The 288,358-nt window shown below is 35.3% G+C and overlaps 3 protein-coding genes across 8 annotated transcripts; all 3 read right to left on the bottom strand.

Annotated features, from left to right (window-relative positions):
* Nucleotides 1-23,057: 23,057 nt before the first annotated feature.
* LOC129085073 (cytochrome c oxidase assembly protein COX18, mitochondrial) lies at nucleotides 23,058-34,595 on the bottom strand. Of its 2 annotated transcripts, none has more exons than XM_054591491.1 (6): nucleotides 34,110-34,595; nucleotides 32,850-32,950; nucleotides 29,776-29,939; nucleotides 28,957-29,081; nucleotides 26,979-27,086; nucleotides 23,058-24,319 (listed from the first exon to the last, which is right to left on the bottom strand). In XM_054591491.1, the coding sequence occupies exons 1-6, from the start codon at nucleotides 34,449-34,451 to the stop codon at nucleotides 24,146-24,148; spliced, it is 1,014 nt and encodes a 337-aa protein (XP_054447466.1). In that variant the 5' UTR covers nucleotides 34,452-34,595; the 3' UTR covers nucleotides 23,058-24,145. The 2 variants fall into 2 exon arrangements, with proteins under 2 accessions (XP_054447466.1, XP_054447474.1); XM_054591499.1 differs by having other exon boundaries at nucleotides 28,957-29,078; nucleotides 34,110-34,593.
* Nucleotides 34,596-39,897: 5,302 nt separating this feature from the next.
* ANKRD17 (ankyrin repeat domain 17) lies at nucleotides 39,898-189,353 on the bottom strand. 5 transcript variants are annotated; one of them, XM_054591510.1, is made up of 34 exons: nucleotides 188,755-189,353; nucleotides 126,947-127,100; nucleotides 121,226-121,382; nucleotides 117,592-117,739; nucleotides 117,198-117,345; nucleotides 115,823-116,056; nucleotides 112,984-113,078; nucleotides 110,923-111,160; nucleotides 109,102-109,293; nucleotides 108,622-108,731; nucleotides 106,623-106,710; nucleotides 105,359-105,486; nucleotides 104,971-105,114; nucleotides 104,464-104,566; nucleotides 102,261-103,013; nucleotides 97,876-98,021; nucleotides 90,165-90,276; nucleotides 89,879-90,024; nucleotides 85,586-85,728; nucleotides 84,816-85,029; nucleotides 84,083-84,258; nucleotides 82,877-83,039; nucleotides 78,725-78,820; nucleotides 77,100-77,216; nucleotides 65,753-65,924; nucleotides 64,209-64,659; nucleotides 63,564-63,719; nucleotides 61,625-61,774; nucleotides 58,767-60,403; nucleotides 53,283-53,480; nucleotides 43,404-43,652; nucleotides 42,713-42,891; nucleotides 42,194-42,358; nucleotides 39,898-41,308 (listed from the first exon to the last, which is right to left on the bottom strand). In XM_054591510.1, exons 1-34 carry the CDS (start codon nucleotides 189,199-189,201, stop codon nucleotides 41,249-41,251), a joined length of 7,869 nt encoding a protein of 2,622 aa, XP_054447485.1. In that variant the 5' UTR covers nucleotides 189,202-189,353; the 3' UTR covers nucleotides 39,898-41,248. The 5 variants fall into 5 exon arrangements, with proteins under 5 accessions (XP_054447485.1, XP_054447481.1, XP_054447488.1 ...); XM_054591506.1 differs by having other exon boundaries at nucleotides 97,876-98,024; XM_054591513.1 differs by lacking the exon at nucleotides 188,755-189,353 and adding an exon at nucleotides 160,349-160,918 and having other exon boundaries at nucleotides 97,876-98,024.
* Nucleotides 189,354-221,478: 32,125 nt separating this feature from the next.
* Nucleotides 221,479-221,944, bottom strand: LOC129083810 (60S ribosomal protein L23a-like). The gene has a single exon (XM_054589792.1). It carries the CDS (start codon nucleotides 221,935-221,937, stop codon nucleotides 221,479-221,481), a length of 459 nt encoding a protein of 152 aa, XP_054445767.1. The 5' UTR covers nucleotides 221,938-221,944.
* Between the last annotated feature and the right edge of the window lie 66,414 nt (nucleotides 221,945-288,358).

Raw genomic sequence — 288,358 nt, forward strand, 5'->3', positions numbered from 1 at the left:
TGGGCTCTCCAAGCAATTCAGGTCGTTGCCTTTGATCTTCAAAGCTCCAATATCATTTGGGTTCAGGTTTCCATAGAAACTGCCTTCATGCACCACCATGCCTGTGTTAGACGGCCAAAGAACAGCTGCCAGCAGGCCTTAGGTGTGAATACCATGCACTGGAAGCACCACATTTTCCATGGAGAAATTCTGTCTTTGGAATTCATCTTTTTAGTTGGTTTCACCAAATTCAGGAATATTGCCCTTCAGGCTACAGAATAAAGTCCAGATCACCTGATACCTATGGGAATATTTACTGGTAAATAAACAGCAAGTCAAACCATTATTAAGACATAATAACTATCTTCACTTAAATTCTGAAAATTCTTTGCTTTCTTTCTGAAGAAAGAAAATTGCTCCAAGCATGTCAATGTGTGTTGAAACTATAATTAAGTCCTCCCAATTCTCTGTGAAAAAAAATTCAAATCTGTCTAAATAATAGAGGTTCCTTTGCAAATGCAGGAGTTTTAGAATAATGGTAATGAGTTATTAAAAAAATAAAACTCTCAGAACTAGAACATTTATTTCTATAGCTCAAATTGGAACACAGAACTTCCCAACAAATGCACTGATTTATGAAGATCCCCAGGGAAGAATTAACCCCCTTCTACAACCTATGGAAGCAGAGTTTACAATGAAGTAGGAACAGCCTACCATCTTTAGGAAACAGATATTTTAGCATGACCAAACCTTGACTCAAATGTCACCCCCTCAGTGACCTCCTGTTTGTGCTCTAGATAAAGTAGTGCTGACCTCAAAGTTACTGTTGACTACTTCTTCATAGCAGAACTGACAGAAGGAAAAAAATAGCAAACTTGAAAATAGGTCAATTGAGATTATCCAGATCCGGAAACAAAAGCAAAAATGAATGAAAAAAATGTACAGAGCTTCAGGCACCAGTAGGAAACCATTAAGCTACCATATCAACGTACGCACAATCAGAGCCCCAGAGGGAAAGGCTAAAGGGAAAGGGGCAGAAAAAAATGTAAAGAAATAGTAGCCAAATATGTCTCAAATTTGATTTAAAAATTAATCTGATGGCTAATTAATATTGGAGTCAAGAATATTCAATGAGGAAAGAATAGCCCCGTCAATAAATGCTGCTGAGAAGACTGAGTAGCCACATGCAGAAAAATGAATTTAGACCCTTATCTTACACTGCTCACAAAAATTGAAATGTATTAAAGACATAAATGTAAGACCTGAATCTGTAAAACTCCTAAAATGAAAACAAAGGGAAAATTTTTTTTATATAGGTCTTGGCAACAATTTTTGGGAAATAATACCTAAAGTACATGCAACAAAGGCAAAAATAAACAAATGGGACTACATAAAACTAAAAAGCTTCTGTACATACAGCAGAAGAAACAATCAACAAAATGAAAATGAAAGCTAAGTAATGGGAGAAAATATTTGCAGTATCTGATATCCATATATCAATAAGGCATTAATATCCAAAATACATAAAGAACTCATACAAATCAAAAGTAATAAAACAATCTGATTTTTTAAATGGGCAGAGGAACTGAATAGACATTTTTCCAAAGAATATATACGGAGAGCAAATCAAAACCACAATGAGATATCACCTCACACCTGTTAGAATCGCTATCATCGAGAAGACCAAGAGGTAACAAGTATTGGCGAAAATGTGGAGAAAAGAGCACTCTTGTACACTTTTGGTAGAAATGTAACTTGGAACAGCCACTACGGAAAACAGTATGGAGGTTCCTCAAAAATTAAAACTACAGCTGCCGTATGATCCAGTGATCCCACTTCTGGGTATATATCCAAAGGAAATGAAAACAGACTCTCAAAGAGATATCTGCACTACCACATTCATTGCAGTATTATTCACAATAGTCAAGATAGGAAAACAACTTAAGTCTCCATCAATGGATGAATGGATAAAGAAGATAGAATATATATTAAACATATTTTTTAAAAAGTATAATGTGAAGAGCCCATGTAAAAAACATAACGTATTTTTTCGGATTTCCAGTCAAGATGGAGGCGTAGGTAAACACACTTCACCTCCTTGCACAACTACAGAAAAAAATTACAGCTCGACTGCAAAACAAGTATCACCCAGAACTGTCCCAAAATCAAGCTCTATGGAAGTCTGACAACCAAGGATTTAAAGAAGCCACATTCATCCAAACAGGTAGGAGGGGCAAAGACACGGAGAGAGGTGAAGAGGCGGGGAGAGGCATGGAGCCACAGAACGGTGTGGAGAGGCAGCAGAACAGCCAGTCCCACATTCACAGTTGGTAGATAAACAGTGAGAGGGATACCTCGGGAGTGAGAGATCCCAACCCCAAGACAGACCACCTAGCAGCCCAGGATTCCAGTTCCAGAAATATAAATCCCAATACCTTCTAGCTATAAAAACCAATAGGGGTTGCAGTGGCAGAAGAAACTGCCAGATTCTTCGGAGTCTCCTCTTAAAGGGCCTGCAGGGATTTAGTACTTACACAGATCCACCCCCTTCAAGATCCAGCACCAAGCCAGCAGCTGGAAGGGCACAAGTGGCATACAGGGAGAAAGTGAGATGACTGGAAACGGGGCGAGGGCTGGGAGACAGCTTCCTCCCAGGCAAACCTCCAGAAGCCAGGCAGCGACATTATCCCCCCGCTAAGTCCCCCCACACATAGAGCCACAGAGCAGTGAAACAGGTGCCCCACCCTGGCCATCACCTAAGGCTCCGCCCCATATAATTTACAGGTGTCTTTTCTACAACAGGCCATGCTGCTAAGACAGGGAGTCAAAGAAAATACACAGAAACAAACACAGCGAGGCTGTCAAATTAAGGAGACAAAGAAATATGGCCCAAATGAAAGAAGAAAACAAAATGTCAGGAGAAGAATTAAATGAAGCAGAGATAACCAACGTATCAGATGCAGAGTTCAAAACACTGGTCATCAGGATGCTCAAATAACTCACTGAGTACGGCAACCGCATAAAAAAGACCCAGGCAGAAATGAAGGTTACATTAAGTGAAATAAAGAAAAATCCACAGGGAACTAACAGTGGTGGGGATGAAGCCAAGAATCAAACCAACAGTTTGGAACATAAGGAATAAAAGAGCATTTAATCAGAACAGCAAGTAGAAAAAAGAATTCAAAAAAATGAGGATAGACTAAAAAGCCTCTGGGGCATCTCCAAAGGCATCAACATCCGAATCATACGGATGCCAGAAAGGGAAGAGGAAGAGCAAGAAATTGAAAACTTATTTGAAAAAATAATGAAAGAAAACTTTCCTAACTTGGTGAAGGAAATAGATATGCAAGTCTAGGAAATATGGAGTCCCAAACAAGATGGATGTAAAGGGGACCACACCAAGACACGTCATAATTAAAATGCCAAAGGTTAAAATTAAAGACCCTTAAAAGTAGCAAGAGAAAAGCAAAGAATTACCTAAAAAGGAGTTCCCATAAGACTATCAGCTGATTTCTCAAGAGAAACTTTGCAGGCAAGAAGGGGCTGGAAAGAAGTAGTCAAAGAGATGAAAAGCAAGGACCTACAACCTAAATTCCTCTGTCCAGCAAAGCTATCATTTAGAATGGCAGGGCAGATAAAGTGCTTCCCAGACAAGGTAAAGCTAAAGGAGTTCATCATCACCAAGTCATTATTATATAAAATGTTAAAGGGACTTATTTAAGAAAAAGATGAAGATCAGAATCATGAACATCAAAATGGCAACAAATTCACAACTATCAACAACTGAACCTAAAAAAACAAACTCAACCAACAACCAGAACAGGAACAGAATCAAAGAAATGGAGATCACTGGAAGGGCTATCAGCTGGGAGGGGGAAAGGGGAGAATGTAGGAAAAGGTGGTTGGATTAAAAAGCATAAATATGTAGGTACAAAATAGACAGGGGTATGGTAAGAACAGTATAGGAAATGGAGAAGCCAAAGAACTTACATGCATGAGCCATGGCCATGAACTAAGGACAGGATTGCAGGAGGGAATGTGGGTATTAGTGAGGGGGGCAAAGGGGGAAAATTTGGGATGACTGTAATAGCATAATCAATAAAATATATTTTTAAAAAGGAATTGGAAAAATAAAAAATAAAAAACAACATATTTTTACCATAAAATTTGAAGAAGGAAGAGGAGGGAGTAAAGAAAAACATGGTAAGAGACACATACTTTCTTTGATGGACTAATGGAATTCTGAAAATACATCAATTCTTTCCCAAACTAATTTACAAATTTTTTACAATCTTCATCAAAACATCTGGTTAAAATCCATCGTGTTCCCTAGGCCCTCCAGGGCTCCAGGGCCCTGACAGTATCTCTGGCCGCATTCACACTCCTTCCGACCACACAAACCTCCCACCTCTTCCCCCAGACCACCAGGCACCTGTATTCCCTCTGCCCATGGCTAATTCATTCTTTCCACTTGCTCTCTCACTTTATTGAAATGCCATCTTGTCATAAAAGCATTCTCAGAAGACATTATCTAATACCATGTCCATCATTCTCTGACTTTACCCTGCTTTTTTTCATATGTTTGTCATACCTATCGCCACCTTATGTTGGGTTGTATGGACATTCCCGTTTTCGTCTATTTTCTGTCTCCTCTAAGAGAATGTGAGGGCAGTGACTCTGTGTACGTGCATCCCATCCCCAAGCACCAAGAATAATGACTGCCTCACACAGTAAAGCACTCCATAAATATTTGCTGAATGAAATAATTTAAAAATCCCAACTGGATAAGATTACTCTAGGTTTAATCTGAAATTATAAATAGAAAAGATTATAAAAATAGTTTTTAATGCAGTAAAAAAGAAGTCTTGCTTTACCAAGTATTAACATTTATTTTAAAATCATAGTAATTAAGTCAATGTTGTATTGGGAAAGAGATGGGCAGATCGGTTAAACAAAAATGACAAACCCAAAATAACCACAGCTCATAAAATACTTCCTGTATCATAAAAGCAATATTATAAAACAATAGGGAAAAATAAATTATTCAACAAAAGAGGTAAGGTATACCAGATCAAACTTTCGGGGTGGAGGGGGAGAAGCTACTCTATAAAATCTAATAAACTTCATGTTTTAAAAATAGTTTTAAAATAAAGCAGTTAAATAGGAAAATATATGTGAATATTTAGCTGATATTTGAGTGTGAATGATACTTGCTAAGAAATCTCACACAAAAGAAGCTTCAAACACATAAAACTTTTAAGTTTATACACATCAAAAATGTGATAGCCAAAATGAAAAGACAACATAATGGAGAAAAATACCTCTTGGCACAAATATAACAAAGGGCCATTATGCTTACCTTATAAAGGAAGTTTATACATCAGTATGGAAAGCATTAAGACTAATAGAAATGGAAAGCCAAGAGCATATTAAAATGTACATTCTCAGTGGTAATCAAAAAGTATAAATTAAAACAATGCATCTAACCATGCATCTATCAAAATACCAAAATTACAAATGCTAAAGGTCATTGTTAACAAAGACACAGTGGGATAGCTTCTCATACAAAAAGAAAAATTGTAAGAAAAAAAACTATTAAATTTTTTCCATTTAGTAAGAACCAGTAATTCTACTTCTAAAAATCATTCCTAAAGAAATTAAGTGTGGACTGGTATTTATACCTGATGTTTTTCATCACATTTTATATAATAACAAAAGTTTACCCAAAAAAAACCCCACAAGCTGTCCAATATTATCGTGAAATCATTTATGGTACATTCACACAATGGATGATTATATAAGTATTAAACACATGTTGTCAAGGAATATTTGATGATATCTGCTAGCATTTATTATAAACTTAAATTAGAAGGTAGAGGAAGAGGAGAATGAGCAGAAGAAAAAGAGAATTCCAAATTATATACACAGTTATTACAGGATATTACAGCTGAACCAGAGCTTAGATCTTGTAGGTAAAAGAATTATGTTCCTTCTCAACACAGCAATTCAATTTAGAGCTCAGGTCTGTTTGGTGGGGTTGAGTAGAACCACCTGCTTTTATAATGTGTATGGAGTGCCTTCTGGTAAAAAACAAAATGAGTCCCAAAGCCATACCCCCGAGAATGGATATATCCAAACCAGAGCCAGATGTCAAGACAAGCTGTTGCCCACAAGGTAACCCATATAAGAAAGATTAGGCCACCGATTGCCAGAATTGAGACCTAGGGCCCAAGTCATGGAAGGGAAGTTGGGTTTCAGAGCCAACATGCACCTAATGCTGTTCCAACAGGTCTGGTGAGGACCCAAGAGAGGGAAGTGTCTATCCTGCTCCTAGCACTGTGCCTGACATGAAATCAGTTAGCACTCAATGAACCTCTTCCTTGAGTGAAAAAGAATGAGTGAGTTAATATATCAATACATGAATCAAAACTGGACACCTGGGACCAGGCTGTTTTCCTATGGGCACCTCAATGGAGCATGATGCTGAGAAGTATTTTTTCCAAATATCAAAGACCAAGAACAAGAGCAAGCCGCACACTGGTAAACCCATGACAGAGGCAACTCCACAGTGGGGAAAATCCTTGCGGCGATTCTCTTGGGGCTTAGAGGGTGCAGCCCACGCCCCTTGGGCACACTCAGTTGCCGGGGGGCAGCCCTAGGCAAGCAACTAGGGGGAGGAATTGAGGTAGGGGTGCAAGTCACCTTGGAGGGTTCTAGGAGAGTTGGGAAAAAGTACCCAGGAAAAGAGTAGACTTTCTGCTCCTCTTTGAGGTTGGAGCCCAAGCCATTGTTATTTGGATATTTCTTGGAGAGATGGGTGTATTTTGTAGACACAGAATTTTCAAAATAAATTATTAGAAGTACATAGTAATATGCCCTTTTTGTGAAAACAAAAGTTTTCCATAAACACATGCACATAAACACATGTACACGTACACTCACACCTCAACATAGACAAACACATGTCTGTACTTAAAATTTTTTGATTAAAAACATTGGGTTTATCTTGTGAATTGGGGGAAAAAATTAAAAGATGGCTTTTCATTAAAAAGGGGTAAATAAAGGGCACAAAACACTAAAACACCTATTTCTCTAAGATTTCTTGAAGGCGTTAGTTACATTTACAAGGTTGTACTGGGTAGAACAGTAAGGGCTGACGGTACCCTCCCTTCAGATCACCTGCGCAGCACAGAGCCCCGGACCGGGAGGCAGAAGGGGCCACACTGCAGAAGGCAGGGAGAGGAGGCCCGCTCCGGTGGGCGGCCCCGGAGGCGTGGGCAGCCTGGCGTGAGCCACCTGTACAGCAGGGCCTCCAAAGGCTTTTGGCAGCAGAGGCAGCAGCATCACTGCGGGAAGGAAGAGCGAGCGCTGGCGCCGCAGCCACAGTGGCTAGTGGACCAGCCGAGGGAAGAAAACCCAGACCGGCTCACAGAACTGGTTTGGAAGAGTCTGGGGGGGCTGGTGTTCTCACAAAATGGGTGAAGATGGACCCTGAAAATATGTTGGCTTTTTTTTTTCATTTTTCAATAGTTGTATCGTCACTGCCCTAACCCATGAAGAGAGTTTGTCTCAGATTATACGCTAGATGTTCCTATATACATATAGCAGGCCCTTCACATAGCAAACACATAGCATGTGTTTTTAAGCATAAAAACAAAACTGGCATTCACCAGAGTTCAGCACGAATAACAGAAACTGGAGGGAAGAGGCCACTGTGCTCTAAGTACCCTGGCATCCTTGCTTCCTTCCCAAATGCCAAGAACATTAAGCTTCTGGACTTTTCTAACTTGCTGTTCTGCCTGGACCATCCTTCTCTGGGATTCCTCCAAGGCTCGCTCCATTTTCGTTCAGCGCTCTGCTCAAACATCAACTCAAAGAGGTCTTTCCAGTCTATCCTGTCTAAAACAGCACACTGTTATCTCCTTCTCCTATTATTCATATACTTTCATATCATTTTAGTTTAACTTACGCCCCCATCTAGAATGTAAAGCTCATTTGAGCAGGGACTGGATCTCACTGCACCCCTAGCAAGAGGCACAGTAAGGGCCTCAGAAGACCTGCTTGACTACATGAATCGGGCCCGAACTTAGCTTGTCAATCGCAGCACTTGCTTTTTGGGCTGTGAGGTCACCTCACAAAGCACACCAACGGAGAAGGCAGCAAAGCCCAGGTGAGGCCCGCCCCGCCGGGTTTGAGCCCTTTAGTAGGGGCTTATGCAGAAATCCTTTGCAGCTCTAGCAGCCCCGAGCTGGGCCTTAAAATGCTATTTTGTTTCCTTGTCCCACTGAGAAGGGAAAAGGGTAAACATGAGGAAAATAAAGCATGGGGGGAGGGGGAGTTGCTTAAAAATGAATAATAATAAATAATAACTGGTGGGAAGATAAGCCACAAATCGTTAAGATGAATCCACTGAGAAAATAATAGTAATTTTTTTAAGAAGGAGATTTCTGTTACCTCATGACTATTCCATTCACATTAAAACACTCATAATTGAAGGTTTTGAGGTCTGTTTGTTTGTTTTTTAATTTTATGTACAAAGAGCTAGCATGTTTCTGCAGTAAAGCAGATGTCTTGAATGGTCCACTCAAGGAAGTTCACTTAGCCCAACTTAATGAAGCCTATACCCTCTGCACACTGACAAAAACCCTGGCGACACACATTGAGCCTGTATTTCCAGATCAGACCGCACGACTTTGAGCAGACCGGTAAGAGTGCGAACTCTGGCCGAATTTTCCCTCACGGCTCCAGCAGAGCTGCTGGTGACCGATTTTAATCTCCTGCAAGCAGCAAGGCAAAAGGCCGAAAATACTCTTAGCATTGTCACTCAGGCCTTCGTTTCACTCGTACACTGCTGTAGCCTGGGGGAAATGTTTCCATTGTTTTTCTTCCAGGAGTTGGTAAACCTTTGTGGAGGAAAGAAAGCAACACCTGAGAAGTTGATGGTGTTAGACAATGTAGGACTAAGTGGAGAACTAGGGACTGACGTCCAAATGCTATTCAGATTTTAGAAGGGGGTGGGGGATGGGTAGTGACGGGTCAAGAGGGCTAAATATATGGTTACAAAAGACGATTTGACTTTGAGTGGTGGGCACCCCATGCAATGTACAGATCATTGATCATAGAATTGTTCACTTGAAACCCATATGATTCTATTGACCAGTGTCACCCCAATAAACTTACTTTAATAAAAGAAAAGATTTTAGAAGAAAGTTCTCTGAAAACTAAGGGGCCAAAAATTTATTTCCCACGGAATCTCATGAAAGTTCTGGAATTCAAGACACATTCAAGAGCAAATTAGCTGCCTGGTGGATTCATTCTGAAGAAGAAAGATTGGACACAGAGAAAGACATAATGACAGAAAAAACTGTATTGTTACGATTTTACTGGAGAAGAAACCACTGAAATCTGGCAGTGTGGAACGCCCTCTGGTGGTCACATTTGTGAAGAGTGTTCGTTTCCTGGAAATTTTCACCCATTTTCCTACATGGTCAAGAATTCCAAACGGTGAAATGGCATTTGGTGACTTGACTGTCTTACTCTACCCCCCTTCATTAATCTACATCCAAATACAGCTCATCTTGATCTATTTCTCTCCACCAATCCTATTGCTTGGTGCTTCCAAAAAGCCTCTCTTTTGACCATAGCTTTAGTAAAATGAAAAACTAGGAAGACTTTATAGACATGTATTGGCAATTAACTTGATTAACTCCAGTTGACAATAAGATATTTTTCTATATTTCAAAAGAAGAGACCAAACATCATGAAAATCAAGGGTGTGGAAAACTAGGGCATTTAATGTTATACATACCAACCTCACACATTGCTGTGAGAGAGGCAAAGATTAAATAACTATGCAAAACACCTAGCAAAATGCCTGTCACACAGCAAGTACTCAGTAAACATTATTCCTTCCCATGTATAACTACAGATAAATTTCTAAATAGGCTCAGAAGCAAAATGGACCCCAAAAACAGGTATCTATCTCTGTGAGGTGATGCATATGTTAATTACCTTGATTACGATATTCATTTCACATTGTACATCTATATCAAATCATTGTGTTGTTCACCTTAAATGTGAGGGAGGACCCAAAAAAACCTGAATTTATTTATAAAAAACTTGTGTATTAATTCTTACATGGTTAAATTTCAGTCACCTATTGAGACATTTTTTCCATTGCTCAGAACAGTTTTTGAACTTGTCAATTTTGATGCCTTTTAGTGCTTCTACTGTTTTTTGTTTCACCTCTTCCACATCACCAAAACATTTCCCTTTAAGGACTTTTTCCATCAGGGGAAACAAAAAAATGTTTTGTTTTGTTTTTTATTTCAGACAGAGATCAAGTGAATAAGGAAGGTGGGGGACAGGGCTCATACTGTTTTTAGTCATAAACTGCTGAACACTCAGCGCGGTGGGAGCAGTTATGCTTGTAAATCGCCCATCATGAAATGGGCAAATGTGTTGACAGACTCTTCAGTAAAATTTCACTGAAGCCAAACACAGCCCCTCACAATAACGCCAGCTGGTACACTGACACAGATGTGTTCCTAGAAACTCGCCTGTATAGGGGGAAGTCTCTATTACAAGGGGTTGGCCCTTCAGAAGATAATTCCATTTTGGGGGGGCTCCCCCCTTGTACATACAATTCTATTTTTCAATTATACTTCTGTAAAGCTGGGGGAAAATTAAAATGAAAACAAAACAGAGAATAAAGGGAAAAAAGTAAACTTGATAGACAATCAAAATGCCATAATGATAATAGAATTTAAATCTTCATTATGGAACCTATTTTCTGCCTGCCGTAGATTACTCCCTCTTCTTAGCTTTTGGTTTATCCTTCACTCCACAACACCTAAAACATGCGGAGCCAACCATCCAAGTTCCTATCTATTGAATCTAGTAAGGAAAATGTAGTTTTCTGCTACTTTCTAGACATATGATCTTAAACAAATCACTTAATTTATTTGGGTTCCCATTTCTCCCTATGAAAAATGAAGAGATTGTCTTAGGTCAGTGGCTCTCTGGTACAGCTCAGAAACTTCAAACAAATGGTGTTCATTTGTCCCTGCTGATAGGAACAATGTGGAGTTCTACATACAGTTAAATTACCTACATACAGTCAAATTAAAAGACTGCCACCTATTCTGAGATTAAATCCTCTAACTCATACGCTGTTAAAGTATCCCTTCTTTTATGAAGCAGTGGTGACATGGTTTTAATGTCCTTACTAAGTAAAATATTACCAACCCTAAGCTGACTCCCAAATTTGGGGCCTATGAAATCAGTTTAATTCACCAAAAGTGTGGATATGGTAGAAAAAATAGTGAAATCTGGAGACAGTTAACCAGGCTCTGACAATTCAATCCCATCTGTGTTTATTACAGACTATAACCCCTGTGCTTTATCTAATTGTTCTAAACCTGAGATGTGACCGGATTCCACACTTGAAAGGTTTCTGATCATGAAAACCAAAGAGGTGAAAGCTCACTTCCTTGCTGATCTGTGAAGGTTCCACCGGGTCTGCTTTCTAGACTAGGACATGGACACTTGCCTTAGTCACACTGTAGCACTAATGGGACTTCCAATCACATATGATGCCAACCTGGAAAAAAAACAGTGGAGTGATCAAATTAACCATCAAAAGCTGAAAACCAGGGCAATTCTACACAGTCTAGGACTAAAATACAAAGGGAGAGAAAAAGACTAGCTATGCTTAAGTGTCACAGAGAAAAAGATACTAGAATTCTAACAGAATAGCTTCTGTATATGCGTATGACACGAATATACACACAAAAGAGTAATTTCATCACCCCTAAAAACATGAAATTATGTCACGAGCTTTAGAAATTTACAATTTCCTCCTTGGGTTTCATCCCCTTACTTACGCCAGCTTCATAATTTTCTTTAGGATGGAGGGAGAAAACAAAGGAAATTGGGAAATGAGAGCTGAATAATCACGCAGGGTCACTCCCTGGTCTTTAACCCTGCCTCCCCACAGGACTCAGGAGGTGGAGAACATGAGGGGGAAAGCCCGTTCTCCTCGATAGTCGTGTCCCCCTCTGTTTTGACAGACAAAGCTGCTGAATCCAAACACAGGTCACAGGCACCACCTAGAGGCATTAATCATAAGTCCGACTCCCACTTGAATCAACTCTGCAGTTCACAATCCAGTCCTCTCTCATCACAGACTTGAAAACCAAGTAAAGTGCTCCCATCTCAAAGCACGGTCAGCGAGAAAGGGGTGGAACCAGATGCAGACGAGATGTGCAAATACATACACCCTGCCCCGTCCTTGGACTTCTCTGTCTCACCATCTCATCCGCTAGCACCTTTGTGGTTTCACTTGCCGCCTATTCCACAAGAAAGATGCATGTCATAAAAGCCACGATTCTACCTTTGTGGAGTCAGAGGGTCATGAAATTGGAACCACAATAATTTCACATTTGCCTTAACTCAAGAACTGTTGCTGTTAGTCAGGGACAAGGAGCGCATTTCCAGAAAGTTTAGCCTTTGCCTGTGGGCTTTATCTCATCAACACTAAAAATATTTGGGTGCTGTTTGAAATTAGTAATCGGTACAGCTCATCTTTTTAACATTGACTGGGATAAACAAACGGGGTCCCCAAAATTCAAAGGCCTATTTATACCCAAGTTGTCACAAATCACCCAGGCACATTTAAGGGATAATTGAAAATAACGAAGAGCTATGAGTTTCCTGAGTAGGATAGAATCCCCAACTCAGGCCTATGTTTGACAAATACCTTGGATTTCCAGGATATCAGCAAACCAATTAGAAGGCAGCTCAGCTTGGCAGAAGTTATGCTGGTTAGGGACGCTGGAGTTCCAGGTTCTAGTCCCATCTTTATTACTCTCTAGCTGTGTCATCTAAGGCTATTCATTTAATGTCTTAAGTTTTCTGATCTATAAAATAAAGAAGTTGTTTATTATGAATTATAAAACTTTATAAGCATAAAATAATTTCATTATAATTTGAAAGTACTTGGTGTGATTAAGCATATACAAAACACCTGTCCTTTATTAGTACTAATACTTTGTTGCTCACACCACTAGTGGGCGACGTTGGGCTTTTTGCCTAAGATACAACCTGCAGGGTAGGCAATGCAATTTACTCTGGCACTAGAGAATAACCTCTGCAATATTTTTCTCATAATGGTCTGCAGCTCACCTACCCATTGCTGTAACCACTATCACGAGTTTGCTATAACATACATCCACCAAGAAGATCAATAAAAATTTAAAGAATAAAAAGTTTAACATTATTGTTTTCATTATAAATCATTAGACCCCGCTCTAAGTGATATCATTTTAGTTCAATCATTAATTAATCACTTCAATTATCGATTCAAATATCAATTCATTAAAACTATAATTGTTAAAAAAAAAAAGAATTAAGATCTTATTTAATAATCCAGAACAATTACATAGGTTCTTACTTTATCCAAATAGATGAGTTTCTGAAAAGATGTGTGTTAGAGCACTTTTTATGATGACAAAAGTCATCTGATTCACTAAAGAAATTTTTAACTTCAGAAAAATTACAGAAAAACTATAAAGGCCCCCCAAAACTTAACATTTGTAAAATATCATTGTTTTTATTTTATAGTTTATCCATTCAATATTTACTTTTAAATAATCTCCACAGATTTTGTTCTGTAATCTGCATTTACCTCATTAATTGTGCCATGAATATTTCCATGTCATTAATTATCTTTTCCATCATCCCTCTTAATGCCTGCCCACCATTACATTATTGGGATAAGAAAAAAATTGTCAGGTTTTGTGCTGAGGGTTTGTTAAACTTTAGCTCATTTACTCCTTGCTAGAACCTGGTGAGTTAGGCTATTTCAGTCCTCAGTTGACCGATGAGGACACTGAGGCTTAATGAGGTTAAATATCATGCCCGAGGGCTCACAAAACACAGTAACGAGTAATTGAACCCAAGTCTCTAACTTCAGCTAGATAATACTGAATCTTAAAATGAGGAAGACAGGGAAGGAGGCTGGTGGCTGGGGAGGAGTATTAACCAAATTCATGTGGGAATAGTGGGTACAGATTCATGAATCCAAGACATTGACTTTACGATTCTTTTACAGTAACTTAAATCAAAGCATCCACTATAGGTTGAATGCTTGTACATCACCCCCCAAAAGTCATATGTTAAAACCTCATCCCTGATATGATGTTATTTGGAGACGGAGCCCTTGGTAGGCGATTAGGTTATGAGCGTGGCACCCTCATGAATGGGGTTGGTGCCCTTTTAAGGAAGGGTCCAGACAGATCCCCAGTTGGGGGCGCATGAGCCAGAACCACACATTGACGCTTCTCTCCCTCTCTTCCTTCCTCCCTTCCCCTCTCTCTAAAAATAAATAAATAAAATCTTAAAAAGAAAAAAAGAAAGAAAGAAAGGGCCCAGAGAGTTCCCACCCACCTTCTGCCATGTGAGGACACAGAGAAATCAGGAGTTTTGAGCCCGGAAGCGAGCCCTCATCAGACACGGAATCTTCTGGAACCTCATTTGATCTTGGACTTCCCAGCCTCTAGAACTGTGAGGTATAAATTTCTGTTGTTTATAAGCCCCAATAGTCTGTTTTGAGAGGGAAAAAGTAAAATGCATAAACTATTCTTAGCTTTCAGGCTGTACAAAAAAGTGGTGAGCCAGACTTGGCTATGGGTCGTAACCTGAGGACCCCTGACTGAAACTACCCCATGCATATTATACTACCTGGCACAGGATGAAGTACAGTGAATCCTCATTATTTGTGGTAGTTTTGTTTTATAAAGCCACTGGAAACACTGAATTAATGACTGTTGAACATTGCTCCTAGCAGAAATATAATGTTAGATTTCTGCAAGCCTGTGTTCACAATTTGTCAATCAATCTAGACAAAACTTTGTCCTGTTGTGTGTTTCTGTTTAAAGACATTTTATGTAATATATAGAGTTGGTTCATTTACATTGAACTCATGGCCAATAGTACTCTAACTCATGCCTCACGAGGCATGTCTAACACATATTTCCTCTGTGAGGACATCATATCCTTCCTACACTCAGGGCTCATGGGCCATTTTAAACAGGGGAATCAACAAAAAGTATAAAAATGAGAAAAACGTGGTACTAAAGTAGACCACAAGAACACTTGTTTCCAGTATGAGAGCTGAAACAAACAGGCAGAGTGTCACCTTGGAAATGTGTGCATTTGGCAATTCATAGTGTTTGCTGTTCTGAGCCTGCCTGCGTGACGTCTATGAATAGCAGCAAAATCAACATAAGCATTTTACAAATAAGTTTTCCTGAGTAAGTGAATTCAAAATATGAATCTGAAAAATGAGGGTCGGCTGTATTTTAAAGGAAAATAACACATTATCACATAGACAGGTGAAAGTTAAAGATGAGGGAGAAGACACTTCATTTCAATATCTGTACTTGATTGTGAGTGTAATTTTAAATAGGAACCTCAGTTTTGATTTGGGCCCTAAAATAGAATATCTGTATTTGAAACTTCAAATAAGTATAATCTGAAGCTTCTATAAGAAAACTTAAAAGAGGGAGTTTCTTACTTGTAATAACACATGGGATGAATTTTAAGTAGCATGGAATCTGAAGCTTTAATGCTCTCAAAGATACAGAATTTATATTTTTAATACTCCTTATTCTGAGAAGCACCCATCATTCACAGAAGATCCAGGAAACCTCGGCTTATAATGAGAAGAAATTCCTCAAATTAATTGTACTAGTTGGAACATGCAGAAATGCAGCTGCAATGAAAAGAATATAGTTAGGTATGTTTTATATTCTATTTTTAAATTCCTCTGGAGAGCTACAATTTAGCCAGAAGACAAAAATCAATGCTAAATTAAATACAATGTTGCCTTCCCCAACTAAGGAAAAACAAATGGAATTGCTTTATTAGGGATACAAAGAGAGAGAAGCATGCCTATGAAATTTTCTCAAAATGGAAAAGACAGCAGTTGGGCACTTTTCCTAGAGGACTCTTTTTCATGAAATTTTTGGATCTCTGGAGTCTAGCAGAGACTTTCAAGGATAGAAATTTATTTTTTTGTTGCCTTAGGTAGAATAAGAACTCAATAGGAGTGCCTGCCTTCTTGGAGTATTTACTGTCTTCTTTCAGGTTTTTCCATTATTACTTTTCCTCCAAAACATCTAGAAGTCCTCATTTTCTAAAACAAACTCAGCAATACAGGACTGGGCCATCAAGAAGGCAGTGGGTGGTAGAACACAATGGAACAGGGTTCTCTCTGTCACCTGTTCCCTTGGGACAGTTGTGGCCATATCTCCCTCATGTTCAAGTTACAGCAAAGCAAAAAGTTACTCTTCTAAGAAGACGTAAGTAAGGCTTCAACATGAAAGTGCTTTCTTAGTATAGTGTATTTGATTCTTGACAATTTTGTTGCCATTCCTCAACTGGTAATTTTTAAAATTCTTTTCTTGTGGTATCAGCCAGGCCTTGGGATTCCTATGAATGGGACTCACCCAGAACCAAAGTGCTTTTATATGTAGTTCTTTTTTTTAAACTACATGTATTGGGATGACATTGGTTAATAAGATTCTGTAGGTGTTAAGTGTACCATCTCTATGGTACATGATCTGTATATGGCATTGTGTGCCCACCACCCCAAGTCAAATCTTTTTCCATCACAATGTATTTGCCCCCTTTACCCTTTACCACTCCCCTACCCCCTCTTCCCTCTGGTAACCACCGTACTGTGTTCTGTGTCTATGAATTTCAGTTTCATATCACACACATGAGTGAAATCATATGGTTTTTAGCTTTTTCTCACTGACTTATTTCACTTACCATAATATTCTCAAGGTCCATCCATGTGGTCACAAATGGCAATATTTCATCTTTTCTAATGGCTGAGTAGTATTCCACTATATTTATGTATGTTTTCTTTAACCGATCAGCCATGGAAGGACACTTTGGTTCCTTCTTAATTGAGATTGTGCAAGGTCTCAGGTGAAGCAGATATAAAGGCTATGCTTTCTGAATGTGGGGGTGGAGAATTGTGGGAAGAGACCAACTTTTTTATTGTGACCGATTTCTTTCTCAGGGGCAATCCCTAAATCCATCTTAAAAGAAAAATTTGAAAATGATGTGTAACTGATCTTTGGACAAGGTGGGGTTGGCGCATGGACCTCCCTCACAGCCAAACATCCAGGCACAGTATAAATTGGCCCTCCAATTCTGTGGATTCACAACCACAGATTCGCATCACCAGATTCCCAACCGCTGATGGAAAATAGTTTTCATCCTATTCTTGGTTGAATATGCAGATGAGAAACCCAGGGATACAAAAATCCCGCCATATATTTAGTGGAAGAAAAATCTGCTTATAAATTGACCAGCACAGTTCAAACCTGTTGTTTAAGGGTCAACGGTATCTTATAATATCTCCAACAAATATATTCAATATTTTCCTCGTGTTGGGATAAGCATCATAAAAAATTTGTTACAGCATTCATGGACAACTAAAACACCTCATAATTATAATTATATATTTTACCTGAAAATAAATGAGTACCAAAATAACCATGTAATATTAACAAGAGCAATACAATTAATCAATAAAGTTAAAATTTTCTTATAATTCCTTTTGCTTTTAGACTATGTTTGACTAATGATTTGCAGTCAAGTTCATTTGTGGAGTTACCCAATTACTCCCTCTCTGTGTCTATGAATAGTCCCTATCTGATGAAGCTTGATTTGGTTGTTTCAGTTTGCTTTGTTGGCATTGTAGCAGCTGATAATTGGAAACTTTAGAAGGTTGCAGCTTTTAGCTGCTAGTAGAAGGGTCTACTATACTTTGAGATGATGGAAAATACTCAAGCAGCTTTATCTCCAGAATGCTCCCCAACATCTTATTTCATTTGATCTACATACATTATCTAATGATTGAATGCATAATTATAAGTACAAGATTTATATGCATGCCCTCTAGCTCAATAATGTAATTCTTCATCTATTATTTAATTTCTAGTAACATTAAAACTAATGTACTTTCCATATAAGAGGAGGCACCCCCCCCCCCACCTCAAAATGGTATTACCTTCTGGAGGACAGGCCCCTTGTAGTACAGGCTTCCCCTGCTAGGTGAGTGTTCTAGGAACCCATCTGTGTCAGTGTACCAGCTGGCGCTGTTGTGAAGCTGTGTTGGGCTTCAGTAAATTTCTTTGAAGGCTCTTCCAAGTCTTTCCCATTTCATGATGGGTGATTTAGGAATGCACCTGTCCACACCAGGCTGAGTGTTGAGCAGTTTTTGACCAAAAATGGCATGAATGCACTGCTCGTTTCACCTGAGCTTGCCCCAAGCAACCTTTTTTGTTTGTTTCCCTGGATGAAAAAAGTCCTCAAAGACAAACGTTTTGTCTATGTTGGAAGAGGTGAAACAAAAAATGGCAGAAGCACTAAAAGGCATCAAAATCGATGAGTTCAAAAACTGTTTTGAACAGCAGAAAGAAATCTTGATAGGTGTATTGCATCAAAATAGAGAGTACTTTGAAGGTGACTGGTTTACACATGTAAGAATATACAATTTTTTAAATAAAGAAATTCCATTTTGGGGGGTAGGTCCCCCATTGTCTTCAGTAATTATTTTAAGATTTTATTTATTTTTAAAGAGAGGCGAAGTGAGGGAGAAAGAGAGGGAGAGAAACATCAATGTGCAAGAGAAACATCAATCCGGTTTCCCTTGTGTCCAATGGGGGACCTGGTCTGCAATCCAGGCACGTACCCTGACTAGAAATCCAACCAGACCTTTCAGTTCTCTGAAAAATGGATAGGCCAGCACTCAATCCACTGAGACATACCAGCCAGGTCTCAGTAATTATTTTCAAATTTGCTAAATGTTACCCTGATCTTTTAAGCCTTTAAAAATTACTTTGCTCTGCTCTGGCCAGTGTGGCTCAACTGATTGGAATGTTGTCTCATAAACTGAAAGACTGGGTTTGATCTCTGGTCAGGGCACATGCCTAGGTTGTGGGTTTGGTCCCTGGTTAGGGGCATGTGGGAGGCAACTGGCTGATGTTTCTCTCTCACTTTCATGTCTCTCTCCAGCTCTCTCTCCTTCCCTTCCCTCTCTCTAAAAAATCAAAAAGTATATCCTTGGGTGAGGATTTAAAAAATTACTTTGTTCCTTTTTCTAAGATGTGAAATAATAAATTTTGTAATATATTAAGTTCCCCATACCAACTTAACATTATATATTGTCATGCCAAGGTTTACAGGTCTAGAGGATTCTCTCAATTAATACTGGCTTGATCTCAGCCCGTTTTTCAATTTTTAACAGGCTTATCAAGGAGATATCTGGTACGTTCATGTTACACATGACTAGCAAACAATTACGTGTAAAGATTTATAGGTTTTGACTGAAATAGTCATAGATGCAAATACATATATGTATACATAAAGAGATGAATATATATAAATTTTTTAAAAAGATTTATTGTTTTTAGAGAGAAGGGGAGGGAGAAAGGAAGAGAACATCAAAGTGTTGTTGCTTCTTGTGCACCCCCACTGGAGGCCCAAAACCCAGGCATGTACCCTACCTAACTGGGAATCAAACCAGTGACCCTTTGGCGCAGGCTGGCACTCAATCCACTGTATCACACAAACCAGGACAAATATATGTAAATCCTTAATTCAATTGTTTAAACACAGTACAGAAGTCCAAAGTTTCAGAAACTTTTGGGCCAATTCATGTATGATTGTAATACTGCACAAATTCAAATATCCCAAGCCAAATAATAATTTCATAAAAATCTCTATTTAGACAGTTATTACAACTTTGAACTATACCCATAAGTTTCAAATAGAAAATTTTCTATACATTCAGATAATTTCCAGACTACATGTTCTGGTAGAATTGGCTCACAAAAGACACAAGTGTCTGTAATGATAGACCATTGTAACTGCAGTCTCATGTTTTATATTATATTTGTATATAGCTTTAAATATTTAGCTTTATTACAGAAATCTAATTCTTTCATGATTTGAGTGTCAGGCCTAGAATTTCAAATTTTGTAGTCTGTGATAACTCCACTTACCACCCTAGAGGAAAAGAAACCAATTTTGTTAACTTTTTCCTGGGGTCTTCATTCCTATTCCTTTTAGGGCTTAATCTGATATTGAAGCAATTTAAAAGGTGATTCTCTAAATTTAAAAAAAAGTGATTCCTGGGATATTCAGAGGAGGAAACTATGAAGATACAAGGTCTTCCCAGGAGATATCCAGCCATGTAATATGAAAAATAGAGACATTTGTTGAAGAGGATACAAGATACAATAAACATTGTACATAGGACAATGATGTCTCAGTCCCCTTCAAAGTAGGCGCCTTGGGAGCTCACACAGTTCTCCCAAGAGCCGTCAGCTGCCTTTCATATTTTACTGAATCTCATTGATGATCTGAATCTCTTCCCCTCCAAAGGTGATTTTAGTTTTGGGAAAAGCCAGAAGTCGCTGGGCACCAAATCTGGGCTGTAAGGGGGTTGAGTCACCTGGGTGATTTGATGTCCCCCCCCCAAAATTCTGTACGAGATGTGATGCGTGAGTGGGTGCAATGCTGTGATGAAGCTGCCAATCGCCAGCTGCCCAGAGCTGCGGTCTTCTGAATTATCCAAATAGTTTTCACAGAGGAATGTTCATGCTTAATGCAAGATTTGATATAGATTCGTTGCTCTACTCAGTCATTTTGCATGTGATAACCATGCAGTACACATGCCCACTCAATGGGTCTACAGACCCCACTGACGGGTGAAGTCATCACTGTTCCCACACGCACATTCCAGCCCACTCTCCTCAGCGGCCAGGTTTCACAGATGTCATACAAACCGTTGTGACATTAACAATGGCTGGATTCTTTCTGGACAGACCTGTATATGGGGTGATTTAAGTATAGGTAGAAAATAGAGAAGCTACTCAGCTTTGTTTGGGCATTACTCCCCCCCCCCCTTTTTTTCCATTTTTCCCCAGAAACTACAATTTCCTCAGTGTGGTCTAGGACTGGCTGAACCTCTTCTGAGACGTGAGGGTTGGCTCTTTAGCGCACGAGTGCTTTTAAAGATGCAGTACCTGGAAAGGCCTCCACCCAGGTTTGGTTTTCCCTTCAAGGCCCTTCATGTAGTTTTGCAACCTCTCTTGGGTTATCTGCAAGGGTGGCAATCAGGGATTTTTATTTTCTTTTGTAAAGCCCCATGTGCCCACCTATGACATTAGGCCAAGGTAGGACTGTTCATTTCCTCTCCCAATGGTTCCTGGAAGAGTAATTTTGGGTCATTCCAGGTAGACCAATTTCATCTTCTAACAGAATTCTGAGTTCAGGTGTCATAATGGTATAATATAAATTGATTCAGAAGTGAGTCTCCTTTCCTGACTCTTGGGCTGAGACACACCCATAAAAAACTGAACCCTGTCCAGAAATGGTGCAAATAGACCATGGCCACCACCTGAATTCGGAATTGTAGGGCCCAGGACTGAGCTCTGCCAGGAATCCCTCAGCAGAAGAGATAGGACTAGACAGGACGTTGTCAAGGGATCTTAACAGCATGTGTTCTCCGTGCCCATTTAGTATACAGTTGCCTGACCGCACGCTCTGGAAGCGCTCCATATCATAACAAACTGCTGGGGAAATAAGATCAAAGACCACAGATGTGGAATGGTATGAAATATGACTTGTTATTTACTATAAAATCTGCCTGGAGAAAGAAATGACAGGATTACTTACCAGCCTGGTCAGGTGACTGATTCAGCTCAATTCATAACTGGTTTTCTTTATACATGAGTGTATCTGCAGATCCCAGACACTCCCAACCCTATCAAATTATTTTGAGATTTGGAAGGGTCTTGTATTCCCAAATAAACTTACTGTATATATTTGAAAAGCAATTCAAAAAGTTTGAAAATGGAAGAGCAATAGGAAATTAGGTAAAATACCCATTTGAAAAAACATACAAATGTACAATTTGAAATCAAGGGGAACCACACACAGTAAACAAGGTAAAGTATGCACATGAAAGGAGATTCACCCATTTGAAAAGGGGGAGTCAAGCATTCCTTTTTTACTTTTAAGAAAATGATAAATATCTTTGGATAAAACAAAGTGAGTTGATTTCCCTCATCTCATCATGAGAAAAATATCTGAATGAGTAGACAGTGATGATGCACATACCAAGGGCCAATTTGTTGCAGAGACAGCCAAAATTTTTCTCAAATTTCCTCTTATTTTTGCTATAAAGGAGAACACACATTTCTGTTTCTGCTTCTTTGACTGTAAATGTTGCAGTTATTTGAGATGGTTATATTCTTTCAAGTCAGCACCAAGATTGAATTAATGGATTCTACACATGCATGGAATTAATGTTGCTCCTAAGTTCCCAGGAGCCTCTGGTCACATTCTCATCAACCATCAATACAATGTATCATTGACTCATTTATATTAAACTCACGGCCCACAGAACTCAGGACTGAAGTTTACCTAAGGCAGGTATTTTTTCCTTAAGAAACTTCACTAGAGAGCACTTCAGCATGACACTTGGAGGCCGCTTTAAATAGAGAAATATCTAACAAATAGCACAAAAATGAGAAAAAACAGCAGTTAATATACAACAAAAAGGACACATTTACAGTTTGAAGACTGAAATGTTAAGGCACAGCACTGCCTTGTTTGACTTCACTGGGAAAAAATGTGCCTCAGGTGACTCAAATGTTTTGCTACTCTGTGCATGTCCAAGATGACATCAAAAGTACTGAGTATTGATTGGGGTTTACAAATTTTAGCAGGTAGGCAAATTGGCAAATACAAAATCTGCCAAAGAGGACTGACTATATGTAAGTTCTAATTCTTTACTGGGAAGCATGGTATTCTCAATAGGAGAGTCATCAGCCAGGACTGGGAAGTCAGGGAAGGAGAAGCTAGTTTCAGCTGCTCTAAATTCTCAGTGAGTTACAGTAACAAGGCAATCAAAATGGCTAAGACATTATAGACATTACTCAAGAAACCACAAATTACCAATAATTTCACTTTAGTTTTTATTTTATTATAAAACATAAGATGGAATGATAGGGCATCTCAGAATCAGGTTCATACTCTAACACAGTGAAAATTTGTAATTTATAATCTTCTCAAATGCCTGTCCAATTTATTCCTAAAAATCTCAACCAGAATTAATTTTATCATCTTTCTGAATTAAACACATAAACTGGGTCCACCATTTATATTACCTGTCAATTTTTCCTATATTAAACATGTACCATAGTTTTAACCCATTAGAGTACTTAATCCTTCAAATAAACTAGTTTATAAAATCACCTCCATAATAGGTAGCCCCCTTCTGGTTTATCTTCCTTTGACTAAACAAACTTAATGTTTAGATTTGCCACTTTGGTCTCTGGCAGTACTTAGTTCCATATGTTGTATTCCAGACCTCTTGAGTAAGAGGAAAAGGAATGTACACTGTTGGTATTCCTTCAGAGCATGGTTGAGAGGCCATACCAACTACCCTATTAGGTGCTTTCTTGCATGCATGGACTACTCTACTACCATGTATCTCAAGTCTGTTTTTTTAAAAATCACACATTAACCCATTGTCAATGTATGTTCCATTAGAATGAAATCTCTTAACCAGGAGTTACCAGAGGTATTTCAGAGCAGTGGTCAATGACGGCCCCCCGATGTCAGTCTTAGGAGTTTTCTGAAGAAAAACATGGTTTTACCCGATCTTCAAAGATATCTTAATTGTTTACACCTCCAAAATTTTAAGAGTTACCCTCACTGGATTCTCTTGTTTTATAAAATCTTAATGTGTGGGACTGTTCAGTACAACTTGGTATCATTTAGTTATCTATTCCTGTTTTCCAAAGTTCTAGCCTCCTCTAGCAAATTGTTATTTCATAAACAGAGCCAGACACTTTTACATTCTTAGGATACAATTAAACATACTATCAATACATTTCTAGCATTTAAAAAATTTTAAGTATTGTCAAACATAACTGGATTATATTTTAACCCTAGTACTTCATGGAGTTCATGATTTTAAATAAAGGCAAATTAAGTCATATCTGAATAAGTCTTCTAAGTATATTAAAGTGGTAGTGACATTTGTAATTGTTTCAAGTTGCTGAAAAATATGTCATTTTCTTGAAATAAACTTGGCGTGAAAGGCAGCAAAAAGATCCTTATAAGGAGTGTCTGAGTCTCCCTTGGTCAAGGGTATTCGGCAAAGTTGGCGAAACCTAGGAGAACGCAGCAGCAAGTTCTGTGAAAGGCCCATGAAGCTGGAGCATAACCAGTAGAGAACAATTGACTATAAAAAAAACACAAAAAACCCGACATGAATGAAACATTCATTCCAAGGACACCAAGCTCCAGAGACAGGCAGGCAACGAAAAGTAAAGTATAATCTCTGTAAAGAGCACACTAGGAGTGAACAAGGCCTGCAGCCCCTATTAGGTGCCTGTCACGGATTCAATAGGTAAGAAAGAAGGATGAAAGAAAGACCGAAAAGTGAAAAGAAAGCAAAAGGAGAGGTATTCATGAAAGAAAATGGATGAAAGACAGTAGCTCCCAGAGGCCCAAGTCAGGTCTCACCTCCCTTCTTCGGCACTCACACATGCTTTTTCCCCACCGAGTGTCCTGACAAACTGCTATGTTGGAGGTAAGGTGCTGGGGGCGTGGTCATTTACGATGGCAACCTTAGCCTACCTCTTCCTCATTTTCCACCACAGGAGTCCTCTATCCACCAAATTTTTTCAGTTAACAATTGCTAAGTATATTCAGGAATACATTATCTTTGACTTTTTTTGAGATATACAGTCTCAGCATTATCTTCATTTTTCTGTTGTGCTACCACCCAGATTGATTTATGTAGGTCAGTGACTAAGTTCTGCAGCCTCTAATAACAAGCCCATCCATCCAAGTGTCCAAACTTCTGTTCGCATCAGAAGGTAATCAGACCCCCGGGGGCATGATTATGCGGTAGTTGAGCCCAGGTCCTGGAGTTTGCAATTCTATTTATTTGAGTATGTTATTTTCCTTCTGTTTCAGTTTTCTCATTTATAAAATGGGCACAGGACTGTATCTATCTTGGAAGGTTGTGGTGAAGAATAAATGAGATTAATTCACAGAGTGGTAAGCACAGTGTATGGCCCATATTAAGCACTTGCATTTGTTCGAAAAGCAAGTTTTTAGGAGCAGAAAAGAACGAATCATCAAAGGCAGATTAGCATTGTAGTTAAGAGCAAAAGCCAAGCTGTCTGGATGTGTGCTAAGACTCTGCCACTTACTACATGAGTGACCCTGGATGAGTTACTTAACCTCTCTGTGCTGAAGTTTCCTCATCACTAAAGTAGAGATTATAATAGTGCCTACTTCAGTGCATTGTTCGGAGGATTATATGAGCTAATATATATAAACTAATATAAACAGTGTCTGGCACAAAATCAATGTTGACTAAACATTAGCTACCATCCTCTGATTTATCCACTAAATAAAAAGTATCCGGAACTCAACTACATAGACTATAAGCTGTCTACTAAAAACCATTCTTCTTGCTTAGTAATGAAGCCCTAATTTTCATCTGGGCATACTGCCATTTCAAAAGAAAAGGACTTCCCAGCCTCTCTGACAATTAGGTGTGGCCACATAAGTAAGATGTAAGCCCAAGTGTTTGGTGTTGGGTGGGACATCTGGCAAAGCTCCTTACACGGGGCTGGCTGCACGAGCAGCAAGCCCCTTTTCACCATTCCTGCAAGGTGCTAAGTTCCAGCAGCCATCGTGACCATACTGTGGCTTTAAGAACGGAAATTACGGACTGTGGATGATGGAGCACTGAAGCAGCAGCAGGCTGGGTCTCTCGTGTCCTCCACGAGCTCTACACTACACTGCCTAACTGAACTTCTGTATTTAAGAGAATCAACTTCTGGGTATTGAAGACATTTTTTTAGATCTGTTACTCACTTCGAACCCAGTCTCTCACTGAAACTTCACTGCTCTTATTTTATTTGAGTTGGGGGTTTCCTCAGTTATAATTGGTATTATTTCTACCCAGAAATGTAGTAAATCTGTATTGTTTTATTTTTACAGGGTATTTTACAATACTATTATATAAAAAATACTATAATAGGCACTTGATGTTATTTCATTAATTCTCACAGACATTAGAATGTCATTTTAGAAATGTGGAAACTTACTTTACACAGGATTAATGACAATATTATATCCAAGGAATAGCTTTAAAAATAAATTTTTGATGCTGAAAATATACTGTTCCAGATTCATAAGACAAGTAATATGAAAAACTGGTAAAACCCTAATTATCAGCAACAAATGGATCCTATTTTATAGTACATGTATCATCAGTTGTGATCAAAGACAATTACACCTGACATAGCTTTTGCCATCTTAGCACTAAGTAGCTATAGAAAATAAGCAGAAGACTATACAAATACAAAGTAACTGAAGACATAACCATTTCTTTTTCTATTTCTATCAAAGTTTAATTACAAATAAATGGTGACCAGTGTACCTATTTCATAAAGAGTTGTCCGAGGTTAAATAACATTACCTGTGAACCCACATGTGCTTAGCACAAAGTTTTGCTTCTTTTTTAAGTACTAAATTCCTTGGCCCTGTCTATGTAGACAGAAAAAAATTCAATACAGCAACTAATCAGACTAAATACTATGTTCATGGAACCGTGCAAAGTATTTTGCAAGATTATAAAAAGAAAAAAAGAGTTTGATTTAGTAGCAGAGTTAAGACACATTCACATAAAGGGAAATCAACCAATCCCAAGATTTAAGTGCCACTTGGTAACAGAAACAGTAAATTAGTTATTACAGAAAAAATTCAGAAATCAGTAAGGGATTGAGTAGTCAGAGAAAGCACCACAGAAGAGGCAGAAACTCAGCCATTCAAACGTACAATCAGACAAGGTTAAGCAAGCAGTGCTGGTGCTTACTCACTGAAGGTACTGTCGCAGCAACTGGAATCATCAACACTGACACTGCTCGAACAAAGTACGTAGCATACATCTGGAAACGAGACATTCCAATCTTTTGTAGAGCAAAAATCTGAAGGGGTAGAATATGTGCACACACAATTATGATTAAAATGCATATTAAATTAAACAAGCTTTAAAACACAAACTGATTTTTGACTGGCCTCCACTTTTATATTAATAAAAGCAAAAAATAAAAAGATAAGACATAGATAAATTTATGTGGTTGATCATTTATCTTTTATAAAACGTAACAATTATGCAGAAGCTTTAAATGTAGCAATAAAGGAGATTCTAGTGCCTGGCATAAAGAAGGAACTTAGTATCTCAAAGGTTTGTGATGTGGCTACATGGAATAAGGGGAAGAACCAAGACTAGGAAAAGCAGTTATGACTTATGAAATTACTTATTTAAGAGGCAACACAGTGTAATGATTACGAGCACAGACTCTAGGGCCAATCTTCCTAGGCTCACATCGCAGCTCTGCATTTAGGGCTATGTGACTTTGCACAAGTTACTTAATCTCTTTGTGCCTCACTTTCTCCACCTTATAATGGGCGTTAACAACAGTACCTACATTACAGGATTAGTCTAAGAATTGAGTAAGTTCAATAATGTATACCCTAGCTGGTGTGGCTCAGAGGACTGCGTGCCAGCCTGCAAACCAAAGGGTTCCCGGTTCGATTCCCAGTGTAGGGAATATGCCTGGGTTGCAGGCCAGGTCCCCAGCAGGGGGCGCACGAAATGCAACCACACATTGATGTTTCTCTCCCTCTCCTCCTCTCTCTAAAAATAAATAAAAGGTGACATTTAAAAAAATAAAAATAAAAAGATAATGTAACCTGCTAAAATAGTGCCGGAAACACGGTGTATGTTAACTAAGAATAAGCTTTTATTAAACTTACGCATACTGGATTAGGAGATGGCATAAAGGAAAGACTAGAGGATTGACATGAATCCACGGTAACCTTGTGTTTATCACTGCCTTCTTTCTAACAAATATTCACTAAGTACCAACCCTATTCACAACACTCTGGCTAGGAGCTCATAGGGAAATACACTTAGACCGCAGACTTAGACTGGAGTCTTTCCTCAAGACACTTTTGACCAACACCTTATGGCATCATCTTCATTTTTGTCTAAAAAAATAAAGGGTGTATTAGATTTCTCAGAGACCACTGGACATAAGGTCTATGAGATCTCAACTGAGGCAAATCATTTCTAAGGTTTCTTCCAGTTCAAAGAATCTATGTTCTACTCAGAGTCTGAGAGCAGCTCTTCATGAAATTAAAGGCAGGCTTCCCATAAACTGTTTTAAGTAAAGCAGCACGGGGTAATGGTAAGACGTGGCTGAGAGGTCGTATTCAATATGGCCTTCACCACACTGTTGACTGTGTCTACGAGTCACGCACGCATGTTCTTTTGCTAATCCCTCCGGCCTCTTCCATCCAGTCTCCCTGCCCCACTCTCCGCTGTCAGTCTGTGCCATGTGTCCATGCCTTTGTTTCTATTTTGTTCATCAGTTTATTTTGTTCATTAGAGTCCACATATAAGAGTCTTTTCTGACTGGCTTATTTCCTTAGTATAATAATCTCCCAGTCCATCTACGCTATGGCAAAAGGTAGGATTTCCTTCTTTTTTATGGGGGTGTAGTATTCCACTATGTAAATGTACCAGTTTTTTTATTCACTCATCTACTAATGGACACCTGAATCATATAATTTTAAAGCTGAAAGAGACTTTGCAAGTGTTCTAATTCAGCTCTCTTATTTTAATGACAAGCATTCTCTCCCCCAGAGAGGTTAAGGAACAGGCCTCAGACAGTTTGTCAATGGCTGATCTGCAACCAGAAAGCATATTTAAACACATTTATATTTGATGTCAGAAAGGCAACAAAAGAAATCCTAATAAATGACAAACAAATCTTACTTAAAACCACTGACCTCTACTATTAATAAATTGATGATACCAACGGAGATAGGCAGAATCCAAGTAGAGTCCAGCGCAGTGAGGTCAGGAAACCACAGGACCCCACCAGTAGCTAACTGCTCCTGAACAGAAAAACCTGCTGAAAGTTTTATAAATAAAAGAATTTCTAAAAACAGCAGAAGGAAATATTTATTACATAGTAATATAATTCTAATAAGGTGTCCATCACACTCAAGACTTGCACTGGTTTTTTTTCAGGCTATTTGCATGCCATAACACAAATTAGTCCTTCCTATAGTGAGAAAGAGGCAAGCAGCTTTCTGTAAAAAAACAGATGTAGAGAACATAAAAATCTGTAGCAGTAATCTTTTCAGACTTAATTTTTAAATAATTACGTAGCCATAGGCTGCTTCTTTCCAGTCAATTCAGATTACTTTGTTAGAAATGCCTTTCAGTGAAAGTAAAAAAACAAATGCTTTAGTTTATATTGTTTCTTAACTAATGTTTACATTTATAACCGTGAAAGTTTTTCTATTCTCTTAAGTTTAGAAACAAAAACAATTCTTAGCTAGGAAATCAAACTATGAAATTGTAACACTAATTTTACTATGTCCTTCCTGAAGCAGTGTTATTGCTGTCCTTCCTAGATTTGTTTTCTCAACACAGCTAGTTTGATTACACTTAATATTTCAAATTCTATACTTACACTGTTTATAAGGAAAATGGTTAAAGTATTCTAAGTATGAAAAGTATGGGTTTTTTTTTTTTTTCTTACAAGTACAAAGACGATGTTAGAGAACTTATTTGGGGAAACGGACTTCCATGACAAGTACCTTCTGAATGTGTGGCTCCTGTGCTAAGATTCCGGAGAGCAACAGACATGAAGATCCACATTGGAATCTGAATCCAGACCAACACCGTGGCTTTGAAAGGGTGGCAGTTATCCCGAACGTACAGCTCTGAAACAAGCCTCCGCATATTCTTTAGATAGGTGAGCCTATTTTGAGGGAAGAGGGAACAAGGGAAAGGAGAAAATGTCATTTGACTGCTAACAGTGCTTCATAACCACAGCACAAACACTGCCAGGTTGTGGTTACTGGCTGACGGATTTATGTAGCATTTCTGTCATAAGCGCCATTAAAGGGCTGACTGAACAAAAGGTAAATAAAAACTTCTATTGAATATTCTCTAGCTACAAACATTACCTAACAATTCAATAAATGTAATGTTGTCAGGCTTTGTCCATGGTGATCTTTGGCCAATTCAGTTGTAACAAGGGACACTTCACAACTTGGTATTACTGCAATTTCTATCAAAAATACTAAAGGTGAAAGAACGTTTTACTCAAATCCCTCCACTCTAGCTAAGCCCAATTACTTGGTTCCTAAATATATCTTTTGTAACAATGTTGTTTTGTACTGTGTATGCTCTTAGCCTGCCAAAATGGTCTCCATTCTTTAAGTCTCTCTCATGAAGATTTTCTTTATTTGTTTCGCTGTTAACCATATTAGTTCATTCCTGTTCTTAAGTCCCACTTTATTGACTACAGCCTCCTTGAACGTCAAGTGTAGGATCTCACTCATCTCTAAAGCTCTTGCAGCATATTTTTATACAAAGGTAAGGCACTTAATAGGTTTGCTGAATTTAACTGAATTATAGTGTACTGAATTAAGACAGCACTCACCAACATTCCAGGCTCTTTGTAAGTTAGCCTCTGCCTACTTTTCCATCTTTATCTCCTGTTATTCCTCTATAGAGACATGTATTTTCTGGTGCCTGAATTACTTAGGTCATCCGACAAATCAAACTTCCACAACAGCATGCCTTTGCAAATTATCCTATCATCTGTGTGGACACCCACTATCTTGGTTATCCATCTGACAAATTCCCTTTCCCGTGTCAAGACTCGGTCCATTGAAAATGCAGGAAACCTTCGGATGCATCCTCCTAGAATGTGTCCACCCATCTGCATAAGGATGTGGCTGGACAATCATCCCGCCAGTGCTGCGTAAGTAGGGTGCCACAGGCTTATCTAGGCTGCAATTATAACCCACGTGAGCAGCTACAAATCTATTCTTTTGGCCTAGAGCTATAGTTGAGATTTCGCAGATCAGTAAAACTTCAGACCTACAAGTTTGCCAACTTTTTATTTAATCGAGTAAAAATATTAAGCTATTAAAACTTCTAAATGTCGGGTCTTTTTAACACGAAGAGAAGCAATTTCATATTGAAGATAGTTGGCAAACTTACACCTATATAGATAAAATAGATGGATAACCATATATGAGATCTGTCCAGAAGGTATCCAGCCATGTACTATGAAAAACAGACATTTATTGAAGAAGATACAAGATAAAAGAAACACTGTACACAGGACAATGATGCCTCAGTTCCCTTCAAAGAGGGCACCTTGGGACCTCACACAGCTCTCCCAATTGCCACCAGCTTCTCTGTCTTACTTTCCTGAATCTTATCAAAGTCTGAAATCTCTTCCCCTTTCAAAGGTGATTTCAGCTTTGGGAAAAGCCAGAAATCTCAGGGCACCAAATCTGGGCTGTACCAGGGTTGAGTCACCTGGGTGATACAATGTTTTGCTAAAAAACTCTGCAGGAGATGTGATGCATTAGTAGGTGTGTTGTCATGATAAAGTTGCCAATCACCAATTGCCCATAGCTGCAGCCTTCTTATTCATCCAAATAGTTTCCACAGAGGAATGTTCAAGCTTAAAATACAAAATTTGCTGCAGATTCATTGGTCTACTTGCTCAGTCCTTTTGAATACAACATTCACACAGTACACATGCTCACTCAATTGTTTCTTCTGCCCCCACTGACTAGTACAATGAAGCCATTATTGTTCATGCATGCGCATTCCAGTCCACTCTCCTTGTCTGCCAGGTTACATGGATGTTGCACAAACTGCTCTCATTATATTAACAATAGCTGGACTTTTTTCCAGACAGACCTTGTTTGTATGTGTGTGTATATTTTTTTTTCCTCATTGCTGTGAAATGGTGAACACTTTGTTACAGTCTAGTAGGGATCAGAATTTGGGAAGCAAATTAATAGCATAGGCTGACTGAAGCAGGGGGACTTAGAAGTTCCCAGTGAATGACTGCAGCACAGTTAAGCACCCTTAAGCAAGGTTTTTCTAAGAGACCAGGCAGATTAGTAACACGCAGGGTAAATACAGTGGATGAACAACACCCTGGATATCCAGTTGATCATGACATTCTATCATGACATTCACATTTTCTACTTCCCTATTCCTGTGGACTTTAGCCTACAGTATTTTTTCAAAAAGGTCATTTGTAAATAACCTGTGTTATTTGTTGACTAAAATCTCAACAGACTGGCATTGTATCTTCATCCTGTGAAGCCTTCCCTAACTTTCTATAATGACCCAACTCTTTGCACAAAACTTTTTATAGTACTTCATTCAGTCATCATTTGATTACAAGTCTTTTCAGTAGGCTAGGGACCCTTAAGAATAAGAAACTTAACCTTCTTTGTTTCTCCATTTCTTCACTTTCTGTCCAGTATATAAACTGTGATGTCAGCCCTGGCTGGGTAGCTAAGTTGATTACAGCACTGTCCCTACACGCCAAGGTTGCAGGCTCAGTCCCTGGTCAGGGCACGTACAAGAATCAACCAATGAGTGCATAAATATATGGAATAACAAATTGGTATTTCTCTCTCTCCCCTCCCTTCCTCTCTAAAATCAGTAAGTTTTAAAAACTAAAATAAAAATAATAAAACTATCATACCACATAAAATTATTAAAACATTAAAGAGTAAAAAGAACTACTTTGCTGGTAAAGCTACAGAATACCCAAACCTGTAATTATCATTACTTACACATTACATATATACATTTTCATGGTCTTATATGCATAGAATTAGCCTACCTGGCAACTCTTTTGGACCACCCCAGCTGATTTGCACGAATTGCAACTTCTTGGTTAAGATGCTTCGCTATGTTTTTTATTTCTGGCTGCAAATTTTCCACCTAGCTAAAAAAAATGTAGAATTTGTTATGAACACAAAGGACCTTTATTTATAACCACTTATAATTTTATTTTCTAGTCTCTCAATACATTTAAAAATGTGATTTACTAAGCAAGTCAAGAAATTTTAAGTCCAAGCATAAGAGGTTAATTTGTTTACAATATGCTCAGTTACAACCAAATTCAAATTCCACTTAGCTGTGTGATCTTGGACAAGTTACTTAACGTCTAAGATCCTGTTCCCTCATATATAAAACATATAATAGTACTCCTTCATAGAGTTACTGCAAGGATTAAATGAAAACTGCACCCTATTATTTTATGTTTCATCCCTGGATTTCCTAGTAAACTACATTGAAAAAATAAAATTTATTAATAAATCTTTAACATGTTGTTATAGCCACAGAGTCCCCCAAATTTTGCATTTATATCTGCCCTGTGTTAATTCTTTCTGTAAAGAAGCTCACTGCCTTAGTGATGCTGATGAATCCCTTTCCGTTTTGCTTCCAGGTTTTCTTCCCTAACGATAACAATCTTAAAATATAGAAGCCATTTTTTTTCTGAAGTCTCACCTTTGAATAATACTTTGAATAATTAACCCATATTATGTGTTTTGATCTTGTAACCATGTGAAGTAGGGCAGGAAGATATTGCTATCCTAATTCCACAGAAAAAATAACGAAGCACTGAAAGTCGAGTGGCTAAGACTAACCTAGACACAGGCTTGCAGGTGGAACGGCCTGAATAAGGAATCAAGTTTGCAAATCGCTAGCTTAACAGTTTTTTTCCTAAAAAGATCAGTTGGGATATTTAGGGACTAAAGATGCTGCTGACCTACAGGCTGTTCCAACCTCAAAAACGGTAATTTTATGTTTCACTATACAACATTTTCTGCCTATTCATTTCTCTCACTCTTTAACAAGCTTAGTAATCACTTATGCTTTGAGCACAAACCCAGTAGAGGAAACGAAATGACAGGTACTTGTGACTTAAAACATCTATTTCACACATCCAACGCTGGTTAACTTTCTTAGCAACGAAGTACGATCAATTACTTAATAAATAGTAAGCGCTCCGGAAGTACGGTAGGTATTTTAAGCTGACCACCTCTCGTGCAGGAGGTGGACGCACAGGGCCCACGCGCGGCTCGGTGCCCCTCACCTTGGCCAGGATGTAGTGCTGGTAGGCCGCTAGGGGCAGCGTGACGGCGCTGCGCAGGGCCACGGTGGTGAGGAGGACGGTGCTCCACCAAGGCAGGCTCGTGGCGCTGTGCACGTGGAGCAGCATCTCCTCCGCGCCCTGCACGGCCGCCGAAGTGGCCAGGGCTTCATACCAGCCGCCCGTGCCGCCCGTGCTAACTGCAGAGACTGAAGCCACCGCCCACACTGGCACAGCGGAACGCTTGGAAGCGCCAGTTGGGGCCAGCACAAACTGCGGGCCCTGCGCCCCGAGCTGCCGCACAGGCAGGGGCCGCAGCCACCTACCGCCAAGCCGGCACAGCATGTGCGCGCCAGGGCTGAGCCCGAGAAGCGGGCTCTAACTGCAAGTCTAGCTCCGTCGAAGCCGCCAGGCGCATGCGTCGGCGATCCCCGGGCGTGTAGTGGGCGCGGGGTCGCGCGCGGCCGCCCGCAGCCACTGCTGACCTTCCCAGTCAAGCCAGTGACGTTAGCGTCGCACTGGAGATGACGTAGAGTTAGGAAGTCCCGCCTTTCCCACGAGGCACTGGGCCGGCCTACTGCGCACAAACGAAACTTTCGCGCTGCTGGCGTGGCTCTCCTCGGAGCCGAACCGGGATTGCTGAGGCAGGGGCGGGGCCTGTTTCTTTGTAAAGGCAGTCTTCACCGTGTGCCTTTCCATTCCATTTTACTTAAACTAATTGTGTTCTTTGTAGTGGATTGTTTGGCGGGTGGTTTTCGTGACCATAGGACAGCCGTTATCTCTTTATGTGCACCCTGACTGCTTCCGCTGGAAATCGAGATTGTACTGCCAGAGTCAACATTCGGCTGAAATGCCCTTCGGACAGAGGCGTGTATTTTTGACCGACCTCGTTTTAGTCATTACCCTTTTATGCAGTAGGTAGGCACAGTGCAGTCGGTGGTATAAACATTTAACGGGCTCATCTGTTCCAGTTAGCAATTTCAGCCTCACCTGCAGTTTCCTACTTTTTATCCTTGTAGTTTTATACATAGCAAAACTCTTAAAGGTGAGGTACCGTTTCCTGAATTAAGGGGAATTATCACCGGCAGCACGGTGAACTCTTCGCTAGCGCTTGTATGTATCCGATATTAAGTTTTAGAGTCTGAACAGCAGCATTAGGTGTCTTCTGGTTAAAATGGATGATACATTAAGTCCACGTGGGCTAATTTTTAGTAGTATTGCTGGTAACAGTGAACTGTAATGACATGAAGTTTCCGCAGAAGGGTAGGTAACCCCTAGACTTAGAGGCCAAATTGTGTTTCGCGGAATAAAAATGTTGATTAAAACGAAGAAGCCTGAGACGAATGTTAGGGTAATGTCAAGTTGTTGCACTGGTACCAGATACTCTTCTGGATTCTGTAAGTCATCTTCGTAAAAATTGGTAAATTCATAAATGAATTTTTAAGTATGATTAAACACATCCCAGTATGTGCTATATATAAACTACTACCTAAAATTCTGTGGCACACCAAGAAATATGTATTTTTTGCTGACAACGTAGGTATAATTTTGATTCACTCCGGACATTTGTCATTTTTTGATAGTCCAGGGAAATAAAGTCAGTGCCCCCGACTAATCAGGTATTGCATGTTTTAAAAATTCTTGTGGCATATCAGTGCCTCTTGCAGCACACCAGTTGAAAATTGCTGCTTTAACTTAAAAAGAAGCAACCGGTTGCTATTGTTGATTAAAGTGGAAATATTATTTTTTGCGTTTTTTTTAAACAATTTTTTCCTTTAATTTTTTGCCGTTGTAAAAGTGGAAAGATTTTAAACGTAAATTCTTTGCCTACAGACGGTGGAAGCAGCGATATCGGCAGCATTCCTCCCCTCCCAGAGTTGTTGACACTGGGAGTTGGCCCTTACACAGTGGCACTTAAGCCTACGGACTCTGACCTGTTAATACCCAGGAGAAAGGGAACTGATTTTAAAATATCCTAAAACAAAAAAATCCTTATTTATGCATTCACTATTCATATAATCTAAATTAAGAGTTTTGGGGGGCTGGGGGCATGGGCACACCTGCAATAGTGTCAACAATAAAAATAAATTCAGGGTAATCAAAATCAATCAAGTTTTCAAGCTGTTGCTCAGATCCCTTAGACTTCTTACTGTGGAGCTGTATCAGACAGGGGTCAGGACTGGAACCTCTTCCAACAGTTTAGGTCCCTCTTTTCTGCTACTCATTGGGGTCACATATTCTCATTTGATTATTCCATTGTTTTGTTTGAATATTGTGATCTAAAAAAACTACAAATATTGAATTTTTACTTCATATATGTAATACATTTTTTAACTCGTAATAGGGATGCTATTTACTTCGTATAGAATGTTGGGGGGCAGGGAATGTCAGCAAGAAAGCCCAATACGAGAGTATTAGCGGTAATGTTTGTCTGTACTGGTCATCCAACAGTGTGACTCCTAGTCCTGTATCTTTTGAGTTGCAGAGTACAGTATAAAGTGACCATACAAATATTGAGCAAACCAAACAAAATCATATCAATCCTAACACTTTACAAATGAATTTGTGCAATATATTAAAACATTTTTAAGTTCAGATTTTTAAAACTTGCAGCTCTTTAAAAAGATTATATATTTAATTTTGTCTACAGCTTCTGAAAGTCTTATCCAACAGTGAAAAGAATGGAGCTCAAAATTTGAATATAGGCCATTATAAACTGTATGTATATGTTCAGTCATTTAAATTTCTCATTTCCCAAATATGCTTTCTGAAATGTTTGACATTTTAAAAAGATAAGCATTTTCACAAGAAAATGTTAAAGTTATCTCTGGAATCATATTTAGGTTTCTCTTTTTGCTTCTTTAAGGTGTTACTTTTGAAAACCAGTTACCTAGTGTAATTAGTTCACAAGGGGGGGACCCCAAAAAACCTTGAATTTATGTATAAAAAATTGTGTACTTATTCTTCCAGGTTTAAACTTCAGTCACCTTCAAAGTGCTCTACACTTGATGCAATGTACCTATCGAGATGTTTGTTCCAATCCTCAAAACAGTTTTGGAACTCATTGATTTTGATGACTTAGTGCTTTTGCTGTTGTTTTACCCCTTCTACATCAGCAAAACCTTTCCCTTTGAGGACTTTTATCTGGGGAAACAAAATCGTCACTTGGGGCGAGATACTATTCACTGTATGGTGAATAGGGAGGATGGGGCACCAGGGCCATGCCATTTCTGGTCAAAAACTGCTCAACACAGCGTGGTGTGGGCAGGTGTGCTCTTAAATCACCTGCATTGAGTCTTTAAAAAAAAAAAAAAAATTACACTGATACAAATGGGTTCCTGGAACACGCAGATAGTGGGGGAAGCCTGTAATACAAGGGGCCTACCCTCCAGCAGATAATTTTTCTTCCTTGGGCCCCTCCTTGTACTTTTCTCTTTATTGAAAAATATCCTTTGTATCAGCTTTCATATCATTGGTTCTTAAATACTGACGATGCAAAATTGACTTTTACCATATGAAAGTGTGATTCATTTAAAGGCAGTAGTATGAAACCTCTTACAATACATCTATTAGTCCTGTATTTCAGCTGTCACATTATGAAGGAATTCTTATTTATGTCAAAGTCACAGTGGCCCATTTCTCTCTATATTCACTTAGCCGCAAGTGATGGTATTTTTGCAATCAATCAAGGTATGTAACATTAAGTTATATTAAAGCACTATCAATGCAGTCATGTTAAATTCCAGTCACCTGGAATTAACCCTCTTTAATTCACAATACTAGCTCCTTGAATGTTGTGACTTGTTTAAGCAAACATTTATCAATGGGATGTGTATTTCCAGAGACTCCGGAGCATCCAGAATTTATGAAGTGTAAGTATACAAAACATTCCTATTAAAGAAAAATCTGGAATAGGTTCACTTATAATGAATGGAATACTATCTTATAGTGACTTAAAACAGTGAATTGGTTTTCCTTTGATATTTTAATCATTTCAAAATAATCTTGATTTTAATGGTATTTCTTTAAAAAATTAAAGCATTTAAAGTCTGGTATGCTTTCAATGTTCAGATCTGTAATGGCAGATCTGTAGGAATGTTTCTGAAATGTTTCTAAAAAACAAAAATCAAAAGAGTTTGAATAAATCAGAGGTTCTGAAGAGGTTTCTGTGATCTTGAGTTTCCCTGTTTCATTTAACGCTTGGTATTGTTTTGATATAGTAAATAATAATGTGCAAAATAATTTTTATGAAATGTGTATTTAGGTCATTTGGGTCAAAAGAAAGATGGAATAATATTTTCATAAAGAACAAGACAGAATCATTTAGTATACTGTCCCCAGACCTCCCTTTTTTCTGAGAAGATAAATGTCTTTTGCAATTTTCAATTACTAATAAAATGATTTAACTTTACAGTAATGAGAAACAGAAGGGGAAATAATCTTCCATAAAAATACCAAAACCAGTTTTTGTGGGAATGCTGATATGTTCAAATATGTTTGAAAGGCATGAAACAGGAACTCTGTTGGCAGAGGTAAACAAAATCACCTCTAAAATAAAATGGTTAGTATAAACAGATTATACAATAACTGGGATTTAACTTCTTGGAATTTAAAGTGTGAACTAACCTAAGTGTTACTACCAAAAATTAAGTCACCACTGAAAAGAGAGAACAAAAATACATTGGGGTCATCTGCAAGTACACATACCACATACTTTCAAAAAGGGGAAAAAAAGACCTGTATGGTCTCAATAAATGTTTTATTATTATTCAAATAAATATGCACTGCATTTCATCTAAAATATAAAAAATGTTTTTGAAAAATGTTCATAGTACAGACTTCAAAAAGCATGGCATTGTACTTAACAAGCCCGATCTCCAAAACTAAATATGGAGCATTCCAATCTATGTCCCCTTACCACAGTTTTAAAGTTAAGAAAATGTAGGGCTTTTTCTCTTTTTTTTTGGTAAGATACCCCATTTTAAGAAATTCAGTTTTGTGAATCACTACAACTCACATTCTGTAACAAATGTTGGGTGGTATCTGTTGTCTACGAAGATTATCCTAATTAGAAAATAACCCTAGTTAATACTCGAAAGAAATTAACCAAAAAATTATAGGATAGTGGCAAAAGTCATATATGAAACATTCTGTTCAATAGCCTTACACTCCTTCCTTAGAAAAGTGCTACAATTTTATTTCATAGCTTCATTTATATGTAGGGTCTCATTTAGCTTTTCCTTTAAATTTGGTTATAAATCTAGGACAGATGGACCCTGGCTAGGAAACTCAGTTAAAACATCATCCCGATATGCAAAGGTTGTGGGTTCAATCTACAGTCAGGGCACATAAAAACAATCAACCAATGAATGCATAAATAAGTGGTACAACAAATTGATGTTTCTCTTTCTCTCTCTAAAAAAAAATAAAAAATAAAAATAATATCATAGAAAAACAATTACATCTATTTTAAGACCACCTCCTACATTAAAAGATGTTTGTTTACAAATCTTAAGATATGTTTGAGAAATCTCCTTTTTACTCTTTATTCAGACTACCAGAGTTAAAAAAAATTCTTTTCACTTACTTGAAGGGCCAAGGAATCATATTAATACTGTCAGTACTGAGTGATTTATCTGAATTTTAGTTAATGTTTCACCACAGTGGAATTTCTTTAGTTAAAAAAAAAAAAGACAGATTGATACATACATTACTTCACTTTTATGATTACTTTTCTTTTACATTTCAACCATACAAATTTATTTTTCCATATGAGACAGGGTAGGACACATTCTTCTTGGGTATGTTACTGTTTATTGTTTCAAGTGAAGGGAATAGATAAATCCCACTGAATAGTTTAGTGTGGTCCTGTATCTTATATAAACAGGTTAAATGAAGACTTTATTTTGTAATCTGTGTATTCATATCTACCATAAATTGTCTTCATGACAAATGCAAAATTTCTTTTATTACTTGCCCCAGGTTAGCTGTTGATCCTTTTCACTGATAATACACAAGTGTAAAGAACAAGAAGCCTTTAAAATTGGGGGAAAAAATACTTTCCCCTAAATAACTGAAAACGAATTTTATGTTGACTCTTGATGACTAGGAAGCCAGTGTTAGGAATCAATATTATCCAATATAAAATAGTACACTGAATTGTTTAATAATAAACAATATATTAAGAGCTTGTATATGCTGACTGGGAACCAGTGGTGGCTTTTTAAATTCTCAGAAAGGCTAAACATTTCATGGTTAGAAGAAACCACAGGCGATGATGAAGGTGTTCCAGGTCTCTGTAGCAGCCATTACATTAAAAATGTTTACAAATTATTTCATGATCAGCAGGAGAATTTTACTGGTATTAGTGGTAAAGGTGAGGAAAAGAAAGAGTGAAGTGTATATTAGTTTTAAGCATGACAAGGTAATAAAAGGACAATAGAAAAGTAATAAATTTCTCTTCTATATGCACTTTGCTGCAAACAAATTCAAAAGAGAGCAAGGTGGGTATTTAAAAAGCCAGTATCAGGAAACATCCACTGATAATGCCCATTGGTTTACTTTATACTTAAATTACACAAGCAGAAAAGTTATGCTTATTAATAGTTTAATGTATGAAGGAAACATCCAGATTTCTGAATATGAAGGTACATATCTCACATTAATTTAAGTCTACATAAAGTAGAGCCTCTATACTGACATATTGAAATTTACTTTCTGCTTAGCCTTTTCTGTTATGTAAACAATTGTACATTTATTTGCCATTCTAAAACTTCAGGATCAAGTTTACATAATTTTGCTAAATTTCCGTGTTTGCTCAGAAGCAGTTTACAGTACTAATACCAACCAGCCAAAGAACAGCTTCAACAGAAAGTTATGTCCAAAGGGAAAGAGGAAGAGAAAAAAAGAAAAATGATAAGAAAAATGCTAACTAAGGTAAAACGGATGATGATGATGGGGAATGGGCAGTCACAAATGTTCACAGAAAATAGGTCAGTTAGTAAGTTCTTCTGCAAAAAGCCTACACACTTCAGTCAAGCACATCAGTAGAATGATTTGGGAGCATAATTTTTTGTTTTTTTCCGGCCACTTGTGATTTCCTCTGAATGAAAAGGAATCTGCAGGCTAACAGCTGATCCTCATCAGCCAAGCTGGTTCATATGCACACTGTTCATGTGAGGTGCCCAGGGTCCAGTCCACACCTAAGAATAAAGAACATACATTTTAGTAAATACATATTCAACACATACTTGATTAAAATAAAACTCTAGCTATGAACTAAAATACCTAAATCTCATTTAATGTGCAACATACTTGGAAACAAGAAAAGCAATGATAAATCACTTCTACCTTCTGTTTCCTTGCCTTTCCTCTTACTCCTCAAACAAGATCTATCATCATTTTTAAAAAACCATTATCTGAAAGAGTTATGACTGTGGAAGGAAAATGAGTCAAAAGATAATAAACACACACCAAAAAATGCTAATATATACATATATGTCTATGAATTTGCAGTTATAATTATACAGTTTTGACATTTATGATTCTTTCGATAACTAACCTCTAAATGGTCCTTTCTATAACACTAGTAAATTTTGATGTATAAAATTAAAACACTTTAGAACTTAAAAATTTTTACTTAGCATCTACTGCCCAATGAAATACAGGGTCCAGCACAAATAATGCCCCTTTTTTGTAACAAAATCTTTTACTACAAAATCGTAAGCATGTAATTAGGTAGCATAACAATATCACACTCAAGCACACCATATGACATTTTAGGTGAAGTGTTCAAATTAAAACTGTAAATTATTACACCCATATTATTACCCTACCAACCATATTCAAGCAGGCATTACACTTCTGCCGGAGCCTGCATATTATGCCTTTCATAATTTTAGCCCAAAACCACTACCTTTGGTACCATTTTCTACATCACTCTGCTATATTTCAGCTATATTAAATATCCCTCAATTTCCTCAACTGCCCATATTCACCATACTTTCACTACCACGATTTATCTGTATCCTATTTGTCTTGGCATGTCATAAACATTAAGTAAATGTTCACTGAATGATTAGTCTTACTGTTTGAGGGCCATTATTTTCTGTGGAGCTTGAAACCATCTTTATCAGGGAGTTCCAAGAGGGGTCTGCAGCATGAGGGCCATTAAATATGGGTCCTCCAGCTCCATCAGGAATAGGTGCTACTGGAGGAATCATTGCATTCCCATACACAGAAAAAGGCATACCCTTAAAATAGAAGAAAACAAATGTTCAAGTCACTGCTTTTCCCAATATATTCAATAGCCTTCAAACTGATATTTGAAACTTCACCTCATTTTGGAAGAGTGTAAGTTATCTAGGTAATCTAAAAATTACTTTCCATTATATGATTTCTTCTAGCATTAGATTATACATATACGTCTACTATATCTAAAATACATTGTCAAAAAAAATTCTCTAAACAACTGAGACGAAATTAGGATTTATAAATATTAACATTTTAGTCAGATTTTCATCTGTAATTGTAGGCCAAAGCCCCAGAGTCGTTTAATAGAAAAAACATTTGGAAATAATACAAATGTTTATTTAAATCACCATTACCCCAACTTTAGGAAAGTCCATGTATCCTGCAGGAACATGCTGATGGAATGTACCAGAAGGAGTAACAATTCCTGTACTTTCTCGCTCCATTGCTTGATGCTGTGAAAACACTCCTGGATCAGACATTGGCCTATGAATCATAGGATTTCCCATCCCAGGGTTACACCAGTCTACTTTGTCTGAGAGAAAAACAAAGAGGCAGAAAAAAAAATAATTGGTGATATTTAAAATCAGAAGACAGTAAAATAAAATATTTATAAGTATTTCTAATATTTTCCACATTAAATTGTGAATTCCTTCAGAATAATGACCTACTTTTATACATTTAATGCAGTACTTCCATGTTTGTAGGTAATGATATAATACCCTAACAAAATTACCTGAACACTGTATTACAAAAGAAAAAAGCTAAGATAAAGGCTACAGAGCCCTAAAGGAAATATTAACATCTCCTTAATATGAAATAAAGAAAATATGCTTACATTAGACTATTTTTAAAAATAGTCTAATGATAAATTCGATGGACGATCACATGGGAACAATAAATGTTCTGAACTCAAATAAAAGTGAGTAGTCAAAACAGATATGAATAGCGATCTTTTAAGAATGAATATGAATGTTAAATACTGCTTACAATATTTTAGTTAAGTGCATAACCTTAATTTCCTTTAAGCAGGATAGTGTATCATACCTTGATTGCCACCAATCCCCTCAAAGGACCAGATGCCACTATGCCCTACTGATGTGGACAAATTACTCCCAATAACAGATGGAGCTGAAGTTCCAGTTTGCCTGATACGTGCAGAACGTTCAGTCCCAATAGGGACTGGAACTTTTCTGTCCTGAGAGACGTTGCTGGGCTTTTCTGACCCTAAAGGTACTGATGATGGGGCAGGAGAAGGTGCACGAACTCCGGAGGATACTGACTGTGCAGGAGAATCTAGAGAAAATAGTATATACATGTCATCTATAGAGCATGTAATTTTATAAAACTAAATCTTAAATTCTAAAGATACCTTAAACATTCATTCTGAGGAAAAATAAAATATGAGAAAAATATTTAAATAATAAATTATGCATATTAACATTTGATTAAAATTCCATGACTTTGTAGTCATTTTTAATCTGGCTCAAAATTCTTCAATTTAGTTATTTGACAACTGAATGTGAAGATGTGAATGCTGCAACTACCATGTAATAAACCATTAAACAAATTAATATTTAAATAAATTAATCCTTGACACTAAGTAAAATATAACACCACAGAAATGAGAAGACAATAAATTAAAACAAACAAACAACCAAGCAGAGGTGGGGATAATCATGTCTATATCAGCAATTCCCAAACTGTATTCCTTGGAACACCTGTCCCTTGGCACATTATGATGAAAAAACAAAGGGATTCAGGTATCTGGTAAGTCTAAAAAAGCTTGCTGAAGAAAAAAAGTAACTTTCTTAAATCAGGATATCACAGAATCTTAATATGCTTATAAAATACCAACACATTATACTATACACCTGAAACCAATACAAAATAATATTGAATGTAAACTGTAATCTAAAAAACAAAATTAAAAAAAAAAACCCGAGAAGGTTATGCCTCATTACCCAATTTTCCTTTACTGTATTTTGCGGGGCGGGGGTGTGTGTGTCTGTATTATCCAAAGGATTCAGGTAATTAATAAATTTGCAAAAATCTAATGGATCCAAGATGGCAGAGGAGTAAGTGGAAGGTGCACAGACATCCTCCCAGGACCAAACTGGAATTATAACTAAATTATATAACCAACTGAAAGCGAGCTGGAAAGAAGCCATATAACCAAGGACAGACAGACGAAACAGCTTCACCACAATGTGACTGGTAGGGAGTGTGGAAGAGGCACGCAAAGGTTGGCTAGCAGGGCTCCCAGACAGCTGCTGAAGACCTGCAGGGATACTTCAGTGGCCAGGGGGTTTCCCCTGAGAAGTGTGGGTTCTACACCCCAAGCTGGGCTCCCTAGCCTACAGCAACAGAGCAGGGAAAGGAACTCAGATAAAATTCACAGCTGGGCTGGGAGCCCAGCAGTGAAAAGCAGCAGAGTTACTGTTAGCCAGGGAGAGATGGCAAGAAATGAAAAGAACCTCTTTAAAGAGCCGACACACAAAATGTCATCTGCAGCCACTAACCCTGGGCTCTGGCTGGGGGAGGGAACAAGAGACTAGAAATGCATGAGGAGAGACTGGGATTAGTGGCTCTGAGGAGAGAACTGAGGGAACAGCTGCCAGGATCCCTGTGCTGAGTCATTCCCGATATTGTAGAAGCCATCTTGCTCAGGCAGACCACTCCCCTCCAAGTGGCATTTAACTTAGGGGAAATAGTCCCACTCACAGGAATTACTCTGCCCCAGCCTGTAGAGCTTAAGCCCAGTTGCTGAGGAGTACAGCTGGAGGTTATCTCAGTAATTAAGTTCACCAAAAAGGTAGATCTCTGGGAGCTCTGAGATTTTAGTTGACCCTCCCCAGGGCCCAGTGCTGGTAAAAGCCAGACTTTGTTCATAGGTTGGTTCTTCCTGCACACACCCAGGCCCAGCAGTGGGAGCCACATTTGTGGATTGCATATAGACCCAAACAGGTTGCCCAGGGACAGTCACAAGCAGTATTTGACATAGGGCTGCACCAGTCTTTGCAGATCTACCTAATACCTAGAAACAAACACAAAGAGGCAGCCAAAAAGGAAAGACAAAAAAATAGGCCTCAAATAAAATAGCAGGAGAATCCTCCAGAAGAAGAACTAAAAGAAAGGGAGGCAAAAAATTTATCGAATATAGAGTGTAATGATAAGGATACCCAAAAGCACAAACAAAAACATAGAAAAAATTAAAGAAGGACCAGTCAGAAGTAAAGAATGCAATATCTGAAATAAATAATACACTGGAAGAAATATACAGAAGGTTAGATGAAGCAGAGGATAGAATCAGCGATTTGGAAGACAAGGTGGAAAAAAACTCTACATACACAGCAGCAGAAAGAAAAACAGTAACAAACATAATGAGGAGAGCTTAAGAAAACTTTGGGACAACATGAAGTATAATGGCATCTGCAGTATGGAAATTCCAGAAAGTGAGCAAGTAATCAAAAACCTATTTGAAGAAATAATGACTGAAAACTTTCCTAGTCTGATAAAAGAAAAAACACACAAGTCCAGGAAGCACAGAGAGTCCCAAACAAGATAGAACCAAAAAGGGCTACACCAAGACATACCATAATTAAAATGGCAAAGCTTGAAGACAAGAAGAAAATGTGAAAAGCTGCAAGAGAAAAGCAGGTAGTCACCTACAAGAGAGCTCCAATTAGACTGTCATCTGATTTCTCAAACAGAAACATCAAAAGGGATTGGCGTGAAATATTCAAAAACCTACAATCAAGGCCACTTTATCCAGCAAGACTATCATTTCAAATTAAAGGAGAAATAAAGAGCTTCCCTGACAAGAAAAAGCTAAAGGAGTTATTAATACCAAACCAGAACTACAACAAATGTTAAAGGGCTAAGACAAAGCAAAGAAGAGGAGGAGGAGAAGTAGGGGAGGTAGCAGAATACAAAATCAATACACAGAAGTCAGTTGCATTTTTATGTGTCAGTAATGAACTAATGGAAAGGGAAATTAAGAAAACAATCCCATTCACAATTGCTTCAAAAAAATAAAATACCTAGGAATAAATCTAACCAAGGATAGAAAAGACCTGTCCTCGGAAAATTATAAGACACTGAAGAAAGAATCTGAAGAAGATACCAATAAGTGGAAGCACATACATCTCCATGGATAGGAATAATTAGCATCATTAAAATGTCTTCCGTACTACTCAAAGCAATCTATAGACTCAACACGATTCCTGTTAAGATTCCAGTGACATATTTCATAGAACTAGAACAAATATTTCAAAAATTTATATGGAACCAAAACAGGCCTTGTGTTGCAACAGCGATCCTGAGAAAGAAGAACAAAGTTGGAGGAATAATGCTAATATCAAACTATACTATAAGGCCATAATAATCAAAACAGCATGGTACTGACATAAAAATAGACACATAGATCAATGAAACAAAATCAAGAGCCCAGAAATAAACCCATACATGATGGGCTAAGAATAGTTTATTCCATAAAGAGTGTTGGGAAAAATGTACAGACACATGCAGAAAAATGAAACTAGACCACACACAAGAATAAATTCAAAATGGATTAAAGACTTAAATATTAGTTCCTAAACCATAAAAATCCTAGAAAAAAACATAGGCAATAAAATCCTGGACATTTCTCACAGCAATATTTCATCTGACTTATCTCCTCAGGCAAGGGAAACAACAGAAAAAATAAAACAAATGAGATTACATCAAACTTACAAGTTTTTGTACAGCAGAGACCATCAACAAAATAAAAAAACCCACAGAATAGAAGAATATATTTGCCAATACATCTGATAGGGAATATGCAAAATTTATAAAGAACTCACAAAATTCAACACCAAAAAACAAACAGTCCAGTTAAAAAATGGGCAGAGGACCTGGATAGACACTTTCCGAGGAGGGCATATGGACGGCCAATAGACATATATATATAAACAGAAGCTCAATGTCACTAATCATCAGAGAAATGGAAATTAAAACAACAGTGAGAAATCACCTCACACTTGTCAGAAAGGCTATCATCAATAAATCAACAAAAAACAAGTCCTGGAAAGGATATGGAGAAAAAGAGAACCCTTTTACACCATTGTTGGGAATGCCAACTGGTACAACCACTGGGTAAAGCAGTACAGAAATACCTCAAAAAATTAAAACAGATCTGCCTTTTGACCTAGTGATCACACTTCTGGGACTATATCCAAAGGAACCCAAACACTAATTTGAAAGAACATAAGTACCCCTACATTCACTGCAGCATTATTTACAATTGCCAAGATACAGAAGCAGCCCAAGTGTCCAAGAGTAGATGAGTGGATAAAACAATTATGGGACTTTTTGCACATTGGAAGAAAATTTTACCCTTTTGTGACAGTATGGTTGGACCTGGAGAACATCACATCATGCCAAGGGAAGTAAGTCAGTCAGAGAGAGACAAATATCATATGATTTCACTTACATGTGAAATCTAATGACAACTGAACCAACAAGCAAAATAGACAGATTAGATGGCAGAATGACAGCTATTGGCAGGGGAAGGGGGAAGAGTCAGGAGGTTGCGGGACCGAGCAAAAAGGAGAAAGGACTCATGGACATGGACAGTAGTATGGTGATTGCAGGGGGAGGTGGGTATAAGGGGGTTAAATGGTAATGGAAAAAATACAATAAAAAATATCTATCTATCTGCATACATGCATGCATGCAGACATGAAAGCATTGTGTTTCTACTTCCCAAGGTACTTTTCTGAGAACTTGGAAGACAAAGAAAAATTTGGTAATATTATTAGCCTGCATATGTTTTTTTTAAAGATTTGTTATTCATATTTTAGAATCATATAGTATGGAAAGTACTGTGGAGATCAAATTCGTCTTACTAGCACTTGAAAAGGTCTTTTTTGGTTAAATTGATAGTACCTCCTATCATTGAGTTGTAGTGACTTAACTAAAAAGAATGTGAAAGTTCTTCATAAATTATAACATACAGATATTGGTATGATTGTGGGACAAAAGCATGAAATGTAATGGGTTTATTTTCTGTAAAAGTAAACCAAGAAAACTAATAACAAATTAAAAGTACACCTCCTGTGGTCATGGGTCCACTAGCATTATGTGACAGGATTTACTTTTAACTAATCATGAGTATTAGAAAATTCACCTTAAAATTATACTGGTAAAAGAGGGAATTCTAGGATTCTGGTGGTGGCAGCAGCACAGGTTTTGATTCTTCGCAAACCCTCCCCAAAAAAAAAAAAAAAAAGCCACTAAGTTGGCAAAGCTGAAAAACAACAACAACCCCCCGCCCCCCAACCAATGGCTAATATCTAAAAAAAACAGAGAAGGTATCCAAATTAATCCAAATATACAAGTGAGTGGGGACAAATCACCAACAGCTGTAAGGCTTATGTAGTGTCAGCATCTGTATAGAAGGAAGCAATTCTCTAGACCTAAGAACATGAGAATACAAGAACCACAAAACAGCCAAAAGTACTCACAGGAAAGCAGGGCAGGCCATTATGAGAACAGCATGTGAAACTGAGGGAGTTCTGCCTAAGGGCGAGTGACTGCAAGGGATTCTCAGTAAAGCCTGAAAAAGCTAATGCAGGATGAGCCCTATGAACTCTCAAAAGTACTTGCTAAATTCTTCTTCTAGGATAAAGTCCCATATTGATAAGAAAACATTTTGAAACAGATTCCAAACTGAGCAGGAAAGGGACAGCAGAATCAAAGAGAACATCTAGTCAAGAGTAGAATGGATATGGTATAGATAGGTGGGTAAGGACAACAAAGCCAACAGATTTAATAAAGTTTAAGGCCGTATTTTTGCACACTTACCTAAAAGAGGGAATCTGTCACCTTTAAGCTAGAAAACATATTCTGACCCACTTATCCCTTGTATAAGTTCAGGAAAACTCATTTCATTTAAAACTGCCAAAGAATTGCATCAAATTCCACGCAAAGTTATGTGAAATAAAAGAGATACGAATCCATAACATCTTGTAGACAATAAAAGCATGCTAGAAACAAAGTTATATCTTCATATTCCAAAGGCACATTAAAAAGAAACTAAAATCTAAGGACTTCTGCTCCTGATGGAGGTATAGGTAGACATGCCTTACCTCCTTGTACAACCATAAGAAAGGTAACAACTATCCTCAGAACACAAAGCATCCAAACTGCCAGAAGACTAAACTGTATGAAAGTCTGACAACCAAGGATTTAGAGAAGCCATATTCATCCAGATGAGTAGGAGGGCCAGAGACAGGGAGCCGGGGCATAGAGGACCTGGTGCAGCAGCAGCTGGTAGAATGGGTGGCCCCACATTTACGTGTGGTGGATAAAAATCAGGAAGGATACCTGGGAAGTAAACAATCCCAGCCCCAGGCCAGACCACAAACCCAGGGTTCCAGATTTGGGAAAATAAAGCTACATAACTTCACAACCAGTGAGGCTTGGGGCACTGGAAGAAACTGCCAGTCTCTCAGGAGGGTCTGTTTAAAGGGCCCACAAGGTCCTAGAACATATGCAAACATACCAACTCTAGGAACCAACACCTGAACAACAGCTAGGGGGGCACCAGTTGCATATGGGAAGGGGGTGAAGTGACTGGAAGCAAGGCAAGTGCCAAGCAAGCCTCCAGCTGCCAGGCAACAGCTTTGTCTCCACTTTGACCCTTCCCCCACATACAGAGCCACAATACGGTGAAGTGGGTTGCCTTGCCCTGGTGAATACCTAAGGCTCCATTCCATACAACTTAACAAGTGCACTAAGATGGAGTCAAAGCAGCTCTACCTAATACACAGAAACAACTACAAGGATGCTGCCAAATTGCTGAGATAAAGAAATATGGGCCAAATGAAAGAACAAAACCAAACCCCAGAAAAAGAGCTAAACAAAACAAAGACAGCTAACTTCCAGATGCAGAGTTTAACACACTGGTGATAAGGATGTTCAGAAGATTCACTGAGTACGGCAAAAGCATAAGGGAAGAAATGAAGGCTACACTAAGTGATATAAAGAGAAATCCACAAGGAACCAACAGTGAAGGTCAGGAAGCCAGTGTTCAAATCAACAATGTAGAATATAAAGAAGAAATAAACAGTCAACCAGAACAGAATTAAGAAACAAGATTTTAAAAAAATGAAGACAGAATAAGAAGGCTCTGGGACATCTCCAAAAGTGCCAACATCTGAACCATATGGGCACCATAAGGAGAAGAGGAAGAACAAGAAATTGAAAACTTATTTGAAAAAATTATGAAAGAAAACTTGCCTAATTTGGTGAAGAACATAGATATACAAGTCCAGGAAGCACGGTCTCAAACAAGTTGGACCCAAAGAGAAACATACCAAGACACATCCTAATTAAAATGCCAAAGGTTAAAGAGAGAATTTTAAAAAGCAGCAAGTGAAGAACAGAGAGATACCCACAAAGGAGTTCCCATAATACTATCAGCTGATTTCTCAAAAGAAACTTTGCATGCAAGAAGGGGCTGGAAAGAAGTATCAAAGAGATGGAAAGCAAGGATCTACAACCAAGGTTACTCTATCTAGTAGAGCTATCATTTAGAATTGAAGAGCAGGTAAAGTGCTTCCCAGACAAGGTAAAGCTGAAGGAGTTCATCATCACCAAACCTTTATTATATGAAATGTTAAAGGGACTTATGTAGGAAAAAGATGGTCAAAACTATAAACAGTAAAATGACAACAAACTCACAACTATCAACACTGAACCTAAAAAAATAAAAACAAACTAAGCAAACAACTAGAACAGGAACAGAATCATAGATATAGAAATCATCTGGAGGGTTATCAGCTGAGAGGTGGAAGGGAGAGAATGGGGTAAAAGGTACAAAGGGATTAAGAAGCATAATTGGTAGATACAAAATAGACAGGGGAATGTTAAGAATGGTATATGAAATGCAGAAGCCAAAGAACTTACATGCATGAGCCATGGACATGAACTAAGAGGGAGGAGGGGTTGCTTGAAGGAAGGAGGGTACCAGGTGGAGGGGGGAAAAGGAGGAAAAATTGGGACACCTGTAATAGCATAATCAATAAAATATACTTTAAAAAAAAGAAATTGTAATCTTAAACTCCAAAGTGAGCCATAAAAAAATAATATGAAAGAACAGTATAATTCAGAATTAGTAAAACTGGAAAAACATGCAAAATTTAGGAAAATATTAGAAATGAAAGAAACCCCCAAAAAGACTAAATTGAACTATAAGGAACAAAAGGATAAACAAAATCTTTTTAAATTGTTTTTTTAAACTATATATTAAAAGGGCACAATTACATACCTGTGAAAAATCAATCCAGAACAACTAAAACCAAGACAGACTGTATTTTGCTGTGCATAACTCGCTCCCATGTATAATGCGCACCCATGGTTTTTGTGCGCACTATACACAGGATTATTATACCCATTATTATACCCATGGTATGCAATCATTATGCCCATGTATAATGCACATCCTTACTTTTCCCTCTAAAATTTGGGCAAAAAGGTGCACATTATACACAGCAAAATACGGTAGTCAAAGGAAGTAGGCAGGAAGGCAGGCAGGAAGGATGGTCAGAAGGAGGGATGAATGAATCTTACCTTCCCCCAGGCCCATTCCTGGGAGCCTGCCCTAACCTCTGTATATGATCTAGTTTCTCTTTCCTTTCCTGTATCCTTCCAAAAACAAAAGCAAAAGCAAAATAACAGTAACCTTCCAACATTCTGTTTAAATGAACAGAATAACTAGATCACATCATCAATATACTTATTTATTCATTTTCTCAGTCCTACCATGCATCTCATATAGTGTCAGAATTGCTTATCCACAATATTATTAAACAAATGTTCTAGGTAGAATTGAAGATCTGTCTGAAGTTTACTTGTCTTTTCCCTGAAGGATACATTATTTTCTTCTTATCTTGGTACATTATTTTAACATTTCTTACATTATTTCTGGCATGTTTCTATCACAATCACTTTGAATTCTTTCTTAAACCATTTCTTCTCAAATAGGGACATCTGTGCAAGGATAATGAAATATTCTTTCTTTGTGACTGTCCTCATTATTTGACAACACACAAAAATACTATGTAGCATGTAAATTCACAACTTCATGTTTTAACTGACAATTTACTTTGATATGCGTCTCATAAATATGTATATATGTATGTATGTATTTTTTACTATTTTATTTGGTTAACCAGGTTGTATTAACTGGGTTCTAACACTCTTAGAAAGAAATTCAATTTAAAAAAATGTTTCTTATTACAATTTCATCAAGGAGAAAGCAATTTGATATTTTTATCCTCACACAAAAAAACTGAAACCGACAATCACAAAAACCCAATAACCTAACTACAGAAATCTCTTAATATGAGTCAAATTTCCTATCTATGGATGATCTTCCTTGGTTTGAAAATCTAATCACTGCTTCCAAAGTCTTACTACATTTAAAAATACACATCTGACAGTTGTGCTGTTAATGTAGTAAATGAGATTTAAAGGTGAACAAAAGCATGTGATATTTATACTTTTTAAGGTTAGAAATCTTTTTCTTTTGTAGCTGTATTCTCAATATGGAAAGTCAAGGTAAATCAATAGGCAGTCCAATATGGTTTTATTTTCCCCCCTCAACTAATGATCCCTCTTAGAAATAAACTTCAATAAAATTATCCTTGGTTTGATATAACTTATTAAGGTTGATTTCAGTAATTAAAAAACCTGGAAATTCTATTAAAATTCTCCCTAGTTTTCATAGATTGCCATGAATACAAATTACACTTTCATATGGTATTAAAATCATGGTAAGTTTTAAAAGTTAAAAATTCCAAACTTTGAAAAACTTAAATCCTTTTGTTTTTAAGGAAACATATGCAAAATCTTCTCATGAAATTACTGTATAACACTCACCATTTGATGCTGATGAACATGGGGTCAACAAACTAAGTGGGGAAAAGTGTTGTCTGTTAAAGTTAGCAGCTGTGGGTGCTCCTCCAAGGGGTGCCCCAGGTCCATACATTTGACCTCCTGAAAGGTTTGAGGCAAAGTTTCCCAAATGTGTAGAAGAAGGTGTTACAGAACCATATGGTGGGTCCATATTGACAATACCTATAATGTAGAAGATAATCATAATTTATAAGTTACCCCACCCCAAGAAAAACAATTAGAAAAAACTTAGAATTCCAAGAGGCCCCTAATATAGCCAAAAATATTTTAGATTAAAAGGAGCCTCCTTGCTTATTCTCTGGCCATTGACTCACCATTCCCCCTTTATTTTATAAACATAACTGTAAGAAATAATTATCACGGAAAATATAATTTTAGTATTTGATATTTTATTAATTATAAAATACATGTAGCTTTAATATCAACACTGGAATTTAACAGGTTTAATAGTCAAGAAGTTGCATAAAAATTTTCTTTAAAATGCTTAGAGGGGAGGAAGGATGAACAGGTAAAACAGACTTAATCCATAGACTATACACATCACCAAGAGTGAACCCAAATGTAAACTAAGGACTTTGACATGGATATGTTATTGTAGGTGCAATAAAAAAAGAACAATGTACCAGTCTGGTAGGGTATGTTGATGGGAGAGGCTATGCCTTAGTGAGGACAGGTGTATACAGGAAATCTCTGTACTTTTCTCTCAAATTTGCTGTGAACCTGTAAGTGCTATAAAAACTTAACAAAGTCTTAAAAAGAAAACTACAGGGGAAAAAGAAAAGGCTGTAACTATACTTCTCCAATAGAGGGATCTGATGATCATCACCTTAACTAAGTGGCCATACTTTCCAAATCCAACAGTGGCACAATCTGTCATTGTCTCCAGATGTAATGCAGTATGAGATTTAAAACACTAAGGCCCTGACCAATGTGGCTTAGTTGGTTGGACGTCCTCCTGCAAAGCAAAGGTCACTGGTTTTATTGAAGGTCAGGGCATGTGCCTAGATTGAGGACCAGGTCCCCAGTTGGGGCACTTATGAGAGGCAACTGATCCTTTTGCTCTCTCACATGCATGTTTCTCACCCTCTCTTCTCTTTTTCTTCCCCACTCTCTAAAAATAAATAAATAAAATATTTACAAAAATAACAAACCACCACCTATCTGATGTTCCTGCTAGAAATGTTTGACCTGAATGTAATCATGGATTAAAGAAACAGATGAATCTCAAATATGGGACAATTTTTAGGACAACTCAGCTCTTCAAAGGATTCAAAATGTCAAAAGAACAAAGGAGGGGTAGTAAGATGTTTTAGCCTTGGGAAGATTAAAGAGATATAACAGCCTAAAGCAATATGTGAATGTTGATTTGATCCTGGATTAAAAGGAAAGCGCGCGCACACACACACACACAATAAATTTGGGATGAAGTTACTACATATTGGCTGCCATTACTGAATTAATGTTAATTTTCTTGGGTGTAGTAATAATGGAGTAGCTGTAAAGGTAAACATGAAGCCTGTTTTGACTTCTATCCAGTGAACTGTCATATCTCATGGACCCTCCAGTTACAGTTCAATACTAATTTCGGCTCTCATCAACTGTAATCCCTCCCTAAATCTCACTTCCCATATAGAGCTTACTATCCCTTTCCACAAAATAATAATTTGTTTCCTTTTCCTCTAAATCTTAATTTGAGCCTTTCTTAACACATCACCAAGATTTTCACATTGTTTTGAAAGGTGAAGCATTATTATTAAAATCCAACTATTATAAAATGAAAATATAAAAGCACCACCATTGCATTATTATATGATCTTTTAAAATCAAATTATATGAGAGGGGATTCAAAAAAACTGGAATTCACTTATAAAAAGTTGTGTTTTTAAACTTCAGTCACCTTCAAAGTACTCTCTATCTAATGTAATACACCTATTGAGACATTTTTTCCACTGGTCAAAACAGTTTTTGAACTAATTGACTTTGATGTCTTTTAGTGCTTCTGCTGTTTTTTGTTTCACCTCTTCCACATCACCATTCCCTCTGAGGACTTTTTTCATCCAGGGAAACAAAAAAAGTGGCTCTGGGTCAGATAAGGTGAATAGGGAGGGTGGGGCAAGAGGGTCATGCCGTTTTTGGTCAAAAACTGCTGAACACTGAGCTCAGAGTGGGCAGGTGTGTTCATAAGTCACCCATCCTGAAACAGGTAAACATGTTGACAATGCCTTCAAAAAAATTCACTGAAGCCAAAGAGCCTCTTAAAACTATGCAGGCTGGTATGCTGATACAGATGGGTTCCTAGATCACTCACCTGGCGGAGGAATGCTGAACTACAAGGGGCCCGCCCTCCAGAAGGTAATTCTAGGGTTTTTTGGTCCCCCTTTCTAGAGAATACTGTTTTGGTTTTTAGAAGGTACACATAAATATTTAAATAAATCCCCTAGCAAAGAAATATCTACTGATGTAATTATATTATATTGGGTTGGCCAAAAAGTTCATTTGAGTTTTTCAATAAAATGGATCTAGTAGCAGTTAGTTATCTTTAACTTCATTTGAAACCATTTTGTTAGACTGTATTGTGACAGCTATCATATCAGCATGCATTAAAAAAACCCAGCTTAACACAACTGGTGAATTTTTTGGTAGCCATTTTAATATTGAAAATAAAAGAAAATAAGCCAACATTTTCAGCCTATTATGCTTTGTTATTTCAAGAAAGGTAAAACCACAACTGAAATGCAAACAAATATTTGTGCAGTGTATGGAGAAGGTGCTGTGACTGGTCAAACATGTCAAAAGTGGTTTGCGAAGTTTTGTGCTGGAGATTTCTTGCTGGACGATGCTCCACGGTCGGGTAAACCATTTAAGTTCATAGCGATGAAATGGAGACATCAATTGAGAACAATCAACGTTCTACCATGCAGAAGATAGCCAACATACTCAAGATATTCAAATCAATACAGTTTTGGTGAATATGAAGAATGTATCTTTTATTTTACAGAAAAAACTATATGGACTTTATGGCCAACCCAATAGTTACATGTTCCAGAAGTAGGTGAAAATAACGTTCAGTTCCTATTAAATTTAGAAATTTCTTGTTAACAGAATGTGGTATCTTCAACAACACAGATCAGGTTTGCATCTTTTCTGTAGAGGGCTAAATACTAAATATTTTTATCTATCATTAGAGCATGAAAGCAGCTGTAAGAGTATTAAGTGAATGGGTACGGCTGTGTTTCAACAAAACTTTATGAACACTAAAATTTCAACTTCCTCCTTTTGTGTCACTAATATTATTCTTTAAAAAAATTAAAAAATATATTTAAAAAAATCTTACACAATGTTATATCTCAGTTTTTAAAAATTACATATGTACAACAGGCAGCCGGTCATATTGGCCCATGGACCATAGGTTTGTCTATCGCTTGCATGGATTATCTTTAATTGCTTGAAATGTTCATATTATAACACATAGCTTAAATGCAACTTGGTATCCTGGATTAGACACTGCAACAGAAAAAGGATATTATTGGAAAAAAGAACTGATGGAATCTGAGTAAGGCTGGCAGTTTAGTTATATTCTACTAATATTAATTTCTTAGTTTTAATAAATGTACCATGGTTACATAAGAAGTTTACATTAGGGGAAGTTGTGGTAATTACAGGAAAACTCTTCTATAAATCTAAAATTATTTCAAAATAATAAAACAGTCACTTCAAATACACTCTATAGATATCAACACTAAGAGAACTTTCTATGATAATATATGTGTTCAATATCTGTACTCTCCAATATGGTAGCTACTAGAGATATGTGCTTATTTTGCACTTGAAATATGGCCAGCTTACATATAGTAAGGAAAACAGTATGGAGGATCCTCAAAAAATTGAAAACAGAATTACCATACAGATCCACCAATTCCATTTCTTGGAATATATTCACAGGAAACAAACAAACAAAAAAACTAATTCAAAAAGGTATCTGCACTCCCATGTTCATAGTAGCAGTATTTACAATAGCCAAGATATGGAAATAATCTAAGTGTCCATTTGGTAAATAAATGAATAAGGAGGCTGTGATCTATGTGGAGTAATAATATTACACACACACACACACACAAACACACACTCTCTTGTATATATACACACATATAAAAAAAAAATCCTGCCATTTTTGAAAACATGGGTTGACCTTGGGGGCACTATGCTAAGTGAAGTAAGTCAGAGAAAGACAAATACTGTGAATCTCACTTACATGTGGAATTTAAAAATAGACAAACTCTAGAAAAAAAGATTAAATTTTGGGGGGTGGGAGGAGGGGAAAGTGAAGGAAGGTGGTTAAAGATACAAACTTTCAGTACAGAATTAAGAAGTACTAGGGATGTAACATACAAAATGATGACTATAGTTAACATCGGTATATAATACCATATTTTGTTGTGTATAACGTGCTCCCATGTATAACACACACCCACATTTTCGGCCCAAACTTTCAGGAAAAAAATCTTTCATTTTAATTTTTTAATTCAATTTTTAATTGATTTATATTTAGAAACAAAACCCATTATGGTATTCCAGGGTATTATTTTGCATACGGATATCATTATTGCTCTCTAGAGTTACACTTCTAATGCCTAAGCATAAATAAAAGAATTAAAGACATTTACATAGATACAGAATTAGTACTACCCATGTATGATGCTCATCCTTATCTTTTCCTCAAAAATTTGGGCAAAAAAGTACATATTGTACATGGTAAAATGCAGTATATATGACAGTTGCTAATGAGTAAATTCTAAGAGTTTGCATCACAGGGAAAATAATTTGGTTTGGCTTTTTACTGTACCTATCTGAATGATGTATGCTAACTAAACTTAACTGCAGTAATCAATTCACAATATACATAAGTCAAACCATTATGCTGTATACCTTAAACTTATACAGTGACAAATGTCAGTTACACCTCAATGAAACAGAAAAAAATTAAAATAAAAAGAAATATTACCAGCTTGATTAAAATAAATCTTCAATTTTATATAACTTTAATTTAAATAGCACATGGTTAGTGGCTACCCTATTCAATTATGTATCTGTATATTTTTCTCATTATTTTAAAAACAATCAAATGAAACCAAATTGTAAAATTCTTTTGTTAATCATATTAGTATTTTATTTGAAATAAAGCCAATTTTTTGTGGAATTATCTTATTAAATTATAATATAGGAGACTTTGTTACTTTGAGAGAAAAATATACCTGATAAATTTATTTATAGGAAATTCAATATAAAATCCACTGTACTTCTGAAAAGATTAAAGCATTTGAGTTACACAAGTAGAGCAATATCTGTTCATCTGGCCCAGTTAGAGTAGAAGTATTAGAAAATGACTAGGAATTTCCCCATCACTTGTGTAAATGAGCAGCTGCAGAATATCAGAAGATATGAACTTACCTGAGGGACTTGGAGCGGGTCTCTGTAATGGTGGTCTAAAACCTGGAGCTTTGGAAGTATCAGACTGATGTAAAGGATCTGAATTTGGCAAATATGAAGATTTTCCTGATAGCATAGATTCTGGTGTTGACTGAGATGAAACAACAGATCCTCCCCAGAAGGCATGAGCAGAAGTAGGGCTGTTTTCAAACAATGTGCTAAAGGGCCCAAATGGTAAGGGCGCACTGAAATTGGGAGCAATAGGCTTATTTGCTGGATGTACTGAATTTTGACAAGCACTTTGTGTACTTAAGGTTGAAGGTAGCTGAACAGAAGAGGGAACACTGTGAGGTCTTTTAATGTGATTGACACTGAGGACTGCAACAGATGAATTTTGCACTGGAGCTGGATTCTTGTGAGGGGCAGTTGTGCCATGAGAGGGAGGTCTAATAGCAGGGGTTTCCATTTTAGGAGCAGGCTGGGGGCATCCCATTTGCGTCTGAGGCATAGGGTAAGTCACTGGGGCAGTAGAAGGCACTGCCGCTGGAGCAGAACTTGTTGTTGCTAAAGGAGGAACAGTCATTCTAACTTCTGGGGGAGGAACCTGAGACTGCTGAAGAGGAGGTCTTGGCTCCTGAGAAACAGATCCTGGAGGTTGTTGCTGAGCAGAATGAACTGATGAACCCCCAGAAGAACTGCTGCTGTTTGAAGGTCTACTATTTGCTGTTTCTACTACTGGTGGACTACCTGCTTCCTGTTCAGAGGAAGATGCCCCTTTATTTGGAGACACTGTTCCACAATCCAAAGGGCTGTTTCTAGAAACCCCTCCTGGCTGGGCTGGTGGTGATGGGGAAGATGGGGATGATACTGGGTAGTGTTCTTTGGCAGTAGGCATAGGGTATGTGGCATTTGTGGGTGCAGTGCTGTTGTTGCTTGCTGTGGTTGTGACTGTTGTGGTGGTGGCATTGGATGTCTTCACAACCGTGACAAAAAGCTGCCTCCTGACGGAAGGTGAACTTGGACTGCCATTTGTAGATGTACCAGGCACCGTTGAAGCTGACGAACTGGTTGTTGTTGTTGGACTTGAAGTTAAAGAACCTGCTGAATTCACCTGAGAACCACTGCTATTCTGATTGCTATGGCGAGGCACCATGTGAGGCTTAGGCGAGTTAGTAGCTCTGGCAGGGCTCAAAGGCCTGACAGGAAAAGGACCCCAAGTAGATTGAGCTGGTGGAAAAGTACCTCCGAAGTGGGTCATGGGCAACCTTGGTGGACGGATCTGCTGGAAAGTCTGAGCAGCAAGCAAAGCATGTGCAAACTGTGGAGGAGGATATGCTAATGGAAGAGAAACTGGAAAACCAGGCCTCACATTATTCACTGGGTTCTTAATGGTTTTGTGAGTAGATGCAGAAGAAATTGCAGGCACAGTGAGTGCTGTGGCAGTTTGAGATGTTGATGACAGAGCTACAGTCGTCATTTTAATTCCCATTAAGGAACTGTTAGCAGCAGTGGTGGTAGGTGCTGATGACCCTATTTTGGAATTTGCTGAGGAGCTTTTCAAACGATTCTTTGGAATAAGTTCATCAATTTCTTTGTCTGGATCCTTGATCAGGGCATTGATCAACTGAGTTGCTTGTCTTGTTGATTCAGTGCCACCCCTGTAAGTTGACCAAAAAAAAAAAAAATTAGGTCTATTTTTTAATATGTAAAGCCTAAATTCATTTGCATGTATGCATATACATACGTACAGGGAACAATAACCAAAGTTAAGCAGCAATTTTCTGACTATGCTTGAGGTGTTCTGCAAACAAAGCCATACGCTGTCCTGACATGCCACTATATTTTTTCCAAAGGAATAGTAAATGATTTATTTTCCAGAAATTCATGTTACTTTTGTTTCCTTAGACTTAGAAATAATTTTCCTACTGTAAAATCATTACAGTTGGAAAAACCACTGCACTAAAAGCAATACACATAAACAAGGGAAAAAAATGCAACTAAGAAAACAGTAGTTTATTTTAAATCCTGGTACCCACGATGACCCCATCTATAATACATTTATTAAGAATGATATTATAATTCTTCTGAAATGATGCCTCAGAATGAGGAATCCTGATAATGCCAATAACCATAAGGTCAAACCAAAGTGTCGGATCTTCAGGAAAATATTTTGGTTGCAAGTAAAGCCTTATGGAAACCCTAAAGGAAAAATTACTTATAAAAGGTATCTGCTTCCCTCTGCTCTAGATAAGGCAAGCTGACTACCCACCTAACCCAGGAAATGGAAAAACAAGATAGGAATGAAGGATAAGTACAAAATGCAGTCTCCATCCTTTTGAGGTAAGCTATGTAGTTATTAGCTCTTCTGTTACTGAAAAGGGGCACCTGTCTCTCACAACCAAACTTTTAATTTCTTAAAATATCATATTTATTTTAAGGATATTCAGGTACCGCATATTCAATTCAAGACAAATATCCACTTCAGGTTTAAATCTATTCCTGAGTTCATATTCCAAGGACACAATCTCAGAATAACAAAGCTCAAATGCTAATTTAAAAGAAAGATGGAAATCTGCTTAAAATGTATTAGAGGCACATTCCTCCTTAAAGAGTCTATGTCATATGAATAGTTTATGTAAGGAAAAGATAATCTAAACCTTTGCTTCACATACAAAAAAACTCCTTTAAAGCCCTTTAAAATACTTCACAAGAGCATATAAATCAGAGAAAAAATTGTAAACATTATATTCTCTAATTCCCATTTTAAAAAAGCATGCTAATTAAACACAAAGCTCCACTGAAAACTCAAAAGCTTGCATTTTATTAAGCTATTGTGCAATAAAACACAAAGGAAGAAAATGTAAGAGACAAAGTTTTGCCTTATAGTTATTATCCGGTCTCCTGTCTTGTCTTTCTGCTTATCGATATCTATGTGTGCACCCGTGAACTCCCGAATAGCATTAATATTACATCCTCCTCTTCCAATCACTCTGGATATCACAGTTGATGGAACAGATACTTTCTTTGACCTGTTGAAAACATAAAATAGAAGATCATTAGTCTCAGTGGTTGTGATTAAAATAAAAGAGTATTACTAAAATATGTTTCTGGAAATACAGAATAAATTACTGTTGAATAAATATCTTCTATCTAGTCTCACTCTAGGTGATAAAAGGCAACTAGGTATGACAGGAGAAAGGAAGAGAGGAGAGGAGAGGAGGGGGACAGGAAGGGGAGAAGTAGGGAGAGAGAAAGCTTTACCATAGCCTCATATCTCATTTACCAAAGATTGTTTGCTTTTTTTGACTTTCGTTCTTCATAAATATTTGTAAAGTACATTACCATGTAGACATGCACTGTGCTAATGCAAACAGAATAGCAAATGAGAGAGAGATGGGTTCCTGCCACATGCATATTGACTGTGTAGACACCAAGTTAGAAAACTGTAATAGCTTTAATAGGATATACTACACACACAGTGGTGGGGCATCTAATCCAGCCCAAGGAGTCAATAATGGCTTCTTTTGAGCACATTTGGGTGATTAGTACCTTCTTTTTATTCGTAGTATATAACTGAAAGGATGATATTAAAAATTTATTGCTTCCCTGCATTCTTCCAGAGACATGAGAATTATCCAGATATGGAAAGTCACTAAAAGAATGTTCAGTAGTGTGAGAAAAAAGAAAAGCCCACTGGAATTTCAAAAAAGCAAAACGTATCTAACATTTGCAAAATTACATTACAATTTTAAACATTCAGATTCAAATTTTAGCAAATAGAAGCAAATTTTTGACAAGTCTAAATTAAGGAATACTTCTAAAATACAGTATAACTCTCAATAAAGAGAATGAGCCAATTATGCTTTAATGAACAAGTAAATTATTTAGAATTATTAAATATTAAATTAAAATGTTTTATTTTTAAAAGGTAAGGTATGATCCCTGCCCTTTATCATACATAATTAAATTACCTGACAATTCCTTCTTCTCTGAAGGAAATATTGAATCTGTGATTATTATTTTCAAATTAGTTAGAAATATCTTTGTATATCACAATATAAAATGAATGTAAAAAAACTGAATTACCTTTCTTTTGCATAGAGTATTCTGATATTGTGACTTCAATTAGTTCAATAGTGTATGTGAATAAGTTAGTGTGTATGTGTGAGACAAAGACAGAGATAAAGACAGCTTTTATTTAAAGTAATTAAAAGTTTAGTTTTTTTAGGGAATTTCTGGAGAGTCCTTTAAAATAGGTTATCAAAGACTTATAATGGATCACATCCTTTCTGGGTTTATAGTGTCTTACTACCTTTTACTTTCAAGAACACTGTCTTACTTTTTGACATATATTAGTTAAAAAATCCCAAGCAAAATATAATACTGTTTTATTCCTTTAATCCTTGAAATAAAGGTATCCTATAACTTAAGTACCAGAATAGTTTAAAACCAATATTTATTCATCTTTCAAAGAGTAACAAGCATGTAGCAGATATTACAAAGGCTCTGAGATTACACATTTTGAACACAACACTATCATCATAAAGAATTTAAATCAGTTCTCTACCAAAACCTTTTCTTACATAAAATGTCATCATTTTATGTAAAACTCCCAATTTTAGAATTGTTAACATACATTTTTATTTTTCCATCTAAAATATGATGTATGCTGTCTCTGTTAGCCAGATTCAGCCTTGGGCCACCAGTCTGCAACCTTTGGAATACTTGGAGGAATTTCACTGTAAGGTAATAAACCATACTTCACTGTGAAATAGAGCACATAAAAAGAATGAGAAAAACAATCAAGTAAACAATTACCTTCTTACAACTTCTTTCCATCCTTCTTCCCTCTTTTGTCCACGCTTAGGACTTGCTACTGTTAACTTCCCATTTGGAGAGGAAAGGGGAGATGGACCCGATTTTGTGCAAGTGGATAGAGAATTACTGGTCACTTCATTGACAGTCTCTGACAATCTTTAACAGGGGGAGGAGAAGTACATTAAATATAGAACAAATGTAGAATTTTAATTGATAAAGGCAATCAATTAGATTATTTTATTCTTTTTTATTTTTAGAATATGGTGAGTAAATGAAGAACTTATTTTTCACTTTTTAATACTCATCATAATATGAAAAGCCAGTATTTAAAAAGACAGTATCTAGAGGTCAAATTCAGCAAAGCCGAAATCACAATAATGATCCCTGAGAAACCACAACAATACTTTTCATGAGCTAAGTTTAACAACCAAAATGAATAAATTACATAGTGAAAGTAATTTGATCTCTCATTAATACAAAATCTAAACAGTAGATTAGTCTATAAATTAAATGAATTGTGCCTTATTTAGCACAAAGGCAAATCTTTGTTCTACCATTCTTTATTTGATTGCTGTATCAAAATATTCATCAACAAAGCACTTCATGATGATACTATAAACAGTACAAATAAAAACTGGAACTAACTTTATTGAAGCCTTGCCAGAAACAGATTTTCTCTCCTCCTTTGGAAATGTAACCAGAACTGATGGCTGTTTCTTGTTGGTCACAGTGGTAGTGACCACAGCAGGTGAATGATTGTCACTTTTTCGGCTGCTGTTGCTGTTACTACTTTCGTCACTGCAGCTGGAAATCCTCATGTTATCACTGTCCCCACTCTCGCTGGTACTGCTGCTTTTTGACTCTCCTCCGTTCACCTTCTCTGGCTGACTGTATGAAATTGGTAGTGGATCATCAAATATAATTTGAACGTTTTCTGGAGTAATTTTATTTTTCCTGTTTTTCCTCTTTGAACTGGTTGTAGTTATGGTATTATTTCTTTTACCATGGGAACCTGCCAAAGTTGTCCAGGTTGCAGATATACCTATGGTAGTAGTGGTTGTGGCACTTGGAGGCTCTGTCAGGACTTCAGGCTCATCTGTAAAAGTAGTAATAATGAATTAGCAAATTCTAAGAATTCTTAGAATATATTTAAGCACTTCAAGAAAGATAAAATCAGGAGTTACTTTGCTTCTATTGGACATAAAGTCACCAGTCATTTCAGCATTCATTAGTAATGAGATGGATATGACTGATTTATTCTCTGCCCCTATATCCTAAACAATGCATAATAGGCAGTTGTAAGGAATTATTTTGGAAACAGTCCTGGAAATATGAATATGTACTCTATATTATATATTTTATATCATTATATTCCTTAGGTGTAATAATGTTACTGTGGTTATGTACAATAATGTTGTTTTTCTAGAAATACATACTCAAGTATCTAGGGGTGATTTCGCATGATGCGTACAGCTTACATGTAAACTGTTCAAAAAAAGAAGAGAGGAAAGAAGATAAACAAAACAAATGTGCCAAAACGTTATCAGAATCGGGGTGATATTCAGGTGTTCATCATACTAATCTTAAACATTTCTTTAGTTCAAACTTTTTCAAAATAAAAGGCTGAATGAAGGAGAAATTAACAAAGACACTCACACACCCACCGCATACATATATGGTGCTTTAGTAGCAATGGTTCCTGCTCACAATATCCTCATCTCAATAATCTTTTAGTTAGAACCTAGTTAAAAATAATTCCCTTATTTGAGAAAAATCTGAATATGGTCTAGATTGTATTATCAAATTATAATTAAATATTTTAGGTATTGCAATTAGCTAAGCAAATGTCCGATGTTGGAACTTTACAGGTGCAACATCAGAATATCTGCAATTTACATTCAGGTGGCCTACAAAAAAATCTGTATACATATTTAGAGAAAAAGAAGTAAATACGGTAAAATGTTTATTTTTAAAATCTAGGTAAAATGTATCATTCTTTTAATTTGTCGGTAAGTTTGAAATTCTTCATAATAAAAAGCTAGGGAAAAGTCTATAAATGAAAATAGCATATAAATACTTTAAGGGCTTAATAATGTAGAAATCTATTTTTACCTAAGTTACTGATATTTTAAAAGTATAATTTTCAATAGATTATATGAAACAAATTAGATGGTTTTTAAAGAAAATACCTTCAACTTTATGCTTTTCTTTTTCTTGAGCAGCTTGGAGTTCAAAGTTCTCTTTATTTTTGGCTTCAATTTCTTCTAGTTTTCTTCTTTGTTCTTCCTTTTTCTTTCTTCTCTTCTCCTTTCTCTTTTCTCTTTTGGCAGCCAAAGCCAGCCTCCGGCTTTCTTCTCTTAACTGTCAAAGGATCAATAAAAGAAAATGGTAACACTGGAATTTATTGTGGAAAAATGTTGCCACATAATGTCATTTTATCATATGGAAACTGGGATACCATAAAATTAAAGGCATATAGCTCAATTCATTGTTTGATCGAGGTCATATTCAAATCACTAGAAAGAGAAAACAACATTTTTAAAGGATCAAGATCACATGATTAAAAATTGATTTTTAAAAAATGGTGAATGACAGAGATACGTAGCTTTATAATCACTAAAGAAATTTAAATTAAAATAACAAGGTACAATGTTTCATTCATTAATTTAGCAAAAATTAAAAAGATATCACATGTCTGCATAAGTTTTAGAAAATAAGTTGTTTCTTATACTGCTATGGGTATAAATATTTATATTTCAGGAAAGGTAATTTGAAAGCCTCCTATGAAAATTACAAACTGCTTATCCTAAGAATTTATTCTTTATAAAATGAGTATCTATCTCTTGTGAGAATATACAGGTTCAATAATTTCCAGTATAAAATTAATTATAATGCCAATAAACAGAAAAAAAGGTAAATCAAATGACGGGGAAAAATTAACAATATACATTCACAGACTATTAGGCAGCCATGAAAGTATTCTAAATATATACTTGAGAAAATGCTCACAATTTACATTTGGTAGGAGAAACAAAAAGCACATTGCAAACCAGTTCTCCCATTTATAGGGGAAGGCCACCCTTATATGAATCTATTCATAGTAACACACAAAAAAGACTAAGGATACAAATGAAAGGCTTACAAGTGACTATCTCTAGAGTGGAAACTGGAGAAGGGTAGCTGAAAGATGGTGACTTTCAATTTTACTTCATATAACTGTACATTGTTTCTATTTGCCAAAATGAGTATATATTACTTTCATAGTAAAAGAATTAAAAAGTTTAAAAATCTAGTAATATCTCTTAATAAACTATTTTAACTATTAAATTTTCTTCTTTGGTTCATAAAGTGGGAAAAATCTTCAAACTATTTTGTTTGCATGTCCCTTTACAGATGCTTTCAAACTATGTACTCCCTACACATAATCTGGTGCTCTATATATTTTATATGTATTTTAAATATTCATAATGAATAAAAATATTCATTGTCAAAACAATGATACTCAGTTTATAGAAAATAGCACAATATCCTGACTAACGAAACCCGGATCTCAAAGACAAGCGGATAAACCAAAGTGACTTATTTTTGCCCTTACTGGTGTGGCTCAGTTGGTTGGGCTTCACTCCACAAAGCAAAAGGTCACAGATTCCATTCCTGGTCAGGGCACATGCCTAGGCTGTAGATTCAGTCCCAGGTAGGGGCACCTAGGAGAGGCAACTGACCAATGTTTCTCTCGCACATTGGTGATTCTCTCCTTCCCTTTCCTTTCCTTTCAAATAAAGTTTTTTAAAAAATTGACTTATTTTTCATTAGAAAATGTCTGACTTCATTTTTTTGAAGTCTTTTGCTTTTGCTAGATATACTTCTCCTGCCTTTTCAAATCATCCCTGTCAGGTACTTTAAAGATTTTCCCACTTTTAAAGTTTTTACACCCTGGGGTGATGCATCATTAGTTAAGGAAAGTCTGTAGAAAACTGACACTTTCTCAGGCAGATAAGACTTTAGGAAAGAATACAAATGGAAGTTCAAGTTCTAGAAATTGTCTTAATAGTACCCCCTAGAAATTTTTGCTCGTCCTCTAGAAGTACACACGCTCAGATCTGGAGATGAGGAGAAGAGCTTTTAATTTTTCAGAGGCATAGGGATAAAAATGGTAATTGTGTGGTGATCTTCACTCCCTAGTTCACTGCCAGGGAGGAGGAGTAATATATGATTGGTGAATTTAAAAGGAACTGAGCATGTTTACCTCAGCTCATTAAAGAGTCTTGCTTTAACAGGGCTACCTGCTGGTCCTCAGGAAAAGTGCTTCCTGAGCTCCGGTGAGGGAGGCTGTGGTTGTTCTGCCTTCCTCTGATTTTGATGGAATGAATAGGTGAGTGTTTAGGGGAAGGAGTAAAAGTGGGGGTGAAGGTGTGCCAGAAAAATATTTTCAAAGCAACTACGGCTATAAAGACTCCTAACTCAGAATTAGGAATAATAAAACATTTAAATCTATAGTATGTATGAATAGAAAAGCCTTGAGAAAGGTACAGGAAATAGCTTTTGGGAGATCAAAATAACAAGTGAAGTTCAGGACTTTTGACTCAGCCAGGATGGGGTTTTGATTTGGCTGGATTTTTAAAAGTCCAGGGGCAGGAGGTAACTGTGATTAGTATTAGAAGGGGAAGACTTTAAAAATATAGTTTAAATCAGAATGCAGGTTTCCATCTAAGTCCCTAAGGCCTAGATGTGGGTAGGAGTGTTGCACTAGGGTGCGTCTTTTGCGGGGATGTGCCTGTGCCTTAGGTATGCTACCTTCTCACTCAGGCTTTACAGAGTTCAGTGGAAGTTGGCCCTCTGGCAACAGGAAGAGTCTAGATACCAAACTTGAGAGTTTAGCCCTAAGGGCTAGGAGTTTTGTTTCTAAATTTTGAAGTTCTAAGGCTAGTACTTTGATAATATCATGAATCTTACTAACCCTTTAACTCACTAAAAAATAGGGTAAAAATTCAGAGGTTCTAGTGAAACTCTTTTTTGGGGAGAGAGATCTCAGTGATTGTAAAAGGACCTATAAGGAGCTCTCTAAAACTAAGAATTAGACAAGATAGTTACAGACTTAAGAGGCATTTACAGGTGGTAGCTCCATCTAATGAATTAAATGAGATTACCAAAAGGGAAAGCTATCAACTATACATCTGTATATTTATGTGTATACGAAGGAGGAGGAAAGGAAAAGTAAATGAGACTTTAGGGAGGCCTAACTTGGTGCATGAAGACAATGAGGAAAAAGTGGCTTCAGTAGGAAAAGAGTTTCATGAAGGAAGGAAAATCAATGTTGGTATCACAAAATTATCAGTAAGAACTGAAAAGAGGTTAACAGGATTTGGCAGTGAAGATGCCATTGGTTATCTTTGCCACAGTTCACTAGAATAGTGGAGGACCAGGCTTATGATCCTGGATTGAGGATTAAAAATATAAGAAGTAGAGTCAACAAGATTCTTCCCTTAAAATATTTGGAGAACTAAATAAAACACTAAATAAAAAAGTTTGAGGTAAAGTTTCATTGGGATAGTTACCTTGATTAAGTTGTAGGCAGAGGTTAGTAGTTAATGAAACAGACATCCAAGATAAAGGAGTATGGGGGAGATGGTAATAACTGGTACAAGATCCCAAAGAGAAAAGATGAAAATGTAATAACTAAACCATTAAGATTCAAATAAGTCTGGAGGTACAGAAAAAATAGGGTAAGAAATTCAAGGAAACAGAAGAAAAAATAAACAAATGGGACTACATCAAACTAAAAAGTTTTTGTACAGCAAAGGAGACCATCAACAAAACAAAAAGACAACCCACAGTATGGCGGGTATGGAAGAACATACTCACCAATACATCTGATAGGGGGGTTAATATCCAAAATTTATAAAAAGAACTTACAAAACTCAACACCAAAAACCCAAACAATCCAATTAAAAAATGGGCAAAGAACAAAAATGGACACTTCTCCAAAGAGGACATGCAGATGACCAATAAAATATGAAAAGATGCTCAATGTCGCTAATCATCAAAGAAATGGAAATTAAAATCACAATGAGGTATCACCTCACCTGTCAGGAAGGCCATCATCAATAAATCAACAAACAACAAGTGCTGGTGAGGATGTGGAGAAAGGGGGACCCTTTTGTGCCATTGGTAGGAATGCAGACTGGTGCAACCACTGTGGAAGGCAGTACACCTCAAAAAATTAAAAATCAATCTGCCTTTTGACCCAGGGACCACAATTCTGAAAATATATCTAAAGGAACCCAAAACACCAATGAACATAAGCATCCCTATGGTCACTGCAGCACTATTTACAATCGCCAAAATAGGGAAGCAGCCCAAGTGTCCTCCAATAGATGAATGGATAAAGCAACTATGGTACATTTACACAATGGAATACTACTCAGCCATAAAAAAGATAAATGTTACCCTTTGCAATAGTATGGATGGACCTGAAGAACATTATGCTAAGTGAAACAAGCCAGTCATAGGAAAAGAAGTACCATATGGTTCCACTCATATGTGGAATCTAATGAACAAACCGAACTCACACGCAGAATAGAGACAGACTCATAGATGGAGAGCAGGATGACATCTAAGGGCTGGGGAGATTAGGGGGTAGAGGGATTAAGGAAAAAGGAGCATGGACTCATGGACATGGACAACGGTGTGGTGATTGCTGAGGGGAGGAGGGTATAAAGGGACTAAATGATAATGGAAAAAACGCAATTAAAATTCAGTCTAAATCCTAATTTGACTTACTTGTGCCTCATTCCACTTATTTGGAAACTGGGAGTATGTGTGGGGGACGGTAGAGGCTTCGAAGAAGAGTTAAGTTGTAGAATAACCTCACTGTGGAAAAGGAAAGGGTACCAACCCAACTGGTGTTTTTTAACTGATGGTTCAGGAAAAAAGTACCATTTGATAGGTGAGATTTTTAAAATGAGAATTCAAGGATTTAGGAAGAGGTAATCCAGACTAAAGAGATACCATCTGCACAAATGTAGATCTATAAAAGTGGAAGAGATGTGTTGAGGAGTAGAAAATCATAATGAGTGATGAGCCGGGAAAATTAAGGTAGGAGGATCTGATTGTTTGGAATTTCCCATTAAAACAATGAAGAGACTGAAGGTTTCTGAAGAGGGAGTAAGGTATGTCCACTTGTGTATTAGAAAACAAAGGGAACTATAGAAGAGTTACACTGGAACAAAGAAATACTCAATTGAATGCAAAGGGGGACAGAGGCCAACACATTTATCCAAAAGAGACTGTTAAGAAGACTACTGCAATAGTGAGAAGAGATGACTCAAGAGGATGAAACGGAGGCTCATAGGCTGTCAAAGCTCAGTTAAAATGATGATGATGACACTGACATAGTTAATATGTAGGGGGTTTAATGTGTTAGGCACCGGATTAAGTTAATTTACAACACTAACTCATTTAATGGATGTAGGGAATGGGAAGCAAAATAAGTGAGAAGCTGAAAGCGACACCAAGATTTCATTTCTGAATAATGAGTATTGAAAGCAACAGAAAAGACATCAAAAAGTGAGGGCAGAATTAAACAAAAATTTATTGATTAACCTGTCATGTACTGAGCATGGTTCTAGTCTCTTAAAGCTTTTCAGTCAACTGGACAAAAATATTGCTGCCCTCACGAACTGAGGAAGCTAACATTTAGTTGGGAATTTGGGAGGCACAGAGATGATAATCTTAATAAACACATTACAGTTGTTCCTCAGAATTCATGAGGGATTGGTTCAAGGACCATTTCCCCTCCTTCACTGCAGATAACAAAATTTGAGGATACTTAAGACTCTTACATAAAATGGCTTCGTATTTGCATATAACCTACACACATCCTCCTGTACACTTTAAATCATCTCTAGGCCCTGGCTGGTGTGACTCAGTAGACTGAGCACCAGCCTGGGAATAAAAAGGTTGTCAGTTCGATTCACAGTCAGGACACATGTTTGGGTTGCTGGCCAGGTCCCCAGTTGGGTGCATGTGAGAGGGAACCAATCAATGTATCTCTCACACATATCAATGTGTCTCTCCTTCACTTTCTCCCTCCCTTCCCCTCTCTCTAAAAATAAATATGTAAAATTGTTAAATCATCTCTAGAAGACATAATACTTAATATACTGTAAATACTACATAAATAGTCGTTATATTGTAATTTTTAGGAAATGATGATAAGGAAAAAAGCCTGTACATGTCTGTTACAGATGCAACCATGGTAGGCTTAACTACAACTCCATGTGGGCAACAACATAATATTGGCCCTCCAACAAATATCTCTGATCCACAGCAGCTAAATTTGCATATTCAAAACCTGCCAACTGTATATAGTTTTTAAAGAGATGTTATGTACAATGTAAAGCAGCAATACTAGAGCAGGGGGAAGATAAGTGTATATATACAGATAAAGCGTTTTGATTTTAAACAGGGTGATTTGTGTAAACCTCATGAAAGTGAAGTTTTAAGCAAACATCTAAAAGGTATGAAGTATTTCAAGGAAAGAAAACAGCCAGTATATAGCTGCAAGTATTTCCAAGTAGGCCTGCAATGTCCAAGTAAACCAATGTAGCTCAGAATAGTAGAAAATGAGTGTAAAAGAATATCAGGCATCTTGTTTACCTGGCAGGGCGTTTTAAGGACTTTATATTTTTATTCCTAGGGTTTTGAGCAGAAGACTTTGATTTAAATAATGTAACAGGATCACTCTAAGTGCTAAACAGAATAAAGAGCAATAACGGAATTAGGGAGACCAGTTAAATAACTACTGAGGTAATACATGTAAGAGATAATATCAATAACTTCAACAAGGGTAAGAGGTGATAAAAGGTGATTACGATTCTAAATACAGTTCCAAGACAAAGGTAACAAGATTTTTGCAACACCTTAGAGAATAGAGAGGAACTAAGGTTGACTTCAAGGTTTTAGCCAGAGCAATTACAAGACAGAGTTGTGGGTCTGGGGTAAGTAAAGATCTGGAGTTCACAATGGGACACAAATATGAGATGTCTAGTTAGGTATCCAAATGGACATGTTGAGTAGCAAGTTTGATATATGAGACTGATATTTAGGGAAAATATCTGGGCTAATATAAATTTGGGATTAGCTGGTACATATTTAAAGCTAAGAAGCAGGATGAGACGAACAGTACATAAAGAATTAGATCATGTGATGAGAGCTAAGAGACTCGCTTAAGCCCCATAAGGGGTGACAAGGAGGAACTAGCAAGAGAGACACAGAAGAGGTAGGAGAAAAACTAAGAGAATGTAGTGTAATGAAGGCCATGTAAAGAGAGTATGTTAGGCATTATTAGGCTTAGCACAATAACGTAGATAACTTACCATTGGAGTTAGCTACATTAATGTCACTGGAGACCATAAAAGTATAGTTTTGGGGGAGAGTGGGAGTAAGAACCTGGCAGGAGTAGATTCAAGGAAAAAAAAAAACGAGTTAGGCAAAACAGACACGGGTATTGATGCAAAGGACAGTAAAGAATGGGTTTGTAGCTGAAAACTGGGGAGAATGGGGGTTGGAAGGACAAAGTGTTTTGTTTTGTTTTTAAATGGGAGATATAAGCTTCTATGATGATGAGAATAATCCAGGAGAGGGGGATAAAATATAGAAGAGAATTGTTACAACAGTGTTTTGAGTAAGGGAGACCAGATGGGATCTAGTTCACAAATGGAGGAACTGGTTACAAAAAGTTTATTTAGTAACTGGAAGAATGAATATGGGTACAGGGGTTGGCAGGTGGGTAGGTGGAGTGGGAAAAATCTTGGCAGTTTTCTGATGCCTCAGTTTTCTCACTGATGTAGAATGCTAGGGGAGCAACTGAGGGTGAAGGACACCAGAGGTGAAAGAATAAGTAATAAATGGTGGTGTAAATGGCTGGGAGAATGGATTAAACTAGGGAAATACGCAGTTCGTTGTCACACATTTAGAGTAAAATTAGTCATCAAGGTTGATTTTCTTCTAGACACATTTAGTTACTAGGGTACAGATGAAAATAAGGAGAAAGAAAAGAGTAAGGAACAGTGAAGGGTGGAAGGCTAAATAGATCCTATAATTTATTGGTAGCAGAGTGTTGCCAGGATTGTTGAAGGCAGAATTCTAAAAGGAGTAAAGCTGGAAAGATGAAAAGGTTAATCAGAGAATGAAATATATAAAATTGAGGTTGTGGTGATGGCAAAAATACCCCAACTGAAAATACCTATTTGAAACATTTACAGTGTTCCCTAAAAGGTTATGAACACTTACAAAGAAAAAGGTAGGAAGAGAAATAATAAGTAGTAAAGTGAAAGGGTGAAACAAATATCAAAAATGCAAACCAATAATATCTATTAAAGGTTCTAACCACCAAGAACATAAGCTCGTTTTTAATGCCCTAAGTTAAAAAGGAATTAACTGAAAATTCCGTGGTTTAACCAAACTGCTCCAGAGCAGAGCAGAACATCTACCACATAGTAAATGCTCAGTAAATATATGTTTACTGAATAATGATACGGGAATGAATCTGATAAATACATGGGGCATTATTCTCAGTAGCAGTTTTGGCAAACCTATTAACCAAAATTTTCAAATAAGCTAGTCAAAAAAACATTTTTTATACAAGCAATAAGTTATCCAGGTAGAATATCAATTTAGACCAGGCAAAACTAACTCCAGTGATGTTTCTAAAACAGAAATGGTGGAACCAGAATGTACAGTCTCTCAAAAGGCAAAAAAAATATTTTCCTAGATGTAAATCATAACTAAAAAGTAGTGAACTAAACCCTATCAGATCCCAATCTGGTAATTTTTCAAATAGAAATACTGAAATTACAGAATCTTCTCTGTAATTTAGAATTCAATCTATGTACCACCCCAATTCAAAACTGTTTATAAAGTATCAGTGCATGTGGAAGAATCAACTTAAGTCTAATTAATTTATAATTAAAAGTTATTTATCACCTTTGAGTTTTAATATTATGCAAAAAAAAAGTGTAATGACATTTGAAAGTTCCATTTGACTTGCTTTAAATATGAGGTTCTTGAAACCATGAATATCAAGGTAAGAAAAGTTGGCAAGAATTCAAGATATTGACAATCATATATTGCTGATGGTAGTAAGAAAATATTCTGAAAGTATCAGATTTAAAATATATTTGCCCAAGTGAAAAGACTTACCCTGTAAAAATAAAAGGATCAAAATATAAGAAAATATGTGTAAGGATGTTTACTGCAACATTATTTGTAGTGATGAAAACCTGGAAACAAACTTACTATGGAGTATATTCTGCAGTTATTTAAATCACTGTCAACTGACCATATCAATCAGTTACTGAGAGTGGGAAAAGCAAGTATTAAGAGTAATATGCTCGCATGATTCTGATTTTTAAAAGTACACCATCTCCATATATGTAAAGATTTAATTGTTCACCAAATATTTACTGACTACATACAACATGCCAGGTACCATTTTATAGTGCACACATTCCAGTGGTAGGCAGAGACAAACAAGATAACTAATACAGTATTTAGAATGTTAGGGAATAACATTCTAAGTAAGGGAAGAAAAACAGGAAGAGTGCATGTGGAAGGGAGAATGAAATATGGGGCATCTGCATGTGACTTCAAGACAGAATGCACAGCAAAAGCCCAGAAAGGATGGTCAGTATGGATGGAGCAAAGTGACCAAAAGAAAGGATTAAAAAATAAGATGAGAGAGGTGTAAGGAATAGTGTGGTGGACACATCATGTTGAGCCTTAAAAGGTATCATAGGTAATTGTAGAGGTGACAACTTTAGTTACCATACAAGGTTTATAACTTTAGTTAACTTACAATGATGATGTTTTTCTTTAGTTATCTTTGCATATTTCACAGTTTAAACTGAACATATTATTGTGATAAAAAGAAATCAACGAAGTTGATTGAGAACAGACTTCCTTAATGAAATATCACCTAAAAACTGCTTCCTGCTTTGTAATCCACAGGTGTGCAAAAAATTCTGTATATTTAATGTAATATATGAACATCAAAGATATGAGAAAATATTTTATTTAAAAATAGGTATCTGTGTTCAACAGAAAAACTTTCCTTATATTCATAAAAATGCAAAATAAACAATTCATCAAATAACTATTACTTAGAGATTCTAACATGTAAAAATAAGAGAGTAATTAAAAAACAGGATGTTATAATACTTTAGGAAGAAGGAACTAAGAGGTAGGTTAACTGCAACTAAGGCAAGGGAAGGTACCAGGAAATTTACAATTAAAAAAGAAGAAACTGATTCAAATCCTAGCCTAGGCAAGTTAGTCAACTTTTCCACCTGTGATATGCAGGTAATAATATTTTTACTGAAAAGACTAAAATAATATGTATTCTAGCATAAAAATTGACCGTATTATATTACCTGCTATTTATTAGGCATTAAGTAAATATCAGATGAAAACAAATGTGAAAATAGGTAAAGTAATAGTTATACTGTTTATAACAATAAGTATTCTCAATGTGCTCCTTGAAAAAAAAAATTCAACATGGCCAAAAATACTAACTTTTGCTTCATCAGAATCTACATCAGAAGTTTTTTAAAATGAAGAATCTCTAATATTAAATACATTTTCCAGAAAATCAGTGTATTTTCACATGTAAATTAGAATAAAATGTTTATGCAAGATGAAAACATGAAATACACAGCTTAACAAAGTCAACAAGTATAATGGTAATGGACCCGTCTCAAATACAAAGGGTTGTACAATAATTATCGTTATATTCTTATAAATTTAAATTGTGTACGTTAAATTTCATATCCTTTTAGCCTTTTTATACATGATAAAATACAGTAGAATATATATTCCATAATATTCAAGGCCAACCGATTCTTTTCCTGCATGATTATTATTTTTATCATTCACTTGAAGACATGGTTATTGATAGGAAGGGGAATAAAGAAGGAACTATGGGAATCCCCAAACTATATGTTGTTTGGTGTATTCTATTCCCCTTGGGAAAAGACGAAAATGATGCTGTAGTCTGCCTGAAAAAGAAAAGTACAAGAGAATTCATCCATTTAAAAAATGTGCTTATTAAACATTCTGCCAAGTGGTTGTATTTCACTAGTTGGGTATGCCTTAGTAGGGCATTTCATACTTCTAGTAAATCTGCTGGCAACAAATTACAAAGTCTAATATCAATGAAGTATAGATTTGGATGGGGATTAAGAGCTTATTAGTTGAGCTAAAACTAAAACCGAACACTAGAGGGTAGGTTTTCTAACTTCCAGATCAATGCAATTCCTATAATGAAATTTTGTTAATTTGATTACAAAGAAAATTCTTTTAATGATATTTAAATACTCATAATTATCTCTACTATTTGAGCCAAATTTGGAGAGAAATCCATGTACATAATTTAAAGCAAAAGCAACAACAAAATAAAACAAAAAAGAATAGATTACAAATGGGGAGAGAGCAAAAAGGAAAAAAGTATGTATTTCCAAATGTAAAGGTTATCATTACCTTTTCCAAGTCTAACTCCTCTAATAAAATGCTGGCATTTTTGTTTGCTTCAGCAGCCTGTCTATCTTTGGCTTGTACGATTGATTCCATACAAAGATGACACTTCTTCAGCATCTCCTAAAATAAAAAATTAAAATGTTTCCAACCTCAAAAAAATAATTCACGTATAGAGAGATTCCTGAAAACATGAAGATATTAATTAAGATACTTGAACAAATGAACATAAACTGTAAGATCAGAGGCAAGGCAAAAAAGGATGCAAATAAAAACACATTTTTAAAAATATACAAGCAAAAGAGCCTGTACTCTTCTTTAAAATAATATTCATTTGACTGGTAGTTTTGGAAACTAAAGTTATTTACTCCTATAATCTGAATATAAGAAATCATACAGCAAACAGAACTGTTAACAATTTATGTCAGCTGGTTAATGAGTTTAAGGGAAAAAAAATCAGTGTCAATTAAAAAAGGACTTAACAATTTTTAAAGTACTTAACTGACCAGAGCTGCTGTCATATATTTAAGCTTTGTGGGTACAACTTCATGTGCAAGAATCACTCATAAAAATGACACAGGTACTATATATTTTTGTCAGTGATTTCATTTTCAGAACACTATATTTGATAGGAAAGAGATATTTCCCTATTAGAATAAAAAGGCTTATTTTTAATCTTCTCCTCCCCTCCAAAAAACGTAGGGCTATCCAGGAATGTTAATTATTACACAGTAATCTAGGGGCAGGTAAGACAGTGAATTACTTATATTAAATAAAACCTATGGGGCTCTGGTCAGGTGGTTCAGTTGCAGCATCATCTCATACACCAAAAGGTTGCAGGTTCTACCTACAGGAGGCAACTGATCAATGTTTCTCTCTTATCTCTTTCTCTCCTCCACCCTCCTGCCCCTCCCTCCTTCCCTCCCAACCCCCATTCTCTCTATCTAAAATCAATAAACATATCCTAGAGTGAGTATTTAAAAAAACATAAAAACCCTATGGGGAAAAGCTGCTCACTATTATATACTAACTGCTGAGAAAATGTTAGACATTTTTATATTTGTTGAACTCTTTGGATTTTGGGGGCAAGTCTTATAAACTCAAAATCAAAATGCCACAAAGGGTAGAGCTCAATTAGATCTCTAATAGGAATATAATTTATCATCCCTACTTTTCTGTAAAAATCATAATCAGGTTATTCTTAAGCTGACAGTTACTCCAACTTTTATATTACATTGAAGGCATTAAAGTTTTCTTCCCACGATTAAATGTACTAAGTTCATTTTTGTTTAGGTATTAAAAATCAGTCTGGATAAACATATATAGATTATAGTACTAAAATGAATAAAATTACCTTAGGTTATTTAGTGTTTACATAAAATTACTTTAGTTCTATTTAAAAAGATAAAGTAAATCTATCACAGAGAATACTTACTGTTTCATTACATAAGTAAATAATCCTAAGATTCTCTTAAATAGCACACTTCATTCCCGAATACTAGATAAATGAAAATTGCTATATATCACACATTACTGCTCAAACTAAGATTTTTTTCCTGTGAGATACATGTATATAAAACCAAATGATATCCCTAGCTCATATAGTAGGGTGAATCTTATCAATTTATTACCTTATCAGTTATGGTTGCTATGTATCTCATGCACTCAGAATCTGATGGAAATTGATTGACTTCTTTGACCAAATAGCGCACCACCTTCACATGACCCTAAAAAACAGATATGTCAGATTTAAAACAGATTCTAACAGAATTCAGTAAATCTACAGTCTGACTTAACTACGATTCCTTTGGCATTAGTGCTAAGAAATAAAGACTTAATTGGGTATTTTTTGCACTGTAAATGAAAAAGAGGCTTTGGTTCTAGCAAATACATTATTCATTCTCATCCCACTCTCCAAAGAAATACAGAATATCCTGACTTAAAATCTAAATCACCCTGAATAAAACAAAACAAAACAAAAAAACAAACCCAAAATGAATATGAACAAATGGGGATATGTCTGAAAAAACCAAACCAAACCAAAAGTCATCTTCCCCTCTCCCCAGCTAATGCAGTAGAAATGAGACACCTGTTCAATTCTAAGCATTAAGAGTAGAAATAACAATTTTGTTATTTTGTTCAGATAAAACTGAATGCATAACTCTGTACTAGATAGTATGAAAGAAATAAAATACTTTCCTAAAACATGAACTATGATATTATTCACTGTAACACAGTTCACTATCTAAGTAAAGTTCAAAATCTTCAGTTTTTAAAAAGTTCAGCACTTAAAAGGCTTTCCACTTTCTTCAATCCACCCTACTGTTTTGTTATAACACCTATAAGTTAGCGAGCCAGTCTGGAAAACAGCTGTTTATATTTAGTGTATTTCCTCAATTGCATCTATTCCTTTTCATCTACCCCTTTTAAAACTAAACTTTATCTTTAAATAAACAAATGCGACTTCAACAAAATAAGAATTTTCTGCACAGCTAAAGAAAACATCAGCAAAATGAAAAGGAAACCAACTGTAGGGGAAAATATATTTGCCAATGATATCTTGGACAAGGGTTTGATCTCCAAAATATATAAAGAACTCACACGGCTACACTCCAGGAAGACACACAATCCAATTAAAAAATGGGCAACAGACCTGAACAGACACTTATCTAAGGAGGACATACACAGGGCCCACAGACATATGAAAGGAAGCTCAGCATCACTAACCATCAGTGATGCAAATTAAAACCACAATGAGATACCACTTCACATAGGTCAGAATGGCCAGCATAAACAAATCAACAAACGACAAGTGCTGGCGAGGTTGTGGAGAAAAGGGAACCCTAGTGCACTGTTGGTAGGAATGCAGGCTGGTGCAGCCACTGTGGAAAGCAGTGTGGAATTTCCTCAAAAAGCTGAAAATGGAACTGCCTTTTGACCGGGTAATTCCACTGCTGGAATTCCCTAAGAATCCTAAACCACCAATTCAAAGGAACCTATGCACCCCAATGTTCATAGCAGCACAATTTACAATAGCCAAGTGCTAGACGCAACCTAAGTGCCCATCAGTAAATGAATAGATCAAAAAACTACAGTATATTTACACAATGCAATACTATGCAGCAGAAAGAAGGAAAGAGCTACTACCCTTCGCGACAGCATCCATGGAACTGGAGAGCATTATGCTAAGTGAAATAAACCAGGGGGTAAAAGACAAATACCATATGATCGCACCTATAAGTGGAACCTAATCAACAGAAAAAACAAGCAAGAAAAATATAACCAGCAACATTTAAAGAAAAAACAAACTGACAGTAACAAGAGGAAAGGAGGTAAATGGGTAACGGGAAAAAAAGGGGAAGGGTCAAGTCAAGGAACATGTATTAAGGACCCATGGACAAAGCCAAAGTGGGGAAGGATTAGGGTGGGAGGTGGGGGTGGCTGGGGCAGGGAAAAGTGGTGGCAGGAAAATGCAGAAAAATGTATCTGAACAATTAAAAAAAATAGGAAAAAAAATAAAACTATATCTTTAATAGCTCACATGCCATTTGTATCTTTTTTTTGTATCTTGCCAACACTTCCTACAGTATTTATTTAGTTATACAGGACAACTCACAGTTACCTTAGTTTGTGTGTGGGCCTTGCCTCCCTAATTAAATCACACATAAAAAAAAATAGCTGCTGTACTCTGTATAATGTAATATCCCAATCATTACAGTTGTATATGGTAGGCATTAAAAAATAAGTAGAGTGAATACAAGTGACAAAGTCTATTTGGAAAGATAAGATATATACATGTTAGACATAGAATGGTATAAAGATATATATTTGTCAAGCTGAATGAAGAAGATAGTAACAAATGGTAAAATTTCAAGTTTTAAGGGATTAGCTATCTCAATGAGAGCTCAAATAAGATAGGAAGAGGTTTTGTTGAAGGGGCGATTTCAATTACATCCAGCCTTGGCTGGTGTGGCTCAGTGGATCGAACGCTGGCCTGCTAACTAAAATGTCACCAGTTCGATTCCTAGTCAGGGCACATGCCTGGATTGTGGGACAGGTCCCCGACTGGGGGCATGAGAGATGCAACCAACTGATGTTTTGCTTGTGCACATTGGTATTTCTCTCCCTCTCTTTCTCCCTTACTCCCCAGTCTCTAAAAATGAATAAATAAAAATCTTTTTTTTTAAAAATGAACTATATCCAAAAATGAGTAAATCTGGAAAAATTAAGAGGGATATGGGCATTCTTGAGATGAGAACAAAGATTATGTGAGACATAGGGACAGAGAAAACACCAAGCAAGAAGACTTTCCACATTAAGAACTCATTATGAGAGATTAGAGAGTTGTAGCCTTGAGTACAAACTAAAAGTGGATTTCAAAGTATTAGAGAGACTGAGAAGGCAGGAAAAGTTTCTTGAAGATGGCTACAAACACAGTGGAGTGGTTATAAAGATAAACTTGATAATGACATGTTAGCTTGCAAATAGCCAGTGACAAACAATACCGTATTTTGCCATATATAATGCACACTTTTTGGCCCAAATTTTGGAAGGAAAAATAAACATGCATGTATACATGGGTATAATGATTACATACCACAGACATAGTAATCCTGTTTACAATGCACACAAAAAAACATGAGTGCGCATTATACACAGCAAAATGTGATAAATTTGACTCCTGAGGAAAAAGGAAAAGTTAGTGGCTAGGTAGTGTGGAATACCCAGATAACAGTGAAATCAAAGAAAATAATAAGCAAAAAAGGAAGATGATTTCTTGCAATTCCTAAAAATTTTCAATACAACAAAATAATTTAGAATAGACAGTTAGTTTTACCTACATGTCTTAGAATGACAAGACTCACAATTACAATCCCTGAAACATTAATCTCATTTTCCCAGTAATAAACTGAAACTGCATTTAAGAGATTAACCAAATTATTAAATTACTTATACACAGCTCTATGGTATGCACTATTAAAAAAAAAAAAAGTTTCTCTTGCTTTCACAAGAAATTTATTTCTATTTCTGAATTAGTACACTTGATTTTCGGTAGTTTTAAATACTGGTGGCTGGTTTGTCATTTAATTCCTTTTTCCTTAATAATTAAAATCAATTATTAAAAAATCAATTTAGAATCAGAGACATGGAAATAAAGAACAAACTGACAGTGACCAAAAGCGGTGGGGGTGAGGTGGGTAACGGGGAAAGATGGGGATGGGTCAAGGATTATGTATGTAGAAAGGACCCATTGAAAAAGATAAGGGGGGGAGGGGATGGATGTGGGGGGGTACAACATGGGAGAGTAATGCGGGAAAAATGGGAACTGTAATTGAACAATAAAAAAATTTAAAATTTAAGATTTCATAGTAAAAAAATGAGAACATAGTGCAAATACTTTTGAGCATTAATAAAAACTGAAAACATAAATCAACAATTTAAGTTGAATTTTTTCTGTTGTGCTACTATGAGAAAACATTCATAAACAAGTAATTATTGAATAGTTACTCTTAGTTGGATTTACATTTTGTTAAAGATTAAAACTGTAACTAAAATCTAAAAATACTACTTAGAACAACTTTTTAAAAGTTTAGCTTTTATGTCCAATATGGGTTATATTAATAGCTTTTCTGAGATACCTGTACCTCCCCTTTCAATGTTGCCATCAGAGTGCTTTTGTCACTGCTGTTGAATCCTAAAATGAGAGGCCTTGGTGATCATTAAACTATGCACTTCCTAGCCTAACTGAAAAACATTATGTGAAGGAGAGAAAAGACTTGTACCTTTCTAAATGCTGCCATAAGAGGAGTTATCTTGCGGTTATCCGCTGCATCCACATCTGCACCTGCTTGCACCAGTAACTGAACCACATCGAGGTGTCCACCATTTGCTGCTAGCCACAACGGAGTGTTCCCCTTCTTGTTACGTACGTCAATGTGAGCTCCCCTAAATGAATGACACAGATACCACTGTTTAAAATAAAATGGAATGACTCAGCTAACAATAAAATTCAACCATTAACTTGTAAAAATATTCTGTAAAGATAAAAACTGTTTAATATTCAAGGACTAACATTTTTCTCTCAAAATAACATTACGAAGAATTTCCAGTTGTTGAATTAAAAGCCACTAAATTAAAAATTAACCATATAGCAATAACTGCTTTTTATTTTAAAAATAATGATGATATAATTCTGAATTTTAAATCCTGAGAAAATGTGAAACTCTATTTAGTGAAACATAAAAGTACATCCTGTTAATATCATAATATGTTAAATAAACAGTATCCTAGAGACACAAATAGTATCCTCTGAGACACCTGCATCTGTTTCAGATTATTTATATTCATGCAATTTTTTTTTTAGCTTCAGAATAACATGTAGGTCTAAAACTCAGTAAGCATCATAATAGATAGGACTCAGCGAGTAACAGTTGTTAGTGGCTACTACTACTAAATACTACTGCTTAGTACAAGCAAAGGTCTTCAGGAAATCCAATTAATTAAACAAGCAAATATCTTTGGAAAACTGGGCAGGCAACTCCTAAGTGACTGACAGCGGAAACTATCCTGGATCTTATCTGAGAACTCGTTATTTAAAGCCCAAGTTACTATAAAGAACAACAAAAAAAATCAACAGTGAAGACTTAGGACTATTGCCAGACTTTAAGGACTTTAAGTGGTACTCTTTGCAAGACTCAAACAGTGTGGGAGATGTGACTATGGATGACAATAGCTGGACGTTCAGACAGCTTATTATTTTCGAAGTCTATACACACGCGAGAAAGGAAGAAAAATATTTCTAGATTGCATTAAAATAAACAATGTAGCATAGCTCTCGGTGGGTGGAAGATAACAGAGGTAGGTTTAATAAAACATGTAGTTTGTAAAAGTAGTCATGTTTGATTTCTGAATAGTACAATTTGCCCAGAGACAACAGTAATGACTAGTTAATACTGTGGTGACATATGAAGGGTATGGTAACATCATACCTGCCAATGAGAAGCTCACAGAATTTATAATGCCCTTTATCTGCTGCTATGGTTAAAGCTGTATCTCTTGAGGAGGGCACTGGAGGGGCATTAACATCAGCACCTTTATCCAAAAGAACTCGGCCCACCTCTGCATATCCACCAGAGGCAGCTTCCATTAGTGGTGTGAGTCCCGTCTAAATTCAGTGAAAAATAATAAACAACACATAAAAAAAAGGAAAAGAGCTATAATGTTAAAGAACAACAATCTGGGGGAGCAATGTAGTATAGGTGTTACAAAGATTTGCAACTAAATTTCAACATTGACACTTGCTAGCCACTCTAGAGTTACAGTGTTATCTATTAAAAGAAGAAAATTCTACCTAATGTCAATTTGTTGTTAAAAAAAAACAAACCCCTGTAAGATGAAAACAGTTGGCACGTAACTGGTACTTAATGAAAGTTCCCTCTCTTCTCTTTCATACCACATATATTTTTCAGCTGATAATCCTAATGTCATTATTATTTACAAAATTTATTGTTAAGGTATTTTCAAGAGTTAATACTTGAAAGTCATACAGAGTGACTTCTGATTAAATATATATATATATATATATATATATATATATATATATGGTTTAATAAAGAGAAAAATGTTACTAGAAAATACTAAGACTATACTTAGCATATTGCTACTATACACCTTAATTATCAAACCAATAAATCCATGTACAAATCTCAAACTTTTTCTTACCTTAGCTCTGTGTTCCACATTTGCTTTTCTATCCAGCAGAAGACTAACTACTTCAGTTCTTCCTTGGAAGCAGGCTAAGGTAAGGGCAGTGTTCCGATTGGTTTCTATTTGAGCATTTATGTCAGAGCCCATGTCTAACAGGAGTTTAACTGCAGCTGTGTGACCGTTCATAGCTGCTAACATCAGAGGAGAAATGCCCAATTTGCTACCAGTTCTGGGGGTGGAGGTATGAGGAGAACAAAAGGGAAATATACATTTTAAATATCCCAGAAAAATTAGATGACATTATACAATTTGATTTCAGGATATATTTAAGATCATTTATTTTGCAGGATTATTTAAAATAATCATTTTTCTCAGCCCTAGTAAGTCTTTGAGATAATACGAAGACTCCATTAGGAATATTTTACCACCCAAAACTAGAATACTTTCTGTATCTCATTCAAAATAATGATTAGGACTGAAAAATGATTATTAAATTATTAGCCTAAGATTAAGATGGACATCCATTTTAAAGTACATACTTGCTTAATAAAAACTCCTAAGTAAGATGTGTTTACTTTTAGTACCATAAGAAATAGAGTAATTGGTAGTTTTTCAAGTTCTGTCACCACTTTTATATAAAATTAAACTTAAAAATCTCTAACAATTTGGGTTCTAAATTTGTAATGAAGGCATTTCCTAAATAGGACATTAAAAAGAAAATTATTCTACAAATATCATTTTGACATAACACTCTTAAGGGGCTTTTAAAAGAGAATAAAACTTGCCTAGAATTAATTTCGGCTCCTGCATTTAGTAATATTTTGATAATGTTCACATAGCCACCAGAAGCAGCCAGGCTTAGAGGTGTGTAATCAGAAACATTCCTGTGCTCTTTATTTGCCCCTCGAGCTAACAATAGCTCCACCACCTAGAGAGAAAAAAGGAAAATACATTTTCTTCTTATAGTGAGACAATTTGCAAGATACATATTTTTAATATCTCTTTTTGCTCTAGTCCATTGTACAATGAAAGAAGGGAAAGTCCTTCTTGCATCTTTTGCACAAACTCAGCCTCAGTTAACAGCAAGAAGCTGAACTGGCAGTGTGTTCATGAAAGATCTGGATTCCATGTGTTGCTTTACAATGCTGTTTTGGAAATAATATTTGTGTTATTTCACCACATGGTGGTAAAATAAAATGCAGTTTTTTCATTTGAACATTTAAGTTTTGTGAATGTCTTTAAAATGCTTTTTCTAAAAACGATTTTATTCATTTTTAGAGGGGAGAAGGGAAGGAGAAAGAGAAGGAGAGAAACATCAAATGTGTGGTTGCCTCTTTCATGCCCCCTACTCGAGACCCGGCCTGCAACCCAGGGATGTGCCCTAGACTGGAAACTGAACCAGTAACCCTTTGGTTCACAAGGAGGCACTCAATCTACCGAACCACACCACCCAAAGATAAATTACTTTTTTAAAAAAGCTTCATCCCTGATTGGTGTGGCTCAGTGGACTGGGTGTTGTCCTACAAACCAAAAGGTCATGGGTTTGATTCCCGGTCAGGGCACAAGGCTGGGTCGTGGGCCAGGTCTCTGGTTGTAACTGATGTTTCTCTCGCATATTGATATTTCTCTCCCTCTCTTTCTCTCTTCCTTCCCACCTCTCTAAAATAAAAAAAAATAAAATCTTTAAAAAAAAGAAAAATAAATATTTAAAAACTTGGAGTAAAGCTAACACTTATCTTTCCCCAACATTTCATTATGAAAATTTTCAAACATACAGAGAAGTTTAAAAATTTACATATACTGCCTAGATTCTATAATATTCTAGTTTTTCACATTTCTTCATCATTTTTCCCCATCATTTTTTGATGCATTTCTTCTCTAAGTAAATTGTAGATATCTACAATTTTCCTTAAATACAACAACATGTATATCATTAACTAGACTATTAAGTACTTGTTTTCAGGGTTTTGCTTTTTTTTTTTGAAATTTCAGCTAAGTTTTGTTAGGTGAAACAATAATTGCTCAAAACTTAAATGTACATTCACTGAATACTAAAACATTCATAAACCTAATGTAATTTAAATCCTTATTTACTCATGCCCCTTCCCAGTCAACTCCACCTAGATGTTCACATACATGAAATCAGTGTTTGATAGTCATTTCTGTGTACTGTGTAGCATTCTATTAAATGAATATGTGAGAGTTTATCTATTCTCTGATAAACAACTTCGCCATTTCTAGTTTTTGAATTTTGAATAAAGTTGCTATGAACATTCTTGTGGAAATAGATTTTTGTTGCTCCCAGGTTCCACCTAATAGAATTTCCCAGTGTATGTTTATTTATGCTCAACCTTCTTTCTAAAGTGATTGTACTACTTACAAGGCCCATCAACAGTGAGTGAATTCTGGTTGCTCTACATTCTTGGCAACATTTGGTACTATGAGTCTTTATAATTTTAGTCATTCTAATGAGTATGTGGTGGTATCTTAATTTGCATTCCTTGATAGCTAAAAATATTTAGCATTTAAGTACTTACTGACCATTCATAAATCTTTTGTCCATTATGTAATTTAATGCGCCAAACAACTCTGACAACACATCCTAGTATTTTCATCTTCCTTTTACAAATAAAGTACAAAGAAGTTAAGGATGGTTTAAGATCATTAACTTCTAACCTTGCTCTTACTATTAATAATACATCCTAAAATACCAACTGGGAAATAACAAATGTTAATAAACAGTGTTTGGGCTTACATACTTGTCTGAGTTAAGCAATGAGTAATTTAAGATGTGACTTTCTGTGGCTAATGTCACAAAACCACTTTGTCTTAGGTATAAAAATGAGACCAAAAATAATGGCATTAGGCCATTTTACTTTACAAGAGTCCCTCTTAAGCAATAAAGTAGAAAATCCTAATCATATTTCAATGGTTTTCTGAATTCTACTATGAGAAGATAGACTGATCTTAGTTATCTCTTAGAGGGAACTGCCTATTCCCCAAAAGTAATAATCAATATAAAAGAAATAAGTTTGTGACTTTATAGTAAAATGACTTCCTAATTACTTGAAAATACTAAACTGTTCCAATAACAACAAATCAAAGCAACACAGTGTTATAGACAAAGTTATTACTTTAAGAGACTTCTATAACTGCTATAACTTCATCTGTTACATTTTAATAAGAAGATAAAGATTATGGTACATTGTAGGCTTTATTATGTCTTTGAAAGGAAGGATATCAACTGATTTCTTTTTGATTCAACACTGAATAATTTGTTATTACATAAATAGGTGTTACTTCCAGCTACATAATAATTGATAATTTCAGTTAATTCAAAATTTTATTTTTATTACATTTCAAAACGGAAGTGTTTACATTTCTGACTGATACAAGCTTTTCCATTTACTGTTGTTACTTAATTGCAAAATTTTCTGCCATCATATTTCAAGAATGACAGAGATCTCTATTTTATTTTTGATGCAATAGAAATAATTTACCAAAAGAAGTAGCTTATTTTTTACTATCTTAATATTATTTGGTTAAAAATCCTTTTAACATATCTATCACCTCCAATTTGGAGCACAGAAAAAAAAAAGACACACATGTAATTCATGTTATCAACCAAAAGGAATAGCACAGTAGGTAGTGATACGTCCCCTGTTGTCTCTTGTGCAGAACATCTCTACTGGCAAGTGCGTCTGAATATCCACACATAGAAATATATACTCCAAATGTTAAAAAGCAAACATTACAAAAATACTCAAAGCAAAAATTGTATGAAAAAAATTATGCCTATTACTATGACTGGGTTCCAATTCTTCTTAATCTGTAAGATAAGGGATCACTAACCCCTATTTTCTACACATATACCATTTTATTGGATTTCCTATTCTTTTTGTGCAGGAATTATTCTGTCCATTAAATTTTTTTTCTTTACTATTTTATTAAAAAGACTAGAGGGTGTCACTGATTAGAGTTCAGTAGCAAAGGGATGGGGGAGGCTAATTTAAGATGCACAAATAGGGACCTAATAATTGTATCCCAGTTCACTGGTCAGAGTACAGTTAGATATATTTCAAGAGGAATACTGAGAGTATTTGAAATAGCCAGGTGAAGGGTTTGGAAAAGGCATTCTTAAGCTAACAAAAAAATAGGATATGTTTCACATAGAGAACAGGTGACTAGCAACTATAGACTCAACTATCTGAAAATACAACAAGATAGTATAAACCTCTTTCCATTGGTTCAAGAACAGAGGTAAAAATAGGGGGGAAACTCAGGGAAGACATACTTCAGGCTTGATAAATAGGAGAACTTTATAATAATTAGGATGGGGAGGGGATTTTAAGATGAGTAAGAAACTGACATGGATGATCTAAGGTGCTTCCAAAACCTAAGATTCAATAACTCCCTCATTAAGTCGATCTATAGAGACAGCTCAATTGACTAATTCAAAGCCTTAAATCCACATAGGATGAGATTTTAAAAATTAGTTTATCCAGCTGATTATTACAATGCCAGAAGAAGACACACAAGGTGGTGTAAAGTATTCTTTCTTGGGCCTCCACCTGATCACAGCAGTGTTCTACCTTCCTTACAACTAAAAGGTCCTATGATCTTATCTGAGAACCAGAGTTGAAAAAAAGTGGGGAATAATAAAAGACAAAAGTACTCAGACCAACTAAAAACTGAAAACATAGAGAGCAACAGTGACTAAGCTTAAGTACCCGTCATGCTAGGTGCTCTGGAATAGGAAAACATGAGTGAATATAGATAGATTCTGCTCATCAGGAGCTTACTGACTTGATTTGGAATGTCATAATCATTCTCTTAGGCTGAATGCAGCACATGCGGATTCCTAAGCAAGTATTACTTTTAGAAGAGCAGAATAATGTATGATTTTTCTGGTAGATAGCTTATGTTAACAGTGATACTTTTCCTTTTGCTAACAGATAATAGTTTCAGTTGCTGTGATAAATCTAAATGTCAAATGATAATTACCATAAATCATATAAGTTAAGGCATATATTTGCTAAACAGATGGAGGAAAAAAATTACACTGGAGAAAACGTTACCTCCTGTCTTCCCCCAGAACAAGCCAAAGATAGTGGTGTGTCCTTGGTTCTTTCTGACTGGGCTTCAATGTCTGCACCATTGTCCAGCAGTATTTCCACAACACCGACATGACCAGCTGTAGCAGCCAAGATAAGTGGAGTAAAACCTGAAAATAAAATAATGATCACCTCACTACACGCTAAGCAAAAGAACAATACTACTTTCCATTAATATATGGCTAGCAGTACTATTTCTTCACAGAACACAAATATTCTAGAAAAAAAGATTAACAAAAGTAGGCCATACCTTTCTTGTCTCGGTGCTCAATACTAGCTCCTCTCTCTAGCAATGTTTGTACCAGCTCCTCATGACCACCCGCACAGGCAAGTGTTAGCGCCGTGTCATGATTACTTTCAGTCTGTAAAAAAAAAATTAACTTTATGATAAGCGCATTATATAATTAAGAAATGTTAACACCAATTCTGTAATATGTACACACAAATAGATAGGTATCACTCTGCTGTAGCAAATATTTGGACAGTAAGTTGTTCTTTTCCATTAGTGATCAACTTTTGCTTTTCTAAGGGCTACAAATAATATTTGTTTATGGTGAATTCTTCAAGCAAACATGAAGAAAAGAAATATGATTTTCAACCATATGCTGTTTTCAACTACATGATTATAAATACTGTGGACTCACTTTCACTTCCAGCCATTAATGGCAGTTAGATGACAATAATGTCTGAGAGCAAAAAAGATTTACTCAATTTATTGCCTAGAGAGTTTCCAGGCTGCAGTGCAAGAAGAGGGTACCTGAACAGAGCCTGGCAGTCTCCCCAAGTTGAGAAGACGGAGTTTGGAAAGGTCAAGATGGCTAGAGTTCATGGAGCAGAGTACTGGAGAGTAAAGTGCTACAGAGTGGATACTCCAGAGATTTGCAGAGGGTTCCAGTCTTCAACTGAGTTTTGATCAGCACATATGCATGAGGCCAGGGAAAGACCACCACAAGGGATCAGGCTGAACAACACCCAGATCTGACACAGGGAGAGAAACAGTTTGGCTCCTACCAGCCAGAGCACAAAAACCTCAAAACACAAAGGATATTAAGTGAAATCCTTAGCTGCGAGGCCACATTAGCTGTTTTGGACCCAGTTAAAAAAAAAGGCTGAAAATCAAGTTTTGAATTGAAAAAAATGTTTCCAAGTAACTTAACTACATTTAAAAACAAACCCCCAAAATACTTAAAAGAAAGTACACACAAACACACACATATTAATACACAAAGTATTTGGAAAGACAAAGGATATTATATAACTGAGACAAGACACTGTTTATACACAATTTATTTCTGCCAATGCTAGATTCACCAGTGGTCATACTCGATCATAAAATGCCTATTTATTTAACTAACAAATTCCTCAACTCTGATTACTCTAACCTTGTAGTGTACAAAGATGGTAACTACTAGCAACATGTGGCTATTAGTACTGGAAATATGTGTAGTGTGACTGAGTAACTGAATTTTAAATTTTATTTAATATAAATTTTAAAACTGATACTTGATTTAGTTACTGGAAAGCTTTTTAATATGTCTGGAATAATATGAGTATATGAATTTAATTTTCCAACTTAATCAAATCTACTTAATGTACTTAATGAAACCTAAGTGCAAATCATGTGCTATTTCACACGATGTCCAAGTTGAGATAGTTTCTAAATAGGGTGAAAAAAAATCCCAATTTGCTGGGGACTGACTGACTTGATCATTTTAAGCTATAAGTGTAACATACACATCAAATTTTGAAGACTTTTAGTATGAAACAAAAATGTAAAATAACAGCAATTTTTATATTGATTACATATTTAAACAATAGTATTATGGATATATTAAGTTCAACAAAATATATTCTTATAATTCATTCTACTTATTTGTTTGCTTTTTAAATGTGGCTATTGAACATTTTAAATTACATATATGTCCTACATTATTTTTCTATTGCACAGCACTGTTCTAAGCCATCTTATCTTACTTTTACATATGCACCTCTATTATAGCACTTAAAACCAATCTTTCCTTGTTCTAATATTAGTTTTGTGGCTATAGTCCCTTAGAGGACTATAAATTCCTGAAAGCCAATAAACATTTCTCATTCATGTTTGCATTCTCCACCTATAATTGATGCTTTGTTAGAAAATAATAAATAATACTTAAGTTGATTAAAAGACAATAGGATCTCATTCAAAGACTATTACTAGTAAAACCAAAGGATTATATAGGATGGGGCAAAAGTAGGTTTACAGTTGTACGTGAAACACAGTTTATCCTTATATTATTATTTATTAATTACTGTATTATTTTCCTTATGAACTGTAAACCTACTTTTGCCCCACTGTGTATATATGAAATACACTATATTTATATATTTATTATATTTACATAGTAAATATAAAAAGGAAAGGTATATTTGCCCAGAAGGTCAACAGCTCTAAAAACCAAACTCCATTATTAAAAAAAAAAAAAGGAATAACAAGAGACAAAAGGCAAAACTGATAGTCAAGAAATAAGAAAAGCCTACTAGTGAGTGATGAAGAGGGAGACCGCAAAAGCTGCTCTGCAGAAGAGGCTGGCAGAGAGCAGAGCTACTGACTGCAGAGATCAGGGGTGGCCACAAGGGAGAGATGCACCAACTACAACAATGGAGAAGGACATGAATACTTAAATGAGTGACAGCTCTGATTGTGTTAGTACTTGATCTTCATTTCAAGGTTTATAAGGAAGAAATTATTATGTCTAATTTCAGAGAAAAGGAGACAAAGGCTCAGAGAAATAACTGCACGATGGTCACATAGTGTAATAACTCATTTGTACTGGATTAAAAAACCAGGAAGATTCTGGATAACAAAATCCTATTTTTCCATTACATCACAGAGCAGCCCTAAGGTACAGCTAACTAAGGTCAATGTAACATTAAGCCGATCTGTCTTATGTGCTCTCTCTGTTAGTGGATAGACAAACAGAAGAAGAGTCAACTTTATGAAGTTTATGAGGTTTCTAAAAATCTTCTAGGGGTTAAAAACCTAACTTAGGAGAGTGGTACCAATCTTAGAGAATAAAAGAACAAAATCTGAAAAAGATAAGTATGAACAATTTTAGCAGATCAGTAAAACACTGTTTTTAAGAATCACATTATAAAACATCATTTCAATTGACTTTTAGTAACACCTTCTATACCAAAGTACTTTGATTAAGTACTCTAGGGCTGACCCTGCTCGCTGTGCACTCACCGACTGCTTTACAGGACAGACTTAAGCTCAAACTATGAGAGAGATATTAACAATGTATTATGATCATTGAAGAAAACAGTATTTAAAACTGAGAAAGAAGGGCTGGTCAAATTCCTTGGGGAACTTAAGAGTGGATAACTTCATTGTATTTCTGTATTAAGGAGAAATTATAACAACTAACATTTTACGACCATCTTTCTAAAGAAAAGAATGAAAGAACTTTTGAAGTGAGGTTTCCACCTTCCCCACCCCAAACAGAGACCTACTCAATCTCAAAGTAATAAGAAATATTATCCTGATTTGCAATACATCAAGAAATAAATTAACTGAAGTAGAAGTCTGGGTTAAAATTAATAGTGACTTACAAGGTACAGGAAAAAGTAAGTATTTTAAACATGGTTAATCAAAGAAATAATGACACCCTCCACACCCCAAGCAGAGACCTGCCCAATCCCATAATGATAAGGAATATTATCCTGATCTACAGTACAACAAGACACAAATTAACTGAAGTAGAAGTTTGGGTTAAAATTAATAATGACTTACAAGGTACAGAAAAAAGTAGGTATTTTCACTATTGCCAATCAAAGAAATTTGATATCTATGTAGGTAATGACTTTCTGGAAGGCAGAGTGTCACTAAAGTTATGTTACATTATACAGGAAAACAAGCCACATTCTTTGTCACACATCTAAGAGACACTGGAAAAAGGGAAGGATGTCCAGAGCCTGGTTAAGAGCTCATGCAGGTTTATATTTGAAAGAAATATCCTGTTTAGCCCATGATGCCATAAAATATGCTATTCTGTACCATAACAGATATTATGATGATTCTGGCTTATAAAAATGATATAATTATATATAATGTAAAAATATTCTCTAAGTACCAAAATGACTACTCAAATATTGTTAAGAATGAGAAAACAAGAAGGAATCGTAAGACAGATGTAATATTAAATGAAAAGGCAACTTTTAATGATTTGGAATGCAGGTGAAAAACATTCCTGAATTGTCTATAAAAATGGAAATATATCTATCAATTATATCTAAAGGCTTTGAAAAGTATTAGAAGTTAAACGGCTAAGCATTTTTAGACCCCCATAAACTTCATAATCCCAAACATCCTCTAACCATGTCGGGGGGTGGGGAGGTATGTGAGATTAAAACTGATAGCACTTTAGGATATTTAATGAATACAAAAAATCAGTAAAATAGTAAATAACCTGGTAAGGGTACATATAAATAGAATACATGCATTTTTTAAAATGAAACACTTTAATGGCAACATATCACATATCACTGTTATCTCATTTTTCCTGTTCTGCTTAATTTCCCTCAATAAATCATTGTGACAAAACTGGTTTCTGTAGTATAAAGCCTATAGGAAAACAGAAAAATATCCAAATGATATTTATAATATTATAGGTGAAATATAATTTTACATACTTTTCATTTCAGCCTACATATATGAGCTAAAGGGAGAAGGAGAGCCGGAACACAAATTTTTCCAACCTATGAAGAGAATAACTGTTTTTTTCTCACGTTTATTGGCTATTAATCAAAAATTTCACACAATAAAATACAGAAAATATTTCATTAATTCAGTGGCATTCAACTCTAACCTCCAACCAGATTTATTATTTCATATAAAACCAAAGATCCTTAAAAATGTCTACATGATTCCTAACTTCCGTATCTAGAATATCCACTGTAAGTTTTGTTATATCATTCAAGTAAAATAAAAATAAAGATGAGAGCTATGCTTTCCAAAGTTATAGTAAAAGTCCCAAGTAATTCCTTCAAACTATAATTTATTAATGTTTCCTAAAATAAATTTTAATTAATATGGTATTAATCTTAAGTTTTTATAATATCCAGACCTGATTCAATAAAACCATTATATCAGGGGAGAAAAGCCTGTGGCATACACTTGCATACCAAAGGTGAATTCCAGCTATATAACGTGAGACTTGAGGAACCTTATCAAGAATAAAAACTCTTACGTAAAGCATTCTTTGATGTCCAGAAATTAAACAGGATTCCTACTAATCCTTGATAAAAATATTATTTCCTAAGCATAATAAAGTATGACCATTTTAAAAATCATTAGCATTTTAAAAAGGAAATATATACTGAGGCTTTAAAAAAATTAACATTTGTCTTTCCTTAAATTAAGATTTAATGTAAATATGTAGTATGGTCAAGGGTACATGCTGAAAAGATGGAAAGAGGAAGGACACATGATCTGTTACCACAAGGTGGTAGACTCATTTTCTATAACCTAATTTACCAGGTTAATATAATACAAATTCAAAATTGGCACCTAAAATGAAACTTGAAAAACAGGTATCATAGGCAAATAATTAAAAGCACAGATTCTAGAGCCTGAGTGCTGGCATTATTTGAAAGGTGGCTCTACCATAAGTTAGCTACTGGGCAAGGTAGTTAATATCTCCTACATCTCACTTTTCTTATATGTAAATGTGAATCATAACTATTTATTTCATGCGGTTGTTATAAAGTTTAAAGCAAAAAATTATAGTGTTAAAAATGTACATGTCAAGGCTTATTAAACAAACAAAGGATACAATTATTAGAGAATAATCTTTCAAAACAGAAAAAAATCTTAAAGTGTTAATTTTTTTTGTTATATCACTTCTCTGTTATGGCACAGTACTGTCAAACATAAACCGAAAAATCCATTAAGTAAAATTTCAAGGAACTTTTATTTTAGGGTCTAGAGAAAATGTTAGATGAATTAAGTACATAGAATATTTTTATCACTTAATGTACCTGCTTGGTATCATGAAAACTAATAAATTTTTAAAAAAGTAACATCAAAAATTAAAGAAAAAAATGGTGAAGAATTATTCCTGAATATTTACTTCATAATATGTTTCCAAAGAAGGAAATGTCTAACTAAGCTATTATGGTACACTCCATAAAAAGCAGTGTAACTCATGGTAGGTTTTAATCCAAATGAAAAACCTCAATATAGAGACCAGGTTAAAAAAGTAGATTTTTAAGGAGCCACTGTCAAATCTTTTTTACAAAAGCATGTCTACTACATTTAAAATGTAAGTTACATTTTTTAAATTAAAAAAGGCCTTTTAAAAATGCTTAGGTGTAATTTTTCAGAGATTAAGTGATGGTTGATTGAGTGGTGTAGCAGGTAAAATTTCACTGTTGTTACAATAATTTCAAACTTAATAAAATGATCATACATACAGGAACTTTTCCTGTGGCTGTTTCATTGGAACGCATTTTTAAAAAGAAATCCTTTTACATTTTAGTTTTTACATTTGCTTATGGATCAATTCTTGATCCCACTAAAACTAGTAAATATACCTCTGGTTAAAACAAAATAGCCTCAAGAGCAAAAAAGATTGGAAGAAAACAGTGCAAATTCAATACCAAGTTCAATCCAATTCTACAACACTATCAATATTAAAAGTAAGCCATTATAAGTTCATCAAATGAATGCCTCATATTTTTAAAGAAGGCTGTACAGTATGTTAATTAAGAAGGTTGACTTTGAAGTCAAATTAACCTAAATTTGACCCCCAGCCCCACAACTTCTTAGCTAAATGAAGTGATTTCAAGAAAAATGGACAATCTAATAGTCCAAGTTTTTTCATCAGGGAAATGACTATTTAAGATAGCTATCTCATATATGTAGTCTGAAGATTACAGAACGCCTTAAAAACAGTCCCTGACAATTTTAAGTTCTCAAAAAAAAAAAGTTAGCACATATAAACCAATAAATATTTTGGAAGCAAGAACAAACATAAAATTCCTTTTTCAAATATTACCAAGAAACGTTTTAATGACAGGCTATATTTTAACTAGGTTAAGAGTACATATTCTAAATGGTCCAACAACAACACCACCACACACACCCCGCCCTCTGAAATTCAAGTTTATAAAGAACTGATTATTTACAAAACTAAAAGTTTTATAATGCACAACCTCCCTACAGACACATACCCTGTCAAAATACAGAACTAAATAAACTGTAAATATTTATCAATCTTGAAGAAGGCCATATATCCCTTACCTCGTTCAACTGTCTTCTAAGTTAGATTACTTAGCTATCCTCTCCTCTCCAACCTCACTTTGCCATGACATTTCATGATAAACTATTTTTTTTAAAGAATGGTTGTGAGGTTCTTTTTTTTTTTTTTTTGCCTCTATCTATCTATACTACCATTTATCCCTCCATACGCTCTTCCACACTCCATCCACCCTCCTGGGAACTGTGTTGTTGTTTTTTTTTTTGGTTAGTCATTTATTTTTTACTTAACAATGTTTAACAGACAGAAACACAGACTTACTATATACGCCAGTCAGCAGAATCAGAATTTTCAAAGACAATATAAATGCAACTGAGTATATACTGAAACAATCTTTCATTTTACATGCAATCCACAATGAATTTTAAAACATATCTTTTATAATTAGAAGACAATATACACAAATCTTAAATAAGTTACTTCTTTGCATATCCTCTTCTGAAGTTTTTAAAAAAGATTATTTCATGACCTTAGAAACCAGACCATCACACAGTAATAATCGGTATTTGGTATTTTATTTTTAAAAATGTAGATTTTAATTTATTCATAATTGTGGCTCAGGTCTTTGCCCTGAGACAAAGCACTCTAAGATGATCTAAATCACTGATTAATGTTTTTAAAGATGATATGAAGTCCATCACTCCCGAATGTGAAGCTTACCTGTGCATCAATATCAATGGCAGGGTAGATAGGAAGCATGGCTGAAGGAGAGATGATGGGACTTGGAGTTGGAGTCTGAGGTTGGGAAATGGAAGCAGCAATACTGTGGGTGGGAGTGTTTGACATTGCAGATGCTCTTCCACTGACTGCTGTTAAACAAAATAACTGCACTTAATAAAGATGAAACATTGTTAGGTAACAGTAAGAAATAATTATTAGAAAATATTTTAAAACTTTTTAAAAAACAGAATGTCTACAGGTAGGCTGCCATAACACTAGTAACTCATTTTCCTAGTTATTTCTGACTTTAGATAATAGTCCAAAATTATAATGTATATTGAGAGTAACCTATTTCCTAACTAATAATTCATCTGAATAACAAATTCCCCACTTTTCGTGCATAATCACAAAATTTTAATTCAAAATAATCCTGAAAACGAAAGTATTTTTATAAATTAAAATTAGATATAAATGCAAATGGGTAAGTTGTCCATTATCTTCTTAATCAGAAAAGGAATAAAAGGTAAAACAGTCATGTTTAGAAGGAGCAAATGTGATTTCTACCTGGCAATTTTATACCTTATATCCTAAAAACTAGTATTAGTAACATCGCTGTTGAAGAGAACCTTGCTATCCAATCATTTAAAAACACCTCGTCTCCTACTATTTAACTGCAGACAGGGGGATAATTATATTCTGAATTGTAGTCCTCAGTATGACAGCATAGTCAAATATAAAATTTTGATCCTCACACAGAAATATAGTTTTTCACAAATAGAAGTATTCTGAGGGGGGTAAAATGCCCACCAATCAACCCAGCAATCACACTGACATATGAGGACAAAATTAAAATATGAGGACAGAAATAAATGTATGCATACAATCATTCTTCAAATACAGATTATTGTTAGTTCTTTTAAGTATAATTTACCATGATATTATTTTCACCAAAATATGCAAATTAAGAAGGGGCTAATTAGCTCAGTACTTGATATGGGAGAACTCCAAAGGTGGTGGCAGTTGAGGGTACTTTATTCCCTCATTGACTCATTTCTGGAGTTGGTATGTGAACACCAATCCTTTTCCCCCCATTAAACATGCTATAGCACTAATATCTGGGCATTAATCTTTGAATGGTCACCAGTAGTGTAGGTATATGTTACTAACGTAGTTATCAACTACATCAGACAGAAAACAATCATGATACACAACTGGATCTGAAACCAGGCAAAAGAGGTTATAGTCCTGCCAAGAACAAAACTAAAATTGACCTTGTTATAACAATTATAAACATGACTGTCAATTAAGAAATCTATTTTACAAAATCCTTAGTTCAGGCACAAACATACACTATACATTATAGCAACACACATTCTATAATTATACATTTTTTAAGTCCACTTAAAAGCCAAAGGAAGAACAAAGGAGGAAACAAAACAAAACAAAACAAAAAAACAAAACAAAACACAAAACACTGCTTGAAACCTTAGGAATCAGATCAACAGAAAAGGGATTATACTAATATATTAAATTGATCATCTAATAACCTTCATTATTATTACCCCATATTGATAGCTTGTATATTAACAAAAAATCAACAGAATTTAAATGCATATACTATATCTATACATTTCAAAAATATAAAATTTATGGCTCTTAGTATAGATTCCATATTCTCCTTTAACTGGATTGATTTTTCCAAATGAAAATGCTAAATACAAAAATTAGGTTAAACAAAATGACCACCAATCTGTCCAAAGAACTGACTTTTATTTCATGATACTAAACAGAAAAAATTAAGCTTTACTGTTAAAATGACTAAAATACAATTTACATTTCAACTGGAGTTCTTTTAAGGTTCTTTTAAAGAACATACTAAAATTAAGTTTCCTTATTTTTGGTCAAATTGGTCATTCTTATAACCTCATCTAAAAGGGGATAGGAAAATCAATTCCTTCATTCCCTTTCCTTATTTAGAATTAAATAACTGCCTGTCACTCATCCATTCTCTATAGTTAAAAGTAATAATTATAAATATGTAGGTATGTGAAGGAACTCTGGTACAGCTCTTTTCATGTGCGACTTTGTTTAGGGTTAGATTTCAAAAAGGGATAACCAGGTGCTCAGAAAAGTTTTAACATTAGGTAAGGAAAGAGGAAAATCTAACAGCACAGGAAAGGCAAGGTATTAAGACTGTTAACCAGAGAATGGCTTTTGCTTTAGCAAGTATGTAGAACAGGAAAGACAGATTTTGACCAGCCAAGTACTAAAGAAAGATACGGAATCTTGTAACAGCAGTCTAATAAATGGGAAATAAAGGATAAAAACCAGAATATTTTGCTGAAGGAGGGAAGGGTGACTGAGCCTAATGAGGATTTAAAATAGTAAAAAAGCCAAAGAAAGAAATGAAAATGGCCATTAGTCAACTGAAAGAACAAGTACGACCACAGAAGTTTAAAGAAAGGTTGCAGGAGTGAGTGCATGAGGATACATGCATGTGCACATGCATGATGACAGGGACGGGTTTCAGGTAGGTAGCTGGATTTTTATCCTGTTCTTCCTTCTGGCCATCTCTCCTATCCCTATGTAAGTGAGCATAATAAAGAGGTAAAGTATTTTCACAATATGACAAGTGTTTGTCATATTTCCTGAAAAGTTATATGCTTACATTTTGTTTTTATATGAAAACACTTGGAACACATACGTAGAATTTAAAGTTTTTGTTTGGTAAATGAATCAAAAGAAAAACTACTTTACAAACCTCTGATAATTCAGATCAGCAAAAACACTGTACAACTAGCTGACAAAATTATTGTTGATAACTGCCTAAGAACATTAGGTAAATTCTGATAGCACATCAAAAGAATATTAAATATTCATTGGTACGGAATGTCCATTCTTCATTTAATTGGATAAGTAACACTTAACTCTATATGTTTTTTGGTAGATCAAATGACATAGCAGATTAATGACCATGGAAGTAATGATCAAATTTGGAATTTTTGGCTATTGTGTTCCAACTTTCATAAGATATCTAATTCTTTTAAATTATATTCCTAATTATTATAACCAGCTAATGGTGATTAGTAGTATTCAAATCTATAGAACAACTTTATACTTGTCAATGAGAACCTTACTAATAATAGCATTTCCCCCCCAATGTGGTTATTGTACCCTGTAAGATTAGCAGAGGCTTTCATTTCATATATTACTGTTGAGGTGATATTAAAAGAGGACTAGGAAACTTTAGAGCAATTCCTAAATATGGAAAATCTGTCTCATTAGCTTCTCTCAGTTTCTGAGTGTTAGGCTAAATATGTCAACACTACACAATTTGTATTCTTTTAAAAGGTTAAAGTTAAAGTACAGATAACCTCATCATAATATGTACTAATACTAAACATAGTTTCAAAATTAGAACAATTCAATCATCTTTTAAAGTATAGACCAACGAGTAAAAATAGAGAGAACTATTTATTCCCTTTGTTTTTTTTCTTTCATTCTTCAAATTTTCTCTTTTTCCTTTACCTTTGATTAATGAAGAATATGATCCTTCTCAGTATAACATTCTTATGGCTTATAATCCTGAAAAATGTCATTGTACTACTTTGTTACAGAATTCATGGAAAAATAAGCACCAAAAGGCAAAACCATTAAAACAAACTTCTAAAATATTTCTTATAGCCAATGAAACTTATTAATGGAATAAAATTTCTCTAACTACACATTAAAAGAAATATTTATGATACTGTGAGAGGGGACCACACCTTCTCATAGTACAATTAGCATACTACACATTAACATTCACAGGGGATAAAATCACTGACATAGGGTATAATCAAACCCTATTTGATTTGGTACTTTATTACTCTTTTAAAGGTAAGTTGCTTTTTTTTTTTTTTTTTTAAATATCCATCAGGTTTGAAGTCTGATCCATTAGGATATTAAGTATTTCTGTTCACAAATAAAGCTTCCTGATGTCCTATTAAGTTTTGTACTCCAACTTCTATCAATTTCCCAGTTTATTGGTATGAATACAGAAGCAAAAATGACAAAATTCAATCTTAGTATTCTGAACTTAAAGAGCAAAAAATGAAAACAAAAACAAAAAAATCAAACATCAACCCCGCTACTGAAAAACCTAGATTCCCAGCCTAATCAGCTAAGCCAGAAAGTTTCAGTCACTTGTATTGAATGAGCTAATCTTTAATTTCACCTGTATCCATCTGAGAATTTCTGATTGAACTAATATTTCTAAAGATATACATGGGTCAAGAGTCCAAAAATAGTTCCCAAGTTGGGCAACGGCAAAAAATTCTGGCACACTCTTAACTCGCCTTAAGCAAATCATATTTTGATACCTGCTCACAACAATATAAACCCACCTGCCATGATGTCATCCAGCGTGTCATTGAGGGTCTGAGCAGGGCTGGCTACCATTAACCCTTGTTGTGTTTCTGTCAGAATTCCTTGCCCCAGCCCTGCCAACTGTGCTTGGCCCAGTACTGGCTGTCCAACTATCACTCCTTGCAGTTCTGTAAGATTTGCGATGGACCCAGGAGGCAAGGGACCTGCAGCCAGAGGCAAAGCTTGAGGCATGGCCAGAGGCTGGATTGGTGCAAAACCCATCTGAGCTGCAGTCTGCTGGGGTTCATCTTTAAGCAAAATGGGATCCACTTGCTGTAATCGTGCATAGTCTCCTTCGGAAAGCTGTTCTCCAACCCCAACAGGAGTTAGTAGTCCCAGATGTTGGCAAGATTGTTGCTGCTGCTGCTGAAGTTGAATTCTTTGAGCTTTAACTTCTAGATACTGCTTTTTCAGCTGTTGCTGAGTTTTCAGTTGTAACTCTCGTTCTACTTTCTGTAGTTCCTCCAAAATCTTTTGTTTCTTCTGGATTTGTTCCTCCCTTGTTTTGTTCAGCTCCTCGATCTTCTCCTTGGTAAGTTGATCAGCATGAGCCAGTTCCAAGGACTGCAGCTGTGCATTCTTTTCTATGGCTTCTTTTATCCTCTGTTCCAGTTCTGTTAACTTTCCCTGAGCCTCTTCTACAATGCTCTCTGGAGACTGATTGGTGATGTAACCCTGTACATCCTGGCTGTTTGCTGGCAAATGGCTGCTGGACTTTTGTTTAGAAGCAGCTGTGTGAAAAAGAAACCCCCTCAGAAGTGCACATGAATGGCATCCTCATTACAGAGTTACTGTTGGGAGGTTTAGTGCCAACAGTTATGCACCAAGTTATCATAGCCACAGAAGGTGAAAATGCACTGTTTTATGGAGTTAAAAACAAATTCACCCTCTTTATCATAAGTATAAAATGTATGTATATTATGTGCAATGAGTAATCTTTTGGAAATTAACTTCAGAATTTTTAAAATATCACATGGCTAAAATTAGACAATAGAGGGATGCAGGTTTGTGATATCTAAGAGGTGCAATTAAAGTAAAATCTAAGACTATGTGTAATCTGGTCATAATAATGTAAAATTTATCAAAAGTAAAAAATAATGCTGAATTATTAAGATGTAGGGAAAACTTAGACCTCTAAGTCAAGGTTTTTCCACATCTAGTAGCCTGTGCCTTTTTAAACACACACACAAACACACAAAGAGTACCCAAACCACTGATAAGTACCAGGAAATTAAAATTCAACTAGAATATGTCTTTGCTGGGGCCTACCATCTTCAAGACTGATAAAGCAAGACATAAATTCACATATTCACATAGCTACCTGGCCAGTAGAGAATTGGGATTCAGTTTCCCTGGAAGAAAAGATGTTGGACTACATCATCCACTGTATCTTCTGATAGCCAGATGAAAAAACAGATTTGGCTACAGGTACAGCAATCAGTTGTCTGAAGCTTTAAACTGAAAAAGGTGCCAAGGCTCTAGATTGGTAGTAGTGATTGGAAAGAGCTGGTGGTAATACTTAGTATTCTTGTTGGTAAAATAATAAAGGTAGAAAAACCAAAAAATTTAAACCACATTGGTTCTTCAGGTAAAACTTTTAAAAAAGAAAAACTGATTAAAACTGGTAGCTGTAATGCTTTGGGACATAACTTATGACCATGCACTGTGTAACATCCACAAGTCAAATATGGACCTCAGAATTCTAGAGAAACAAGCAAGCACATCTGAAGTAACTTTGAGTTATTGGTTGAGAAAAGGTATCCCAGATATAAAATATGTATTATACCAGTTACTCTAAAATAAATTTTAATTTTAATCTAACTTAATTGTATGCTTCATATCACTACAGAAAGTTAATTTACAAAAAGTGTTGCCCAACTATATCCAACCTAGCATTTTAACATGAATAGAAATGACTGGTTATTAGAAGAATTCATGGATAATCAGAATTGCATCTGAACTTCTCTTGCTGTAACTTCTAATTCTAGCAAAAATTAGTGCTGTTAACTATCTTCTCTCCCAATAACAGGCTTTTTTCATTGGTTAAAAAAATCTTTAATCATGCCAACTTAATAAAATTCAGTTTTTGTGGAAAAATGATTTTAAATGGCTAGGTTTTTGTAATCTTATCATTTTTACCTGGAGAACATGTTAGAAACAGTCTTTAGAAGTATAACTGACCTTTATTCCTGATGGGAAGAGTGGTGGCAACATTGGCAGGTGGTTTATCAGGCTCCTGAGGTGGGACAACCATGGGCAGTGCTTGAACTGGTACACGAGGAGCCTAAGACAAAGGAAAGGAATTATATTTCTGCTTTTTGTACACATTCCACTAAATAATATGCCTTTAAATGAAGAATAAATTATAAAAGACTTATTCAAAATATTAATATGGCATTACTCTCAGACGAAAGACATATTTACTTAAAATATGTTGGTACTCAATTATTTTCCATGACATTTTTTAAATGAACAGTGAATTCAAGTGGTTTATTCTGGCCATAAGAGAGCAAAGTCCTATCAATCTAGAATCTAAATATAGTATCAGATGTTCATTAAACACATCAAGTATGTCTACAAAAAGAACCACATATTACAACCAAAAAATGAACTAGTTTAAACTGAAACTCTGAGTAAAAGAGGAATAAAGAAACTATTAATATAAAATGCTCAAGTTTTCAATCTTACCCTATTTAAATCATGGGATGGAGGGGTTAACTGAGTGACATCTGGTGGTGGGGCTGAAAGCAAGTTATTAGGATAGTCCAAAAGATAGCAAACAACACTTGTATGGCCACCTTTTGCTGCTTCTATCAACATAGTCGAGCCATCCTAAAAGCGTGAATATGGAAAGAAAAAAAAATTTTAAGTAAGTTAACTTACAGAACCATTAAGGAAGATAAAGGCAACAAGCACAAACACATTAAAATCATAGGTTTAGTACAGAATGCTTTCCTCTAATAAAACAGAATGAATAAACTTAGAATACCATTCTAAATGGAACTTGTACATGATATTTTCTAATATTCAAGAAAAAAGAATCCGCAGTGCTACCTGAAACATTTGAGTTACATACTTTTAAACGATGAGTAGGATCTGCCCCATGAGCTAAAAGAAGTTCCACCACGGCCAGATGACCCCCTGCGCAAGCCAGGGACAGTACAGTATGGTCATTATTAGCTGTAGTTCTATTCACATTTGCTCCTAAAATAGACAAGGCACAGAAAATCATGTTATTACAGTGTAGTTTCTTAAATTACAGTAAATTTCAAAACCATAAAGAGATAGTATAATAAAGTCCCACATAGACATTACCCTGTTTCAAAGATTATAACCATGTGGCCAATTTTGTTTCACATATACCCACATCAGTTCTCTCCCATCTTGAATTATTCTAAAGCAAATCCTAGACAAACATGATATAATTTCACATATAAATATTTCAGTACATGCCAGTAAAAGATACAAGAACATATTACTAATGGAATCACTGCTTTTAAAAAGCAGGATATAAAATTTTATATATATTTTCAGTTATTCAGTAGAAAAGCGGTCTAAAAATGAAAATAAACACTGCTCCCCATGGGCTAATTACGTAGATAATGAACACGAGACACAAAGATAAGATCATCTTTTTTCATTGGGGTTATCTGAGAATGAAAACAGGTGTTTGTCTAGAATTTGGAGCCCTGTGCTAAACAATGTGGAAAATGAAAATAAAATAGCAATAATAAACTAGAATCTGATTCATTAAAATTAAAAAGAGAGGGTATGTTGACTGTAAATAATTACATTCTTCAAAACACTATGTTTAAGTAAAAACATACATCACAAGTAAGTGTTCAAATTGCCTAAAATAATTTAATCAGTAAGATATTTCTGATTTATTTTCTTTACCTATAAACAATTATACACTGTACATTTCTTCAGTATTTTTGGTAAGAAGGAAATAGCATAAGTTGCCTTTTTAATTGTATACATTCTTTCAATACAGTCTTTCTCTCTTACAAAGTTAAACAGGGGCATAAACATGGAAATCCAGGCTTCAAGATATATTACTACATGAATAGAAAACACATTAAGTTATCTAAACCCTCAAAGTTTTAAAAGAGAAATTTTTCTCTATAAAAGTGTTTCTTGACAAAGGTGTTTCTCAGCATGACAATTCTTCATAGTTTGGAACCGTCCTATGTATTGCAGGATGTTTATCAACTGTCTACTCACAAAATCTCAACATGTGATACTGAAAAAATGTCTTTCATCCCTCAATCTTTAAACATCTGAGAGCAAGGAAGAGATTAAAAAACATACACACAAAACGCTATTTTGTACAAACCTACCTTTACTAATTAAGAACTGTACAGTACAAACATGACCAGCTCTTGCGGCTTTCATTAAAGGAGTTCTTCCACCTTCAGATTCATGCTCCTGTTTAAAAAATACAGACTTAATTGATATTTAATTGTTAGTGAACAATTATTCTTTTTCATGAAAATCAAATGGAAAGCTATTGGAGTAATTTCTGAATTTAAATATATTAAATGTCATTCTTTGAAGGAAAATGAAGGAATACATTTTTCAATTTCATAAATCTAAATTTAGGAACATGTCCTATGGAAATAATTTAAGAACTGGAGTTATATTCATGTGATTGTGATGCTCGAATCTAAATCCATCTGGATAACTTTTTGCTCTCTCTACAAAAAGAACTGTGAAACCTGAACAGTGAACGGTGGCACTCTGGCATTGCCCTCTGTAAACAGTCTACTTTATTAGCATTAATCTCATCCGGTCCAAGTGATTTTCCTTCCTAAGTGTGTATCCTATCTATGAATTTCTTTAAGTACATCACTCCCTCTTTAGGACTTCCCATTATTTCTATTTTACCTTCTATAAAAACAAGGCTAGTGATAAATAATTCTAAAACCACTGATTATAAGATATTACTAGAGATTCCAAGATCTCAAAAGGATGGAGAACCTATTGCATTCCTGTGATTGCTGGATAACTGAGAACGCTACTGGAAGAATTTTCAGGTCTTGATATACGCAGGTTTGAGAAAAAATGCCTTTTATAAAGTATTATGTGTATATATACATATATACTTTTTTAACACTCACATCTGATGAACAACTTTTGATTTTTCTCTTAAGCTATACATTAGGTTATTCTAATTGCAATTAACTAAGCAATATTACATTGTTGCATGTCTAATAGCCACTGTGGTTAACACTGGATATATAGTTCCTAAACGGAAGAAACTCATATTCGAGTAATATATACACAACTAATTAGAAAATAATGTGTGATATAAGTGCTTCAAGTTATACCAACACATGCAGAGCTGAAAGAGAAAGAGACAACAATAATAATCTAATTCAACATTCTCCTTTCATAAATGAGAAAAAAGAAATTAAATTAAGCTTACCAAACTAGTTTATGGAGCATCTTGTTTCTACCTGTATATGAATTTACCATAAACAATAAACTTCTTTAGGAAAATACATGTATTTGTTAATCTCAGTCCCAAGAATATATGAGTGCTTAAGTTTTAACTAAAACCAAAACCACCTTTCCATGTCTTACTCCTACCCTCTCACAGGCTAAACTGAAGACTAGTCATGTTATTTTCCCCACACACTTTTGCTTTCTGCGTCCCTACCTCTCAGGCTATACCCATTCTATGCTCTTTCTTACAACTAGAATATATCTCTTTTGTCACAACATTGCCATGTGTTGTACCTTTGTAAATTTTACCCAGCCCAAAATTAAAATAATCTTAGATGACGTCTTCACCTCTTTTGACTTTGTTTACTCTCTGTGCTTTCCCTACGACATCTCTTTATAATCTTCCTTATAATGACCTCAGTATTTCATCCTTCTATTTAAAATTTATTTGAAAGAAAAGATTATTAAATACTCATATTTTAAACTTTTTATTTAATAATGCTCTGAACAGTGTAAGAACAATTTATTTTCCAAGTATAGTGAAATGTCTCTAAGTCACATTTGTCTTTTTACACCAAATCAGAAAAGCTTCTGAAAGTGGCTAACTACATGAGAGAAAATAATTTTGTATTAACAAATGTAACACAAAGTTTTCACTTTTTTTTTTTGGTGGGGAATGAAGGGTAGTAGATTCCTGCTAACAAGGAAAATACTAACGGACACCAAACAGTATAAAAGAGAAAAATGTGACTAAATGAGATAAATAACGGTAAAAAGGCCAACATAAAATTAAAAACAAAGAAATACCTTTTGTCTAAATTACCCATGTGATTTTAAATTAACTTCTTGTATTACTTTACATACTAGGATTTAAAAAATGACAAAGCTTACCAGATCTGCTCCTGCCTGAAGTAAGACATCTGCTACATCAGTATGACCATTTTCACAGGCATATGTTAGTGCTGTATCCCCTGTTGCTGTTGTTGCATGAACATTAGCTCCTATAATATTATTAAACAATACAGACTTAATAATCTTAAATCACAACTGATGACATAGAAATTTATTCTAGATAAGCCATATCTCCTCAAGTTAGACAAAATAGCCTTATCCATTTATACAAATAAAGAATATTGTCTGCATTTTTAAAAACAAAAAAATGAATTTAGAAATAGATCGCTACTTAAAATTTAAGCTGCTGATACTTCAAATAGCAATAAAGTAAATTATTTATACAGAACACACACAAATTTTATCCCATCACTATTTCACACATATTCAGTGTATTATAATATCAGAAAAAATTATTTGCATTACAACATTTTTACTTAAGTAAATCATGTAAAAACTCCCAAATGCAAAAATGCCTACCTGCTGCTAATAGGTATTTAACTAACTCCAAATGACCCTCTTGAGCAGCTTCCATTAAAGGGGTAGAACACCCTAGTTCTATATCTGCTCCTGCCTTAATTAGAAAGTCTGCCACTTCCAGAAAGCCTCCACAGCAAGCCAGAGTCAAGGCAGTTTCTTGCGTTTCTTCTGTTTGTGCATTGATATTTGCTCCTAAAATAATTATTTAAAGAAAGTCATTAACTTATTCCAGAGATAAGCAAACCATGATTGTCTCCTAATAAACCACACTTCAAAAATGAACCTTTACATTACTTTACTAAATAATAAAGTGGCTCTCCCCTCCTCTGAGAAGCAGTTAAAAATAAACTATCAAAATCTAGCCACTAGTCCGTATTTGATGTACACAGCTGAAGTAAGATTTATTCAGCCGGAAGTAACAAGTCAGGTGATAAAAGAGCTTAGAAAAATAAACTACATTTTCTCCTTATAAAGATGCAAAAAAAGATGTTGATGATGATAAGAGCTAATGTTTAATATGCTAATACTATTTACCAGGCACTATTCAAAGCATTTTAGCCCTGGGTAGTATGGCTCAATAGATTGAGTGCTGGCCTGTGAACCAAAAGGTCACTGGTTCAATTCCCAATCAGGGCACATGCCTGGGTTGTGAACAAGGTCCCCAGTTGGGGGCAAGAGGCAACCGATTGATGTTTCCCTTCCATGTTAATTTTCTCTCCCTTTCTCTCTTTCCCTTCCCCTCTAAAAATAAATAAATAAAATCCTTTCAAAAATAAATAAATAAATACATTTTGTGTGTTATTATTAGCTCCATTTTATACCTAGGGAAATTGAGATTAATTAACTCACCCAAGGTCACAACATTATCATCATCATTATTACCACCATCACCATAGCTAACACTTTATAAGTACTATATGACAGTGTTTTAAAAGCCTAAAAGCAATTTATATATTTCAATATTACCTCTCAATAAAAAGGTTTTATTAAAATGTGCCATTCCTCTTAAATTTGTCCAACAAAAACTTTACTACTAAAACAGATATAAAAATTAGACTACAAATATGGCTAGAGATGGGAGATTACTTCTAAACTTAAGGTATCTTAACACAGTAATGTACTCTTCTATTTTTTCCAAAAAAGAAGTCCATGTATACTGAGCTCTCACAAAGCTTCTTATATGCATATTCTCATGAAGTTAACCCTTAATGGCAAGGTTGCTCATACTGTGTTTCATGAAACACAAGATACATGAATAGTAATAGGTACTCTGCCCCAAGAGAAATTCTCTTATATTAACTTGAGAAGTGTTGAATCTCACATGTGCTCCTACATAACCTACAACTCTACCCTACCTCCAGTTCTGTTTTTAATCATGCAGCACATGATGGCTGTGAAAGCTCTATATTAAAGAAGTCTATTCGATTTTGTTTAGCACAGCATGGAAGCCAATGTTCAAAGCATTTATTTTATCATTAGGTTTTTGTGGGGCTTTTTGGGTTTTTTTGGTTTTGTTTTGGGTTTTTTTTGCTTCTTAAGTTTTGTTCATCAGATTCCACATACGAGTGAAGTCATATGATACTTGTCTTTTCTTATCCAGCTTTTTTATACACTCATCTACTGATGGGCACTTGGGCTGCTTCCAAATCTTGGATCTTGTAAATAACACTACTATGAACACAGGGGTGCATATATCATTAGTTTTTGTGACAATTCTCATTACAATCCTATTAGAAAGATGAAATACTGAATTTAATTTTATAAAATTACAACCTTCCATTTTACACATTTATGCTTTAGTGTCTTGATTGGAATGATTACCTTGACCTAGAAGTAATGCCACCATTTCTTCATGTCCTTCACGAGCTGCTTCCATCAATGGTGTATAACCTTCATCATTGACCTCTTCCAGGCTAGCTCCTCTTTCAATAAGTAAAGCCGCAAGTTCCACATGCCCACCACATGCAGCCAAAGTCAATGGTGACTCAAATGAATCAGCAGGCATGTTCACTTGGGCACCGCTGTCAAGAAGTAATCTAGCTACTTCAACATGGCCATCCTAATTACAATGCAATTAAAAAATTAAATCAGCACCATTAAAAAAAATGAAGATGTCTCAATTATTAAACAATGAAGCGTACTGATACCCATTCAAATAAAAATGAATAAATCTACACTTAATAGTTTAGTAAGAGAGTATTATTAAGACTTATCTGTATTTAGTACAAAGAAGGAAAGAGATTGAGGATATAAAATAAAACATGTAGAAAAATGATGCCTTCAATCAAGAAGTTTATTAGCCATCTTGGGGGAAAAAAAAATAAGTACATAAAATAAGAGACTAATATGAGATAACAACACCGCATCATCGACCCTGCATATTACCTTGAATGTTGAAAGGATACAGGATAGAAAGCAAAAGCTGGAGTTTTTTTTAGAAACCATAAGAATAAGCAAATTTTTGATTAGATAGAAATAGAAAAATTCATTACTTTTAGAAGAAGAATTGTGCACGATGTGTTAAAGAATGGGGGAACACAATATGCACATGGTACTTCTTTGTTGTTCAACATTCAAATACCAATGAAAATTAAGAAAAAGCAAACAAGAAATTCTCTCATTATCTTCTGCTACCACAGCTTTCCTAACTATATGCAACTCTAAGGCCCCCTTTTCCATTCCTTTTTCCTTCTATATATTACCTCACAGGCATTTCATTTTTTTTAACATGTTATGCCCATTTTTGCCTCTGTGTTTACCACACAATACCACTTTAATGTCTTATTACTAAGGTTACTTAGATGTTCCTCCAGCTCAGAATCTTCTCCCTCCATAGTTGACTCCTACAATTCCTGGCCTCTACTAATGACTTTCATCTACTTATAACACTACTTTCAGTGCATGCTGATTAGATGTACAGCACATTCCCTTTTAATTTGTTAATCTACTTATACGTTGTTATTCTAGTGAGGGTGGCAGATGTTTTAAGTTCCTTATCATGAAGATAATAGTGATGTGTTTCATACACATTATCTCATTGAATTTTTGTAACAACCACAGAGAAGGATATTATTCCTTATCTTAAAAAAATGGGGAACTCAAAACCTTTGAAGGAAGCTTATGTTTGCTTAAAAGAATTACTAACGCAAACGCTGGCATGACAAGTAAAAATAAAAGATAATTCAAGTATTAAATGGCTACCTAATATTTTTTAAATTAGTAATTAAAAATTAACATTCTTCTAATAACCATATTCTGAAGGGAAGTTAAGACAAGAAACTTCAAATTCATTTGGGGCCTTTACCTTTGGCATGTTTTATCATTAATCTATCCATAATGTTACCCTGATCCATTTTTGTACCACAAATCATAGATTAAGATACACAAGTTTAAGAGTACTGTTATTACCCATTCCCACATACAAACTCTAAAGCAGAGTTCTTACAAATGGGAATCCAGGGCTCAAAAAGACCAAAATAGAGAATTATATAACACAAATTATATTCTAATTTCAAATTTTTCATATACAAAATTATTTATTTGGCAAACATGTTATGCTAGTAATATGTGTACACTCTGTGTATTATAGTCTCCTCTGTAATATCCTTGACCAACCTGTTAAAAAGTCACTTTTCACGCCAGCTATGTAAAACCAGTATAGTTATGTGAGACTAAGAAAATGAAGGTAGCCTAAGGCCTCAGAAAGCACTTCTAATAGAAGTTAATGTTGTAGAACTGGCTCTAGAAACTACTGATAATTCAGGTACCTGAAGTTCTACTCTATAATAAATCTTTGATAAAGAGAATTTCTGAGCCCAAGGAAAAGGTAATCAATGTATACTATATAACATATATTATGTAAATATATTCCCCAAATCTTACCATGCAAGCCTCCATTAGGGCAGTGTGCATTTCATCTGTTTTATGCTCTTGATCTGCTCCTGCTTCCAAAAGAAATCGAACCATCTCTAGGTGTCCTAAACCGAAAGTGTATTAAGGTTACTTAAAAATATTATTCCAAAAAAAGTAAGACATAATATTTTTAAAAGTTTTATTTTAAGACAAAGTATAATATTAGGAAGTTTTATTTAAATTACAGCAATACATTTTTAAGCATAATACTAAGGTCAGCTACAGGCTAACCTCAACCGCTGAATACAACTCACGCAAGTGATCTCTGCTGTTCTACTTCTTACCCTAGAAAGTGTTTCTACTAGAATCCTTGCTGCGAGTGAGTAAAGATGCCATTAAAATCCAACACCCAGAATATCCCCTCTATAACCCTTTAAAAATATAAGATTTTATTTATTTTTAGAGAGAGGGGAAAGGAGGGAGAAAGAGTAAGAGAGAAACATCAATTGATTGTCTTGCAAACCCCCAACTGAGGACCTGGCCTGCAACCCAGGTATGTGTCCTGACCAGGAACTGAACCAGCGACCTTTTGGTACACATGCCAGTGCTCAAACCACTGAGTGGAATGAGGCCAAGGCCCCTCTACAACCTTTTAAGAGCCCAGGCATGCTATAGTTATTTTATTTATGGCATAGAATAAATTAGCTATTATGAACTTCTAGAAGCCTGTGATAATTATAATCATTGAAGTTATTTCTATGAGAAAATGTATTTTAAGTTTGAATAACTAAAACTTCTTAGGAACAACCCGCATCTAACTTGAAAACTGCATATATAAAAATATTCTTGAAACAACACCATTTAGTCTATATTTATCCATTTATTTAGATACAAACAACATATACATCTATCCACACACACAAATATACTTATATTTATGTAGTCTCAAATAAACCATATGCTTCAGTTCAGATAAAGGCACCTTATGAGTAGTTATAAAGACAAATTTTAAAAAGTACTTCAGATGTAATACAGTTAAAACTAACTTCGGTGAGTAAATGTAGCATCTGCCATATCTTGTTTTTGCCTCCACCTTCCAACCTCCCTTTCCTCTGTCATTCTCCCTTCCCAAAGATCCACATCAGTGTTTAATCTCAGCCTGAATTCTATCCCTTCCCCATGTCTTCCTTGTCAATCTATGGCCTAGGAGACCTCACCAGAAATAGCAGAAAGGGAGCAGGTCCTTGGATCCATGTAAGTACAAGAGATGTTCTCTACCAGCTCAGTTCTACATCCAGCTCCTAATTAAAGTCTGCAAGCCCCAACTTCTGATGCCCCTTTTGGAAAGCAGGGTGGGGCTACAAGCAAAGGAGAGAGGGAAGAGTAGCTATATGTAGCCCATTGCAACGCTTTTCTGGCTAGCTGGGACTCGGCTGTAAAACGCAGCTAGGTTCAAACAGTATTTGTGAAAAGGACAGACAGCCACCTAACCAGTATCCCCAAAGGAGGCTGCCCTAAGGCTTAACTCTTCTCCTCCCAGAAGATCAGCCTATGCCTAATTAACTAACAGAACTGGGGCACTACAGGACCTCAGCTGCGCTTCCTAATCACCCTGTATCTGACAATCTGTTAATGCCACATAATGAAAACACTGTAGAAGACCATATATTTACATTTTATTTAAATTTCAGTCATTTATGTATGTAAGCATTATTTTCACCATGTTTTTAAGGAATTATTCCAAAAGAAGTACTCACACAACCTTTGCCACTCTGAAATAGAATGAAACAAAACAGCACCACGGCCAGGACTACAGTTAAGACAACAAAGTCCTGGTTGCAATATTTAAGAAGTATTCACTTGTAAGGTTGGGTAAGTGAAGATTCAGCCACTGAGAATGAGTGTCTCACCTTGCAAGAGTATTTTCTTGATGCCTCCATGTCAAGAATTCACCTCTTATTTTATGACACAAGCATTGTATAGATGGAAATGATATTAAACATGAAAGTGAATGGCTATACAGACATAAAATTGCATGAAATTTTGCTTTTTAAAAGTGCCTTAGTTTATAGCTCTTTATCTGTCATAAAGGTGAAGTTTGAAAAATATCCAGCTCTGTGGATGTATTTTTAGAATGGAGAATCTAGAGCATTTGCTAGCTAAAGATCAACACATCTTTTCAGACAATTATCTTGCCTTCCCCAAAAAGAATTTTTTTGTGTGTGTTCTTATGAATATTTTCAGGTTGGTTTACATCACTTAAAATATCACGTCCCCTCTTTGCACAGGAATATATGGTCAGTCATTCTCAATTTCAACCAACTCCCACTTCTAACTTTACTAAATGTGTTGGTAATACTCTAAAATTGTTCTTTTGAATTCAAATTGCTTCCATGCCACTTTTCATTTTACTTCTCATCCCATCTGTTTTCTTCAATTTTTCTCTTCTTGGTATCATAAGAAATACATTAAGTACCTTCCTGTTAGCAGATCATTCTGGCTACTTTCATTATGTTTTCTTTGAAACTTATTGGCTGAACATTCCTGGATTCATTAGGATTCTTTTGTTAGAATCAGAAAAAATGTTCTAACATACAACACCATTTAAAAGTACGTATCAAAATTAAGCAACTTTCTGATATAGTAACTGGATCAACAGTTATTTTTCGTTGATCAAATTTTGAGTCTATATTTTAAAAGCTTACATATTAGACTTTTACTTTGAAAAACTTTAACACTTTTATTTATCAGTTAATTAGATTTTATATACTATTACTACATTTTAATTTTATTTTTTATTTTAATTAAAAAAATAAACTGCCATTTCAAATATTTAACACTTTGGTATAAAAAAAATTTTATACCGTACCTTTATAACAAGCTAAAGTAAGGGCGCTCTCCTTAAATTCATTGGAATGCGTGTTAATGCCAGCCCCATTTTCTAGCAGCAATCTGGCTACTTCCACGTGTCCAGCACTTCCAGCTTCCATAAGAGGAGTATGACCATTTTCATTATGGTCCTCAATACTAGCACCGGATTCCAAGAGCACCTTTACAACATCTACATAGCCTCCAGCACAAGCATATGTAAGTGCTGTATTGCCTATTTTAGTGAAGAAAAACAAAAACACATTAAAATAACAAAATAAAACAATCTAATTTAGCATTAAAAACAACTGAAATAAGAGACTATATAACCTTAGTACATTTAGATAATATACTTATATATAATTCCTTTCCTCATTGCATTTTATCTTACTGAAATCAACTCCCTGCTCTTTCCATTTAAAATCAGGGTCACAAAAGACACGTGGAAAATCATATACACTCACCATGACTGCAGAGTTATAAAACAATTGAGCAATTTTGAAACTAACTTTTCAGATGATAAATAGGTTATGGTCATTCTAACTTTAATCAGAGAAGTGTTTCACAATCTTTATTTTTTTGGATTGTAAATATTCATCATATATAGATATACCTCATACTGTTCTTTTTAATCATACATATTTATTTTCTCTACAACTTCAAACATCAGTTAACTAATCAAAGTTAAAATAATTTCAAAAATATTTCTTCCCCCAGGTTACGGGGGGGGGGAGGGGGAATCAACTTTCTGGGTAAAATAAGGGTTTTAAAAATTCCTTCAAACCAGAATCTGTAGACCTTAAAAAATATTTAATAATTTCGAAAATCCTACATGAAAAAAATGCATAAAATATATTCCCATATAATTTTAGAGTTCTTATACAAATCTATCTATGCCCAAATTTTAAAGAAAAAAATTAATTTAGACTAAAGTTATGTCCCTTGTGGGACACAATGTTTTCATATAATCTCTTTTTCTATAGGCCACAATTTAATAAAAGTAGGCAATGAAAGACCTGCCTTTTATTCCATATCCTACTTGTTCTCCATATCTTCTCTTCCCTTCTCCCTGAAAAATAGGAAACCAGGGTTTGTGAGCCATAGCTCACACCTCTCCATTTCCAAGAGAGTGGTCCTTCTAACTGGGCCAGTGTGTAATCTAAAAGAATCTTAAAAGGACAAGTAATTGCCCTCATACACAAAACAGGAGAAATTCCATCCAAAATATATTCTACATACTTTACACCCAATGTACAGATTTATGCAAACATGCAACACTTATAAGAGAATTGCAAAAGCATCACTAATGATCACTTTCATATGAAATAATTATTACCAAACTAATGTTTAACTAAAAAAAAAAAAATACACATAACCTGTTGAAGACTGTGCATTGACATCAGCTTTATGAGCTAGCAGCAACTTCACAATTTTGACATGTCCTCCATTAGCAGCAGCCATTAAAGGCGTAATGTCACCTTTGATTCCCCTATCTTCCACATTTGCATGCATTGCCAACAAAACCTTATGAAAAAAAATTTTTTTAAATATTAGAAAATGATAATTTCATTTAAAAATTTGAACATATGTTAACACCTATATAACCATACTATATATAGTAGAAGAGCCAATAAACACAAAATGTAACTAACAAAAACTATTGGCTGACATGAGCCTAATGGTTGCCATTATTATTTCCTTACTAAGCAAGGCAGATTAAAAGCAAAACAAACTTTGAAAACCCATGAGCTTTATTTTGGTAATACAAACCTGTGCAAGCTCATAGTATCCAGCAGAACAAGCTAAACAAAGGAGGCTCTCCCCTTCCTCAGTGTGTTCATTTACACTTCGCCCTTCAATAAGTAACTTTCGCACAGCATTTACATCTCCTTCTGAACAGGCTTCTGCCAAACTGCGGCTATCAGAGGAAGAATATTACAATATCAGACTATGAGATTATAAAACACTGTACAGTACAAGTACTGAAGAGTAGTTCTAAGCAAGAATAATCATTTTGATAGGATCCATAGCAAAAAGAAAACTGAAAATGACTCAGTTCATTGAGTTTTTTTAATCTACATATAGTCACTGAATTAAAATTTTCAACATTATAAAAGGTTTTCTGTTATGCAAAAATAAAGTCCAATTTACTAGAATTGTAAAGAAACCAAAATTTTAAAACGTGAAACTTTATAGAGTATCACATGAACAAAATAAGGTTATAATTACATTTCATTTTGTTCGGTTACTGGAAAATTTTTATAAAATTTAATTTAAAAGTATTTAATAAAATGAGTAAAACTTATACTAATTTATAAAGGCCTATCTGAGTTCTCCAACCAAGTAAAGAGAAATCAGGCAGGAAAAATGTGACCATGTAGTTTTGGCTAACATACGAATACCTGATAAAAAGATAATCTTTTTTTTGAAGTATTTACTTTTGTCATCATGTTTTGGGGGAGCTTGGAAAATATCTGGCAAGGCAAAGGTTGAATTCAAGCAAAATAAGAATGGAAAAAGTGGAGCAAAAGGAAACTAAACTGAGAGTAAAGTGTCTGCCCTATAAACCTCCCAAAACAATTCCAACAATGGACATTTCTGAAGATTCTCTCACTTCTGGATAAAATTCATTATAAAAAACACACTAAATGCAGGGCTATTAGTAAATATCCTCATTATTTCAAATAGTAACTCAATTCATATCTCATTCTCTTGAAACATGGCCCTTTCACTTCAGATACTAAAGGCATCATTGATAATACCTTTTCTATACCCTTACTATTACTAGATTCAGAACATTATCTTTAGCCCAGACTCTGGCCAAGTATCCTAAGCAGTCTGCCTGCTTTTACCCTTGATCTCCTTCAGGTTCTTTTCAATGAGGAAGCCAGAGAGATCTTGTTTAAAGGAAAGTAGATCATGTCACTCTTCTGTTCAGAAGAACCTCTAATCTCACTCACAATAGAGACCAAAATCCTTACAAGATCTGTGCAGGGGTAGCATCCTACACTCTTCCTTTTTACCTCTCTGGTTTCATCAGCTACTATTCTTACTCTTACTCTTTCTACTTTAGCCACCTGACTTTCCTGCTTTTTAAAAAAAAAATGCTAATTAAGCTCCAAGGCCAAAATATAGGTATTTGCTGTCTCTTACCAAGACAGTTCTTCTCCCAGACATAGCTCATCCCTTACCTGTTTCAGATCTTTGCTAAAAAGCCACCTTTTACGTGATGATTTCCCTGACCACCCTATTAAAAATGCAATGTGGCCTCCAATCCCAAACACTGTCCTAACACTTTCCCATTCAATTATCTCCTCCATAATTCTTACCATTTTGTGGTATACTACATATTTTATATCTACTTGTTAACTGTTCTGTCTCTTTACCCAAGTCAAAGTCTTGAACAGCAGTTAACAAGCTTATCTATTTTCCATTTTATAGGATTCTGACTGTTCCTAGACTGTGTTCTCTATCATCTTTAAGTAAGTTTAGAACAAGTCCTTCCCACAAGACATTTCTTGTATAAGAACATAGCTTTTTTCCTCTTTCAAGTGGTTTTTGATTCTCTCTCTCCACCCCCTACTCAGGCACACACTGTCCTCTACCTTACCATTTAGACTTTCATTCAATTTCCATATGTGTACACCAGCTTTAAAACAACCTTATAAAAACTATTCTAGCAACAGTTGAACTTAAGAACTCATAAGCAAAGGGTATGCTAAATTTGGCACATGATACTGCACAAAACTAATGTTAAAAACTGGCACATAGCACTCACTGCACTCTACTGTATTTCTCAAGCTTTGATGAATAAATACGGCTGTCACAAAAAGGTTCTACTGTTTTGCTGATAATTTCTAGTATTTTCAATATCAAAGAATCTATGATGTTTTTTCTATTCTATTTCCACTTTTAATTAGCTTTAATACACTCTTCAAGCAGCTTTTAATTTTCTTTGTTGCCACAATGAGCAGGCATCATATTAAAATATATCTGCAGATCAGTACTATTATAGGCCTGAAAAACTGAACTGTTAACTAAGGAATACAATCTGAGGTTACCTAAAGAAGAATCAACACATGAAAAGAATGAGAAAATAAATAAGAACACAAAAACCCACACAAATAACAAATAAAGATAATATACAGCCAAGAAAAACAGCAAATTCATACCCTTATTAATACTATATAACCACTCTTTCATGCTCTTTAAAGTAGTTGCATAAAAAATACTGTTATACAAAAAAACAATTCTTGCCCTGGCCAGTTGCTCAGTTCATTGGAATATCGTCCCCCTGCACTAAAAGGTTGAAGGTTCAATTCCTTGTCAGGGCACGTACCTAATTGCAGGTTCGATCCCTGACTGGGATGCATATGCGAGGCGCTGGATCAATGTTTGTTTCACATTGTTGTTTCTCTCTCACATCAATGTTTATCTTTCTCTCCCCTCTTCCTCCTTCCCTCTCTCTCTCTCTTTCTCTCTCTCTCTCTCTCTCTCTGTGTCTCTCTCCCCCCAACCCCTTCCTCTCTAAAATCTATGAACATATCCTTGAGTAAGAAATAAAAGAATACTCCCATTACTCAACTGTTTAAAGGCAACTGCTAATGTAAATAAAATAGCTTCTTTTTAAAGGAAAAAAGGAACTTCTGAGTGAAAAAATAAGATGTATTGATTATCTTCTAAGCATTTCTTTGGAGTTTCCATCCCTATTTTACTATAATATATACAGAATTGTTTTTACATGAGATAGTGATTTTTATTGCATACCATCATCAGAAAAACTTAAAAAGCTAAGTCATGAAATAGTGAGTAAGCACTCACTATATTACATAAAAGGAAGTATAACATATACAAAAGTAAATGCATGTACTACCATGTGCTTGAATGTAGCACTTACATTCAAGTAATGTGAACTAAATCTATGACATTTTTTGACTGATCATACAAGAAACAAATAAAAACCTTGCCCTTTAAAATGGTCAGATCTATGTATATGTACTGGAAAATGTCATGACTAATTAGAAAGCATTTACTTCTGTCACCAAAACATTAAAAGAAAACTAAACCTGTATCAGGAAAAGGTCTTTTATATCTGCTAAGAAATCATCTTTGCAGTCAGCCAGACACTGGTGTCCCAGCTCTGCCACTTGTTACCTTTTTAAAACTTGATTAAATTACTCACTTCTCTTTTGCTTTTCATGAGTAAAATGGGTATAAAAACAAAATCTATGCCTAAGGCTTTTTGTGAGTATAAACAAAAAGAAACAAAAAACAAACACACACATGCAAAGTGGCTAGCACTGTGCCAGGCACAAAATAAATGTTACTTTTTAATTATTTTTTTATTTTTTAAATTATTTTTAAGAAAATTTTCTTATATTGATCATAATGAAAATGTACTTACTTGTCCGACTGCCCTGCATTTGCTGTGCTTTCAGCTCTCATACGGGTAAGTGCAGCAGCAGCTTCATCCAACGCACAACTAACAGATGATGTCAATCTCCGAAGCACTTCAGGATCTGCAAAGGCTTTACCATCAGCCGTGGATAATTTGCCTATTCCTATATATTTTCACACAAAAATGAATGCACCCAAAAGAAGAAATAAAGTGAAACTGAAGTTATTTAACTCTACATATGTTATGAAATAACTTACAAATGGTACATTGTAAATATACATTACCTGTCCTGAATCTTTTGGGAGATTGATCTCCTCCAATTCTCTGATAATCTTATTCCTTCCAAGTGTTCTATAACCACTTGATCCTGTGACTCTCTGCTACCAGAAATGAGTCTCTGACTATACTGGGATAATTAGGAATCCTCACTCAGACTTTTGCCATAGGTTTCAAAGGAGAACCTATGTTCAAAGGTTGCTAAATTGCTAAGATGTGAGTCGTGAGCTATTTGGCAACTTTTAACACCGCAAATGAAAAAGATTAACCCAAAATATGTCAACACAGGAGAAAAGAATAGAAAAATAGAGGGGAGACAGAGTTCTAGTAAAAGCTATTTTTGACTCACTGGCACCAGTAGTGTCAGACACCAGCACCATCCCTACACTTTTGGTAAATGTCCACTTTTATTTAAGAATTTTACTTGGACTACAATCACTTGTGACCAAAAATGGCCTAATAAAACATTATAGGCTATATAAAAGATAATCTATGTTTGATACCTATTTATTTCAAGTTATGACTATGACTTACGCCCAAAATCTTAATGTACCATATTTTCAAAATTCAGAATAGGAAAATAAAATTTCAAAAGCAGAAATGGTTAGTAACCATCAGCATGGAACATAACTTATTTTCTTCCAAATTTCAGTATAAAGAAAGATTATCTCTAACCTTTAGTATTCTAACTTAGTAGTGTTTAATCCAGGTTGTCCATCAGGGAGTGGAGCTTTACAAAAATATAGATGCTGCACTCTCCTGTATCTAAAGATGTAACGCAGCAAGTAGGAAGTGAGGTCTAGGCATCTACATATTATAAAAGCTCTAAGAAGATTCTGATGCACAGCCAGGATTAAGAACCTTTGCTCCAACTTGAAGATAAATACTTAATGTTATGATGGATTATTACAGAACCCCCACTACTCAACATGTGCTCCATGGACTAGAAGCATTGTTACCACTCGGAAGCTTGTTAGAAATGCATAATCTCAGGCCTTAAGATTTACCAATCCAAAGTGTGCATTTTTAAAAAAGAACCCCAAGTGATATATATGCATATTCAAGTTTAAAAGAAAAAAAAAAGCTACCATAGGTTTTAAAACATTCTGTTTAACTAAGACATAGACAAAAAGACCACTCAACTGTAAATAATAAACATTTTGCGCAGGTTCCTCCTAACGGCAGAAAAGCTACAAGTTTTGTTTAAAGTTTGAAAAAGAAAAATATACACTGAATTTGCCCTTTTTTCTGAGAAATCTAAAATAGCAAATATTACATATATGGAACAAAGTATAAATCTGGCAAGAAGCCTTTATAGTTTTAGAAATAACATGTGTTCAGAGCAGTCAAATTTAGTATCTGCTACAATCAAGATGTGCAAAGGATAAAAGCACTTATGGTCCTTGAAGACCAATATGAACTATATAACTTGTGTCACTAACAGTAAAAGCCAACTGTACACTGAACCTGCTCTTGTAACATTTCTTCATTAAGATACCATGGCTAGTTAAGTATCCTAAGGCACTACTGAGTCCAAGGTCACAGATGCATTTTCATAGGAAAGAATTAGCTCCAATTGTTTTTAGCCAACTCAGATCAGCTATACAACAATTTCTCAGTGTTAGCAACAGAACTAGGCAAGAGGACACATCTGGATAGTATGTAGAAAGTTAACACAGCTTTTTAAAAAAAAAAACAAACAGAAAACAAAATATCTCATTAAATTTTTATGGACTTCTCATATTTTTATTAGTAAAGATAACTATTTTAGTAAGAATAACTGGGAAGAATAACTAACACATACATAGTAAACTCTCAAGTGAATCAACAGTAAATGCAACTTAATTTTTATCTACTGTGAATTATGGAAATCCTTTTTTAACTAGTCTTACTCAGCTATTAGATATTAATAAGTATATATCAAAAAACAGTACATACACGATGACCAGATTTTCCCAAATGCTGACTTTTAACTAACTCACCAAAAGAACCATATAACTTCAAAAAGAAAGTTCAAGATTACCTAGATTTCAGATTTTAAGATAATCTTAAAGTAATTTTTCCCCTTTTCCTCTTATAGTTCTCCTCTCAAAGGAGAACTAGAATCCAACAGGAACTCCATCTTTGACAAAAGTAAAAGACATTTGTAAAATCTAAGCTAATATTTATGAAGGCAAAGTAAATAAGAGACGTAACTGCTTTGCAGAACAAAATAAATGAAAACGTAGTTATCTAAGAGAAACAGGGTGATCATCCCAAAAGGACTCAGGAATTATAGGTACCAGATACAGGGGTGAGGCTTGGGTCAGCAAACAGAACCTGACCAAACACCTGTCAGAAGCAGTCAGACACTTAAGACTCCATCCCCAAACTGCACAGCCAGGCGATTATTCTCTAAAGAAAACAAACCAGAACAGAAGGGCCTTGGACTAAGAGACATCAGGTACAGAGGAGGAAGGGATGAGATACTGAATTGAAAATCAGTCACTTAAGTAAATGTGCATGATAAACAGCAAGATCTTCAGCCCCTTTCCCACTTTTCACTCACTAAATGCTGGCAGCCAGGTTTATAATACACTAGACAAAAACTGGTAGATGTGTTTCTCAAGAATCTGAACAGCCACAGAGAAAAGGCTTAAAGATACTGACATTTGGGAGTTCTCAAAGAGATGGAAAGGTCTCTGTCCAATCACTGTATACCAGGAATTCTAAAATATTGTCAAGATTACCCAGTTCCAGTGGACATACTCTACATAATCCTTGGGACTGTGAATTTGATAGATTTTATCACCATGATTAGGTTATGGTATATGGCAGAGAAGACCTGAAAATAGGGTGATTATCTGGATGGGCCTGACCTTATCACATGACCCATATAAAGATTTCTTTGGCTGATTGGAGAAAAGGCGCCACATGTTAAAGAATGTGGGCAAACACAAGGAGCTAAGAACAACTCTAGCTAACAGTCCATGACGAAGTTGGGACCTCAGGCCTACGACTCCAAGGAACTGAATTCTGCTACCAACAATAAACCTGGAAGTGGACTTTCTCCTACAGCCTACAGATGAGAACTTAACTCAGGTGACACCTTGATTTCAACCCATGAGACAGACCCTGAGCAACAGAATCAAGTTGCACTGTGTGCCCTGATGTCTGATCTACAGAAACCAAAAGACAGTAAATGCATATTGTGTCACACTGCTGTCTACTGTAAATTGTTATGCTGCAATAGAAAACTAGTTATATGACATGTGATATATAAATGTAATAAATACTATATGTATAGTAAAATCTACCAGCTGACAAAACATGAATGTACACCTTTGAATTTAGCTTTTTAATGGCACTGCTATTGACTACAAACAAAACCCAGAGTTTACCAGGCATATGAAATCTTAAATGTGAAAGACACAAAAATATTCAAAGTAAAATGAAAATATTAAAATGCCAAAAACGGTAATGCTTTGGAGAAGGAAGACCAAGGAAAAGTAGCAGAGATATGAGAATATCTCAAACAAGTGTGACATCAAACTTCTAAAATACAACACCGAAAATTAGGGAACAATAGAGCAGTAACTTCAAAAGTCTGAAAAAAATAGTGATTTTTAAATTAGCCTTCTATACCAGGTCAAACTATCAAGTATGAGAAGGGTATGAAAGACATTTTCAGACAGTCTCAAAAACTTTTTTCAAGATGCCTCAACTGTAATCAATCTTAACATCATAAAAAAAAGAAAACAACAAGAAGACCTTTCAAGAATACTGTAAAGAAGACAGAATGGAACTTTACCTCGAAAAGAAGCTCCTTTCAGCTGCAATCAACCTGGTTCTACCTCTTGGAGCCACAGAAAACAAACATCCCTCTTGTATTCAACCTGAGTCTTCTCATCTTCAGGAGAAAGATTCCCTGTTCTTCTTATAACACAATTTCAAATAATTTCAAAATCCCCTCACATAAACTTCTATAACAACATCAAATTTCTGGAAGGTGTTAAATTATATCTCTATTATTTTGTACAAATAGTTTTCTATACTAAAGGACAGGACCTTGCATGTGCCCCCACTATGTTTTTATCTGTATTTGATTAGGACCCCTTTAATACGCCATTCTAGAATTTTACCCAGGATAGAAATAAAACTTAAACATGAGTCCTTCAGATATTTAGATGCTATATTAAAAGATATTTACTGAAAAAATTACTAAAGAGTAGTTGGTCAGTTTTACACTATAATTAAGTAGCAGTTTACAAGCACTGCATGTACAATATATAGCATATCGAGGTGCTCAAACCATTAACAATTAAACAATTAATGCTCAAAGTATACTAATGTTTACGTTAGAAAAGTTAAGAAAACACAAGTTATTTAAATAATCAAGAGTTACTATTCTTTTATAGTTAAGGCGCTCTCTCTATATAGTGCTAAATCTTTGATTATGTTATATAATCTCTGATTTTGTTATGTAATTAAAACACTGTTCCTATAGGGACAATATAATGATGATACACTTTTCAAAAATATAATGATGATTCACTTTACAAGGTTTCAAGAGACACCCTATGACAAAAAAGTGGGGGAAATTATATATAGTTGACTCTTGTTATTCATGGTATTTATGTTCTGTAGAGTTGCTGGGAACACTGAACTAATGCATATTGAGCCACTGTTCCTATAGGAAAACAGGGGTAGGTTTCTTCAGGCCTCTGGTCACAACATTTGTATTAACCAATCAATATATGAGTTTGTTTTATGTGTTTTTGTTTAAAGATAACCTTTGCAATATATAGTTGATTCATTAACATTAAACACACAACTAATAGCACTATGTAACTCATGCCTGAGAGAAGCTCATCTAAAATGTATTTTTCTTAAGGCACATCACAGCCTTCTCACATTTAGAAACATTAGGTAGTATTTCAGCATTATACTTGGGGGCCATTTTAAACAGTACAATTACCAACAAAGGGCACAAAAGTTTTAAAATTGTGGCATGAAGTTGATCGTGCAAAGGATACTTGTTTACAGTATGAGAGCGGAAACAAGAAGGCAGAGCATAACCTTATTCCACTTCAGTGGGGAAAACGTGTGTAAGACGACTGAAATACTTCACCATTCTGTGCATTTCTATGAAAGACTGAGAAAGTGCTGCAAGTACTAATTTTGGGGTACAGATACATTTTATCAAGTAGGCAAATTCACAAATATGGAATTTGGGACTAATGAAAATTGGCTATATATAAGAAGTCACTCTTTATAAAAAGGTTGACAGCAACCTTCTATTTTACTCTAGTAATGAAAATATTCTTTAATGAAAAATAACACATTAACCTTTGTGAACAGTATTATACTAAATATCCAAGATCATACATTGGTAACAACAGGAATTTTTTAGATTTATTGTAACTTTAGATGATTAACTAGACTTATTACATGTGCAGTCTGCAGACTTACCTGCAGCTTCTAGTAAGGCTTCCAGTCTAGCTTGTGTTTCTGGATCTACTGTCCTGAGGTCTGCACCATCAGCAGTACCTGATAAGAGCAACTTGGAAGCTGTTTCCAGCATTGGATTTTCCAAGTCATCCTGATCCAAAATGAAAGACTCCACCTAGAAAACAAATACAAACAGAAAGGAAGGGAGGAATGAAAGGAGAAGGGGAAAGAAGGAAGAAATAAACAGGAGAGAAAAAATATTTTAAAATAAGTATAAATGATAATGCAATGCAGTCCTAAAGTCAATGGGATTATATAAACCCACTATTTAATTAAAGGAGAAAAATTACATGTGTAGAAGAATTTTAAAATGTATTATTCATATGCAGTTTCATTTTCTTACACAGTTTTAATTTGGTGGCATGAGGGTCAAGTAGGAGGAGGTTATAAGGTTATATAACAGACTGTGAGACCTTTGACTTTAGAGAACCTAAATCAGCTGTTCTTAGATGACTTGCTCTCAGGACCACTTTGATACATGTATAAAAGTACTGCGTCCCAAAAACATCACATAAAGGTTAAATTTTTTATTATTTACCATATTAGAAATTAAACTAAAATCTCAAGAAATCCACATTCATTAACATCACCACTGGTTTCATCAGAAAAGTTTTTAAGTTCTCGAAAGCTGTCAAGCCTAGGCAAATATATTTCCAAAATTTCAATTTGCTTAAAAGCTTAATTTTATCACTGGCAACAAAAAACTGTCAATCATTTTCCTTGACAGGTTCACTTCTATCATTGCTAAGAACTTTTGCCAAAAAACCAAGTCTGATCAGTATAATGTGTCTGTCAGTTATATTTTCAAGCAAAAATGCCATTTCATGAAAAAAAGGAGCTAATTAACCTGATACCTAAAACACCCACACATGCTCTTCCTACAAACACCATACTTTCGTATGCAGCGAAAGTGCTTTATGTGTAGTTCTCATTTTGTCATACACATTAATATTAAAAGGCCATGTAGTCAAAAGTGGAAATTGCATAAAATTAGTATTGACTTCTTCATTAAGATTATTCTTAAGGTGAAACTGGTTTTTTTTAAAAAAATTTGAGTATATGGCAGCGAAGAATACAATGATTTTAGTACAATTTAAAGAATTAGAAAATAGAAGACTCCTAAGATATAGGAAATAGTCTGTTTTGACATTGTTTATCATAGTGCTATTTGTAAACAGGAATCACTGTTATATTTAATTAACACATTCAATAATGAAGGAAATTGAACACATTCAATTTGGAGAAAATAATGTTTCCAAATTTCCTAAACTAATTCAGTTTAATGTAAGATAACACTGCAGATTTCTAATATTTCAAATACAAATAGACACAGAACAGTCTGAAAATAATGTGTAGTAAATATTTGAAAAACTTCAGTGTGTTAATTTTAACCAATCAAAAACAACTGTTAAGGTGGAAGTGGTTAAGAAGATGAGTTTGTAAAGAAAAAGAAAATTTACAGTGAAATTATCTGCTAAACAATATTATAATTTTTCAATCTAGTGGGAGAAAACAAAAGAAAGAAAATAAAGGAAATAAACATGGAAAATGAAAATAGGTAAACAGATGAAAACTTAAATAATATTTTAATTTTAGAAAACAGAAGAACTCAAAGAGTAATGCATGGTTAAGTGCCAAATTAAGAGAAAAGATAAGGGGTACTAAAGCTGTTCAAAGAAGGTACTGCACACAGAAAGTATATGAAAGGATTTTGATGGAAATAACTGATTTGTGTTAGAGAAGGGGAGAAGAAAGAATGTGTCACTGGTAGACAAGTATAAAATTTCTATATACTAGAACAGAGGGTTTACTGTAGGAAGTCAAAGTTAAAAGTAAGATCACAGAAGGTATTAAATTTTAATTGAAAGTGATTTTCAAACACAACGTTCCCTATACCAGGTTGTATCTTAACTAAGCTTGGTAAAAATTTACTAAGAAAAAATGCATGTCAATCTCTTCATGAGGGATACTTAACTACAGAAATGTTTTCTTATTAACTTAAAACTTTTCCACAAACTCTTATGTTGTTTTTCTAAGTCCATTATTCTTACTATGTGAAAAATATGGCAACTTAAAAAGCAGGAAACTCAAATAACTCTGAAATACTATATGTAGGTTTTTTAAGATATTAGGATAAAAAAAGAATAGGAATAAATATCTATTATAACATCCCTACTCTGAGTTTAGGATTAATGAAGAAAACTAATTTCAAGGATACTGTTTGGATCTGAATACCAAGTTACCAAAACTGCTTCGGCTCCTACCTACAACATCTAACCAAGTCTGTCAGCCATCTCTAGATTTCTATTCTACATAATTTTTTAACAAATGTATCACACATGACTTACTACATATATTTATTGCCTTTCTAACCTTCATGGAAACAGGAACTTCCATGGTTCACTGATACATATCCAGCAACTAGAACTATGCTCATCACATTCTCAGGGCCTAAATAATTCTAGAGTAATAAAAGGTGGTTGGGGAACCTTCCCTTTCAGGTTATTATAAAAGGCTATAGTGCATTTAGAAAAAGCAGAGTTAGCTACAAAATATAAATTTAAGGATATAATTATAAATATAGAAAATTGTACATTAGAAAGTAAAGCAAAGTGCTATCTTCATTGACTTGCTATTTACAGAAGATTGATTACACTAACCTCTATATTTTTGTGCATATTAAATCTTTTTGGTTTTGAAAGATTGAAGGTGGTATTTTACTACAGATTGCTCTTATTTAAAAAAAATTATTCTTTAACAGTAATACTATTTAGGTTACCAAAATAATTAAAATACTTCTTTTTACTTTCTTCCCAAAATAAACAATATAAATACTTGAAAAAAACAATGTCTAGATATGTTTATGCCATTAATGGTATGCTTCTATACTCAAAACACAAAGACACATGGAACTTTGGAAATGTATAGACATTCATCTAGACTAATACTAAATATAAGCATTACATTTCAAACTAACTCCTCTTCAAAAGAGATATTATCACTGCCATTACAGAAGACCAGTCCATTTTGTACTGTAATAAACCGGTATTCATTTCAAAGGATATAGATATAGTATATTCTGATTAACGAGACAGCATATATACAACCTTCATTCAATTTACTAAATATTCATTCACCACCAATTACATACTATGTGCAAAGTAATAAGGAGAATGTAAATGCAATAATTTTATCATAATCGATGCCTTCCAGAAACGTAAAATATAGAAAGGCTAGAAAGACAACACTATATGCAAACAGCTAATACATCAAACAAGATTTAGAAACTGTACTAAACAGATGAATAATAAAGTAATTACACAGAGGGAAAAAACAATTCTGAGTAAAAGAATGAAGCTTAAGGAAGATGAGGCCTTTCAATACTGTGCAGAGAAGCTCAGAATATATCTAGGAGGTTACTGAAGGAGTTAAGTATTGCATACTTGTTTTACTGACCTTCACTTAATTGCACTTTGCAAATACTGCATTATGCACAAATTAAATATTTGTGGCAACCCTGTGTCACGCAAGTCCATCAGTGCAACTTTTCCAACAGCATTTGATCACTCCACGTGTATCTATATTCAATGTTGGTAATTCTTGCAATATTTCAAACTTTTTATTATTATTTTATTTGATATGGCGATAAGGGATTAGTGATCTTTGATGTTACAATTATAATTGTTTTGGGGTGCCACAAACTATACCCATAACTAAGGGAGAAGTTTTTCAATAAATGGCATGTGTGTTGTAACTGCTCCACCAACCAACCATCCCCTCTCTTCCTCTCGTTGGGCATCCCTGTTCAATGAAAAATAACAACATTGAAACAAGGCCAATTACTAACTCTAGAATAGCCTCTAAGTGTTCAGCTAATAGAAAGAGTCCTACATCTTTCACTGTAAATCACAAGGTACAGATGATTAAGTTTAGTGAGGAAGACATGTCAAAAAGCCTAGAAAGGCTGAAAGCTAGGGCTCTTGAGCCAAACAGTTAGCGAAGTTGTGAATGCAAAGAACAAGTTCTTGAAGGAAATTACAAGTGCCACTGCAGGGAACATACAAATGATAAGAAAGTGAAACAGACTTATTGCTGACATGGAGAAAGTTACAGTGATCTAGACAGAAGATCAAACCAGCCATAACATTCCTTTAAGCCAAGCCTAATCCACAGCAAGCCCCTAACTCTCTTCAATTCTATGAAGGCCTAGAAAAGTGAGGAAGTTACAGAAGCAAAGTTTGAGGTTAGCACAGGATAGTTCATGAGGTTTAAGAAAAGAAGCTGTCTCCATAACAAAAAAAGTACAAGATGAATAGCAAGTGCTGATGTAGAAGCTGCAGTAAGTTAACCAAAAGATCTAATTAAGGTAATTAATGAAGTTTGCTCCTCTAAACAATTAATTTTCAATGTAGATAAAACAGCATTACACTGGAAGAAGGTGCCATCTAAAACTTTCATAGCTAGAAAGGAGAAGTCAATGCCTGGCTTCAAAGCTTCAAAGGACAGGCTGACTCCCTCGTTAGGAGGTTATGCAAGCTGGTAACTTTAAATTGACACCAATGCTCACCTCCTGTTCCCAAAATCCTAGAGTTCTTAACAATTATGCAAAATCTACCCTACCTGTGCTCTATCAAGGGAACAACAAAGTCTGGATAACAGCATATCTATTCACAGCAGGGTTTACTCAGTCTTTTAAGCTGATTGGTGGAGACCTACTGTTCAGGAAAAAAAGATTGAAGATATTATTGCTCACTGACAATGCACCTGGTCCAAGAGTTCTGACAGAGATGTACAATGAGATTGATATTGTTTTCGAGCCTGCTAACAAAACATCCAGTAGGAAGGCCATGAATCAAGAAGTAATTCTGATTTTCAAGTCTTATTATTTAAGAACATATGTTTTGTGAGGCTACTGGTACCATTGATAGTGATTCCTCTGATGATTCTGGAAAGGATTCACCATTCTAGATGACATTAATAACACTCTTGATTCATGGGAAAAGGTCAAAATAGTAACTTTAACAGGAATTTGGAAGAAATTGATTCCTACCCTCATGGATGACTTTGAAAGGTTCAAGACTTCAGGAAGGAAGTAACTGTAGATGTGATGGAACAGCAAGAAAACTAGAATTAGACATGAGACTTAAGATATGACTGAATTGTTGCAATCTCTGGATGAGCAAAGAAATTGGTTTCTTGAGATACAATCTACTGGTGAAGATGCTGTGAAGATTATTGAAATGACGAAAGGATTTAGAATATTTCATAAACTTTGTTTACAGAGGAGCAGTAGGGTTTGAGAGATATCAGATTCAATTTTGAAAGAAGTTCTACTGTGGGTAAAATATATCAAACAGCATCACATGCTACAGAGAAATCTTTTATATGAGGAAGAATCAATTGATGAGTCAAACTAAATTGCACATTTTAAGAAATTGCCACAACCACTCCAACCTTCAGCAACCACCATCCTGATAGGTCAGCAGCAAGACATTTCATCAGCTGAAAGATTATGACTCACTGATAGTTCAGATAATGATTAACGTGTTTTAGCAGTAAAGTATTTTTAAGCACTTTTTTAGACAAAATGCTATTAGACACTTAATAAACTGGTATAAATATAATTTTATATGCATTGGGAAACCAAAAAATTCACATAGCTATTGCAATATTCACTTTATTGTGGTGGCCTAGAACCAAACCTGCAATATCTCTGAGGAATGCTGTAGTTATAAAAATAGTAAGTGTTTGAGAAAGGTAACTAAAGACCTTGTGAAAGATGGTTCTGGATAGATGTGATGACAAAATAATCTATTAGGAACTTACTTTAATAATGTCAAATGACATATTATGCACGGTGGAAATGGGAAAAAGGGTCAGTCTCTGAGCATAAACATACGTTAGATAATGAGAACCTAGTAACTCCAGAATTTGGACTTCCTGACCTTTAACACTCCCCATCCTCCCACCCCACTCCTACCCACCTATTTATTACTGCTTCTGTTGTCCTAGAAACTGCCCTGTTTACGTACCATTGAATTTCAAGCTGGTAATAGGAATTTCAAGATGTTAATATGTGTTTCAAGAAAGGTTATCTAGGTCTTGACTATATTACAAATATTTTTAGACTAACAAGGAATCCCTACTCTTGGTACAGAAAAAAAAGATTATCTTCATTCCAATATCCACCATGCTTAAAATTTGAAGATTTTTTTAATCCAGTCAATGCAGAAAAATCTTAAAGATTTTTCATGATTTTTCCTTTGAATAAATGTTAGTGTTTTGATTTTTATAGCCAATTTTTTCCATTTCAATCACAGTGATTTTACAGACTTAGATCATACCTGGTATCATTTTACCCACAAAAAATAAAAGTTCATTAGAACCATCTGACTTAAGGTAAGGTCATCACCATGGACAAAATTACATAACTTGTGTCAACCCTCATTCAGTAATATTCAGATAACAGCCTACATAAACATTAATTCAAAGCAACAGTAGTTTTGAATCTTGGTATTAATTATGAAAATATCTGTTGCATATAAAATATATTAAAAAGCTGCATACAAGTAAGCAAATATTAAAAGTTGAGCAATTTAAATGGATTAATTTATTAACACTGATTGAATAAATTCTTAATAGTTAACATTATGTATCTCAAACAAGCCCAGAAAAATTGGATATTTGTTCTTCTTCATTCGTTGAATACCAACACAGGTTTATTATATGTAAAATAAAACATTCATAATTATAGTTGTATTAATTTATTCTCTTTTGCAGATGGTCATGGAACCCAATAAAAACATCTTTGGTCTGTTGTTAAACAGAGTAATTTCAGCTAAATTGTAGAATACTCCAATTCTTAATAAAGAGTAAATTACTCCAAAATTAATACTTCAACATATTTTTCCTATACAATTAAGATAAATTCTTTCCATAGTCACTGAACATTGGTCTATGTATACACTGAAATGAGATTAAATAAAAGCACGCTTAAACGCCGTGTTGTAAAAAATGTCAATTCTGAATTTAGACAATGTATGTATTCAACAACAAAAATTAATGCAAGAAAAGGGCATCCTTGGAATAAAAGACTAAACAAATAGGAAAAAAGCTAGTATAATACTGCCTATCTTCAACATCTCAGATAGTTGTTAATACCAAAAACAGTAACTTAAAGTTGGAAAATCAAAAGCATATTACAGCATTATAAACATATTACTAAAATGTCAGATTATTTAAAAAAATAGAAAAGCCAAGATTGAATGAAATAGTGCCAAAAACCTATTTTCAGAGAAAGGAGGCAACTAGTTAAAAATACTGTTTAATTCAACTCGATGCCTGCAGAAGAATCGGAATAAAACATATAGTTTTCAAACTGGAAATCAAACAAAATAAAGAAAGCTCCATAAATTCAGCTAAAGACAAGAGGTGAGAGTTGGAGGACAGTAAGAAAATACAACATGTTTGCCATAACCTTCAATAGTAGGAAAAAGACCAAAGGCCAAAAAACCAAGCTAATATAAAAGTGAGTGGGAAAATTTCTTATTTTAAAAAAATGACATGTAGTGTTTAAAAAAGAGAAAAAAACAGCTATATGCTATTTTAAAAGAAATATCTAAAATTTTTAGTCATAAAGATTGAAAATAGAGGCATGAAAAAGCAATTCCAGTAAAGGGTGCTATTATTAATATTGGTTTAAAAGAATTAAATGCAAAATCATTAAATAGTAAAAAGGATATTTTATAATGACAATACATATAAATCCACCAAAAGTATTTCATGCAATTGCCCAACTTTTATGCACCTAACAATGTAACATAGAAACGTATAAAGTAAAAATGCTAGAAATAGAAGCAACCAGAAAGTTCATACAACTTAGTGGGTAATTTACGCATACCTAGCTCGTAAAATGAGAGTAAATAGATTATGCAGTATATAGAGGGTTCAGAAATTCATCAATGAACTATCCTTTTATTTCATAGTGACACAGAACTTAGTATATTATGAATAGAGAATACAGTGTTTGAAAACAAAAACATGACTATCTCTTAAGTGAAGTCTCAGCAAATTAAAAAACAATAATAACAGGTTATATTCTTGGTCCATAAAGCTAAAAGAAACTAAAAATCAACAATAAAAAGATGATACTATACATGAAAACTTAAAAAGAAAAAAAGCCTACAAATTAACTTAAGAGTACAAGGGAAATAAAAATTTAAATTGTGAGCCTATCTCCTATGAGATTTGGCCATAGCTGTCCTTAAAGAAAAAAATTTGGGTCTTAAATGTATTCATTACAACACAACAAACATTTAAAATACACACAATAAAAGCCTTCAAAAATCAAAGTATGTGAATAAGTTATATACAAAAAATAGATATAAAGAAAATGATGAGACATAAATAATTAATAAAACCAAAAACTGTTTCTTGAGTAAGTATAGCAAGAAAGAGACAACCCTTTGGCAAATCTGATCATGGAAAATGAGAGAAAGAAAACTATTAAAATTTGAAAACTTAGCACGATAAATCAATAAATATGAAAGTCTAAACAAAATGGATGGTTTTCTAAGAAAAAGAATTATAAAAATTAACTAAGGAGATCATAGAAATATTAACAGAATATGTCCATAAAAGAAATATTTAGGGTGGTCATAGATCTACCCTTCAGAAGGAAAAGAGCATTTTGTTATTTACAAAGCCCAGAAAACAGATGACAAAATTCCCTAGCATGTAAGCATAAATAATCCTATTAGCAAACTTGAAAAGAGGTAGCAAAAAATAAAAATAAAAACTTACATAAAATATACCATTATAAAATTAAATTTGGCAGTTGTATAAAAGAATATCATTCAACATATAGAAGAAAGAAGAGGGAGGGAATATTCAATAATACAATTAATTGTACATACAGAAATAGTTATTTTCCCCTGCTGAAATGCTTTTCCTAAAGCTTTCTTTCTTCAGGTCTTGGTTTATATTTTACCTTCTCAGGCAATACTCTAAAAGGAGGTAGTCTCCTCATCTCTCTACCACATCACTCTCTTTGTTTCCTCCACAGTACTATGACAGCCTAAAATTATCTTGTTCTTGGGTACTTGTTTATTTTCTCTCTTCTCCACATAAAAAAAGAGAGGATCCATTCAGACTTCGAGCTCTCACCATTGCGTGGCTATGTTCTGGCACAATACAATATCCAAATAAATACTAGCTGAATACTAAAAGTGAAAACATCACAACCAATGTTAGGTAAATGTATTATGTAATTCCTTACATTAAATTATTAAAAGTGAAAAAGAATATGGATCATCTCAGTAAAAGCACACAATAAAACACAGTATTCATTATCATAAAACCACTTGTTAAGCCAAGAAGGAAACTTCTGTTCCCAATAATGTATTCTACAGAAATCTAAGGCATATATAAATGCAAAAATTTTCAAATCAGAAGCATTCCATTTAAGTCAGGAGAGGTGCCCAAATCAGAACTATACTGAACACGTGTGGAAATCTAACCAATGCACCACAACCAGGAAGAACACACACACACAAAAGCCCTGGAGAACTATAAATACTAAAAGACGGAAACAACAAAAATGCCATCATTTATAGAAAACAAACACCCTTCTAGACACTTTAAGAGAATTAATTGAAAACTAAGTAAATGGTAAGATCAACATACAAAAACCAACAGATTCCCTGTAGACTAGCAATTACCAATTGAAAAATAAAATGGAAAATGGAAAATGTAATTAACAATAACAACAAAAACTATAAAATAGGAATAAACCTAACAAGGAGAGTAAAACCTACATTAAAAAAATAAAAAAACTTTAAACTTTACTGAAGGACATAAAAGAACACCTGAAGAAATGGAGAGGCATACCATGTTCCTGGATGGGAAGATTCAATAGTGTAAAGATGTCAATTCTCCCCAAATTAATCTGTAAATTCAATGCACTTCCAATCAAAATCCCAAAGGGATTTTTAATGGAACTTGACATGTTGATTCTAAAGTTCATCTGGAAGAGAAAATACACAGAAATTGCCAAAAATTTTTTGAAAAAAACAGTTGGAGGGGTGCCCTACCAGATGTCAAATATAAAATGACAATAATAAAAACAATGAAGTATTAAATCTGGAATACATATATTTTGGACTTTCAAAATATGATAAAGGTCGTAATTCAAATTAATGGGGGAAAAAGACATTGTTTAGTAAATTATTTTGGGAGAATGATTATGAAACTGGAAAAAATTGAGAGGTCTCTACCACAGAATATATATTTTTTTAATTTCCAGATGAAATAAAATCTACTAGAAACAAATAAAACTAAAGAAGAAAAAAATATATGAGATTAAATTTTCTAAGATGGTTTGTCTGAAAGATACAAAACCTGGAAGCTAGGTAGGAAAAGAGTGATAGACTTTGACAGTATAAAAATGAAAAACCTAAAGATTCCATAAAGTAAGGTAATTGAGAGGTTAGAAAAAAATATTATAAAATATAAGTATTACAAACAGAACTATAAACAAATTCTAAAATTTCAGTAAGAAAATGACAAACCCTGCAATGGGCAAAATTAGCAGGCAATTTATATGAGAAATCTTCTTTGGGAATCAGGTGAATTAATACAAAATAAAATGAGGTACTGTTTTTCATCCATTAACAGATAATTTCTAATGTTTTAGAGGATAATTTGACAGAATCAAAAATTAACATTTAAAAAGGCAATTTTCCTTCTAGGAATTTAGTTTACAGAAACAAGTTGTACATACATGTAAGCAAAAAAAAAAAAAATGGACTAGGGTGTTAATGACAATATTATTACAGTAAAAAATTATAAATAATCCATGTGACCACCAACAGAATGATTAAATACTATGAAATAATAGCAATCTGAAGAATAAAGTAAGTAGAGCTACATATAAAGATCATACAACTAATGAATCTGCCCTGCTCATTCTGTCCCATCACTTTTCATCACTTTAGCCTTCATTATATACCTTTATGAAAGTTACTAATAGTGACATCTGCCCCCAATTTGCTTACTGGCTTTCTCTTACTTGAGTATGTTCATTCAGGAAAGGATCCTGTTTTGTTCCTTGCTGTACCCTTTGCATCTAGAATACAGTCCTAAATATATAATGAAAAGTTTATTCTTTTTAGATATAAGCATTGTGTTACATATTTCCCTCTAAGCACTGCTTTAGCTGTATATAACAAATTCTAATATATAACATTATATTCAAAATATTTCCTAATTTCCCATTTGGCTTCCCCTTTGACCCAAGCATTATTTATAATTTTTAAGATGTGTTGTATAATTCCCAAACATTTAAGAGATATTCTAGAGATTTTTAAAAATTTAGTTTAATTCCATGAAGATCAGAAATCATACAATTTTTAAAGCTAAGTCAGAATAATTTTGCAGTTCATAAAATTTTATAAAGTTAATGAAAATATAATTGACAAAAAAGCACACTGTACCAAAACCGAATGCTTAAAATGATTACAAGTAAATTTTATGTATTTTCAGCATAATAAAATACAAACAGGAAAAAATAATTTGTTGGTTTGTAGATTTTACTACTAAATAAGCATCAAATTTAAGGTTAAAAAAGTCAATTAAACAGAAAAATTGCTACTATCAATATTTCTTTTAAATTCACAAAGAGAAAAATACATGAATGCTCCATTCCAAGAGTTCTAAAATTTTAAAAGTAGAGAGAATCTTAAAGATTTCATCGTCAAAGCCTACCTACCATATTTTGCTGTGTATAATGCGCTCCTGTGTATAGCGTGCACCCACGTTTTTGGCCCAAACTTTCAGGGAAAATATCGTTCATATTAATTTTTTAATTCAATTACTTATATTTAGAAACAAAACCAATTATCATGTTCCAGGGTATTCTTTTGCAGACAGATATCATTATTGCTTTCTACAGTTACACTTTTAATGCATAAGCATAAAAGAATTAAAAATATTTATATAGATGTGGAATTAGCACTACCCATATATAACATGCAACCTTTTTTTCTCTCAAAAATTTGGGCAAAAAGTGTACATTATACACAGCAAAATACAATATTCTCCTGGATAGGGCTTTAAGATTTCTATCTTTTCCTAACTCTGAATTTTTACATTTTAATATTTAGCTTCTAGTACTATTACTATTAAATCTATATTCAGTTACATTCAAGGACTCTAAACACTTCTTTATTCAGTCTACTCTTGTCTTCTGGATTTCTTTCCTACCCAGTTCACAATTAAATGTGTCGCTCAAGTATATTCTAATCTGTCCCTTTTGAGCATTTCGTCTTGTCCAATCATTTAAATATTGATATGCCCCCTTCATTACAATTTGAGCCTTTTGTTTTGTTTGTTTAAATTATACTAACGTCACCTATAACGCCAAGTTTTAACTAAGGCCTATTTCACTGATAACTTGGAAGTATTTCTCTCTCCCAAACAAACTTCTCTGCTGAGTTGAAGTTCTGTATTAATGTAAACTGCTAGAGACCTCTTCCTGGATATGCTACAGATACCTCAATTAAACTGATATCTTTTAAGGTACTCTTTTACCCATCTCCCCACCTCCAGAAACAAAAACAAAAAACCTTCCTCCTGTATTTTTTCTAGAGGGAAGTACAGAGCCTTGCTTTTACTATCTTCATTTCTTTGGCTCCACTGATCAGAAACAATGCTATATATAGAAAAGTGTAACAGCAGGGGATAAAACCCTATCTTAATTATATATATAACCAAATTCTTAATCTAGCTCAAATAATAATTAGAAGTCAGATTTCTAAGTATTTCAATTCCCTTTAAAATGTTAACTGGACTTTCCTCCAGTTTTGTTCAAGACTATAAAATGGCTCCCATAATACCTACATCAATACCAAAGCCTTTACAATTTCCCAAGATATCAAGAATTATTATATTTTGGTTACTTATGTAACCCAAGCTCCAAGAATATGATAGATGCTTAGTAAAACAGTTGCTGAATAAATAATTTGCAATATTTGGGTGGGATCCAACAAAAAAAGAATATTCTTGGCATATCAAACAATGATGAGCACAAGTAACATTAGAACACTAGACACTTGCCCACTTAATTGATAAGTGTATAAGTACCATGTTTGATAAATTCAAACAAGTCATTGCTGCCTATTAAAATGCTTTTTTCTAACCATTATTCTTGCTTTATCTAACTCTAAAGGTAGTATCCTAAAGAAAGCTTCACTCATGCTTATTTTTGACTTTCTCTCAATTTCAAAATCCTAATGCTAGAGAAAATGGTAATCTTTTGTTAGCTGAGGCTTTAGAACATTTGTATTATCTATCAAGATGAAATTAGGAAAAAATAACTTAGTTTTAAAACTAATTGCATTTTAAATAGAAATTAGTCCTAAAATCTGAATTTGCATACAGATGCAGAGTATACAACCAAATGTGTAAAGCGATGCTTACCAGCCTCCTCCCCGCCCCCCCCCCCAAAAAAAAATGTTTCGAAGGAAAGGTAGTCAACTTTGTTGTTTGGGGAACACCCATCAGCCTAAAGCAATGCAAGTCTACGATATATGAGGTCTGTCCAGAAAAAGTCCAATAATTGTTAATATGATGAGAATGGTTTGTGTGACACTGATGTGCCTGGCAGCCAAGGGGAGGGGACTGGCATGCACATGCATGAACAATGACAACTTCACTGTACTAGTCTGTGGGAGTGGAATAGGCCATTGAGTAAATATGTGTACTGGGTGGCCGGCTCATTTGAAATGACTGAGGCAAGTAGAGCAATGGGATCTGCCTCAGATTCCGCGTTAAGCTTCAACATTTCTCCATGGGAACCATTCAGATGATTCAGAAGGCCTCAGCTGTGGGCACCTGGTGATTGGCAGCTTCATCACAACAACGCGCCACCTCCTAAATCATGTCTCCTGCAGAGCTTTTTTGTTGAAACATCAAATCACCCACGTGACTCAGCCCCTCTACAACCCAGATTTGGCTTGCTGCAACTTCTGGCTTTTCCCAAACTAAAATCACCTTTGAAAGGCAAGAGATTCAGGCCATCAGTGAGATTCAGGAAAATAGGACAGGCAGCTGATGGATGCTGGGAGAGCTGTGTGAGGTCCCAGAGTGCCTACTTTGAGGGGACTGAGGTGTCACTTGTCCTGTATACAACGTTTCTTTTCTCTTTCTTCTTCAATAAATGTTCCTATTTCTCATACTGCATGGCTGGATACTTTCTGAGCAGACCTTTGTAAGTCTATATAAAATTTACATGGCAATGATTTTAAGGCAAAGAAATGTAACGAGATTAAAAATTTATTCTTGGTCTTCAATTCTAAATGTTGTTATAATGATGGCTTCTAAAGATCGCTTTAAAAAACTACCCAGTAAATGATTTCATTGTGGAGATCAGAGTAGCTAGCTCTACGAAGAGAAAAAATGAAAACCCCAGGTTGTCTTAAAGTTGTAAGAGGTATTTGTGGTTTGAGATACAATCATTACACATAGCTGTGAAAATACTTTCTTTCACAGATCGTAAAGGGAAGATGTGTTCTGCAAAGCTGTGCTAATGACCAAAAACACTGATTTAGTGTTAAAGACATTAATGTCAAAGGTATATGTAAAGAAGAAGAATAAAATTATTTCATAAAATGTAAGAGTAGATAAGAATCAATATTTTTCAAAATTACTTTATCAATAAGTAGACATTTAAGTAGTTTCTGTATATCCTAAAGTTTATATCTAAGAAGCTATTATAGTAGATTCCTTGATCAGCACTGACCTCTACAACCATTATATAGGGTAGAAAAACATAAAGAGCTTTCCATTACTAAGCTTGTAGGTTAGCTTTTTTTGTTTTATTGTTTTATTTTGTTTTTGGCTTGGCCTCATAAAAGATTCTCAAAATTATTCAAATGGCCCCTGGAAATAATACTGTTCTTTGCTAGCTATCATTAAGTAACTCTCATTTTGAAATACTTTTACTAGACTTAAATGAAATTACAATCAAGAAAACACATGCCCACGAAAGAATATTCAAACTATAGGATTACTCATAACTTGCCCTGTCATGGTTTCCCCACAGTAATCACTGACTTTGTTGTCTTGCTGGCAGACAAGCAGCAGACATGTAGTCTGAATCACAGAATATTACCACAGAAGTCTTGTCTTCAGCCTAACAACAGGTCTATTTTGCAGCTGACTTAAGCAAATAAGAAACTAAAATATCTTAAAGACCTTCTGGGAATTAATCTGAGGAAACCCAAAACACAAACTTGAAAGAATGTACACATCCCTATGTTCATTGCAGCATTTTTTTTTTTTTTTTACAATAGCCAAGATTTGGAAGCAGATGATTAGATAAAAAGCTGTGGTATATTTACACAGTGGAACATGAAGAAGAAGAAAGAAGAAAGAAGAAGGAAGAAGGAAAGAAGAAGGGAGGGAGAGAAAAAAGGTGGGAGAAAAAAGAAAATCTTAGCCTTGCGACAGCATGGATGGACCTGGAGAGCATTATGCTAAGTGAAATAAGCCAGAGAAACAAGTACCATATGACTTCGCTCATATGTGGAATCTAATGAACTGAATGAAATAACAAAAAAATACAGAGACAGACTTATGATAGAGAGCAGGTTCACAGCTTTAGAGGGGGCGGGCAGAGCTGGAGAGACTGAGCAAAAAAAAAAAAAAACAAAAAACTCATGGACACAGACAACTGTGGTGACTGCAGGAGACATGGGTATTGAAGAGGGTATGGGGGGATAAAAGGTGATGGACAGAGACTTGACTTAGGGTGGTGAACATGCAACAGAGTATACAGACGATGTGTTGTAGAGTTGTGCATCTGAAACCTGTATAATTCTGTTAACAGTGTCACCCCAAAAAATTCAATGAAAAGATAAAAAGATTAAAAATGTATTATCTGCATTACTAAAAGAATCTTCATGGGCAATTCAATAGACATTGTTTAGCTAATTAATTTGGATGTGTATCTCAGGAATGAGATCAGTCACTCCTGGTTGGTAAGATCTATGTCTTTATTCATCTCTGATTCCACCACACTTCATACATAAAAGGTCATAATTGCTGGTTAAATTTAACATAAATAGCATATTGTACTTCCTGCATTTAATATTCACTTTTTTAGAAAGAGATCGATAAGTATTCTTTAACTCAAATGTTCTATTTGTCTAGTTATTTAGAACTCAGGATGTATTCTATGCCTCCTTTGAGTACCAACTCCTTACCAGTCACTCTAAACTGAGCAGCAGTTATGAAACCGTTGTTAGATCTTGTGGTGCTAATACAGCCCCATCTACAAGAATGGTTCTCATGGTAGAAGCTGAAAAAGCAGTTGCTATGCAAATACCACTCCCGTTCACCCAAAATCCATACTTTTGTAAAAGAAAACAACTTGAATGTTACTAACAGCCACATGATTCAACACTGATATTTCAAAAAGCAATTCCTTTGTATAAAGAGTCTAATATCAGAGAAATAAAAAGTTAAAATTTACATTAGTAATTACAGCTTCACCTCAAATCACAAAAGAGATTAAACCAAAATGCCTTTCATTGGACTTTTGGCCTCCCTCACACATTCCCCAACATCAAAGCCATCCTTTCCCCCCAAAATGATGCTCAAATCCTTTCTTCATGAATGACATAATAAACCAACGAGTCATGAACAAAACAAATTACAAATTTTAGGAATTGTGAAGGTTAAATGTCCTTGTTAAGGAAGGTGACCTAACACTAATAACATAAAAATAAAAGAATTTGAAGAGTTTAGTAATAAAAAACTCAAACTCCTACTCTCTGAGTGAAAATCCAAAACAAAGTGGCAATAGTGCACTATGAAAACTTCCCATTCTCTTCCCAATACATCTCATTCTAGTCATGAATCCAACTGCCTCAAATCATGCCGCAAAATGATGGTAACAGGACATCTTCCACAGCTATAGAAGTTCTATCCATGCTTTCTCTGGGCCCTATTTATAGGCTGCTAAAAAGGGGGGAGGAGGAGGAGTGAGTGAGTGAGTGAGTGAGTGTGTGTGTGTGTGTGTGTGTGTGTGGGCAGGAGAGGCAGGAGACAAGGAAAGTAAGAAAAAAAATAGAAATGAAAACCCAAGGACAGAGAGAAAGTCAGGCTGCCACGCACCTCCCAGAAAGAAGTCCCCTATTTAATTGAGGAAAACGTCTCAATTTCCAATTCATTATCTTATATAAAATACCCTCATTAATTATACCTATTCTAATCCCCTTGAAAACATTAACTGTAAAGGCATACCCCAGGAATTTACCATCACAGTTCCCTCTGCCTACATTTTTTCATCCCTCAGAGTGGTATTCTCTGACCCTATGAACAACAGCTTCTCGCCTCTGTCATGGTCTACTTCATCAACTTGGCTTTTATTTTTTAATAGTACTAATGACTGTATTAAATTGTATTTTTTTTCCCTAGATTAATTATATATTGTCAGTCTTTACAACTAAAAGCTCCATGAATGTAGGAACTTCATCAGCCTTTGCCAATGCTGTAGTCTAAGCCAAGAGCAGTGCAGGACAACTACAAGTCAGTCAATATTTTTGAATGTCTATATATAGAAATGTAATACACACACACGTGCGCGCGCACAATACGTTTAACCTTGACAAATCCTTAATTTGGAGACCCTAAAATACATCTCTATACCTCCCAGTCTTTTATCTCCTTACAAAGTTCCTGACAACAGAGTATATCTGTAAACTCTATCTTTTTCATCTAGCAGAGTAATATTACAATGAAAATTTTTATCAGTTTTGTACATATCCCTTTTACGAAGCCGGAAAAACATTAATCACCAAAAATGTTCTTGGTGGTTCTTGTTCTTGTTCTCAAAAATCGCTAACAGAGATTTACTTATTATTTTTAATCCATCATGAATTTCAGTATCCCAAAAAAAGAAACACAGAAGGGCTTTCTGTCTCTGCATTGATTATTAAATAAAATAGGTTTGGATTACAAATTGAAGACAGCAGAAACATTTTTGTCAAGATTATTTAAATACTGAAAAAATCCACCGTGGCAGACTTTTCCATGAATCTCTCCCTCTGAAATTTTTTTCTTTACTTCTCACCTGAGGACGTGCTTGTTGATTTTAGAGAGAGGGGAAGGCAGGGAGAGAGAGGGAAAGAAACATCAATGTGAGAGAAACATCAATCGGCTGCCTCTCTTAAGACCCAGCAAGAGACCAAACCCTGCAACCTAGGCATGTGCCTTGACCAGGAATCGAACCTGTGGCGTTTTGGTTCAGACAACACTCCAACCAGCTGAGTCACACAGGCCAGGACCTCACCTGAAATTTTTTACAAAGCACCAGCCAATTCAAAGGTCTGCTTTCATTCAGTTTTCAATAAAGTAACAACTTTATTCTCTTGGTGTTATAGTCTAAACGTTTGTGTCCTCCAAATTCACATTAAAATCCTAACCCCCCCCCCCAATGTGATGATATTAAGAAGTGGGTCCTTTGGGAAGTAATTAGAATTTTATGTCTTGAGGGCAGAATCCTCATGAATGGGATAAGTGTCCCTATAAAAATCATGAGAGAGCATGCTTCCTCTCTTTGCTCTCCACCACATGAGGATATAGCAAGAAGTTGGCAATGTGCAGCCTGGAAGCACATCCTTACCAAAACCCAACACCATGTTGGCACCCTAAGATCTCAGACTTCCAGCCTCCAGAACTGTAAGACATAAATTTCTGCTGTTTATATGCCACTCAGTCCAAGGGACTTTGGATAGCAGCCCAAATTGACTAAGACACTTGAAAAGTTATGGAACACCTGCTTTAAATTCTTTATCCATCTTAGAGCAGTGGCTCTAAACTTTATAGCTCTATACCGAAATTAAGAGAAAAAGTACTGATGTCTGGGTCATATTCTCAGATATCCCGATTTAATCATTCTGGGGTATGTCTTGGGCATAAGAATTTTTAAAAACTCCCTAGGTAATACTAATGCAAGACCAAGATTAAACCACTGTTACAAGATAAAAATTAATAGTTCTATCATGAAAGTACTTTATTATATAAAGATAAAAATAACCTCTTAATTAGAAGGCATTTAGTTATTTTAACTATTAGGTTTGTTTATATTCAGAAATAATCCAGTGTTTTGTAAGTCACGTAAAAGGCACCAGCAGAATTTTTCTCATGCTTTCTCTTAGTTATTAAACAAACATATCAGAATATCTATAATGTATTCAGCACTATGCTAGGCACTGGTGGACTGGATCCCTGTACTCTTGTATTCACCTCTACCTTTCAGGGGTTCCCACCTCAGCCACTATTATCACTGCTCTCTCCATCAGGGGTTGCACTGGATCAGAGTACAACTGCAATCACAAATATATATTTTGGAGGGACCACTGTTCAGTTTTAACTACAGGTTTCTTCGAAGTTAAGCTCTATTTTTACTCAAGGACTAATCATTGGACTTAGTCAAGCCTGAAAAATGAAATTCATTCTGTATGGAACAGATATCCCAGAATACAAGAAGTGTGACCTCACTAATTAATCATGTGCTTAATGGTGGGGGTGGGGAGTTCAGATTCTTATCATGTCATGAACTACAAAATAAAATAAATTCTAGCAAGAATGGATTAAAACATACTTATTAATACTATCTGATCTCCAGAGGGATTTTTCCAAGTATAAAATAAGAGAAAATAATCACAAAGAAAACAAAGACACTCTCATATAAAAGTTTTCTAAAATATACCCTTGACAAAAAAGGGCAAAGTCAGCAAAATTTTTAATCATACTTGACTAAGATTCACATCAATACATAGTCTCTCAAAAAAAAAAAATAAAGCCATACTTCCATTAGCAAAATGGCCAAAGGACATTTTAAAAACTTTTTGTCCAATAGAAAAGCTGAAAGTAACCCAGATATCCAACAACATACACAACTTATATTCTCAAGATAAAAATATTATGCAATTACAAGAAGAATTATTTTCAAAAAATAAATAATACAGGAAAATCTCAAAACATACATATATTAGAAATTAGAACATCAAATTCTCAAGCCTATTAAAAATATCTCAGACATAAGCATAAAGACTGGGATACAAATATTAAAATATTCATGTTTTTACTTTATGCCTCAAAATCTTTACAATAAATATGTACTCATGTAAGTAACAGAAAAAGTTTCAAATCAATATCCTTTGACCTGGAAAAATACTAGAATTACTTGGAAATCCAGAGGAAATCCAGAAAAATACTCAATGCAATATTATTTGTAACAGCAAAAGAAAAACTTAAAAATGACTATTTATTTAAATTAATACTTCCAACAAACATAAAATGATACAGAGACTATAAATACGTGAGGGAGAAATATTAAGATATATGACTTTTCATAAATATGGTTCCAATGTTAAAAATGTGTATATTATCTGTATTTGCACAAAGAATGGACTGAAAGAAAAATAGCAAAACACAGCATTGTTCATTTTAACTTTCTTTGAACCACTCTGTATTTTCCAAGTTTTCTTGACAGTATAGAATTAATGAAGCTTGCATCCCATCCTTACAGAGCTGGAAATAGAGTGACTGCCATTTGTAACAACCTAAAACAGTTTATTTTAAAATGCTTCAAAATTCATTCACTCTTCTAAACACAGATAGCTGAGAGAAATTTTTGAAAATTTTCACTCAGTATGTTTAGTCCTCCTTAAAATGTACTACAAAACTTAAGCATATTAGATGCTGCCATACAAACACAGTACACTATCAACAGTTAACACTAGCAGTCATCTGTGGCAGAAGCATTTGCAATGAAACTGTTTGACACTGTATCTGTTGCGTGTACATGATAGGAAATGACTTTTTAACTAAATAGATGAGAGCGAGAAAGAGGTGGCACTCTATTAGCCATGAAAAATATTTCACTGCAAATTTGCCACAACTTACCCAGTCTATTTTAATGTAATTATCTCCGCAATCTAGTAGTTTAAATACAGTGATTATAGGGTTTACAGTCACAATAAAGTAACTGGTACTTGGCTAGGTTTCCTGTCTTTTTTCAGACAATGAAAAACAGGCAAAAGAGTTTAATAATGTAACTCAAAAGAAACGAAGACATAACCCCACGACTTCCCTATCATCTTGCCATATCCAGCAGTGTTTGAGGAAAACACAGCAGAGAACTAAGGTCTTACTCAGTTCAGGAGATGAAAATCAGAAACTGAAGAAGCTGAGAAAGCTAAAACCTGTGGGGCAGAGAACAAGGGAGAAGAACTGGGAAAAGAACTACTAGGGAACTGTAAGCTAAACAACTATAGGTGTTCCTACAGGGTAGGCATGTATTGAGATCCAACCAGCCAGAGAAGAGGGATTAGAGTGAACACCTGGGGTATTTGATAGAGAATCGAGAAAGCTCACATACAAGAGTCGTGCTACCTAACTGTGCAATACAGGCTGCCAGAAAGATGCCACAGCAATGGTTTAAAAGAATGAAGCGGATTCACACTGCTAGCCATAAATAAACAAACAAACATAAAATCCAATATTCTTTTAAAAAAGACAACACTCAGATATTCAACAATGTAACATTACAATATCCACCATAAAAATTACCAGACTTGCAAAGCAAGAAAATGTCCCATAGAGATAAAACAGGTATATAGAAACAGATGCTGAAATGATGTGTGGAGTTAAAAGAGAAGAACTTACACCTCTTTTAAATATGCTCAAGGATTCAAAGAAAAATGTGAACATAATAAAGGCAGAAACAATATCTATAAAAATAAAGAATCAAATAGAATTTTCATTGTTGAAAAAATATAGTATTTCTTACCAAAAAATTCACTGGATGGCACTGAAAAAGACCAGTGACCCTGAGACAGAACACACAAATAATCCAAATTAAAGCACGAAGACAAGAGACTGAAAAGAATGTCCAGATGCAACATTACCTTTAGAAGAATATAACACAGTGTGTATGTAATTGGAATTCCAGGAAAAGAGAAAATGTAGGAAAAAATTTTGAATACCTAAAAATTATCGAAATTAGATAGAAAAATATAAACTCGCAAATCTAATGAGCTCAACTCAACAAATGTCAAGTAGAATCCCACAGAAAACTACACCAAGGCATATCACAATAAAACTACTGAAAAGCAGTAATAAAGAAAAGTATCTTTAAAACAGCCAGAGGAAAAAAATGACACTATGTACAAAGGAAGAAAAGGAAGAATGATTGCTGACTTCTCATCAGAAAGAATGTAAACCAGCAGACAAAAGCAAGACTTCTATAATGGTAGAAGAAAAAAAATCTTTCAACTAAGAATACTATATGCAGTGAAAATTTACTTCAAACCTATGGGGAAGTAGACATTTGCGAACAAAATCTGAAAAAAAAATTAAGGGAAATTATTGAAGTGGATGGAAGTTATACAAGAAAGTGAATTCTTGATGAACCTGAATTCACACAATGAATAATGACAAAAATAATATAAAATGGGTGTCCTCTTTCTTCTCATTTAAGAAAATATTTTTAATTAATAACAATCTATTCTACACATTTCCAATATACATATAAATAGAGTATATAACAATAATCCCACAAGAAACATAAGAGGAGAAATAAAAATACTGTTGTAAGGTTCCTAACATTATATGTGAATTGGAATGTTATTATGGGAAGGTAGCTGTAAGTTAAAACAAGTATACTGCAAATCCCAAAACCACCACCCAAAAAGTAAAGAGAGGTAATAGGGCAACAGAGGTAATAAAATGGGGTACTAAATATAATCAAATAAAAGGCACAAAGGGAAGAGAAGCAATAACAACTGGAACAGAAAACAATTAGCAAGATGGTAGACTCAAACATAAAATATTAATAATTACACTAATTTCAAATGGACTAATGATTCAAAGTCAGAGATTGACAGTACAGATAAAAAGGTAAGTTAACTGTATACTGTCTACAAAAAAACAAACCTTCAAATATGAAAACACTGGTAGAACTAAGTGAATTCAGCAAGCCTGTAGGACACATGGTCAATATACAAATACCAAATGCATTCCTATCCATAAGCTACACTGGAAAAATTAAAGGGATTATCATTTACAATAATTTAAAGAAACCCAAAACACTCAGGACATGAATGGTACCAAAATATGCCACTTTGGCATAAGGACTATTTTGACTGAAGGTAATCGAGAAAGAGCAGATGCAGAAGGAACTTTATGCCCCTCCCCCTTTCTGCCTAAAAGCAGAGCATGAATTTCCCTTTGTGAAGTGTTCCTTCCTGCTCTCCTGTATCAGGAAGAGAAAGATTCTTAATCACTGAAGATGACTCTTACTGGTGATGCTGCCTACTTAAGTCTGCCTAAGAAATGTTAGTAAATAACCTTCACCTAGCATCAGTTTTCCATATACTGTATTTACCTTCCTACAATTTACCACCTCTCAAAGACCTTATCCCCTTTTCTTTGGCCAGTCACTTCATAATTAATCATCCCTTGTTAAAACAGTATATGTAAGCTTCCAAGCCTAACTGCTTTCTTTGGGTTTTCCTCTATTTTCTGTGAGGTTAACTCATGCATGCATAATAAATCTTCTCTCCTATTACTCCTTCTTTTATAAGCTTAATTTACCAGCCCCAACCACTGAACCTAAATGGGTACAGGGAAAGTTTTTCCTTCCCTACAGTGGCAAATTTAACAAAGTATCAGCAAGACCTGAACAGTGAAAACTATCCAACAGAGCTGGGAGAAAATAAACAAAATGTAAATAAATGGCCATCATGGGGGCCAAGACTCTGCCTGCTAACAAAACAAACTTCTAAGTCTACTGAGCCACTAGTTTGTAAACTCTTCTCTGAATGTTATAAATTTTATCCTGGAACAAACCAGACCATCAGAAAGCTGAGTATTCAGACTATGTCATTTTTTTAACCTAAGTGCCTTCTACCAGTATATCCTTAACTTTATTCTGTAGAAAAAATATAAAGCTTGTTGGGTTTTTTTTTTTTTGAATGTTCAAGAAGTTATTTACTATAACAATGCAGTACCTCATCAAAGGGGCCCAAAGAGAAATTTTTTCTGAGACCTGAAATGCACAAAATATATCAATTCTTCAAATCATCTAACATGCCTGTGGAGCTTGTGGACAACACTAACTCCACAACTCATCAAGTTTCTAATTTGGCTCTGGACAGTAGTCAATTTGATCTAAGTTTAGCAGTTATATATTATATATGCATTTCTGTATATACCTTTACCTGATCTTTATTTACTGATATTGCCTTTTATATTTTAGAATATTTACTCTAATTTCTTTTGTGGGATGAAATATTTTTTCTATAAACACAAAAGGAATGTTTTTAAAGAGAGCCAATGTACTCATACTAAAGAATTCACTATTTAATTAAGGAAGTAATAAAGACCATAAAATTATTTTACTTTTTTAGATTTCATTTATTTATTTTCAGAGAGAGGGGAAGGGAGGGATAAAGAGAGGAAGAGAAACACTGATGTGCGAGAGAAACACTGACGTGCGAGAGAAACACTGACTGGTTGCCTCTCCTGCACACCCAACCAGGGTCCTGGCCTACAACCCAGGCATGTACTCTGACCAGGAATCGAATCGGCGAGCTTTCGGTTTGAGGGACAATGCCTGACACACTGAGCCATACCAGTCGGGGCAAGATCAAAAAATTATTTTAAATGTATGTAGTCTCACATTACTCTTCTAAAAGCAGAAAACAGTGGGAGATGATGAACACAAAAAGAAAAGTAGGGAGAGAAAACCCAAGTAAGGAGTAGGACTTTGAAGAAGTGAACAGCTGGTTAAGAGGGCAGCAAGTAGCTAATGTGAACAGTAACATTATTAGAATACAATGTTAAAGCAAATGATTCAGATTAAATATGGTAAATATAAAGTTGGGTAGGTAGAAGGAAGTCATAATGGGTTAGGTGCAAAAGTAAGCTAGGATTTGATTCTCAAATGTGAAATAACACTGTAAAACAGATTGTAAACCTTTTGAAATATATGGGAGGTAAAACATCATCTCAAACCTTTTTTGAAGCCACTAACTAAAGTGATCTAGTTACAGTTTTACATCTAGATGGAATCCTAGAGAAACTATATGGTAAAAGTTAAATTTAAAAATGAAGAAAAAATTTAAAAAATACTTATTTCAAATAACACACACAGATTGTGAGTCTTAAAACTCCACCCTACTGATTACCTGGGTGATTTCAATAACATGAATGACTTAGTCTTCATTCTATGTATAAACCTAACCAAAGCTAAGAGTGCAAAAGAATTTCCCAAGGGAAAAAGATAGGGAGGTGATTCCTTCACTACACACTACCTCGAATTAAAATGAAAGACAAGCATTTACTGTGTTTGAGACACAATGTTAAGTCACTGAAGACACCAGGAAGACTAAAACTATTCACAGAAAATCATACAATAATGCTAAAAGTTCAAGACAATGAAAGAGGAATCCCATTAAATAGTACCTAGAAAATCCTAAAAATCAATGTCAATATAATTCAGCATTCTCACTTACCTATCACTTTATAAAAGATACTCTTTATAATTCATAAAATATAAAATGATCCACTTGACAAGATTTATTAAATGACATATGTAAGGCTTAATGTTAATATTTTGGTTCTTTAAATGGATAGTTTCATAGACGAGAAACCTTGTTATTTACTGTTATCTCTATTTATTTCATGAAGAATACTATAAATAATACGAAAGAGAAACAAGAAAAATACTTTGATAAAATATTGTACAAATGTTACAAAATATTAAAAAGGAAAATTTTCCAATATGTATAAACACTTAAAACACTAGCACGTTTTTGGAAAATCTTAAATAGGATTGCCTTATGAAATATAAGAAGTTAGAAATTGTATTTCTCAAACTTGCTTACAACATTTCACACAAATATATGTCAGCCTTTGTTATGACAGGGCATAAATTACAAATGCAGAACATGTGACAAGCACTGGGGAAGGAGCAACTGGATAAATTCAAGGTTAGAACCAGCTAAGAATAAACTCCAGTCAGATGAATGAGAAGGTCAGCAAATGAGGTCTGTGTGAAAACAAGGAGTTGGGCTGATCACGTTTTCCAAACATCATGTACAGGATCAGAATCTGGGCAATCTATGGCAGGAAAAAGAAATCAAAATGAAGTTGGCAGCAGGTATGAAAAGTCAGAGAAAGAGGCTAAATAATAAAAGGTCAGAGACTAAAGAGCAGAGAACACCAACAAGCAATTTAACAACGGCTCAACAACTTTCGTCAACAGCTGCTTAGAACTTGGAATTGGGAAGAGTCAGCATTTGAGAAGAGGAAAGAGATGTGCAGATGTTACTGACATTTGTCTTTTCCTAGAAAACACATGATTTCAATGCCAATTTCTAATTGCGGCAAAAATATAGTCCAAATAAATATACATGTTTATATAAATATAAATACAAGAAGGTACAGATTCTAAATGATTCCATTTTGCTACCAAGCAAAGGAATCAGAAACCAACAGCTTAGTCTCTGGATAACCAAGATATACATTAACGAAATCCTATTTTTCATTTTCACAGACAATATAAAAGATAATTAGTCTCAGAGGGGAAAAAAAAAAACCTCTTGAGTGGATAAAAACTAGTGGTCACCTCCGATAAGATTTTGAAAAGAAGCAATATTCAAATTCCTACACAAACTTTTTCCCACTTCTTGAACCTGCTATAACTGTAGTTGAAGGATGGAGATCCAAAGGGATCTCCATGACTCAGAGGATCTACGACGTCAAAACATTTTTATAATCCTAATATGTTATTTGTCTGTTTCACTCTGTTGACATTTACACTGATGATACAAAAGTAATGATGGATAAAACTGCTGGCCCTTTAATACGAATCAAGGCCATGGCGCCAATCATATTCTTCTCTGCCATGCACTCACAATTAAAAGAAAAACTAAAGGGAGAAAAGGCTAGTTCCATTATGAAGCACTAAAAAACAAAAATTTTTAAATTTTTAAAGGTGAAAATGACTTTTTATTATTCTCTGTAGCAAAGTGAAAAAATGTCTACTGCATACCTAATTAAATAGTTGTCTCGACAAAAACACTTGTGTAAATGAGAGCTAAACCAGTAGCTTTTCTTCAGGGAATATCATTTTTACTTAAGACAGAGAATGGTTACTCAGACTCATGTGGCAGACATTTTCTTGAGAATAAGTGAAGTGAGCATGTCATTTCAAAGAAAACAACCCACTTTGCCATCAGTGACGAAAATCAAGCTTTAAAGCAAAAATTAAAAATTTGGCAAACATACCTGGCACTGTGAATGTGACATTTTCCCAGTTTTTCACTTTTCTAAAGAGATTAGTGGTGATATTAGCGAATGTGATTTTTAAAAAAATACTGTAGCAGTGTTGGGAAGTCAGTAAACCAGTATTTTCCTAACGACCAATGTATGATGTTAGAAAATTAAGCACGGGTAAAAGATCCATTCAAAATGTGCAATAAACCAATGGATTTTAACCTATCAAAGTTCAGAAAATTCACATAATTCAGATTCCACACTATACCCTCTAAGAAACTATCATTTGTGTAGTTTTAGAAGTGATATCAAAGAAGGATATCCAAATATCTAAAAGGGTTATTAAAATATTCTCCCCTTTTTATCCACATATAAGTGTGAGATTTTCTTCTTAGACTTCCTCCAATTTAATGTACTGCAACAGACGGAACATAAAAGCAGATGCGTGAGTCTAGTTCTCCTATTAAAACTACACTTCAGAAATATTTGAAAAAAATGTAAAACAATGCCACTCTTCTCATTGGAAAACAATTGTTTTTAATAAAAGTATGTTAACATGAAATGTTATTAAACCCATTATTTTTAAATATGTAAATGTTTTTAAATTTTAATTTTATCATATAATTATTAATATAACTCACAAAAACTCTTTTGTGTCCTCAATAATTTTTAACAGTATAAGGGTCCTGATATCAAAAAATTTGATAACTGCTATTCTAATCATCTATGAAGCTAAAATTTTCTTACTCTATCAAATGGGGGATAATACTTATAAGCATAAAATAGTATATAAGGGTTATCACTTAAAAATAGCTAACAGTTTAGTATTAATTATGTCCGTAAGTGCTGGGCTTAATGTTTATACGATTACTTAATTTTTCCTTACAAACATTATAGAAAATGGATATCTATGTCTTCACAGAGTCATTTAGAGAATTAAAAAACAATACTTGTGTAGCACCTGGCCCAGTCCTTCTATATAACTTGAATTTTTAATAAATATTAATTAATGTGCTTGTTATTGTACCATAAAACTATGTGAGAGCATCCTATGTACAACATATACCCAGCTAGTTTGAAAGGAGATTCCATATCCAAGACCAAGTTATTAATGGCCAATACTAATCTAACTACTTATTAAACCAAAGTTATCTTACAGACATTTAACATTTATAAATATATCCTGAAAGGGTCTTTGCAAACCTGGAAACTATATACTAAACCAACAGAGGTCAAGCAGGATTTCGATGCTCACCAACCTTGTAGTGATCAAGTCACTTCATAGTAGAGTAAGTTCTTTAGTCAAGTGTCAGAACAAAGGCCCCTAACAATTTAGAACCAGAAGAGTGCCAATATTGCTGCATGTATATGAATGATGTAGACCATTCCGAATTCATTCCCTACAGCATGCATTAACCACTGAACTAAAATGATTTAATGTGGGACTAATGACATTTGGACAACCTGGTCTTTACTCTCATATAACAGTAATAGACTAATTCACATATTTCTAATTATACTACCTTTTTGAAAGCTGTTTGGAGCCTTCATACTCCACTAAAATATCAGTCTTCTTTACAGAGATTAGTTATCATAAATGTATCTCTTCTACTATTCTCCCTGCATTCCCCTAAAGTTGGGGTGTGAAAGCAATGTTGCAACTTCTACATCCCATTCAAGGTAAACTCCACTTTCAAATAAGCATACATATTCATAATGCATAATATATCAGGAACACAAATATGTGTATGCAGAGTATATGTAAGCATATATGTGAGGGCATTGTATGTATGTATGTATATATACACACATACATAGAACATACTGCCTTAAATGTTAATAGAAAAATCTTTATGGACAAAAGGATAAAACTGGGACCCAAGAAACCTAAATAGCCCAACATCCATAATGATACATAACAATTACAAAAATAAGCATTAAAGACATAATGTAAAGGTGCTCAGATAAAGAAAAACACCTGTTTCTAAATTCAGAATGCTGAAAAATGTGTCTCAAACTCTTCAGATAAACAAATGAAGTAAAATATCAGTAGGCATCCTAAATTCAGGAATGTTTTATTATCAATGGTAGACATTTTATCTTATTACCTTTGTGAAGAAAAATTAGTTAGACTAATCTCATTGAATTTCAAGTGCCTAGCACACTGAATGTGCTCAGTAAGTACTGGAGAGAAATTGTAAGATTCAATCTACCCAACGTGTCTAATCTTCCAAAACCTTTTAATAAATTAAAAATATTACATATATCAATTCAAATAATTTACATGTTAGCTAAACTTTTCTGTCTCTCAATCAACATACATACTTATGTCCTAAGAAATGCTACAACTCTTCCTAGTGAAAAATGTCAGCATGATTATACTAAATATAGGACTTTAACTTTAGAAACATATGCATACCATATAAGCCAATATGTTTTATAGAAAAGATATATAGGAAGTACTTGTCAAAAGTCTACTTCATAGAGATTTTATATTACTAAAAGTAACTTTATATTATAACTAAAATAACAGCAAGCAGATTCCTGTTTGAATCAGAATGCACTGTTTACCATTAGCCAATAAAACTGACAAATCAAAACAAAATAACAACTTTCCCATAACTCTTTCAATCTAATTAAAAAAAAAAAAAAAAACACCAAAAGCCTCTGGTGTCCAGATAAATACAGAGAAAGGTATGATTTCGTAATAACCAAAAAGGGCTCAACCAAAACTTCAACCTGCTGTAATCTAAACAACATAAAAATTTGATTTTTTTTTTTTTTTTAGATTTGAGACTTTTAGGTATTACAACCTGTAAAATTAAGTACAGATGAAGTTAGAAACCCTGCCTTTAGCTGACAAAGGAACAAGACTGGGCATGAAAGTTATCACACTTAACGGTAAATATTTTTATTTTCATAAATATTGCTCCTATTTAAAACAAAAGTATAGCAAATGCTATACGCTGAACAAAGCATTCCGAACTGAAATAAGAAGTATTTGCGAAAATTTCTCATTTCTAAAACAATTCTTATAGAAAACTACTAAGACCAGTTCAATTATAAATAAAATTAGAAAAGGTTTCTAAAATGACCTCTCATATTACATGTATATTCTTACTACAAAAAAGAAAAAAACCTTCAGGTTTATATATACAGCATTTGGTCAAACTTGGAGTATATTTTTTAAAAAAAATTTGGAGGATTTTCTCTTCTGACCTTTCTCAGTACTAAGATCCATCATCACATATGACTTAAAGGAAAAGTATCAAAATTCTGAAATTATAATAATGTCTTAGCAATACAAGAAAACATATACAAACAGGCTCTCAGCCCTTTCCTATCATTTGTATTTGTCTACTTCCCTCAGTATTAGTGAAGGTGAACAAAAGGAACAGAACACTTTGACTACTTGCTTAGGAGGAGAAAATTACTGACTGGATTATCTGGATAATTTAAGTAAACAATTTTTCAATTTAATCTGTTACCCTGGTATAACTGAGAAGAAATGAAACAAGTTGAAATCAACATTTTCCAGTTTTATGAGTTTTAGAAACTTACAATATTTTACTTAAGATTTTAAAGATCATTTAAAAATTCTAGTTAAATAACAATTCTTAACTATATAATGGAACAACCACCACAGACCATAGCATTATATAAATTAATCTGCACAATATTTGCTGATGATTTGGATTTAAGAAGAGAGCCTTTTAAATGGACAACAGGGTGGGGACTGACTGTGAGAGGGGGAGTCTGAGAGGAAGGGATGATCAAGGGGGGAGAAAGTGGGACAAATGTAACAGAACAACAACAAAAAATGTATGATTCAAAGAACCCAATTACACTAGAAAACAGACAAAAACAGAAGGGGTCCAATGGTTAACGTAAATAAGCAGAAATCTACATAAAATTCCAGATGCTCAATAAAGTCACAAAAATGAATATTAAGGTAACAGGCTTAAAATAGCTCAGTATTAGGTACAATAATAAAATTGTCACTGTGGTATAAAGAAGTCACTGTGGTATTCATTATTCATTACTGGACATTTGTACAAGGGGTTAATCCTTTAAACAAATAAAAGTAAATTTCTGGAAAACTTGCTGTGTAATTGCATCTCTTCACTTGCAATGAGAAATTTTAGAAAATGGTACACTTAGCTTCAGAGAGTTAGCAGGTCAAATAATATTAAATAAAGAAAAAACTACTCGCTTACTATGGTTTAACGCAACAGGTATATAGGAACCAAATTAAGAGAGACTGAAAATTAGGACAAATAATTAAAATTACAGAGGTTATTTTAATAACTAGTAACAATGAACTACTTAGGTACAGTAAAATCTTAACACGATATTAAACAATTTTAGTGGGAATCACAGAAAGCTAATTTTTAAGACACTATTAGAAAAATCTATACTTAAGGCACAAAACTATGTTCGAGTAGGTTTTCCTAGAAAATAAGACTTTTAAAATCCATTATTTACTGAAAATTTAAATGGCAAACAAAAAAGTCAAATAGACCTACTGAAACCTATTTGGTACACTTCTTTAAATTCCATAACAAAAATTTTAAAAAGCAAATTATAATGAAGCACTGGAACCTTATAATTGAATTAGACTTGTTTAAACTCAACCATTAAAGTCATGTGACCATTTCTATTTATGTAAGTTCCTTGATGAAAGTGTGTATACCACTATTTCTAAGTAGATAATTCACCGTATCATTTCTAAGGAAACTCACTAATAGTATCCAAAAAAAAAAAAAAAAGAAAGGAAATAATGTAAATTAACAAGAGGATTCAACTCAGACAACAAGCTGTCAGGAGAGGAGGAAAGAGTATGTTGGCAGGTGTCTGAAAGAAGCTAGGTAGTACAATGGAATCAGTTTTCATCCTGCAGAACAACCATGAGACTTGCTGCAATGTCAGCTCCAAGCACACACTGAGGGACTCCAGAAAATACTCATTGATCATGCAGCACTTTATAATGCGCATAGGCTTTTTTCTCCTGCTAACCCCGCCTAGCTTCCTTTTGCAGCTTATTCTCTCAAACCCTCTCCCCCTAATCAAATCTCTTCCTAGAAATAAGGAAATATTTAATCAATTATCTTAACAGTCTGAGTATTAGGAATACCACTCACCATCATGAAACCTCTTTATCTGAATTAGCCAGTCTTACCTTAATGAGGGGGAAAAACCCTAAAGATAAGAAAATGAATTTTAAATATCTACACCTGTAAGTGCAAATGTTTGACAATATACAATATCCAAGGTAAAAACCAATTATAGTTTCACTTTGACATGTATTTCCTTGAACTGATTTATATACTCAAGTAGGTTCTTATAAAATTGATAGGGGGGAAAAAATCAAAATTTAAAATTCTCATGACTCAAAATGCACGTTTTTATTAGGAGCTCTGAAGCATTACTACCTTAAATTTTAGGATCGTTTAATTTTTATTTAGTAATTTATTTTATAATAATCAAAGTCACATGAAAAATCTAGAACCAGAATGTACCAGCTAAATTAAGCAATTAGACTGATATACATATGTCCTTAATTTTACTTCCAAAACTAAAATAACCAGTTGTTTTTAATAGTTAACTACAAGCAGAGGCTTAGATATGTAAATGAATTCTAAGACATATGATACTAAACCTACTCAAAGCTGCTTTTCAGACCCCACCTTCTAATGAGTTAATCTAAAGGTCACCACCAGCACAGGCTTTTTATTAAGTCCGAGGCCCATTCTTTTTAAAATTTATTATCAAACATGTACCTTACAATTTATAAAACATGAACTTTAAACAAAATAATTCTACACTTGTTTAGTAATCACATGAATCAGGCTGGCACATTCTCACACGGAATAAGGTCTGACCGTATCTTGCTTTTATGCTCTGCCTCTCTTTGCTCTCTCCTCTAATCTATTCATCTGTAAAATAATTCCGTCACATAAGGTTTCTTTGTTTAGATTTCAACTTTCATTTCATTTACAATTCTAGCCCTACCTCAAGAATGTCTTCTAGAACATATGCTTCCATTTCAGCCGCTGTCTCCACCATGTTTTATCAAACTGCCATGTTTCTTACTGCACTATGATTAGATCATTGCCAGCAGGAACACTCCTCTGTGTCAGCAAGGGAACAGGAAATGGAATGTTCTATTACATGCCTAAAGCAGCTTAGTTGCTCACTAGCCAGGCACCTACCAAAAGAGCAGGGGGTGACTCGCTCTGTATTTTTTAAAGATACAGAAGCTCTATTCCAAAGCAAACTTCTGTCAAGTAATTTCAACAGACAAAACAGATAAAGTCTCTTATTTTACCATTTCAAAATGTAAAATCCTAAAAATCTCAAAAAAGACACACACACACACACACATATATATTTAAAACTATTTAACACGCCTGGCTTCCTGGTTGAACAAAAGAGGCTGAAGTGGGTTACATAGCAATTTATCCTTCGTAAAGCCTTGCAGTGAGATTAATGGCTGTATTAAACATGCAAAGGGAACAAGGTAAAACCAAATTAGCAATTTGCTACATCAAACAAATACATTATATAACATACATATTACAGATGCTGACTTGAGGTGTCAAAAATAATTACCTTAATGCAGTTTTTTTTAAATGGTAACTGGTTTTCTATAAGCTAATCTGTTTGAAAATATCTAAGACAATGAGAGGAACATCCCACTGATTTACAGTTACTAAAGCAAGACATAATACAGTTATATTCATTTTCTAGAAATGCCTTTAATTTCACTTACTAACAAAAGAAATATCCCTCCTCTTATCATAAATATTACAAGAGATAAAAATATATCAGATAACTGAAATTCAGAAATATTGTATCTGGATCATTAAAAAGCAAGTAAGTGACAGAGCCAATTTATATTATATTCATTAGTGTAATTGCTCTTCAGTTTAGTAAAGTTACTTTGTCAAATTTCTTCCCTATGTACTCGGGAATAAGAAGAAAATCAGTGGGAAAGGAACAATGTTTTCTGTTCTGTGGCATTAATAAAACAACCCTGCACTTTTAAAAGTGCCACACAAACTCAATTTGAAGTGATCCTTTAATGTGCAGATTAACCAATCTAATTATAATTCTAAAGTAAAGAGCTCTTCCAGTCTAAAATTTCCTAACAAAAAAGAGAAGAATTAAAAAAAACAACAGGAAAATGGAGGAGGGAGTTACTGTTAACACATATGGCCCACTCTATGCTGAGAAAGTGGTATGAATGGGATTGCCAGTAAGTCTCTCCAAAGTACAAAGATTTTTGTAGTTCTCTTGGACCTCAGTTTATTAATCTGTAAAATGAGGTAACATTTATTCAACATGAAATATCTACTGTTTATCAGAAATTGTTCTAGGGATAGTCAACAGGACAGACAAAATTTCTTCTTACGGATTTATAAGAAGATCAAATGTGATGGTCTCTACTGCTCAGTTTCTGGTATTTAGGAGGTACCTGTACTGTCAGGCAGTATGTTTCTTTTTTCATAATTACATTACTTAATCCTCATAATAACACTAAACAATATTTTAAAAGAACAGTAACATTAATAATTACACTGTGCTCACTATATGCCATATGCCATTTTAAGTGTTTTGTATATATTAACTCACTTAATTCTCACAATAATCCTAAAAGAACAAAAGGTACTATTATTTCCATTCTACATGCGTGGAAACTCAGGCATAGAAAGCTTAAGCAACTTGTCGAACTTACTCCTAACTGAGCTAGGTTGAGGAGATAATATCTGAATGCAGGCAGTTGGTCCCAGAGTACATCCTCTGAGCTATCTACTATACACCCTCTGGGTGATATTATCCTTATTTTACAGACAAGGGGATCAAGCCTCAAATAGTACACAGTTATATATCAGACTTTGGACTCAAACAAAGAACAATCTGATAAAGGGCTGTGTGAAATTAACGGAAAACAAATGGTATTAAAAATGTTTTCCTTCACACTATATATTGGGTTGGCCAAAAAGTCCGTTACGTTTTTTCCGTAAAATAATAGATACATTTTTCATTTTCACCAATAACTTTGTTGATTTGCATACTTTGAGTATGTCGGCTATCTCCCACTATTGGCTTCTAGTGGGTAGAGGCCAGGAGTGCTGCTAAATATCTCGCAATGCATAAGTCAGCCCCCCCAGCAAAGAATTACTTGGCCAAAATGTCAATAGTACTAAGAAACTTCGCCAATCACTTCTGACACATTCAGTCAGCCACAGCACCTTCTCCATACACTGCACAGATCTCACAAATCTTTTTTGTTTCAGTTGCGTTTTTACCTTTCTTGAAATAATAAAGCATAATATGGCAAAAATGTTGCATATTTCTTTCCATCATCAAAATTAAAATGGCTGCACAAAAATTCACCAATTTTGATTTTTTTTAATGCTTGCTGATATGACACCTATCACAATACAATGTAACAAAATTGTTCTAAATAAAGTTCAAGACAACTGAGCACTACTAGAGCCACTGTACAGAAAAAACATAACTGACTTTTTTGGCCAACCTAATATGTGTGGTTCTGTCTGGCATTTGGAGAGTTCTCAAACAAAATAATTTCCATTGTTAAGATCTAGTTTAAAGAGAACTAGCAAATGGGCTTTTACTATTTCAGGACCTCAGGTTAATTTTTTTTATGCTTCAAATAAACTGCTTCATCCTTAGACTAAGAGAAGTCATAAATAAAGTTTCTTTCTCAAACCTTCCTCTAACATAAGCAAGCGAAGACAGGTTTGAGTTCAAAGACTTCTCATGTTGGAGTACTCATTTCCCATAAACCAAAAAGGCTTTCCAGCTTTACAGCACAAGAAATTTGGCCTCCTAAGGCTCAAGTCAATCAAACTAATCATTCTCTTCTTCCCTTCCTAGGGTGCTTCTCCTATGTTTTCTGATATTTACTGTTAAGCTTTATACCAATAAATATGTGATTATGGCTTTTCTACAGAATTATGGATGTTTATATACCATTTGTCTTCTCTTTCCCTTACAGAGCAGAAGTTTGACAAAAGTAGACAACACTTTGATAACTAACATATAGCCGGGGCCAGCAGTCTCTAGCATAGGACAGTAATTTAAGTATTGTTGACTAAATAATAAATGCATGAATAAAGGAATCATTTGATATCCAGTAACGCCTCCTAATTCTCATTAAATTATTCTGTCATCAGAATAACTTCTGATGAAAAAAACGTTTGTTCTATGACTACTACCTATAGGTCACAGTAAGAAATAGTAAATATAAACAAGAATATATATTTCAGAATCTCTGTAATTCTTTTCTATACAATAAATAATTTTATTTTCTGGTCCTTTTTGTTAATATGATGATCTACGTCACAGTGTAAGATACTCAGTCAAAAGGGTGTGAAAGGAAATTCATATGCATCTGCCTTAAGACCCTATATTTTAAAAGTGAGCCACCTTCCTTCCATTTCAATTTCACCTCGTAGGTAAAAAAACTTTTTCCATCTGCCTAAAATGGATTTCAATGTTACAAAATCTTTTATTTATGCCAATGGCAAAAGCATTAAAGTGTAAAGTGGTTAACATACTAACAGCTAAGCAAACTAAACCAATAAATAACTTAAATCATAAAAGAAAATACTAAAATGAGAAGATTCAAATGTCCAAAGTGAAGAGAAAAGCTTGCCATTAAAAGCAGCGGGCGGGGGGGAGAGGGAGGAGGTGATGACAGAGGAAGGCTCAATAAAAGAATCCTCTAAAATTTACAGCTTTATTTAGGACCTGCACAGGGTTTCTGAACAAGAAGTGTACTGACCAGCAAGCAATCATATATTGTAAGATTTAACATTTTGTTGATGTTTATTCCCCCAGATTAATCAAAAATCAAGGTAAAGGAGTTCTGTTCCCATCAAATATATTTTTATATATTTTTTTCAATTTAGGAAAGGGCAAGACTTTTCAAAATTCACATTTTCAAACAAAACAAGGACAAACAATTTGTGGTAGGACAAATGTAATGTAATGATTTCACCTACCTACATAAAAACAAAATCTGAACCCACTTCACCTCTCAAACAAAATGTATGAAATATAGTCATTACTTTACAATACCTATATTTTTTCTTTACTCTGCAAATCATATTTTAGCAGAAATATGAAACTCAACTGTAAAACAGCTTAGACTGAACATAAATGAGAGATAAGGCTATTAAAGAGTTAAACAGAATTTACACTAAAAGGCTTATAAAATCTGGTCAAATTTCTGAAGCCTATACATTTATCAAACACCATCCCCATGACTTTACCATTTATCTCTCCAGAATCAATCATGTCACATATGACTAAGTAGTTTTAAATACATGGCTAATGTGTCAGGGTAATATTCTTTTCATTACCTTCATAGTTTACTTTTTTGTTAACTATGGTTTTTATCTACAAAATAATACATACTCATGAAAAAATTATACAGGGAAAAGTAACCTCTCACAATTCCTAAAAGACAGTTAGTATATTCTTCCAGAATAACCTACATATATGAAGCATATCTTAGGGTAAGATTATTTTAATACAAATGGAAACATAGTATGCATACTTCTCTCCTTAATTTTTTCAGATGAGCACATGTAGATCTCTTTGATTTTGATAACTGCTTCAATTTTCACTGAAGAGTTGTTCTACAGTTTATTCAATCAGTTACCTACCAAATGGCACTTGCATTGTTTCTAACATTTCATAACGCTGCAATGAACAGGCCCAATGAAAGGGCACACATATTCTGCACATGCCTCGATATAACCATGTGTTAAATTTCTTAATGGATATAAGTATTTAAAACTTTGGTACCAAATTACCCTCTGAACAACTTGGATATATACTCTGACAGTGAAGACGACTACCTGCTTCCCTACAAATGAAATCCAGATCAGGAAACAGCATCAGTTTCAAAACCCGTATCTAGGGCTTATTTTTAGTTCCTCATCATTTCCGTTTTCCAAGAAATCACAAATGAAAGTTACACCTCCTCTCATCTAACTTTTGTCCCTTATCCCCCCAAAATCACATAAATTCATTCCCTGACAGGTTAAAAACTTCAATTATTTACCAAAAAAGAGAAAGAAGAAGCAAAAGCCACAGACTATGTATGTGTACATATGGAAGTGGAGAAGAGAGAAGAATGAGGAGTCAAATAATCTATCCTTTAAAAAAAGAAAATATATATCTCAATAAATAAATAAATATCTACTTCTGTTAAAATTCCACCTGGGTTTAATATTTTGGTTCTTTTTTAAGTTTAGGAGTAAATTTTAAAGTTTCTGCCAGAATGTAGTATTCTAAAGATGTAGAATTATTTGAATATATGCTCACTACAGTAAATAAAATACTGTATTGTTGGATATATTTATTTGTTTACCTTATTCATTTCATATTATTCATTTTTAAAGCATAAAATTCTGAAGTAATCCTTTCAAAATCAAATGTGTACTAAGAAGACAGGCCACACATAAGCAGTTTTTATTAATACAAAGATCCCTAAAATAGTTTCTATCTTAGTTTCTTGACATATATTCCAGTCTAATTTTGATTAATATTTAAAAATAAGAGCAATTAAAACTTCACCAGAGCCTTCAAAGTAAATGTTAACAGTTAGATACTGTTTTAGATATGTGTAAAAATAACTAGAAGACTTAGGTAACAAGGGATTAAGTAACCACATAAAATAGTAACTTCATAAATAAAATAATGTAAAAGCCATCCAGCAGTATATTCTAAATGTGAGGATGGATGTGAATTATTTTATAACTTATTTAATTGTTTAAATTTTCCTCAAGGTTAATACTATTATAAGTCCTAGTAAACTTATTTTTTTAAAGCTCATAATTACCAAATTTGATCAGTCACTTATGCAAATATTTACTAAGTGCTTACTAGGGTACATGCTTTACACTACATAATAGATAATAGAATGGCAAATAAATTAGTACATCTTGAAGAGTCTATAATTGAGACTCCTGAGTCTATAATATTGATCCTGTTTTTAGGCAAAGTTTACTATCAAAATCTTCAATAATTTTTCCTCTTCTGACTTACAGACCTTTTCATTTTCCTATAATCCGACTAATAAGTAAAACCCCAAACTCCACCTGAACAGTACAAAAATATTATAAACAAACCATTTCACCCAGATGTGTCCTGTGTACATAATGAAATACAAGCACAGTCTTGTCCAAATATTAGTAACATACTAAGCGAAGTGAAAAAACAAAGCAGCTTGTCCATCTTTTCACAACTCCAATAATAGTCGTGCCTGTTGGACACTTGTATTTGTTGTCTCTACCCATGAATTCATTCTTTTTCCAGTATTTCACAATAGGCTCTATGTATACAAATAGATAAAACATATTTATTGTTTTTAGATTACATTCAACCCCTCAAATCTGTCTGTATTGTACAACATCTCCAAATAAAAATAAAACAAGTATTTATAATAGAAATTACTTATTTCAATGTTTTTGATTTTGCTTTATATAGGCTCTATCTACTGATAGCATAGCATTCTCCATTTGCTCAGCAACACATTAACTGTCTTCTGCTCCAGAGCAAAAAGTATCTGCAGACAATAAAATACACCAACATAACCACAGCCTCCTCCGCTACCACATCCTCCACGCACACAGTAGTGGATGGTGAAGGGGCTGAGAATAAAACATACAAATTACAAGAAAAAACTTAAGTCCAAAGCCTATTTTTTAGAGTCACTAATTTCCACCACCCTTCTGAAGGACAACCGTCCTACCCTAGGGGACCAAAAAAGAAGTGCCAGGTAACTCACCCAAAATAGTATCAAAGGCATGGACAATAATCAGTGTAAAAACTACCAAAGTAACCTTGGAATCCAAGTGCTGTCACTGGCTTTCCTCTGGTTCCTTGATGTTCTGGGGTTGCTGGAAACAAGCTCCATCAGTCTGGTCTCTCAAAATGCCTGTGACCACTATGCATTTCTAGCCTATTTACAACAAATCTTGAATGGTTTCCCTGTAAGTAATTATTCCAAGTACCAAAAGACTCCTCTTTCAAACGTAATTGTATCACCTGAGAAATATGGTTAGACCAAAAATTACAAACGGGGGATCATTCCCTTTTCCACTAACCTAATCCTGACCAGATAGAGGATCTTTAGGGGCCTTCACATAAAGAGAATCTTAGAGCAGTTATGACATTCTCAGAGCATTACTGTGACATTCAAATATTCCCAAAGTAGATATATAAACAGGACTACCACGCAACGCTCATATATGAATATAATTTTTTCAGTCATTATAACTGTGAACTACCTCTTCAATTATCATGAGGATATCTCAAGATGCAGCTATGTTAGAAGCAATGTAATCATTAGTCTCAATCCCCTCCACCCCAAATTTCAGATATCCAATTTTATTATTAAATCTCCAACAAAAACGAACATAAAAACACCAAAGGCAGTATCTACTAACTTTGATGTTTTTAATATTTATCTTGTTAGGATATTTTATGAAATTAAATTGAACCCACATTCATATATTTCAACCTCTCACCAATCCTTATCAGAGTCAAGAATTTTCTAAGAAAGGTTATCAACTCCCATCCTTTTCAAACACATAAAGCTATGTCTCTCAATGAAGGCAGTTAATTTTGTTTAAAGGGTAGGCCACTGAATAGCTTACAAAATGTTTAAAAGCATAACTGAACCATCAAACATTTTATCCTTAGTAATTTGTTTTTGAATGCTTGAGGAAACCTTCTCCCTCTTATACAAATTCCACAATTTCCAGTAAAATGCTTAGTTTTTAAAGTATTTCTCATAATTAAATTATTTTAAAGGTGTACATTTGAATAACTTGATTTTTTTTTTTAGCACTCCAGCTGACTTAGAAAACTATATACAATTTAAGTAGAGTTATTATACTGTACTAGGTCATAAGGTCATTTCCAGTTTACTTTCAATACTAAAGGTGTATGATAAAAGATTTTATATTTAAAAAAATCAAATCTAAAAGACATACGATTAGAATTCTGGCTCCCAAAAGATCATGTTTCCAACACAACACTCCTAAAACTAAGCTTCCAAAAAACAATTTACCTATGTGGAGTATAAACAGGATGCCAATCTGCCTTTAAATTGAAGTGGCATCAAAATAAATTTCATTCAACAAATACCATATGGTTAGGGCCATAGTATCAGCTCCCTCTATAGAAGGTAAAAAAGATAATTTCTATGGGCATCTTCCTTCTTCCAGGTCTTCCAGAAGGCACACTCAGCCTCCAGCAACTGTGGCTCTTCTTGACCACATGACTTTCTCCTATTGGTAAGTCAGGCTTCTAATCCAGGTCTTCAATAAATCAAGAGAAAACGTCATCTTATTCAGAGGCACTGGCAGGAGGACTCAGAATTTTACCATATATCCACACTTTTAACAACAAACTCAAAAAAAAAAAAAGAATGAATCATGGAAAGGATTCAGGAATTGACACACAAAATCAAGAATATAAGCCAGGCAAGAAATAATTGTGCATCTTACATAAAAGTAGTCACACATGTATTCTATGCAACTTTCCAATTTCTGGAATTAATCTCTATGTGCCCTCATTTCTGTCTCAGATAGTTTCTAAAAACCATGTGGTCCTATATGTTATTTTATCAATAAAAGTATTAATTAGGAAGATGCAACATGTCTACAATCTTTGCAACATTATAAATATGATGCATGCAAACAGGATTTTTAAAAAAAATTCAAGGGCCACAAAAGCAGAAGAGTAATAAATCTTGTTATCCACCTGCATCCAAACGGCAATATATTATCACATTGTTAACAGCCTTCTAGTGTGGTTACCAGCTTAACTTTAATATCATTTTTTCTGTTTCTTGATTTACCAATTTTATATGCGATTAACTGTCCATTGAAGAAATGAGCATTGACCCGTACTTTGTTGCCCTCTATTTCCTAATTTTATAGGTTATACTATTTTTATATTATACATTCTACTTCATAATTATAATGCATCCTAAATTTTATATATTTGTTAGGTTGAGTCTAAAAACTAAATGAATATATAATGTGAACAGATAAATACTAATCATGGAAATGTAATTTTATGTCATTTAGACATTCCTGGTTGAAAGAGAATTGTCCACATATTTTACCCTGATAACACTATTAAATTTTCTCCTGGTTTTCTTCAGTTCTTTATGAAGGCCAAAGATTGCCACTGTAGCTACCAGTTTCCTCCCCTCCACACTGCCCTAATTACAATATCCTCTATCTCAAAGTTTTCACTGTTCTATAGTATCTCAAATATTTTCCTGTAAGGTACACAGTTTTGGCAAATGTAAAACATGTACTTGTCCTCATGTGATAGCATGGTTAATAGAGAAAATTAAGGCCCAAATCTATTCCCCTCAAATGATGAAGACACTGCACCACTGTCCTCAAGCATTCAGCAAGTCTGCTAAGAACTCAGTCATTTGATTTTCCATTTTTTTATTCTCTCTCTCTCAAGCAATAACTTGGGGTTACCTTCTTATCCTTAGAGTCCTGAAATTTTACCAGATGTGTCTAGATTCTAGGTGTAGATCTTTTTCCATTCATTCTGCTTGGTACTAGATAGGCTCTTTCAGTCTGAAATTCATTATCTTTCTTCAGCTCATGAACTTTTCTTCAATTGCTTCTTTCAGTGTTTTCTCCTTTCACTGTTCCTGTTGTCTGCTTAAAGAACTCATATTTACGCACATGAAAGCTTTGTGATGTATTTTCCATACTTAATTTTCTGCTTTTCCAGTTCTTTTTTCTTTTTGTTTCATACACAGAGTTCCTCCTCTTTAGTTCTAAATCAGCATCAATTCAGTCTTCATTCATGCTAAACTTTTATTTAGCCCATCCATTAAATGTCTTTGTAATTTTCAAAATCTTTTCTGGTTCTCTGCTCCCTTTTCAGTGAAAACTTTGATTAATCACTGCAACACATTCTTAAATCTTAAATGAAATACAATTATACTTTTTCTTTGAAGTTTTCTTCTGAGTTATATCTGAGGTTAGGGGTTTTATCATCTTAATCCTCTTCCATCGTGATTCTCCTCAATTGTATGACTGTCCCTATTTATACTGGCTAACAAATGATTACTTTAATGAGAGAGTATAGGAAGCCAATGTGACCTTTCTCTGAGGTTGTTCAGGTGTGTTTTCCCAACTGGCTTCTCCATTAAATGTGAAGTAGTACTAATCAAACAGATAGGGCACATGGATAAGCAGGCATCCCAGAAAGGTACCTGGACATGAAGTCAAGTTTGCTGGGTACTGCCAAAACTGTTTTATTTTCTGGAGTAGCGTGCCTTAGTGCCTCTGCTTCTCTCTCAGGTTCCAACATCTCAATAGCTGTTCTACTGAACTATTGATATATTTCGTTAAGAGATCAGTTTCCTAGACTTTAGGCCTGATGACAAGCACCACTGCCACCAGAGGTGTTTGGGCAGGAGAAAGGGCCAGGAAGAAGGCCCACCTAACATAGCACTTTGGAAAATAATTCTTTTAAAAATTCTTGATTATTACCCAGTTGCCCACTACTGTTGTTTGTATTGGTTGACTCCGGCCTTGGAGCCTTTTTGAGATTCCCCTAAGAAAACCTGAGCTTACCTCTGTTATCTTGGGTTCCAGTTTCCTCTGAGATTTTGCTGTCAATCGGATCTCGTGAACTTTCTATCTTCTCCAAAATTTCTGGTCCTCTGATGGTACCTGTAGTGGACTGTGAACTGTAATTTTACTGCTCAACATGCTTTTTTCCCCACCCCCTTTTTCTAGTAAAATAATCCCTATTGTCTATGGGAAAAATATTGCATTTGATTTGGGTAGAGGTGATTCTTTCCAACCACCACAGGGGTGGCCATATGGCCTGGGTCTGGCTAGAATATCCCATACCCCTCTCCTTTGGCAGCCATCTTTGCCTGGCTGAAAATAAAGTTAATAAAGAAGAAAAGAGAGACTAAAAACATTGACAGAAAAACAGTACTGATGGCATTATTCAAATCTAGATTCATCCATGCCTAAGGAGGATCTTGGGCCCTCCTTCCCCACACACATGCAAACACAAAGTTAGAGAGCTAATGAAGTCCTTTGCTCTTCTTTATAGTAGTCTGACTAATATAACATCTGTTCCTGCTTTTCAAAACCATAATTTAATTCAATCTTTAAACAATATCATCAGTGGGATGTTCAAAAGAAAGGAAGTTAAAGAAATCTGTTGCCTTGGCTGGGTAGCCGACTTGGTTATAGCATCATCCCTTACACATCAAGGTTGTGGGTTTGATCTTCTGTCAGGGCACATAAAAGAATCAACCAATAAATGTATAAATAAGTGGAACAATAAATTAACATTTCTTTCTCTCTCCCTCCTTCTCTCCCTTAAACCAATCAATAAAATTCTTTTAAAAATTGGCTCAATCTACCATATTTAAAACAAAAGTTAGAACAATAACTATAAAATAAGCCTCCAAAAATGAAATTAAAGCTTTATAGTTTGGTGTTAAAGATATAATGAATAAATACATGTAAACTTCATTAAGTACATCTTATCATTGCATAAAGCAGCCTTCATACCTTTAGGGGAAAAATATATATATAATCCAATTATATTATAATTATCTTACTTTTTTTCTGAGTCAAGATTCCAATTATTTCAAAAATAGCAAAGGAAAGAATGCTAGTGTAGTGATTTAAAATTTTCTAAATCTACTATAATATCAAAAAAACTGCCTGAATGGGTACATAGTAGCAATCCCTGGAAGAAAAATTCTGTAGCTTAGTGTGATTATTAGAGCACAGATAGGGAAAAGGTTTACTTTTTAATTTTGGAGGTAATAAAGAGCACAGAAGGTCACTGAACTCTTCAATGAACAGAAGGTAAAATCCAGTACTCTTTACCTAAGATTCATAATTCATGGTTCATAGACATATGCCTGAAGAACTCTATAACCCTCCTGAAACATTTGTAAAAACTATGTATATATTTAAGTATATTTTGGGAGAGAATAGGTCCACAATTTTCATAAGAATCTAACTAAAATCCATGACCTAAAAAAAGTAAAAACTGCTCCTGATTGCAAAATAACAATGACAACTTTATTAAAGAATTACATGGAATAATTAAATCCAGAAAAATAGATAAGTAATGAATACCTCCAACATTTAAAGCAGTAGTATACTAGAAATATAGATATCTCCATTCTTTAGAAAAACTGTCAGAAAAATATTATTAGCACCAACATGAAGAAAATGAGGTTAAATAGTAACTTTCCAAAGTCACCCATTATTAAAGCAGGATTCAAAAACAAGTTTCAAATTCTTTCAAATTCTTTCCCAAGTTGATTTCAAATTCTTTCCATGTAATCCTTTTTCCAGAAGAAATATTGATAAGGAAAGAAATACAAAGGCAATGGATTACTTCATAATGGAATGTAATTTTATGTCAGGCATAGAAATTGCCAAGCACTCACATGCTTGGGGTTTCATGACATTGGAATCTGACCCTTCTTCCTAATTGCTATTTAACATTTTCAGGGGAAATTTCTGCTTCTGATAGTGAGCTCAGGAGGACCTTTGTATTTGATTAAGATGATTGAATCTTATTAATGTTCAAGGCTGCCTAAACCAATGAAATGGGTGGTCTGGCAAGCAAAGCTGTCCTTTGGACTCCATGAAATACAAAATAAAGTTACTCATGCATATAAGACAACAAGCTGCAATACCAAGTTTTGTGTTTTATGTCTTGGCAGAGAAGACAAGGATCTGGTGAGAGGCTAAAATAGGTAAGACCTCCCACATACTAAGGTACATTCACAAATTAAAATATATTCCATTACTTGAATCTAGTCAAGAGAACTCTGGTACTAGAGTTTGGGTTGGAGCCAGAAAGCTGGGTTAAAGGGTAGAGAAGATTTTATACTGTGGTTACATGGCAGCAGAGAAAAGTAGAAAAGGCACAAGTGAAAGCAATATACAGAAAATTAGGGATGTTTTAAAGATTCTGAGATTTAGAAAACAACATGGTCAAATCTTTGCTTTACTTTGTCATTTTATCTAGAACCACAGAATCATCTGCTAAGTCTATAGCAGAGAAGTCACGGAAATATGATTTGCTTCCTAATTCCTGAAAAAGAGATAAGTAGAGTTTATCTTTTTTCCCATTAATCTTATCTGTCCCTCTTTATTAACAGTATGATAAAATCCTATAAATTTTTAAATTCTGAAGGAATTTATGAGCGTATTCTATTTAAATACTAAAGATTTAATCAATCCAGAATTTAATCCTAAAAGGCATCTATCCCATACAAATATCATTTGTGAAATCTTCATTACAGAATCCCACTCTCTATGCCAACATTGGTTCCACCTAAAATAAATGAACACAAATGCAAAACTACAGCTGAAGAAATTTATTGGCAATCTATAAAGCAATCCCTGGAATTCAATAAAAAATTCAAATTAAAAGGAATTAAGAAAAAAATCTACATTTTTCTAAATTACATTTTTATTGTATTTCAAAAAAATAGCCAAACATCTTACTTACTAGTCTGTAATCCAGTTTTCACAAAGCTCTCCATCATTCCTCATAGATCAGTTTTAACAGCTAATATTTAGCTAAAATTTTGGAGACCCTCGTAGTTTACAAATGTTTTCACGTACATTATCTCATCTGACCTTCCACCAAAAAAAGGTATTCTTATGTCCCTTTTATGTAAGGATCTGAGATTCAGCTTGCACATCATACTTACTTGACAGCATACATTAAGTAAAAGACGTACAGGGTTTAAACCTGCATTCTTCTCACTTCACACTTTGAGAACTTACTATAAAAGAGGTCATATACAAGATATGCACTTAGATTTGTTGTTCCAGAAAAGGAGAATAGTACACTATTCACTCACAGTCTATGAAATCTGTTTCAAGATCAATCACATGAATTTTTCCCAAAATGGATGGGATCAGGAAAACAAGATGCAACAGAATAGAGCAACATTAACAAGCTTCCCTCTGATAAAGTTATTTTGAGGGGAGGGGAGTTGTCTTATAATCTGGTGTTCTAATGAACTCTTAAAATGTTACAATACTACATGTTACAATACTACATGTAGTAACAGGACTATTACTACAATACTCCAGTGTAACGATCTAGAGGCAGGTCCTAAATGAGAGTAAGGTGTCATTCACAAAGATCTATAACGAGAACCTAGATACAAGATCAAATGAGCTAGTGAGCTCTGCCACTCACATAAAACATATTTCTTGAGCAATTACTAGGGAGGCCATAAAGAATAGAAAGGAAGCAGTGGATTACAGGAGTTAAGAAAGCAGACTTTGATGTGACACTGCCCATGTTTTATTTCATTTTTATCATTTCTGTGACCTTGAGCAAGTTATTCTTTGCCTTGATTTTTTAACTATAAAATGTGGATAATATTACCTACCTTAGAGCTGTCATAAAATTAAGTGAGATACTATATGTAAAGCAATTAGAACTTGCCTGGCATATAGTAAGCATTCATGAAAATATTAGTTATTAAAATATTAGTTATTGAGGTTATAATCACCCAATGTGCTAAGTGTTATGAACACCCCAGAGAATAAGTTACGTTTTACCTGGCTCTTTATGGACAAGTTAGCAGTCAAAAGAGAGTGACATCCAGAAAAAACAGATTATCAATAGGGCTTGAAAGCTGACATTAGACCTAGCACATCCTAAACCACAAAAAAAGTGTAATTTAAAAAAATATGGTATGGACACATATAAAATGGGAATTACAAAAACAGTCCCAGGCACCTCTTGTGTAGGACTTTCACCACTGGAATATATCTTACCAAGATATAGAAATGCATGCACAAAGATATGTGCCAGAAAGAGTCCACTGCGTTATTGTTTGTAATGGAAGAATACTGAGAACAACAAAAACACTGGCTACAAACACTGGATTGAAACGAGGGAAGTCACGATACATGACAAGGGAATACTCCACAGCCATTAATAAGATCAACTATACGTGTATTTATTTGTATGAGCAGGATCTATGATGAATTATTAATTTAAAAAGAAAACTTCAGAATATTTTTAACATAACCACATTTATATAAAACAAAATTTGTTTAGATAAATATACATGTGAATATGTTTTAAAAAACACACAACAAAGAGGGCCATGAAATTATACACACTGTAAATGTATACCTTAGGATAAAAACTAAGGGAGATTTTCAATTCTTATTGCTTTTCTTCCTCTACTGTTTAAATTTTTAGTTTACATTTACTACATGTTTAATAAAAACAGAAAAAACGCAATCTCCCTTTAGGATTCCTCTGACATAAAAATATTAAATAAGCAGAAAACACCAGTCATAGTTTAGTATCATTACCGCATCCTTTAGCATAGGTTTGATTTAAAAGATCTGTCACTGCTACAATAGAGTTAAAACTCATCTACCCCAGGTCTTACAGCAGCTCTCCTATTTTATTCAGGCACTTCCTCAATAGCAACTGTGTCAGTTTTAAATTATTCTTAGTTTATTTGAAATACATTTTAAAAACATGGGAACAAAACTAAAGAACACTGAATGATAACGCAAGAGAATGAAACACGTTCATAGAGTTCTTAGGTCCTACCCTAATAATACGGGTGTACAAAAATGTCCAAGTCCAAAGACCACCTACTTAAGATTAATCTTAAGGATATTATGCTATGTGAAATAGGCCAGTAACAAAAGGACAAATACTATATGGTAACACTTATATGAGGTATCTAAAGTAATCAAATTCATAGAAACTAAAAGTAGAATGATGGTTGCCAGGAGTCAGCGAAAGGGGGAGTTGTTTAATGGGTAGAAAGGTTCAGTTTTGCAAGAGAAAATGTTCTGGAGATGTTGCACAACAATGTGAATATACTGAAAACTACTGAACTGTACATTTAAATGTATAAAATAGTAATTTTTGTGTTGTTTACCACAATTATTTTTTAATTAAAAAAATAAAGAGGTAAACACCAAATTATATAAACCACTTAAAAATTACTAAACTATAAAGAGATCAGATAAAGCAGTCGATCAAATTCCTTTCCAACTTCTCAGTGGCAAATATGGTTAAAAATAGAACGTAAAATTTAAAAAAATAGGATGCATATAAATTGAATCTACAAAGCACAAATCTTTACAAGACTGATGTATGGAGGGAAATGATTTATGGTCTCTCCCAACAACTTTGAAAATCTAATATAAAATGGATAATATTCACAGAAAACATAAATTAAAACGTTAATAAAATCACATCCAACAGTATGTAAAAGGAACACTACATCATACTAAAATTAGGATTAGTATTAAGAAATTTATTATTGTAGTTCATTACATGAATAGACTGCAGAGGAGGGGGGAGAAATAATCATTTCAACAGATGCCAAAAATGCATTCGATAAAATTCAATATGTATTTCTAATAACATATAGTAAGCTAAGAGAGATACACTAAATTAGTACAGGATATTTACATTGTACTTAATAGTGACACAACATTACTCCCATTAAAACAAAAGAAAGAAAGAGAGCCTCTACTACCACTTCTATTCAGCATTTTGGGAGTGTTCAAAACTGATGCAATAGAAGAAAAACAAACAAGAGGTATAAATGTTGAAAAAGAACAGACAAAAGACAAAATCATTTATTGAAGTCAATACAACAGTTTAGTCAGAAAACACACAGAATAAACTCACTTAACAAAAGAATTTAGTTTAGTGGCTATGTACACAAGATCAATAGGTTCCTACAATCCAACACTATTTAGAAAGTGTAATAGAAGAAAAAAATAACATTCATAATAGCAATAAGAATTACAAAATAATCTAGAATAAACTCCACAAGAAATGTGCAAAACCTATAATCTCAATGGGTATACTTTACAGTGGTTTACAAAAGCCACTGTAAAAAAGGTAGGCATATCACATGACTACCAAATGTGTAGCTCTAGGAAGAGCAGTTAGAAAAACTCAGAATACTGGTATGTGTTGGCTGTTTAAAGAACAACCAGAAAGATCAACTTAACTAAAAATAAGGTGGTTTGCAAGTAGAGACAGACAGAAAAACAATGCCACTCAGTAGCAAACTTTAACCAATAGGAGTCCAGTAATTTGAGACCTCTCAGTTTGGGAAAGGCAGCTACTTTTCAGTATACAAGAAAGTAACTTTGTGACCTCCAGGATTCTCTGCCAGATAGTAACAAATATCATCAGTTTAATAGTGTTGCTTTCCCACCCTTGATGAAAACGTTTTTTAAATGTTACCTTGGTTAGGCTAAACTAAGAGGAAAGGAGAGCAGCAGCCATTTTGTAAATACCTTCTCTGTTATTCAAAAATTAATCTAGGTGCTGTTGAGGAAGGATTTTGCAGATGTATTTAAAAATCCCTAATCAGCTGACTTTAACCTAGGATGATCATCCTTAGTGAGCCTGACCTAGTCCAACTCTTTATTAAAGAGAATAGGTTTTTCTTGGCAAATGAGACTCCAAAGAGCAGCTGAGTCTACAACTTGCCTCCCCGGATCCTCCTTTTCTAACTCCCTATGAAGAACAGCATACTGTCCATTGGCTTCAGCCTGTCTGAGATCTTCCCTTCCTAACTTCCTGTTTTACAAATTCTGGACTTGCTTAGTCAACCCCTAGAATTGTATACACCAATTCCTTGTAATAAATCTCTTAGTACATACCTAACTTTCTATCATATTATAAATCTCCTGCTTATTCTGCTTCTTTCATTAAACCCTAACTAAAACATCATCCAAACCTATTATTTCAGATGCCCTCAAGATAGAGAGGTAGAACGTGCGCGCACACACACACGCACAGAGGTGATACAGAGACTAGGAAGAGAATGAGTAGATTTTCAAAAATTATGACATAAAAGAGATCTTGCTGTAGTTATTCTCACATGGTACCAACAATAGAAATCTATGAAGCATCTGAAAGAGTTTTACCACCAAACTACATTACAGGCCTATAAAAACCTATGATTGAACTTTAACCCTGTAGCTCCTAATCTATTAACAACTGGCCATGAGTTAGAGAAGTTGTACAGTTCTTAGGGATGTCATATTCTTAAATGCCTACTACTTCAGATGTTGCAAAGGAAGATAACAAACAAGGAAGAATTACCTAAGGACAAAGCCAAGGGCACACAAGTAGTTAAAAGGGCAATCGCCCCATAGAGCTAACTAAGAGTTTAATCAAGGAATCTATATAGTTGCCAGGGCTAAGTATTCTCCCGCCCAGAAGGATTTCATTATTAAAATGGACCAATGACTGTTGTCTACTTTCTTTTCTTCCCTTCTCCAAAAAAGCTTTTATTATCCTATTCCTATTCACCACTATATAGTGGGTTAGGCAAAAGAGAGACAGATACATTGCTTATTATTTTACAGACTACTGGCCCGAATTAGGAGGAAAAGTATTATGTAGATATTCCTCATTTTGAGCTATATGAGTAACTGGATAGGACTCTGAATTGATTCTCTTGACAGGGGAATAGGATTGTGTTGGAAGAGAAGACTGTACAAATGTTGGGTGGCCAGAGGGTCAGACTGGTACTCAAAAAGAAAGGTTTAAATTAGAGAATTACACTTTAGAGTCACTAGTAAATAGGTATATAAAGACACTAGACTAGATAAAATCACCTAAAAAGTGAGCCCAGATACAAGATGGAAGATGGCCCAGGACTCAGCAATGAGATACTAAATAATCAAAGAATGTACAGTAAGGGGAGGAGGAGGAAAAAAGAACAAAAAGCAACAAGTAATACAGAAACTGGAGAGGGTGGCATTATAAAAGCAAAGAGGGTAGCACTTTTTAAGAGGCAAGAATTGATCCACAAAGTCAAATGCTACATGAAAAGAATAAATAAGAAATGAACAAACAATTAAATTACTACATGCAAAAAGAAATCAGTGTATCTTTGCAAAATATTTCTAAAAGTATTTAAAAAATACTGAGTTGAGGGTCTCCAGAAGTCATCAAATAATTCATTCTACTATACAAAAATAAACATTTTTCTACACAGTGAATACCCTGTAAACACAGAATATATGTAACAACACTGAAGAATTAATACCCATAAATATAAGCACCAATAAATCGTTAACAAAACAACTCTAATAGATTAAAGGATAAAACAGTAAATTTTCAAAAGAAATCCAAATGAAAAATAAACAAGAAAATTTACTCAATATTAATAGTAATCAGAAAAATGAAAACAAAACACTTCATAAAATTTTTAAAAAGAAACAATTTTATAAAACTAAGAAAACTGACTATGTACAACAGCATTCTTACACACTGCTGATGGAAATAAAACTTGGGAGTGTTCATCAAATTTAACATGTGCATAACCTCCAGCCCAACAATTCCATTTCCAGGAATCCATCTCAAAGAAATATTTTTACCACTCAAAAATACTGTAAAAGAGTGTTCATTTCAAGACTGTATGTGCAATAGCATTATATTCAAAACGCCTAAATATCTACCAACATAAAAGAACAAGTAAATTATGCACATTCATACTATCTAACATTCATAATAAATGAGAACAATGAGGCAAATCCTAATGTACTCCCAGACACACACACACCCACCAAGAAAGAAAGCAGAACATTTGATATACACCAACCTGTTAGCAGCATTTTTCCTGACAAAGAGTGGGATAAAAACCTTTATGTATTAGAAGATTCTCTTTTTTAGAATTATGAATCCATTCATTAGTTTTTATAGTTAAATATATAATCGTTATCTGAAGACTCATCTCTTCAACTGATATATTTTAAGAATGCTCATCAATGAAACTTTTAGCAGACAAAATTTCTAGTGACAGTTCTGCTCGGTGTGATAATCTGATGAAACACACCGAGAAAAAAGAATGAATAGACAGTTTCAAATAATGATTAATTCTAGAGAGTAGGATTATTAGGTGATTTTTGTATGCCTCTTTAGATCTTTTTGATTTTCTTAAATTTCCATAAGTATGCATGTATATGTTTCTATGCATATATATGTTTAATCAATAATACTTTTTAAAAAATGCTTCATTTAAAATCAAATTTAAAAACTACCTAACATTGTACCCTACCACTGTCCTGTAACTCAATATCTCATATTTCACCACATATCTACCTGCAGCAATGACAAGTATACTAACATAGCTACCACCTCTTACTACAAAATATTCAGGATAAAAATTACAATGGATAATTCTTTGGTGTAATTTATTGTTAAGGACACTCTAGAATATATCACATACCAACCTCATCTTCCAAAAAAAAATACCAAATATGACTATTTCAAAAGACACTTAAAAGATACAACGTGTACCCTACTAATATTCAGAAACAAAACAATCCCTATAATGAGACCAATTCTAAATGCACACAGTTACACTGAAAACTAACCAACTCCCATGTAAAGGAATTACACAGGATTAAAATCATCTTCATAGTTTTAAATTATTATTATTTTATCTCAACAAGATTTAAATTTTATAAAGCTAGGAATACTGTCTCAGTTTCTTCAAATTCCCTCATAATCCTTGAGCAATTTTGCTGGGTCTCAATAATGCTTCTTAAATAAATTTAGTTAGAAAAATGTACTAATAGTGACACATTTTCTAAAAATCATAAAAAGACAGAATTCCATCACTATACTGTTTTTATGTAAATAAGTTTAAAAGTTTTACTAACTACATTATGTATAAAATCATTGAACTTAACACATACAGCTCTGATTTTAAATGTAGCAAACTGTTTCAAATTCACTGACAGGGAAATGACAGAGATTATTATATACTGAAAACAGCCACAGATAGGATATAATATTTATGTTTGTCAAGTAAACAAGTAAATCTTCTTATATTGCATCTCTCACAAGTTAAAGCTATAAAGTCAGAGGTTCTGCACCAGAACTATTCTGGCTATTAACTTGTAATAAGAGGGAAACAGAGGGTATAGAGGAGGAGAGATAATAATGGTGTCAAAGACTGAACTGGAAATAGACCTGATGTAACAAACAGGAAGACTTCTTGGTCTTCTCAGGTTTCAAATTTAGGGTGATAGGAAAGAGAAAAAGGAAAATAGAACTCCATGTTATTTATTTCAAATTCAAAACTGATAAAACCAATTTTTCCAAATATCTGAATATTTTTCCATCAAAGGTCATTTAATTAAAAGACAATCCATGAAGAAAAAGTCAGATCAAGAATTATTTTAGAATAGGGTTTTTAAATTATTATTTTTTTTACTTTTCTGTTTTTGGGGGGGTGGTTTGGTGAGGGGAAGGATTAAAAAAATAAAAAATTAAATAAGACCAAATTACAACGTAGGAAAGGGACATGTCCTGCTAGAGATGCATAGCTATAGACTAGTTTCATATATTTGTCATGTCTAGTCTGTATTTTCAAATAATTTCAAGAAATGGGAAATGAGGACTTCACTTATTTTCCAAACTGAAAGATCACCATTTAATACATTTTTTTCCTCCATGCTATGATTCAGTGTGAGTAGCTAGTTAATTTGAACATTCATTACCAGACACTAAGAATATTACCAGGCACTAAAAATATTAATTAAGTATAATCTGCAGTCCTCCTTGTTCATGGTTTCTATCCCTAACTCTCCAATAATTTTTAAACTACCTCTCTCTAGAACTTCCTTAGTTTTTGTGACCATCTTCATGGTACAGCAGGCAGAAATACACACACACACACACACACACACACACACCCCCGCCCCCCTATTTTGTATAGGTGTGTTACAGCATTATTTAAAAAGGATCATGATTTTGGTTATCTCCAATACCTTATTTAATCTTATTCATTAAAATGCTGAAATTTGTTTCAGACCATTTACCCAAAAAAGAACATTTTTTACCCATGACTCAAAAAACCTATTAAACATTTTCAACCTATTTCCAACAATCTTGTTGTTCATTCCCATCACCACAATTCTGTATGATCTATGTGCACCCCTTGGAGAGAAACTGCATCATATATCAAACTTGTTTTACAAAGAAACTAAGTAACATTGGCTCCAAAATGAATTTCTTAAGTGCTGTGATTTTTACATTTTTTTCCTACTTGAACCTCTTTTATCTCTAGTCTCATCCAAAAGCAAATTTAAAATGTCATTCTCTAACATGAGCTGTGTAGGATGACAGAAAGCAATCTCAGTTTTCCTTTCAATAATTAGGGCTATATTAATTTTAAGCCTCATAACATTCTTGGTGAAAATAAAATTCAATGAGCTGCTTTCAAAAATTAAAATCCCAAATTATAAATCATGATAAATAATAACAATACTGCTCCACAGTTCCACTTCCTCTCATGACTGGATAAGACAGTTTCTAAAGACCAAAAAAATGGTTAGCAAGTTAAGCACTGTAAGTCAGGAAGTGTAATTTGTTTCTGGATGGCATGTGGGTAAACATAATTCTACCAGATAGGAAAGGTTCCAGGGACTAGAAATGTATTCATATTTACCAATTACTTTCAATCCCTCAATGTACTTGCTTTTCCAGAAGGGGAAAGTTGAAAGTAGTCCGGTTTGGTATAGCTTACCCAGAATACTGGTGCCCCCTACTGGTCCTAACAAAACCTAAGTGGTATCAGCAGGCACTGCTTCATATACCATTATGAAGTAAAAATTCCTTTTCATATATGGTTAAGTATGGAAAAATTAAAAGGAAGTTCACTATACGCACATTCCCTAACCCAGTAAATTATGTTTATAAAAATGCAGAAAACTGTTATAATGCAAATACACTGTCTCAAGAAACTCTCCCCTGTCCGGCCACCGCCACCCCCCCGCCCCCCCCTGGAAATCAACTTCCTAGTTAACTGGATGCCAGTAGAAGCAGTAGTGAATAACCTAGTGCCTAGTGAATTTCTGGGAGTCCCACTGTGTTGCTTTGATGATTATTCAACAATGAAAATTTTTACAATACTCCAATTAGGTTGCTAAGGTTTAACAATGACTAGATTAAATTGAGTAGAGTCCAATTAAAACATCTGACAGAGAGGTCTACCAAAGATAGCTGCAACCAAGTTTTCAGATACCTTAAGACTTGAGGTTCCAAATATTTCCAGAACAAGTGGCTAAAGAAATAATATTTATAAACTACTTTTATTCCAAAAATCTGACATCATGAAAATCTAACAGAAGAAAGATGCTATGACTTAAAGAATACATACAGCACAGTGCAGTAAGAGATATAAAGATGTATAAGACAAGGTTTCTGTCTTCAGATCTAAAAGTCCATAGTAGGCTAGATGAAAACTGCTTCATCAATTAAAAGACAAAATATGAGAATGTAAGAGAAGCGGGAGTAAGTGTAGGGCTAGTCTACCAGAAAGAACAGCTAAATCTTGGGCCCTGCTACTTCACAACACAAATAAGCCTTCTTTGTTACCAGTTTCCCAATCACAAACTATCCACACAAATGCCTGCCTGCTTCCCCACTACCACTGCAGAGGGAAAGTTTCAAAATAATAAATGGTGGGAGGGAGGAGGCGGTCACAGACCTCTTTTGCACACATACTATGGAGGCAGGAAAGGAAGAAAAAAAATTATAAACACCTTCCACAAATTTTGTGTTTAATTTCACGTTATTCACAGCCTATTAAGACCCCAAGTAAACAACTCCTTTTTAAAAAGGAATTTTTTTTAGCTTAATAAAGGAAGACAACCTTAAAAGTTAAAATCTTGAGAGGCAGGGAGAAGCAACAGACTTCCTCTAGAGAAGGTAATTTTCACTACAAAGTTTCATTTTGTTAACAACTGTTAATTCCAGATTGTGGGGATATAGATATGTTTATTTGTACTTTTCTATATTTATTTATTTCAGTAAGTTTTTCAGAACAAGAAAAGTAAAGAAAAACTGGGGATAGTCAACCGGTCTTCAATGGTGGCCCTTCTGCCAAACAGTGTATTACCCTATACTATCAAAATGTATCTTATGTGAAATGCCAACATCAAAGATGTTACTTTACACTCAACATCATACAGCATAACAGAGCATGTGAACAGATACTTGAATGAGTGAATGAGTTTTGAATCAATCCAACACTGGTTAAGCCCCACTCTGCCACATACTAGCTATGTGATGCTAATGAAGTCACCTAAAACCCTTCTAAACTAGTATGTTTGCCTCTAAAATAAGTATCTTTCAACATCTGTATACTTCTGTAAATATTCAGGATATACATTTAACCGTTTAATCGCACTCTCATACCTCCCCAAATCTGTATTTCACCACTGTACATTTTAAAATCAATGTGTCTTACAGTTTTGCTCACTATTGCCTACCTAGTAGAGCAAAATGCATGGAATGTAATAGAAAGCTCCAAATATTTAATGAATAATGAAACGAATACAATGTCATCTATTTCATATAGGGTTATGGTGAAAATAAAATGAGAATACATGAAAACTATTAACTTATTTAAATCTCATAGCAATGCTATAAGGTAGGATCTATTATTATCACTATTTACATACAAGAAAACTGAGGTGGAGAGAGGTTAAGGAACTTGCCCAAGATAAAGGTGACAGATCAAGGATTCAAATATAAGCTCCAGGTCATGCTCTAAACCATTATATTAGACTTGACCCAGGACAGGCACTGAGTAATAGTTTTTTGGGTTTTTTTTTTAAAAGATATCTGTATCAAGGTGGCTTAAGGTACTTATCAGACATTCAATAATCAATGTCTATTAGTTTAAATGGCTTTCCCCCAAATACATATGGAGGATCACCATCACTGAGGAGTAATTAAGTAATTGAAAGATGTTGACATTCAAACTTCAACTATTCAGCAGCCCAGGATCCAAGAAAGAAGAAACACTGTTCCTTCTCTTGGTTTCCTAAATGAGTTCATGGAAAATGTTTTTTATCAAGTACTATGCAGAATAGGAGACAAGATAATTATGACACAACTATTGCTTCAAAGAACCTAATATCTAGTTTACAAATACTGCTTCATCAATTTAAGAGATAAAAATGGGAAACAAGTAAGCTTCTCTGGGCTATTTGGGATTCTACCATGACAACAGAACTTAGATGGCACTTTTCCATTAAAAAACAAAGGAAGAAACAGATTCTCCTAAATCTTTTCAACAATCTGTACTAATTTATTTACCGGCTTCCCTTGTCTAAAATTTCTTTACTAGGTTTGTCCCTTAAATTTAAAGCTTTGAATTACCTATAAAAATACATGGGATTCTAATCAACTTCTGCTACATTTACATTTTGTGCACACAAAAATGTTACTTTTGTATATAAGTCCTACTTTTAACAGCAAGTTTTTCCCGTTTGATTTCTGCTTTAGCAAAAATTGATGCAATTCAATTACATTTAAAAACACATTCAGTAGAATGCAATGTTATTTCTGAAATGAAGTATGAAGACTTGCAATTTCAACATGTTTTTCTTTGTAAATACTCGTTAGTAATTTAATTTAGTCCACTAATTTGAAATGAAGTGCATCACAGAATCCACTGAAAAGACAAGATAATTATACATTTTTCCATTTCTGATCAAAGGTTTTGTGTCAAATGATGGGAAAGCTCTTGGTATTGTATTTTTGTTCCTAGGTATATCCAAACTTACACAAATTATCTAAAACATGATTATTCTATTCTGAATTGCTGAACAGAAAATCCAATCTCAATAACCTTTTCTAACATTTAATAAGAATTAGACTCTTCGACATTCAAAAAGCTCCTACTTTAATTCCATCTCCTTTCTTTCCAACTTTTCCTCTTTCAGCAGATACAGTGAATATCCACCTAGCATTTCTTCATTGCAAATGTATATACTGTTGTTAAATTATCCTCCATCTTTTCAGGTTAAATATCCAAAAACCATAACCTTTTACATTCCTCTTTAACATTGTGATATTTAATGGAAGTATAATCTCAAGGATCATGTTATCCACATTTTCATTGTATAACCAGTAACATAATGAATTAGAAAAAATACTTAAATATAAGTTTTAGCTACATGATTTTCTAATACTAGGAATTTAAACTTCTGCTGACATGTCAATAAAATGGTAATTAAATGAAAAACATTGAAGAAGTGATCAATTTAGCTTATAATATACAGTGACCATGAGGTTTATTTATTTATTTATTTAGGTCAAGGATGGAAGCAGCTGTTGACATACTGTGCTCCTTTCTGTCTGCTCATCCCTCCTCATCTATGCACACAGATTTATTTTTAATGGCTGTACTTTCTTAAGTCTTATGATTCATTGTCAAAACAAATGACAAACCTACTGTTTACACCACTGTGCAAAAGAAAACATAAATTAAAAACAACAAAACCTATTTGATCAGAGTCAACATATACCATTCCTGCTTTTCAGGGAAAACCAATACAAAATTAACACACTTACAAACTTATTATTCTATATGATTTAAGAAATAACTGAAAGTTTTGCTTATCAGGCCAAAATCCAATGGACAGAACCTAGGTATGTAAAGTTTATAGCATAATATTCCAGTAAGTAATGCACTGAACTTGACATTGAGTTCTAAACCAGAGCCTGGTATTTTGTTGGAGAATTTAAAACCTTAATATTGGTATTTTGCCCATAGCTGCATGATTGTGTTACCATGCAATTTTTTGAAAGAGGTCAGGAAGGGAATACAAGGAAATAAACTGTCATTGAAAGTGTATTGGTCTGAACCATTAGAAAACTTTGATTTCTATTTTTGCTACTACCTACCATAAACAGTTCCCTCTAAGCCTTGTTTTCCTCATCTTTAAAACAAAAGGGTTGGACTAGATTTCTCTAAAATGTTTCTCACGTCTGTGAAGAACCCACGCAATTGAATAATTCTACCTGATGCAATGGAGTTTATTTTTTCTTCAATGTTCCAAGTGCAGCCTGAGCCTAACTTCTGAAACATCCAACTAGGTCAATACAAAATCTACCCATAGAATTCAATAAGTTAGTGCAATAGCAGGGAGTGTCCATCTTTTTGGTATACATACTTGAACTGTTACATTTCCACGTATATAACATCATACAGTCTGAGATCAAAGAGAATCGGGTGTTCTACTAACAGGCAAGTCTCAAACTCTTTAAAAGGTATTTCTCTATTTGAACAGAACCCAAGATCCAATAATGCAATTTTCAAAAACGAGCCTTGTGCCAAGTTAAGCTCTGTGTTTATGGAAGAGAATAAATGGCAAATGGTACTTCTAGAAAATTCTGTTGTTCTCTCATAACTAAATGTATAATTAGGCTTTAAAGCTGTTTTCCTTCAGCTGCCTTAAGTTACAACTTCTTTATCCACACCAAAATTGTTTAGCTTCCGTTTCAGAGAGGACAAGAGAGTTGGGAAAAAAAGCTAGTAACTAGTAAGGCCAACCCTTAGTTTGTTGTCAGCAAGGTATGTTTTACTAAGCTTTTGGGTTATATGGCCTTCTGTGAAGAACGAGGTCCTGCAACGCCGCCTGTCTGTGGACCCAGGAAAAATTATAAACAGTTATGAAACCAGATCACTAGGACAAACCAAGAGGCCTTCCCATTCCAACTCACCACAACCAGAGCTGGCTCCAAACAGACACGTTAGCTGCCCCATATCATCTGGAGAACAGAACCTAACAATTCTTCCTCACTAACGAAGCATTTGAAGATATGTAGAATGTACATGTAAGGATCAAATGTATTTCTCATCCACTGCATTTTATAGAAATGTATATGGATATAAGATTAGTTCACGCAAAACCCTTGAAAGATGGAGGAAGTGAAGGTTACTTCGGCAGCCACATTATGAAAAAAACCTGCAGCAGAACAGTATGGAAAAGTACAGCTTCTCACGTGTCTCTCACATATACACTTAGCGCTAAATCCATTACGACCTTATCTCCCCCAAAACTGCTCCTCGAACCTCACATTTGCCAGAAATTTACCAACTTGCAGTCATTTCCCAAGAGACTCGTCTACCCATCATTATCTTACCCCTGCCGCTTGGGTCCCGACCCCGCCCCAGAAATGAGACGACCCTACCGGCCCCAGGCCGATCCCACCTGGTGCTGCAAGGAGGGGATCTAACCAATTCCTGCCATCCCCGCGTACTGTACTGTTCACCAACTCTGTGGACTCTGTGGTCCTCCCACCCCCACGTGTCAGCTACCCTCCCCCACAGCCACACACCTCACGAATTAGGCCGGGTAAAGAAAGAGGGCAGTGGACGCCTGGCCGCTAAGATCAATCAGCCCACGGGAATCTGTCCCACCGCCGGTGCCCTCCCACCTTCAGCCCCTACCCTTTACAGTCCCTTCCACCCTCCTTCCTTTAAAGCAGGCCCTTGCCTCAGAAACCTCCTCTTCCTCGTCGTCGTCGTCCTCTTCTTCCTCGCTGTTGTTGCTGCTGGTGCCGCCGCCGCCTCCACCGCCGCCGCCTCCACCGCCGCCGCTGTTGTCGCTGTCGCTGCTGCTTTCGCTGCTGCTAGGGGGTCTGCAAGTCCGGTTTCGCTTGGCCTTGTGGTGCTGCTGCTGCTGCTGCTGCTGCTGCTGCTGCTGTGGCGGCGGCGGCGGCTTCTTCTTCAGGAGCAGATCGCAGACTCGCACCATCCCACGAGGAGACGAGGCCGAGCGAGCCCCGCTGCCGCCGCCAACGCCGCTGCCGACCTCCACCACCGCCGCCGCCGCGGGGGGGCCCGCCGCCGCCGCCGCCGCCGCCGCCGCCGCCGCCGGGGGGCTCCCTTCTCTCTCAGTCGCCGACGCCGCCGCCGCCACCGGAACCGTCGCCTTCTCCATCCCCAGGGAAAGAGGGAGGGCGCGGACGGGGGAGGGGCGTGGGGGGCTACCTCTACCGCGACTTCTGCCGCACCGGGGCCGACACAGCGCTCGGTGCCGCCTCCGCCGCCACCGTCTCGGTCACCTCTACAGCCGCCGCCGCCGCCGCTCCGCCAGCTCTCACCTCGTCTCGCGATACTAAGGGCGGGGAGCCTGGCGATGGGAGGGAGGAAGGGGGGAGCGTAAGGGAGCAAGGCGGGGGGGTGAGACGTACAGGAAGACCCGGGTGTCGGGAGGCTCAGTGGAGGGGAGACTACAAAGAAGCGAGGAAAGTGTGCCTAGCTCGACTTCAAATTGAGGGAACAGCGAGGACAGAGAAGGGCCGCGGTTACTGCCGTAGTGCCCGCAAGTGCCCCGATTTCTTTTCTTTCCTCGCTATTTCCTCCACTCACAACCCTTCAGCCGTCCCTTCTTCCTTCCCCGCTTTAGACTAGAACGCAGCCGCAGGCGGAAGTTCACGTGACGCCATCAGACGTCGCCTGAGAGGTGGCGCGCGAGTGGACGAAAGTGAGATTTCAAGGGCCAGTGCCCGGCTCTCGCGGGCGGGCAGTTCCTCGGTGCGTGGGACAGGCAGCAGAGGAGCGGCTCCGGGCCGGGTGGGAAGCCAGTGCGGAAGCCCGGGACCGCCGGGTCTGGGAGGTGGAACCTCATTTTGCGTTGGTGTACACGGTTTTTATTCTTGGCCTTCCTTTTGCTCTCTGCCAAATCGTGAGTTAGGGGTTTGGATCTTGAGAGATGGCCTAGTGTAAGGGAAAGAGCCTTCTTTGCCTAGTTTAAGTCTTTGGTCATAGACTTCCTGAACCTGAGTTTACGCTTCTGCAAATATGGAGTTCTGATCAGTACAACGGTAAAGCCCGAAGTGGAAAAGAAAACAGGATCTGTACCACACTTTGCAGACGATTCGCTGAAACACCCCGGTATAGTCCTCCCACCCCTCACCGACTCAGCTTTTATCTGTGAAATGTGCTTTATAAAGAACCAATCTTGTCTATGCACCTCTATGAAGGAACATTGTGATGGGGGTTTTGAGTTTATTATTGATGTCTAAGGAACCCCTGAGACTTTCGAAATAATAGCCTAGCTTATCAAGCTCAGGATTATTGCCTTCTGAACCAATTAAAGCAGAGTGGCATAAGGAAAATGAAACAAACGTCAAAAGCAGATGTACTGGCACAAGATAAAAAGTATGTCTCAGCTGACATAGTTGCCATGTTAAGACTGCTAAGTTTAGCCGCGTGTGCCTGAATTTTTTTTAGGAGTGTTTTCTTTTTTAGCATTGGCATGCCGAATGAAATGTGGGCAGTTGCCAGTACTCTACAGAATACTATAGCAGCATTGGCAATGACTGAATCAACCCATTCAAGCAAAAATTAATCATGTGCCTACTGTGCGCATAGTTTAGGAAATCAAAGTCTCTGCTTTAAGAGGCTTTACAATGCAATGTGTTATAGTAAATTTACACACAAAGTACTAATCATCTGCGTGTTCCTCTGCTACAGTAGCTGCTGAGTTCCTGTGCAGAACAGTAGGCTACATTGTATATTTTACCACTACAGATTTAAGTTCTATAACCTCAGCTGGATTTCTCCCTCCTATTTTGTATATCCTCCAGCACCGTTGTCTCCCTTCCCACCGGGACACTTTTTGCAGTCTTTAAATTCCAGCCACATTTCATTATATGACTTTACTTCATACTTTACAAGAAAATTAATGGTGTTAGGCACAAATTCCTTCAATTTTCCAAATGCTAGAAAATTAGATACTTCATTGTTTTTCTCCAGTGTCAGAGAATGCAACACTCCCCACTCTTAGAAAAAGATATAGTATTCATCTGTACCCTAGTTCCATTCCACTTTTCTCTTCCATTATCTTTTCTGTTTTTAATCTTCCACATTTCTGGTTACACTCTTATTTCCTTAACAGTCAAGCTTTAAATAGTATTCTATGTTCATTGCCTCTTTTTGTTATCTGAATTTTGTTCATTAACTCTCTGCAGTCTAAATTATGTACCTATTACACTATCAAAAATACTCTCTTTAAAGTAATCCCATTATTTAGAAGAAAATGAATTATTCCTTTTTTATATAGTAGTGAAATTATCTTGGTGGAACTAGGAGGATAGGGTCAAACCTATTAGAATGGAGTGACTAACTGTTATTTTTATCTAGTTTTTTTTGTTTTTTGTTGGGTTTTTTGTTTGTTTGTTTGTTTTTTTACAATATTGTGGCAGAGACTTGACCAGACATTTATGAGAATTATTTCTTCTTCCTGGTCATACAGCTAGGCTAAGTTTCCCAATTTCCTTTGCAGTTAGTTGTGACCAGGTGGTTGACTTTTAGTCAGTGAAATATGAATGAACATGCTCATTTCCAGGCTTGATGGGGTCCTCCCATTTTCCCTTCATCTTTCTCTATCAGCTTGAAGCTAGTGAGTATGATAACCCTGAAAACTATATAGTAGAGATTCCAAAGCTAGAAGGGAGAAGGAACATGAGTGGCTAAGTCACTACTTGGAAGATAGCGACCTCCAAATTAGAAAACACTTGTTTTTGGACTTCTTATAGGAGAGAAAATTTAGATTTGAGAATTTATATGTTACGGGAACTAGAATGACCATAACTGATCCAGAAATTGGTATCAGAAGTGGGGTACTGCTCAGACAATAACCTAAAATAATGTTGTATTGGCTTAGTAATGATACAGCAGATGCTGAAGAAACTCTTATCAGAGACTGGAAGGAGAGTCATGCTTTGTAGTGGCAAAGTAATTGGTAAAACTGTTATCTGCGATAATTGACAAGCATATCACCCATCTGTTGAGACTATAGTCCAGAGGAAAATAGTTCAAAAGAACAAAAGTAATAGTATATTTTGAATTTTACATTTTACTTCTAGAAAGATTTTACTAAAGACATAAGCTCTGGAAATACAGCAATTAAAGTGCATAGAGATATTTGAAAGGATGAGATGAGATTACTTTCTAGACCTTGAATAGTAAAAAAGAAAGAAAAAAACAAAAAGTCCTTGAGTACAGTTTCTTTAAGATTTAGTTTCTGAACAAAGATCAGATGAAGGCTTTGGCCTTCACATCCAAGACCATTTCCACTGCAATGACATTTTAGAGAAGCTGACATGGGAGCAAGGAAGTGAAGTAACTCAGGTTTGACAATTATGTAAGAAAAACCTTTGGGAGTAGTTACTGCAAACAAGTATATATAAGGCTCAGTTTTTGAAGGAATTTTATTAATCAAAGCATGAACCTGGTTCAAATATTGCTCAGGTGTTAAAACAGGCAATTGTTTAACCCCAAACTTGCATAAGAAGGAAATGAGGCATAAATGCTTTACAGCTCTCCAATACCTTCATAGGATGTTGCCATGGAGAACAATGGACAAAGGACATTTCAAAGGCTGGTATCAGGTCCATACAGAGACAGAGATCAGGGGAGTTCTTCTCAAAGACTAGATTGAGGTCTTATCAAAACTTCTTACACTCTTGAGGGAGATAGATAGATCACAAAATGCCTATGCATTCCTTATTGTTATGCATGGGTATTGCTTAGTGTCACATTTTTCTCTTTCTAAATGTGAACATATTATAGTTACCTGTCCCTCATCTTCCCTATGTATTGTTTTCCTGGGACAGGGTGATATGAGAGAGAATTTGTCTTTTTGGTTTATAGGTTGCATCTGGACCTAAAGAAAAAGACTACACAATTACCTAAAAATCTAGACTTTAAGCCAGACTTAGTGACTGGGTAAAATTTTAGGTTGTCTCCATTGAATTAGGATATATTTTATGTGTATGAAGAGAGGTGAAATAAATATTTAGTGATCATAATAGTGGACTCTTGAAGATACTAGATTCTTTTTCTGAACACGCAGATTACACTTCCCTGCCTCCCTTACAATTAGGCTAACTAGTTACATGTGTCAATTAGGTTCTAACGAACTAGGAATATGAGTAGAAATGGTGTGCTGCTCTTGCAGCTCTAGTCCATAAAAATATCACATGAAGTCCCCAAATATCTCCCCATTCCCTACCAACTTGAGGACAGATGAACACCTTTGTACTGGAGCTAACTATTGGAGATGAGGAAACCCAACGTGGAAGGACTCTGGTTTCCTGAATCATCACTTCGAGGATAGCTGCCTACCTATTAGGAACACTTGTGTTAGAGATCATATGCATTCTTTTATGTTTAGTCACTATGGTGAGAGTTTATTCTAATATAGACCTACCCTTCTTTCTGCAGGTGTAACCATCCATTACCTGGTCCTAAATCCCATACCACAGGGTGGTCCCATGAATCAGGCCAGCCAAAGTACCCTATTCCTCAATTATAATGACTGGTTCAGGAATGGGCAGGTTAATTAACGAAATGAAGCCAATCAGAGACAATCTCATCATTTGAGATAACACTGTTGAGAAAAAGTACCTCATTCTGGAATTAAGCAAAAACTTTAACTATGGCTTTGGCCAGCTTGCAGGAGGAACCTGTCGGGAAATGAAATCATTAGAGGAAAATGGAGGCAGAGTCAATGGTATTGTTGGAGAGGGAAAGAGCCCATAAATCGAGACACATTTCCTGGCTCTTCCCTCAGGGTTGAAACCCTAAGGAGTAATGGATAGGCACAGCCAGGAAGATGTTGAAAGTCAAAAACAGGGAGCTATGGCTTGTGCCCAGCATCCACCTGGGAATTTGCCTAATATAGGCAACTACAATCAATTAGAAATGGCAGCAAAATATGTTTAAGCAGAGGACCAGGCAGCATTGTTAACTACTCCTGCATCTTGACTACGGTGAACTGAAAAGGAAATAGAGAATTCCTAACAAGGGAATGTGAATTTGGTTCTCAGTAAGAGCCCAACTGCTTTCCAGGGGGTTGCTGCAGGATAGGGTGATGGAAACTCCTGGCAGAGGTTGTGGTATGAATCCGTGGGTTGGCTAGAGAGTCCTATTGAGAGGGCACTGACACTCAAGTTCTAGTTCAGGGTAGAAGGAAAAGAGTCCCCTTTGACTATAGATCACAAGTTGTGGCAACAATGGACCTTTCCACAACAAATTCAGATAGCATGTTGACCAGATGCCCCTTTTCCGATACCATTCTGGTAAAGAATTTATCTTTAGCAAGCACATAAAATGTTAGATGAAAAGACCCTAGTAATACCTTAAACTTCAAATTCCCTGAACTTGAATCCAAAATTGATGTGCAATTCAAAACAGACAAATTGGAAGAGAGTAAGAAAGCTCAAAATAGCAAGGTTTGGATTTTTACTCCTGACAAATCAATAAAATTGTACTAGTGTCAACAAAGGAGCCACCCTGCAATGTAGAACTGGTGCGTCTAGGGGGGATGCCCAGGAATAAGAATTGCTTAGTCTTGGTTAGGATTTTGGGAAAACTTACCATGTTGTAGCAAGCAAGCAGCCTGTTGAATTTTAGGTCTTAGAAAATGTCTATATTAAAATTGAAATTTTAGGGAATTTGGTAGAAAAATGTCAGGATTTTGGAGTGTGTCCATTAGTGAGATCCTATAGGAAAGGGATACACTTCAAGCTAGCTAATTAAATGCAAAAAGAATATTTCTGACACCCCCTTTCCACATGTACTCAGTAAGCCATGTCTAAGAATCAAATAAGCCTGCAGTTTGTAGGTTTGGGAAACCCATATTCCCTCTCCTGAGCTTAAGTTAATGCAAAGAAACAGGGCGTTGGAAACACAGTAGAAGATGTCTTTCGAACTCTGGAAAAGGAGCCTGATCCTGATCACCTCGTGCATCTCTTGCTGTATATATCCTGTCTGGCAAAATTTGTCAAATTAGTCCTATTGTGAGAAGCCATTCACTGAGATGGAATTTGGGGGCAAGGGAACAGAGATAAAATCTAGCTGTATTTCTCCTAAACTCATCCTTCAGCCTATAATTTTGGCTACAAAGGTTGAAATAGAAATACTTAGTTTAATTGGCTAGAATATTGACATTGCATTCCAACCTTGAAACCCACTGTGAGGGGATAGAAAGCATTGAAATACCATCTTTGTTTTTGGTTTCTAAACTATAGAGTTACTGAAGAGCAAAGTGGTCAGCAGGCAGCTAAGATTGCAAGGGAATTGTGTTGGCAGAAACACGAAGCCTTGCAAACAAAGGCCTGTGATTGCTTAATTCCAGTATCCTCTATGTGTGGGCAAGAGGTAAGGGAGTGCCTTCCAGAAAGCAAACTCAAGACCACTGTATTAACTAACCAAAGACTTCATCTAATAGGTAATTAGGGTGTTCTTATTCTTGTTAAGTATATGCCACTATTTAAAATTATGTTTATTATGCTCTACCATGAAGAGCTATGTCCAGACCTGACCAAAAGAAATGCACATCATCCAGAACTCTTGGTTTTCAAGCAAGTTGGAATAATTGGATGAGACTTGGACATGTCTACCACTGGGGAGAAGAGTTGTCTATGGGATAATTACATTGTCTTGAACTAGGGCATTTTTAAAATTATGTGTACTACATAAGCACAAATATAAATGCTGGATAGCAAAAGAGTGGAATGTAGTAGACAAGTTACTTTTTGTATGTCCATCCTGTCTGGAAATTCCTTTCCCCCTACCTAACTGATAAAACTGTCAATACGTGACTTTTTTTCCCTGCCATAAAGATAGGCATATGAGCCAAGCCATTCTTTCCAGAGTCATCTATGAAAATTTTCCTGAAGCTAGATCTGCTATTGACTATCTTTGACACTACATGCAGCAAGCCTTTCTTACCATATAGCAAGAACAGAATAAAGCAGGTGTGAGCAATACAGAGTAGAGACCAGATGATACCATTTGAAAGCCAGGATCGTAGATTCACCCGTTGTTCTTCATTAACTAATTGGCCACTGAATTCAGCCTTTTCTCCCACGCACCCCAGCCACCCTCATTGAAGCCATTTTAAGGTAGATTTTGTTAATTTGCAAATAAAATAGCCCTGATGAGTATTGTTTCCCTGAGTTGCAGAGTCCTATTTGAGAATCTTACAGAATGAGGATTGGGGTGGTAGTTACAGCTGCCCCACCAATACTACCATTCAGACATTCCTTAATTGCCTTCCCTACAGAAACTAACTTTATTAAGGAAGGCAGCGATTTGTGATTACTTCTTAACTGCCAAAATCATTAGCCTTTCAGCCCTTATTTTACCTAACTCCTGTGGAATTTGACAATTGTTGCAGTTTACAAGGAGATCCCAATAAACTACTTTCCCTCCTCTCACCTAGGTTCTGAACAATTTGGGAAACAAAGCAAAGGGTAGAAATGGGGGCTAACATATCACTTCATTACTAATAAAACTAAGTTGGTTGATGTTGCTCAGTGTGAAAATCAAATAGGCCTGCCAACTGATTCCCAGAAATAGGCAGGTTTATACCTCCAATTCCTAGCAACACTTGACAAGGACAGCATGGAGAACCAAATGAGAATTCAGTCTCTAGACAATCTTATTCTTGGAGACTGGAGGACAAAGCTAAATTAGATATTCTTCACAATTTCCTAATATAAGTTTCTCAATTTCTCCAAGTGAAGAGAAAGACCTTGAAATAGTTGAGGTCCTTTCATAGAAAGCAAACATCAGAAACAAGCAAGATGTTTTCTCTGTTGGCATCATGGACCAAATCCTACTTGAAACCTACCTTTAGTTTCTGGAATAAACTTCTAGTTGCTTTATCTCTCTAATCATTCCTACTTAGTTTTCTTTATAAGCTTTTTTATTCCTCTCTCTGGCTCTTAGCTATTAAGAGTTCTCCATGATGCAGGCCATTGCCCTGTTTCTGCTTTATATATTCTCCCTAAGGAATCTCATTCAGGGTCACAGTGTCAATTACCATGTTTAAGGGTAATGAATTTATGACCCATATATCCAAACCACATAGATCCAAGATTACCAATGGAGATATAATGTTTAAGCTAATGTTTTCCTAACCTTTATCTTCACCCTAAAAAAAAAATTCCAAGACTATCAAATCCCATTCTTTCTATGTCTTATGTTGCATTACTTTCTTTGTTCTCAAAGTCATTGCCTTAATTTGGCTTCTACCATCTTTGACCCATCTTTGCACAGTGGTAGTAATCTCTGCCTCTGATCTTACTCAAATCCATTTTGTTCCATATTGCTACATAACATCTCTACCTTGTAAAAACAGTGTATTTCTGACTGCAAAAACAATACCTATTCATTGTAAAACGTTAAGAAAATACTGGAAAATATTCAGAGGAATAAATAGTTACATTAGGTAGAGATAACCACTGATGACATTTTAAAACAGACATTTTCAGTGTTTTCTCTGTATTTTAAATAAAATGAGAATGCTGTTGCTGGTGCTTTTGAAAACGTTTTAAAAAAATATGTGAGCATATGTGAGCATATCCTCATGGCATTAAATGTCCTCTATAATATCATTTGTATTGGACATATAATGACTATGTCAACCTATTTAAGACAAGCGGTACAATCTGGCAGCCTATGGACATGGCTATATTTTATCATCATTTATCGTCAAAGTTGTTTGAATTTTGAATGCTTTTACATAAGATCAACTCTCTTCAATTGCCCATGGTTTCCACAATTCTACATATTCATACTTTCTTATGCCTAGTGTATTCCCTCATTTTTGTCACCTGTTTTTATTTTATTATTGTTGTTTTTGCATGGGTTTTTTTTTTTCTGTTTGTTTCTTTGTTTGCTTTTGTTTTGGGGGAGGGGAGTTACATTTGAGTTGAAAAGGGCCAAGTAAGAAAAGAGTTGAACAGAGGGCCAGGGGATGGCCATCTGACACAGATACTAGTTAACTACTGGCCGCTTTGGCAGAACACAGTTGATACAGGATTCATAATCAATTAAATATTGTTGAATAATAAATATACATTTTAATTTAATTTTGTTCAAAAACGTGTCTCATCTCTCACATTTCTCTTAGGTTAAAATTAAAATTAGCATTGCTTTCTGTTTGTACTCCCAGGTTGGACAGGAAGGGGAACAACTTTGAATAGAAAAACTTAGAGATTCCTGGATAGCAAGAGAAAGCATCTGAGATTTAAAGTACATCAGGGATAATCTACAACTAATCATGTACATTTGTTCTTGGTTATTAAACAAATAAGCTACCCACATTTAACTTTCATGTTCCACTTTATGACAATTTGACAAATTTTGTCCTTGTTTGTTTGGAAGATTTAAAGTAGTCATTGCATAGAACAATTCCTATATAGGGATTTGTGAGTTCCTAAACTTGTTACTTTTAAATTGAACATCACGAGAAACATTCTCTGAGTTCAGGTTCAGAACAAGCAAGTATATTAACTACTAACAGCAATATTAAAAGTTAGAGCAATTTCTGGCTTGTTTCTTTCTCAGGTCAAATTAAGTCCATTATAAAGTTGGGGAGTGGTCTGGTAATACCTGAAAGATTCCAGGCATTCCCAAGATCATCTTTTAGTCATTCATTTATTGATTATCCCACAAATATTTATTAAATATCTGCTATGTGATATATACTATTTAGGGCACTGGATATAACTCATACAAAATTACAAAATTTATTAATGAATTTTGTGCAAGAAATAGTATAATAGACTCTTCACATACAACAGATTTTCCTAGAACCTTAAATCCTCAAATATGCAAATATTTTATATAACCTAACCCAGGAAATAGAGTAAATTATAACTAATTTTTGATATTTTCATACATAATGAATTTTTTAAATGCACAGTTTCTTGTTGGCATGTAAAAACCTTAAAAGTTGCCACTCTAGCCTCACAGCAAAAAGCTGAACAAACTGAAAACACCTCTTCTTAGTTCTATCAAAGAAATGAGGTCACAGAACAAACCACTAGCCCAAAATTGGATACATGAGACAAAAGGACAGAAAATTGCAACATACTAGCAAAGAAACTCCATGCGAACCACCACTGTAGCAGGAACCTAAACTGCAATAAAAAATTGCTACAGGCTTATTATGGTGACTAAGTCTGAGAGGTAAAAACCCCAGGGAGGTCCAAAGGGGAGCTCCATGTTGCAGTGGGGTTTTTACCTTCAGGAGCCCAACAGGTCCTCTCAGTGAATATTGGAGGAAAATTGGTGTTCATATTTCTTGCAGAAGGATGGGGAAGTAACCATTTTGAAATATGCCAGAGCATTATGTTCTTGACAAGGCCTGCCCTGAAAAAAGACTATTTTACCAAAGCGTAACCTGCTGGGGTTTTATTGGAGTCTAACCTACCTGGGGGAAGGGAAATACCCAACTCTAGGTCCCTCTAGCCATCCTATCCCTCCTAAGGAAGCCTGGGGGCCAGACGCAAAGAGGCTAAGGCTTATTGAAATTCATTCTAGGACAGCAATTTTCAACCAGTGTGCCACAAGAATTTTTAAAACATGCGATACCTAACTATTTAGTCAGAAGCACTGAACTCTTTTCCCTTAGATTGTCAAATAGAAAAATAACAACAGCCAACACAACAATTCTTGTCAGGTGTGAATGCCTTGTCTTGAACCATAAATATATAGGTCATATAATACAACTGCATCTGATTTGCCACATGGCATAATAAGGATGCATCTAATTGGTTAATTCTTGGTACAAGAAATTCTTATATACAAATATAGGCACCTGATTTTTAAAAAATCTATAGATTCAATGCAATTCCTATCAAGATACCAATGGTGTATTTCACAGAATCAGAGCAACAACAACAACAAAAGAAGCTTTGAAGTAAAAAGGGTAGGTGGTTGTTGTTTATTATTATTTGTTTTGCAAATCAATAAAAATTATACCTATTTCTAGTCAGATCAGCAAAAAATGAATGTTTTGGTGTGCCACAGAATTTTAATAATTAGCTTATGTGTACCATAAGATTAAAAAAAAAAGGTTGAAAATCACTGGTCTAGGGGCAGAGGCTCACCAGAGACTGAGACCTGTATAGGACAACAGAAAATTTCCCCTCTCCCCACATCTTACCATTACATTACTAAAGACCTATTTACTACAGTTTCTTTTATCCAAAATCACACAAGGAATCACTATTTATGGCAGCCATAGCCTTACAAAATATACATTCTTAAATAATAAGACATGAAAGTCAGAATTACTCCTTGATTCATGGGCTGCAGAATGGATGTTGTTTTAGCAGGCATAAAAACAGAATCAATCTCGTTGTACATCTCCATCAGAGCTCTTGGGTGACCAGGTGCATTTTCAGTGAACAGTAATGTCTTGAAAGAAGTCTTTTTTTCTAAGCAGTAGCTCTCAACAGTGGGCTTAAAATGTTCAATAAACCATGTTGTAAACAGATGTCATTCAGGCTTTGTTTTCCATTGAAAGATCACAGGGAGAGTAGATTTCACATAATTCTTAAGGATCCTAGGATTTTGGATCAGTAATGAGCCTTGGTGTCAACTTAAAGCCAACAGATGCATTAGCACCTAAGGGAATCAGTCTGTCTTTTGAAACTTTGAAGCCAGGCATTGAATTCTTTCTAGCTATGAAAATCCTAGATGATATCTTCTTTCAATACATATAAGATTGTTGCATCTACATTCAGAATCTGTTATTTAGAGTAGCCACATTTATCAACTGTCTTTAGCTAGATCTTCTGAGTAGCTTGCGGCAACTTCTTCAGCAGCACTTGCTGTTCACCTTGTATTTTTGTGTTGTGGAGACAGCTTCTTTCCTTAAGCTTCATGAACCATCCTGTGCTAGCTTCAAACTTTTCTCCTGCTGCTCACTTACCTCTCTTGGCCTTCATAGAATTGAAGAGAGGTAGGGCCTTTTTCTGGATTAGGCTATGGCTTAAAGGGATGTTGTGGCTGGTTTGATCTATTTGAACTATTATAAATGTATCCATGTCAGCAATAACACTTTTTTGCTTCCTTATCTCTTATGTGTTCACTCCAGTGGCACTTAAAATTTCCTTCAAGAACTTTTCCTTTGCATTCACAACTCAACTAACTGGCTGGCACAAGAGCCCTAGATTTCAGCCTGTCTCAGCTTTTGACATGTCTTCCTCACTAAGCTTAATCATTTCTAGTTTGTGATTTACAGTGAGAGACGTGGAACTCTTCCTTTTAGTGAACATTTGGAGGCCTTTGTAGGGTTATTAATTGCCCCAGTTTCAATATTGTTGTGTTTCTGGGAATAGGGAGGCCCAATGAGAGGGAGACAGATGGGGTAACTGCTAATCAGTGGAGTGGTCAGAACACACACAACATCTATGAATTAAGTTCATCATCTTACATGGGTGCAGCTTATGGTGCCCCGTATTACAATTACAATAGTGATAAAGATCACTGATCACACATTATCATTACATATATAATAATAATGAAAAAGCTTGGGATATTGCAAATATTATAATATCACACAGAGAGATGATGGGAACAAATGGTGGGAAAATGGCACTGGTAGACTTGCATGATGCAGGGCTGCCACAAACCTTCAATTTGTAAAAAAAAAAAAAAAAATCAATATCTGTAAAGCACAATAAAATGAATTGCAATAAAATTAAGTATTCCTGTGTATGCTTGTGTATAAGTACCATGAATGACAACAATGATATAATGGATGGTAGGTAGCAAGGGATTAGAAATAGTTTGTCATAAGTTACACAATGGTATAAGTGTTATTTGAAAGTGGGCTTGGATTAGTTGTAAATGTATATTGCAAACCTTAAAAAAATACTAAAAATGTTTTTTAAGAAGTATAATTAATATGCTAATACAGGAGAGAAAATGGAATAAGATAAAATACTCAAATAACAACACAAAAGAAAGAAAAAGTATGGAAGTCAAAAGATAGGCACAAAGAACAAAGGCGACAAATAGAAAACATAACAAATATGTGAATATTAATTTACCTTTATCAAAAATCGCTTTAAATGTCAATGGTATATATATCTTAATTAAAACACATAGATTGTCAGGGTGAATCAAAGAAAGCATGCAGTGAAATAATAGAACAAGAATAAAGAAATAGACCAATGCAGTAGTATGTCCAGAATCAGAAACATATATACAAAGGAAAGAACCCCAAAAGACTGGAAATATCTTCTGAAGAGTGGGCCCCTTGTAGCGCAGGCTTCCCATGCTACATGAGTATTCTAAGAACCCATCTGTATCAGTGTGCTAGCTGGCGTTGTTGTAAGAGGCTGTGTTCATCTTTGGTGAACTTCCTTTGAGGTCTCTTTCAATGCATTTGCCCACTTCATGATGAGTGATTTATGAGTGCACCTGCCCACACCACGCCTAGTGTTCAGCAGTTTTCAACAAAAAAACAGCATGACCTCTGTGCCCCACCCTCCCTATTCACTTGATTTCACCCCTTGACCCAAGTTACTTTTTTTGTTTCCCCAGATGAAAAAAAGTTCTCAAAGGGGAACATTTTGCCTGTATGGAAGAGGTGAAACAAAAGATGGCAGAAGCACTAAAGTCATCATAATCAACAAGTTCAAAAACTGTTTTGAGCAGTGGAAAAAAGTCTCAGTAGTTTTATTACATCAAATGGAGAGTACTTTGAAAGTGACTGAAATTTAAACATGTAAGAATAAGTACACAATTTTTTGTAAATAAATTCTGGTTTTGGGGCCCCCCCCCTCATATACAGGAACTTGGTACATGACAGAGGGGATATTATAATTCAGAAGGGAAAATGGACTATTCAATAAATGATGAGACAATTGGACAAAATGAAATCAGTCCCCCACTTAATACCATACAAAAAACCTAATCTTAAAAGCAAAAGTTTTAATATTTAATATATATTTCAAATTTATATATATGATATATGTATATGGTTTATATATATGATATATATATATCAAAGGTGGTTAAGACTTCTCAAGCAAGATAATAAAAAGCATAATCCATGAGGAAAAATATGATAAATTTTACCAACCAAACAAGGAAACACTTCTTATGAGCAAAGATATCTACAATGGATCTAGTGAATTTGGTGGCTCACCATTAATTCAGGTGCATAATGAACACTTACTTAGTCAATGAGGACCCAGCTGTTAACAAAATAAAGCAAACTCCTACCCATATTTAATTTCTATTCCAGATGGAGAATAAAACATAAAAGAGAAATTCAAAAGAATAGAGAGAGAGAGCATGCTGAACGATGGGAGACTTGTATATACCACAAGATAGTTAGAAACTACCCTATAAAAATGACAGCTAAACAAAGAACTAATGGAGGAACAAGAGATGCATGCAAGTAGTTGGGGGACCAAGCATTACTTATAAGGGAATAGAGAGGCTTAAGCTCCTCCTAATGTGTCTTCCTGTACAGAAAACATTGGAAAAGTAAAAACTACTTTTCCCAGCATTCCTTGCAAATAGGAGTCCGTTTCTGATACAGGTTCTTCCAAACACATTCAAATCATGAACGTCTTGAAATCAGAACTGAGAAAAGTGGAGAGTAAGAGTGTAGGACATGCATTTTGCTGGTACAAATTTTGACAAAAACTTCTAAAACATAAACAAGATCTGGGAGGAAGTTTTCTGATTGTAAGCATGATCGTCCTTAAGAAAGAGAGCTACCCAGGGTTTGGGAGCCAGATGCTTCAGCTATGATTTAAACTTGGCAGGCACCTTTCTGATCTTCGCAGGAGTAGGTAGCTCCCCTCGTGGCCCTATTAGGAGTTGTGGGCTTTAAGTATTAATTCTGGAAGCTCATCTAAAATCAATTTCATCTGTCCACTAAAATAATTTTGTAAGTCACTTAATGCCCTGTAATATATCGCTTTCTGCTTCAATTACAGCATATTCTGCTGTCTTGAATGTAACTCTGACCAATATGGCAGTACCAAAAGTTGCTACAGAGAGCATCCTTTCGAGAATATGAGGACCTGTGATTGGTTATCTTACCTGGATGGGTTTTATGGAAGCAAAGATACCCTAGCATTAGCAGGTGGGAACCAGGAAATCTTTTACTTAAATAATCACTTTGTGATCGCCTAGAATGAAGTGTCTACTGAAGACAAGACTAGCAGCCATATGACTACAGTGAGAATGAGGAGTGCAAGTTTTGTGAAGTGGGCAGTCTGCTTTTAAGTGTACCAAGAAAAATTAAACAAAGGCGATGATAAACAGAGGATTTTAAATTCCAGGCCCAGGCAAGATTAGAGATTCAGGGAGCTTCTAAAATTGCCCTGTAAGAAACTCTTGTGCCCTGGCCAGGTGGTTCAGTTGGCTGAAGCATTATCTTGTACGCCATAAGGTTGTGGGGTCAGTCCCCTATCAGGGCACCATACCTAGGTTACGGGTTCCATCCCTGGTCAGGGCTGTAGGAGGGATGGGGGAGCAAACAATTGATGTTTCTCTCTCCTCCTTCCTCTCTCTCTAAAATCAATAAAAAACATCCTTGGGTGAGGATTTGAAGGATAAATAAATAAATAAGAAAAAAAAGAAAGAGAAACTCTTGTATCTTTAGGTCCAAAACAATCACACCTGAAAATAAAATGTAGAGTCTGGTCTTCCAAGTTGAATTAAAATGAAGGTTGAATTTACAGGATTTCTGGGGCTGATGTGTAAACAGGGACTTTAGGTATGGGATATGATGAGGCCCTGAGAAAAACTGGATGAATTCAGATACCTAAGTGGTCCACAAAACATCTGAAACCTTAATGTACTTTTCTTGCCAGCAGCCCCTCTTCTCCTTATGCTGAAATTGTCCTTTCCATACTTAAAACCCCTGCAGCAGCTTCACTTGGGGGAGCTACCTCATGTTATACCACAAACACTTCTTGTGTCTAGGCCAGACTTATAAGTAGAATCATAATCCATTAAGTAAAGTTCTATGCACAAATGTGTGGCAAGATTTTGCTAATTTATATACAGCTCCCCAAAACTGGAATATACATACAGATGAAGAAAAAAAGAACATGATGTTAGATAGAGTCAAATTTATTGATATATCATCCTCAATTCAATTAGTTATAATTATTTTGGAGTGGTGATAATCATTCACTGGTGGACAATGTTAAGTGGATTTAAGTAATCATGTTGACTGTGAATAAAGGGAATTTTATTTCTTCTTTTCCAGTTTGATGTCTTTTATTTCTTTTTCTTGCCTGATTTCACTGGCTAGAGTTATCAATACAGTGTTGATTAGAAGTGGTAAGATAGGCATCATTTCCTTGTTTTTGATTTTTGGAAGAAAACATAGCCTTTCACTATAAGTAAAACGTTAACAGTGGTTTTTTATAAATGCCATTTATCAGGTTGAGGACATTTCTTTCTCTTTCTAGTTTATGAGAGTTCTTACCAGGCATAAATTTTGTATTTCTCAAATTCCATTTCTGTATTGATTGAGATGATCATGTGGTTTTTCTTTCTTAATCTGTTATTACAATGAATTACATTGATTGATTTTTGACTATTAGACCTAGTTTCCATCCTTGGGATAAATCACACTTGGTCATGATTTATTATCCATTCTGTATATTACTGTATTTTGTTCAGAAGTTTTGCATGGCTCTGGCCAGGTAGCTCAGTTGGTTAGGATGTGTAAACCCCAATACACCAAGATTGTGGGTTTAGTCCCTGGTTAAGGCACACACGAGAAGCAGCCAATGAATGCATGGATGGATGGATGGAATAACAAAATTGAAGTTTCTCTCTCTCTCTCTCTCTCTCTCTCTCCATTTCTCCCTCTCTCCTTCATTCATTCAATCAGTCAGTCAATAAAAGATGCTTTGCATGTATATTCATAAGATATATTGGCCTCCAGTTTTCTTATAATGTCATTTTCTGGTTTTGATATCAGGTAATATGGTCTTCACAGAATGATTTGGAAAGCATTCCCTCTTCATCAATTTTCTGGAAGAGTTTGTGTAGAATTACTTCTTGTTTAAATGGTTGGTAGAATATGCCATTGAAGCTATATGGGCATAGTATTTTCTTTGTGGGAAAGTTTTTAACTAAAAATTCAATTTTTTTAATGACTATAAAGTTATTTAGGTTATGTTTTTTTTTTCCTTGAATGAACTTTAGCAATTTGTGTATGTTAAGGAATTTGTCCATTTTTTGTCCTTTTCCGACTCTGGTAATATTATGTGTTTTGAAATCTATTTTGTCTGATACACACACACACACACACACACATACAGCTTTATTTTGATTAGTATTAGTATGGGGCATTTTTTTCATCCTTTTACTTTTAACTTATATGTCCACAGAGTTGGGTCTTGCTTTTTACCCAATCATACAATCTCTGGTTTTTAAATAAGGGTTTAGATCACTTACATTTGATATGATTATTGACATGTTTGGGCTTAAGTATATTGTCTTGCTATTTGTTTTCTATTTGCCCTATCGGTTTTTTGTTCCCATTTCCTTGTTTTTCTACTTTCTTTTAAAGCAATTGTGCAATTTTATTCCATGTTATCTCCTTCGTTAGCTTCTTAGCTATAACTATTATTCACAATAAATCTACATAGAGTTTTAATTGTTGATTTAGAGTTTATATTATATATCTTTAACTTATTCTATCTGCAAGTATTATATTATTATATAATATATTACCTTTAATGTACAGTGTAAAAACCTTACAACAGTATAATTCTATTTTCCCTTCCTGCCATTTTAGTATTTTCCCTTACATTTTATTTCTACATATTTAACAAACTCCACAATGTGTTAGTAATTCTTGGTTCTTTAAGGAGTCAATTGACTTTTAAAGACATTTAAATAATGCCCTGGCTGGTGTGGCTTAGCTGATTGAAGTGTCATCTCCTAATTGAAGGGTTATTGGTTCTATGCCTTGTCAGGGTGCAGGCTTAGGGTTTGGGTTTGATCCTTGGTCCAGATGCGTGTGATACCTGGTTGGGGCACATACAGGAAGTAACCAATTAATGCTTCTCTTTTGCATCAATGTTCCTCTCTCTCTAAAAGCAGTAAAAAAAAAAAAGTCCTCAGGTGAGGATAAAGTAAATAAATAAAGACATTTAAATAATATGAAAAAGTCTTTTCTAGTTTATTGATATATGATTGACAACAAATTTATATAGTTAGGGTATACAATATGTTTTGATATACACCTGCATTGTAAGATGATTACGATAATGAAGCTAATTAACATATATATTACCTCACATAATAATATTTTTTTTTTGCATCATGAGAACACAAGTATGTTTTTCTTATAAAACTTGTCACTCTTCTCTTACTGTTTTTTTAAAATGAGATCCACAATTTTTAGTAAGGTCTTTAAAATCTGGCTGGTTCTAGCTCATTTTGTGCCTCCCTCCCCTTACTCTTTCTGTTTCAGCTTCCTTTCAGTAGCTCAAACTCACCAGACACTTCTAACTCCCCTCCCCCATGCTTTATTTCACACTTTGTGCACCCCCTGTCTATCTAGCTATCTCATGTCTATAATTCAGAGTTTGCCTCAGATGTTCTTTTTTCTCAGGGAAATTGTCCTTGGCCTACCTCATAAGTTATCTTTCTATGATTTTTTCCACAGGCTTAGAGATCAATATTAATATTAAGCAGATCCTTGGTAATACATCAAGTGATTAGGTTAAAGAGTTTCTGAGGGCCTTTACAATTATAAATTTTTATGATTTGACTTAGTGTATGTTCTTCTTTATTATTGATTTTGGGGGTAGGGAAAAAAGACAGGTGGAGAGAGAGAGAGAGTTTTGTTGTTCCACTTACTTATTCATTGATTCCTTCTTGTATGTACCCTGATTGGGGATCAAACCCACAACCTTGATGTATTGGGACAGTGCTGTAACCAACTGAGCTACCTGGCCAAAGTTGATAATGTGCATTTTTTGAAAATGAACACATAATTTTAAAAACTATTTTACTTATTAAGACTATAGCATTTTATTAATTATGATTGTAGAGTTGTTGAGTGGGATCTGGGAGCATTTAACCTAGTCTTAACATTGTCAAACCCATTGTATTTTACCAACAATTTGTCATTATTTGCAAATTTAACATATTGATTAGGTACTCAATATTATAAGCACCAGAGAAGTAATATAAAATCAATATTATTCCTCAAGAAAGTTAACATTTATTTAGTGAGATAAGGCCTACATAAAGGAAACAAAAGAAATTGGCCACCTATTTAAAAGCTAACTAGCCTTGTCCAGGTGGCTCAGTTAGTTGGAGCATTATCCTGTACACCACAAGGTTGTGGATTCAATCCCTGGGCAGGGCACATACCTAGGTGGTGAGTTCGGTCCCTGGTCATGGTGCATATGGGAAGCAACTGACCAATCTTCCCTCTCACATTGATATCTCTCTGCCTCTCTCAAGTCAATAAACATATCCTGGAGTGAGGATTTTTAAAAATATAAATAAAAATGAAAGATAACAACTAAATGTATATTAAGTTATATATTCTATAAGCCCTGACCTTGCTACCCTGCGAGTGGGAAGGTTGAAGACATGTTGAGAGAAATCAGCCCCTCAAGTTTAAGCTAGATAAGGGACTCCGGAGAAAAATCAGGTAGTTCAGTTTATTATCTGGGGTAGCTGGAAGCAAAAGGAGGAAAAAGATAAGTATAAAGCATTGACCAAGACAAAAAGCTGGAGAGCAGGTTGATAAAATTCAATCTGTTGTCAGAAGCAAGGAATGGACATTGGGTCAAAAGCCAGAAGACAAATCCGAGTCATGAGTTGTGCCAACACAAGAATACTGTGGAAGAGAGAAGCAAGGTGACAATGAGGCTACAGTACTTAGAACTCTAGATGTGAGAAGGGCTAGACTATGTGAAGCTCCCTGTGAGTTACCAGAGAGGCTTGACTATGGGTCACAGACTGAGTATGTGAGGGGCCTGAATTAAAGGAACTAATTATGGGGGCAATTTTCCCTCTAATCTTTACATAAACACCCAGGCTTCCCCTCTCAGGAAGGGCTTGCCCTGGAAAGTATCAGTTCTCTCTGGTCTGAAGTTCTATTCCATATATATGTGTTAGATCATTTAGAGCCATGGCCTCAGGCATTTGCCTCCTCCAATCTGTTTACTGTAATTATAGCGTACACGCCACCCTGGTTCCTGATCTGCACACATTCATTCCATAGTCCATCTGGCCTCTGATGGTGGCTCCATTCCCATTTTATAGTCCTGCTCCTGTCCTTTGAACTAGACCTGGTATTTGGTTTCCTCTTTCTGATTCTTGGCTTGTTCTCAAAAGAGTGTTCTAATGATCATTCTCATGTCAAACTACTTCATTTTCATGGTTTTGCATAAATTCAACCTCATTTCTGTAGGGACCAAAACCCCATTTCTGGTAATGGAACCCAGGCAAGACCACTGGACCTTATATGAAGGAATCACATCTGTGGTTATTTATATGTTTTTTCGTCTAAGTACTGTCTCCACCAGGGCTAGCTATAATAATGGCAAAGTCCAGATCATTTTCTATTGTGTATTTTGGCTCCTCTTCCCTGGCAGTTGGGGTAAGTGGCAAAGGTATTGATTTCAAAGTGGAGTTCTAGGGCCATGTGCACACGGATTAATAAAAATGAATTTAGGATGCAAGGATGGTAAACCTAGAAAGTCTGCACTTTATGTCAGGAACCTTGTTCTTGTATAGAAAGCTAGAAAGTAGTAATAGGGGAATGGTACATATCTATTATGAGAAGAGCCACAGAATCTGCCCCTGTATTTGTCTCCCTCAGTGTCCAAGACTGTCAACTTAAGCTTTCATTTATTTAAGAGATTCTTATTGAGCATTGATCATATGTGTATTAGGCACTGGGTACTTGGGGATACAATGGTGAGCAAAAACAGACATGGTCTCTGTTGTAACTGAGTGTACAAGCTAAGTGTGGAAAAGGCATTTTACATTAATCGAAAAATTATTTAATGAGAATAATTACTAAATATAACTATCACATATAACCAAATATAAATATAATAATAGAAGGGTAATTAAGGAAAAACTATAACTATGTTAAGTGCTATAATGAAGAAGAATATGGTACTATAAGAGAATATAATAGTGCTTTCCTGAGAAATTATGGTTGATTTGAGATCTTAAGGGAAAGTAAGAACTAACTAGGTAAAGGAGGGATGGACTATATTCATCCAAAGTCCCTGTGGTAAAAGGAATTAGGGTGGCTTCAAGTAGTTGAAAGAATGCTATTGTTGCCATTCTGTCAGAAAGCTATAAAAAGCCTATTGTCAAATGAGTCTAGGAGGCAAGTAAAGGCAATCATAGAGGGCTGTTGTTAGGATTTCTGTCTTTACCCAAAGAAAGATGGTGCCATTGAAATGTATTAAGTCAGATGATGCTATGACTTGTGTTTTGAAAAGATCGTCTTAGTTGTGTATGTGGAGGAGACAAAAAAAAAAATATATATATATAAGGAGACCAATCAGAAATGCTGACTTCGTATCTCTAGGCAAAATATAATGCTGACATAGACTACTGTGTTTGTGGTGGAGGTAGCTGGAAGTGGTTGGATTCAAAATATATTTTGAAATCAAAGCAAATAAAACTTGCTGGTGATTTGGAAATGAAGGACAATTTTTACTCCAATCTCCAACCACCCCCCCAACACTTCCTTGATCACTTTTGGATGGTCTCGTCTCCTAATTTACTAGAAAATAGAAGCTAAATAGAAAATAGAAAACTTTCTTATTTACCAGCTAAAAAACATGCACTAGAGAGGGGCTTAGGAGAAGCATCTTCAGGGGATAGCCAGATTTCAGTTAAAGCAATGGAATAAAGTGAGAGCTCAGAGAAGTTTCTGAGGCTATAGGGGAGTTTTCTGGATAAGTCCTGGCAGTTGTGTTGGGATCTTTACTAAAGTTTGGAAGTGAAGAAAAGGGTGGGGACAGATCTGAAGAAAGGAAATGGAAAACAATGTGGTGATGATGTTGAAGTAGAGAATGGGCGACAATACAATGTGCCATATAAGGGAAGCATGGGTGAAAGGCATGGTGAATTTCTTTGAAAGGGACAAATAATGGGAAGTAGCCAAAGGATTTGACCACGGTGGCCATAGACATAGAAATGGACAACCCACATGTTGGAAGATCTGGACAATGCTGGCTGTAGAAACTAAAACTCATATGCCCTGGGACATGGGTGATAGTGGAAACCACAAAAGCTTTGTATCAGGTGTCCATTACTCCTTTGGGTTGTTTTGGATTTCTTCCAGGAATAGACTTGTGGCAAAAGTGATGGTGATGTTGGGCATAAAGGAAAGCAGTGGGCATGACATCCATATTTGTTGATGAATATGTATATAAAAATTGTTATAGAGAAACTTCTCTGTTGTAAGGTGGGTGACCTAGTCATATTGTTTATTTGATATGTAGCCATGGAAGAACTTCATCTGTGGATATCGAATAGAAGTACTTGAGGGATATACTCTAGAAATACAAGACTAATTGCAATACATAGACTCATTCTGAATTTTCAGGTAGTTTATGGAGATAGAACACCTCTTGAATCAGCAAGGCAGCAGGTTCTGATATAGAATATTACCTAATGTAAAGAATACTTTGTGTCCCATCTTGGTGGAAGCACTAAGAATTATGCTAAATCTATATGAAAGAGAAGAGCTGTCATAACCCATGGTAAGAGTTTTTTAATGAGTTCTGAGGGATCAGAATATAATTTAACCCAGGATATCCTGAGCCTACTTTGATTCTAGATGCAAATCTTGTAAGCAATGGTATCTATCAGCAAGTTTTGACATAACAGGATTACTAGACATCCTTATGGGTTAGGGTCTAGAATGGCTCCCAGTATCCAGCCAGGTCAACATTTGCCTGGGCTTCTCTTTGATGAAGCAATGTACTTTAATTTTTTTTATTATTGATTAATTTTGAGAGAGAAAGAGAGAGAGAGAGACATCAATTTGTTGTTCCACTTATTTATTTATACATTCATTGGTTGGTTCTTGTATGTGCCCTGAGTGGGGATTGAACTTGCAAACTTGGCTTGGTGTATTGGGATGACACTCCACACTCTAACCAAGCTATCTAGCCAGGGTAGTGAAGCAACACCTTGATTCTTCAAGGGTGCTTGCAGTAATTCTGGAGCTCCCCCAGATGCTGCTTGGCCCAAGTGTCTGCCTTGTGTTGTCCCATAATGATGTCTTTTACTCCTATCTATGGTTGTAGGGCTATATCAGTTTTTGAGCAAAGACACTTGGACATAGATAGCCTTGTCTATCAACAAATTACTAGGGCCTTCTTGCCTTATATATACCTAGTATATATATGATATGGAGTTTGACTTCTCAGAAGAATACGATACACTGCACCTGATATATGTTTAGCTCTCCTGTCATTCATGCTGTTCCTTGTTAAGAACGTCAGGCCACGGCAAAGTTTTAAGGTCTCTCTAGTAAGTGGATTTAGGTTTTAAAGGCTATTTACAGTGACCGTGTCCAGTCTCAAATGCTGTGTAATTAATCATTGCCCTATATAGCTTTCTCCAGAAATACATGCAGGGGCAGAGTTCACCTCAGCTTGAGGTACCACTGTGGCACGCATTCCTCCATGGAGATGATGGAGGCTACTTTTTATGATGAGAGGAGGAAATGGATGACAGGGTATGATTAAGATTGAGTTGAAGAAGCTCTTTCACTTTTGAAAGGTAATTACCATTTGTAAACCACTGATATCTAGTTCCTCTAACTTGCTTTGCTGGCAAGGGTATCATTTAGAATTCTGTCAGGATGATAGAGCCACTGTAAAATTTATGAGAATAGGGACTTATAAAATGTGAAAGGAACAGTGGAAATGAAATTCTGAAAGAAGGGAGTCAGAGCCCCAGACAAATCATCGCCAGTCAGTACTTTAAAAATACCTGCTTAGCGGACAAGTCAAAGCTTGCACAGAAAAGCAAGCGGCCAACTACTTCAGGCTGCCAAAGTGCAACAGCAAAGGGGGACTTGTGGTGAGGTCTATGGAAATTGTTGCCTCTTGAAAGTTATTACTTCCAAAATTGTTGCCTTGGCGGGACCACAGTCAAGCACCTGGTGGAGGGCCCGGGATCCCTGTTGGCCAACAAGGCCAGCATCTGGGAAAATGAGCTGAATGCAGGGGAGAACAAGTGAGGACTTGCTAACATTCTCTGTGTGTTTCTCCCAGGTCTTACTTCAATGCCTTTCTGAGAGTAATGATTTCTGCTTCACTTTTGCCTTCCAGATTTCATGCAGTTCTTCTTTTGGTCAACTCTAACCTAATAACATAGAAGGAAGAGAATTTTGGGAGATGCAGTTTTTAGTATTAGCTAAATTATTGACACAATCCAGCACAGACAGTCAAATCCAAAGCTCTCAAAGATACATTTGTTGGAGTTTCCTCAGGGGTAAAGATGATATAGTGGTCCTAGGGCCACAAAAACCAGGAAACCATGTGAGGTTACATTTTTTATCATGTATAATCAAAAGACTACCTGAGTGTTCCAGTGGCTAAAGAGTGTCACCAAATACTTGAATTATTCCAAGTGTATCTAGAAGACCATTTTTCTGACAATGTACTATTTTTTTAAATTATATTTATTGGTTTTAGAGAGAGAGAGAGAGGTAAACATCAATTTGTTCTACTTAGTTACGCATTCATTTATTGATTCTTATATGTGCCCTGACTGGGGATCAAACTCACAACCTTGATATATCGGGATGATGCTCTAATCAATGCGTTACCCAGCCAGGGCCTGATAATATTCTCTTGAATAGAGATTAGATTTCATGCTCCCTCTGAGTTTCTTTTTTAAGGCCTTGGGGATAAGCAGTCTCATACCAGGACAGCTCTGCAGTTGCAACAGTTCCTGGCAGAATTGAGGTTTCTCATTCTTCTCTTAAAGGGTACCAGGGCCCCAGCAAAAAAAAAAAAAAAAAAATAACAAAGAGGGTTGAGAGATTGCCATAGATATTTCATCTATGTAATTTGAAAGGACACAGGAATCTTCAAAGAGTGGAGTACCTTCATTTCTCTTTTTTGAATTTGAGCCACAGATGCAAAATAGGTCATGTGTTCAACTGTTGATTAACAGTTAATATCTGCTTCCTTTTTCAGGAATACCATAATAGCCCCGACTCATGTAACTCAGTGGGTTGGGTGTCGTACTGCAAACCAAAAGGTTGCTGGTTTGATTCCCATTTAGGGCACGTGGCTGGGTTGAGGCCAGGTCCCCAGTTAGAAGCATGCAAGAGACAACTGATTAATGATTCTGTCTCACATTGATGTTTCTCTCCCTCTCTTTCTCCTTCCCTTCTCCTCTCTCTAAAATAAATAAATAAAATCTTTAAAAAAGAACACCATAATATACATATGTACATATATATCATAATATTATATCTTGAGGATATATACACACATACAGAATACACATGCATATATGTGTATATGTGTATATCCTCAAGAATGAGAGCATCGGGTACAAAGTTTATCCCATGACTTGTGGGAATGCTAGACTCTGGTGAAGTTTGGTGTCTAATTTACTCCAGGAATTCACAGCACTGTGTGTCTCCAGTTAGTTGATAATAGCCTTCAACAGCACATGCCTATTTAACATATATGCCTGGACATGTTCCCCCAATATGTTCTGGCTCAGTTTGGAGGTCAGTAAAACTCAGCTTCTTTTTCTTCTCTTCTACAGTCCTCTCTATTTGTCTACCTACAATAAAAATTCATCCTTCTGAGAAGAAGGTCACAGCTATTAGGGGATATGATTAGGTTGCTATGTATGAAGTTTGAGAAAAGATTTTGATCAGCTGCTCAGGTTTTTTGGATAAGCGGTCCCGTCTATCTTATCCCAGTATGTGAGATGCCAGCTGGATCCCCTTCAATGGAGGACTGAGGCCTTAGATGCTCAAGGAGATATCTACAGAGAAATTTCAGCACCTTCAGCAATTGCCTCAGTTATAGCATCACAGGAAGTCCTATCCCCAATAGCTAATGGGTGTGGAGAATAAAGGCTTTGCCATCTGAAGTCCATTCTAGCTCCAAAACTTTTCATGAGGTTATTTAAGGCTGTTGCTTAACTTCTCCTCCTCCCCACTCCTGTTTCTTTTCCCTCCCTTCCACAGATGTCATACCTATGGGTGCTCCTTTGTCTCATGAGTACTCCTCATACACCAAACTCAGTCTCAAAGTGTACTTTCTAGGAACACAACCTACAACACCTGCATGCCTTGTGAGTCTTTCTTGGAGCTGCGCTCAGAAAGACAGATGACTAATACTCTCCTCAACCATTCTCCCTTCAGATACTGACATTGTGATGAGGTTATAGACTAAAGGTGTATTGCCAGAATAAAAAAAATGCTATTGGAATTTAAAAGGAAGAAAGTAGTCAATGGGAATTTAAAAGGAAGAAAGTAGTCAAGCAGTAAAGAAAGCCTTTCTAATTACTATGGTATTTATTTATCTGGTCGTTGAAATATAGTAAAGCATGTAATGATTGTGGGGTATAAGAGATGATTCTATTCTCCCCTTTCTCCTGCAATCTATCCTCCACCCTGCAGCCCTTGATTTCCAAACCCAGTATTGTCAGATTGTCTTTTTTCTTAAAATCTCCAAATTGCTTCTCATTACTTTTGGGTAAAGCTGAAAGTCTCTTAACAGCAACTTTTGACCCGAATCCTGCGCTTCTTCTCCGGACTCATCCCTCATTCTTCAGCTCTACTGAATTTCACTCAGTTTCTCCAAAGTACTATGTTAACTCATTCCAGAGCCTTTTCACAAAGAGCCCTCCTTGCCTAGACCACTCCTTTTTTCCTGTCATCAAGCTGATTCCAACTTACGTTTCAGGATCCAGCTTCGATGTCACTTCCCTTGGGAAACTTTTCCTGACAATGCAGTTGCCTTGTTTGGCCTGGCCATAAAACCCTTCATTCCCCTGGAATGGCACTTACCCAATATTGTTTTAATTTTTTTTTTAAACACTGTATACTCCCTAGTAACAACTAACATTTGTTGAGGGCTTACTATTTGCTAGGAACTGTTGTATACACTTGATGTATATTATTTCCTTTAATTTTTACAATAAACTTATACTATATTTTGACAGAAAACAGAGACACATGGGAAGGAGCCTCATAGTAAAGATATTTTAGTCAGTATTTTATCTTGGTCTGTTTGATTCTGGAGCTGTACCACGATTACATTGTGACTTGGTGCCTGCCATATAGTAAGCACTCAACAAATATTTATTGAACCAATGAATTTGATAGGCCCAATCAGAAGAGAAGAGGAGCACTCAGGATTATTGGGAATAAAGTAGGAAAGTTAGGTTCAAATTATGGAAACTCTAAGACCCTGAAAAGTAGATAGATTGGAGGTAGTTTGAATAGGGACTCATTATTGAAAATACTTTTTCAAAGGAGGTTATATTGGCAACACTTTATGCAACTTCTCCTCTGTGCCTTCTAATTCAACCTTTAGCTAGAAGTTAGAAGATGTAAAAATGGGTATGATGAAACATTAATAGAAAAAGTCAGTGGTGCATAAAATCTAAAGGCTGAAATTTTCGTTTGCTTTAACTGAAGGTCATAAACATGTAAAGAAGCAGAAATTATTTTCATATAATTTTATGGCATGATTATTAAGATTTTATATTTTAAAAACATAAATAGATTTTTAAAAAATCACTTCCTTCCTAGGATATTTAGGGACAAATAATATCTTTTTGAGAATTTAAGTTAGATGTTCTTACCAAAGCATTTGTGCTATTTCTCCCCATCTCTCTCTCTCTCTCTCTCTTTCTCTCTCTGCACACAACAGATACTTCCTTTAAAAACTTTTTTTCAATTAGAGTTTTAGGGTGCTAAACCCAATATATTAAAATCAACTGTGAAAACTAAAAATATTGAATGTAAACTGTAATTTAAAAGTAAAATTAAAAAATAATAATAAAAGATCAATTGTGACAGTTTATAACTTTCAGTACTTTTGGTTGGTTCCATGTTCAAATGACAAATAATACATGTTGCAAACAAAGCCATCTGTTGGCCCAAATATCTTAACTGAAAACATTGTTGTTAATCTCTTAAATGCTAAATTCTACCTTCAAATAACGTTTGTTGAGGGTGGTAAAGACTTAAAAATCATTGTCCTTCAAAGGGATTCGAATACATTGGGTGAATACCAGGGATCATTTAAACATGGTCATGGGGCTTACCTGAGACTTGTGTAAGCATCTTAATATTTTTGAATTTTTTCTTTACCCCTTCCCCTTTATACTCATATTACACAAAGTAAGAAATTGTAACAATATCTTCTTCTAGCAACAATCAATGCTAGTGGTTGCCACCACAAAGTGCTTTAATTATTTCAGAGCTGTTAATCCAGGGTCTCTGCACTACATTTATTATTATTATAATTTTTTACTTTCCATTTTCCCATACATCACTGATGAACATTGTGACAATCTAGAAACACATATAAATGTTTTAGTGAAACAGATGAGACCAGGCTAACAGGAAAAGACTTGTCTGCATAGTTGAAAGGCTCTTTTTGTTGCCCCAAGCAGTATATATCTAAATCTATACATTCCTGTTTTTAGAATTTGAGAATACAAGGGATGGAAGATATACAAAACCATGTCTTACAGAAAGTCTAAGTGTAATTGAAACCTAAGATAATATTTATTCTCAGGAATGATAGAGAGCCTTGCATCTTGGAAGTGAAAACAGCAGTCATTTACAAACAATATAAAAAAATACACTTTGTGTTTTCATTTATATGCTACAAAAAGTTATATGACCATAACTCTAAGTTCTTATTTTCTCTTGCTTCCTCTCTTCTTCTCTCCCTTCCTTCATTTTTCTATTTGCAGAGTTCAATAGCTGATGTATGTAACAGAGATAATTTATTATACTTTGAAGAATATTATTTTTAACCTATTCAATATGTGTAATTATTAGATTTAAGATACCCTTAGACTACTGAGATGCAAATCAAAATGCAAAAGAATTATGTGACCAAAAATATACTATAATATATGAGATGATATAGTAAATATATGATATTTACTCAGAAAAAGAAGCACTGGAAGACCCAGTGTAAATAAAGATGGTCCCTGATTTGTGATGGTTTGACATACAATTTTTTGACTAGGGATGGTGCAAAAGTGATAGCATTCAGTAGAAACTGTACTTCAGACTTTGAATTTAGATCTTTTTTGGAGCTAGCAATATGTGGTACAGCACTCTTTCATGGTTCTGCGCCATCTCAGCCAGCCACAGCTCCCACTCAGCCACGTCATCGCAAGGGTAGACACTCTATGCTCTACAGTATACCATGTTACCAGTGTATTTTGGATATTGTGTTCTGAGCACATTTCAGGTAAGTGAGGCTAGGCTATGATGTTTAGTAGGTTAGGTGTATTAGATGCATTTAACTTAGGATATTTTCAACTTATGATGGGTTTATCAGGATGTGACCACATTATAAGTAGTGGAGCATCTATAAACCCCTGTATAGGGGGCACTTTAAAAAAGATAGGCAGTAATTCTCTGGGAAAACTGAAAGTGAGGCCTGCGATACTTCAGTTGTGGGAGTTGGGTCTTACACATTAAAGCATACTGAGCAAAGAAAACAGACAAGAGTTTTGAATATGAGCCTCATTCAAAATTCACAAAGGAAGTAATTTTGATTTTTATCATTGATTTGCAATTGAGCTACTTCTCTCAGGGGCACCTCTGTGTAGTGTATGGTGGAATGTGAGGCTGTAGGGATTTACTCATCATCAAGAATGATTGATGGAGGAGGTGTGCAGATACAGAACAGGATGGCTTCACACTCACATTGGTAGATAAAAATTTGAGAGAGATATCTCAGGAATCAAGAGTCCCAGTCCCATACTCAGGTCCCCTAACCCAGAGTTCCAGGGCCAGGAAGGTAAGTCCCCACAACTTCTGGCTGCAAAAACTAGTGGGGGTTGAGTTGGTGGAAGATACTGCTGGAGTTCCAAACAGTTCCTCTTAAAGAATCCACACATAGACTCACCTACTCAGATTCACTCCCTTTGAGCTCCAGCACAAGGTAGCAGCTTGAAAGGCAGTAGGGGCATACTGGGAGAAACTGAAGTGTCTGGCATCAAAGTGGGCAGAGCCCATTGTCCCTTTTCTATATCCTCCCCCCACAGAGCCACAGAGTTGGCAAGCTGGTGCCATATTTGAGACTCCATCAACCTGGCTATCACTGTTTGTCCCACCTTAGAGATCCCCAGAGACTCCACCCCACTCAACTTATGGACCCACCTAAGCTGCTTTTCCATACAAATGGCTGGTCTTGGCTCATACTGCACAACTTCCTAAATCCTCTCAAACAATCAACAGCTGGCCTCAGTGAGCCCAGGCCTGGCACTAGCAGCAACAAATCTAGATTCACAGATTGGCTTCACCTGGGTATCTCCAAGCCCAGCACAAATAGCAGCCATCTCAGATTTCTTTATAGCTCAGGCTGGGTGGCCCAGGGCAAAACACAGGTGGGGGTTCACTTTGGCCTGTACCACCCAGAAAGCCTCAGGGCCAGTGCACTCAGTGGACAGCTACAGACCACATTGGAGCACCACCAACCTGCCCCTGCAGAATCAATCCTCCTTGGAGAGGGAAGGCTAGTGGTCAGTGGTTAAACCCAGTACTTGCAGCTGACTGGCTTGGGCAAATTTCTCCCATTGGCCTGCCAACAGCAACCAAGACCCAACTACAAGAGAAGGGTGTACTCAGCCTACACAAAGGGTGCACCTTGAGTACTCAGCTTGGGTAGGAGATGCTGTACCCCTGGACCCTACAGGGCATCTACTACCTTAGACCACAAAAACAAGACACAGATTTAAAGCAGCTCTACCAATATGTAGACACAAACACGGGGAGGCTGCCAAAATGAGGAGACCAAGAAACATGGCCCAAATGAAAGGACAGATCAAAACTCCAGAAGACGATTTAATGAAATGGGGATAAGCAATCTATCAGATGCAGAGTTCAAAATACTGGTTACAAGGATGCTCAAAGAACTTAGTGAAGACCTAACCAGCAGAAGAAAGATGCAGTCAAAAATGAAGGACACACTAATTGAAATGAAGAACAATTTATAGGAAAAGAACAGTAGATGAAGCTGAGAATCAAATCAATGACTTGGAACATAAGGAAGAAAAAAACAACCAATCAGAACAAGAAGAAAAAGGCATCTAAAGAAATGAAGAGGGTATAAGCAGCCCTTGGGACAACTTCAAGAGGTCCAACATTCACATCATAAGGGTGCCAGAAGGAGAAGAGAAAGAGCAAGAAATTGGTAATATGTTTAAAGAAATAATGGAAAAAAACTTTGTTAATTTGGTGAAGGAAATAGACAAGCAGTCCAGGAAGCACAGAGAGTCCCAAACAAGACGGGTGAAAACAGTCCTACTCCAAGACACATCATAATTTAAATGTCAAAAGTTAAAGATAAAGAGAAAATCTTAAAAGCAACAAAAGAAATTAGTTACTTACAAGGGAGTTTCCATAAGACTGTCAGCTGATTTCTCAAAAGAAACATTGCAGGCTAGAAGCGATGGGCAAGAAATATTCAGAGTCATGAAAAGCAGGGACTTACAGCCAAGATTGCTCTACCCAACAAAACTATCATTTAGAATAAAGGTCAGATAAACAGTTTCTCAGACAAGAAAAAACAAAAGGGGTTCATCATCACCAAACTGTTATTTTATGAAATGCTAAAGGGACTTATTTAAGAAAAAGGAGATCAAAACTATGAACAATAAAATGGCAAAAATACATATACATCAACAACTGAATCTAAAAAACAAACTAAGCAAACAAGAACAGAGACAGAATCATCAATATGGAGAACATTTTGATGGTTGCCAAATGGGAGGGAGGGTGTGAGGGAATGGGTGAAGAGGTGAGGGGATTAAAAAGTACAAATAGGTAGTTACACAATAGCCATGGGCATGTAAAGTACAGCATAGGAAATGGAGTAGCCAAAGAACTTCTATGCATGACCCATGGACATAATGCTGGGGGATTGCCTGAGGGAGTTGGGGTGCTGGGTGGAGGGGGCAAAGGGGGAAAATCAGGAGAACTGTACAATGTAATCAATAAAATATAATTTAAGAAAATGATTGATGTATCTCCTGAGCAATACTGGAGAGAAAAACTAACTACATATTTTTTTCTCTTTTGAAGCATAATCACCTTTCCTTTTTAATTTTTTTATTTAATTTCAATTTTTTTTTTGTAGTATAAAATTTTTATATTTAGAATTAGCTAGCTGGACTCAGTTTAGATGATCCCAATTTTGTTGGCAACATCCAAAGCATCATAATCTGGAGCCAGTCGAACATATGCCTTCTTCTCCCCATCAGGCCTGATCAAGGTGTTGACCTTGGTCACATCAATGTCATACAGCTTCTTCACAGCCTGTTTGATCTGGTGCTTGTTGGCCTTGACATCCACAATGAACACAAGTGTATTATTGTCTTCTATCTTCTTCATGGCCGGCTCCGTAGTCAGGGGGAACTTGATGGCATAGTGGTCAAGCTTGTTTCTCCTTGCGCCCTTCCGAGGATATTTAGGCTGCCTTCGGAGCTGCAGTGTCTTAGGCCTCCGGAAGGTGGGAGACGTGCAGATCTTTTTTTTGTGGCTGTGGACGCCTTTTAGCACTGCTTTCTTTGCTTTCAAAGCCTTTGCCTTGGCTTCGGCTTTGGGAGGGGCAGGGGCTTCCTTAGCTTTTGGCGCCATCCTCGTGAAAAGGGTCTAATTTCAATTTTTTGATTTAATCTTTGTTGTATTTTTTTTCCCATTAGCGGAGGGCTGGGAGTCCTGTTGGTTGCCTGGACTGGGGGGTCCCGGGGTGCAGATTTGGAGACTCCCTAGCAGCTGCTAAGTGATTTCACCTGGGGACTCTCCTCTGATTCTTGGCATTCTCATTGCCTTCACTTTTGATTGATACACTTTCTGATTCATGATTATAGTCCCAAGTTGTAACTTAGAATGGTTGTCAGGAATTAAGTTACCTTCTGGTGTGTGTGACATTGCAGAGCTGTGTCTGGTAGAATTGTAGTCACAGGTAATGACATAGAACGATTGTCAGGAGTCAAGATGTCTTCTATGTTGTATGATCACAGAGTTCTGTCTGGTAGAATGGGCAGGGGAGCCTCTGTTTCAGGAAACAGCCCTTTGGGGTGAATTCTGGCTGATTGGTCAACCTATACTTATGAACCTAAGAAAATGTTTTTTTAAAATTTATTTTATTTATTTATTTTATGGGGCCCAGAGATTCAATCATTACAAAAAGCTATTAAAGCCACCCAAGAACAGCAGGTAAAATTAACAAAGGGGGGACAAATTCTACTTTTTTGATTGATACCAGAGTGATATAGTCCATGGTTAATAGACCTCTAATTGAATTGTAACTAGAATTTCTGGAAGATCTAAAAGCCAATTTTTCTTAACACCATTAGAAGGTGCTGTGGGAGATAGGGCTTTCCTCTCTGGGAATGGATTTGTTGTCAAAACTCCTTGCTCAAATCTCTGCTTCTCCAGAAGAACAACAGCTCCACCTATAGGCACCTCCAGAGCACTCCTGGAAGTTCATTATGAAACTGTGGGAAGAAGAAAAGCAACCCTGGTCAGAAGAAATTGAGAATCAGGTAAACCCCATTGTGTGAGCTGCTGAAGGCCAGGGCGGGGGCGGGGCAAGCAAGCCTCCCCTGTTAAAGGGGACCTCAAATGAGAGGCAGGGACTCCCAGTAAGAGGCTGTATCTCTTGCAAAAGGAAACCTTAGAAGGAATATGTCCAATAATTCAGAAGTTTCAGGAATATGGACTCATTCGGCCCTGCCTCCCCCCATAAAATACAAGATTTAAGGGCCATAAATGACATTGATGACATTGCACAGAACAGTATACCCATGGACAGCCTTTGATATTCTATGTTAGAATTAAAACATTCTTTCCTTTGCATTCCAGTTGACCAAGACTCTCAACCATTGCTTTTGAATGGCAGGACCCAGAATCTTGGGTCAAGAGTCAGTATGGTTGGATAGCCTTACCACAAGGGTTCAAGAACTCTCCCACACTTTTGGGGGAGACCCTCAGCCAGGACTTAAAAGATCTAAAACTAGAAGGAGAAACTTTGTTACAATATGTAGATGCATCATTTAACTAACACCATTGCTACCTTGGACCATTTGGCATCTTGTGGCTATAAAGTATCAGTACAGAAGGCCCAGATTGGCCAATGAGCAGGAAAGTTTCTTGGATTCCTGCTTGAACCTGGCAAAAGGAGTCTTATTGGGCTTCTCAAAGAAGCTAGATCACACTGTCTGGGGTGGTCAGCCTCCTTGAGAGCTGTGGCAGCCACCTGCAAACTTTCACAGGAAGCTGAAAAGTTTTTCTTGGGACATCCTATCACCATTTATGTACCCCCTGAACCTGCTGGAGCAAAAAGGAAATTTGTGGCTCACTGCTGGAGGAATGGGCAGGTACCAAGCAATTCAAAACTGTAAGTAAATTAAATTCTACCTCCCTCGTCCCAAAGCCCTGACTTGGTTGTTCTAATGCATGACTGTGCTGAAACAAGTGGTGAAGTTTATTCTAGCAGAATTTATGAGAGAGTGAGTGTGTATCTGAAAGAAAAAAGGTCTATTGACCTCCAATAAAAAGGAAATTAAGCCTGTGACAGAAATTTTAAATTATTAGAGACTGTTGAAGTACCTTTACAGGTGGCAGTCATGCACTACACCAGGTGTCAGAAAGAGGACCCTGGAGTGGCTAAAGGGAACAACCCAGCCAATCGGTCAGTGAAAGAGGCTGCTAAAGAAACACAATGTTTTTGGTATCTGCTCTAGACTCGTCACAATTACACTGAATATTCAACTGCAGACTTAGAGAAAGCTAAAAGCTGGGGTTTTGAACAACCTATATTAGACCATGTCTCACAGGTCCCCAAATTTCTAAAGCCATGCGTGCCAGAAGAAAAATCCTAGGACAGATCTCCATCAGGAAAAAAATAAGGGAAACAATACCTACGGCAGTGCCCATTTGAAAACTGGCAAATAGATTTTCCCCAGCTGCCAAGGGTTCAAGGATGAAAATATTTGTTAGTCTTTGTTGATATGTTTTCATGATAGATAGAGACCTATCCTATTAGAACTGAGAAACCCTCTGAGGTAATGAAAGCCTTACTGAAGGAAATAATTCCTCACTTTGGCTTACCCAACAGCATCTACAGCAATGATGGAGCTGCTTTTGTTTCAGAAATTACATGAAGGGTTAGAACATTTTTAGGAATCAAGTGGAGACTTCACACTACATGAAGACCTCAAGTTTCTGGGAAGGTAGAGAAGATGAATTGCATCTTCAAGAAAAACGTAGCCAAACTGTGTCAAAAAACTCATCTCCATTGGGATAAAGTTTTACCTATTGCCCTGCTCAGCATAAGGGTGGCTTCTCAAAATGAGATTCAACTGAGTCCTTATGAAACTGTGTATAGGTGACCGTTTCAAGCTATTACTGGGGTGGAGACATGTATGTAGATCAAAAAGTAAAGGTAAAGAACTATGTGCAACATCTAAGTCAGAACTTAGCTCTGATTAATGACCTTTGCTTGTATTAGAGAGCTCTCCTCCACTGGTTTGCTATATTCCTTTGAGCCTGGGGATAAATTGCTACTCAAGATTTGGAAGACACAATCCACAGAAAGCCAACTAGAAGGAAAGTGACTGGACTTTTGGATGTCTAATATTTATAATTGAGGTCCTATGGTAACTCTAAAGGACAGGGAAATGTTTTCTTTAAAAATTGCTAATGTAGCCCCAGCTGGAGAGTGTGCAACCTTTGTTAATTGTACCAAAAACTGTTTTATGCTTTCAGTAGACATGGAAATAAATTGCAACACCACCACTAATATATCTTATGCCTTTAGTTACATCAGATTGCCTGTAGGATGGTTTCTAATTTGTGGAAGGACTGTTTATTTAACAGCGAAATGATTAATTGCATATGAAACTAATCTCATAGAAATGAGATAATTAAAAACTAACAGTGGAGAATGATAGAGGAACTCAAAAGTTAAATATTTTAACTGTAGTTATATAGTTGATAGACTTAAGTGATTAATGCGTGTGGAAAGCTGTTATTCCAAGAACTGGAGTACACGGACCTACGCCTACGTGACTCTGGGAGGTCGACAAGCAATTCAACCTTTGTGCCCCAGGGGGCCTGCATTGATGAAGATGGTATCTGACCCATTGTGTTCCAGGGAGGGAGCATCTGTGATGCAGGTAAAGAACTGTTGATCAGCACATAAAGAAGTACTAGGAAAATTGCCACTGGACTGCAACTCATATCTCATTAACCTTTTTCCAAACCCCTTACCTACCTTTTCCTTCTCTTTATAGACAGGTTGGCTTGAGGTGAGATGTTAAGATGGTTTTTAGGTTACATAATCCACTGTCTTCTCAGATGGCCAGCATCTGAATAAAGCACCCAGAAGGATTCAATCCTTGTCTCTACTTACAGGTTCTGGTAGTGACAGGTAGCACGAATGCTGATTTTTCTGGTTCAATACCCTGTCTCATTTTGCAAAGTCTTTGAGTATCTACACATCACAGTGATAATTATGAATCTATGTAGGAAGTAGAAACAGTTTTGATATAATTTTAAATGAAAAAGTTAAAGCATAACATTTTGTCTATAATGAAATCAACCATTTAAAATATACATAAATATGGACATAATAATAAGGAAACAAAAGAATATTTATGAGGAGCATGTCAATAATATTTCTTTTTCTTTTTTAGATTTTATTTATTTACTTTTAGAGAGAGAGGAAGGGAGGGAGAAAGAGAGGGAGAGAAACATCACTGTGTGGTTGCCTCTCACGGTCCCCCTACTGGGGATCTGGCCTGCAACCCAGGCATGTGCCCTGACTGGGAATCCAACTGGCAACCCCTGGGTTTGCAGGCTGGCACTCACTCCATTGAGCCACACCAGCCAGGGCATATTTTTTCTTCTTTATTGTCATTTTGTTTCTTTACTTCATAAAAATTAGGAGAAAAATAAAGTTCTGCATTATATTATAGAAAATTTTATAATAATGATATTTAATAATATAATTCATAGTGTATTTCATCATATAACTAAATAATAAAATAAGTATCAAACAATACTAATTTCAGAGGCATTAGCATATTTAGCTGACCCATGTATTAATATCTGTTATGGCCAATACATGGCAACAAAGAAAAATCAAATTCAAAATTAAGGTGCAATAGCCGTATAACTACATACTTCATATCAAAAAAGACTATTTTGTAGACATGTGGCTTTCCAATTCTCAGACAAGTGAAACTATATTGAGCATTTATTCATTTTCTAAACATGTTTAATACTTTGAATAATATCTGATAAATTATTTTGTAATAAATACATAAATAGAAGACTTTCTGTATATATTTGTAATTTTCTTTTTAGCAAGCAGGTTAACTTACTGGTTTACTTCATTCCTGGTTTTCTCTTCTTTTCCCCTAAGTTATTAAAACAACTTAAAAGCATTTTTTTTCCATCTCCTAGTTCTCATAACCAAATTAGATATTATAAGAAATTTTCTTATAATTAAGATACTTATCATAATGGTGATTTCCATCTATACCCTTAGCAATTAAAAGTTTGTATAGAGCATCATGATCTATGATTTAAATATTAAATTGAATTTACTGTTGGAGGCTACCAGTATTGGACTTATAGAAATATATAGTCATATGTGAGCATTACACAAATAAAAGTTTTAGATTTAAATTTATCTTAAGTATTTAAGTGGTCTCATTAAAGTAGTGATTCAAAGTAAGCAGACATGTTATGCCTCCAGTTCTCTCCTTTCCTTTGTGTTTCCTCCTTCTTATAATCTCTTTTCTGTCTTTTTGCCACTGGGTCTGCTTTGTAAAAGTCTGTACCTCCCTTTAGATTATGAAAATAGCAGTCATTTTTCTCTCATGTAGAGGGGGAAAACTCTTCCCAAGAGGGATTTTGTTCCTGCCACCACAGTTCTGCTTTTCACGGTTTAGCATCAAAGGCTATTTTTATCACCATTCTCTCTGATTGTATTCCCCCTGCTGCCATGAAAGCTGAAGAAGCCACTGGATCCGACTCAGTCACTGCTTACCGTGTTCAGGGCAATTTCTCAGATATAGCAGCAAACAAGGAATTGTGGACTGTAAAGGTTAAATAACTATCAGTAGCTTTCTAGAAAAACAAGAGGAGAGTAGATTTTCTCGTACACAAGAAATGAATGGAGTTAATTGTGTCTATGGGTACATCATATCTTTAGTCAGTCTTCAAAAATAGTTTTTAAAAAAGTTGAATTTATTGGGGTGACATAGGTTAATACAAATATATAGGTTTCAGGTGTACATTGTTAGAATACATCATCTGTATATTGTATTTTGTGTTTTACGACCCCACGTTAAGTCTCTTCCCATCACAATTTATCCCCCTTTACTCTCTTCTATCTCCTTCCACCACCCTCCCACCCCATAATCACCATACTGTTGGTTGTGTCTGTTTTTTTTTTTTTTTTGCTTAATCCCCTCATCTTTCTCATCCAGCCCCTGGAACCCTTGAGTCCTCTGAAACAGTCAGTCTGTTCTCTGTATCTGTAAGTCTATTTTTATTTTGTTTATTTATTTCGTTCATTAGATTTCACATTTAAGTGAAGTCATTTGCTAATTGTCTTTTTCTGACTGATTTATTTCACTTAGCACAATACTCTCCAGATCTATCCATGCTGTCACAAAAAGACTCCTTCTTTTTTATGGCTGAATAGTATTAAATGTACTACATCTTTTTAATCTGCTCATACTGATGGGTACTAGGGCTTCTTTTAAATTTTGGCGATTGTAAATAACGATGCAATGAACATAGGGGTGTATATATTCTTTTGAATTAGTGTTTTGGTTTCTTTGGATATATTCCCAAAAGTGGAATTGCTGGGTCATAAGACAGTTCCATTTTTAATTTTTTGAGGAAACTTCATAGTGTTTTCCACAGGGGCTGCAGCAGTCTGAATTCCTGACAACAGTGCATGAGGGTGCCCTTTTCTCCACATCCTGGCCAACACTTTTGTTGTTTGTTGATTTATTGATGATAGGCATTCTGACACGTGTCAGGCAATACCTCATTGTGGTTTTATTTCGCATTTCTCTGATGATTAGTGATGTTGAGCATCTTTTCATGTACCTATTAACCATATGTGTATCCTTTTTGGAAATGTATATATTTAAGTCATTTGCCTATTATTAAATTGGATTGTTTGGTTATTTTGGTGTTGAGTTTTATACTTTCTTTATAAAATTCAATATTAACCCCTTATCAGATGTACCACTGATGAATATGTTTTCCCACTCAGTCTCTTAATTTTATTGATGGTTTCATTTGCTGTGCAAAAACTTTTTAGTTTGATGTAGTTCTATTTGTTTATTTTTTTCTTTTGTTTCTTTTTCCCAAGGAGATATATCAGAAAAAATATTGTTGTGAGAAATGTCCAAGATTTTACTGCCTATGTTTTCTTCTAGGATTTTTATGGTTTTGAGTCCTACATTTAAATATTTAATTCATTTTGATTAAAAAATGCTTCGACCTCAAATAAGTTGAAACATTTGGTTAGTTTCAATGTTTGTCATTCATAACATGCATAAATGTGGACTTAGAGTTAGTTTAAAATCATCTGCTTTTTGTTTATTTGTACATGTACTTTTTTCTGCAGTGACCTTTATCTCGGATTTCTAAGAAATATATTTGTAGGCACAGATGTGTACAGCTTGTGAACATAGATAGACAGAGATTGACCCAATTTCAAGAAGTCATAGAAGATATTTAAGACACAATACTTTCAAATACACAGGCTGTTTCCCACCTCCATAATCAAACACATATATAGGCTTGGGTATCTTTCCCTCCTCTTTGGGTATATATGGAAAGAAAACAGGAAGAAAAATATAAATATGTTATAAAATACAAACAGGCATCAAAGGAAGAATCAGGCAAAAATACGGAGAGAGATTGATACAGATAAAATGCATAGCTTTGGATACTAGTTGTTTTACTTATCATGTGATTTAAAAAAATGTATCTTGCAATTAGTTAAGGAAATAAATTTAAAAGCCTTTCCCATTGAAATAAACAAAAGTCTTTTCCATTGTCTCTAGGTAGTTTTTAAATGATCCATGTTAAAATATTCCACATGTGGTCTGACTAATGTAGAATAGTCTTCAGGTTATATGTCTCTGTGAACTGGATTTATGTGTATGTTAATACAAACTTGGATTACATTGACTCTTTTTAAAGTACCCACATATTTTTGCTTTTTGTGAGCCTTGGATCCACTAAAATCCTCTAATCCTTTCTGCATGATCATTATGCTATATTTTTGAAATTGTGTTTTCAGACTTAGGGTAGAACTTTTTATTAATGATTGCCAAATTTTATCTCATTTACTTCACTTTTTTATTGTAATCAGTTAAGGTAATTTTGAATCTTGATTCTCTTATTGGCTATATTATTTACTGCAGGGGTTGGCAAGCTTTTTCTGTAAAAAGCTAGATACTGAATATTTTAGGCTTTGTGGGCCATGGATCTTTGTTACACATTCTGCTTTGTTTTCATTTAAAACAAAAAACTCTTTTAAGTGTAAAGACCATTCTTAGCTCACGGGCCATACAATGGCAGTCCTGAGACCACATATGGTCTACAAGCTGTAGTCTGCTGACCTCCGATAAACTGTATTGGTTATTCTTTGCTGTATAACAAGTTATACCATAACATAGTGACTTAAGATATCAAACATTATTATCTTACATTATGACTTGTGGGTCAGCAATCCAGAGCATGGCATCTTTGAGTGCCTCTGCCTCAAAGTCCCTCACTAGGTTCTAATGAAGGTGTTGTATGATGCTATAGTCTCATTGGAAACCCCAAATGAGAGAGGATTTGCTTCCAAGCTCCCTCATGTGGTTGTTGGCAGATTCAGTTTCTCATGGGCTGTTGAACTGAGGGCGTCGATCCCTCACTGGCAGTTAGCTATAGGCATCCCTCAGTCCCTAGCCAGGCTGGCCTCTCCATAAGAACAACTGGATTACATTACAGTGAATTAGCATGAGAGAGCAAGAAAGAACATGCAAAATAAAATCCATAGTCTCTTTGTAACTTAATTTCAGAAGTGATTCCCATTACTTTTGCTGTATTGTATTCATTATAAGTGAGTCATTAGGGCCGTTCACAAATAAGGGAGGGGATTAGACAAAGGTGTGAATACCAGGAGGCAGAAATCATTGGGACCATCTAAGAGACTGCCTACCACATCAGTCCTTCCAGAATTTTCTGCAACTTAAAGTATGCTTTATTTACCCAAGTTTTTGATAAAAACATATTGAAAAAAAAGAAGTGGTGTTCATGACAGTCTTGTTGCATGCTTCCCCACCCCCAGACTGATTCCTATCTACTAAAAAATGTTATTACTATTGCTGTTGCCTAGCTGTAAATTCTCAATAGTGGATCATTGGACTAATATTTTATCATCATATCCTTGGAGATCTTAGGACACATTTTTGTCAGACATTTTAAAAAATTGCACTACTAATACTTCGTTGGACAGCTGAGATGAAACTAAAATAAGCTTCAAGGACTGTAAAGTAAGTGATAGCAATGCTATAGCTCAAAGGATGTCAGAAATAGAGAGGACTAGTTCCATACTTGCCTTCAAGACAGACAGGGCTGATTACATATAATATAGACCAAGATTTTTTTAACCAACTAATGAAGCTTCTTTTTCTCCGCATCCATTTATACTGTCATAGAAAGATTTATATTTTCCTGTAGAATTGTCAACAGAAAAAATCAGGGATAAACTATACTTTATAAATTTTTCACAGTAAATTGCAATCATAGTTTGACTCAGGGATTTTTCAAATTTAGATAATACCAGTCATTAATACCTACCATCTAGAAAGCAAACATATCCCCATACTATGTTTCTACTACTTCAGGGAAACAAAGAGTATACTACTGTAAGAAGAATTGACAAAATTAAGTGCCATAGTTTATATATCACTCCAACTTCAGTCTCACAGCAACTTTTTCCCATCAAGTAATATAGTAATTACTATTTACTGTGTATTTTCTATGAGCCTAATTCTGTGTTAAACAACTTTATATGGATTTTTTTCATTAATTCCTGCCAACTCTGAGAGGACGTACTATTCTGATGTGCATTTTACAAAGAGATTAAGCAGCTTGTCTATGGTCATTCAGCTAGTAAATGATGAAGTCAAATTTTAAAACCCCAACAGCTTAAATGCAGAGCGCTTCTCTTAAAAACAGAGGCACAGTATAACATTTGTTTACTTGAAACTGCTAAGGAAGCTTTCCTAGGAAACTTGGTTGGCTAATTTACTGGGTTTTTTGTTTGTTTTTGTTTTTTTATGGGGGGGGGTGTTTGATGCCACTAGATGGCATCATTTTCAAAAGTTTTTATTGCTTAAAGTGGAAAAGTAACAACTTTATTTTTATTTTAAAAATTTAGTTTTATGAAGGTTCAATAGAAAACAAGATTATAAGATACTTAAAGTATACATAATGGTGATTTGATAAATTCATACATTGTGAAAAGATTCTCCCCATTTAATTACCATATCCATTATTTATTTATTTACTCATTTATTCTTTTAGTGAGAGCATTTCAGTTGAACTCTCTCAGCAAATTCCAACTATACAATACAGGTTTATAAACTAAAGTCACCATGTTTTACATTAGATCTTCACAATCTTATAGTTAGTTGAAAGTTTATACCCTGTTACCAACCTCTGTCCATTTGCCCCATTTCCCACCCCGCTGGCATCCACTTTTGAACTCTCTGTTTCTAAGAGGGTGATTTAAAAAAAAAAAATCCCACATATCACTAATACCATGCAGTATTTGTCTTATTCTGTTTGGCCTATTTCACTTACATAATGCTCTCAAGTTCCACCCATGTTATCACAAATGGAAGGATTTTCTTCTTTCATGTGATTAAATTATAATATATTATATTATATATGCAATTTTATTTATCCATTGATGGACACTTAAGGTAGTTACATGGTTTGCCTTTTGTAAACAATGCTGCAATGAACATGGTGGTGCATATATCTCCTCAATATCCTGTTCTAGTTCCTTGAATATACTCACAGAAGTGAGGTTCCTGGATCATATGGTAGTTCTGTTTTTAACTTTTTGAGGAACCTGCATACTGTTTTCCATAGTGACTGCACCAGTTCACATTCCTACCGACAGTGAATAGGATTTTTTCCCTCCACATCCTTGCTAATATTTGTTTGTTATCTCTTGTTTTTTTGATGATAGCCATTCCAAAAGGTGTGAGGTGATATGTCATCAAAGCGCAGTTTTGATTTACACTTCCATGATGATTAGTGATATTAAACACCTTTTTCATGTACCTGTTAGCAGTTAGTATGTTTTCTTTGGCAAAATATCTATTCATGCCCTGTATTTTAAAATCAGATTTTTTTCTCTTGTATGAATTCTTTATATAACTTGGATATTAACCCCTTATCAGTACATGATTTGCAAATAGTTTCTCTCATTCTGTAGTTTGCTTTCTAATTTTGTTGATGGTTTCTTTTGTTGTGCCGAAATTTTCTTTTGTTTGATTTAGTCTGACTTGTTTATTTTTGCTATTGTTGCCTTTATTATTGGTGTCAAATTAAAAAAAAATCATTTCCAGAGACAATATGAATGTATCTTGGAGGTATTATACTAAGGGAAATAAGTCAACAGAGAATGATAAACACTGCATGGTTTCACTTATTCATAGGATCTAAAAAACAAAACAAATGAAAAAAATAAAACAAAACAAAACAGACTCATAGAAACAGAGACCAAAGAAATGGTTATCAGAAGGGAAGGGGTGGAGGATGGGTGAAAATGGCAAAAGGAATATAATCAATAATATTGTGGTCAGTTTGCATGATGACTAGAATTAGTAGGGTGATCACATTGTAAGGTATAAAAATATAGTCATTATATCATACACTTGAATCGAATATAACCCATATAATATTGTATACCAAACTATACTTAAATAAAAATTAAAGTAAAATAAATCATTGCTAAAGCTTCATTGTTGAAGAGCTTAAGCTCTATGCTTTCATCTGGGAGATTCATATTTTCTGGTCTTACATTCAAGTCTTTTATTCATTTTGAGTTAAAATTTTTTTATGGTGTAAGACAGAGGTACAGTTTAATTTTTTTTTTTTTTTGCATGTGGCTGTCCAATTTTCTCAGCACCATTTACTAAAGAGACTATTCCTCCCACCATTGTATATTGTTGGCTCCTTTGTCATAAATGAAATGACCATATATGCAGGAGTTTATTTCTGGGCTCTATTCTGTTATATTGATCATTGTGTCTGTCTGTGCCAATGCTATAGCTCGTTACTGTTAGGTAGCCGAGGTGGCTAAGAAAGGACCTCGAGCCAGGGAAGTCCAATTAAGGGCTTTTATTCGAGTAGGGACACTGCAATCTGGCGGGCTGGGTCTGAACTGACGGCAGCCCCAAGGGAAAGGGTAGCAGGGCTTTCAAGGTGTGTAACGGACCCTGGGGGAGGGCAAGTCACCCTGCTCATCTGCTCCAGGTGTCCTGGGTGTCTGCTCTGAGAACCTTGATTCTGTAGAAAGCTTGAGGGAGAGGGGAGGGGGCAGTGAGGATTCAACCGGTTTCCAGTGGGATGCCGGAGGCTGTACCTCCATTTCTTCTGATGTGGGGAAGCTCGTGGTCAGGTATTTAGTCTGTGACATGTATGTTCTTTGTCCCAGTATAGGCGGTGGCTTAGGTTCCTGCCCCAGTTCATTCTAACAGTAACATAGTTTGAAATAAAAAAATGTGATGCCTTCAACTTTGTTCTTCTTTCTCAAAGACCCCTATTCAGGGTCTTCTGTGGCTCCATACAAATTTTAGGATTGTTTTCCTATTTCTGTGAAAAATTTCATTGGAATTTTGATAGGAGTTGCATCAAATTTGCAGACTTCTTGGGTAGAATGAACATTTTAACAATAGCAATTCTTTCAATAAATGAGCATGAAATATCTTTCCATTTAGTTGTATGTTCTTAATTTGTTTTATGAATCTCATAGTTTTCACTGTATAGATCTTTTCATCAACTTGCTAAAATTTATTTTTTGCATATTTTATTCTTTATGATGCAATTGTAAATAGGATTGTTTTCTCTTTTTGTTCTGATAGTTTGTTGTTATTATACAAAAAGCAACTGATTTTTGTGTATTGATTTTGTGTCTTGCAACTATTGAATTTGTGTATTAGTTTCAATAGGTTTTTTTTCTGGAGTCTTTATTGTTTTCTTTATATAGAATCATATTATCTGCAAACAGAGGCAAAAACTTCTTCATTCTCAATTTTGATGCCTTTAATTTCTTTTTTATACCTAACTCACTAGGATTTTCAGAACTATGTCAAATAGGAGGCAAGAATGAACATTCTTGTCTTTTTCCAGATCTTAGAAAGAAAGCTGTTAGCTTTTCACCATTGACTATGTTAGCTGTAGTTCATCTTATGGTCTTTATTATGCTGAGGTACGTTCTCTCTGTACCTAATTTGTTGAGAGTTTTTATCCTGAATGGATATTGAACTTTGTCAAAAGCTTTTTTCCTCTATTGATATGATTAGATGATTTTTAATCCTTCATTTTGTTAATGTGGTATATCATATTGATTGATATGTGTATATTGAGCCGTCCTTGCATCCCAGGAAAAAAATTACACTTGTTCATGGTATATGATTCTTTTAATGTTCTGTTGAATTCAATTTGCTAATATTTTGTTTAATATTCTTGCATCTATGTTCATCAGGGATATTGGCCTGTAATTTTCTTTTCTTGTGTCCTTGTCTGGTTTTAGTGACAGAGTACTTCTGGCCTCATAAAATGAGTATGGATGTATTCCCTCCTCTTCTATTGTTTTTGGAAGTCTGTGAGAAGGATTGGTATTCGTGTTTTAAATGTTTGGTAGAATTCACCAGTGAAGCCATCTGGTTCTGGACTTTTCTTTTTTGCAAGGTTTTTGAGTGCTGATTCAATCTCCCTACTAGTTATTAGTCTGTTCAGATTTTCTATTTCTTTGTGATTCAGTTTTGGTAGGTTGTGTATTTCCAGGAATTTATTCATTTCTTCTGTGTTGTCCAATCTTTTGGCATCGATTTCCTTATTGATTGGTCTTCTGTGAAGGGATTACTTAGTTTTGGTTGGCCTAATTATAATTGTTTTATTTATAGAAAATGTTTTTGATGGTGTAATATAGCAATATTAGGGATCTAAGCTGACAGAAATTGGAAAAAGTTACATTCTTTTTTTATTTGTTTATGTTTTATTCTACATTAGTTTGAGGTTGAAGATTATACTATGAAACAAAGATTCTCCCTGGAGGTTTTCTCTATATGCTATAATATGGATACAGAGTACTCTTTGTTTCTTTAATATCAGGCATGGCAAACACTAAAAGCACTTTTCGGTAAAAGACTGTTATAACAAGCTTTAGTGACTTTACAAATAAATTTGACATTGTCTGGAATTTACCTCTCCTCCTTTATACCTTATACTCTTGTGAATATTTTAAGCCCTAACTTACATTTGTATCCTCTTCTTCTGTGGTGTCTTTTCTATTAATGCAGGCAATTACATTCTTCTAAGTGTGCCCTCAGAGCACCATACACGTGATTCATTTGAGCCTGTGGTATTTTACATATGCACCACTGATATAGTTATATGTCTATCCTGTTCCATAGGGAGCATCTTAAAAGCAGTTTTAAAAAAATTTTTATTTGTAACCCTCTCTCCATCCCATCCCAATCTCTGTTCACAGTACTTAGCATTGTGTCAGACACAATAGTTTCTCAATATCCAAAATAAAAATGACGTGATATTAACATATCATATTTATCCAATCCTCTACCAATGGCATTTAAGCTCTTTTCACATTTTTGTTACTACTTACAACACGTCAAAAAGCATACTTGTTCCTGTCTTGTGCATATGTGACAATTTCTTTAGAAATTTTGGAAGCCAAATTTGTGGATCATAGAGTGCACATATAACTTTAATCAGAGTTGATATTTGTTATTCATTGGGCTGCTTACCAACTAATTTGCCTTCCTATGCTTTGGACGCTTTCCATTTTATAAATATGGTGGGAGGCAGAGCCTCCTTTCCATTATAACACTGAAAATGTCAAAGGCTTTCTCCGCTTCTCTCCCAGCTAGGGTGTGGACCTATAACCTTGGCTCTGCACTCAGAATTGGGAGTCAGTGCATCAGATAAGAGGACGTTTGGACAGCGTGTAGGTCGCTGCAACAGGATTACATTATGTAGCAGCAGTGGCACCAGTCCAGTTGGTGTCCTTCAGTGTGTACCGAGCCCGCTCCGTCCTCACTGCAGGCTGCAACAACGGTTGCTGTGTGGGAACCACAGAGGGGTTCTCATTTGGCCATTTCTATGGTGTGATTTTTGAAGCAAAACTCCATCTCTAATTGGGTAGACTTCTTATTGATTCTGTGAGTTATCCAAAGTTCTTTGATTAACTTCATATTTTGCTTAAAATGAATGAACTTTGTTATTTTTTGTTTCCAACTAAAAATGCTGATTGATATTGATGAACACCTGGAGTGGGCTGGGAGTGTTTTGTATAAATATGCTGAAGAACTTTTTTTTAAAAAAAGGAGTGACATTCTCAAATTTTTAACTTTGAACATCGTTTGAAAACTAGGTAAAAGACATCTGACCAATATATATGATAATGGAATCTGAGCATACTAGACCAATAAAAAGGAAGAATATAAATTAAAATTTAACTGAATTTACTTACATGAGTTCTGTTATCAGGATTTGACTTCTAATGTACTACCTTAAACATCTGGGAGTGGTTTTAATTGTTTTGTTTGTTGGTTAACAAATCTAGACAATAGCTCACATTAAAAGACATTGACATGCCATAAAGAAGAAAAGAGAAAAGAATGAAAATAAATGTTGGATTAATTTGTTATGTTCATTCCGCTTTACTCACCCAATTATGTTCCTCAAGTAGATATAGAAGGCAACCCCTTTTAAGACCTTGAGAAATTCATTGGAGAGGAGAATGCCGGCACCCTATAACTCCCTTCATTTCAGTGAGGAGGAGAAGATTTTAGATTGGTAGGAGCTAATTAGAAGCACTTAATCAATAGAAGCATATTGGTATGATTATCATAATAGCAGACAGTAAATCCTGAATGTAAGACCAAGTAACTACTTGATCATAGCTGCCCATGATGAATCACATGTTATCAAATCAAAATAACCCAAAAGTTGGTCGTGTCTAAAAGTATTCCATCCTCAAGGAAGTAGTAATATATCAAACTGGATCTGAAAACATCTAGAAACATGAATAAGTTGCACATGCAGGTGACTCACATTCTGAGCATACAATTTCTACTACCCTGTTATTTCTCCCTTAACCTCCTTTAGGACTTCAGGGTGAATTCCTTATTGTCTAACTATTTGGCTCTGGTTAACAAATTAAGCTACATGATTTGCTGATACCATGTGGAGGTAAACTGCTGCTGCCTTACAACTTCACTCAGGGTTGGACCTTAAGGACCATAAGAAGGAATTCTTCCTAATGGGTGGAATTTTAAGTATTTCAGATACTTTTCCAGTTTTCATGCAAGATGTGGCCTGACTCAGAAATCTGCATTCATTCATGGCCATTGACTAATGGAATTGGATGAAAGAAGATTACATTGGAATCTTAGAGACAAAAGGGTTTGAGAAGTAAAATACATGAGTAAGATTTCTAGTAATGGACTCAGAACAGGAGAATATTGTCCCATACGAATGCTCATCAAAAGGTCCTTTCCATAGGAAAGGCTTGTAATAATCAGATGCACAAAATGCCATTCCTTTAACAGTCAGTTTCTTTCCATGGCCACATCATTGCTTTTTTAATAGGCTCATGAATAAAAGGGCCATCCTGCAGGAATAGAAGCCATGCATGTACACAGGATACAGAAGTTTCTCTATTGCCAGCTCCAGAATCACATCACTTCTGCTTGGCTACTGACTCAGGAATTACACTGAGTTTGTTACAACCCACTGCAGCAAAGTGCTCTGCACCCTGCCTCCCTCCCTATTTGATTGAGTTCCAATTTAAAGTTTCATATGAGTAAAATTGCACAACAGAGCCCAAAACATGTCTGGGACCTGAGCAAAAGAGATTCTAGGAAAGCCAGTGTTTATATGGCTTCTGCCTGTTCTAAGAAAGTGGAGTAGGTATTAAATGGGCCAACCTACATCAGTGTTTGTGTGTAACTCTCCCTCGTTTTCTGTTGTCTGAAACAATATGTACAAGTAAGAATGATTTGTTTCTTGAATGTTTTCTGACATATACCTGTACATTTTTGTCAGGGAAGATCTTTTAAATCTACCAGTTAAATTTATTCTATGTATGATAGGAGAGGCAAGAGAGGGCATATTTGTATTAATTTGTAAATGAGTAAAATGTCTTTGGAAGTATTCACAAGTAAGTGATAAACACAGATGTCTTTGGGAGAAATACCAGGTAGTTGGAGGTCATGGTGGGAGAATATTTACCAAATACACTGTGAGTATTTGAAGTTTAGAACCATGTGGATATACTATCTATGGAAATGAACAAAATAAAGTATATAAAAGCATAAAATGTTGGTAAACTATGCTATTGTTTTATGATTTTAAGAATTTCTTCTTTGATTCATTCTTAATATAGTTTTTTGTAAGTTCTTTCATCTTTTCCCTTGATTGCTAAATATTTGCTTATTTTATTAGCATTTTCAAATAACTAGCAGTTAGATTTCCTATTTTTATTGTTCTTCTGCCATTTCTTCAATCCCCCAACTAATAAATGCAGTTAAAGCTTTAAATTTCCTTCTAGGTACACTTTGGGTATACCCTGCAAGTTTTAATATATAGAACATTACTTTTTTTCTTTTTTAAACTGTCAAGTCCATTTTTATTGCTCATTTTAACAAGTTAAAAAATTCTATTTAAATAAGTTAATCTTTTAAATGCAGTAGATTCTAGACATTATTGCATCTTATTTCCATGTACCACATTATGAAATAAAACAATAGATATGTTATTCTGATGTGGAATTTACAGGAATTAAATCAATCTACTTATTTTGAGGCCTCAGTTAAAGTCCCAGGGAGTGCTCTCAGCATAAAAATGACATAAAACAAAAAACTTCTATGAAACCTAAACTATCATTGAACTTCTATCACAAAATATCTTAACCCACAATATTCTTTGTGGTCAAAGATGTGACGGCTCAGAGTATATTTTATTCTTAGGTTCTTATATCTGTAGTCTTTTTTCTTCAGATTCATCAAGCTCTCTTCTCTTTATCTATTTATCTCATCAAAACCAGGAAAAATTTGAGATTCTATCATTGACACTTATCATTTTTTTTGTGTGTTTAACCTGAAGCTTATTTGAATTGCAATCATCCATTTGCATTTAAGTCCTATTTCCTACCTGTGGGTTTTAAGAGTTTTCTGCAAGAGGTGAGTTTAACCAGTTGTTCCCTCTGTTGTAGTTTTAACTCTTTAAGGAGACTACATGCATGCATTTAACATAGCAATTGGAAATAGATTCTTCCTCTTTGTAGGTACTTCATTATATGAACATAAAAGCATTTGATGAATATCAGAAACTTCCTTTATTCCTAGTGCTTGCTGGTAAATGTTTAATAACCACCCTTCGGAAGAAAGTATGTATATATCTAACACATGTTTATTATAACATATATTGACATAAGGGATGTGTAACACTTTACAAATAATAAAAAAATAATGCTTCATATTGAGAATTTCATATAGTCAGTTGATTCTCAGAGTACTCTTGCATTGGCTTTTATCAAACTCTGGTATCTAAGGCTACCTTATGGTTGCAAATGGTGAACAGGTGTGGTTCCAGTACAATGGCAGTTGATAAGTTTACCTTAGCACGTAGGATGAAAGAAAAACCAGATCAAGGCTAAAACTTCACTTATTTGCCAGTCATGTGTGTGACTTCTTAAATTCGGTAGTTTTTAAATACTGAAAGAATAGTTCTCCAATTTTTTTGTTACAATGTCATATGAAATGACACACCTTTAAGTTTAATCTGCATGAACATTTTCTTCAATATATCATTAAAACAACAAATCAAGACTTAATTTTTTATGTTTCCAAAATTAAATAGAAATAATTTTCCTTCTTTTAAAGTACCCTGTCGAATAGGTAGTAGCATACATTTGAATTTGTTGGTTGAAATAGTTACTCTTCTAAAAAAATTTAAAAAAATATTTTATTTATTTATATTTAGACAGAGGGAAAGGGAGGGAGAAAGAAGAAGAGAAACATCAATGTGTGGTTGCCTCTCACACACCCCTTACTGGGCACCTGGCCCGCAACCTCGGCATGTACTCTGATGAAAGAGTTGCTCTTTTGTGCAGATTCATAGTTAAGTTGTCCTACTCTATTGTTTTTTTATTTATAGATTTTCATGTAAAAAAGGTACATTCTATTGTGAGGAGAGAGAGGGAACTCTTTATCAGAGATTTAGTCCTAATTAGTTTTGTAACTCTAAGTAAATCATTTTCCCTTTCTAGGCCTCTGACTTCTCCTCCACAGATGAGATTGAGATGAGCGATATGATCTCTAAGATTTCCTTCAGATTCTATGTTTTACCTGATGGTAGATTGTTAGTCTTACATATCTGCTGCTTCTTCCTGTGAAAGGTTGATAATTTCCCATCGTGTGATGTCAGACTTAGCCATGTGACTAGCTGTGTCCTTTCCTGTGGGAAGATTCTAACTCCCGGCTCAGTGACATCAGGCATTACTAGGTCATATGCATTGGCCAAGGGAGTGCAAGCAGCAGTCATGTGTGCCATTTCTGGCCAGAAGCTCTGAGAGCCACCTTAGGTTCTGCTCTCTCTCTTTCCCCTCTGCCACAACAATGTCGAAATTCCATACAGAGGCTACTACTTTACCTGGATCATGAAGAGAAGAGAATGTGGAGCACACAGCTAACCATTATTTGGCAAGTAAAATAACATTTTTGTTGTTGTGAAGTGTTGTAAGCCCCTGAGAGACTGAGATTTTTGATATTGTAGCAAAATCTAGCAAAAGATGATTGGTATATAAACTCATCAATCACTGCATATTAGTTCATAGTTAAAATTTAAGATAATTAAAATTTAATATAAAACAATATATGCATATGTATATGTGTATATGCACATGCACATTATATAAATAAATTATAAAATTAAAAATAAAACATAAGTATAAATTTACATTGAAGAAATTGACCTATATATCTACTCAGAATATTCCTTGCAGTTTCTACATTGAATCCTTGAATAGCTCTTCCAAGTAAAATGAATATTTTTCAAAAGCAATTCTTCATTGTTAAGATATTACCTGTCTACAGTATATGGCAATATTCCTTAGAAATTCACGATTTCCAAAGATTAACTCAAGAGTAGGGCTTCTCCTGAAATAATATGATTTCTTGAATCTGTTGTCCTTTTAAGCTTGGTTAAAGAAACTGAAAAATCTCCAAGCTTATCAATACTTCATTTTTGGCACAAGGATATTGACTAATTTTTCTGCTGCTTCCCATAGCAAAGGGAACCTGAAAGTCCATTGTCTATGGCAATGACTTATCATTGTGAGCTTGCATCTTCAACATTATCAAGGTAACCTTTGCAGCAGTTTCACTACTTTATGTACTTTTCCTTTATTTTCTCATTGACTCTTTTATTTTTGAAACCAATAATGTCTTTAATACATTTCTGAAGGGTAGCTATGTGAGATTTAGAGACTTGTCATTATTTACATTCACATCTGACTTAGAACATTTCCTCAAAGTCAACATGTGATTCTCTGCTTCTGTGTTCAAGGCTAAATATTGCTGAATGGCCAACACATATAACTTTTAATTTAATGGTTTATTGATATATCACATGAGATATAGTTCACCTATTTAAAGTGTACAGTTCAAGGGCTTTTGATATATTTACAGTTATGTATCCTTCACCAAAATTTTTAGAACATTTTCATTACCCCGAAACTACACCTGCAAATCCTAGACATCACTCCTCAATCTCATCTTCCTCTGCCCTACTTTCTGTCTCCATTTGCCCATTCATGACAATTCATATAAATGAAATCATATAGTATATGGTCCTTTGAAACTATATTTTCTACTTATAATAATTATTTCAAGGTTCACCCATGTTGTGGCATGTATCATTAGTTAATTTCTTTTTATTACTGAATAATATTCCATTATATGGATATGTTACATTTAGTTTATCCCTTTATCAGTTGATGGGCTTTGGGGTTGTTTCCACATTTTGCCGATCATGAATAACGTTGCTATAAACATTTGTGCACATTTTTTTTTGTGACTATGTTTTCATTTCCCTTGGATATATACCTAGAAATGTAAGTGCTAGATCATTTGGTAACTCTATCTTTAACCAGTTGAGGAAATTCCAGACTATTTCCCAAGGTGACTCCTCCATTTTATAGTGCTATGAGCAATGTAAGAAGGTTCTATTTTCTCCACATTCTCTCTAACACTTGTTATTGTCTGTGTGTTTTTTTTTTTCAGTCATAGTGGGTATGAAATGATGTCTCACTGTGGTTTTGACCTGCATTTCTCTGATGGCTAATAATGTCGAGCAGCTTTTCATGTGCGTGTTGACTGTTTCTATATCTTTTTGGAGAATTAGCTATTCAGATCCTTTGCTCATTTTAAAATTGGGTTATTTTTCTCTTTGTAATTGAGTTGTAAAGAGGTTTTTTTTTTCCATATATATATTCTAGGTACATGTCCCTCATCAGATATAAGACTTGCAAAAATTTTCTCTTACCATTTGGGGAGACTTTTCATTTTCTTGATGTCATCCTTTAGAGCAGAAAAGTTTTAAATTTTGATAAAATACAGTTTATTTTTCTTTTGATGCTTGTACTTTAGGTATCACATCTAAGATACCACTGCCTAATCTGAGGTCACAAAGATTTATGTCTATTTTTTTCTAAGAGTTTAATAGTTTTTGCTTTCTTATTTAGGTCTTTCATCCATTTGAGTTAATTTTTGTATATGCTGTGAGGTAAAGGTCCAGCCTCATTATTTTGCATGTGGTTATTCACTCATCCCAGCACCATTTGTTGATAAGGCCATTCTTTCTCCTTTGAATGGTTTCTGCACTTCCATAAAATCAGTTGACCATAGGTATATGGGTTTATTTCTAGACTCTTAATTTTATTACATTAATTTATGTGTCTATACTTATGCCATTACACATTGTCCTGATTATTGTAGTTTTGCAGTAAATTTTGAATGATCATCTTATTTTCAAATTTATATCAGTTTTGACATATACATATAATTTATCTTTGAGTTGTACTTAGAGGTAGTTGGTAGTAGTATATCCTCATGATTTGGAAATCTGTGATCAGATGCATAAAGTATAATGATTATGGGCACAGGTGTATAGAATCAGAGAGACTTGGATTTGAAATGACTCTATCATTTCATAGATATGTGAACTTGTATAATCCTTTCTGAGTTTCAGTTTCCTATCTTAAAATGAGAACAATAATATTCACAGCAGACTTTTGTGAGGATTTAATGAGTTAATATATGTAAAGCGCTCAGTACAGGCAGGTTTTATTTTCTTGTACAGAATGTCAATTTGCGTTACAAGATCACCATGTGTGCACAGTGGCATTTTTAGATGTGCAGTGACAGTGTGTTGTCTTATATCTTGATTAAGAAAATAGCAATAAACTTTCAGGTAGAGGGAACTCATTTCTCAACAAATATGAAAAAGAATGAAGCCAGAAGAAAAGTAGAGCAAAACTGCCTGTGGAAAAGTATGGGGAGGAGGAGGCAGAAAGAATCTGTGTATGGTCCTTCTCCAGGAATTTAAGGAAATGTCTTTCTTCAATAATTCTTTTAAAATAGTTTAAATAGTTGGTCTGTCTGGAAAGGCTTACAGCCTCTGTTGCAGACATCAAGGAATGTACTTTCAAATAACCTTTTGGAATCTCTTCTCAGAACTTCTTATTGAAATGGGCCTCTATGAAAGACAACAGGGTAGGTTTTCACTTAACCTATGTCAATTGTAGATCATAATTTCAGTTGTGTTTTTAAACTTGAGTTTTAAACAAGTTTAAAAACACATAAATCTCTTAAAACCAGTAACAGCAGGAGTTCGGAGGACATAGGTTAAACATTTTCCAGCATGTAGCAACTGATCTACTAAACTCAGGCAGTAGCACTATTACTATATTTAAAAGGTCCTGGGCTCCCTCTCTGTTGTATTTGGCAAAACATTTGTTAACAATTTTCTTTTCCAAGTTACTCCTGGGAGGAAACTTGAGTGGCTTCGTCCACAAGGGGGTCAAGTTGAAAAGGCTGTGAACAGTCAGCAATGCAACACAAGGTGGCACTCTTGTCCCAGTGAGTGCTATGGAGCAATACATTAGATAAGGGATGCACAACTTCAAAAGATGGGGTTGGTCTGAACACCACTGCGAGTCTGCCTGACGGCGGGAACAGTAACTGGACACAGAGCCATATGCAGGTCTGAGAGAGTAGACTGGTACAAAAGGACGGGGGGCAAAATGTTGTATATCAATAACCTAAGGGAAATAAGAACCAGAGTCTTGAAAGTGCTTTATAGGACACTTATTAGTTACCTTAATTATTTATTTTAATTTTGATAACAAGCATCTTTTCACTGTTCTCCATATACATGCCTAAAGCAATGATTAGATAATGACATTTCCATGCAGAAATAATGGCTCTCTATGGTCTTCAGGATAAAATCCTGCTTCATCTGCAAATGATCCTCCCCCTTCCTTCATTATGGAAATGTCTGAGGTTCCTGAAATGCATCCTGCTCTCTTGCATCTGCTTTATTTGTGTGTGCTAGCATTCTACCTAGAACTTTCTTTGTCCTTTCATCTTTACGGATGATTTCTGCTCCTCCTTTCTGAGTCAACACAGATATCACTTCCTTTTTCAAGCCTTCTTTGACCACCTCCACTGGGAAGGAGTGTGAGGATTGAAGTATATGTGAAGTATGTAACAGTGTGGGAACAAACGTAATCTATTTTTGTCATACAAGTCTAGTTATTTTAGATTGGTATTTATATACCAATCCTTTTCATTTATTTATTCATGAATGTTTATTATTTCTTGATCCATCTTCAGGTCTGTTGTGTTTCTATTGTTAGGTAATGACCAGAATGCTACTTAATATTCCCCTTCATGCTAGTATAAGATGACATTTTCTGTTTATTTACTTGTTTATTATTTTAGTGTTCTTCCTGATTAACTCACTCAATAAATACTTTCTTAGTTCCTATGTACAAGGTTCTATTCTAAACACTGGGAACATAAGGTATAAAAAGAGATAGCATAATGAACGAACATATTGTACAGTGATTTTTAATATTTTATTGTTCTTTAAAATTTCAAGGTTAAATTTCATCATTGCTAAAATCTGGTAATAATAATGTTTTTTCCTGGATTATAACTGATAGATTGTTTTCTGTTATTTTCTAATTATAGTTTATAATAGTAAGTCCCCAGTGCATTTACTTGCCCACAATACATCTTTTAAGCCTCCTCTGCTAATTAACATTGCCTCAAAAGATCCTCTTGATATTTATTATTATATCTTTGGATTAAAAAAGAAACAAAAGACACTAGAAGACCCTACTTTCAACTGTAAAATTAGTCCCCTTTCCAAGCTCTTATGTGTGATTGCGAATTAAGGCCTTTGCATAGTCAGGGTCCTGGAAAGACTCCGAAGACAACTCCAGGCAGGCAGTTTGAGAAGAGGACAGCTTGTGAAGGTGAGGGAAGAGTTTAGAAAAGCAGACTATCTCAGGACTAGTACAATAAGGAGATAGTACTCCTTCTAGGCTTCAAGAAGCAAGGGGAGGAGACAGATTCTGGAATCCAGAGAGAGTAGCTGTAGGGAGAGGACTGCCTGACCAGACCTGAAGCTTTCCACAGAGAGATGCAGCTTTCCCGTGGTGACCAGCAGGCAAGGAACCTGGGAAGTTACTGCTCTCACCTCATTCTCCCACCAACCCCAACCTGCCACCAGGGATTCCCATTGACAGGATCCCCTGGATTCTAGCGGGCAAGGCATTCAGTTGATATAGTGTACAAAGGTCAGCCTCCTGTGACATAGATAAGGGTTGAAAAGGGCATAGTATGGATGTGGAGAAGCAAGTGGAAGAAACTCAGCACAGGCCTTAACTTCTCCATAACATGAGAGACACAGAGATTCTTGTTTATTAAAAGGAGTGTAAATTTATTCCTGCACTGTCTTGTCTACAAGTCAGTTCCCTTCTTATGAAAGAATATCTTCTCTTCCTACTTTTTCCATTCCCAATTCATTCAATTGATATTTACTGAATCCTTCTTTGGGTAGGTTCTGGGGGCACAGAAATAAAGACACAGTGTTCACTCTCAAGGGCCACACCATGGGAGGAGGATAAGAGAAATAAGTAAGCCATCACTTCATGGAGTGCTGTAAGCACAGTGGGTTAGGGGAAAGGACAGGAACAACGGTAGCTCACCAGAAGGGTGGCTACCCCAGGTTACAGGTTGTCTGGAAGGCTTCCTTGAAGAGGTGATTTGGGTAGGCTTCTTGGTCAAGTTTAATTATTTGTATCTCCTTTTTTCATATTGGTTTAATTCTTATTTAACCTTTCAAAGATCTATAGCAGTTTATGTGTCTGGGAGTTTTCTTCTCGTTTCTCTCCCAATTTTACCTTTTAAACTCTTAAATTCAACAGATATCTATTTTCTTTAAGTTAGGTTTTTAAAACTGAGACATCGTTGACATAAAATGTTGTATTAGTTTAAGGTGAATAACATAGTGATTCGATATCTGTATATATTGCAAAAGAACCACCGCAATAAATCCAGTTGACATCCATCAGGACACACATAGTTACACAATTTTTTTTCTTGTGATGAGAACTTTTAAGGTCTACTCTTTTAGCAGCTTTCAAATACACAATACAGTCTTACTAATATCCAATACAATCTTACTTCTGTAGTCATTATGTTATACATTATATCTCCATGAAGTATTTAGTTTATGTCTGGAAGTTTGTAATTTTTAACCCTCTTCAGTCATTTTGCCCACCTTCTTCATTTTGAGTTGACTTTTTTGTATGGGCTAAGATAGTGGTCTGATATCATTTTTTTCATGTGGCTGTTCAGGTTTCCCAACAGCATTTATAGAAGAGGATGTCCTTTCTCCATTGTATATTTTTGGCTCCTTTGTCATAAATTAATTAACCATATATAGTGTGGTTATTTTGGGGCTTGCTATTCTGTTCCATTGATCTATGTGTCTTTTATGCCATTACCATGCTGTTTGATTACTGTACCTTTTTAATGTAGTTTGAAATCAGAGAGAGTACTGCCTCCAGCTTTGTTTTTTTTTTCTTTCTTTCTTTCTCTTTCTTTCTTTCTTTCTTTCTTTCTTTCTTTCTTTCTTTCTTTCTTTCTTTCTTTCTTTTCTTCTTTCTTTCTTTCTTTTAATTTATTTTTTCAAATACATTTGTCTCTGCCTACCCCCCACCACTTTCCCTTGCCCCCTCCTTCCTTCCCTCCCTCAGCTCTTCCCCTTTGGTTTTGTCCATGAGTCCTTGCTATATGTTCCTTGACTTTCCCTTTTCCTTCCTTTTCCCCACCCCCCTTCCCTCTTGTCTCTGTTGATTTCTTTTCCTTTCAGTGTTGCTGGTCTTATTTTCCTTGTATCTTTGTATTGTTGGTTAGGTTCCACTTATAGGTGACACAATGGAATACTACGCAGCAGAAAGAAAAAAAGAACTACTAAACTTCGCGACAGCATGGATGGAACTGGAGAGCATTATGCTAAGCGAAATAAGCCAGGGGTGAAAGACAAATGCTATATGATCTCACCTATAAGTGTTTTTCTTTTTCAAAAATACTTTGGCTATTTGGTGTTTTTGTGGTTCCATGAAAATTTTACACTTTTTCTCTTTTTCTGAAAAATGCCATCATCATTTTGATAGAGACTGCATTAAATGTGCAGACTGCTCTGGGTGGTATGGACATTTTAACAATATTTATGCATTCAACTCATAAACACAGAATATCTTTCATTTTTTGTATTTTCTTGAATTAATTTTATCATTGGCTTATAATTTTTGGTGTACAGGTCTTTAACCTCCATGGTTAAATTTATTCTTAGTTATTTTATTCTTTTTGATGCAATTGTAAATAAGATTGTTTCCTTAATTTCTCTAATAGTTCATTATTAGTGTATAGAAATGCAATAGATTTTTGTAAACAGATTCATGTATATTGAATTTACTGAATTTATTCACCTTATTAATTCTTAGTTATTCTTTATTAGCTTCCTTAACTTAACATGGATCTCAGCCATTTTTATTTCACAAATTGCTGGACCATTCTCTGGACTATTTTTATCCTTCTGCATTTGGAAAGACCATTGTAATCTTAATTTTTTGTCTGGGTTTTCTGGGGGGGAATTTTAGTGTTTTTGGAATTGCTTAATTAGGAGCTAAACTGAAGACATCCTGTGTAGGTAATATTAATGCAAGCACTCAAGCAATTAAGGTGACAAGGAGAACCCTATCTGCATAGAACATGTTTATGCATGTGGTTAAATTTTAATATTGTCATGAACCACCATGAACATAAATGTTTGGGTGCATCTCTAATTCTCTCTTTGGATAAGCTACAAAGTATGGATTACCATATTAAATGGTATGAACATTTTTTATGGTTCTTGATCTATATTGCCACCTGTCTTCAGAAAGATTGCACTCTGTTGTACAAAAATGTCACATGCTTTCACTATCGCTGTGAATGATGTAATTCTGACATACTCTAATTTTTGCTTTCTGCTTCCTGTTAGCTGGCTGTCATGTCAGCTTAGCTTTAGCGATGGCCTTTTACCCTCGCACCAGCTGTTGGTTCCAGTTTCTACCTTCTTTACATATTCCCAGAACCAGCCTTAGGATGCTACCTTAGAAATATGAACATCCGTAATGCCCGCTCCTCAAATGTCTGGGTCCCAGTGTCCTCCAAGAGTCATTGTACTAGTCTTCTATTTTGTGTGTGTTTGAAGTTTACTATCATGTGTTCTGATAATCTTGCTTTTTCTCCTTTGTTTCTAGTCCACTTGCCATTGGCATTAGAGTTTCTTTGATTTCTAAGAGCTAAATCATCTAGTCTGTCATGTTGGAAACAGAAACCCCCGATATTATTATTTCTTTTCATCTCTGTTGTAATTTTGGTTATATGTTCTTTTTTAATTCAGATTTCTTGTGCTTTTTCTCTTTTTCTTGATCACTTGTGCTGGAGGTTTGAACATTTTATTAATGTTTTTAAAGAACCATGTTTTGTGTGTAATGCATTTCTCTGTCTTATCTTTCCTATTTTGCTTTTATCTAAATTGTTTCTTTTTCATATTTATTAGACCTCCTCCTGCCTTCTAATTTCTTTCTTTTATTAGGACTTAGTTGACAAAGAAGAAATGCAATTTTCAGACTCCTAGTCCCAGCTTTATAAAATACAGAGAGTAAGAATGGGTTTGGACCTGAGATACAATGATTTAAGAGCCAGCTAATTTGGTCCAAATAATGACATCTATTTGGAATTTAAATTTTATTTTTCAGTGGAGAAAATCCAAAATTTATTTAGTTTTCTCCCTTTCCTCTCTACCTCCCACCTCTTTCTTTTGTTATGGGTCTAGACACAGGCAAAATAATGGTTATACATAGAATTGGAAAGGTTATGCTGTCCAAGTCTTTCTCAGTATACATTGCGTTCTTGAAACACTGCATTTGTTGCAAGATTTAATCAACAGCTTTTCACTAACGGCATGGAGAATGCCACGAGACAGTTACTTATATCAGATGTGAGCTTGTTTCCTGGCTTACTTTTCACCTAGGCCTGTGGCCTTGGGTAAGTTATTTACCTTCTCCAAGCCTCAATTTTCTTATTTGCTGTGAGGACTAAAATGAAATAATACTATAAAAGTTAGTTCTGGGTACATGATAAGTGCTCAATAAATGCTAGCATTTTTGTTAATAGTTACACAAACCCAACTACTATGGAATATATTTTTTTTATTATATAAAACATTGTAGAAATGCTTATCATCTATTAATGCCCTGAAGTCCAAAGGTAGAAGAACTTAATGTTCAAAAGCTTCCATGGCCGTGGAGTGACCATTACATGAAAAAGACAAATATTTGGGTAAACATCAAGAAAGCCAGAGGTGTTTGAAATACTGGCTTGCTAACAACGTAATTGGAGTTGCTAAATGGTGCACAAAGACAATGCAAAACAATCTCTTTGGATATGTAATATCTTCTCCTTTAAGTTCTTTCTTAGGTACCTAAGAATTGGAGAAATAAGATATTTTTATATAAGTGTATGGGTTATAATCACCTTCAGGGATTTTTGATTCCTAAAAATCAAAGACTAAAGTTTTACAGTATTTTCTTTTTCTTTTATGTAAATAGCATTACTTGTAATTTTTTGCCTTATAATCTATGTACCACTTCAAATGTATTAGGCATTTAAACAGTTGTCTTCAAGAAGCAGCAGCAATTCTCCTGGATCCTTGGCTGCTGTCAAGACTGGGTAGCTTTCTTTGCATAAGCCTACCTGCTAAGTGGCAATCATACACCTGTATAATTGTTTCAATTCCGCTCCACAGATATGATCTGAGCACTTAAAACAGATCAAAGAGATTTGCAAACAGGACTGGCATCCATGAACCAAAAGGCTACATGTGTATGCATTGATGGAAAAAGAGAGAGCACATACCAATTTCAACTGCCATGAAGGGTATAATTTTAGTAAAAGAATGACAAGAGTATATTAATTGTCTGCCCAGTTTTCAAAACAAGACTGGTTCTTAATCTGGTTACAGTGTCAACAACATTTGATTTTTTTAATAATGCTCTAAGTGACTTAAGAGAAACATTGAGGCATTATTTTTATCATTTTTATAAAAGATTAGTTATTTGAATACATGAATTTTATAAAATTAATTTGCAAATCCTTAGAAAAGTATTATCTGGGCACACACAATTTACTAATAGATAATTAATGTTCACCTTTTTGTGCACATTAATTATCTATTAGTAAAGAATTCCATGTCTTTCTTTTGAGTGCTCAGTGGTATTTTCTTTCTCGTATTACTCCATTGCTAAATTTACTGTTTTTCGCTCAAACTCTGATTTCCATTAATCTTGTGGAATTACTGGTTAGAACTTTCCAGAATTACCATTCCAGTTATCTTCAAATTGTGATTCATAACCAATATGATGTATTAAATGTATTAAAAATGACATTATTGCAATCTAACTTTGCCTACCAACACTGTGGTTTGAAAGAGGCTGATGATAAACTTTAAGTTTTACAGAGGCCAAGTGAGGCTCACACAGGTTAGAAAAACACCTCAAATTGCAGAGCAATTTAAGGCAGAACAGAGATTAAAGCTCAGGTTCCCTAACTCTGTTTAATCCATTTTGTATACTCTACTAATTTTTTTCACCACTTAGATAGTGTTACAGAGCCTTCCCACACACTTCAGAGAGCAGATAAGAGATTTATGTATTCTAAAGTGTTTGGTCTCCCTGTCAAAATATATTTGCTTCATTTATCTTTTGAGATTTTTCATGGAGTGTGCTTGGTAAATGCAAGATTCCTTTAACTTTGTTGTAAAAAGACATCTGGAGCTTTTTGTATATATTGTGTAATGTTAAACACTGGAAATCATTTGTAATTTGGCAAAACACCAGGTAAAATGAAAAAACAAAGAGATTAGGAAATGACATTAAGATAGTCCTTTGACTCTATAATTTCTGTATTTTTAAAATAGTATTTCTCCATGGAAGTTCTATAGCTACATTATATAATATCTAGAAACTTCAGTGGGAGAAAAATTTTGGTTTAATTTTGGTTTGCTAGAAATGTAACCTCATCACTATTTTTTGCTTTATAGCTTACACTCTCTTCCTTATATATCTATTTTTTAAAAAACATAATTATACTCACAGTATACATATAATATCCATTTTGACTTTCTTTTGCTTAATATTGTAATATAATGAGCATTATATTTTCAAATGAGAAAATTCAAAAGGAAAAGTTAATTTCCAAATATTTTTGTTTAAATGTCAGCCAATTATAATTTGATCACGGAAAGTGTGGTAGTTTTAATATGAAAGAATTTTAAGTGACAATTGTTAAACCAAAGTGAAAAAATAACTATAAAATAGTGTTAATATTAAAAATAAAATGAAAAGTTATTTTTATTAATGTAAAGTACTTAACTATGAAAACCATGAATCTTTTAATTTGATAATTCTTCAATTTTTTAGGAAAGTTTTTTTTGTGCATTTCCATACTCAAATTCTTCTTCCTGGTTAACCTAAATCACCTAACTGCTATTTTTGGGACCTGGTGGAACTTTGATTTATGGAAGGGATATAAATGGAAAGAAAAATGATATGTCATCTGCAATTTTTTAAAAAGTTGCCCAATAGAAAAAAGATGATAATAGATAAAATAACATCACAAAATATTAATAATTTTTAAACCTGGGTGATGCATATATTTTATTATTTTCCCATTGTTTAATTTTGTAAACTTTAAATAAAAAGTAAAAACCAAATGGAGTGATACGACTTTTGTCTGCCAAGAAAAAATTTTTATAATAACTTTGAAATCTAGGTTTTGTGGAGGATAAAAAATAGTTTTCTACTTGTTTAATTCCCAGTAATATTAAGAACCAAATCTGAGGGACTTGTATCATAAAGATTTTTTTCCAGCTTTGTAATGGTGCTACCTCTAATGACGATGGCTAGGCTGTGAGATTAACTATTTTAGGGCAGAGAGGTATTTGAAAAAAGAAAAAGTCTGAATTTGCCTCTTCTGTCCTGGGAGGTTGTCAGAAGAAGAGCAAGAGAGCCATGAGGTACACTTGTCCTGCCCTCCCCTCTGAAATCCTGGAAGGAAGACGCGTTAGATAAGTTTAGGACATGGGCACATTTATTCTGATGAGCGGGTGTAGAGAGCAGAAGGGTTTTTGCCCGATTCCTCTGGGCTGCAGTATGTCCACCACTCTGCAGGGAGGCCCTGCTCTACCATGGGGCAACCCTAGCAGAGTAAAGAGTGGAAGAGTGGCGGGTGGACAGACACATCATATGCTTTACACTCCTGCTGTTTCCTCTCACTCTACCCTCTATGTCCTCCCTGTCTACAAGATGTGGACTCAGGGACAGACAGCAAAGTGTCTAGAGATGGGTCCTTCTAACCACACCGTAGCGGCAGTGCACATCTGAAGACAAGCACAAGTGCAGGTCTGCCACTTTTTCCAATGCCATGAAAGCACACAAATCCTTTCGATTTTTACAGCTTAATACCATTCAGGGAAAATTCCTGGGGGTGGGGCAATGTGAAAGATTACACAGTTATGAAGTAGATTATTTAGAGTAGGTGAAATAAATATACTGCTATAGATTGAGTTGTGTCCCCCACTAAAATTCATATATTGGAGCCTTAACCCTCAAGATACTGGTATTTGTAGATAGACTTTTGGGAGGTAATTGAGTTTAAATGAGGTCATGAAGGAAAGAACCTCATAATTGGAAAATGCCTTTATAAGAAGGGATATCATGTGGAGGAGAGAAAGTTTAGATAATTTGAGGGCATGGGTACATTTATTCTGATGAGTGGGTGTTGAGAGCAGAGGGGATTTTGTTCTGCCTTATGAAAACACAGGAAGAAGGCAGCCATCTGCAAACCAGAAAGAGAGCTCTCAACAGAACCTGACCATGCTGGAGCCTCCTCTGGACCAGCCTCCAGAACCATGAGAAATAGACATATGTTCATTTTTTATTTTTAAAAACTTTTATTGAATTTATTGAGGTGACATTTGTTAATATAATTATATAGATTTAGGTTCTTTAAGCCACCTAGACTATGTGTTCTGTTATGTCAGCCAGAACTAATGCAGATACAATGATCAAAAATTAAATATTTATTTCTTTTTCAACTAGTCATGGGGAGGGGAAAGTAACTATGATCGCTAATGGAAAACAAACAAAAAAGAAAACCTGTATGTGTGTCACACATTTGAGAATAGTGAGAGTAATTTTTTAATGCCAGTATCTTAACATACATATATGATAATTATTCCAAACAATGCAAAATAATTTAACAAACAAGTAAGCTATTCTCTAATTTAGTCTCTGGGATTCCATTTCACCATCCCAGAAATTTTTTTTCCAGAAATATTCTGTTCTGATTTATGTTTATTTGTGGGAGAGACTGCCAGTTTTTCACCAATGCCTACTCTCCCTTCTTTCTTTAATGACAGACTCCTGGTATAGCTGGGCACAACTAGCTAATGACTACATTTGCAGCCTATGTTGGGACTAGGTTTAACTGTGTGACTTTGTTCTTGCCAACAGGATGTGAGTAAAAAATGATGCGTGCCTTTTCTGGATATGTCTTTTTTATACATTTTTTATTTCTGAAATTTTCCATTTAATATTTTTGGACCTCACTTGACTGCAGGTAACTGATATCATAGAGAGCAAAACCATGGGTAAGGGTTTATATAATTTACATATAATAACCTCCTAACCAATAGACAAGTACACATTTCTATGAAGAGTATACCCTGTCTGACTTTGGAGAAACATTTAAGATCATTTTAAAAGTGGAAACCATTTCAGTTGACTTTTTCTCCTCTGGGAACATTTACATTTATTTTATTTTTTAAAATTTATTTTTAATTATAATTGACATACCATATTATATTAGTTTCAGGTGTACAGTGTGGCTGTGTATGTTTTTAAGTATTTTTTTATTTGTATGTGTTTTTTTTATTAATTATGTTATTACTGTTGTCCCAATTTTCTCCCTAGGCCCCCCTCCACCCAGTAACCCCTACTTCCTCTGGCTATCACCCCTACTTTGTTCATTACCATGGGTCATGCATAGAAGTTCTTTGGCAACTCCGGTGCTTATACTTGCTCTTAATATCCCTCTGCCAATTCTGTAACTACCAATTTGTGCTTCTTAAACCCTGCACCTTTCCCCTGTTCCCAAAGACCCTCCTCCCCACTGGCCACCATGTCAGTGTTCTCCATATCTATGATTCTGTTTCTGTTCTGCATGTTTGCTTAGTTTGTTTTTTAGATTCAATACTTAATGGCTATGTATTTATTGCCATTTTAATGTTCATAGTTTTAGTCTTATTTTTCTTAAATAAGTGCCTTTAACATTTCATGTAGTAATGGTTTGGTGATGATGAACTCTTTTAGCTTTACCTTGTCTGGGAAGCACTGTATCTGCCCTTCAATTCTAAATGATATCTTTTCTAGATAGAGTATTTAAGGTTGTTGGTCTTTGCTTTTCATCACTTTGAATAGTTCTTGCCAATCTCCTCTAGCCTATAAAGTTTCTTTTGAGAAATCAACTGACAGTCTTATGGGAGCTCCGTTGCAGGCAATTTTCTCTTGTTGCTTTTAAGAGTCTTTCTTTATCTTTAATCTTTGGTGTTTTAATTATAATATGTCTTGGAGTGCGCTTCTTTACATTCATCTTGTTTGGGACTCTCTGTGCTTCCTGGACTTGCATGTTTATTTCCTTCACCAAATTAGGGATGTTTTCCTTCATTATTTTTTCAAATAGATTTCCAATTTCTTGCTCTTTCTCTTCTCCTTCTGGCAAATGCATCATCTCCTTTAGCATTTGCATCATTTCCTATGATGCAAATATTGGACCTCTTGAAGTTGTCCCAAAGGCTGCTTGTACTACCCTCGCTTTTTAAAATTTTTTTTCTTATTGTTCTGATTGCTTGTTGTTGTTGTTTTTTTTTGTTATGTTTCAAATCATTGATTTGATTCTTGGCTTTATCCGCTCTACTGTTGTTTCCCTATAAATTATTCTTTATTTCAATTGGTGGATACTTCAGTTCTGATTGGATATGTTTTATGCTGTTGACATCCTCAGTGATATCCTTGAGTATTCTTATAACAGGTGTTTTGAACTCTACATCTGATAGATTGCTTATCTCCATTTTGTTTACTTCATTTTTTTGAACTTTGTTCTATTCTTTAATTTGGGCCATGTTTCATCTTCTCATTTTGGCAGCCTCCCTGTATTTGTTTCTATGAAGGAGGTAGAGCTGCCATAACCCCTTGTCTTAGTAGTGTGGCCTAATGTAGTAGGTATCCTCTAGAGTCTAGTGACACAGCCTCCCCTATCACCCAAGCTGGGTACTCAAGGTGTGCCCTTCGTGCAGGCTGAGTACTTCCTCTTCTTATAGTTGAGACTTGATTGCTGTTGCAGATCAACAGGAGGGATTTACCCTGGCCAGTTAGCTGCAAGTACTGGCTGTGAACATTATCACCAACCTCCACCCTCTGTGGCGGATCAGTTATGCAGAGCTAGGTTGGTGGTGCTCCAATGTGGTCTGTAGGTGTCCAATGGGTGAACAGCCTCTAAGTATTCCTGGGTGGTGCTCGCCAAAGTCGGTCTCCACCTGTGTTCTGCTCAGGACCACCCTGCCTGGGCTATAAAGCAATCTGAGATGGCTGCTACTTGTGTTGGGCTTGGAGATTCCCAGGTGAAGCCAAGCTGTGAATCTAGGCTGGCTGCTGCAAGTGCCAGAGCTGGGGCTACCTAGCAAGAGATACGGGAGCTAGGGGTGACTGAGGCCAGCTGTTGCTTGTTTGGAAGGATTTAGGAAATTGTAAAGCATGATCCAAGACCAGCTATTTATATGGAAAGGTCTCTTAACAGCTTGGGTGGGCCTCTAAATTGGGAGTCTCAGGGGATCTCCAGAGTGGGACAAATGGTGTTAGCCAAGTTGACGGAGTCTCTGGTATGGCACCAGCTTGCCAACTCTGTGGCTTTGTTGGGGGAGGGTTCAGAAAAGGGACAATGACCTCTGTCCACCTTTCTGTCTGGGAGAAAGCTGTTCCCCAGCTTTCGCCTTAATGCAAACACTTCAGTTTTCCACCATATGCAGTACATTGAAGGTTAATATGAGGTCATTAGGATGGGTCTTAATCCAGTATAACCTGTATCTTTATAAAAAGGGGTAAGTTAGCCCTGGCCAGATGGCTCAGTTGGCTGGAGTGTCATTTGGGGCATTTATGGAAAGCAACCAATAGAGAGAATGGAGAGAGTAGCCAGCGGGATCCTGGTGATGACTCATCCCCCATGAGGCAGCACCCATCTTGCTCAGGCAGAGACCACTCTGCCTGAGCAGCAACAGCATCAGAGGACTCAGTAGCCTTGCCCCTAGCTGGGATTCTGCCCCACCCTGTGCTGAGATTTCTCTCTCAAATCTCTCCTTTTCCCCTTCTCCTCCCAACCCCTCATCTCAAAGTCCAGAATGCCTGAGGCTACCAGAAGCTTGGAGAGAAGCCTTCTCCAGCACCTGCAGAGACAGCATAGCTCTGCCAACACATTGCTTTTTGACTTATGCCCTCCAGAACTGTGAGGCAGTACATTGCAGTCATTTTAAAACATCCAGTTTTTGGTACTTTGTTATAAAAGCCATAGTACACTAATACAGACACCAATAAAATTCAAGCTCATACAGGTGGCAAAAATTAAAGCTATCATCATAAATGATAGAAACTTGTAACTTGAAAGGTGTATGTGAAAGATGGTAGGGATAATGGAAGGATTAAATGACATTACTAGAGCATTTGCCTCTTCAGGTTTCCCCTAGGAGGCTGAAGATTTAGTCAATAAAGTTGATGTACCAGAAAATCTCTGGACTCAGGAAGAAGCAAGGATAAGACATCACATTGAAAAAAGAGAAAATAAATGAAAGTCAGTACCTTAAATAGTGAGGTCCTAATCCCTTTTTCCTCTGATCTTCAGGACACTGGATACCAAACTTGTATATCTTGGCCAGAAATTAGGAAATTTTCTCTCTGAAAAAACCAACAGACTGAAGAGTAAAGGACTATAAAATGTCTGGTTCCTATGCCCAGCCTGCAGCAAAGCCCACCGTCAATAAGTTCCACACAGTCTACAACATTCCAAATAATATATACTGTCTTATTTTTAAATATGTACAGAAAACCAAGAATCACTAGGCATTTGAGAGGAGTCTCTTACATGGGAGATGGAGAACAAAACAAACCAAATTCAGACAATACAGAAAATACTAGTAGCAAAAGAAAACAAAATAAAAATATATAATTTTAGAGAGTTAAAAGAAGATATCATATAGATGTGTTAATTACCTCGATGAAGGAATCCTTTCACAATGTACACATACAGCATTATCATATTGTACATTTTAAATATCTCACTTTGGGGGTTGAATCAAGAGGGTGGAGGAGTGAGTGGAAGTCACACTGACCTCTTCCCAGGAACAACCTGGAATTACAACTAAATTGTGGAGAACTCACCTGGAACAAACAATTGAACAATAGTGAGAGAGGAGCCTTATAACCTTGGACATAGAAGAATCAGCTTTAACGTAAGCTAACTGGTAAGGAGTGTGGCAGACTCAAGAAGGCAGGCGGGGCACCCATGGGTGGCAGCACCAGAAGGATATTGAAAGGGCCAGTTGGATTTCCCTGAGAAGAGTGGGGTCTAAACCAGAAGTGGGGATCTCCAGCCTACAGCACCAGAGCCCCAAAAGTACACAGAAAACAGCCAGATGCAAAAAGCATCAGGGTTGCTCTCTGCCAGAGACTGGTGGTTGGAGACTGCAAGAGCCGTTTGGAGGGCCAACACATACATTTTAATTTGCAGCCTCTTACCCTGGTCTCCGGCAAAGGTAGGGGCAAAGTGGGCTGGAGACACCTGAGGAGAGACTGGGGAAGGAGGCTTTGGGGCGAGAATGGAGAGAGTAGCCAGCGGGATTCTGGTGATGACTCATCCCTCATGAGGCAGCAGCCATCTTGCTCAGGCAGAGACCACTCCCCATGAGCAGCAGCAGAATCAGAGAACCCAGTAGCCTTGTCCCCAGCTGGGATTCCGCCCCACCCTGTGCTGTCTAAGCCAACTGCTGAGTGCAGAGCAGCAGCCATGATAGTAGAACCCTGGCTAAAGGGGGCTGGAGACACCTGAGGAGAGACTGAAGAAGGAGGCTTTGGGAAGAGAACAGAGAGAGAAGCCGGCAGGATCCCAGTGGTGACTCCTCCCCCATACAGCAGCAGCCATCTGGCTCAGGCAGAGATTACTCCCCTGAGTGGTAGCAGCATGAGAGAACCCCATAACTCCACCCCTAGGAGGGACTCCATCCTGCCCTGTGGTGTTTCTAAGCTGGCCTAGTGAGTGCAGAGTGATGAGATTATTAGCTGAAGGAGACAGCCACAGAGAGTAGATTCCTGGAAGTCTTGAACAGACTGCCTAAGGTCAGACAGGGACAACATCTGACATCATCAGAGGCAGATCCAGAAAGTAAAAACAGCGGTATGCTACTATAGAAGTTCACATCACAAAGTCAGGAAACCAAGCCAGATCAATTTAAGAAGCAGAAGCAAAAAAGAAGAGTCTCACAAATATGGGGAAGACAAAGAAATATGCCCCACTCGAAGGGAAAGGAGGAATCCCCACAAAGACAACTAAATGAAATAGAGGCAAGTAAACTGTCAGATATTGAGTTCAAAACAACTGTTATAAGGAAGCTCAATGAGCTCAGTGAGCTCAGAGAGAATTTCCAAAACTATGAGGAACTTACTGCAAACTATATCAGCATGAAAAAGGACATAGAAACTACCAATAAGAGACAAGAGGAAATGAAGAATACAATTTCTGAATTGAAGAACACAGTAGAAGGAATCAAAAGCAGACTAGATGAAACCAAGGATCAAATCAGCGAGCTGGAAGACAAGGTAGAAAAAAGCTCCCAGAAAGAGCAAGAAAATGAAAAAAGACTCAAAAAGAATAAAGAGGCATTTAGGTAAATGCAGGACAACCTGAAACATAATAATATCCATATAATAGGGATACCAAAAGGAGAAGAAGAGGAGCAAGGGGTAGAGAACCTGTTTGAAAAACTAATAGTTGAAAACTTCCCTAATTGGAGGAGAGAAAAAGTCACACAAGTCCAGGAAGCACAGAGGGTCCGACTCAAAAGGAACCCAATGAGGCCCACTCCAAGACACATCATTAAAATGGCAAATATCAAAAACCAACAGAGAATCCTAAAGGCAGCAAGGGAGAAAGAGGTAGTGATATATAAGGGGGCCCCATATGGCTAGCAGCTGACTCCTCAACAGAAACAGTACAAGCCAGAAGGGAATGGCAAGAAATATTCCAAGTCATGAAAAGCCTCCTCCAAGACTGCCACCAAGATTGCTCTACCCTGCAAGACTCTCAATTAAAATGGAAGGCAAAATAAGAAGTTTCCCAGACAAAAGAAGGCTAAAAGAATACACCTCCACCAAACCAGCACTGCAAAATATGTTAAAGCGACTGCTTTAAGATGTAGAAAAAGAGTCTATGAATACCCAGTTCCTTTCACAGTTGCCAATACATGATATTACCAATATTTTTAATACATATTAATCTGTGACAATGATGTGTTCTTTTAATTGTTCCTTTATTATATGTCGAAACTAAACCTGTTTTTGTTTATTTCTTGCCTATTTCTATTATTTTTAAAAAGCTTTAAATGACTTTTTGGTATTCCTTATCCATTTATTGATTAAAGGTTTATAGAATCCCCCCCCCAAAAAAAAACCCAACAACAATTATTAACTCTGTTTTAGATGTGTGGCAAATACTTTCCCATTCTATTACTTGTCCTTTAACATTTTTACATGTATATTACTATATATACATATATATTATATATATGTTGTACTATATACATATGTACTATTATACATATTATATGTACTATATACATATATACATACATATATAGTTATATATAGTCATATTGTCAATATAGCCATATTATCAATATTTTACTTTATAGCTTCTGGGTTTGTATATTTTACTTCAGGAAAAGAAAAATATTTGTTTGTATTATCTCCTAAAACTCCTTAGATTCTACATACTGGTTTTTAACTTACCTGAATATTTCTTTTATAATGTGTGAAATAAGGCTCTACATTTGTTTTATTTCAAGTAATAGTGGCCCATGCACCTTATTTGTTGAATAAACCTTATTTTACCCATTGATTTGAAATATCAGTTTAATCATATATTACATTGTTAGATATATATGTTTGTTCCTAGAATGCTCATTTTATTTCATTGATCTACTTGGTTATTTCTGTGCTGGTGTCATGTTGTTTTTATTGCAAAGAATTTATAATGGTTTTTATTTTTTTAATATTTTATAATATACTTTGACATTAAAAAAATAAATAAAATCAATCTGCATTTAAAAAGAAAGGAGGGAAGGAAGGAAAGGAGGAAGGAAGGAAGGAAGGAAAGATGAAAGAAAGAAAGAAAGAAAGAAAAAGAAAGAAAGAAAGAGAAAGAAAGAAAGAAAGATAGAACTCTTACCTTTTGCGACAACATGGATGGAAATGGAGAATATTATGCTAAGTGAAATAAGCCAGTTGACGAAAGACAAATACCATATGATCTCACCTATAAGTGGACTCTGTTCAACAAAATAAACTAATGAACAAGATAAACCCAGGCATGGAAACATGGAGCAGACTGAAAGTGACCAGAGGGGATGGGGAAAGAGGACAGTGGTGGAAAGAAGGGGAAGTGTCTAGATAAAGAACATGTATGAATGACCCATTGAAATGGACAACAGAGTGGGAAGTGACTGTGGGAGCGGGGGGTGAGGGTGGAGTGGGTGGAGAAGGATAAAGGGGGTAAAATTGAGACAACTGTAATAGAATAAACATGATTTAAAAATAAATAAATATCTCACTTTTTCACCTCATCAATTTCAATTTCACCTTATCAATTACACCTCCATAGAAAGGGAAGATATCATAGAATCTATGAAATAAGAGCAGGAGACTATAGAAACCTGAACCTAAGAAGTAAAAATAAATAAAAAGTCTGATAGAAAGTCAAAAAGTTTTCATGGCCTATAGGATGCTATATGATCTGATGTCCTTACCTCTCTCACTTCTTCTCCTACTCTTTCTCCCTCTTGGTTACTCTGTTTGAGACATACTGACTTAACATTTCTCCAACATGGTGATTTTCAACCTTTTTTCATCTCATGGCACACATAAACAAATTACTAAAATTCTGCAGCACACCAAAAAATCTGATAAAAAAATAATTATGATTTTTAAAAGTATTTTATTTATTTATTTTACAGAGGGGAAGGGAGGGAGAAAGAGAGGGAGAAAAACATCAATGTGTGGTTGCCTCTCACATGCCCCCAACTGGGGACCTGGCCCACAACCTAGGCATGTGCCCTACACTGGGAATTAGAAGCCGGCAACCCTTTGATTCACAGGCTGGTGCTCAATCCACTGAGCCACACCTGCCAGGGAAAATAGGTAATTTTGATTCATTCGCACAGGATGACTATTATATTGGCAGTTGTCAAGTTTTTATCTGACAATCTAAGGGAAAAGAGGTCAGTACCCGTGACAAAATAGTCAGGTATTGCATGTTTTAAAAACTCTTATGCACACTGGCTAAAAATTGCTGCTCCAACATGTCAGGTGTGCTCCTGTTTCAGGGCCTTTGCACTAGTTTTTCCCTTTGTCTTGAACATTCTCCACCCGCATAGGTGTGTGGCAGCTACCTTATTTCTTTCCAGTCTTTTCTCAAATACCACATTCTCAATGGTTTATTCTCTTATTTAAAATTGTAATCAATCTATGTTGCTTGCACTCCCAACCTCCCTATATGCTCCAATTTTATTATTTTCCATAGTACTATGCACCCTCTAAAGTATTACATATAATTTACTTAATTGTTGTGATAGTATTATCTGTCTACCTGTGCTAGAATATAAATTCCATGGTGGTAAGAGTGTTTGTCTTTTCTTGATAAGCAGTCAATATTTGTTGAATGAAGGCATAAATATAAATTGATTGAAGATGTGAAATAAACTAAAAAAGTCATTTCCTTTGTATTGGGAATTTGTGTTTATAGAGCTCAGTTTATTATGATACCAAATATATACATATATACACACATATGTATTTCCTTATTTATCAATAAATCCAATTTATTTAAAAATAGTAAAATATGCTCTACCAAAAATAGGAGGAATATTAAGAACTATTAGAAATAAATAAGACTATCATTAGTGACTTGATTATCACAGCTAGCCCCTACATGGATAGGACAAGTTCTTTCTGTTCATCCATGATTATTAAGATGAATACATTCTATTTTTAATGCATAGTGTGATAGCTATAGTACTGGTAATAGTTGATAATGATAGTATAAATGATATTTGCTAAAAGAGTGGACCTTAAGCATTCTTACCAAAAAAGAACAAAAGTAACTGTGTGAGATGATGATGTGTTAATTCACTTTTTTGGGGAATTCTTTGTATATGTTGGATTTGTTTGTACATTTATCAAATCATCATGTTATATACTTTAAATGTATTATATTTTTGTCAATTATACCTCAGTAAAACTGGAAAAAATGTTTTCAATGGTAATAGTTAAATATGAAACAAAAGAAAAAAAGCATAATTTGTAATCTCAATAATTGTGATTAATAAAAATAATAGAATTAATTTTATTTTATAGCTACCTCACCACTAACTTCTCACAACCACTTATATTACTTATTATAAATATGTCAAACAAGAAACATCCCAAATTTATTATACGTGAAAAAGCTTTAATACTCTCATTATATTACCTTTGGAAGTTCACTTGTCTTTGCACATATGATTATTATGATTTGAGAAAAGTATATACCAGGAAGATAAACCTAAAACTTGATTGACAGTCACTTGAGCATAGCACATGCATTTCTAAGTATTTTTTGTATCTTCCTTCTTCTCAAATCCCACAACAAGGGCTCATAAAATTCTTTTATTTATAACTCAAAGATATTTTCCTTCCTGCCAGTATGCTACTACTTGAAAGTGGGGATGTGTAGGCATACAGAAAAATTTGGTTGAATAATTGAAGAACCAATTTTCTTACCTTTAAAAGATAAAATACTCATGACCAGAGAAGAGGAAAGAGGAGTGACACACATAGATTCACATTTTTACAGAAGCGTAAATGAGTATTTAATGAAAATTGTTTTATAACTGTTCCATAGTCATCTAGCTCTCTCCTGAGTCAACCAGCATTACCATTTTCCAGCATACTCTTCCTGAGTGTTTAAATTAATCCAGATTGTTTTATTATGAATTAATCAATACTTATAAGTATATTCCTCTGACACATCCCTTTTTAAAACTTAATTGTAAAGCATATTATACACTCTGTTCTTATTTTATTATACGCTTTTTTTTTTGCTAAAGTGTATACCTTAGAGAACATTTAATATGTCTTTATAAGGGCTTTTTTTCTTTCCTTGTACAGGACATAGTATTCCATTGAACTGATGCACTATCACACTTAAATGTGGAAGATCATTTTATAGTCAGGGTTAAATCATTCTTGTGTGAAATGTCATTGGAAAAATATGAGTTACTAAGAGAAGGGCTATTACTTTACCAATGATTGTAGACATATACAAGATTGAGACCCACTCCTCTGGAACAATAATGGGATCACACAGGTATTATTTTGGTTTACATTCATGCAATGACTTCAGAATGTCACACAATATTGGTTATTTCACATTTATACTCTGCCCTGCAAGGTCAGACATTTTAAAATCCCATTGAATATCAAATTAAAAGTAATTAAGGGTCAGAGGGAGGAAATTCTCTCCATGCAAGTAAATAAAGTACACAAGTAAAGTAAGTAAAGTACATATGTGCGCGCGCGCGCACACACCCCCCGCCCCCAACTCTCGTAGTTTCTCTGAAATAAATGCCTGTTAAAGAACAAATATTTAATGAAGTCAATTTGAAGATCTAATTGGCTTTATTGAGCAATTCATGAATCAGGCAGTATCCTACCTAGCAAGCAAATAAATGCTCTGAGGAGATATACAATATGGAAGGCTTTTATAGGCAGACACTGGATGTGACAAGAAAATCATTAGTAAAAGAAAAGATTGTTTCAGAGGTTACTTTCCCCTAGCAGAAGCCAGGGGTCTTGTCAGACAGATTGTTTCAGCTTCCTTTGGGGGATGGAGAGGACGCATATGACCACTGGTACTAACCAGATAATTCCAGACTGACCAATTGGAATTATAATACTTTCCTGGAGGTTGAAACTACATTTGGGTTCACTGCCATGAACTTCAGCACAAGTGATTCCATTTTGGGCCTCTGGATTCCTCTTCTTTAACATCTTAAAGGTCTTTTTGAAATAAAGGAGACATGGTACTTTGTTCAGAGTGATGAGAAAATATTAGGAATAAGAGTGAGAAAAAAATAGAAGGAAGGTATGCATGTACCATTTTTTGTTTTGTTTTGTTGTTATTGTTGATTGTTTTTGCTGGAAGAATGAGTTCTATTTTGGTAATATGTGATAACTGATCCCAGAGTTGGTATTTCATGGCTTGAGTCAATAGGCTTTTGACAGTGGTAAAGTTTTGTGGTAGTTGACAAATGTGTGGGTGAGTTTTCTGGAATAAGACACACTGTAAACATTCTAGATTACTTTTCCATGTGACATTGGACTTACTGATTAAACTATTGCCAAAGGGACTGTTACCCTCTAATAGTTTGGGCTGGTCTATTTGGGACCTTTTCAGAACATTATGTACAGAACAAAGGCAGTCCAAGAAGGACGGTCTGATGATCAAAATGATGGTCACTATTCAAAACTCTATTCCCTTTCTGAGTTGGAGCTAATGTAAATGAATGATAAGGATTTAGCTTTCCAAATCTGCCAAGTATTTACGTGTTCAAGTTTTACTGCTCTGTAGTACTCTTCAGTCTTTTTTCCAGTATTCCGACAATTAATTCTTCTATTCCATGAGATTAGTGTACTATTCATCCTGGGGAGAAAATGCTAATTTCAACCATTTGTACCTAAAATAGAGCTCTCAGAGGATCATATTTGGCTACACTTAGATATGGCAGATGAACTCACTGAATAAGGTTATCCTACTCCCAACTTCAAATTCATGAGCTGGGCATATGAGCTTAGTATACACAATTCTCATTCATTTATGTAAAATATGACTATAAATTAGCAAGACACAGTGTTGTAGATCATATAAAAAATTCTCTGTAATGGTGCAAGTGTATTATTTTCTGCTCTGTGAGGGCCTCCTCATGGTGCCTACGATGGATACTGTATGAGGGAATCCTCTTTGTAAGGATTCCAAATGGAAATAGTAGAAATTGTTTTTTGCTTCCTTTTAAACATTTCAAGTCTTCTTCTTACTTTCCCTGCTGGGGATAATAGGTCTCAGGGTGACATTAGCCATGTATTCATTCTATTCTCTTTCCTTTTTGCCTTTTGAATTTCTTTTTTGCTCTTGTATTCTTCCTCTGGAAAGGATCTCCATTTTATTTCTAGGTAGAATGGAATGTTGCTGATTCACATTCACAGTTCTCTCTATCTAGAGCCTGTTAAAGCAAAAGAAAACAATAAGACAATGTAGGTTGAGACCATTCAAGTTTTTATATGTGGATGAATAAGATTAAAGAGTAAATCTTTCAAAATTATTGTCACTTGAAAATCCTACAATGATAGATAAATATTAACACTTCTTTTTCTTTGCATTCTTGCTATAACAGTTTTATACCTCCACAAAACATTGAATATGGAGATCATATACAAAGAAGTCAAAAATATTCAAAAATATGATTCTTTTAAAATATGTATACATTTTTATGTCTATATCTATTTATCTCTCTCTGCCTTCTTGCCTTCAGTAAATTGGCTTTATTTCTTATCATTTGCTTCAAAAATAATTGTATTTTCTTCTCACTGTCTCTAGGAGATCCTTACAGATCACTATTGGCATCCAGATTTTTATGGATATTACTTCTTATATCTTCATCTATCTCATGCTATCTCTAAGTTTACCATTTCTTCTTATCTAACCCTTTTATCCATTAGGTATGTTTGGACTCCTGATCTTTTTAATTCCAAGCCTATTTCTTGCCTTTTCTATATACTTCATTGTATATATTTCTATATACAATGAAACCTGGTTCTCCAGTTCATTGGCAAGCATTTGTTGGACATCAATGTGTAATCTTATTTTGGCATTTTGTCTTTCAGTAATCCGTTGACTTTTCAGTGCCTTCAAAGATCCAGAATTTTTTTTATCCTAAATTGGTCAAGTGATACCAATTCTTAAAGGCTGTCATTTCTAAATTGAAGAGATGCTACTTCCCTTTGTGTATCAAGAACAAGTCCAGCATAACATTCGTTTGGATTTTATTTTACAAGAAATAAAGAGTCACTTATAAGTTTCTGAAGCAGGAGAATAATGATTATACAGGACATTTGGGAAGATATTTCCAGGAGTAATATGCAGGATTGCTTGTAGTTTGAAGTATGTATAGACATTCATACATTTACTACAATAAAACAGAAATGAGAAGGAGTAAATAGACTAAAAGAATTATATGATTTCTGACTGATTAAATAGAAGGTGAAGAAGCCCTTGTTTAGAAGATTAAAAAGGAGAGTTGTCAGCAAATAAGAAGCAAAAATGGAACTACTGGAATAATATACTTTTGTGGCGATCAATATAATGGGGGCGAATAAATGTCACTGACTGAGACCTTTCATATACATAAACATGTAGCAAATATTTTCCCACCAAAGTTGAATACTTGAACTGCAGTTTTAAAGCAGTGGTAGGGACAAAAGTTATTTGGAGGGAATTCAAGAGGGAAATGCCAGTTACCAGGTAACTGTGCATGCAGGGCCCAAGGTTATGACACACTTTTCTTTTGGTAGGATCTCACAGTAAGATCAGCTGAAAATCCCAGTTAAGAACTGAGCTCTATAGGTTGATTACTGGGCCTTGCAGGGGTGGGGAGGCCTCAGGACTTCCCATTTGTGTATCTGTTACCATTACAAAGGCCTGCCTTGGCTCCTGTACAGGCATTCTGCCTGCCCAGGACTGCTGGCCTCCGCAGGAGTGAGACTTGCAGAAGAGCTCGCGCCTTCCAGACCCTACTCTGTTAGGCTGTGATTATGCTTTTTTATTTTTTTAGTTGAAGGAATTATAAAATTATAAATGTTTCTAGATTTTAAAACAAACACTTTCTCTTTAGTTGTCCTGATAAAAGAAAGATCTTTCTCAAGTTCTCTTTGCTCTGATGGAGTATCAATCAGATTGAAACGAGGATTAGAAGAATCAGCTTTCTACCAAGACCAGACAGATGTGACACAAATGTGTGAATTAGGCTAGTTGTAAGACTGCTGGGAGTGACCTCTTTTAGTAAACTGGATGCTCCATCCAATAACATGCAAATTAAAATTCTTTTAAAATACTTTTTACTGCAGGGTAAGCAACCTGAATACATATGTGTTTGAACAATGTGTTTTTAATGAAGCTTATGTTAAATTGTGTAGAAAGAAGGACCTCCCACCAAGTTTCTGCTCTGTCACACTGTGGGCTTGCCCTATATCAAAGGGATGTACAGGTTAGACCTCACATTTTATATCCTATCTTTGCTCATGACTGAGTTCAAAGTTTAGGAAATAAAAAGACAATCAGAGTAGTTCACTGAATTGTCACTATAATTGACCACAATATTATCCTAAGGCTTGGACTGGGTCAGTTTTTGCACTGTTAGTTCTAAAATTTATTCTACTTCCATTCACTTCTAGACAAGTCTGAAGCAGTAGAAAAACTTAAACAGCAAAAGCAAATGTGTTTAAAACATCAACAGAAAAACAAGTGAATATTGTCAGAATTTAACATGACTTTATTTTCTTTCAGTATTTTTATTTCAAGATGTAGAAATTATAGGCTAATAATAAAATTAATATTCTGAACATTATTGTCAATGTTTATGGGAAATTGGTTATATTTATTTAACTAAATGATTTAAACTTTGTTATATAATTAAATATGGCTTTAGTTTATCAAGGAGTCATATTTTTCATGATATTTTCATTAAATTCAATAGGAAAACAGGATTACACATTCAGAAATTTGTTTACAAATTCCTCTGTATTTCAATAAAGAATATAATAGAACAAAAAGATAAAGTTTTATAACATTTATATCATATTAAGATATTTTAACATTAATTTCAAATAGGTGTAAGTCTATATCCTACAGGATCATTCTCTTGAGGAATAAAATGGAAAGGCAGAGACATCTTTTTTATATACAGTGTAGGTGAAAGGAAAGCTGAGAAATGCAAGTTCTTTTTTCAGTTCAGGGACTATTAGATTTGGTTTGTACTATCCCATTGAATTCCTTACCAGTGAAAATGTCCACTTGTACTGGGACAATGTTCATTAAACAGCATGTGTGTATATCCAAGGGTTTGTTTAACTTAAAGAGATATATTATCTCCAAGTTTTCCAAACAAAAATGGCCAGTTCAAAGTTCTATGACCAGTGGCATGTAAACTGAAGCAATCAGTGATGCTTTGTTAAAATTTCAAAGGTTACCATGCGTGGGCTTTAGAATTTGTTTAGAGGAGTTGTGATAACCTTGACTCTCAGTGGAAGTACAAGTTTATTAATCTCAGACACATCATCCACATTTAAATCATTAATTTTTTTCTTTCAAGATTCAGGTAATAATATTCTACTATAGATTACTTGGTTCTTACAGCTGACTATATTTCATGTTTGTTTTTTCCCAATTTAAATTGTTATATTTAAAGCTTAATCTTAATTCAGTTTATTCAACTCACTGTCAGATGGCCTAAAATAGTCATTAGGGATCTACAGTGGTCTCTATGTCAAGATTAAATCACTTGCAACTTAATTGCTAAACTCACATTCAGTGTGTGTGTGTGTGTGTGTGTGTGTGTGTTTGTGTGTGTGAAATGAGGCGATTTTATTCTATAATCCAGTTACCTCACTTTTAACAAAAATCTTGCTGATTGACAAGGATGAATCTTTCAATGAGAACATATGAATGCTAACTGGTTGAAGTTAAACCTTCGCAAAACTCATTCAATAGATGCTCAGTGTGCAAGCACACTTACTCAATGAGCACCTCTTAAAGCTCATTTGGATTTCCCTTAGTTTTAATGTGATAGGTTCTCAGTTTTCTAAAACCAAACTTGCCTTCCTGCTTTATAAGGCATAACCAAACCACAGTTGTTACTGTTATCTCCTGATTTTATTCTTTCACCTACCACAAAAACGTCATATTTTTCTTCTTGGATATTTGTGTTAGTAGTTAGTAAATCTTCTCTTCTTTCACAGATTATCTATTTTACGTATTTTAAATGAAGACAGTGACAATGAACCTCAATTTAGAAGAACCAGGTTTTTTTGTCTTGGGTCTAACACTCAGCGCTTTAACTTAGAAAAATTTGTTTTTCAATTGGACTATTCTCATTGCTTTTCAGTTTTATTGGAAGAATTATATTTAGCAGTATACAAGATATTATGTTGCATTATTATATATCATTATTGCAATCATTAGGTGCTGGAATAAAAGACTAGTGCATATTCAATTAAATTATGTGGATCATATTTTAAACTAAAAATAAATACTCATGGTTTCACAAGTGATTTTTTATTTGTGAGTTTAAACAGCAAGCTTTAAAAGATATAAAATTAAATCATGCTCAGTTATGCTTTTAACCAAGCTAATATTGAACAGAATGAAATTAAATAAAATTCAGTTTGGAAGAGAATAGAAAGGCCAGAAATAAACACTTACTTATATGGTCAGTTAATCTAAAGCAAAGAAGGCAAAAATACCCAATGGAGAAATGATAGTCCCTTCCACAAGTGGTGCTGGGAAAACTGGACAGATACATGCAAAACTTGAAACTGGACCACTCTTTTCAGCATCTACAAAATAAACTCAAAATGTATTAATGACTTAAATGTAAGATCTCAAACCATAAAACTTCTAGAGAACATAGATAGTAAACTATTTGACATCAATTCTGGTGATATATCTTTGGCTATGTCCCCTCAAGCAAAAGATATAAAAGCAAAAATAAACATATGGGACTAAAAAGCTTCTGCATATTGAGAAAAACCATCAACAAAATGAAAAGATAACCTACTAAATGAGGGGAGATATTGGCAGATGATAAACAATGAGAGGTTGATATCCAAAATCTTAAGGAACTTACTCAACTTAACAACAAATCAATCAATAAATGGACAGAAGACATGAAAAAACATTTCTTAAAAGAACTTGTACACATGGGTCAATAGTCATGAGAAAACACTAATCTTTAGGTAAATGCAATCCAAAGCCACACTATGATACTACTTTATAATAGTTAGAATGGCTATTATCAAACAGACAACAACAGACAAGTGCTGGTGAGAATGTGGAAGAAAGGGCACTGTCGTGCACTGTTGGTGAGACTGCAAATTTGTGCAACGGCTATGGAAAACAGTGTGGAGATTTCTCAAAAATCAAAAAATAGAATTAATCTATGGCCCAGCATTTCCGCTTTTGGGTATTTATTTGTAGAAAACAAAAACAGTAATTTGAAAAGATATATGTATCTCTGTGTTCATTGCAGCATTATTTATAGTAGCCAAGATAATGGAAGCAACTTATGTGTCCATCAATAAATGAATGGATAAAGAAGATGTGGTACAGATATACAATGGAATATTAGTCAGCCATAAAAATAATGAAATCTTGTCAGTTGCCACAACATGGATGGACTTAGAGAGTATTATGCTAAGTGAAATAAGTCAGACAGAGGAAAACAAATACCACACGATTTCACTTAATATGTGGAATTAAAAAATTAAATGAAAACAAAACAAAAACAGACTGATAGAAACAAAGACAAACATGGTTGTCAGAGGGGAGGCAGGTGGAGGGATGGGTGAAAAAGGTGAAGGGGAGTATGGTAAATAATAGTGTGATAACTTTGCATGGTGACAGATGGTTACTAGATGTAGTGTGGTGTTCACCTAACAAGATATATAAATGTCAAATCACTATGTTGTACATTTGAAACTACAATATTGTATGCCAACTGTACTTTAATAAAAGTCACTTTATTTCAGAATATTCAGTTGGTGATTTGCCATATATAGGGATCAAATAATTTGGTTCTGAAAGCAGTAAAATGACCAATAAAACACTGGGGCGAATATTGCTCTTTAATGAAATGTATTTGTCATAAGAAGAGAAAGCAGAAGAAAATTGGTTACTTGTCTAAAAAGAATTTTACATGTTTTATATTATTAATTTTGCAAACACTGTTGGATACATACTCACTCATTTAACAAATACCTATTGAATACCCAGTATTATACTCACTGGAGATAGAGTGAGAGTCAAGATGGATGGTCTCACTTCTCAAAGAGCCCACAGTCAAGAGTGAGAGTTGTTTTGTAATTAAATATGAGAAGCCAGATGGCCTTCAAAAGGCCGGATAAAAATTCACATGAAATTCACACTGTAATAAGAAGGATGGGCAAGAGATCTCAATTCCTCATGGGAACTCCATTTTCAATTATAATAGCAAATATCATTATAATATTGAGTGGAATTTCAGGGTGATAATTTTTTTTTCAAGGATAGGTTTACTTTTAACCACAGTTAAGACAAATTTGCAACATCAGGAGTTTTGAGTCACATTTCTTTCCAGAGGTCCAACAAAACACATATGGTCATCCTTGCCCCTTGACCTTGGTTAATGTTTAGGGAACCTGGAGGAGTTCTATGAGTCTGAAATTATCAATGTTAACCATCTGGTTGAAGTCTGTGGGTTTGGACAATCTTAGGTAGGCAGCAGAGTAGAGTGGTTAAGAGCACTGATTCTGAAGCCCAAGTGCCTGGCTTTGCACCTAGACTCCACTCCTAATTAGCTGTGCACCCTTAAATAAGTCAAACTGCTTAACCTGATACTTTAAGCTCTTCATCTGGTAAATGGGCATACTAATAGTACCTGCTTCAGTTGTGAGGATTAAATGCATACATATGTGTAAAGTGCTTAGAACAGGGACTGGTCTATCATAAGTGCTATCTAAGCATTTCTTTTTGGGGAGTAAAAACTCATTTCCCCTGCCTGATACAATCTAGCCTTATCTCTTGGGGACTTGTATCTTGGGGATATTGAGATGTGGAATGAGTCACTCACTGTACAAATATTTATTCTGCATTTACCATATGCCAGTCAATAATGTACGAGGTCTAGCCAGCCCCATATATATATATATTTTAATATATTTTGTTTGGGCTTTTATTTTTCATGGCTTTGCCCAGTAACTCATTACTGTGGTGTTAAAAAATTCAGAGTTAAGTGGACAATTTTAAAGATCCAGTGTATATTGTCTAATATATTTTAATCTTCAAAAGAGTAGTTAATATGAAGTGTCTGATGAACAGGTCTGATAATACTGTTTCTACTTGGCTAGATTCTCGTATTTGATTGAAATCACATATCTCTTTGTTTATTTCTTTCAGTACCCAGAATACCATCTTTTGCATTATTTGAATCAAATTGAATTAAATTCTCTTAAACATGCCCTTAATTTGTTATCTATATTTATACAATTATATTCTATAATTTCTCTGTTGGCATAGTAAGCTTGCTATGGAATGTGCTTATAAACATAAAATTAGCTATAATTTATTTGAAAAATCTCTTAAATTTGGAGAAAAACATCAGATACTTCAATAATCTATGAATTTTCTGTACATTCAGAATCAATAGAGAGTATGAGAAGGTATATATGATCTCATAGATATTAAAATCAGCTGATCAATTCTGATAGTAATTGATAGTTTCAAATAGATTTGTTATTTGAAGCAGCAAAACTTCCTGTATTGCTAGACTTTTCCCTGACAAAAGATAAATCAAAGAGCAAGGCGATTTAGATTTATATTTTCTACACACAATTTAATAGCACAAATAACCCGACTAAATGGAAATGAAATACTAACTTCAAAATATGACCTTCAAAATACCATAGTTCCCTAATGTAAGATGAATATTTGTTTTATCATTGTAACATTTCTGAAATCAGAAAGCATCTTGCAATTGCTATGTGGTTTAGAATGGTATCTTTTTTTTTTACTTGTTTCCTCCTTTCCCAATAGTAATTATTAAATTAAATTATTATTAAATTATTAAGTTATATCTAAAACTGATGACATATTGAAATGGAAAGATAATGTAAGCCAAATGGAATCTGAAATTATCAATTTTTGTTTCATTTCAACTTCATGAAAGATAAGTAATTAAAAAGAAACAAATAAAGCAGTTATTCCTATGGGGTTTTCAAATTAATGAAATTTCACTAGTGTTTTCAATTTTCCAAGATTTTTGCAAACTACAGAATTCTAGTAATGCAATCACAAGTCACTACAATCTCTAGTTACTCAATGGATTTTAAGAAAACATGTTAAAAAGTACATGTTGAAAATATTTACTGTGTATTTGTTCAACAATGGTGTATTGAAAACAAGGCATTTTCCTTATACTATTAGCATAATTCCTAATACTATATAGGAACTCTAAATATTTGTGAGGAGATTGGCTAAAACAATGAATGCTTCAAAAGAGCATAATATATGTTAAAGTTATCTCAAGAGTTCTTTTAGATTTTTTTTTAAAAAGACACAATGTAACTAAATTCCATGAATAAACTTAAAAGTGAAATAAAAACAGAAAGACATGTAGCAAATATAAGTTTTCAGATTTAATCAGAAATTGTTTTCATTGTTTTAAGACAATCACTAGTAAAAGTAATTGATAATGTTATATATAGTCATTATATACATATATAATGTTGTGGCAATATATTAGACAAATGTTGATTTTGAATTGCTGATAATATAACCAAAATGAGTGAACTTTTGAAATTGGCATGTGTTGTTTATTCTGAAAACATTTGAATATGATTTATTTTCATAAGATTATATGATTTATAAATAAGAGGAAAAATGAGTCTGAATAACTAATTTATTTAAGTGACTTCTTTCATTTCCATATATTAATATATGCTATCTTGGGTTCTTATACATGTTGTACATGTGTGAAATTCCTGTGGTTTGCTAAAAATTTGGTGGAGTGTAGATAAATTTTCAAAGCAAAATTATTTTTGATATACTTCAATACATGTAGGTGTGAGTGTATATGTGTATGTTTTGTAAATAGAGCAGCTGTGTAAGAATGCAACTTTTCTTAATATTTTATAAGTCAATTTCATTTCAATTTTGAACCTAAGTGGAGAAATTTTCATCTTCATCAGTTTGGGGTCTCCTTGCGTTCCCTGAATTGGCTAAAACATGACATGGGGGTGCCAGACATGGGGTGAGGGGATACATGGCATGAGGGGCCCATTGGCCTACTGGTGGTTTACACAGCTGTCTGCTGAGGTGTGAGGCATTGGCCCCCTGGCCCTCTGTTCCTCTTCCCATAGGTTGCCTCTGACGTGCCCCTCCATCTTGTAGGCAGTCCTGTAGTTGTGATCAAGTTCTCTGTTTTTCCCATACCAAGCGTGAGGATATTGGACTCATTTGGTTGCTTCTCCCTGTCTCTGTAAACTGTCAGGGTTGAGGCTGCTTAAGACATACCACCCAGTCATTTCTTCTCTAGGGTCTTTTCCTCTCCCAAACCTGTTCCTGGAATAGAACATGGGTCTCACCCCTCTTTCAAAATATTAATTTTTCTCTTTACCTTTCCTATGGTATTCAAGAAAAAGACAGTCTGTTAGAAAAGCCTTTCTTGCTGACCTTTGGGAACCATACTACCATATTCTCCTAACTTCCCTTCATGTCTGTCTCCTCTCAGTCTGAGGGATTACTTCTAGTCTCTTCTCATGTCCTTTGCCCTTCCCCGAGTATTTCTCCCAAGCATTTTGTTTACTTCAGGAATACTGTCGGCTTCTCCAAGATTGTAAGTTTTAGAAGCTAATGTCAAAAAGGGTGCTTTGGCTGTGTTTTTCATCATTTTACTTTCCTCCTCCAAAGCATTTAGCACAAAATGGCCTACCTAATAGATGGCAAAAGTCAACATTTTTTTCTGACAAAAGGAAGATAATTTACTAGATCAAGAAACATTAACCCATCACATAGGTACTGGTATTTTATTTGGTGGAGACAAGTCTTTTTCGGTGTGTATTTAGCAAATATCCAGTGACTTCTGTGTCAACCCCAAAGATTTTGGGAATCCTCATATAAAGTAAAGGGATTCTAAATTATTCTTCATTGTTGAATTAAAATAGAAGGTAAGGATCTTTAGAGAAATGATTTTTCCTATAATGCTTTGGAAAATGATAATGTAGGACCATTTAACAGTGAGCCTTAATCCACTTGAAAATGTGAATAGTGCTGAACACCAGGGGAAATTTATGAATAATACATAGTAACTATTATCTCTTGCACTGGTAGCTGCAAAACTGAGACAGAGAAGTAATTCACTGCACAGCATGTTTGTGACAGAGCTCAGAACTGACTCTAGATCCTGCTTCAATACTCACTTCAGAATTTTGCTAGGTGCCTCGTACTATTCTGGATGCTTAACATGCAGATAAAATATTTAACCATTTTCTAGTGTTTTTAAATTGTTTTCCCTTTAGGGATTTCAGGTGAATTTTGGCTGTTTTTAACTGTATCACTAAAAGAATTTTGAAACAGGAAAAATGTAAAGGTTCTTTACAAAGAGTGTGCAGATTAGCCTTGCAAATCTTTGTAGAGTTACCTGTGCAAATAAAATAAGGAATTGGATGTGTGAGTGAGAATGTTTATTCTCTCTCTCACTTCTTGTATTCTTCATTCTCATTTTCTTGCTTTTTTTTTTAAAGACACCACATATACATATACTTGTGTTCTTATAGCATATAATAAAAATAAAACTAGATATAATAGCCAATATTTATTTAGTATTTGCTATGTGCCTGGTACTATCTAGGCACTTTGTGTGTATTAAGTCACTGATTCCTTTAAAACAAACTCATGTTCCCAATACATAGTTGAGGAAACTGAGGCTTGCAGAAGTTAAGTAACTTGTCCAATGGCAAAAACTAGTAAGCAGCAGCAGGAGGATTATATGCAGGCAGACAGTCTGTGTGCTTAGTCTCTTCTCTATCTGAATATAAAAGTGGTAGTGTAAGACCTGTGAGTTCTTGTACATTATGGGTTTTTGACAGCCGGTTGGAAGGAGAAAGAACTTCTACAAAATAAGTTTAATTTTTCCAGAATCATTTTTCTTATTGTGTGTGGTGTGGCAACCATTGTAACATGTTTAAGATTATTGACCTTGGAAGAGGAAAAAGGATCTTCCCAGGTGTTGTAGAAGACTGATAAAATCCAAAATCCCTAGTTTCACTTCACCCCATTGTCCTTTACAGATGTCTCTCCACTAGTGTGTTAAAAGGCTCTGCAGAGCATATGAGACATAACAAATGTTTTTTAGTATTTCTCCAACTTAGATCACTGTCATATTTAAATTGGTGATTGTTTTAGTATTTATCACTGGGACTTATCAATACTTATTTAGTATTTATCAGAGCTGTTGCCTGTCACCCACATTATAGAATGATGGGACTTATTTGTTGAATCTCTGACCATAAGATTTTCCTGATTGATAACATAAATGCAGTATTCAGCATTTTTCTTTCTCCCCACATCTAAGCTGCTCCCTGGAGGTCATTTTGTGTGTGGACTTTCTGTAATTCATTTGCCCAGAGTATACTTTTCCATGGACATAGTTCACTCTTTGTTGATTAGAGCTGTAAAGTATTTGCTATCTTCTTGGGTTTTGCAAATTTATCTGTGGTAAAGAGTTAAAGTGTAAAACATCAGGTCATTGGCCTTTAATGTGATGCATGGTCTGATATTTTAGTTTAAAAATTGTTAGTGAGTTCATTCTTTAATATGTTGAAGAATTTCTGTCGGATTTTTTTTAATGTAAAAAGAATTAACTATAATCACAGATAGTTATGAAGTTTAAGAAGTTGGCTATCTTTATATATTAAAATTTAAAAGTACTACGAATTAAAGAAGTGCATATCACTTGTACCTCTATTTGGCAAGTCATGGCTTAATGTCTTATATTATAGATTTTTGAAGCTGTTTTTGCTTTTTAATTTGTAAGATTCTTGAAAAAAACTACTGTTCATAGTCACACATTTGTGCATTTGATAAAGGCCCCAAATTGTTTCTGATACAATATATATTCTCAAGAAAGATTTTGAATTAACTATTTGTTCAAATCAGCACAGCTATAAATCTGTCTCATTCTCTGCACAAGATTACATAAATATTAGGGTCAAAATATCTAAGCGTGGTCATCAAGATATATAGGTGTGTCACCAAATCAGGAAATGTGATGTGACTGAACAATAATTCTTCGTGAGGATAACTGAGTGATATAACACAGGAATATCCATTTGTAAGTCAGTGGGACCACAGAGAAGTAAAAATAGAAATTTATTATCTTTCCTATTAAGATAAACTTAGTTTTCATGTGTCACATACATATATTATCAATCAACAATTAATTACTTGGTGAGTTCTCACCATATATTTTACCATCTATTTAGCTGTACTGAGTATTGTTGGTGATGCAGGAATAAAATAACTAGAAACTTAAGGCCTTTGCTGTGGTTAAGATACCTGCATGGTTAGGAGTCCAAACTGCCATTAACCAGCAACATTACTTTGTGTTACTTCTTTTCTAGACTTCTGCATCACAGACACTTTTGGTTTTCCTCTTACCTCACAACTGGTCCTTCTCGTTAGCTTTCTATGGCTCTTCCTCCACCCTTGAGGCCCTTCCTTAAATGTTGTAGTACTGAGAGTTCCATCCTTGGCACTCATTTCTTCTCTGTCTACACTCCCTTTCTAGGTGATCAGATGATGGCATTTAAACCTATGACTTTAAGCACATTTATGTTTAAATACCTCTGTGCTATCTATTTTTTCAATTTTTTATCCATAATTAAGACTACTTCTCTAAGTCTTAGATTCATATATCGAACAACATGACATTTCTACCAGATGTCTAACATGTTTTTAAACTTAACAAGTCCAAAGAGAACTATTAATTATCTTTCTTAAATCCAGTATATCATCCCTTATCTTTCTCTCCTGTACCCATACCAATAAATGTCTCCAGCATAGGCCAAAACCTGAGTCATTATTGGGTTCCTGTCCCTCCTCATACCTCATTTTATTTATCAGTAAGTGCTGACAGCACTACTCCAAAAATATATTCAGGGTCTGACCACTGCTCACCATTCCTTTTTCTAAAATCCTAGTCTAAACCACTGCCATCTCTTGCCTGGGCTACTGCCGCTACCAGTCTACTGGATTTCCTCCGCCACTCTCACCCACCGTGGTCTGTTACATCCAGGCAGTGACCTTTCCAAAGCTTGAACCAGATCTTGTCATGCTGCTACTTAAGAGTTGACTTAGGATTCTGTACAACAAACAGAATAAAGTTCAACTTCCTTCCTTACGTCTGGAAAGCTCGGTTTCTGCCTCCCTCTGGATCTCATCTTTTTCCTACCCTCCCCTGTTCACTGTACTTTAGCCACCCTGGCCTTGTTTTCATCCCTTCTGAGAGCCTTTTTGCTTAGTATGCCTTTTGCTTTAAATGACCTTCAACCCCTGCCCCAATCTCCCCATGCCTGTTTCCTTGTCATCATTCAGATCTCAACTGAAATGTCACTTCCTCAGACAGGTCTTCTTTGATATCCTTTTGTAAAGCTAAAGTCCTTCACTAGCCATACTCTCTGCCAGTGCTTGATTTTATTATCTTCAACTTATTAGTGCATGAAATTAGCCATTTATTCATTTATTTACATTCACTTGTTTATTTGTTGTCTTTCCCACTGGAATATAAACTTCATGAAGTAAAGGAATATGCATGTTTTGCTCAATGTGAATCTCTAAGACCACCAGAATAGTGGTTGGCACATAATAAGTGTTCACAAAAATATTTCTTGATGGACTGGCTTACTGGCCTTTATATTCTTGTCTATAAAATAAAGGGCATAGAACCAACTATCTCTAAGAACTTTTCCAGTTTTAAAAGTTTGCTCTAGTTTCTTAATGCTGAATTGATCTGAATAATGAAGGTAGCAAAATGTCCATGTTGCACCCATATTCTAAGATCTACACTGAGTTGCACCTGTGATCCTTCTCCACAGCGATCTCTCTTCCTACATCAACAAGTTTGGAGTCTCTGCAGGCCAGTCTGTGGTGAGCCATATGCCCTTTGACCTTCTTGATGAAGTGCTCTTGCATGTATGTCTACAGGTACAATTGCATTTGAACACTCTTGAAATAAGAGCCTGTGCTGTTCTCAGCCTTCTTTTTCTCATGGTAGTAATGATAATGATAGCTAAAATTCATTGCATGTCAGTGTGTGCGATCATTGTTCATACTTGACATGCATTGACTAATTTAATCCTTAGCGTGACTGCATGAAATAACATTATTTCTAATATGGAGGAGAAAAAGAATCAAGGCACAAAGAATGGAAGTAACTTGCCAATTACATATAGTCAGGAGCGAGGCTCATGTTTAAACTTGGAAGTCTGTTCCCAAACCTATGTTCTTAATGAATGATAATGTCTCCTATAGTATCTACAATGGATACTAAAAATTGAATGAATGAATAAGAAAGAAAGAAAGAAAAATATGCAGCAGCAGTTCTATGGAATGGTTGTGTATATCACCCAGAGAACTTCTAGGTAATGATTACTGAAAGAATGCTTTTTACGATGAATATCTTTCTTTTTTCTGGTTGCTGCCTTCACAAGGCTTGCATTTGTATCTATCATTATAGTCCACTCTGCTTCTGCTTAAGCCAGCAGTTTCGTATCTGAGCACCCCATCGGTCCTCAAACAAATCCCACAGATGTCTCCTCTAACCTGCTGAGTTTGAAAGGGCAATTATCAGTCAGCTAAACTGAAAACAAACTTAAACCACTTTTGAGGAACAGCAGGCCTTTGTGTGAGTCAGAAGGACTTTGCTTTTAGAGTTATGAAAGATATTCTCTCCACGTGTCTCCTGGAAGTGGCAAAGTAATCATTGAAAAGAATGTTTTAAAGTTAAAGTACTTTAAAATAAAGCCTTGTATGACTTTTAAACAGTAGAACAAAATAATATAAAATTATGGATACCAGCTTTAACTTACTGTCAGATTATCTGAAATTTGAAATATCCATGGATGCTTTGGTGCCACACTCCCAACCTGGTTGCCAGTGCCTGCTTTCCCCTTCAGCTTGCACTGCCACCTCTGCCAGCTGCCCATCTCGCTGCTGTCGTCCCTGGGATTGTTACAGGAAATGTAACAAGCAAGGCATTGATGATGCTTAGAGATCTTGTTTCAGAAGAATAAAAATGAAGCATAAGACAATCCATCCTCATGTCATGTTCTGCAACTCAAATCCAAGAAAAGATATTTCTACTGCCCATGCTAATGGATATATCTTTTGGAATATAAGAAAATTTGGGAGGACTTTCAGTAGAGAATAACTCTCCTAATTTTTGAAAGTCATCATAGATTAAATCTATACATAAATTAGATCTATATCCTCCTGATCCAAGGCTGCCTGAGTTTGTAATCCTTGCTCTGCTGCTCAGTAACTGTTGACGTTGGGCAAATTTTAATGTCAGTTACTTTACCTTAACCTCAGTTTCCTCACTTGCAAAATCGAGGTAGTAACAGTGCTGCCCTCCTAAGGTGGTTTTGAGGAGTAAATGAGCTAACGCTGAGCACTCCTGAGTACAGAGATTGGCACATTGTAGGTACTTTATAAGTGCTTGTTAAATAACTGCTGTCATTTTCCTGTTGACACACTTAGTGGAGTTGATATAGTGTAAGCTAATGCAAAGGCACTTGTGTGTTTATAGCCTTATCATGAATAAATGTAAAATTTGTTACTATTTTTTCAATACTGAAAATAAGATCACAGACTTTTATTATGCTTTCATGGATATCAAAGAGGAGTTGATGAACAGTATACTGGAAATTGTTTATCTATTTGTTTATTCATTTATTTATTCATTCAACTTATATTTATGGAGCACCTACTACATGACAGAAATGGATACAATTACTTACATTAATCTTAAATTTGCTAGAGATGGATTCTTAATAACCTTTCTTAATTTTTTTCACAATACAACACTGCAAATTTTTACATATTTAATTTAATTTATGGGTTTAATATCTGTGTAGTAAGTGTCTAGAACTGAACTGCGATTATTTTTTGTGTGTGTGGAGAATAAAATAAACAGGACAAATCATTACTCCTATAAAATGTTTATAATTTATTAAACTATACAATCCAAGAGATATGACTAAGAACTAAAACAAAGTAATAGGGATATTGAAGAGAGTGAGGAGAACATCAGACCATGGGAGAGGAGGTTCTAAGACGTGCTCCAAAGAAGAGGAGGTTTTATATAGATAGAAAGCAACAGGGAGTCCTCATGGGGGAAGACAACCGAAGAAACAGAGACTTTGGTCTGGAAATAAACTTGGCATGCTGGGGAACATAGAGATGGCCTCATAGCAGCTTGCACAGTATTCTCACATATATTCTCAAGATCTGAACATTAACTAAGAGTTTATTATAATTGCTCAGGCATGATTTAGTAAGAACCCAAACTAGCGTGATGTCAGTGGTCTGGGGCATAAGGATAAATGTGAGATTTTTAAAGGAAGGATGAAAACTAGGAACAAATTAGATGCATGAGATTAAGGAGAAAGAAGTGTTAAAATTACTGTAAGGCTATGAAAATGAGTGATGTGGATAATTAATCATAAGACAAATGGGTAAATTTTAGAAAAAAATTAGATGTGAGTCATGGTAGGAAGATGACAAATTGATATTGAGCATACTGACATACTGAGCTTATGGCAAATGGGTTTTGAGGGGAGAAATGGATCTTCAAGTTTCTTCACAGTAACTATAGTATGACATACATTTTACATGATAACCTTCTTTAGTTTCTCCCAGAAGATGATTATTTTGTAAAACTTTTGTTCTGATACTACAATATGTAGCAAAAAAATTGACAAAATAATACTTCTACTATTACATGTAAAGTACTCTCATCAATTCTATTCATTTTATTTTACTAAAAATATATTGACCATGACACACTAAGTGTATTTCATGACACTGATAAAACACCAATCTAAAGACAGTTGAAAATGAGGATCTTACTACAGTAGGTGTATTTTAGAGATTTCTGTCAAATGAGAAGCTTTTTGTAGAGAAAAGTCAAGGCTAATCTAGGTTTTGGATTGTGCCATATGACAGCAGGAAATAAGCTCTGGTTGCAGGGTATAGAAATTATTTCTAGATGAGCATAGCTACAGAGAGATTCCAACACATGAATAAGTTCGTTAGACATACTCCAGAATGTGGACAACCAAAAACCATCAGAAATAGCATGCAATCCAATCATCACTTTTTTCCTATTAAAAAAAACCAACATGTTTTAGTTTTTGTAAAAAAGGGCATGTGCATTGATGTCTGGCTGCACCAGATTTTTCCAATTGAGTGGTGTTATTCATACTCTCCTCTCCTCATCATTGCAGACACATTTCATATTTGATACTTTCCAGGAACATGATCACTATTTTAAAGTACACTCAGAATGAACCAAAGAATAATCTGTGAATGGACTGATTTGGGTTACTGTAGTTGGCAGGTTGATTTGGCTGACGAGGAAGCAATTGTACCTATGCAGTTAGTGGTCATGAGGAACTTTCTCTACAGATGATTTGCTTCACTGCATGGGTGTGCCGTTGGAAAGATTTTCATATTCTATCTTCTCAATCACTCTCTTTGCTTACTTACCTAAACTAAATACAAAAAAATATAAATGGGAATTGGTATTGTCTTGGAACTTGAATGGGTGGAGAGAGTGAAGACGTGCCAGCCATGTGGCACAGGCTAAGAAAGGAGCAACACTGTGGGCAATGGATGTGGCTGCTGGGCCACTGCGATTTATCACTGGACTGCTTAAATAGACCTCTAATGCCTAACGGCTAGAATATTTCTAGCCTCTTCAGTTGTTCAGGATTGAAGGACATCAGCTTCTGTTAAACCCTTTATTTCCACTTTATTCCTCTAACTAAACTAATTTTCAGATGCATTCCAATGAGAAAAGATAATTGTGGAAGGACACACAATATCAAGTTGCCCATGACCTGTTACTATACGGGTGTAGTTGCCTCTTGATCAAATTAAACTAACAGTCAATTAAAGTTTTGAATGGTTCCTGTATCCAAGGCATTCAGTGGATCTGGCGTTTGATGTAGTGAGCTTACGAATGGTTTATGCCTTCAAAGACATTATTACATAAGGGATGTGGGACATAACCTGCAACATTTCTATGTAAATGTTTATCTAACAACCACAATGATCCAAAAAAGGAAAAGAGAAGAACTTTCTGAACAACCAAATAGAGATTCCAAAGTTCAAGCACCAAAGTTCAGGCTCTAATGGTTATTTGCAGGGGTCAGTTAAGCTCTTCCCTAGTGGGATGGGACCTACTTGGTGAGACTTGAAGAACTTTAGAACCACTGTTTCTGATTTTTCTCTTCATATTGTTCTCTATCTGAGATCCCACCCATTAGGAATTCACTGACAGAACAGCAGTCCCTCCTAAAATGCCTCTAATTCTTGGAAGGTTAGGTGTTGTTTGTGGAGGAAATAGAGTGACACCTACCTGAATTTGCCTACAACTTAAGAAGTGACAGTTTGGGCACAGGGTGTGCAGAGAAGAGACACATAGAACTGGAGGCAGGGTCCTAGTGGCGGGCTTGGGACTCCTGAGAGAAAAATAGTGCTGGGGTGCGTTAAAGACATGTGCTTGAGGTCAGCAGAGAGGAGAGTGCAGTGGGAGGGATTACCCCCAGCCTCCGTGAAGAGCTGGACAGGGAGACAGGGCGCCACAGAGTTTTCTTAATTTCCATGTTAGCCCAAGGCAATGTCTCTCTGCTTAGTGCATGCCCTCATTTTTTATGATTATTTCAACTTTTTCCATTTTCCTCAAATATTCAACTCCAAGCTCTTCATTCTTGGCATCATCCTACACCCTTTACAGAGAAAATAGAAGCCACCATTAGTAGAAACCTTCTCATTGCCTTCTCAATGCTCACAAGTAAACATTTTCATTGATCCTAAACCCTCTTCAGCTGCCCCTCTTCATATCCAAATTTCTTGGAAGAGATGGAATACATAACTGCAGTTATGTATTAAGCCACATTCACTTTTCTAGCCACTTTAATTTGGTTTGGGTCTTATCAGTCTATCAGAACAGTTCTATTAAAAACTTAAGCAATCCTCATGCAGCAAAAAATATTTTTTTCAATATCTACTATTTCTGCCAGTAATATTTGTCATTCTTACTTATTCTACCTTCAATGCTCTCTTCTCTTATGCTCTGGTATAACACTACCTTGATATTTTTCCTCTTTTCTGTCTATGTGTTCTTTGATCTTGGATCTTTTCTCAAGACTCCATAATGAGTCTCTCCCTGTCCCGCATTGCTTTCTCCCTAGGCTATCTCAGCCTGGCGCTGCTTGATGACTCCCAAATCATATTCCAATTTCAGGCTTCACTTTTGCCCTCTAGACTCTGTATCTGTAACTATTTCCTTGAAATTTCTCCTTAGACGTTTCAAAGATGCCTGCGATCAAACATGTCTAAATCATACTAATGATCTTCCTACACAGTTTTAGTTTTTTGTCATACCACAATCATTTAATTGTACAAGACAGAAAACTAGAAACTATTATGACACCTTTATTTATCTTAGCACCAGCTTTTAATCCACCAAGTACCACTAATTTTATCTCCTTGGAGTTTGTGCTGGGGAGATCCAGCACCACCACTGGCCTACCTCTTCTCTTTGGCCAACCAGTGGCTCCATCCTGTACTGTTAAAGGGCCTTATTTATGTGCATGTGGAAACCATGCCTTATGCCCTAGCTCCTCCAAACAGCTGCCTCTTGGCCTCTTCTCATTGAGGGTAAATACCTCAGTGACATGGTCTGCTCATGGGAATATGTACTCATGTAAGAAGCTCTCTCAGGCCCTAGAAGAGATTCGGGGCTGTTTGAACAGGGAGTTCCAGGGTCAGGGTGCCTGAATCGTGATCTAGAAAAGGAAGAAGATAGGTTTTGGTGGACACCTGCACTTGGATTTGTGGACTTTTGCCCTCTGGGGCAGATCATAGCTGAAAGAGGCCAGAGTGAGCCTTCTCAAGCATGGATTTTAGAGAAGGAGCTCTCATGTTTGGGTCCATGCTTAGTACCACTCCTAAATATCTCTCCAGTCTATCTACTTCTCTGCATTTCTATAGCACTGATGTAGCTCAAGATTTCACCATCTGTTGCTAGGTGAAACATTGCATAAGTCCTCCAACTAGTCTTCCTATATATACCCTTGCCTTCTTGAGTCTCTTTACCAGACTGCAGCCAGATCTTTCTGAAGCATAAATCAGATTATATTATTGAACTAATAAAAGTCATTAAACTTCTCATTGTTTTTAGAATAAAGACCAAAAATACTTAATGTACCTAAGATGACATGCAATGCCATTTACTTTCATATTTCATGTTATGCACTACCTACCCCCAACTTTTTGTCTAGTTTTTATTTTTCCCATGCTTCAAGCGTTTGTATATACTGTCTCCTGTGACTAGTAGGTTAGTTTCTTTCCTCATTACTCACATCCATTTTAAAAATTCTCAGTTTAAAAGTCATGTCTCCAGGAAAATCTTCTCAGACTACTATGCACATGGTTTTCTATTTATTTATTTATTTATTTATTTAAAGGTATTGTTGTCCAGTTATAGTTGTCCCTCCTTTTTCCCCCTTGCTCTCCCCTACCCCTTCCCCCCAACTCCCACAGTCAATCCCCCCGCCCCCCCATTATCCTTGCCCATGAGTCCTGTATTCCTATTCCTTTGCTTGCCCCTTCCTCTTCTTTTCCCCTTTACTTCTCTCCCCCGCCCCTCTGGTCACTGTCAGTTTGTTCTTTATTTCCATGTTTCTGGTTCAGTTTTGCTCATTTGTTTGTTTTGTTGATTAGGTTCCACTTATAAGTGAGATTATATGGTACTTGTCTTTCACCACCTGGCTTATTTCACTTAGCATAATGCTCACATGGTATTTTAAATAAATGAAGCTTGAATCAGAAAAACTGTTTCATCCCTTATAATTACTTGGGTGGCCTATTAACTTTGTTAATTACGTTAGATTGTTTTCTCATGGAAAGTTTGCTAGCTTTCTACAAGGATGATATCTTTCTTTGAGGCTTGTAATATTAAAATGACAGTTCTCATTCTTAGCTTTGCCTGAAAATACAAATAATACAAATTTCAAATTCTGCTTTTCTTTCCTGCCTGCCAGCTTGTCTTTTTTTTTTTTCTTTCTTACTCCTACAGGAAGTTCAGTGGACTTTTGAACAAGGCCTCTTTTCTTTCTGTGTTTGGTCTTTTATCAAATATTTAGAAATCACACATCTTCGTATGTGTACTTCCCTCAGTCCTCTACCTGTGCATTCTACCTCTTGAGGCAATGTTCTTTCACAAGCAAAAATGAATGCAGAGAATGCAAATCCGAAGTTTTACAGTCTGTTGAATTGGATAAGTAGCTAAAGAGGTTAGAGTCCACAAATCTTTACGTATTAGATTGTCCTTGGATTTAGAGCTTCTCTGCTATTCTTTATCACCCCAGGAATACCTTGTAGTCTATGTGCATGGTGATTTTTAATATTGCATTACAATTATCTTTGTATATATCCATCTACACTAATAGAGTACAGGCTCACTGAAGCCAGAGACTGTGTCTTGTGAATCTTTTGTACTCCTCACAGCCTAG

This window comes from Pteronotus mesoamericanus, unplaced genomic scaffold, assembly GCF_021234165.1.
Source record: "Pteronotus mesoamericanus isolate MK-2021 breed Mesoamerican mustached bat unplaced genomic scaffold, CSHL_Meso_final contig_130, whole genome shotgun sequence".
Classification (NCBI taxonomy): Eukaryota; Metazoa; Chordata; class Mammalia; order Chiroptera; family Mormoopidae; genus Pteronotus; species Pteronotus mesoamericanus.

Bases quoted from the DNA above. Each gene is read 5' to 3' on its own strand.
- LOC129085073 (XM_054591491.1), bottom strand. From the start codon at position 34,451: ATGCTGTGCCGGCTTGGCGGTAGGTGGCTGCGGCCCCTGCCTGTGCGG. The intron at 27,087-28,956 runs GTCAGTGGTTTT...CTACCCCTTCAG, and splicing joins TCAATTTATTAATAGTAGAG to ATTTTTGCTCTACAAAAGAT. The intron at 24,320-26,978 runs GTGAGTAAGCAC...TTTTTTTTATAG, and splicing joins TTGCTGCGACAGTACCTTCA to TCAATTGTTCTCTACTGGTT.
- ANKRD17 (XM_054591506.1), bottom strand. From the start codon at position 189,201: ATGGAGAAGGCGACGGTTCCGGTGGCGGCGGCGGCGTCGGCGACTGAG. The intron at 63,720-64,208 runs GTTAGTTCCAGT...CCCCTGTTAAAG, and splicing joins TCTGGCAAGGCTTCAATAAA to ATTGTCAGAGACTGTCAATG. The intron at 61,775-63,563 runs GTAATTGTTTAC...TGTTTTCAACAG, and splicing joins TGGAAAGAAGTTGTAAGAAG to GTCAAAGAAAGTATCTGTTC.
- LOC129083810 (XM_054589792.1), bottom strand. From the start codon at position 221,937: ATGGCGCCAAAAGCTAAGGAAGCCCCTGCCCCTCCCAAAGCCGAAGCC.